The 288,358-nt window shown below is 37.9% G+C and overlaps 5 protein-coding genes across 11 annotated transcripts in view; all 5 read right to left on the bottom strand.

Annotated features, from left to right (window-relative positions):
• Positions 1-65,163: 65,163 nt before the first annotated feature.
• Positions 65,164-231,683, bottom strand: ABCA13 (ATP binding cassette subfamily A member 13). The gene is made up of 55 exons (XM_053950805.1): positions 231,615-231,683; positions 227,376-227,469; positions 226,132-226,255; positions 217,761-217,909; positions 216,868-216,896; positions 215,561-215,724; positions 213,250-213,365; positions 212,051-212,184; positions 210,100-210,264; positions 208,391-208,593; positions 202,055-206,440; positions 200,742-200,848; positions 198,768-198,886; positions 197,290-197,462; positions 196,032-196,108; positions 195,686-195,807; positions 192,909-193,103; positions 190,925-191,089; positions 185,202-185,379; positions 182,734-182,873; positions 178,430-178,543; positions 177,719-177,809; positions 172,364-172,540; positions 170,000-170,300; positions 169,060-169,174; positions 167,868-168,197; positions 166,867-166,936; positions 165,866-166,000; positions 164,376-164,513; positions 161,496-161,682; positions 160,390-160,608; positions 158,047-158,243; positions 157,142-157,299; positions 156,487-156,717; positions 150,869-150,959; positions 134,543-134,789; positions 133,506-133,595; positions 132,853-132,925; positions 131,160-131,278; positions 130,119-130,206; positions 123,926-124,034; positions 114,128-114,182; positions 113,325-113,502; positions 110,607-110,722; positions 106,727-106,883; positions 105,545-105,798; positions 105,060-105,252; positions 103,709-103,818; positions 93,701-93,851; positions 86,166-86,300; positions 83,707-83,810; positions 81,108-81,200; positions 67,726-67,831; positions 66,725-66,862; positions 65,164-65,253 (listed from the first exon to the last, which is right to left on the bottom strand). Exons 1-55 carry the CDS (start codon positions 231,681-231,683, stop codon positions 65,164-65,166), a joined length of 12,069 nt encoding a protein of 4,022 aa, XP_053806780.1.
• A 7,343-nt stretch (positions 231,684-239,026) lies between these two features.
• On the bottom strand, positions 239,027-250,642 carry UPP1 (uridine phosphorylase 1). Of its 3 annotated transcripts, none has more exons than XM_053945290.1 (8): positions 250,592-250,642; positions 248,022-248,087; positions 245,020-245,137; positions 244,381-244,539; positions 243,281-243,395; positions 242,619-242,828; positions 241,004-241,150; positions 239,027-239,702 (listed from the first exon to the last, which is right to left on the bottom strand). In XM_053945290.1, exons 2-8 carry the CDS (start codon positions 248,072-248,074, stop codon positions 239,563-239,565), a joined length of 942 nt encoding a protein of 313 aa, XP_053801265.1. In that variant the 5' UTR covers positions 248,075-248,087; positions 250,592-250,642; the 3' UTR covers positions 239,027-239,562. The 3 variants fall into 3 exon arrangements, with proteins under 3 accessions (XP_053801265.1, XP_053801284.1, XP_053801274.1); XM_053945309.1 differs by lacking the exon at positions 250,592-250,642 and adding an exon at positions 250,476-250,517; XM_053945299.1 differs by lacking the exon at positions 250,592-250,642 and adding an exon at positions 250,346-250,461.
• A 522-nt stretch (positions 250,643-251,164) lies between these two features.
• Positions 251,165-267,096, bottom strand: C1H7orf57 (chromosome 1 C7orf57 homolog). Its single transcript, XM_053940602.1, is given in 7 exon segments — positions 251,165-255,545; positions 257,676-257,812; positions 258,909-259,009; positions 265,019-265,181; positions 265,308-265,416; positions 265,653-265,832; positions 266,562-267,096. Coding segments are annotated over 7 exon segments (1,287 nt in total). The 3' UTR covers positions 251,165-255,483.
• A 1,940-nt stretch (positions 267,097-269,036) lies between these two features.
• Positions 269,037-282,601, bottom strand: LOC128790782 (myosin-6). Of its 4 annotated transcripts, none has more exons than XM_053947890.1 (38): positions 282,401-282,601; positions 281,756-281,899; positions 281,029-281,185; positions 280,836-280,863; positions 280,631-280,739; positions 280,457-280,549; positions 280,272-280,335; positions 279,661-279,759; positions 279,415-279,518; positions 278,617-278,755; positions 278,263-278,531; positions 277,895-278,065; positions 277,449-277,758; positions 277,271-277,344; positions 277,046-277,133; positions 276,844-276,961; positions 276,639-276,762; positions 276,312-276,448; positions 276,096-276,222; positions 275,859-275,987; positions 275,529-275,771; positions 275,119-275,295; positions 274,873-275,018; positions 274,705-274,795; positions 274,051-274,440; positions 273,835-273,961; positions 273,614-273,732; positions 273,014-273,210; positions 272,653-272,836; positions 272,412-272,577; positions 272,209-272,333; positions 271,819-272,127; positions 271,537-271,740; positions 271,207-271,332; positions 270,828-271,103; positions 270,283-270,378; positions 269,229-269,363; positions 269,037-269,147 (listed from the first exon to the last, which is right to left on the bottom strand). In XM_053947890.1, the coding sequence occupies exons 1-38, from the start codon at positions 282,599-282,601 to the stop codon at positions 269,127-269,129; spliced, it is 5,817 nt and encodes a 1,938-aa protein (XP_053803865.1). In that variant the 3' UTR covers positions 269,037-269,126. The 4 variants fall into 4 exon arrangements, with proteins under 4 accessions (XP_053803865.1, XP_053803941.1, XP_053804024.1 ...); XM_053947966.1 differs by having other exon boundaries at positions 269,037-269,144; XM_053948049.1 differs by having other exon boundaries at positions 277,271-277,332.
• A 3,286-nt stretch (positions 282,602-285,887) lies between these two features.
• Positions 285,888-288,358, bottom strand: part of LOC128790972 (myosin-7) — a 13,123-nt gene continuing 10,652 nt past the window's right edge. Inside the window, exons 34-39 of one of the 2 annotated variants that reach the window (XM_053948253.1) lie at positions 288,025-288,228; positions 287,696-287,821; positions 287,317-287,592; positions 286,750-286,845; positions 286,061-286,195; positions 285,888-285,973 (exon numbers count right to left, since the gene is read on the bottom strand). In XM_053948253.1, coding sequence (XP_053804228.1) covers positions 285,953-285,973; positions 286,061-286,195; positions 286,750-286,845; positions 287,317-287,592; positions 287,696-287,821; positions 288,025-288,228 — 858 coding nt within the window. In that variant the 3' untranslated portion in view covers positions 285,888-285,952. The remainder of the gene's footprint in view (positions 285,974-286,060; positions 286,196-286,749; positions 286,846-287,316; positions 287,593-287,695; positions 287,822-288,024; positions 288,229-288,358) is intronic. The other variant, XM_053948337.1, reaches the window with a different exon arrangement.

Genomic DNA, 288,358 nt, shown 5'->3' with positions numbered 1-288,358 from the left:
TCCATTACTTTTTAGGTGACCTACCTGTTGAATATAAAGTTTGTTGCCTTGTTTGCAGAAAACAGTGAGATAGGGTTTGGAAGAAATCAAAATCAAACACATTATGTTGCAAAATAGAAAGTAACGCAGGAAGAAATTAAAGAAATGAAGATAAAGCTAAATTGTATGAGCTACAGCAGAAAAACCATTGCAGACATGAGCTGCTGGAAGAAGACACCTTTCATAGTACATAAACAAAAGTCATTAATAAATAATCATTGAAAACCTAAATTGAGCAAAGTCCCAGCAGGCCTATTCTGAATCCAAGTGATCACTGTCTTACAGAAAAAGTACAGAACCCTTGACCTTTCAGGAAATTGTTACATACAAATGTGTTATCCCTGCAATAAATTAGAAATTTCACCATTGGTTTCCTACATTTTCTCCCCATGCTGTTTGACCACTGCTAATTACAATTTTCTCCAATTCCACAGATCATTGTCCTGAACATATTCTCTCTTTGAATTTAGCAGGATTTTGTGAAGAACTGTAATTTATACTTCTGTAAATGAAATAGATTTAATTTTCTTGGTAAATGTAGAAAGAAAAATCAAAAATAAATCCTCTGTTAAACTGTAAATTTTAACTAAATAATGACACCTAACTTAAAGGAAAATTAAAAGAGCTATAATGACATATTGTCTTGTATCTGCAGATATTAATGTGATGCCATTTTCACAGCATCTGAGCTCCACCTATTTTTCACATCAGTCATATATATTGGTATGTTCTCTCCTCTGGTAAAAAAGATTCTCCCATTAAACTACAAAAGAGTGCAGAAAATTATAATTGTGAAAAAATTATATCTCTTAAAAGTAGTTCCACTGTATAAAAAAAAGGGCATAACATGCTGTCCACATCTTACCACATGCTCTATAAATTGTCCAAAATAACTTATGAGCTTCTCTTACTGAGCTGGAGGGAATGTGGAAGCACAGGACACTTTATGCATATTTGGAAGCAACATCCTTAAAAGAAACCATGCTGGCTACTGATCAGGTTGGCTGATATTGGCTGTAAGATGTGGGGGCAAAAGGCAATGAAAAGGGAGCCTTTTCCTTCAGATAGTGTTCAGCATTTACAGTCTGCAGCCATCTGTCCCTTTGTGTGCCCAGGAGAACTGATGAGTCATCCTACATCTCTGCTGGCAGTGAGAAACAATCCTGGTCTATACTGAAGAACAAAACCACACACATGTATGGGCCATACTGAAGATAAAAAAAACAACCAGCCTTGAAAGGAAACAGGAGCAATTATGCTATTAAAAATAATAATGCATATTAATTATACTGCTGTGAATGGCGTGTGTCTTTCAAGTCCGGTGAAGGCTTTTGCAATCTCAGTGGAATCTACCTCCAGTAGAATTTTTTCCCCAATGTAAGTATAGCAGCCTAGAGATTTGTGTTTGAATTTGCACTGTGTAGAACTCACCTTTTTTTACTTGTCCAGTTTAAAGAGAACAGATTTATTTTTTTTCTCAATAGGGCAGAGAAGTGTAAGCAGTACTTCCCTGCACAGTTTCTAATTCAGTTGAACAAAAGGAAGGTTGGAAAGGGAAAGGACAGGGAAAGGGAAAGGGTTATGGCTCAAATTGTCACAGCGTTCACAGCCTTATTCTACAATTATTCCTACTGAAAACCCTTTCCTGAGGATGCTAAACCAGACATTAGATATCTGATTGAAGAATCCAAATCCTTGCATCACACGTATCAGTATCAACTTACACTGGGCTTTGTGGTTAAACAGCCAATGAAGAAGTTATTTGTTTTCAACTTCATGAGAGTCAACTTTATAAAGAACAAATATTCAAAATTGTTTTTATTCATTTACACATTAAGGTGGAAAAAAAAAAAAAACCACACACAAATAAAACCCACAACTTCAGCTGCCTTAGGACATGGCATTTCCCCCCTCACCACCCCCTCCACCCTTGATATTAGAACAGGTAAAGAAACAAACTTGTTTCAAACAGAACAGAATATAATTATTTTTTACTTCTGCATTGAATAGGTTCTCATAGAGGAGGTTGTAAGTGTTCCAGCACCAGCAGATCCTTATTCTGCTTTTCACAGAGATTTATAACATGATCAGGAGGGAAGCATTGTAGTATCTACACTGATCCTTATTAAGATCTTTGAAACACAGTTAGAATCAAACGCAGGAGAGGAAAACATCACTTGTGAAAATACTCACTGAAGTTATCTTAGCCCAGTTCAGATTCCTCTTTTTCCAGGTTAATTATTTGTTTCTGCCAAACAGTTTCTCCCTTTCCTCTGCAATTGCAGTTCTGCAGTTAGCTCTACAATATGACAGAAGTTCATCATATGGCATGCATATTTTGGGATATCACTGAAACTGGACTCTACCTCTCATTTGTAAATGGAGACAAGTCCACAAAGGCAGTTCAGCTATGAAGAGGATGAAAAACTCTTCCTCAGGAGCTACTTCCTCCCCATTGACTAGAGAGAACACCCACAGTGACTACACACCTAGCTATAGTACTTCAGCTGTGCAGGGCTGATGCAAACAGTCTATTTACTTACTTAAAATAAAAGGTCCATTTCTTTGCATTGAATATATCTATAGATATATTTGGCTTAAAATTTTTAAGGTATGATTATTTTTCAAGTTGGAATGATAACTTGAGGTGCATATTTTGGGTTGCTAAATTTGGGTAGGAAAATAAGCAGGGCTATGGAAGATCAGGATGTAAAGGAGAAAATGCCACCAGAGGAGGTCTCATTAACTTTTATTTTATCCAAATCTGCAGTGAAAAGTTTTCTTTTTTTGTACAAAATATCACTAGTCTTATCAACAGCTCAACAACTGAGCAACTAAAATTAAAATCAGCTAAGTTTCAGTTCTATTTGCCCTCATGGAACTGCTATTCAGTTCAATTTAATACAAACAAAATTAACACTACCTTTTTATGAGGGCACAACTGAGACTCTGTACCTTCAACTACCCCTTTACCTGTAACACAGATTCACAAAACATCAAAACTACAGCAAAATGCAATTTCCTCTGAACAGCAACCCATGAAAGAAGAAGAGAATTTGATTACGAGAGACAAAGAGATGAGGTGTCAGTTCCCATTTTGAAATGAGCTATCAAGAGGCACTACTTAAGGAGAAAGATTGAATAAGCATTTTTCAGTTCTAACAGCTTTACTCCCTGCGATGTCACTAAGCAATAATTATAATGTATTGTAAGTGATCCAGGGATGGACTGCATAAAGAGAAAAAAAACCCACAATTTAAAAGGCGCAGGTGCTAACGCCTCCATCAGTTACTGTAATTTGTGTTAGTAGAGGTCTTCCTAACTTGTGTGTTACATAGCTCAGACACCTGAAAATTAAACACTGCAAAACCAGGATTAGATCATGCCAAGTTTAATTTGCAAATGCCCTGTCTTTGCTTTGCATTATATTTACAATTAAAAACAAATCATATTATATATTGGTTCTCTTTTGCCACTTCACAGTACAGCTTTTATAGTGACAGATGTGCCATTCTGGCAATCTGCAAATGTGGCTCAGCACTTTCATCACTAAGACCCATTCCAAGGGGCTTATAACACAGCTTGGAAATAAAAGCTTTTCTGTATAAAGGACTCCATCTCAAACTGAAAGGAAAAAACCCAAACACAAAAGAAGAAATTTTTTTTCCTCTCTTTCAGAACTACATGAGATAGAACAGGAAGATAGATGGAAGCTTTCTCTGAAATATTTAAAAACATGTCTTTGTTTCCTCTACTGTCATGAAATCAAAGCCATCTGATCAGGAAAAAATAACGCACCAGTGATTTGTTCTTGAGCTCATGCACTGGACTTGTTATAGGCTAAACATTAATTTGTATAAAAATGTGACTTTGTTAGTAGCAATTAACTCAACAACTGGGTTAGAAGCCAGGTTTCTTCCTCCTTTCTCCTTCTTACTGAGAACAGTACCTCTTCCATCTATAATTTATGGGGGATCACAATAACCAATTTAACTCATAGTTGGAATTATTTTTTATTAAACATGCACAACTTTTGATAGTGACAAACAGATGAGAATTTCTTCAGTGTAATACTATAAGACAGGACATTTTTGTGCCTATTCATGCATCTACTTTTGATTTATATGTTTCATTTTGTGCTTTTGAACAGTCACATGCACTTCAAATTGCAATCACTTTGCTATGGTACCTTTCAGTTTTCCTGTTATGCACAGAAAAAGAAATACAAGTGATAGGATTACTCACACTTAGAAATACCTTACACAACTGAGCAATAAGTGAATATAGCAATGTAAGCTAACAGTCCTTCAGAAAATAGTCTTCTAGCTAAAACTCTTCTGAGCAACTGGAGTATTACAGTTAATGATACTGAATATTCAAATTTTAAAGCAAAAAATTAGATTAAGATTTCCTGAAAAATAAAATTACTGAAATCTATTCAAATATTTTTCTCAATGAGGGAAGAGAGAGTAAAACCTTGACCAATTTGTTCTGATTTCACAACTGCCCCTGCTTTGAACAAGTTGCATTAGAGTTTTTCTATAGTTCTGTGGAGAAAGGTGCCATCACATAAAATACCAACCAGAATTTCACTTAGATAATCCACAAGATATGGAATCAAAAATTACAAACTGAATATACAAGAGAGAGAAGTTGTTATTCCAGCACACCCACATATGATCTTCACTGAACTAAAAATCACACCATAAAAAAATCACAGCATAAGTTGTAACTTGTGCCAGTTAAAATCACCAGGGGAGAAACCTCTGTGGCCACACATTTGCTCTGTACTGAAGTCTTGGCACAACTTATGTCAGAAAGAGTTGCAAGAACAATAATAGTGAAGCTGATGGACAATTAAGAAGACACAGTGCACTGGATAAATTCCAATGTAATATAGCCTTTAGCAAGAGGAAAGGAGATACCAGAGAAAGATAGATATATTTGAAAACTAATGTTCATTTCTGTAGAAATGGTTTTGGCAATAATGTTCATTTTCAGATACTACAGGCAAGTTCTTATTTAAAAGCAAACACAAGACTTTCTTAGAGAAATGACAAGGTACCTTTTTGGTATTTTAAAAATATTTTGTATTCTTTTACATAAACTGGCAACAATAATGGATCTTTATCTGAGAAGCTCAAATAACCACTGTGCAACAATGTACAGTGTTAGAGCAATCTTTTTTGGCTTAACTGGAGAGCCATGTCCCTCCTCCCAAACAAACACTCAAAACAAGACAAAATTTCAGAGGAGACAGCACTTCTGTCCACTTTTCTGCACTGAGCTCCCGACAGTACTTTTCAGAGGACCACAAGTAAGCTGCTGGAAATTTAAGCATTCACAGCTTGATCTCAGTTGATTTTTATTAAAATTTATTTCCATTTTCTTGTTGAAGTTCTGAGATGTTTGGAATTTCTTATGCTGACCTGGTGGATTGTCTTCAGTAGATTTTTATCACATTAACTCATAGTGAATTTTTGCACAAAAATATGGCATAAACAATATTGTTTCAACATTACAAAAATAACCAGGTTTTATTTGGATACATTTGAATATTTGAAACATGACCATTGCTGTTTTCAAAGCATTTTCTAAAAATTACTTGTAACTGAATGATAAAATATCTAAGATCATCATGGCATCTAAGTCTTGATTTCTTTCTTTAGTCTCTAGTATAGAATAAAAGCTGAGTAACATTACAGTCTTTTATATAACACGTACAAATGATGCTCAGCATGAATATTTCCATTTTTCCCTTATGCTTCTTTTTGCTTTGAGACTCTCATCAGATGCACTGATTTGCTTTATTTTGAGAACTAGAACAGAAGTGATATAACTATAAAAATTTCATGTGTGTATTTCCACTTTATAGGATGGAACTTTCCATCTTAAGATATTTTAGCTTAGCATTAGTGAGATCATTTTTCACTCCCTTTTTTATTCAGTTGTTTGTTTGGAACCATTCCCCTTGATATGGAAAACAATCTGTTTAAGTACAGAGAACAGTTTCAGTCTGGTATTCAGGCAGTGACTTTCTTCCTCTGTTTAAAACACAGGACAGCCATGTCCTTCAGCATTGCCTTATTCCAGTCTTACATCAGTTATGGAAAAGTTATTGCCAAACCATCAGATGTGGAGTGGCAACTGAGAACAGGGGCACAGGGATGCTTCTGAAGAGGCACCTCCTTGCTCTTGAGGAGAAGAAAAAGTGAGGATCTGCTGCTGATTGCTACCAGTGAATTTGAGGTCTTTGCTTTTGGTCCTTGTCTCTGTGATGACACTCAACTACAGTCTGAGCTACCCAGATCTGCTGATGCTGCAGGACACTGCTGAAGAATGATGCTGTATTTCTACCAGGAAAGCAGTAGTAAATCCACACTTTTGCATGTGCTCAAACTCTTCTTTATGTGGACCAGTAGGCAAATAAAAGAAAAACCAGACTAATTTTCTGGCAATTATAAGAAATTTACATGTTTTCTCACCTATAATTCTGGGGCAATTAACCAACACCATAAGTATGTCATTATTTAATTTAATAAAAATTATCCATTTTGATAAATCTGAGAAAATTTTGAAGCAATTTGTGGGTATTTGGGAAAAAAAGCAAGAAATGTGTGATAAGTATCACAGTAATAAAGACTTCATGTCAAGCCAAACTATTTGCTTCTTTTGCAGACAGTGGAGAAACCATAAATCTCAACTAAAGGTTTTGAAACTGCCTCAAGGTGGCTTTCTGAAAAAATAGTTTGGTTGATAAGATTATGGAACTCAAACTTCCCAAAGCAGCTGAAGTGTAAAACAGGCCAAGCAAATGGGCTGAGGCAGTAGGAGAGAGGGAGAGGCATGCAAGGAGCCTTCTGCTTCATTCAGCATTGGAATGGCTTCAAGCATGGAGACTTTGTTTCAGGCCAGATACAAAGCTTTATGTTTGCACAACCGAAACAGAACTGAAAAATAAATCAGAAGAAGGGAAAGTATTGCCACCAGTATTTTTGAAAGACAAAATAAATAGACAAGTCATTACAGTCCTGAAGCATTCAAACTACAGGGAAAAAAAAAAGCAAGGAAACTTAAAAATTATCATACCTATCACAAATACAATAATCCATCATAAAGAAAATGCACAACACTTTTCCATAAAATAGTGCAGAAAAAGGGAAAATAAGATTAAACTAGTAGGAGAAATTCATTATGAATAAAAATAAGTACTTTGTAAAACAGGCAGTGACCTTTTGAAACTTTATGCCACAGGACACTGAGGAGGCACCTGTCAGGTGCACTTTGAAAGGAGGATGAGAGAAATATATGGATCCACAACCAGATAACAAAAGGACCAAACTCTTTAAGGGGCTGCAGAATTAGGCATGTAAACTCTAAGAGGCCTGGGTGCTAGTGAAGTGCAAGGGCACAGAAAGCATGGATGCTGATGTGCTCTCCCTCAGCAGCATTTCTCTACAAAGAAATCATTTTCTCTCCTGAAGTGAGGCATTTCTTACCTTCTCAGGGTATGTGGGACAAGAAAAACTTATTAAGCAGCCACTCCTTCCAGTTATATGTTCTTAAAGTAAGATCTCTAAAACATCAGAACACACACTTTTGATAATTAGGTAAGAAAATTATATTAATGAAATAAAAGAGGTACACCTAATTCTGCCTTAAAATTATATGATCTCTCAAGGTGTGTTTCAAATCTCGGGTGCAGAACCAGAAATACCAGGTTGTATTTCACCAAACTGGTGCCCAGGGTGACAATTTATGCTGCTTACCAGTCAATTTAGTAAATATTTTACCAGTTCAGGATCTGGCTATTCTTCATAAAGCTAAGATCCCTGGATCTCCCATTGTCTTGCTGTCTAGATTTTTGCTGCTGCAAAGTTATCATCGGCTTAAACCACAAGCTTGCAGGCCTTATAATAAGTATAGTCTTATTCTAAACTATATTTGACATTGAAGATAAAAGGAAATTACAGAGAAATCTACAAATATATAGCCTGAATGTGAACACCTTCTTCAGTTCACTGTCAAAAGTTCACTCAGTCAGGATAGTAGAAACATTTATGCAGATTATCTTGATATCTTGAAGAGAACTGGGGGCACCAGAGAAATACACTAGTTTAGAGTCTCTGGTGTGTTTCCAGCCAACCCATAACAGTTACCAGCAGCTATAACCACTGTAAAGGCAGAATTTGTTAGTGCTATAACCCCCAATAACCCCCTTGTACATAGCAAAGTGAGGGAGGATACATTCAGGATACTTAGTTCTAAGAAAATGTATAGAATAGTTTTATACATTGCAAGAGTAGTATCTTTTTGATGTGATTATATAATATTAATTAAAATCCAAAAGCTTAGCAAGGAGAATCTCAAGCAGTCTGATTCTTGAATGGCCTTGCAAGTAAAGGGAGGAAGCAGTTGATGAATTCATGCTGTCCTTTTTCAGTGCAGAAATTTAGAGAAATTGACCTAATGACTCAATGAAGAGCACATTTCCTACTTCATCTGGCAGTGAATATGTAACTCATTGATGTATCAGGCTCCCTAAAGTATTTTACATATATTTTATTAAAAGCCCCTTAAGAAAAAGTAAAGTGCCGACAACATTAGCTGCTCTACTACTGATCATGAGTCTCCACTGACTCTATGCTCCCTAGAAGATATTCTCACCATAGATTGGGTTAGGGTAGAGTATTACAGTTTTACATTCTGGATACTGTATCTGTTTGGATGAGCTCTCTGTCCCTTTGAAGCTAAGACTAGCCAGAGATTTAATTTTGCAGTTTTAGATACCTTAAGATTAAAACAGGGTATTGATCACCACCTAAGCACAGGGTATTTAAACAATTAACATGAGGGTGTATGTTTATCAGCAACTAACCTCTACTAAAATTTATACTACTTAGTGCAGTTAGAGTCATATATGCAATTCCGAATTCTTTTCCACTTCTGTTTTATAGAAAATTATGTCTGGGGTAATTTCAAAGAATTAGCTTCTTTTAAACAGTAAAAAAAAAAAAGTTTTTCAGCAAAAAAACATTAAAACTTCAAAATTGTAATTACCACATCAACACTGCAAGTTATTTGGGCTGTCTAAATAAAAACCAGAAGGACTATGTCATCTATATTAAGTACCTGGACTACTGTATGGCAAATGCAATTTTACTGCAAGTAAATGTGTACATATTTTAGAATAGATTCAGTGTTATAATAAATCTATCTGCAAAGGTTCAAGAGAGAAAATATAAATTACACTAAATGGAAGAATGATACAGCATAATGACTTAAAAAAGGCCTCCAGCATCTCAATCAGCTATGTTATCTCTTTCATTTTCCCTGCCTACAGTTCCCCATGTCTGATATTTCAAATGTCTGATATTTATCTTCACTTCTTTGCCTAAGCACTTTCACCAATATTTGGGAAACAGGTAATTCATACATTTCTAAGGACCTCATGAGTAAACAGATTCCACCTGGAAATATTTAATTATTCATTAAGTACAGTTTTCTCCAGATTAGGAAAGCACTCAAAATGTTAACACGGATGGGGAAAATGACAAGCATAAGGGATACATTTTCCTCACTAATGCATTCTGAGCAAGACCTGAGAAATCAGTATAATTTGGAGTCAGCAAAGCTTTGTAGGGCAGAGCACAGCAGAGACACAGATGCCTAGGAATTTCCCTCTATACATTAAGTGGCTACACTGCTTATCATAGAGCAAAAATTCATTTCAGCCCAGTGCAATGTCAAGCAGATTTGTCAGAAAACTCTTGAGCTAAAATGCTAAGTAATGGCTTCTGACACTGCCCTTACCTTAAACCTCAGTGAAAGGAACTATGGTTAGCCCACTTTACCTCATGAATGTGATGGTAATTCATAAAAAAACCAAGGCCTTCCTCCAGCTGTTCAGTCCAAAGAGTTAAGAGGCTAGGGTAAAACTGTCAATTTATCATATTTTGATAGATATCGAATGTGTCAGTTGCACCTACACTCAAATCTCTATGAGACTTTTCTTCTTATTTAATGAGAGATGAAAAATGCAAATACTTGCTGAATAGCATTCCCATCATTTATCATTGGTGCTTCCTCCAGCAATGTGATAGGACCTCCAATGCCCAGAGATGAGATGAAGAGCTATTTACTGAGATAAAGAGTGTGCTGGAAAATAGAATTATGGTGAAATTTAGCTTTAATGAACATTTATTAGGTATTTGAGAATAGATTACATTGCTAGAACAACATGTTAGAGGTTTAACATCAAAAATATTGTGAACCAGTCATAACAGAGTGCTTTTTCTGCCCATGCAGTCTCAGAAATGCAGAAAAAGGAAATACTTTTCAGGTATTTCAGGATGCAAAATAGCATCCCATATCTGGGTCTCTTGCCCATTGTCATTACTCACTGCTACCAGGGAAAAGACAAACGCTTTGAAGTAAGATTGTAAATCAATTGTTAGTCTGAGAGACATGATAACCATGGACATATAATAGTTACAAGGGAAAATGTGGGGAGAGCAGACCTGTATCCTGCGTAGGAAAGCTGAAAATGTTTATGTCTTCAACTCATTTGCATTCTAAGATATCATCAGTGGTAATAACGACAAAGACCTTAGTGACTTAAAGGAAGTAATAACATAAAATACAAGGCCCAGTCTAATTTTCTCTTTCCACATACATTCTCCCCACCCTAGAGTTTTCTGCTTAATAGGTTTGGTTATTGCTCTAAGAAACAGTTATGCATAAAACTAATTCAGCTTTGGCTTGCTTCTGCCATTTGTTCCTTACAAAACATAGTACCAGGGAGGAGGATCCTCAGCTTGGCAGAACTAAATAAGTAATTTTTTCTTCTGTAACCATTTGTACAGTTACCTTAACATTTTGCTCCCTTTCCCAGTAGACTGGGCTTCTTTTACTTCCTCACTTTCATTTCGTATCAGACCAAATTGGAGGTTTCAACTGTGGCACTGGCAGCTCATTATTAGAAACAGTGATTTTGTGATTCAATATCATCTTCATTATACCTATTGTCAATACTTACTGCTCTTTTTCACAAACTTTTCTCTGTATATTTCAATAAAATCTTCACACATCTCTACTGAAGAAACGTACCCATATCATATTTTAATGCCTTTCAAATAAGGAACTGTTGGCAATGCCCTTCTTCAGTTCAAAAGTAGATTATCAGGTGAGGAAACGGGGTTCTTTCTGTTTCAAGACAAGGGTCTGTGCCAGACTTCTCAAGTGACCATGGGGACATCACCTATAATGGGTAGGGCTCTAGTCACTAAGGCCATTCCACAGCTGTGCCAGTCCTTATCAGCCTTCTGCGATTTTTGTGAAAGGGATTTCCTTATGCTGACTCCACTTCTCTACTGTTAAACACAGGTATGGCTCACCTGCCTTTAAAAAATACAGACGAGCAATGCAGTGTGAATGCCCAAGCAAATTATTTTAATTCTCTGTTTCTTGCAATATTTTCTTTGCTAGCATTTTACTAGTGCTTTATCTACATGGTTGTCCATAATCCAGGGGTAGCCGACAAGCATTTTTCTCAAAAATTAGCAAAAAACCTCATGGATATCTGCTTCTTTCAGAGGTAAGATGTACATTTGGTAGAAATACAGTCGAGGAAAAATCACTTACATTGATGGAAAGACTGTTCTTGATGGAAGAAGTTTGTGCGAGTATTGTTTATTATACAAACTCAGTTGAAGCATCTGAAGAGAAGCATAACTTTCTGAATAGGAGCAGCTATTTAAAACACATTTGAAGGCTTTTGAATTTTAAAACTGTTCTATAAAATAGACAAACAGTGAAGCATATGAGATGCATGTTTGTTCTTAGGTTCTGATGAGAGGGTCTCCTTTTTTCACACTTGTGACCATCATATGACCGCAGGATACAGAGATATTAATTTTAGGCTGATCGATGTTACTATAGCAGCCCATCTGTGACAAAACACTTTAACTCTAAACAGATCTGTGATCTGGTAAATCTATTAGCCTATTAATTGTTTAACCCAGTCTACATTAATGGGCTTTTCCTCTTAATGGGACCTAAGCTGCCTTGCACTGTGTAGACTTCACAGGATTGGTGGGCAGTACCTCAAGCATTTCCAAGCCACAGAGGAAGGGTCTTTTAGCAGTTTTCTATTGATGGAAATCGTTTTGCCGGGGCAGCAGCAAGAATCCTGTCTAATAGCTCTCTTAGCAATTTAAAATTCTTGTGCGTTTCAGTTTCTGCTGTACATTTTTTTCCCTCCTGCCTTCCAGTCCCTTCAAGTCTCTTCAGAAGAAGTCTGATTCTTTCATCTAGAAAAAAGAGAAACATCTGTTCATGTTACATAAAGAAAAAGTCTCAATCAGTTGTAAATACAACAGGATCTTGATTATTGACTCTACTTCCAGAAATCAAATATTATGACACCTTGCTGTAAACTTAAAGGTCACTCCCACTCAGAAAATACTCTAGTTAGTCACCAATAGCCAAGTCTAACTCAAGAGATATGCTTTAAATTAGGCAATTTGCCATGGCATGTGAATATTTTTATTAAAGCCTAGCTCCAATTTTCAAGTTACTATGGTCGAAAGTCAAGATTTCTTTAATCTAAAAATAGGTTTTCCCACCAAAACTGCAGAATGAATAATAGCAACCACATATCTGCTGTTCTTCTTTTAAAAATAGCAATCTTTTATGATTCTTATAATGTCATCATTTATGCAAACACCATAAGTATTTTAGATCTCATGGGCCTGAATCAACAAACACAATTATTTTATATACAGCTCATTAAACAGAATACTTTAACAGGAAATATAGTTATTCTTTTTATGATTTCAGTAAGCAGTGGAATTCTGTGAAAGTGTTATCTACCTTTAATAACACCTTAATTTTCGTTGTGCAATTATATCAATTTTCAAATATTAGTGCTGAGAAACAATGGCAAGTAGATTTGATAATAAAAGAAGTATTATAGCTGAGCTCTATGATCTTCTATCATGTAATTACTGTATAGCAAAACCAAGAGGAAATCTGGAGGGAAATGAGTGAATAGTTTGGGGAAAGGGAAAATGTGTCTATTTTTCTAAGGACAGAAAGAAAAAATATTTCATCAAAGCCACAATAATTTTCAATTTTTATTCCAAACAGTCATTGTAAGGAGTATTACAATTATGCTCTTATGATCTCTCTTGTAAAAAGCAATATGATATATACAAACTACACAGATTTTTGAGGATTCATTCTACCAGTTTTCTATCTCTATAACAAAATGGAAAATGAAGCTTGATTCAAGAACACTTGATATCAAAGTATAATAAATTAGAATTAGAAACAAAATATGTCACATTTTGCATTCTCAGACAAAAGATCTACTATTTTGTAGTACTGAAGAGTAGGGCCATGCTGCAGATTTTCCAAATCTCAGATTTCACAATTCTGAAAAAAAAAAATCAATTTCCTTGCAAGTCTTGTCAAGAGCAAATCCAAACTGGATAGAAATTGTGTGCATTTTTATTATATATCAGTTTAGATCCTATATTTTTTCAGAATTTGTGTTTAGTGTATATTGTACCTCACATTTGGAGTCATGTTTTTATAGGTTTCTCTAAGGGTATCACCATGTGATGTAACGAATGCTTACATATGGTGTTAATTTTCATTAATATGCTTACATGGTTTTGTATTAATTATTAAAAAAAAAAAAAAAGCAGACAGCATGTATTTTTTACCTGGAAATAATCCTGTAGATTGTTCCTGAATAACCTCTACAGCATAATGAGGGAAAGAAAAGAGAATATAATTCCTAGAGAAATTAGAATGTAGTAAGAAAACAAGATATTAATAAATCCCATTTTATAGAAGTAAAGATTATTTGTTTTCATTCTAATTCTAGAATAAAATTAAAGATTACCTATTTTAATTACACTTCTCCTTTGAAAATCAAAAATAAATCCTTTTTATTGGTTTCCTTGTTTATTACCTCCCACCAATTGATTTTCCTACTGAGAAATCCTCATTCCACATACAAAATCTTATTTCCTAACTTCAAACACCCTCCATATCCAGTCATTTTTTTGGTCCAAATACTGCTCTTATTAGTGTAGATACAGATGAAAGGGCAAACAACATTTGAGAAAATCTCATAAAGTTCATCAGAAAAAAAAACTGTGAATGTATCATTATTGCCTTTGTACATCTTATATCAACATTCATTTAATTTCATTCTGTACACAAGAGCAGTAGCCTTGAGTGGGAAAATCATACAATGTTCAATTCCTAACCTAAGTCATGAGTAGATTGTATTTTTTTTCTCTGTCAACTATAGCCTCAAAAAAAAAATTAGTTTCCTGGTACTAATTTGATTAGACAATGAAAATAATCCAATTAACAATACTCTTAAAGGGAAAGAAGTGTTGAAACCTGGTCCAGTTTCAGCTATGTTGGTTTTTGGGGTTTTTTGTTTGTCTTTTTTTAAGACAAAACACTGACAATTCATTTCTGAGAATATAGCTTTGCAAATTCATTAAGCAAGGAAAAAACTGTTATTTAAATGGGTGAGCACGACATTTGGTGGACATTTTGTAAACTCTAGCACATTGTCAAATTGGGTGATCTTTCACAAGCATTGATGAAAGATGGGCTTCTCTCATAAAAAGAAGGTTATTCAGTATCTTTTTTAAAATTCTGTTTAAATATTGCCAGACTGAATACAATTAAAATATTTCTTATAGTCAGAACCTATATTTCTTCAAAAGGCAGAACTTTAATATATTATTTGGATGATTCATGAGAACAACACTATTATATATAAATACAGTAGTGAATCTTTTACAGCCTAATGTTCTTGATTATTTTTTGAGATAATTGAGGTTGCAGTTAGCTTCAGTCTTGATCTCACTTGAAAAATTGCCACAACTGTTCAGAACCAGCTAGATAAAAGGTATGTTAATTTTCTCATTTAAGTTTGCAATATTCTCCAGAATATCTAAGAACTAGTAACAACATTTTTAAAAGTAGCATAAAATTTCTTTTTTCTGCTATATTTTAAAACCATTTTTCCTACTTTTGATTTAAACATATTAAGAGATTAATACTAGAGATTCATTCCCCACCAATGATTCAGATGGAATGTTTCTGGAGTAAAAGAAGGCCAAAGAGGAAGGATGTATTTAATTTGAACTTTAAGTGAACTGGACCACTGGCCTTTAAAGACAAAAAGTTTGTAAGGGAAAGTTTAAACTGAAGACTGGGGAAAAGCTGAGATGTATAAAAGACTGTGTCTTTTACACAGAACACCATACAAATTGTAAGACTCAGCTTGGCAGAACTAAATAAGTAATTTTTTCTTCTGTAAGTATTGTAAAGGATAAGAAACAGTCCTATAAGGAATGACAGAATGCCATTTAAATAGAATGCTAAGGGGAACAAAACACATGATTTTACAACATTGCCAAAAATCTAGGAAATATGACAGCAGAAAAGGAAAGCTGAGAATGAATAAGTATGCTGGAAACTTGGTGGAATAAAAACACTGTCACTAAGAAATAATCAAAGTACAAGAAAATTGAGAGAGTGGTCTGTGCTAGTGATGGAACCCTATATCTTTAAAAGGCTGTTCCTTTTATGACATGAGGACAGAGTGTATCTTTGTGCTGCTTTATACATCTCCTCACATCTGAGGTTAAAATGAGAGAAGGGCTACAAGATACAGAGTGGCTGCTGGATGAGGAAGAAGTAAATTGGGACTCTTTAAATTGGACAAGTAACAGCAGAGTTTTGCACAATCTGAAGAGGTAGGAAGCATGCTACATGGTAGGCCGACTGTTTTTACCCTCTTCAAGGACAAGAACTGAGAGCAAGATAGCAGCCAGGTTCAAATCCAATAGAAAGATGAAATGCTTCGTGCAACAGGATGTTAGATAGAGAATATGCAGGGTCATGTTCACAGAAATAAATCATTAATAGCTACTGTATAGATACAGATTAAAATGAGGTAAGAAATCCAGATGACTATTAAATTAAACATGCCTGCCTTATCTTAGTTTTCCTCTATGAGATGCTCATGACCACTGCTGGAGAAAGAGTACAGAGGGACATGATCATTTGGTACAGTCCAGTAGAGCTATTTTTCCAATTGGATTTGAGGAATATTTTATTCACAATTAGGTACTTGCTATGTGTTCTTCATCATTCACCTCACAGAGAGTATTGCCTCTGCTTATCAGATATGGCCCAAACCTGAAGGGATAAAAAGTAAAACCCTATGAAGTCTGCTTTTAAACTCAAATTCAAGTGTGACTGCAAATATATGTGCATACATTACTGTAAACAAAAAGTTTGGAACAGAAGAAACAGATGTGCCCACAATGGGAAAAGAAATAAGCTTGTGCACCTCTAGTATGTGTAATTTATTTTTTTTTAAGTCTTATTCTGTTGAGATTTTGATCCATTTCTATTCCTCTGAAACCTACTCCATGACAGCAGAGGGTGAAAAATAAACCAGTCAGAAATAAATGTCACTTTTATAAGTACTAAAATTAATTTATTATCACTAGATACAAGAAAATTGGAATATAGAACCAAGTGACTGTACTTGTCTTCACTCTTCCTGAGCCTATTTAACCTACACCTGATTTAGCAAAATCAGTGTTTATTACACTATTGGGCATTCCACACAATAGCTCAGATCTTTGAAGGATATAAAGGAAATGCGATCCTCTGGAGAAATCTACTCATTTTTTTAAAGCACCATTGTAATATATTAGCTTTGTGCAAAATTATTTGTCTCTTATTTTAGGATTAAATACAGACAGCAATGATACAACATTTGTCCTGTCAGAGATTGATAGTTAAATTTAACTAACTATATAAGCAACTACCATTAAAGAGTCACTAAAAGAGACATCAAGCATGCTTTTTTTAATCTCTAGGTCCCATATATTTGGGCAAATAGTATTATCTACAAGAGTTGCAGAAGCACTAAATGTTGACACCAAATATTATTATGGTCACAAGCCAAAACACTGTTGTTGTTTAACCCCAGCCAGCAACCAAGGCCCACTCAGCTGCTCACTCGTTCCCCTGCCAGTGGGATTGGGAGAGAATCAGAAAGGGGAAAGTTTGAGAACCTTTGGGTTGAGATAACAGCAGTGAACTGACAGATAATGGCAGATAACTAACAGTTTAATAGGGAAAGCAAAATCCACACACAGAGGCAAAGCAAACCAAGGAATTCACTGTTTCCCATGAGCAGGCATGTGTTCAGTCATCTCCAGGAGAACAGCACATGCAATGCTTACTTAGGAAGACAAGATCACTCCAAATGTCCTCCTTTTCCCTCCTTCTTCCCCCGACTTTATATACTGAGTGTGATGTCACATGATCTGGAATATCCCTTTGGTCGGTTTAGGTCACCAGTCCTGGCTGTGTTATCTCCCAACCTCCCATGCATCTCCCCCAGCCCCCTCAACAGTGTGTGGCAGTACAAAAAGCAGAAAAGGCCTTGGCTCTGTCTAAGCCCTGCTCAGCAATAACAAAAACATCTCTTTATTATCAACCCTGTGTTCAGCAAAAATCCAAAACATAGCACCATCCCAACCACTGCAAAGACAATTAACTCTACGCAAGCCAAAACCAGCACAAAAGCAAGAATCTCAAGGATCAAAATGATCCAATTGGAAAACAAGCAGCTGAGATTAGCTAGATCTCATCCATTTCATCTCCTTTATATTACAAAATAGTCTTTGATGTAAGAGGTTGTGTAGTCACAAGCCACAAGGTGTCAGCTTCAACCTGGCAATAAAATATGTACATGAAAATAAAAGCATTAGGTGGTCAAAGGGTGAAAGAAAGTGATACATCGACTTTTTGGTCCTGAAGCTCCACTTGGAAAGTCCATATCTGCCACAATCCTGAAAGGTAGAGGAAGACTATGGAGTTTTGAAAGGGTCATCTGGAGACATCAAGAATTATGAGCAACATGCCTTTTCTCACTGCATGTATTTCTGATACTGTTCTGCTTCTTTGAGTTTGCAATACCAGCAAAGAATATTCATTAATGTCCCTGAGACACCTTGAGATGTACTAGTGTTTCCTGAATAACTGTCTTCAATATTGCAATTACTGGAGCATTTTAAATAAATAAATAAATTCTTAAAAAGGAAAATAATTAAACCAAAATCTTCAAAAACACACCTCCTACAGCCAGGCCACTGAGCTGTATGAGGCCATTCTTCCGCACCCTGACTGCAGATACTTTGTGTCAAGTGTCTCATTTACCTGAAACTCCAAACTATAATCCCCATCTTCTTTTTAGTTTGATTCCACCAATATTTCCTGACTTGCTCATTAGTTTTCCTAGATGAATTTAAACTTCTACAATCATAGGGAAGAAGGGATGCAATTATCACACTTATTATTTTCTCAGACTTTTCCTGAGTCCTTCCTTATAGGTGTCCTTAAATCTTCCTTTCATCTGCCATTCATAGTCACTTAAACTTTAATACAATCATGATGCCCTTCTGAATTTCAAAGAAAAATAGTAACTCCAGCAGAGTAACTGCCAAGCTTTCCATCACAGATCCAGCTACCCATATACTCCTGGCTTTGTATGTTTTGATCATCATAAACTACAGTTAGCGTTGGTTTAACATCTATTCCCCTAGAAATCTAGTTCTAAAGACACTCCTGAAAGCCAAGAGAAACTGGTAGAACACTATGAGTAGGAGGATTAGGAGGAGGCACTGAAATATAACCTGTACTAATAATGCTACAAATCAAAATAATGCAATGCTGGCTTCTGACACTGAGTTATTAAGAGAGGAGTAAATTTCCTCTAAGTCACTGTAATGAGGCGAATGCATCGACATAATCTTGCTCCTACTGTAAAGTCACCCACAGAAATAACTGCAGAGAATTTACTTCTCCAACTCTTCTAGCTCCTCAATATGAAAGCCCTGTGTTTTCACCCTTTTCAGACTCAGTTCTTGACTGCTGTTCTACAGATGACATTCTCTCTCTTTCTGTAACACAATCTTTTATTTATATGCAAGAGACTCTATTGCAACAACTTGGAACAAAGCCTGATTTTTTCAAGTAGTTGATTTAAAGGATTTGCATTTCTAAACATTCTGTATGCATTTTAATGCACTTAAATAAGAAAACCATCTGTGCATTTCTTTCTTTATTTGAAACTATGCTTGGCAAACAATCATTACAATTATAAGTAGCATACCATTAAGCATATGGTTAAATGACAACATATTTGCTTATTTCAAGATGAACTCTCTTGAAAGCACTGCTTTGCTTAATAATGAAATTCATAAATCAGAGTTTTATAATAATAAAAGACATACACCTATAAAATAATGCTGCTTTGCCTCAGGAGTAAATACATGACCATTGTGTCTAGAGGTTTAGAGCTGTACATAAAGTTAGGTTGTTGGCACAGTTGAACATCCCACTTGGCCTCCTGCTCAAGGAAACATTTGTTAAATTCTGACAATCTCAGACACAGGACCTGGAAAATATTTACCACTTTTACATGAACTTAAGGAGACCTCATCTGAGCTGCAATATGTATTACTTCAGTTCTTGCTAGCCCATAATGAAATGTCACAGTCCCCAAAAGACAGATACCGTATGAATATTTGCAACATCCCATTGCCTCACAGTCATCTTTGACTCCCAGGATACAAGACAAATAAAAGGCAGGAGATCAGGCCTTATTTAAAAAAAAGAACTCACATATAAAATTAAGCAATTTAGAAGCATAGATCCCCTTTAACATTTATTCCTTGTCATGTTTGCCATGGAAGATGGTAAAATTTGCTTGTGAATGCCCACATAAAAAACATAATTGTACATTATCTCTCAAGTTGTGAAAAAAAACCTGCTTTAATTTGAATTAAAAATGTGATTCCATGAAGCTGTTTGACCTGCAAATTCAGTCTGGGATGTGACATTTAGACTACATTTTTTCTTGCTCACTATCACTCCTGGTCTAATATGTTAAAAAAATGAATGAAAAACAGAGTTTCCAATACATTGTCTCAGCAATGCATTTACTCAACTGAATGAACATGAAAACATATGGAAGTAAGAGAGGAAAATGGATATATGACTGTCTGGTCTCAATTGCATATTTAGGATAGTGTTGAATTTTCTTAATTGCACTCTTCACATGTAAAAATTAAATTAACAAAATTATAAGCAGACATATTACCTTTGGTCAGTGCTGAAGAAATTCCTCTGTAAAACAGCTCATTCTGTTTTACCAGTGAAGGTTTGTAGACACAAACCACAAGGTGTCAGCTTCAACCAGGCAAAAAAAATATTTACCTGAAAATAAAAACATTAGGTGGTCAAAGAGTAAGAGAAAGTGATATATGAGAGCTTTTTGGTCTTCAAAAACTCCAGTTAGAACATACATACCTGCCACAATTCTGAAAGCTGGAGGAAGTCTATGGAGTTTTAAAAGGGCTGTCTGGAGACATCAAGTAACATGAGAAATGTGAGTATTTGTTAATTAGTTACTAGAAATAAAAATAATCAGGTTCTGTTCTCCTTTTGTATAATTTGCTACAGGATAATGAGCAGCTGATGTAAGCAGAGGTTAGTTTGTTAGTTAGTCGTTTTAAATCCTGCATATTTAGGATTGAAAATCTAGTATGGTGAAGGGCAGCTACAGTTTTCCATCAACTCGATGAACAGGAGCAACATAGGGCACAAAGAGATCTTCTCTCATGAGGAGGTGTTTTGTACACAGAAAGCAAAAGAAAACATTTTCCAAGATCAATGCATGAGAGGCTGGGTGAGTCAGCTCTGCTCCCTCTAGTAAATCATGCAGCTTTTTTCCTTTTATTTTCTCTCTCTCTGCTTTTCATCAGAACAGGTCTTTCGGTCCTCTCCATTCCTGCTCTGACCAATCTTTTAAACTTACTCCATAAGGAAAATGAATTTTTTATTTGTGACAGGATGAAGTCAGGGTATTGACTAAATCTATTTCTCCTCCTTTCTTGTCCTCTGAAAAGGTATTTATTTTTATCAGTGGAATACTCTCAGTAGGAGAGTCCAAAAAGGCACCCTCAAGCATTGCTATAACTACCAGATTAGAGCCTTACTCTCACATGTAAACCATGGGTTCATAGTCCTTATCAAATCCACTAGACATCCTCACTAAAACAAAACTGCAGTATGATGTTTGATTAGGGGTCTACCTTATTAACCTTATTAATGACAGCAAATTAATTCTACAATATTTGGCCTGTTTTCCCTGTAATTTTTTTTCTCTTAACCCACTGTAGCCTAACAATTGTTCTATGCTGCTTTTCACTGCCCTGTCTACTTTTTTTTCCATGGCCTCCTTTATAAAACCTTATAAGAAAAACAATCTTAGTTCTGGAGCCTTGATAGTTTTCATTTGTGCTAAATTACTAAATGCTTCTGCCTCACTGGTCACAAAATCATTCACAGGACTGCATACACAAGTAGTGTCATATGGCATATTTTTCCTGATCTCTCAAGTAAATACAGTGGGAGAAACATCCATGTAATGGTATGCTTCTTCATTCTTTCCATCTTCTTTTCTAATTCACTCTTGTGATGTTTTCATTTCTTTCTTCGGTGAATTCTGAGGGCTTTTTCACCTGAAAGATAGTCTTGTTTTTGTTTCTATAGGTCTAATTTTAGTTCTCTTCTAATGCATTCTTCTTTTTATAGCATTCAGTATTTACCTTAAATTCTTTTCATGATTTATGTCTTCTTCTGTTCTTGTTTACACTTTTCACATAGCTGTTGACTTTTATTCTTGTCTAAATTGGTTTAGTGATTTTATACTATATTTAGTCAGAATTTTTCTTATGCTGAATAGATATTTATATAAACTAGGATATTTATTACTGAGTCCTTCATATTTCACTCAAGTTTATTTCAGTCCAATAAGAACTTTCAGGTGCTTGTTATGTAAAGGAAGTAAAGGAAGAATACTAATGCCTTGAATCCAGCAAATTATCTAGAGGTTCCATCTCTCCCACCCCAGTTCTGTTTTCTTAGTATTCATCATTTCACTTTCTACTGTAAACTAATTTAAAATTTATTCAACATTTATTGTTTCATTATCTCCAAGAGTGATAAATAACAATATTGTGCCATTTGAATGAGCCAGGCAGGACAAGTAGCCTTCAGAACTGTCTCTGACACAAGCTCGACTCCCTAACGTAGGACACAGGAAGCAGGAGATTTGCAATAATTCAAATGTTTGTTCTGGATTTTGTGCCACGGGCATGATTATGGGGAACTTGGAGCCAACAAAGATGCTCCATGTCCAGAATTATTCTCTGCACAGCCAGAATAAAAGGTTTTCAAATGAACAATGGATCAGGCCTTGAGGGAAGATTTTATGTAAACTGTAAATTATAACAGTTTAGACCCCTTCAGGCTAATCTTTGATGTTGACCATTAGTCCTTTTCTGCTGTAATGTGAGCCATAATAGTTTCATTCACTTTGCTCTTTTAATTATACACATCAAATTAATATTATGAGGCTTTGTTTCCCTGTTGTATTCTGTCTTTTTGAAATATCACATGACCTGAACTTAGGACCTAAGTGATGGATCTTTAATGATCCGTAGGTAATGAGCCTCATAACTTCCTCTTGCCAAATAAGATTTCATTTCAGGCAATTTTATTACTCCTTAGCAATATAAACACAAGTGCACCTCTTCTGCTTATGAAAGCTTCCATTCTTGGTGTTTTATCCATCCCTCATCCATTTCATTTCTACAGCTACCACAGATTTTGCAGTCTAAATATCCAGCTAGGACTCCCTTTAGGATTCCCTATACAAAGAACTATTGAACTGGCCACTCACTGCTGACTCATGCAGGGTATTCAAAAGCAAAGGGTATGTGGATGATGATTTAAAGTGCTTAAAATCATCTTGCATTGAAATGAGCACGTCAGTATCTGGTCTTAGCCGGTGTAAGGGTTTCTCTACTCCCAAAGAAAAGCAAGGACCTTAATTTACCTCTGCACATTGTGCACTTCTAAAGGTCTTACCTCTGCATGTCTCAGGCTGGGAAAGGCTAGTACCCTACTAAGGTCTCCTTTTTGCAGTTAGTTTGTTCCCTTTCCCATCCAAAGCATACACTGGTAACACAGGTCTTGGGATGTTGGCTTCACCCTATCACCTTCCATTAACTGGGAAAAATTTGTGATTAGAACCGGAAGAGTATAAAAAACAAACAGAAGTCTCCTCCTGAACCTGAGGCTGAACCACATAGAGAGGAGGAAATATTAAGCATTTCTGTTGATTGACAATTTCAGCTAAGGCTGATAGGTGTGTTGAATATTCAGCAGAAAATCAGTGCTCCAGCCACACTGTGAGTCATAGGGATGAATGTCATTCTATATTTGCAACAGGACTCACTAAGGCTTTTAATGATGCCAGATATTGGATCCATGCATCAGAGTAGAGCATGTGGGCTCCCAGAATCATAGAATATAATAGAATAGTCAAGCTTGGAAGAGACCTTTAAAGTCTAACCACCAACCCAACACCAGTACTGTAACCCCTAAACCACTAAACCACATCATCCAGCACCAGATCCAAATGCCTCTTAAACACCAGAAATAGTGACTCCACCACCTACCTGGGAAACCTATTCCAATGACCATCCTAACAGTGATTTTTTTTTTTTTTTTTTTTTTTTTTTTTTTTTTTTTTTTTTTTTTTTGAGAGGATTATTTTGTCTGTTGTTTCAACATAAACTAATGACACATATGCAAATTCTGGTCCAAGCTGCAATATTCCATCTCGCCTGCTCGAGGATGTTAGCTTTTGTGGTTAACTTGTCCCATAGTCAGCTGTACTACTGACAAAATATAATGCCACACAAATAGAACTTACCTTAGAATTTTTCTTTGCAGCTATTCTGAGTGTTTCTGTGCTATCATGCAAAAGAATTACAGGGTGTACTCATAGCTTCCTAAAAGGGCAGAGAAGCTAATAACCAGATACCTCTCTATGTTCTATAAACAGATCTTTGAAAACAATAAAAGTCTCCTACAGTTCAATTGCAGAAACAGTCTTCACTGAATATATCTGTCCACAGAAACCTCGGAAAATTTGGAAGACTATTTGCAAGACTATTTTTTCAAGAATATTTGCAACAGCCCCTGCTCTCTTTTTAATGGAAGATTGCAGTACAGAAAAAAAGGGAGCAACAAATGTAGAAATACTGCTGACTTGCTATTGCCAGATGTCAGATTTGTTCTACTAGATAGGGAACAAAGAAAACAAGCAGAAAAATGTCTTTGATATATCTTGATTGCTTAACAGTTTGTTCCTGTCAGCAACCTCTTAGAAACTTCATTGCAGTGAAGAAGTTGTACCCCAGGGATAGATGGTAATATGTTTATTTGGTTGGGAATCACAAAGATTTTTGTGCTGTAGCTATGTGCTGTCATCCATTAGAAGAACTGTAGGACTGTCACAACCTACTGTTTGCTCTGATTACACCTGCAGCCCTGATTCCAAAATGCTCTGTAGTGTCTCCAACACAGCCTTCTTTGATCTATGCTGCTGTAGGAAGGCACAGTACCATGGCAAAAAATTTACACCAAAAAATGTACCAATACCCATGAATAGAACTGCTGCCTCCTTTTGGATGATGAATATCTGTTAGGTTAAAACTGTACCTGGATTTATACATGCTACATGAGAACTTTTTTACAAAAGAAAACGTTGACTGAAAATTGTAAAAAATCATGGTAAAATGAAATCAAAGTGAAGATAGGAAGACAACGCACGGCTTTGAGGTTTGTCTAGTAGCAAAATCAGCCATAAATTTTGGTCACAAATAAAACTGTGACTTTTCATACCGTCATCATTGATGAATCCATCCAGTTTTTCATATTTATCAGACAGTACTAAATCATGCATATGCATGCAAGGCCTTTTATTAAAGTGTTCTTTTTATTATATCAATATAATAGAAATCTACAGCTACATAGAGGAAGGCTAACTTTATATGCAGGGGAAGAAGATCTACTTATTGTAGTTTTTCTTCTTTTACAAAAAATAAATTCAGAAATACAGAAATACTATTAGACCCACACAGCAGGATACTGCAGCTTCCTGTGCAGCTGTGTACTGCTACCATCCACTGTTACCTTCCCTTACAAGTTCACTGAAGTTTAAACTACTATGCCACCTTTTCTGCACACCCCTCTTTACTATCTACTGCTTAATAAAGAAGTTTAGTAAACAAGAAACTCATTGTTAGACATGAGTTAGGTGAACAAGTTCCTGGAGATATCACCAATCCAGTCAGGCAACTACAAGAAACTTTGTGCATACTTTTAACTGATTGGATGAGATCATGCTTTCCCTTATCTCCAACATCAGCGTTATCACTCCATTCCACCTTACTTTAGAACACATACTGGAGGCTGAAGCGATAGATACATTTAATCATTTGAATTTAGAGTCACCTCTTCTAGCAGACTCCATCAATTCATATGGGTAGGAATCACTCAGCCAGCTCAAGCTCAACCCCTTCAAAAGCTTTGTAAATAAACCTGAGATATTTACTCTGGGACTGATCCTTTATGCAAAGTAAACATACAGCTGAATATCACCACTATTCTGAAAACATTATTGCTGTAGATTTCACATGATTTTTTATATATCATATCAGTCCCTGGAAGTGCTCAAGGACAAGCTGGATGGGGCTTTGAGCAGCCTGATCTAGTGGAAATTGTACCTGCCAAGAGCAGGGAGAGTGGAACTAAATGAACTTCTAGGTCGCTCCTCTTTCAGATATTTATAGACAAAGATTTCAGAAAGAGAATGTTCTCCATCATTCCTCATTTTGTACCTGATATTAAATATGTAGATGTCCAGACTTCTTTCATTCAGTACTCTCAAATCTGATTTAAAAGTATTTTATTTCAAAGCTGTGTGCCCTCTCCTACTACTTACAACAGGATTAGTACAGAAATATATGTCATCTTTTACCATTCATCCCTCTGCAATCCCTTTTCTTTACCGGCACTTTCTCATTCAAGGAGATTATTCTCAAACATCATTGTCAGATTTCAGTTAAAAAAAAAAAAAAAAAAAAAAAAAGCTTTGCAATTTTTGCTACCACAAAAAAGTATATTCTGACATATTTTTAGTGAGATAAAAATGCAATATCATTTTTATAGCTGACACAAGAAAAAAGAGCTTTCATTTAAAATTTTAAAAAAAATCCGTAACACATAACTTGAAAGACTGAACAACAGTGTCTTCAAGAACATAAATCTGGAATTAACAATGTTTTTATTTGAGCTTTCCAGTTCACTTTTATGACAAATTTTTGAACCAGCAACTAGTGAAGTGCAACAACTACTCTGATTACTTGCAGACATCATCTACTGGGAGATGTAGTGATTTCCATGAATGTTGTCTCATGTGGAAAAGAGCATTCTTTTGACTGAGCAGCCTCCTATGAAAATCTTATAAAAATTTTTTTAAAAGATAACCCACTAAATGATTAAGTCTCTTGTATGGCTAAAATGCACTTAAACTGTCTAGAAAAACATTTTTCAACTATTGTTTCTTGCACATGAAAATAAAGCCCAGGCCTGGATAATTTCACAGAATCAGAGAATGTTAATAGGTTGGAAGGGATCTTAAAGATGATTTACTCCCAGATTCCCTGCCATGGACAGGGACACACTCACTAAACCAGTTTGCCCAGGGCCTTACCCAGTCTGGTTTTGAACTCTGACAAGGCTGAGACATTTACAACCAGGGTAACTTGTTCCAGTGTCTCATCACACTCACAGTAAAAAGTTTCCTCCTTATCTAACCTAATTTTCTCCTCTTTTAATTTGTACCCATTACTCCTTGTCCCATCACTTCTGCTCCTGATGAAGTATCTCTCTCCAACTTCCCTGTAGGCTCTCTTCGAATACTGAAAGATTGCTATGAGGTCTCCATACAGCCTTCTCTTCTCCAGGCTGAATAGGCCCCACTTTCTCAACTGTTGTCATAGTGGAGGTGCTCCAGTGCTCTGGTCAAATTCATGGCCCTTCTCTGAACTTCCTCCTGCAGTTCCATGTCCTTCTTATGTGGGGACCATTTTTTTCAATTTTTTTTTGACTTTTACATAGAGAACCTTTCATTACCTTACATACTTTTTGATGCAGTAGTTTCATAACCTCTGTTATACAAACCCCAAGCCACAAGTGACCAATTTAACATTTCTACTTTAATCACATATGGGAGAACCATTCACACACAGCTGCTGCTAAAATTCAGAGTTCAGTATGAGTTTCTAGGCCAGTAGTACTTGACATTACACCTGCAATATGGCACTTCAAGACAACCTGGACACTGAAGGGATTAGGAGCCAAGCAGGACATTAGCTTAAGAAGCATTTCTGCTGTTTTCAAAAAAGTAAGCATTGAGAATCCAGTACTTCCCCATAACCTTTATATTTGCAGTATTGCGGCTTTTGTTCTTTGCTCCAGCCTCGGGCAGCTGGGAAGCCTGGCTAGGCTCTGCCTTTCTGTGAGACCGGAGCTGCCGCGTGCCCGGGTGCTCTAGGGCTGAGCGCACCGGCGAGGGTAATGCAGCTTTTGTAGCTGTATGCTGAGAGGAAACAAAGGGATGAGAGAAGGCACTCCTTGCCTGCATGGCTGGAGAATGTTTATTTCCCGCGTGGCCGCTGCGGTGGCTGGAGCGGCTGTCCCCAAGCGCATGCGGACAAAATGGCAATTGAACAATGGAGGCATTGGGTTAAATAGGGGGCGGGCAGACAGGGGGAGTGACATGGATTACAACAACCTATGGAAATGTGACAGAGGTGGGTACAGTGTTCTGGGACAAATAAGATTGCAAAGGTGGGGTGACTGACACAGAACTTTCAGGAATGAACAGGGGGTGGCTATAAGATGGACATGGGAAAGCTCCTATGGTAAGTAACTTGGAGCGAACCATTTGTGGGGGAAAATGGGTGTACATAGAACTGACTAACATTTTTTAAAACTCCTAACTGAACCAACCCCGCATACAACACAGTATGACAGCCCTCAGAATTTTTCTGCCTTAAATCAATCAGCAACTCATAAAGTTGTTGAAAAGAAAAGTTAGGCAGCCATTACAAAGTGCTCACTCCCTCTCATGAGAAACCAAAGAATTGCAAAAGAAGCTTCTCAAATTCTCTTTTCAAGCTGTAGAGAGCTACAACCCGACCTGCACATGGAGGACAGAGAATGCAACAAAACCCCCAACATATTCCATGTAAATTCAGAAATCTTCAGATTCTATTCCACCAGAGGATATAAAAGAAAACCCTAGTGATATGAATCTGTTCAGTTGAGCATGGAGTGGCACGTTCTCACTGAAAACAAAACAACGGTAGGAAAAAAGATTAATAGCTACTGAAAATTTTCAAAGCACTGAAGTCAGATCTAACTTCATGGACATATCAAACCATCCAATTGAAAGAGAAAGGGACAAGTTGAAAACATGAGCCATATTTAGCTGTCAGTTTTTTTTGTGATAAAAGTGTAATTTTCTTTATGTGCACTTGGGAAGCTGTGTATAGTTATTGAAGCACATGTTCTTTCCTGTGTAACTCACTTATCCAGAAAAGCAATATGTGAAAATGGTCAGATAAAATTCTACTGTTTCACTAACATTCTTTTAGATTTAAAAGTTTTGTTAATTCATCAAACTGAGGATGTCCAAAGTCCAAACTTCCCTTCAAAATTCTGAAAAACCAACAGTGGCATTTGTTCCTGCTCAGAATAAGCTCTCTGGAGCAACAATTCGTCTCACACCTGATAAAGTCTATGTTAATAATGATCATAATTGCCAATAAGAAAGCACAGGGGCTGCGCATTACTGACTTTCAAGCTTGCAACTCTTATTTTATGAAAGACTAAGGTGCTGTTCAAAGTGTTTCTTTGTGAATAAATTATTCCACCCTCACTTTTGATGTAGAGGTTTGATTCTCCTTTGCTTTCACAATTTCAAAACTCAAAATCGAGTTTAGAGACACTGCAGAAAACAATGGTGTGAATATTCAAGGCCATGAGCTCCACAGTCGACATAAACCAAGCAAAATAAAAACTAGAGAAACCTGCAGTGAGCTGATGCATGTATAATGGTTGCAGTTTGCTGATGCCCTTTAACTGCTTCATTGAAAGAAAGAAACTTCCTGTAAAAATGCAAATTGCACCTTTCTTTTTGCTTCTTAATGCACTGGAACAACTGTATCTAAGGTATCAGTCTACAAGCAAAGACTGAATTGAATAACAAAGTGTCAGATGAGGAACATAAACCTGAGATTATTTAGAAGGTTGTTTTGAACAGTCAGACCTGTGCCATATCCAAGTTCAAAGCTGGTTTAGCTGCAGTGTTTATTACTGTGAAATTGAAGCAGGTGGTATCTTCAGACAGGGATAAAAATATACAAAAATTGTTGATACCTACAAATTAGAAAAGATATTTGTCATATAACATCCCCTGTTACATGATTCCAAGAGACAAGCAAGCCTGAAACTGTTTCATAGGTGGTAATGGCATAAAACATCATCCTGAGAGATGATTAATCAGAACATTTGATTCATGTTCTAGGTATCACTTCTTATTTCTGATTTCATCATTCGTGGAGACATCCATGTTTCCTTTCTAACTGCACAGTCCTGGGGTTTTCAGTCTTTTTAACACAGTAGATTTTCTCTGGGTTTGGGGTGGTTGTTTTTTTTTTTTAATGTCTGTTTTTCAAATTCCTATATTCCTAACATTTTTTTTATTACGCTTTTTTTTTTTAAGAAGGACTGTTACAAAGGCAGCAGCTGCAGGAGGGCAATCCTGCCAATGATTTGCATAATGGCAGCCTACCAGTCTGATTTTGACTTTATGTTATGTTTAGGCACCAAACTTGTACAGGTTGAATCCAATTGCCCTGTCTACAAGAGTTTATCTGTCCTCCAGGCTGCCCAAGGTGGGACTGCAGCCTGGGCGTGTATAACACGTCTGAACATGTAGATGTGCAGCTTTGGGTGAGGAAGGTACAGTGGTACAGCAGAAGCTATGAAGCCCTCCTGAGAAGCCATGCACATGTATATTTAGGAAATCAGGCTAGGCCACACTGCTTCTAAGTGCACTTTGCTGGCTCATGTCCAGCCTCTCATCCACCAGCAGCCCCAAGTCCTTCTCAGCATGGGTGCTGGTGATCCCCTAGGGAACTGACTGATGCTTAGGAACTTACCCACCACACATATCAGGAGGATCCCAGACTGCCTACAGCTTGCTATGACACTTTTCCAGTGGATATCAGGGTGGTGGAAGCCCCCAGCAGGACAGGAGCCTGCGAGTGCGATGCCTCCTGTAGCTGGAGCAGGATGGCTTCATCAATAGGTGCCCTTTATCAGGCAGCCTGCAGCAGACAGCAGTCACGAGGTTCCCTTTGTTGTATCAGTCCCTGATTCTTACCCACAAGCTTTCAACCCATTCACAGCTAGTCCTCAGACACATCCTCCCAACTGCTCATCCCCAAAACTCAGAAAAAACTCATCAGTGTTTGTACTGGAATTTCATTAGTTGTCCCCTTTGTGTTTCTAAAGATAACACTAACAACACACTGATTGATACTGTGCATTTTTGCTTGCTTTGAATTAATTTGAGACAGATAGGACATGTCTGATTTTGTTTTGGTTTTGTACCTTTTGTATTCAAAGAGTAAGAGCTGTCATTTTCGAGAAGAAAATGCACAGTGGGGATAAAATTTCTATTTTAAAAAATGACAAAAAAAATTCTCTTCTTTTATATTATGGTTTTGAACTGCTAGTTTAGGAAGTCAGCCTTGATGATGCAATAATAAACAAAGACTTCAAGCTTAAAAGATGTCTTCATCTTGTGTTGAACAAAGCACAAACTGAATTTTAAAACAAAAGAGATGGGGCTATACAGTTGTATTGACAACAAATCTAATTTCCAAGCTGCCCTTTGGCACCAACACCAAAAGAATAGTTGAAAGGATTGTGCAGAGGATTATTGTTTGATCCCTGTTTCAAGCTCAGAATTTGCACTGTGCTCCATTCTCTGATGATGAACATCTCAGCTTTCATAGGCAAAGCCAGGCACTTTGCCTCACAATTCCGAATGTCTTCCTGGAGATTAGGTGAGCTTGCAGGGAGCAGGATGTAGCTCAGAGGATGTCAAGCTGTGGGCAGGAAACAAAGAACACTTTTTTGCTATGTGGTTTCTTTGTTTTTTGGGTTGGTTTTTTTTTGGTTTTTTTGTTTCTTTTTGGGGGGGTTGTTTTTTTAATTATTATTTCAGCCAGAAGTAATGGAATTGAATATGGAATTGAACATGGGGTGTGAGAACAATAGCAAGTAAGTTTACCTAACTCTCCTGCATTTGAAAATAGGGCAAATTTACATTTAGGGAAGAAGTGTCTGAGATACAAGGTTTATACCTAACTCCATGTGTTTAGAAGCTATTTGCTTTTGTAAATTTTTTACTATTCATAATGTATCTCCATTGCTTTCATGATACCTTTCACCTCCCTTTTGTATTCATCAGGAAATGAAATATTTCTTCTCCAAAACTGTTGTGAAGGGAAGGAGAAGAACTGGGGAGCTGGTTATCTTTGCAACATATAGCACTGGAGTATTTTGTAAAAGATTCTTTTAGCACTTCAAATGCTAGAGGAGACAGTGAAAAACATTACAATTTTCAGATCAATCCCATGACAGTCATTTTCAGAAGAACACCATTAGTTACAGAAAAAAGAGAACACTAATGAGAAGTTAGGCCTATATAATTCTTAGACATTACATAAGCAATTTTTCAAAAACCGCAGAAATTATTTTCCTTTTTCCTGCTTTTTTTTTAACAGTTGTTCATTATGTTTGGGGTTTTACATATTTTAATTTTACACATAATTTTGCTTTACACATGTTTGAGATCTAGATTAAAACAGGGCTACTTTGTTGCCTTAGGAATTAGTCTTAACAAGAGTAATCAATCAATTAATTACTTTTTGTTGATGATCAAAATAGTTTCTATAGTTTATTCTAGCACTTACATGTACTGCAATTTGAACTTAGACACCTATGAATATTAAATCAAGATTTCAGGATTTAACATTTAAGAATTATGAGCAAAAGAACCAGTGAATATTTTTCACCTTCTATGTTATGTTTAAAAAGGAAGTTAATTGGCCAGAGATGACCAAGCTTGTCCCTTGTTCAGAAAAAATAAGTCTGATTATTAGCTTTAGGTTATATTTCAACATTGTGCCATGCTGAGTCTAAAACCTAAAAGTTGTCTGTTCTCTCTAGCAGTGTACAAACATTTTTGATTTATGCATACAAGCATGCACATACATCCATGCACCATTTTGAGATCTATTGCTAACTGGAAGACAGAAGGGGAAGTAAAGACTTTAAAGCCTGTTCTCAATTTTCACTTTAAACAGAAAAATTCTCTCAGCAGCTTTTGCTACTCATTGAAAAACACTATTCATAGCAGTGGAAAGTGCTGTTCTTCACTGGACATTCAAGAGAAATTCTTTGTAGAAAACAGAATTGGCTTGTGACAAAAGGAGAAAGCTTACAGTGACCAGAAAAGGTGAAGGTACAAGCAGAGTCTCCAGTAGCTTTCAGAGGCTCTAATAATTAAAATTATTTAAAAAGAAGCATACTTTCTTCTCCCCTAGTGAGCTAGGTCCAATAATTCTATGCTTACTGAGAAGATAGGCTTCATATTTTGTCCAAGAACAAAAGAGGATTCCTATAGTAATCCAACTTCATGACATAGAGAGAAAAAAAACATTAGCCTGGACAGAAAAAAAATGCCTATATAAAAGGACTTTCAAAGCTAACATAACCCTGTCTACCATATATACAAACTTCACTGGCAGCTCGAGATGACAGTCACTGTAATTGAAGAGACACAGGTTAAAATCAATGGTTGAACTTTAAAGTGCTAATCAGAGCTATAGTGTTGATCGATTTTGAACAATTTTAACCCTACTTATCAAATTATCTGGACTGACAATTAAGTAAAATGTTAAAATAATGAGTTCGGGAAGAAATACAGGGTATTGATTGGAAACTGGAAGGGGAAACAGAGAAGAAAAGACAGAACACATGAATTTCAGAAATGCTTATTTCATAGTGATGGAAATACAAGTTCACTGTTGCCTAAATATGGACAATAAACAAAAGCTTATTCAAGAAAAAGCTGTATTAAGTTTAGAAGAGTGCTGTAACAGAAGAGAGGCAATAGGTATTATTCATCCAGAAAAATGTGTTCAGAATTAATAAATGTTTCTCTCTGAACATAAATTATCAAAAAAGAGTGCATGTATACAGACATTAGCTATATATTTTTAGACTCAGAAGCCTTTGGAGCTCTGCAGTGATATTTTCATGAGTTTTTTGATATCTTTGACCACCTGTAGTTGATCACTCCTACTGGGCAAACACCATGCTTCCAACATATTTTCCTGTGCAAAGGGAACTCTGGGAGTCCAAGATCTGTCCCAGAAAAATGTACTGCCATTTTGCATTATTGAAGTAGCTCTAAGCAACTGCAAGCATTAAGAGAGGGAATTGCCTTGATTTCCACTACCCAAAGAAAAATTATAAATATGTTAAGCAAACATCTATCAGAGACAGCACAAACAAGTAATGGCATCTGAATGCACATGGAGAGAAGCTTAAACTTGAACCACTGAAACTGTTCAAGTGGTGAATGTGCAGATTAGGACACTTTCTGTCAAACTGATGTATGTCCACTTAACACAATGCCCTGACTGATGTCCTTTGAAACAATAGGCTGTGAATGCAAATAATCCCTAAATAGCAGCAGGTCTGGATTCTGGCACCGATTCTTGCAAACTGGAGAATGAGGTTTAAAAATACAGCCTTAAGCCCAAATTAACACCCATGAGTCATCCCTGTCTGCTCTAGCTAAAAACAGAAGCCACCAGCAGCTTTGAGGAAAAGATTTTAAAAATCTGCAGCAGCACTACCACACCATATGAATTACATCATCCTAAGTAAACTCATTTTACAGATGACCAGACCAGCTATTTGTGGACAAACACCAACACAACTGCACTTTTGTCATCATATATACACGGGAAAGTGACTGATTGACAAGAGGGGAACAAATGGTCCAACAAGCCATGGTCCAACAAGTTATGGTCCAACAAGCTATGGTCCAACAAGCTACACTCTGAATTTTTCTTCTTGTTGCAGTTTCAGACTCTTGGCTGCAGCACATATTGCCCTTGTTTATCTCTCTGAAATACAAACAGGCTCTGAACCACTCAATGCTTCTTCCACTTTTTGCTGGCTTTGTAGGATAAAGCTCTTCATGGAAATGACAGAGCCTTTAGTACACGCATCAGTTGTTCTCTGGCTGCGCCAGTAGAATCATCCCTGACCTACTTTCCTTTATTTTTTTGCATCTGCACTTTTGATTATGTTCCTATTTACAGGACTGCCACTTGATGCCTTCCATTTCCTGTTTGAAAAAGTCTCATAGATGGGAACAATTATCCACTACTGACCTTTCCAGATTTGATTACTTTGAGACTTCCCTACCTGTTATGACAAATAATCATGCTTCTTAGGCTAGTGATTAGTAACAAACCCAGAACAGGACAGCCCTGTAACAGACTATCAAACAGAAACAGAAAATATACAGTTGCCAAGTCTGAAGATTTAGATATCAAGCCACAACAGAAATCATTCACTTTAATATCCTATTTCAAAAGGAAAGGAAGGGACTATAGCTTAACCAAATGGAATACTGTGGGCAAATTGTTCAGTACACCTCTGATACTGCAAAATGTTCTGAAGCAACTAAAAAGAGACATTAGCCTAAAGAACAGGAACTTGTGGTAGATGCTGAATGGTACTTTTCATAAATTGCTGATGGTAAATGGTAAATACATTTTCAGAGTAAATGCCTTATTTCCCTTTTTTCTTTCTCATATCCTTGAAATTTGAAACCACAGAGCTCCTTTTTCAGAGTTTAGAAATCTCAATATGTGCTCAAAAAAGAATCATTTTACAAAGTCAGTAAAGGCAGATAGTCATTACAGACAGAATTTGGTTAAGTCAGTTTTCCCTTTCCAGTCTAAATGAATCATTTAGGCTTCCTTTAGAGATGACAGAGACATTCTACAGCTTTCCAGAGGTTGATAAATCCTCCCTGTTTTATGATGGGAGGAGGCATCTAGAGATACAATTTACTACAGAGAAAAATAGTGTGACTAAAAGAATTTGCATATTCAGAAAATAAGGCAAATAAAAGAGAGAGATTCACAGATTATACTGGCTGAAACAACAAACACATGAAAAAGCCCCAATGCAACAACACCCATGGGAAAAATAAATAACTTTTTGGAATATGGCATAGCCAATAGCAACATCCCAATTTTTGTTTACATATTCATTTAACACATAATGCAAAATCATCAGCTGTTATAAACTATCATTTTCCCATTAAAGTCAATAAGACTTCATTAATTTACACTAGTAGGATGTTTGCTTAATAAAATTTACAATCAAAGAAGAAATTAGAGCAGATGGGAGACAGAAGCTAAGGGAATTTAACTAAAGTAGAGAACATGAAGAAGCAATGTCTTTATTTGAAAAATAAATAAATGGACTTCATTAGAAAATGCTGAAGGAGCGGGGACAAATGTTTCAACATCATTAGAAAACTGTCACATGAAAGAACTCAGGGTATAGACTGAAACCTCAGGAAGCCTTAGGATTTAAAATCAGGAAAACATTCTTTCCTTCAGGGAACCATACAGAATACAAGTATATACTTGAGCAAATACTGAGAAAAGGCTTTTCTTCAGCTGATTCCCATAACCCATAATCTCCCTGTCCTTTTTGAATCCTGACATGATGTCCAAGACTGAGCACCAAGATGTTTCCTATTACCATCCAAGTAGCAGTTGCATCTGGACAGTTTTCCTTATCTCCTGTTAATAGGCCCATCAATGTCTTGCCACATGACTCAGAGATAACACTCTCCAGGAGCCAGTTCTGTTTAACAGGTGATTAAGAACACACCTTGTGACTCAAAATAACATCAGCCCATTGTGAGATGCTCCGCCCAGGGGGAGAAGCTAGGCATTCCCACCTGGATAAATCCAGGGATTTCTAGACAGAAAGGCAGCCTTTCCACAGGTTTCCAAGAAGACACAGCAACCACATCTGCCACTCCAAGAGGACTGCAGCCACTCCAATTTGGACTGCTACCAGCACGCTGGCCAAAGCGGGTGTCAGGTTGTATTCTGACTTTGTCAGTGGTCTTCCCTTTGTATCATTGTGTGTATTTTTGTCTTTTGTTTTCCCTTTTCCCAATAAATTGTATTTCTGACTTGGAGTCTCTCAGTGGTTTTGCTTTCAAACCAGAACACATGACTACTGCTGTACTGTCATGGGACACTCTGGAATTTTATGTCGCTGTTTCAATACCAGGAATATTCACTGAAGAAAAGTTGTACACTTCAGTATGACACACCCTAAAACTGGAGGAAGGAAAGTGCTACGCTGCTAAATAATCTTTACAAGTAAATTACTGTGCAAATTTTTTGGCTCTCAACCTGTGCTTATAAAATTTTGTACAGTAGCAACTATTTTACTTGAAGAACACAAGAGAGTATGAACCTGTGTATCAGGAATATAAATAGTTCCAGGACCAGCTGTTGGCATTCTTGAAATGCTTATAATTGCATTTACAAGAATAACGCATTGTCACCTGTATTTACAACTAGCTATGATTTTGTGTACGCTAACAAAGCTCTGTGTGAAAACTTGCTTTGAAAGGCATATAAGAAAGTTAAAATATTAAGAGTGCTTTGCTCCCCCGGGGACATAGTCTGTTCTCTTCCATCTTAGCTGTAAATTACAGCAGCCAGCTTGTCAAGTATTCATCACATATACCAACAAAGTTTTTATACAGCTATGCATATCTGACAAACAAGAAGTATGTTTGTCACCAGCCTATTATACCAGGCCTTTCAAGGGATCATTGAAATACTGAGGAGTTTTAGTGGTATGCACACTTACATGGCTGGGGCAGAGATGTGGGCATAGTTACACAAGTATTTTTCTGGTCTAACTCTGAAAAACTCAATAGGCTTGATATTTTAAATGAATTTTAGGTTTGCTGTTTGTTATTATTCAGAAACATTGCTGATGATGCTACAATTAGATGGACTTAGGCTATGTTGTATTTATCAACCTTTGAATTTAAGCCATTGTGGACCTTCTTATTAAATCCCACAATACAGAAGGTAAAGATTTTTGCATATCTTTATGCTTTTTATTATATTACAGAATCTCAAAATAAGCTGAGTTGGAACCACAAAGATCATCAAGTCCAACTCCTGGCCCTGCACTGCACCATCCTCAAGAGTCACACCATGTGCCCAAGAGCATTGTCCAAATGCTTCTTGAACTTTGTCAGCTAGTGCTGTGACCACTTCCCTGGGGAGCTTGTTCAGTGCCCAACCACCCTCTGGGGGAAGAAACTTTTTCTAATATACAGTCTAAACTTCCCCTGACAAGACCTGCTATATCTTCCCTCTTTCTCAATATCATTACATACATAATATGTAAATATGTATGTGTACATATGTATATGAAACTTACATAAAGGCTTCATGCATACACTTCTCTCCTACAAAGAAAAGCCCCCAACCTACAGTACTGCTCACACTAAGCTCCCCATGCTGCATAGCGAGGCTTCCACCTAGAGAAAGAGAGGAGTGGTGACCTCTGCAGATCATGAAATGTATCATGAATGAGGAGCAAAGAGAAACAGACCCTTCCCTTTTTAGGTTCCTGAAAAGTCTGTGTATTCTGTCTTTAATTTTCTTTAGACTTTCCCAAAGTAAAGACAGCAACATAAGTCACTTAAAACTGGCTCTCAAACTGCTGTGCCTCGACAGACTTTCCTTGGGTCTCAGCTCCTACTATCATTTCTGACTTCCTAAGTCTTCACATCTCTGTTTGTCTGGCAAACAAGACAAAACGATACGATGTTTGTCTCTGTGTACTGGATAAAAGCCTTCCACTTCCCCTTCTGCCCAATGGTGATGTTGCTGCTCAAAACACACTTTCAAGATGAAAAACCGATAGAAAACCAGCACACACTACAGAATTTCTGTTCTGTTGCTGACTACAAAATATAAGGCATAAGAATCAGCAAACTGTATGCAGAAACTCTGCAGTTACAGAGACAGTTTCCCTTGCCATATCACCTATCACAATAGTATTTTTTATGGATCTGATTAAACTCAGCCAACTATTGTGTACTCTGAATGCGCCAAAAGCTCCGTAAAGTATTCTTTAAATGTTCAGAATTAATTGCCACTAGTTCTTGCATATGCAAAGAATTAAACTTTCAAAAACTTGTTATTAACCACCTTAAGTAGTATTCTACACTGACAAACAGAAAATCTGGAATAGAAAATGTCCATATGCCTAAGAATTACTCATAGATCATGCAAAAAAAAAAAAAAAAAAAAAAAAAAGAAACAAACAAAAAAAAACCCAAACCAAAACAAAAAAAACTTATGTAGTAAAACTTGCCAGCTGTAGGATAGGATTGTATGACATATGACAAAGTATTGAAAACATGGCTTAAAAGAAGATAAAGGCTCTCATTATTTGTAGATGGACTTTTCATTGGACTGAAAGAAAGATGTATAAGAGAAATAAAGGAGGATTCTTCTGTTACCTATAAGATTTCTTGAGAATATATAAAAGCACCTAAACTGACAAGAAAGCTAGCTAAGTGTTTATCAATTTATGCATTTGTCAGAACAGCTAGCAGGAGAAATAGGATATTCATCTATATTCTACCTTATAACTTTGTGATCCAACCTGATGTCACATGGTTTCTTCCCTCTCTTTCATGATTAACTCTCAAGTGCTGTTTCCAGAGCCAGATGCTTAGGCAAAAAGGAATCAGCAATTTCCATTATAGGCTCATCTCTCTGTGTGAGAGGTAGCAAAGATGCAGAAACATTTCTGTTTGCAGAAAAGTATGGAAGGTAAGTACAGAATGAATTTATAATTAAAGTCTTTGAGACATCTCTTTCCTTACCTTAGTATTCTCATAGTTTCTAAATACACTATTGGCAATACTGGGATAAGGCCTTAAAAGTGTTATATTTAAAAATAATAATTTATTTAACATCAGAATGAAGAAAAAAAAAAGTTGCTTTCTCACATTGAATCACTTCAAGAGGAAGAAATTATACCCTTTAATAGAGCAACTGAGAACTGAGGAACACAAAGGCAACCCTCAATGCCAGAGGCATAGTTGCTGCCAGCAGAGTTCTAATGAAAACATTTCCTGAGATTTTTCAGTCCTTAACATTAGAGTTTCTTTAACTTCATTTAAAGGAATAAATGAGGAAAATACGACTATGTCTTAGTGTCTCTTGCTTTCCTGAGTACAGCTATAAAGAGAAAATAAAGAGCAATGTTCAAAAATTAGCCCAGAGGGAGGATGATTAGCTGAGTGAAAAAAATTACCACCAGTAAAGCTAAGCTGAACTCATTCAGTTTAAACCAAGAGACTTTCTTTGTCATGTTGTGGGTATGTAGCCTGACACCACTGGTGCACTTTATGAGAAATATTATGTTTTCAAGTAGTGCTGTGGAATTTGTTAAAATTTAGAATTTTTTTAGGCTTATCTTGGAGTTCAGGTTTAAAAAACTAATAATGCCCAGTGGTAGCTACTTGTATATTACCATTGCAAATATTTTTATGAAAAGCTATCCTATGTTCACAAGGGGACAGCTGTTTGCAGCATCTCTTGTGTTCTTCCAGTAAAGGATAACACAGAAATTCTGTTAAGAAGATAGTACTACTGAAAGGACTACTCATCAAGTACACTTGCCCTCTTGCAAATCCTGATAATTCTTGGGGCTTATGCAAGGAGGATTAAGGATTTCTGTAGGGACTAGATTTTTTTTTTTTTTGTCCAAATAATTCAGAGCAAATAGAGAAACAGCATGTTAGATTCACTTGTGTTCTATGAAAGTATAGGGCAGTGTCAGATCTTGTTCTGTAAAAACTATTATTTTGTCTTTACATGACAACAAAAGTTACTCTATACATAAATATCACAACTTACATTATAGCTGCGGCTTAAACTAGCAAGAGGAGAAAGAGAGCTATTTGCTGCATTTCATTTAACAGCTCCACAAAAGCATACTGTATATGACATTTAACATGCTCTTGCTTTCTTTTTGAATTCCTTTTGAATTCAGAAGCGCAGCTTATCATGGCATTAGGAGGACTGGACAGGAAAAAGCAATGGAACCAAATTAGAGAAAAAAACAGCTTGCATTAGGTTGGGAAACATTCACCATTAGTAGTTGAGCAAAGAGATGCAGTATCTCAGAATGAAGGCACAGAGCTGACCTCATGAATTCTCTTCACGCTTTTCTGCAGATTCCATGTGGGATTTATCATAAACAGCCTAATACTGCTAGACTTTAATACATGTATCATCAATATCCTGAAAATAACAGCACTTCTGTACCTCACAAAGATATGAGAGCTGAATGCTGGGTGATAATGTGCTGAATCCTGGATATTCTTTTACATCTCCTGTTTCCTTTATTCCTACATTTGAACAGACCTGTTCTGGCTGTAATTACTTGGGAAACAACAAGTAACATCCAGAGACTGCAGTTAATATCAGCCTTGCCCTTCTACAATACACCAAGCATGAAAAGATGAGTGCACACATCGTAGATAATTTTGCCAGTTCATGAGAGGTTTGCACTCCACCTAGAGCCTTCTCAAGTAAAACTCTTCTGCATGTAAGTGCTGTCTTTTTCCCTTGCCTGGGGCAGGTTGTAAGACAACTTTCTTCTTGTGCAGGCCCCCTCTTGAAGCATTTCCCTCCAGTATCTTCAATAGTCTTTTGTAATAAATATCTTACCCATTCCTGACTATCATTGGTTCCTGCATTAACATGGCCATGCAACTAGAAATGATACACCTCTAAAAAGGGCCTGTGTCTGAATAAGTCTGGCTGTCTGCAGAACCAAACTATACCTCAAGGTCCATTGGTCCATCCTCAGTTGTTATCTTTTTTTCCAGCTCTGAAGACCAAAGCAAAGCAATGGGAAGTCAAGGAGATTTGCTGAATTTGGTGTACTGAAGTGGTACCATTGGGGCTCCTGATATCACCTTTTGGCTATTCATAGCTGTGCAATAGCTCTTGGTTTTGCACATTTTTGAAATTTTTGAGTATTGAATGACTTCCATCCAGAAATTCATTAAAATAATAGAAAATTTAAAGTTGCTCAATGAACCTTTTGCCTATCAAAATATAACTCCCACCACCACACTTCTTTCAAGAACATACTAAAAGGAGTGGAAAAAGATCCTAAATCTTTCAAGGGTCTGGAAGTGGGAGAAATAATTTGCAGCACTCTGTTTGCAACAATGTTTGCCCAATATTGGATGAAAACATGGACAGACACATTTACTTTAGTGAGACAGCAATGTAGGAGCCTAACTGTCACAAATTCCATATATTCGCAACAGACAGACAAACAAAGATGGGCTGAATCATTCCTGGGATATGCTTATCTCTTCATACTGATTGCAAAGCACTCTGAGGTGACCATGCCTCTAACTCAAGCTTTGCAGCTAAGTGTGTCGAATTAGATTAGGGGAATCTGTGGCAGAGTAAGGAAAGATGTCAGGTTTTCTAATATTACCAGATTAGTACACAATCAAAAGGCAGGTAGAAATCCATATCAAATGTTTCTGATGTGTGTAGTCATGTGGAGCATAGGCTCTACTCCTGGTAATAAGCATTTCTTTGGTCAAGTGATTTAAAGCTGTACTGGTTGTGGAATACATGTGTAGGGTGCATTTACCCTTTTCTTTGCACTAAAGATTACACAAAACTCCTTGGTTATGTAGTGAAGAGAGCACGTCTTTTTAGGAAGGTGTTAGCACACAGTTCAAATCTAATTTGAAATAGCATATAAGAATCGAATTTAAACAACAGGGGAAAAAGAAAATACATGACAAAAAGAAAGGATTACTTTTTCAGTCTACAAAACAAAGCAGGTATTTACCTTGCTGATGTGTCACACTGCTTTTTGCTCTTGCATTAGGCTATGCAGTCTCAAATTAATTATTCAAGGACCGAAGATTTCAGTAAAAAAAAAGGACAGAAAAGGTAAATGTATACAATTCTTTCAGGACTCCTGCTGAAGTCATCTTGAAGGTTAAGTCAGGTTTGACCCTCAAGCTGTCTCCCACCTACTGAGTTAAAATCCCCTAGTCTGAGTTTCAAGATACAGCTATCCTCCTAACTATTATGCACTAAAGGCAGTGCTCTTTATAGTTAGTTCGTAATGCATTCCACATCATGCGAACTTCAATTCAAGTGTATCTGGTGATAGCAGCTCCCAGGGCAAGACATCCTTCTTTATTATTGTTTGGCCTATGGGTTCTGCCTAAAACCCATAGGTTCTGCCAATGAAACAAAAAAATCCTGTCCTCAGTCTTAAACTATGATTAACTCAGAGAGAACTTTTATTAACAAACAAACCCATTTCTAGTTTATGGTTAGGAGCTGTTTCCACTGAAATAACTGCTAAAACTCCCACTGACTTGAAACATTCAGTATCTTGTCCTTTACAGGAACGAAAATACCATCCAGTTTCACTGACTTGGTGGAAGGCCAACCCAAGTTTCAAAAGGACCAGGTTCACTTTCGTCATTACAGGTATACATTCTCATGTCTGTGAATGAGAAGGTGACTTAAAACAAGCAGCATGGATTTACTAAGTGCAAATAGCACCTGACCAGCCTGTTAAAAATGTTATGTTAAAATCTATGTTAAAATCGCTGCAGCCACCATTTAATCAGACTGCTACCAACACCCTGACACCGACTGGGTGTCAAGTTGTATGCTGTCACTGTTTTTGTAATACTGCATTTTATTTTAATTTTCCTATTAAATTATAGTTCTAACTTAATATCTCCCCCTGGTTTGCTTTCAAACCAGAAGAGTGAACTAGTGGATCAATAAAAAACATCTAAGTGATCAGGCTTAGAGTGCCATGATTAATGGATGATATGGAGCCTGAAGGCCAGAAACAAGTCGTCATGGTTTAGGAATGGTATTTCCCAACTTAGTGCTGCCACTGAAACTGCTCCGGCACTCGCTCTTCATTTGCTCTACAGTTGGAAGCAAAAAAAGTTAAAGATCACAGGTGGAGATAAGAAGGATTTATTTTGAATAGCAATGAGAGAACAAATAGTAACAGGAACAATACTAATAGCAAAAGTGTACAAAGAGAGGGTGATTTACATGCAAAATGCTCATCAATCCCAGAATAATAAAAGATAATGGTGGACAGACTCTCTGCCCTCCATGCTTTCTCTTCAATGGGAAAGGGTCACCCTTTCTTTCTGAAAAATAAAGAATCCTTTTCTCTGGCCCTGGCAATGATGTAAGATGGTATAGAATAACATCAGGGTATTGGTCACGCTCACACAGCTCCAGGCTGTGGCTACGGGACGCGGTGCTAAAAGGAAAGCAGTGAAAATGTGAATTGGCTGTAGTACTGAACCAACAGCTCCTGTGCAGACACTGCCATGGGGAAAGGAGCAGCTGGGGGCGGCACCAACCTGGCCAAAACTGTGGATCCCAGTGGAGGAAGCTCAGCTGAACCCAGCTGAGCTGACCAAAAGGAGTGCAGCAGAATGGAAAGCAGCAACAGCAGGACTGACCTCCAGCACAGCAGAGCAATAGCAACAGCAGCTGAGGACCCTGTGCAGACCGGAGCCCAGTGGAGAGGTAACGGGATCCAATCGGATGAACAGCTTTTGCAGGGTTTGTTTGTCATTGATTTTTCATTGGTTTTGGCTAGCGGGGTGGGAAACACTATCCATGGAAGCCCCCTTGCCTCTTGCCTTTGTTCTCTACTGTCACAAGGGTGGCACATGGGAACAGTCATCATATTTTCTTTGTCTGGAGAAGCCGCTGGATATGACCTACAGGGACCATATGCCATCTCATTTTTGTTCCCAGAGGTGAATACTTTTTTGGGGATAAAACACCTCTCTTTTCATACTTTTGGTATTATTTTTGTTGTTATTGTGCATTTCTTATTCCATTGTTTTCTGTTTTCAGTAAATTTTACCTCAATCCATGGTCTCTGCTTTTGTCCCTCCTATATCAGAAGGAAGGAAATAGGAAGATGCTTACTTGGAGTTTAATTTCCTGCTGGCAGTAAACAACTACCTGGCTTTAGTGAGGAGGATATCCCACTATCTACGGGGAGGTCATCCAGGAAACGAATCCAGGCTCTTGATAACAGTGTGTGCTGCAAGGAAAAGACATGTCAGGCACAAATTTAAATAAGAGAAGCTCAAACTGCCTATAAGGAAAAGCTTTTTCACAGTGAGAATGCTCAGATGTTAAAGCAAGGTGTACAGAGAGGCTTTTCAAACTTCATCCCCAGAGGTTTTCAAGTCCTGACCAAAAGAGTCTTAAGTAACCTGGCCTGAGCTACCTGGATTTGCTTTGATCAGGAGATTGGGCTGGAGATGTCCTGAGGTCTTTTTCAACACAAATTAGGTCCTGAAATATGGATGCAGAAAAATAAGAATAGACAAAGCAGGATAGGAGGAATTGCATGTCAGAATAAAGCAAAGCTAAAGCAGTGAAAATATAACCAAGAAGGCATTTATTTAGACATTCTTTAGAAGTCAAGCATACAAGTCTCATCTTCATAGGCCATGTTTCAAAATTTTCTCTCTTGCACACATGAAAGGCTTCCTCCTCCCAAACCTTCCTTCTTCCACTAACAGGGATGTTCCCTTGACAATCAAAGGATTACAGGAAGCCTAACAGCTGTGATTCCTACTGACAAATTGAGTCTTTTTACTGATATGTACAAATCAGTAATTTTATCAAAAGTTAAGTTTCTCATTATAGTAGGAACTGTCTTTCCAAATATTTCATGACACAATCCCTTGATAACTATTCCACAAGATCCCTGCATAGGACAGGCAGCAAATCAATTACACATAAGGCTACTATAAGAAAAACAGCTTTAAGGCATTAGAACTGAACAATGCTTCCAAGCCTTACCTTTTTGAGGTTTGATCTCTGTTAACTCGATTCACACATGTGAGTGTGAAATTGCTCTCACAAAGGAACTGTCCTTTAATTCCTCAGTGCTCTGCTTCGTAATAATAAAACTGTTCTGAATGTGTGTCGTGGTTTGACATGGAAGTGAATTTTTTCCAGGAAGTTGGGTCAAACCAATCAGTGGTCAGGTTTGGATATTGGCACCTGGAGTGACCACTGAAAGTGTGGACATGCCTCTGAGAACACAGGGGGTTAAAAGCAAAACTCCCAGGAGAACTGTCTCTTTTTGTTCCGGTCTTCAGAGAGTGCAGACTCTCCCCTGCCCGGCCTCGGGCTGGGTGGGGGAGGGGAAGCCACGCGGCCTTGTCCGGGTGGTAGGCCAAGGGGCTGAAGGTCTGGAACCGAGCCAGCTCCTGCCGACGGAAGGGTGGAGAGAAGTGGAGATGTCTTTGTTCCACCCCCCCCCCTCGCCACAGAGGGAAAGTGACAGAGAGCCTGACAGCACCTGGAGATTTGCCGGCAGAAGAGAAGGAGAAGCGGGGGGTGATGCCCAGCGTGGGAGACGGAACGCTGGACCGAGATATCAGCCGTCCAGGGAGCCTGAACTTTTAACCCTTTCCAGGAAATGAGGGCTTTGTAAAATATTACTCCTCCTTGATTTGTAATGGAAGAGAGACAGTCCGGGACCTGAGATGTTAGAAGAAGAAATATTTAGGTGGGAGGAGATGATGAAGTAGCTTTTGGCTGGACTTTTCTTGTTAGCCATGGACTGAACCAAAATCTCCTGCAATAGAGACTGCATTTTAGGGGGATGCAGTGGTGACCCAAGGAGACCTGCTTCAGCTTCTAACAGCACAGGAATGGCAAGAACAGAAGAAAGCTGAAGAGGGAATGGTGATGCCTTCTGTCTTCGGGAAAGAAGATGATTCCTGTTCTTGGACCCTTGGCCCCAGGGGAAAATGGGGGGGGCGGTAGTCCCAAGATGAGAAGCTGAACTGTTGTATCTTTGGGTCCGCGGCAAAGCATCCTTAAAGGAGCCCTAAGAGCAGTCTGTCCATGCACGGTGGTGAGAGCACTGTGACATGGAAAGGAGAGGGTCACACTGGCAGATTTTCTCCGGGCGGTTGCCATGTGTGACAGGGAAACACAGGGTGTGGCAACTGTGTTTCCTGGGGGGTCTGTGGTGCAAGAGAGACTTCTCTCTCCCTTGATAGTTCGAGTATTGATTATCTGAAGGGTGGTAATTTGATCAGGAATCCCGGGTGATGTTTCATGGTGGGTGTTTTTGGAAATTGGGAGGAGGAGGGGTGTTTTAAAAGGTCTTCATCCTGGATTTAGTTTATGTGTTTTTTGTGTTAGTAGTAGTTTAATAAAGTTTTTTTTTCCCTTTGTTGTTAAGCTTGGGCCTGCTCTGCTCTGTTCCTGATAACATCTCACAGCATTTATTTAGGGAAGGTGCATTTTCATGGGGGCGCTGGCATTGCGCCAGTGTCAAACCATGACAATGTGGAAGATACACAAAGTCATAGAATTAATCAGGTTGGAAAGGACCACAGTGGGACCTGTAGTCCAACCTCCCTGCTCAAGCAGGGTCATCCAAGAGCACATGGCACAGAATTGCATCCAGACAGTTCTTGGATATCTCCAGTGAGGGAGACTCCACGACCTCTCTGGACAGTCTGCTCCAGTGCTTGGTCATCTGCACAGTAAAAAAGTTCTTCCTTATCTTCAGGTGAAACTTCCTGTGCATCAGTTTCTGCCTGTTGCCTCCTGTCCTATTGGCTTGGCACCACTGAGCAGAGCCTGGATCCACCCTCATGACCTATTTGCCCTTCAGATACTGACAGACACTGATGAGTTCCCCTTACAGTCATCTCTTCTTGAGACTGAACAGCCCAAGTTCTCTCAGGTTCTCATCAAAAAGGAAATGCTCCAGTCCCCTATTCATTTTTGTAGTGCTCTGCTGGACTGATTCCACGAACTCCATGTCTCTCTTGTACTGAGGAGCCCAAAACTGGACACAGCACTCCAGATGCGGCCTCGGGGGGGCTGGGAAGAGGGGCAAGCAGGATCATCACTCTGTACCTGTGAGCAATGCTCTTCCTAATGCACCCCACTGCATGCAGAGTTGGACTCTGCTGGAGCCAGTGAAGGTCCCAAGTGAAGGGATGCCACTTGGGATCATCCCTGCTCATGTCTGTCTCACACACTGGAGGACAGAAAGACAATGCTATCAGACTTAACCCTGCAAGGACTCATGTAGCATCAGTCAGGGTTCATAGAATTTTTGTGAGTGCCATCTCTCTTAAAATACTTTGCTTATAGAGAACAGCAATGATCCTCTTGAGATGGACATGAGAGAGTGCATCCATACCTGTCAGAATTGTTACTTTTCAGAGAAGATAGAAAATTACTCTTTTCTTAGTCATCTTGTCCCATTATGGAGGCAAGATACTTGAAAAACACTTTGACAGGGAAAGCAATTTCATATCTTGCAACTATCTTCATGTTATTGAATCTTTTTTGGTATTATCCTGTATTTTCTCTTTCATATGCTGGGATGGTTTAATTTCTAGTCTTTCAAAAGTTTATTTCTTTATTTATTTTCGAATCACTTCCATATACAAACTCCTATAAAAACTTCACAATATTCTGTTTACTATAGAATCAGATAACTTTTTAAATTGAAATTGTAATGGTTTATCCCAAAAAGTTCTTTCAAGCTCCCACTCCATCTTTCTTCAATTAATCTCTGAGTACTTTCAATTATTCTGTTTTGAAATTATGATCAATAAAAAGTTCAAATTACACTTCTAAGATTTCTTTTCTTTTACAATAACAAGAAGAAAAATACTCTTAAAAGTGAATAGTTCATTTAATCATCTCTGAGATCAGGGCATTTTCTATGTTGTGTGTTGCAATACTGTTCACTTAGTTGTTCCTTGACTATGTCAGTATCATATCCTTGACAAAGATTTTAGAGATGCAGCAAAAGTATCTTCATCAACTACACAGCATAAGTGTGAAACAGATGGCAAAATTTCACAAATTCCAGGTAGCTGTTGCAAAATAAAAAAATCATGGGGGATTTCCACACATTGTTGAGCATTGTTTGGCACATTTCAGATTCTAAGATCTGAAATCTAAGATTTGAAGAGAAAAGGTAAGTGCTTGAATGGAGTATGTAGGTAGTCAGAATGCAGGTGTTTTAGTTGGAGGCAATAAACCTATCTGAATATTTCCACAATGATGTAGAAATTAAAAAAAAAAACAAAACAAAACAAAACACTGCTAATCCCAAGAAGGTATTTTTGTTTCAAGACATATCTAGGCATGAAATAAAGGTAATAAAAGCAAAGAAACAGCTTATGTCCTTTATCCAACTAATTCACATATGGAAACACAAAAAAGAATTGTGTCCATAACTATTGCAGATTATTTAACAGAGGGATCAATGTATCTTTTAAAGGTATAAAGTCATTTTTTTAATCTCTAAAACCCTAAGCACAGGCAAGCAAAACTAAGTAAGTGGAAGTCCATATTCATGTCTCATATGTAGACCTGAATTCTCCATACCTCTTCATACCTGTTGATGCCTAAATGCACCAAAACCCTTAATTGTGCAAATCCTTAACAGGTAAAGTAGTGAGCCAGAGAAAGCTTACAGGAGGAGAGCCAGGAATCTGGTCTTCTAATCTGGGCACTCCCTGTAGCCTTTTTAAGGTTGACTGAAATCCATGGTTGTATTTAATACCTTCAGAATGTGATCCTTGACATCATCATCATCAGGGAGTGATTATCAAATTCATCACTCCAGCCCATCTGAAAAGCCTTTTCTGGGCACAGTTTGTAGACAGCAAGCTGATACATGAACATGTACTTGATCATCAAAATTCAAGATGCTCAGTTTAGCTTTAACTAAGTCCCACATTTCATTGTAGTAGCTGCAAATGCATTGCTACTGGTCAGTGAGGGCCACAAAGAGTTTCAGATTTGCTGTGATATGCTGGGTGAAAAATCTGGAAGGATTTACTCTTCTAATTACTCACATGCCTTCAGTGTAACTACTCCCACCCTTGCTAGAATAACTGGAGAGAGGAAAAAAGAGGTTATTGGGAACTCTGATTTGATTTACTAAACCACTGAAAAAAAAAAAGAAAATATGGTTTCATTTTCTATTGGAGGGCTGTCCACTACAAACTATGGTAAAAATAAGCACAAAATCACATTCCAAGAACACTGATGTGACTTTAAGCTATTTGCAAGCAGCAATACTATCACTTCTTTTCTACAAATTTATAAAAGACATCCTTTTTCAATCACAGCTAAGCTGCTAATCAATTATATGCAAAGCGAACTTTTGCCTTCAACTATAAACTTAAGATTCCAGGCATCTTCTTTTCTGAGAAGCCTGTTTTGTAAAATCATGCATGAAAATATTTAAAAAAAACCTGACACTCTGTTTTCATTTTCATTGCAATCATTAAAATAAAATCAATTTTTGAAGTTTTTCGCTGATGGTTAAATGTTATCTTAAGCTAACTAGATGGGGCTTTGGAAATTTGTGATGAACATTAATAGATCAAAGGTCTTAGCACCAATCATTAGCAGAAGTGGGAAAAAAAGCCCCACTAACAATCCTGCTAGAATTGAAACCTTTACTTTAGTAAAAACACTTCAGACTGTGCCTTATTTGATGTCAAAATCAGAGTTCAGGAAAAATTGCTGGTTGCTTTTTTGTCAAGGTAATTGGTACATATTGTTTACAAAATATTTATCAATGCTTCCATTGTGTAGTGTACCATCATGAGAGAGAGAAAATACAAAATATAATATAAATTACCAGCAATTTTGAGGAGTTGTGTTGGCACTAGATAAATAATAGGCTATTACACAACAGCAAAAGTAAGTATAATATATCAAAATCCCTGCCTACACCTACAAATCTTCATAGCTACTGGAAAAACACAGCACCCGGACCTGACTCACTCAGAGGTCCAGCTGGGGAGGTAAAGCTATTCTTTGTGCAGCTGCAACACTTCACTCCCACTTTGCAGCTTTTCACTGGGGTATGTCCATTTGCACTTGGGCCTTGAACATCTCATTCCACTTGGGCATGCTGGCAGAGCTTAGACGCTAAAAAAAAAAAAATATATAAAACACCTGATGTGTGATCCAAATTAACCCCAAAGCTCGACTGTTTCCTATGATAAATAGTGCAAATCTGCAGTAATGGCTGACACAGCATCTGAAAGCCAAGGTAGTTCCATGCTTTATAACGTGAGTATTGCATAGACAAAATGTGCTTTTGACACTTTGGGAACAGCTTAAACACTACAGCCCACATTATCCTGTGACTGGTACAGATGAGCCACTTATTTAATTTCCATGAGCTCAGCTGACCAGAGAGGTCTCTGCATTTCAAATGAGAATCAAAGCTCTCTCTCCAGGGCACTCTGTGCTGCACATCTCAGCCTCTCACTCATTTCCACTCACTCCCTTCATATATCAAAAAGAGGGACAGGAAGTAAAGTAAAATTTTTAAAAGACATACCCAGCTATTGCCTCAAACAAGAGAGCATCTAGAATACTTACCTTGAGGATCTTGCTTACGTAAAAAGGTATCAATTATCCAGCTTGTCATAAGCAGCTGCCAGAGAAAGACACTACTTCTGACAGCAAATATTCAAGCAGAACTAAGCTAATCCTATCTACAGCTATCTATATGCATACAAAAGAAACCAAGAGCTATACCTTTCTCTTTCAATAAGTCAAATGGGGCACTGGGCTGGATCTTTGAAGTTTGTTGCAAAACTTTATTCAATATCACATATAAGTAAAACGGTTGAGCATGTACTTTTTTTGACCACAGATGTATTGCCTGATTTTAATAAGTGCTAAACACCTGCAGCTATTATACCAATGAAGATTGTCTCTGACAATAGACATAATTATTAAAACAGCAGCATATCTGGAATATGAATATGATGAGCTAAAATACTGCCCAATTTTAAGAAGCTACATTCACTTAATCATTGCTCTGTTAGTACATAAAATGATTACAAAAATCCAGATGTCATTTACCCAGTAGATCTATTTCACTTATTGTTTCTATGGCTCCTTAGCCCAAGCAGGGGAGCAATAAATGGAGGGCACGTGAGCACGCCAACTTTCCCAGTTTCCATTACTTTCAATAAAAAGAAATTTCTTAATCTCACAACTTTTATTTTCAGACTTTTCCAGTCTTCAACTTTATATAAACATAGAATTACTCCAGAGTTAGCAGCTATGAGTTCATACCAGGATAACTGAAAACTCTTCTGTTTTTCGTTTATAATCAGAACATATGAAAGTAAAATGTAGTTCTTTTTTTTCCTATATATAAGAAATATATAATTTAAAAAGCCCTGCACTTATGAAAAAATATGCAATTAAAATTATAATGAAAACACATAAAGAAAATGTATTCTCTGGCTTTGAAAAAAGTATGAGTCTGTAAGTATATTTAAGTAGGGTGCCGTTCATTATTACCCTGGATAATACACAAATATTGAGACCTATTGCATCTAAGGCTTCTCATCCAATGATTTCAATGATTTCATTTGGAAAACTGCTGGGAAGTTAAGACATATTTTACAACAAAAACATAAGCAGTATACAAGTATTTATAGAGGCTGCCTCTCTAGGAGGCATAGTTGGAATAGTTGGAATAGTTGGAATTCCAAAAACCTTCACAAAATGGAAAAGAAGCCAAAAATATTGCAAATGAAAATTCTTATCATTTTATCTGCATCAAGATTGCTGCCTTCCTCTCCAGCTCACCACAAGAAGCAGAGTGGAGGCATGAAGTGAGAGGGATCGGGCAGAGTGAGCGAGCAGTGTGTGGTTTAACGTGGCTTCAGTGGGAACACTAAATTGGAGACTACAGTTCCTAAACCACAACGTAAGTTAATCTTTAAGGGCAGTGTTGTATTGCTAGATACACTGTGGAGGAATATGCTTCTGTACAAAACATTCGTTAAGTGTTAACAATAATGCACTTTGGATAAGTAGTAACAGTAGTTATTCTGCCCTTAACTGTGGATATTCTCAGCTCAGTCAGAGAGAAAGAGAAAGGTTTTCTAACCAGGCGAGAGCCTGGGAAGCAGTTGGGAAAGAATGTAAATAATTCTCTAATAGATCTTGTTGTTCACATTGTTTATAGATATGCTCTGCCACTGTGCGTCATTCACTGCACACCAATGGTGTGAGATGTTTTTACTCTAAGACCAATATATATATATATATATATATATATATATATATATATATATATAGAGTGGTGCATTTGAAATAAATCAGAGTTCATTCTCAAATCAGAGTTCATTCTCTTTGCCTTCTAACTTGGAGTCTTCGTTCCCTGCTCAACAGCGACACTTAACTTCTCAAACAACCCTAATTCAAGAATAGTTTAAGCCTCAAATTAAGCTTCAAAAGCCTTCTTGACACCTAACCTGCCACAGATAACACAGATTTGATTTTGGAATAAAGCTTTGTTTTCATAAATAAGGATACTAAGAAATAAATATTGAAGTATTAGTAGAGGAAAGTTATTAAGGATGTCCACCAAAATTTGGGCATCAGCAAAAGTCCTGTAGACTGAATTTCCAGTTCAAAGGAAGAACTCTGTTTGTAGAGATGATCCCATCAGTATGGCAGCTCTCACTCTGCGGCAGGAGTCACTGAGCACATGTCTGCACCCTATTCAGTATATCATTGCTTCACCCAATCATGGGGTGAGCTACAGTAAAATCAGAGCACTGATATAAATAGACCTATTTTTGTTTGTTGTAAAAACAACAGCAAAGAAAACTGGGGTGTAACAAACATACCTGCAAATATAATCAAGAAATAAACTGAGTTTTATACAGAGGGTTGTCACTTCTTTAATTGCCAAGGGAGAATATAATTGCAAGGCAGAAGATATTATAACAAAACTACAAAAGGTGCACAAATATTGAAGTAAAATGTGTTATCTACATGCAAGAGGGAACTATTAAAGAAAGCTCCACATCTCACTGCACACTGGTTTTTCATGCCACCATTATACCTGTGGTTGGGAGGTGCCACTGCTGCTTGACACCTTGTTGGTATATTTAGAAGAAATATTGCAAGGCAAGGGCCAAAACAATCAACATGGAAGTCTTGAAGTGGCAACACCTGTGTACATAAACCATATTAAAGAAAGCAGGCACTGAGTTTCTTCCCACTTCACCTTCAGAAGAGGCAGCTACATATTGGAATTTGTCCTGCCTCTTGCTGACAGTGTTATAAAGTGCAAACAAAGCATCTCTTGGCAAGCTGGGAGAGACAGAAGTACAGCTCTCTGTGTTGGGAACCTCCTGCTACACACACTCTGCCTCTAAGAGCATTCCTCTAGCAAGGGTTGCGGCCACCTGCCCGTCCACAGCTCCCCCTAAGCCTTAGGGGCAGGTGTCACCTCACACTGTCCTCAGACTGTGCATGAGTTGGCAGATGTCCTAGGCCAAGCATCTCCAAACTTATCCTGCTCTTCAGTTATCCAAAGCAGTGCTTAAAGTTTCCAAGAAACACAAAGGAGAACAGGAAAGAGCATTTAAATTATTTACCACCATGATGCTTGTAGTGCTTCATGAAAAACAGGCTTTTTCAGCACTGTAGAATTGTATTTAAAATTCATTGTACTGCCATTGTTGTTCACAAATCCCAGGAGGAGTCAGCCAGTAATATACAACACACGAAGATGAGAATATTCTCCCAGATGTCTTTGACTTTCCAAAGCTACTGGCAGATTATAATTGAGACAAACATGCAAGTGGGCTAATCCACTTGGGTAAAGCATCTATTTATTGGCTCGGGGTCAGTTCTGTGAATAATCAAAATGAAATGCTGTGCTCACCAGAATTAATTATTTTCTTCTAGAAATAGTTAATATGAGTGGGCAGGGGGGACACTAGGGAAAATATTCTCTCATCTGCAATAGTATTTTTTGCATATAGTTTCTTTTTTGGTTTTCTTTTTTCTTTTTTTTTTTTTTTTCCTTAGGACAGAAAGATTTAGGTCAGGAAATATTTTTTGTGGAAAACAACTAGTTCATTTGCAAATCCTCCTTGGAATGCACATGCTCTTGGCAGGTTAACATTTGCCTAAAGGGGTCTCTGATGAGGAGAAACAAGGACTTCTGTCAGAGCCAGCCCTTAGCAGGAGCCTAGATCAACACACACTCAGCATTCAGAGATATGAAAACAGAAGCATCCCCTCAAAATAATAAACAAAAAGGGAAGGGGGGTGGGGAGAAGGAGAAGAATACTGTTAGTGTGTGTATGTGGAGGTGAAAAACAAGAATAGGAAAAAACACTACAAACAAACAAAACTCCTAAAACCAATGTAATACCACTTCAGTTTTGATTATAGTCTGTGTTTTGTTGAGGGATTTTAATGGTGTATTAGTTTTATTTACCTGAATGGTAGGGTAGACTTCATCTCTAAGGATTCAACATCCAAGCAAGCAGTTGCATTTTCAAGAACTTTTACCTTCTTGCTCCCTCTAGTGCTCCAAGAAACCCTGCACAATTTTACATCATTCTAATGAGAATGTTTTCCTCATTATTTCCTTTCCCATCATGAGCAACCAAAGCAACTTGACAGGAAAGGACCGAGACTGAGTTTATTGTGGCAATAATTTGAAATATAAGCCTTCACTTGGCATTCTGCTATGTAATCCAAATTGTTGTGAGGTCCTTTCCATTGCTTAGATTACTATGGCTTATCTTTTGCAGACAAAGCAATATTCAGATTTGAGGCAAGACGTACAAATACGCACATCCCTACAATTGCTTTTGAACGCTTTTTGAAGTTGATGGCATAGACACAAGTTGTGCTCATCAATTAAACTTTACTATTACCAAAGGGGAAAAAATTGTCTCCACATTGTACTTAGTAACTTGTCTGTGTCACAGTGCAGAGCCATAAAGATATCCACTCTGCACGTCAAACAAACAAGTTTGTATGCTTAAAGGAAAAGCCAACCTCTACTAGATGTCACCATTAACATTTGCCACCCTACAGACTGCTAGAGATGGCAACAAACCTGAACTATTTGGTTATACATGAGAAGCAGCACTGCTGTATTTGCACAGGACAGCAGGTAGCAAATTCATCCTATTCCCCAAACACCACTTCTACATTTTAAGAAGTTCAGCTTTTTAATTTTTTTTATTTTAAAGAAAAGTTATAAAGTTTGGATCTGAAACATGAACACAGCCCAACACACTTACTGCCCAGAACTGCAACTGGCCTAAGACAATGCTGCTTCCAGGTACCTCAGTGGAGCAAGTCTGAAATGCCAAGTTAGCAAGACAAGACAGTGATAATTAGCTTCCTAAGGAGTAGAAGCACATACAGTATAGGCTTCTACACAATCTGCTGTGGAAAATATTATTCTGTGATCTAGACATGGGCAGAGCCTAGAAAACTAGTACTTCCAGTTTTTCCAGTCTGACTTTTGCTGGTGGCAAGCTAGAAATGTCCTCACAGCAATAAGGCATAATGAGACCAAATAATCCGCTGCACCAGCACACTCCTGCCATTGTGTAAATTACAGAAGGGGAACAGCAAAGTCCTTGAGTCTCTTAGTTTTCAAAGACATTTTTTAAAGCTATTTTTGCTACACACAGGAATATCATGGGTCAGAATGATATTAAAATAAAACATTTTCTTCTTTTTTTTTTTTTTTTTTTAATATCTACAGATTACTGTATCAAGCTTGCCATAGACAACAATGGTCAATATATAAATATTGTTTCAAGTTTCCATGTCAAATAAACTGTCATATTCTTTAATGATACATCAAGAGGCCAACATTTTTTGTTTGTATGAATTCAATTGAAATTCTGTCTCCTTCACTATGCAATGTGCCCAAGTCTTTGAAGGAAGACTTAAGCCAACTGCTTTGTAGAAGGAAAAACTATAATATAGCAATGAATACTGGAGAAAATTTACTTACATGTCTAATGCTGATACAATGGCAGATGCTTTTGAGCATCTGCCACAGGTGTACTTTTTGAGAAACCAGACCAAAACATTTTAAATGGTACATATAATTCAAAGTCATATTCCTTTCTTTAGAAAATCAATTCAGTGTGAACCAAGAAAATGAGTCATCCTTGTTTCCTCTAATTCTTTAATGTTTCTGGCTGCTCAGAGTTTGGTTTCAGATCAAAGCAAGATAAAAGTGAATTAAAGATTCTTCTAATCTGTTATTCATATCTGATTAAAATATATTTCCTTTTACCTATTGCATAATATGTCATATAATTTTTTTACTGTTTTGGCAAGAAAATGGAATACAATGTGTTTGAGGAAAATGAAGTTTTATTTAAATTTAGTAAATCCCTTATCTGCACTTATACCAAAACATGTTAAATCTCTACAGAGGTAAGTAAATAAGTTAGAACAATCATTAACATATCTGCCACCAAAATAAATGTTTATACTTAGTTGATCAAGATTTGTATGGTAAAAAATAATACAATATTCAAAAGAATCTAAGTGATTAAATGTCATTTAGGAGGCTGAGAAAAGAAAAGTTTAGGCTTAAGATAATTTTAAAAGATCTGCTATTTAATTTGAAAAATTTCAGAGCCATAAGTATCTTCTTCATCCACTTCTGCTTCTGGCCATTAACTTTCCATATGAAAAAAAGAAGATAAAAATTCTACACAAATCCTACACAAAATAAAACATTTTACTATCACCCAATTAAAAAAAAAAAAAAAACCAAACCAAACATAAAAAAAACACAAATTAAAACAAAACAAAATAAACAAACAAGAAAAGACACACACATTCCAATAAACCTCCCAAAACAGGAAGAGGCATAGCAAACAAAACCAAGAAGGATGACTTGTATTTCCCTGCCCTCTTATCAAAGACTATTTGCCATTTTTAGTAAAAGATAACTGTTGATGCTTTTGAGTAGATAAAAATCCACGATTACAGACATATTGCAATATGTCCCTATAAAAAGAACTCACTTCAATAGAAGGAAAGTCCACATAAGGATTTTTTTGTTTCCCCAAACCAAACAATAGGGGAAAAGCTCTGATATATCCTCAGTTACAGTACTGTCTTTGCAATGCTGCTAGTTGACGTAAATGCTTCTGCTGGAAGAAACTGGATGAAAGGACAGGTCCTTGGTTTCCCATGCTCTCTGGTACACTGCCATTGTTCTCAGGCATTCCTCTGTCTATGTTATGCCCACCAGAGTTGCTTTTCTGGGCAGGTATTGTCTTTGAGATGGCTCTTGCCATTGACTTTGCCTTCATAACATAATTGACTTGGACTGCTGCACCATTCTGGGCTTCATTAATGCCAAAGGGAAACATATAAACATACTATTGCTTTTATGTCACTTTATAGTATTGTGATCTAAATTAGTGTCATAACAGTTTTTTTTTGCTTCTTGGCAATAGAGGCAGGAACTTTAGCAACCGGGGTCACTTTGCAGCATTTTGTACATGTCTCCATGTCCCATTCTGTTCAGAAGGAAAGAATGGACCTGAGGGCACCAGTCAGAAGTCAGACTGGCAACTGCAGCCTCACTATACTAGTATCAGAAGATTCAAATATTGAACAGAAAAAAATAGTTGTATAGATTTCCCAACTCTGTTTGGACCCACTGAAAAAGCCTTAAAATCTGACCATTGCTTTTGAGACTCGATTATGTTAACAAGGATCTCTCTGTAAGACATCCACATTTTTCAGCACTTTCAAAATGACATGAAGAAAATTATACAGCTTTCTTCAGTGGACGTAGTAGTCAAGCTGATATTTTTCTCTAGCCCATGAAACCAACTAAAACTCTAATTTGTAGAGTCAATGAAAATTAGTTGCCAAAAGCCCTCCATAACTTTCTGCAATTATTGAAGAAGCATGTTCAAACCTCAGTACTGATTAGGCATATAGACAAAATCTCACTCCCACCCTTGAATATTGAATGTTGGCCCAAATAGAATGAAAAGTTGCTTTCTTGATTATTATCTAATATTTTAAGCAGTTGTTGTGAACACAGCCGCTAGGAAGCATTCTTTAATACACAGACCAGCACACACACCTTTTTGTAAGTGGCAAAGAGTGTCTGTTTTCTTTAAGGTCTTCCTGAAGCAGGTGTTTTTCACCTGACACCAACTGATGCACTCTCTGATGGAGGACATGGAACTGTTGGAGCAAGTCCAGAGGAGAGCCACAAAGTTGATTAGAGGACTACAGAATCTCCCCTACAAAGACAAGCTGAAAAGGCTGTGCCTGTTCAGCCTGGAGAAGAGAAAGTTGTGTGGAGACCTCATAGCAACCTTCCAGTATCTGAAGGGGCCTATAAGGAGCCTATTCTTCATCAGGAACTGTAATGATGGACTAAGAGAAAATGTTTTCAGACTGAAAGAATAAGTTTAGATTAGGTATTTGAAAGAAACTCTTTATGGTGAGGGTGGCGAGGCACTGGAATTGATTGCCCAAAGAAGCCATAGATGCCCCATCCCTGAAGGTGTTCAAGGCCAGGTTTGACCAAAGCCATCTGGTCTAGTGAAAGGTGTCCCTATCCCTGGCAGGGGGTCTGGAACTAGATGATATTTAAAGTCCCTTCCAAACTATTCTATGATTCTAAGATACCAGATAAGTGCAACTGTGTGTTCTGGTAGTGAGCAGAATAGAGGCAAGACATCATCGGTGTCTTTGAACTCTCTGAGAGTAGTAAATTTATTTACAGAAATTGCTCTGTGATTTCGCAGAAGTGAAGAAGTGAAACAAAAAAAAAAAGTCCCAGCACTTCAGTACTTGCTAAAGTGACAATTTTGGGGAAGCTTTTCACATCCAAGATCTGGCAACCAATATAGTGAGCAAAAGGCAAAAGATCTACCAAGGGAAATATTTTTCTCAGATGCTGAAGCTTTTTCAGCTGGGGTCTATTTAAAGACCTGTGTGACATACAGTATCAAAAAAACATGAAGTCAGCTGTCACTTGACAGCATGGGGTAAAAGCCAAGGCCTGAAAACACTGATTGATAACTAAGAACACGAAAGTCTACTAAAGGAAGAATAATCTTGAGCAAAGTCATAGCAAATGGAACGTGGTACAGACAAAAATCTCATCCTTCCTGAAAACTTGTTGCAGTTTCTCTGCTGCATATAGATGAGATGCATGTATGTGCAGTCATTTATAAGGGACCAAGCCTTGCAACAAGAAGTTTTTCAGTTCTTCCTGCAGTCAATACCTTGAAGTGGTTAAAAAGAGGGCTCTTCACATTTTGTAGAGACATGCACCCTTCAGGTGCAGAGTTACAGAGTCTGTTGCCAAGTCTCCATCACTGAGATCAGACACATAGTAGATCTTCACTGCTCCTGCTCTTCTTAGCTGAAGGTTGTGGGTTAAAGCTAAATCTATCCATTTCACAATTAGAAACATATAATTATGGACACCTTTATTTGCACTTAGATTTAAGGTAGAAATCCATATGCAAAGAGAAACTCAATATTCTCAAACACTTCCGCAAAGACTATTTTCAAAATTTACTTAACATGTTATATATAGAAATACTTAAATACTTCTATTTTACCCAGTTGCTGGACACCCAGAAAATCTATTTTTAATTGCACAGCTTGAAAAGACCTCAAAATATAATTTTATGCATTCAATTTAATTGTCAGTTTGTCTACAACATGCAGGTAGTAAAAAAAGACTACTCATTGATCAGCATGTAAACAGCCTCAGCTCTGGGCTCAAATAAACATTTTCAGTGTGTAGCTGGCCACTGACAAGTGCCACTTCTAATCACTTAGTTAACTTTGAAAGGGAAAATAAACCCCAACAATACAACACTTCGACATGCTGTGTATGACCTTGATTCTTACCTTTCACATACTGAGAATATTCTTTTAGCTAGATTCAATCTGTTTTGTATTCACACATTGCTAACAGAATTATTTATGATAGCAGACTCCTAAAAAAACAATTTCAGGTTCTTCATATTAGACAATTATCATTAGCTACAAAGTATCAGGTGACTACAACTCCTCAGCTAGAGCATTACATGCATATTCCATTTAGTTTAGCATAAATGTCACATGCTCCTTCACTCACACACTCAGCTATAATTATATAAGTCTTAAGGACCAGTTCTCAATAAAATCTAAGGTAAAAAAAAAAGCTCCACAAGCATTCACATTTTGTGGAAGTTGAATCACATTTCAAAATATTTAGGAACTACTGAAGGTTTTTGGGGGTCTGGTTATTGCATATAGTAAGGTAAGTAGAACAGGTAGAACAGAGTGATGCAGAAATGATCTATGGAATAAAGTTTGCATTTCCCTGTTTTAGCACATGCTGAGGACAAAAGTGTTTCTGATACCTTTCTTGAATTACATGCATTATACTTTACTATTAACCAGCATTTATTGCCTCAATAAGAGGGTGAAAAGGCTCCTGTTTGATCTTACCTTGTACCACTGCATGTTACAGGATCCTAGCTTTTTCTGCTGGGCATCTCATAGCCAGTTAATCCCAAGGCACTTATTTAAATTGCCCATGGCATGTACAGGCAGCAAAATTATGTACGTGTGGTGTTCTATAGCTGGAATAAATAAGTTGCACATGGAAATCTCACCTATTGCCTTTTGCTTATGTAGCTTGTAGTTCCTCTTCCTCCACTTGTATATCATAGAAAGCAGATAGGAACCTTGGTGCTTTGATCAGCCTAAGCTAAAGATGTGCATACACTGCAGACTCTGATCATGGCTTTTACAAGGCCATTGTGACAGGAGTCAGAATTTATCCCAGCACATAGCTCTATGTAGCAATAAGCATGAGAGCACTGCTGGAACAATATTAGTATGTGGTAGAAAAATTTAATAAAGAAAGATGCTTTGATTTGTTTCAGTGATCCATATCATTATTCAGCATGGAGAACTCATCTGCTAAAACATTCAGCAGTACCTGGCTCGTTGATAGCAGCAGATTGCTGCTTTCTGTGCAAGAATGAGACAGCTGTGAGTTCTGCTCTGTACCTGCTGCCCACCCACATTGCACCTGCAACAGCATCAGTTCTACATGCAACGTAAGGATCTAATACACAAATCAGGAAACATTTTCTCTTTAGCTGTTGTAGGTCTGAGCTAGTCATCTCTCAATCACTTTAAATAAGATCTTTTTGCTGCTAGCTTTGATCTCCCTATTCTTAAGAAAGAAAGATTGAAAGTGCTGACATAAAAAGATTAGATCATATTAAACTGAATCAAAGAAAGTGTCAGCTTTACTGCTTACTAGGAAAAGACCAGGAAAGCAATATCCTTACCTAAATTGGTTTTAGACAGATCTAGGAGTTGATCTCCTAGTTCCAGTAAGAGTTCAATTCTGCTTCCAAATTTATGTGATTTCAGACCCCAGTGATTCAAATTTCACAAGGACAAGCAAGCTCAAAAGGCACCCAATTCCTTTCCTGAAAATCATGTTATATGTCTTTCACTACCCTGGGCAAAATTTATCATCCATGGTCATGACTGAACTAAACCAGAGAAATAAGTTCTTTCTTTTCAGAAGAAGAAATCTGTTCAGAAATTTAATATGCAGCCATCTTCAAAGTGGTTATTTGTGAGTTTTGATATCTGTCCACTAATATTATCACTCTTCCACCCCCATTGAATTTGTGATACTTTGAGTTAAAGTTCAGACCTACTTTATTTTTGGTCACATCATTCTATTACTGTATGAAAATAAAAAGAGGGCCTGAAACAATCTGCTCAAAGGTTGGCCAAAGCCCTTCTTTTGACTTGGGCTGTGGAATAGTCCCTTAATAGTATAACTATCATCTTCTCAGTTTTAGCATTGAGTATTTCAGATATTCAGTTGATTTTATAACTTTGAGCTTAATTCTAGTTTATTGTTCAGGGTGAAGAGCATACTTTCACATTCAGAAAAATTTCCAGCTGAAATAAAATGAAACTTTCCTAACAAGAATCACACAAGAGAAGTATTGTTAAAATCCTCACTGTTTGATTCCAAATCCAGAGGTGTTAAGAGATATTTCTTCATGAATTATGAATTCAAGGATTCTTTCATCATAAATGTATAATTGACCTTTTCTGTCCAGACTCCTAGTTTAGTGATTTATTTTGATAAATAAATAAGTGAATGAAACAAAAATCTTCAAAATACTTTTGTTGAAACTTGCATACATTAGGAATGCCACAAGTTAAAGAAAGGGAAAATATCTTCTGAGATAGGACCTGGTACACTGGCACTCAATTAGATTTTGACCTTCTTTACCCATAAAGGATTGGTAGACAGACATTGTTTGCTGCTTGCCTGAATTAAATTGGGTCTCCTGAGATGCATATGAAGCAATTTTAAAAAACACTGTTAACTGAATTTACTCAACCATCAGTCTGAAACAAACATTATTTACTGTATTCATCTGTTAAACTAATATAATCTTTCATATTTTAATCAGAAAAAAGTGACATTTAATTAGTGTTACACAGCCAAGACTTGAAGAAGCTCCCCTGTCTGAGCATTCAGCTAGGCTATCATTTTTCAGTCTCACCACGGTGAGTCTTGTATGCTTTTATGCTTCCCTTGGTCAAAGCAAACTGCAGGATTGTTTTATTAATTCAACTGCCTGACACCCTTCCTCAGCAGAAATAAGTGCTCTTTTCACAATTTCATACAAATCACATATTTTGGCTCAACTGCCTTGCTCTGCAAGGATTGGAACCATCTACTTTCCCAAATCCTTAAATTTCCTTCAGTACATTTCATCATTTAAGGACTTGTGGTGGTTGAGACAGAGATTACTTTATAAAGACAAAACAAAAGAAACAAAGAAAATCAATCAGTCATTATATCAGCGATCTACAGGTCTAGACACACCAACAAAAATAAAAGAAAAAAGCCAAAAGCCCTGTGCACATGACTGCAATACCTTTCCATCTACTTTTTTCAGTTAAGAGCTACAGAAATGTTCTTCTGTTGAGTGGTTTCAGACTATGACTCAGAGATCCTTGTCTGTTCAGTTTGGCTGAATGCTCAGTTTCTTCCATCCTGAGGTGCTGAAATTAAGCAGGCTACTTCAATGATGGCATATTTTATTTTTCTGCTCAAATTTCCTGCATCTGCCTTCTTTTCCTTTCATGTCTACTACTTCTGTCACACTCTACTTTGTAAAATTGACTGGTTTTTGTTCTAACTGGGGACTTTAGAAACCCACCACTCTCAGCCTCATGAAGAAATTAAAGATAACTGTTTTCACATCAAATATGGACAGCTCATTGGGCTATGGCACTTCTACCAGGATGGTGGCCATTGAGGTTTAATGGTTCCTAGGTGCTTTGGGTCCTGAGTAGCTTGGCAGAGTTCTGATATGATACCAATCCATTCTAATGGTAAAGCACTTTCATAAGCTCACTCACTCTGACCCATATGCACATGCAGACAAAGCCTGTAAATCTTTAGGGTTTTATTTATTTTTCAAGGTCGTAATTTCATCTTTTTAAATAGGTAACCTGAATTCCTGATTTTAAAAAAGCATAATAGGCCAAAGCAACATGAACAAACTAAGCCTCAGTAAACGGTCTTCTGAGTCAGCTTGCAAAGCATAAAAAACAAATATATATATATTTTTAATATTTTATCATTGTACAGCAGGGAATTATAGCAGCAGTTCTGCAATATTGGACATTTAAAATCAAATTCTCCCATCTCAAAGTGAACTTCCCTCACAACTGCCCACCCAAAATCATATTGCAGCAAATAATTTCTAAGTCACTGATTCTACGATTTCAGCTATTTGACAATGTAGTCCAATAAAAGTGGCATGAGCTAATTTCATAGGAGCTTCAAAGATTTGTTTTGGATGAGGCAGCCACTTACTACAAAAAAAAAATTCACACATTTTTTCCTCCAAGCACAGTATACAAGGAGTTCTTATTCATTAAATGTTCATTTATTTTACACATGTATAGGCTGAAGACTGTGGCTTTGTCTGAAGTAGCTAGCATCATAGTATATTTATTGAGAAGTTTATTGATCACAGTCTGATTTTTTATCTTATTTTCATTTAGCATTCCCATTAACCAGCATTTTGACATTCTTTTTGAAGAAAAAGGAAACAAAAAGATGAGGAAAACAAACTAGGTCATTAAAAAGGTACTTGATAATGCTTCCAGCAGCAACCCGCAGGCTTAGGCTCATTGTCAAGTATGATTTATGAAAACCTGTTAAATTTACTTAAGATAACTGGGAGGCAGACTAGGCTAGTACACTAATAACCTCTTTAACATAAAGCCTTATGGAATACAGTACATCCTTTATACAATAAAAAGGTTAATTTAGCTTGTCACAACACAGAACTGAATTAACAGAGAAATCGAAAGGCTCTCAATTTGTGTGATTAAATAAAAATACAGGGCGATAACCAAGATATTGCTACCATTCAATTGTTTTTTTCTTGCCTTATAATGTAAAAATTAGATATTAAGTGTGCATGCAAGAAAGTAATATAGTCAAATGAATGCAGAGCTACCAAAAAAAAAAATCTACTATACACTGAGATTTCAGATCAGCCTTTTTTTCCTCTGCATAAATTAGGCAATTTGTATTTTAAAATGCCAGTTAAATTAAGAAAACATTATTTTTTGGCAAATTTTTGGTCCACATATAATCAGGTTCTTGCTTTACCAAGAAAAACTGGTACCATTCCTTCTGGCCTACAGATGAAAACTCACCTCTCACCTTCTACTATTTGTTTCTCATGCACAAATTGTTCACAGTTGAAAAGTTATTGCATCTAGCTTGTGTGTGCATATATGCAAAGACACACACACATATGTTATGTTGGAGCTGTATCCTGTTCTGAGCCTAGACTGGGAGACAATCATGGTGAACACCAGGAGATCCTTGTGAAGAATGTGAGGCTCCTTGTTGCTGTGTTGCAAAATTAATGAATACCTGTAAGACATGATAAAAAGCAGTCTTTTCAAAATAAAAGTACTTGACTTTGGGGATATAGGTGATGGTATTTCTTACCTGCTGTCCTTAGCTTTTTTGACAAAATAATTAATAACTCATGTTGAGGGAACACCTCTAAAAACATATTTTATAAACTCTAGAAATAATCCCTCTTCCCCTCTCCAGCTAAGGCAGGGGTTGATAAATGATAAAAATTATGGCAAAATGTTACCAAGGTATGAAAAATACATTTTATGTACAACTAAATATTAAACAATGGTTTTAATTTTCTTTGAATGACATACCTAAGGAATCTGAGTTTGTTGTTTCTGACGATAAATATTACAGATGAGGGTGCAAATATTTCGAGGTGAAAGCACACTTCTGATTCAACAACTCATGTGCCTTCCTGAATTGGTTTGTTTTTTTTTAAACACAGATCTTACTATGTAAAGGCTTGTTTCATTTTTAATGACACAGCTATTTCACAGTAAGCCATGTAGAGGGAAAAATGGCTCTTCTTTATTCAAATATGCAAGCAAACTTGGGGTGTATTATAAATGTTTTTGTTACTGTGAAGAACTATTTTCCTGTTTAAAACTGACACTCAGTCAGGGAGAGGAAGTGGTGGTAGGTGACTGAGGTGATGCATCACCGTGAAAGATGGAGAGGAAGTAAACCTGAGTGAACAATGCCTGAAGAAACAGGCTGAAATTATCTCATATGCAGTCACTCAGTGAATAGATAATTTATAAGTACTTAGTAGACCAGCACAGAGGAGAATACTTGAATGATTTGCACATGGGAAAAAGGAACAAATTCACACCATCAATCACACAAAATTAATATTTTGACTAGATGTGGGTCTCAGTTTGCAGAATGAATAACAAGCAGTTGCATATGAAGATGATGTAACACATCACAATCACCCAGAAATCCCATGCTTGCCATCAACGTGTTCTTCTTTCTCTCACAATAGGATTTCATGGTCTTTAGCAGTTGGGTCTCTTCTGTCTGTTTGTGCATTTAAAATTCTCACAGGAAAATGTTCTGAAGGTCTAAGGTTTACCACGATTTACAGAGACCAGTTCAGCCTTTTCAAGGACATTGGTAAGATCCCAGCTTTTGGACTGTGGAGGTGGCAGTTCACAGTCCCACCTTGACATCCCACACAGCTCCAGATTCATCTAAGTACAGATTATGTTCGTGCACACTACAAGTATGTGGCTTGCTGTGATGCTTTTACTATGCTCACCTCCAGCGTAAAAGCAGTGTGGGACATGGAACCACTCTGTGACCTGAGATGGCCTGGAACTGCTGGAGTATTGTGCACATTTGGGTAACCCAGCAAATGATAGAATATTTCACTACATCAATAACTACAATACACAGCACATTTAGACCAAAAAAAAAAAAAAAAAAAAAAAAAAAAAGCATGGGGGCAGGGAAAGAAAGAAAAATTATAAAATACCTGCTCTAATGTGGTTTGGCTAATGGAGTAGTGTTTGATTTCGAGAAAAGCTTTGTGATTCTCTAGGACTCTGAAGAGCTCTGCTAAGCATCCCTGACTTCTTGGTACATGGTACTCAAGCAGGTTAAGATGTTGTCCCTGAAAACAAGCAAAAATTATAAAGACAGATAGAAGTGAACATACTTTGTGATGAAGCTACACTTGCTTATAATTAGTCTACCTTCCAGAGACTCTTATTGCAGATTAATATGGGAAATATGAGCTTTTACAATAACATTTTTTGTCTACATTCATAGCAAAAAGAGCGGTTCATACTTAGAGTACAGATTTTGTTAGGTGATGGCTTGTTCATCTCATAAAAGATATAACACTTTAGGGCAATTTGAATCTAACAGACTAGTGTTGTTACAATGCAGTCTGGGAAAAGGCTGAACACATACAAGTGCACAGCTGTCTGAGCTCAATACAGACTAATACCCACTAAGAGGTTCATATCTAAGATAGACATTGTTTCCCATTATTCTTTTCCTAAACAAAGTTAAAGCTTTTAAGAGTTTTTATTGAAATGTAATTGCTATCGGTCTTTTATAAGACTTTGTATTAAATCAAAGAATCTCAGTAAAGGCTGAGACTTATCAACTCTCAGCTTTATCAGAAAGCAATCAAAGCAAATCATCTTAGTGACTACACTGTAGTTCTATTTCAGGTGAACACAGATTTGAGTCCAACTTCATCAATAATAAAAGCAAAAGGAAATTTTCAGTCAGAGAAAAGGCCTTTTTATTTACATTGCCTAAATTCCTGTTTGGAGTTGATTTAACCAATATCACAAGCCAAATTTTTATTAATTGCTTAATAGAAAAATAAAAGGGTTATTCATATGTACTTTTTCCAAGAAGATCAATATATCCAAACCTGTAAATATCCAAACATATACATACTATTCTTACCAGCCCCAAATTAATCCTGCCATATACTACAACATGGAGTTTTATCTGTACCTTAAACTGTGTTCCAGGAAAATGCATTTGTAGACAGTCCAAAATCATTCTTCCATAACTTATTTCTTTGCTAAGCCAAACCTTGACAGAATAACCCTCTCCAAACCTGGGAATGAGACACAGAAACTTAAATCCATAAGGACACCATGAAGACAAGGAGAACATTTGGTTCAATTGATTTTCCTATAATCATATCAAATATCATGCATGCCTACTGCATTATCACTGTGATGTTACTATAATGCTATTGAACAACAGAACTTCAATGAGAAAGTTTTAAAATTAATAATAACAGAGACAATAAACACGTTATGCCTAATTTTAGTTACTAATGTATTTCACTACTTGATATACCTGAACTTTTGTTAAGTAAACTATGTTTTAATTGTTATATTGCTTTGAGTGGTCAGTATAAAACTATGAAAATTGCCAATCACATATAGAGAAAAAGAGAAAAAAAATCCTTCAGCTTTTCTAATGACAAAAAATGGGCATGTAGCACTATTTTTCAAATCTGTTAACAAAGTTGCACCTTCAAAAGAAGGTTTCAGAAATGTGAGTGCAACAGTGTTTTAAAGATATATAAAGGCAAGTGTAGGGATATTTAGGGAGATGGCAAAATTAAATTTTCTTTGACTTCTATGACCATGCAATCTCACTCAGAATAATTTAGGAAATTAACTTCTCTTTCTCAACACAAATGTGATAAAATTTAAATACAGGCAATCTAACCAATTCTATGTTTTTTTATTAGCTTTACTCACAGCTGATTGTTATTTGGGAAAGTTGCAATAAACCAGTGAACACTGAAATGACAGCTATGTTCTTATGAATATTTCTTAAGCAATGGAGGTTGTGCTGCACCAGTCCCCTGACTGGGGTGCAGAGACAGAGCTCAGCAGAGACATGGGACAAAAAGGGGCTTTGCTGCACCCTTTCCCTCCTTTGCAGCTTCATGTCCTCCTTCCTTTGGGCTCTCCTTCTTGGTTAATTGCTAAGGAAAAACACCAGCAGGAGCCACATCAGAAGAGCTTTCCACTGCCACTTCTGTTCCCTGCTGCCAGTGAGCAAGGGAAAGGCAGAGCTGAAAGGGGGACAGGGAGCTTGGTCAGCACTGCCCATGTCTTCCCAGAAACCTGTCAATTCCTCTATCTTTCCACTGACCACCAGTCCCACATCCTTCATTCCAGCAAACTCCCTTTTCGTCATTCTCCAATGTGGCAATTGCTCATTGCCAAACCTTTTATTCCAGTGGTTTGGTTCCTAGTGATTACCACTGTAATATGCTCTTGTGCCAAAACCCTCCTCTCACATGTCTTTCCTGTGTGCAACTCATGATTCAGAGCAGCAGCTGGCTTAATTGGGTCTGACACTTTTTCATGTCATCAAAGCAGAGGATATCTCACAGCACACTCTATAATGCTGCCCTATTTCAATACATTTAAAAATGTCTACAGATTATCAATCAAAAGGTAAAAAAAGATAGAAAGAACTATTTTGAGATATATGTCCAGTTTAACCAGTGCATGAGTGATTCCCAGCAAAATATTCCATATGAAACACCACATATTCCTCACCTATAGTAAGTATATAGCAATGTAAGGGCTTAAACTTTTATTTTGCAATGAGTCAGAAACTCTGTTGTTATAAAGGAACAATTGGCATTTATTTAAGAACACTGCAAGTCTCCACAATGAAAAAAAAAATAGATTGCAGATTTTATTCTATTAAGAATTTCACATGAATTCAAAATACAATTTCCAAGTATCTCAAAAATCCCGATTTTTTATGTAGCACAAGACAGTGGCAGCTTCTGCATAAAAATGAAAAGCCTCATTACAGATAAATGAGAGTAGGGGTTTTTAGCCTTTGGTTACTTGTGGGTTGTTTTTTTGGTTGTTGCGTTTTTTCTGTGGTTGGGTTTATTTCTTTGGTTGATTTATTTTTTACTGTAGTCAAATGCAACCATTGAACTACTTCAAATGAGTAAGAAACACCCTGATGCAGTGTCCTGTGTGTTGGTTCATGAAAGATGGTTCATGAACTAAATTGTATTGAGTCCAGATAGGGTAATAAATATATACTGGAGAGTGTAGCCTGACAGACAAACAGTGCTGATTCATCAGAGATCCAGAATCAGGTGGAATCCAAAGCAGGGTCTGGCAGATTTGCTTTGCAATGATTTACTATGTTTTAAATAGATCTCTAATTAAATATTTTAAATGCATAGCATCATCCCTGAAAAAAATACAAAAGTTGTTGCAAAGATGGATATAGTTAACAAGGGTATTCAATTTAGTTGACAGCTAACCCGAGGCAACATTTTACAAGAGATTATTGATTCTGATCAATTTTTTGGCATTTCTATACAACGACCATTGAATTACAGTTTGAAAAATGCTGGTTTATAGAGACATTCAACAGTCTCATAAAATGAAATTGCCGTATGCAATGAAGTTTCCAAAAAAAATGAATCAAAATTCTGATTAGCAAAGACAGAGGAGTCTATGCAACTTTGGTTTAGTTCTAAATTGTGAATGGCATAAACGCCAGCAAAGCACCAATAAAAAACTTTGAAAGATTTTCTTCTTTTGGCTAGTCAAGATATGATGCTTCTATACCTTGATTTTATACTTCATTTTAGTACAAGAGCTCCCCATATAGAGTAAGCTGATCAGCAATAAACATTTCCCCCTGCTATAATCAGCAAGCTGCTTTCAGCAGTGCACTGAAGAAATGGAAATTGAGTTGACCATTTTGTTCACTCTGTTTTCATCTCTGATTCAGACAATTTAATTAATTCTGAAACCCAAAGTGGAATTACAGAGAAAACCACAATCGGGTTTGGTTAGCACTGTTAGGATCAAACCTTTAGTACCTGATAGTTCAGGACCTAAAGAGGAAGACATTATCGTTAGAATGGCCTAAGTTGAGCCAGCAGGCTCATTCCACAGCCATCTGCTGCAAAAGATTCCTCATTTCTTCAAAGCTATGCAACAGAGAACACATTGTGCACTGCCATGTTACTTTAACAACACCTGCATTTCTATTTTTGCATAAGCAAACACACAAAACTACATATTCTGACAAAATTTAATATTTTTCTTCTCTCTATCCTTCCTCCTCTTCCTCAGTCAAACTACTGGTTCATGCTCGATTTTCAGCTCATTAGTGGTTCTGGGAGTACAACTTATTGAGTATTTTTTCTGTTAAAATGCCAACATGAGACTGAAGTTAAAATATAAATTGTCAATTTGACTGTAAACTAATTAACTTGACTATTTAAAGACAGAATCAGCTGCAGAAGCAGGAGCTTAGCAAGAACTACAAGTCCACACTTCTAATTTACATAGGTCCTCAAGGTATCTGAGCACTCAGATAACAAGGGAACAAAAGAAACATAAAAAGGTAGCAAGGAATGAAAATATTTCCATACCAGGAATTACTAAATAGGCTAAAACTTTTCATCATGAAAGAAAGATGACAAGGTTGTCAAAAGGTATTTTTAGGGAGTTCAGAATCATGACTAAGCAAGGAAAATAAGAAATAATTCTTCACTCCTGTGTTTCTCATGCAAGAGAAGGGGACATAAAGTTACATTATAGGAAAAGAAATGCCAGGTCAGTAAGATGATGTAATTTTCCTTACACTATGTAGAGAAACTGCACAACTCATTGCCATGGGATGTGCTAGATGTCAGAACTTGAAATGACTTGAATAAGACACAAGAAAAACTCATGGTGGGGATTCACTAAAATCACTTCTGACTTAAGAAGCCTCTAAAAAGGAAACTGCTGAAGGCAGTTGAGCAATGTGGTAAAGTAACTTCCTGTGCTTATCTTGTTCCTGTACTTCTCCCTTTTGATCACTTCCAGAGAGAGAATACTGTGCTAGCAGGTGTATAATCTGATCTCAGGCTTCTTTTGGTATAAATATCCTCAAGAGGAGGTCATCCCGGGTAAATCACCCAAATGGTTCCTCAGTTCTCTGAAGAGTTTTGCAGCCCCACAGCCACACTGCCAGCAGTACAAAAATAGTTTATGTAAATCGACTCCAGATATGTGTCTACACAAGCTCCAGTCACACTCTGAAATAAAGTGTAACCAAATCTATACTGAGGAATATATGGATGCTTTCCTGGTCCTCTTTTAACCTTGCAATGTAATGGGAGTGAATTTGGTGGCCCAAAGGCTGAAAATTCTCATGAATGTCAAGGAGAAGAGCTGCCACTTGGGGCAGGGTAGCTTATCAATGTTCCCTTCTGCCCATTCCTTGGAGGTCCTGGTTCAGAGGTTTGAGTGGGGACAAGAGTTCCTGTTGAAATACGGCTGAGCCTGCATTTGGCCACAAGGAAGAATTAACCCAATGTGGAATGCTAGGAGGAATTCCTAGAGGAATTAACCCAATGTGTTTTCTTAAGCTTGACCCATGAAAACCTCTTTTATATGAAGGGTGAAAAAGAAAGTACACTATCAGCAGATTTCTATTTGCTTAAAAAAAAAATTAAATCTGTGTTTTCATTTAAAAGGCTTAAGAGTTTACTCAAATGAACAAAACCAAATGTTGAAACCACTGTTTTAAGTTACAGCAGGTCCAGCATAAACAGTTCATCAAATCACACTCTTCCCAAAGCCTATTTACCAACTCTTCTCTCCCCCAGTAAAATTTGCTGAATGTAACCTCAGGAAATGAAGAACATGGCCCCATTTCCTAAACTTTGAGGAATAAGAAAAGCATCTAATCACTCATATATTTTTCTTCCCCACTAATCAAAGAGTAGTACATTTCCTGGACAATGTTGTGCTACATTTATATATATATATTCACATCAAAAAATTGCAGCTCACAGAAAGTTTACTGATTGAAATGTAATGTGCATACTTTGTGTATGCACTAGTTCAATCAAAAGATTGCTTCAAAACAACGTTCTTGGATATAAAAAATAAAATTAGTAAAGAGAACATTGGCACTTAATGTCTGCAAGGAGCTGCATCTTTTAGAATATGTGCCATAAATCAAAGAGAGGGAATAATATTCTACTGTGCTGTTTATCCCTCTGCTTTGGTTTACATTCATTTGCAGGCAGATATGGTTCTACTTCCCTAAGTGAATAGAATCACGGAATCATTTAAGATAAAATAGGCCTCATCTAGGCAAGATAACTTAGTTACACCAGTATAATTGCTGAAGCATGGGATAAATATCCAGGTCATTCCTCTCACAGCTTTAGACACAAATACAATTTACAAACAGAACAAATCTTGAACAACATTGAAAAAAAAACACTTTGAAAAACATTGGGAAAAAAGAAAATAAAATTTAAATAAAATTATTAAAACACATTAATTACAGTTTAAGATAATTTTAAATCACATAATATATGTAATTGTTTCATCTATTTAAAAAAAGCAAAGTCAATACCAGGGAAAAAAGGTAATTAATTTTTAAATACTTGTATGTTTTTTAAAAATGCTAAAATCAAATGCAAATACCCTGTCACTTTTAAAATGGGATTTCCTTCTGCATTTATTCAGAACCTCAGCCTTGCTGAACAGATAAACTTGATTAGATGCAAAGAGACATAAATAAATTATGAAATCTCTCTTCCATGTACTATTCATAGAGTTTGTTTCATCATTCTTAAGTAATCATGACTTTTCCAGGGTAACAACAGAAACACAAAAACAGTTATTAAAATGATGACTAACACTTGTTCAGGTATATTGTACACGCACTATTTGTTCACACACACTCAGGCTTTCATATCAAACCATCTAAAGTTAATTTCTGTTTTCAATATTATAATTTTCATAACAGTGACAGTCTCAGATTATGAGTAGTGCAGGGTACAGCTTTGGCTTGCTCTCTGTGCATTTGTAAATTCTTAGGTGTGATTTCCAAATATGTGGTGAAGCCCTCAAAAAAATCTTGATAATTGTTTATATAGGTGCACACACAAAAATATCTCCATATTTGAACTTTTTTATCTGCACATACTGCCAAGGATCAGGGATTTTTTCATTCTTGCATTATTTATATATTTCACTCCCAGAGAAACAGGAGCAGCAGTGCTGTAATCCTGTGTAAATCTGATGGTACAGCCTATAAGGAACCCAAACTGTTTCCTCAAAGCACTTTCTGGGGCTCAACAGTGAAAAAGGCAGGAGTAAGTAACATTATCATTGTGTTGCTATGACTGGGTTTGCGTGTACTGTTTTTTAATAACATAATATTCATGGTATTACACACTAAAATATCTATTGAAAGACCTTATCAACAGTTCAAGGTCAAATCTCAAGGTAAAAAGTTTTTAAAAGAGAGAAGATATAAAATTAAAATTTAAGCCACAGTTATATTTGCTTTATATAATAAACATCAATAATATCATCACACAGCACCTTGTCATGAAATCCCTATTGTGCATGCCTTACAAGATACACTGGATGTACGTGCTCAGACAAGTGGCCTTATTTACTGCAACGCCTAGAAAATATTAGAAATAAGACAGCAGATTGATGAGAAAAGAGAAGGAAAAAAAAGGCAAGAAATTGCTTCAGGATTCTGGAACACTCTGGGGAACCAAATCTTACCCTTTCATCCTCATACACCTGTGTGATCTGTGGTAGCCCACTTAGACCACATCTTTCTTTACTGATTTCCTGTCTTCTTAATGGCCCATCTGGAGACCAAGAGCACCAGTTGGCAGGGGAAATTCACAGTGCCTTATGGAATACCCACAGCTACAGCTGAAGTTAACTGGAGTTTTGATTTGAAAGCAATGTTGAACAAATGTAAAATATTTAGTCATAAATTGCTCAGATGGACAACCCAAACCCTTTTAATACCAATCTTTGGTTACTCCTCTATAAAATGGAAATATTTCAAATCAAATTTCCCTGAAGTGGAAAACAAAGATATTGACGTTTGTGAAGCCCTGATCCAATAAATGCTGATAATACTGTATTTAAGGACAGGTTTGAAAAACTCCTAGTAAAATACATACTAGGGAAAGAGGAGAATATGAAATCTTAATTAGCTGCTGCTGATTTAATGATTTATTCAGAGATACAATGCAGCATCCTGTGGAAAATATAGTATAAAATGCCCAAAAAAAAAAAAAAAGCATTTTAATGCACATGCACAGTAGGGCTGAATAAATATTGTACAAAGTTTTAGGAGAGTCAAAAGATTTTATTAATTCCTGAACTCTCAGTCTTTGTGTTTCTTAAGTTTTAAGAACTCTTTTCTTCAAATTTTCCTCTTGAGAGATAAACTAATAGCTATATTTCATGATTACACATCCACTGCCATAATACATTTTTCATGTATAAGAGGAAGGCTTTTTTTGGTCAAGAAGAATGAAAATTATTTACATTTTTATATTTTATAGCATGCAAGAAGTTTATTGCTAGTATGTCAATTAATAACACTGTGCCCACGAAAGGACGAAATATTGATGAGAACTTTAATTTTAATCCTTTCTTTTCCATTTAAGAAATCTACATGTGTAGGTTTGAGGAAAGCAATAAAATATTTTCAATCAACCTTAAAAAAAATGTAAAGTATGAATGGTCTGCCAGCATATTTTCCATTCTTCCTCTTTGAGTGCACAGATAAAACTTGCAGACCCCTTTAATCCTCCCTTGGCTGAGAGAAAAGGACAGAGTGAGAACATGTAGAAGAACAACATGAAGACACCAAGGTCAGTGAAGAAAGAGTCAAGCCCTATATAGGAGGGATGAGGAGATGCCTTGATTTTAGGGCTGAAATCCTCTTGAAATCCTCTTTTAAAGCTATGGAGAAGAACGTAATTGATACATCAGACTCTTTTTCCCTGTAACTCATTGAAAGTATGAGGAGATGAAGTGTTTAAATTGTAGATATGAGCAAAGGTCTCCATGCTAAAGTAAGTAGATGTTGAAGTAGCTGTGATCCCATGAGAAGTTTGAACAGAGAGAAAGAGAAGAGTGATGAAGACCCTTTGCCCCCAAGGAAAGAAGAAGACTTCTGTTCTCAAAGATGAAGATGATCTCCAAAATAGAGAAAGAGAACCTTTTGCTCTTGAACAACTCTTAAAATAGTACCCCATAAGTTGACATGGCCCATAAATGCAGCTGTGGGAAAGCTGTGAAAGATGGGAGGGACGTCAAGATTGCAGATTTCCCGGTGGCTGCTATTCGTGGAAATTAAAAGCCATGAGAGAACTGTTTTCTTGTGGAGAAATCTCCATAAATTGACAAGAGGGACTCCTCTCCCTAAAGGAACTGAAGGAAAACTATTCTAGAGGTGATAAACTGACTGAATTATTTCTGTACGTTGTTAGTGAAAAAGAAAGAAGTAGGGGGGAGGAAGGGAGAAGTGTTCTGAAGATTTTATTATAATTTTTATTATTCTTTTTGTTTCTGTTAATAAAGTTTTCTTTATATCCTTTTAAAGTTTTGTGCCTGCTTTACCTTCCTCCTAATCCTATCTCACAGCAGGAAATTTGTAAGTATATTCTAGTGGGTGCACTGTTGTTTGGCCAGCACTGAACCCACCACATTAATTGGTGCATTGGCCAGGAAATCTCAAATTGGCAATTCAAAACCACTACACAGCCATAGCAAATGAATTAATTGTTGGGTAATTTAATCAGATGGCTTGATGATAAAATTTGAGAAAAGACTTGATGTCCAGCACCTGACAAATTGGTATGTTTTTTTCTGATATGAGAAGCCTGTCCAGATGGCCCTAGAATGAAGGAAAATATTCAAAATGTTGTTCCCAGAGAACTGGCCAGCTGTATCTCACATGAAAATGCTTCTGTGTATTTAAAAAAAAAAACATTAAGTATAATGGAGAATACTGAAGAGAGCATTTAAATGTAATCCATTCACAATTTAGAGTAATTGACTCTGTTGGCAGGAGTTGTCTGAAATTAGGCTTTAATGGGCACAACTGTTAACACATCAATCTCAGACAAACTACATCTAGAACTAAGATGACAACATTTTGAAAATTGCCCTTCATTTTCTTCTTCTACCTAATAAATTTATTGATATTGTTTATAAATTTGCCACCTACAATAACAAAACCTTTATAAAGAAGTTTTACCCTTATTATTCTGCTGATAAACATCTGCAGATACTTTAAATCTGTTTAAACATATATAATTATAGTCAAGGTTCAGCAGCTGGGAGCAGAAACCCAAACACTGACATTTGTAATGAGAAGACATTTTTGGAAAAGCATTTTCTAATAGGCTTACAGAAGGGCCGGAAAAATGGAACAAGTCTCACACATTAGAAGCAGCATCACTTTTTATATCCCTGTGAAGCATTTATGTTTCACATTAGCATCTTCCTGGAGTTCACCCATACCCTTCATAGCAGAATTTTGTCCTGCCATCTGATAAAGCCATACTCAGTCCAACATTATGATCTTTCACATCTGCCAAGGGCTGAAAGTGTAGCCAAAGACAAAGAGTTGAATCCTTGAACTCCTCACCCAGCAAAGAAGCAAATTTAACAGGGCTCCAAGGAAGAATCATTAAACCTTCATCACAAATCCATCAAAAAGGTGATCATAATCTGGACTCTACAGGCTGGAGCGGTACTAAAGAATAAACAAATGAAACAATTTTGAGGACTTCCATCGAGACAGAATTCAACAAGAAGGGAAGAAAGAACATAATTTTAGTGTATGTGTCTACACTTAGAAGAGGAAGAAAATTCCTGAGAGATATTAATAGAATCACATGCAATATCAAAATATGCTTCTATTTCTTACAGTATTGGATTTAGTTTTTTATAAATAAAAGCTGTATGAAAGTTTTCTTTGGTTTAAGTATTCATATAGTGGTTAGATTTCTCTCCTTGCAATCTTCAAAATCAGATCAGGACACTTGTTGGTTTTAAAATATTTGTTCAATTTGATTTGTAGAAACAAATTGAAAAGACTTAAGGATGTCAAGAGCTGCTTATAAATATGAACAATTTTTTAAAGATAAGTGGTAAAATCTAACAAAGAAACCATGATAATCTACAACTATCACCCCATTAATTTATTTTAGTACCATTCTTCCCTGTTAAGATGAATGTGTATATTACTACCTGATTCATTCACACACATAGCAAAAAAACAAAACACAATCCAAAAATACAAAATTTTAGGGTATTGGTAATTTAATTAAATCAGATGCAACAAAACCAGTTTTGTTTATGCTTTCTTTATATTGCTTCATGGAACATTTTTTTTAAAAACAAAATGTAAGAGGTCATGGGTTTTTTACTGTGAGATGGTGCATGTTCAAATATAATAGACAGTGCTAATTGCAGGAAAACAGTGAAACACTAGGAAAAGACTAGTGATTATATCAGTAGAGGTGGCTGTTAAGGAAAACATCCTTCCTTCCAGGTAGATAGTTCCTAACAGTAGCCTAAATTTACTAATCCTTGTGGTCTACCACTTTAGAAGAAATGGTATTTTGCTCTGTATTGCAGTGAGAATAATAGGGCTATTGAATCATAGGGAGGGAAGGAAAACAGGAAGGAAGGAATCACTCAGTACTCTTCCAAGTCCTGGAATCTTTTCAGGATGTTCACAGATGGACCAGAAAATGAGAAAAAATGAAGATTTTAAAATTATTTAAAGCTTAATTATTTCAATGGATTTCTTTGGAATTATGCTTCTCTGTCCCTTCCCCATCTCATGTAGATGCAGGAATCCTCCATATGGTACATGGTAGCATACCAGGAAATTGTCTTCAAGTAATTTTGGGACTTAAATTGCACAGAATCTACAATTTAATCTCCTAACAATTACTTTAAGTGTTAGGTGTGAGGTAGCCTGGGTTTTATGATAAAGGATTATATTGGCATGTGTTGGAATGATGTTTGGAAGCTAGACTAAGCAACAAAATAACAGGAGTACAGGAACAGTCTTTGACTTCTCCCCAGCACCCGTTAAAAGATTTCCAAAGAAAAAAGAGAAATGTCTTTTCTGAAAGCTTTAACAGCTGTGTGTGTGTGATGCTTTAAGGCTGCTTTCTACAGCAGTTTTGTTTTTCCAGCCAAGAAAATCTATCAGGCAGTCAGAGAAAATTCAGAAAATGGTATGATTTTAATTAAATCCTTTGATAAAGCTCATGGTTATATTTTCTTAATAAAGGGTTCTAAAGTTTTTTAAAAACTCAATAGGTTCCTGAACAGTTAGCATGGAAAATCTGGAGATCAAATAAATCAATAAGCTGGGAATTAAAGGGATTTTAGTCCTGCCTTAAATGAAAAACCTTCATGCAACTGAAGCTACACAGTCTGCGTAGAAAGTCTCAGCAATATCGATCTCAAGTGCACATATTTTCCCATGTGAATGTCACTGATGGACATGCATTAAAGAACTACCACGGAACAAAAACCTGCTGACAATATGAAATATTCTTAATACAGCAAAGGTGCTCTTTTTAAAAAGTCACAATGATGTTAAAAAATAATTGCTATGAACATGACTGCTAAATATTCTTATTATGACCTTGCTTTAGAGAATTTGAAAGAGGCACTCATAAAGCTTTGATTGTGGAATGGATGATCTGTGACTATCTCTATAGTAATAACAGTACTAGCATCATCTCAATAAGAAGTAATATGATGACACTTCCAGCAGGATACTTCTGCATTGATTTGCTAACTGTGATCTGAAAGAAGTTTATCTACAGAGGCAGTGCAGCAAATTGAGAAATAACTGCCTTATTTATATGAATACGGTGCATACTTATGAGTATGCTTTTGATGTCTTGTTTCCATAAGAGGGAAGATAAAAAGATATTTCTAAAGGAAACATCAGAAGCATCAAAAAAATTACAAAGTCACTGATAAGATAAAGGCAAAGGTAGCCTTCGTGGACTGTCTGATTTTGCCCTCTCAAGGTTAAGCTGACAAGACAGAGACATGTACTTACTCCAGAGGATCTGAAACATAAAAAGAGAAGACTCAAATTCATCCAGCTAACTTTATACACTCAAATGAAGCTCCAAAGTAATATTATTTTTTCCTGTGTGGGGGACACACATCTTCAAAAAGCATTTTCACCTAAGATCTGCACTGCCCTCTACGTCTGATCTGTTTCTCATACAAAAGAAATAAAGGATGCCTTCACACTCACTTATCTACTCCAGCCAGTGAGATAACAGGCCATTCTATGCTACGAAATTTGGGAAGAGACAAGATGGCAAAGGCAAAGACCTAGATATGAAAGAGGCAGAAACTGCTGCCGATCAATTGGCTTCTCATGCCTCCAGAAATTGAAGCAAATAGGCACTGAAAGGTGTGCAAACATGAAAAGAAGGCTACAATCACACAGAATCATCAGGCATCATGATGCAGACATCAATGTTTTTTCCACTATCTGGATTGTAATGTCTCTAACTGAAAGTTTGTTTTCATGAAAGAACTTTTAAGGAGGGAGCTAGTGTGAGTCAGGCACATCTTGCTAATGCAGCTGTGAAGCAAGGATCTATGGTTCTACACAAAGGGAAAGCCAGAAAGCCAAAAGGGTTGTCACGCCACAAGAAGTTGTCCAAAGCACATAACTTCTGCCTTATAAACATGGCAGACAACAATTTCAAAGCATTTCTGTAGAGCTTTTTCCCCAATATCAAGTGCATCTGCACTTAAGAGAACTAAGTGCTGAGCTAGTACAAAGCAGTGTAGCTTCACTGCTTGTAAATGAGTGGTATCAATTTACACAGCTGACTGTCTGTGTGCCCTAACAATTACATTTACAACTGAATGTAAATGTTCTAGCTATAAGTTGCAGCAACTTTCCCCTCAGCTTCCAATCCTGTTTCCTTTATGGTGGTTTGAGCACATCCTCTGAATTAAACATCCTCATTAATAGGGAGTAAATTAACTTATGAGCAGAGTTCAAACAGAAAAGAGGCTTATGCACACCAGGAAAAGGATGCAGAAAACAGCATAAATATCTGCAACTGTCAGTGAAATTGGTAGGGAGCAGAGAGAGTTCAAAATAGATGTTCTTACTGGCTGCTGACCTGTTAAAAATGCTTCTTTCTGTTATGAAAAACCCTCAGAAGGAACCAAATTGTATTTCATTGCCATGTCGGATTCTCACAATGTATTCCTTAGGTTATGTGCAGAAGTGCTTCATTTTAGATGCAGATCTGTCTCTTTCAATTACCAATGCAGACTACAAAGCATTTTAGCAATGTCGCATGCCAATTTAGCTTGCTAAGTTATCCTAATTGGCTCTTTTTTAACTTCAGTGACAGCAGGAAAAAGAAGATGTTCTTAGCAGTCATAAGTGCTTATGCCTTAGCACTGCTAAAGCATCTAGCCATCTCTTAGATTGAATAAAGATGCAGAAGATTTGATGTTGATGCATAATACCTGTTTTTAATGTGCTGAGGAGAACCAAGACACTTGAAAGCTCCATTGACCATAATAGCAAGCCTTGTGCAGAGAGCTTCACATTCTTCCATACTACAAAATAAATCGAGGAGAAAAAAACCAAATAATTAGCAGTGAAAACAGAGAACGTTTTTTATACCTAACTTTAGTTAAAGTGGAACAGATGCAAAACAGGTACACAAAACTTTTGACTTCAAAGGGTAATAGTCAAAATTGTAACCCTAATCAGTGTACACCAGCAGTTATTACCACATGAGAGCTAGAAGAGAGCCTTAAACCATTACTTATACCATAACTATTTGGACAATTCTGGTCAGAATACAAAGGTATCATTACCACAGGCAAATGCCTCATAAGCAATCTCAGGAATGCCACTAAGGAAGTCAGGAACTCTGTTACTCCCTTTAATATGTGTTTATGATTATTCTGAGTTAAAGAATAAAGGGTGGGGAACGAAAATCTTGCCCAGCCTTTCTTTTGCATAGTACATGGCCTTGAAAAACAGCTACCCTTAGCCTGATTGCAAGATAGAAGTCAATCCAAAACACTACAATCCAAAGAGAATTTAGGAAATGGAAATGCATCTGAATAGAAAAGCAGAGTCCTCCTAGATGTGACTGCTTCAGAGGATAAATAGTAGCTTTGACTTGTAAAACTTATGTCAGAAGGGCTGCTACCCTACATATTACACAGAATTTTGTGAGCAGCTCTTTCAAAGAAGCACTTTAGACATAAGGAACCAGTTAGGACAAACCCATCATCTCAAAGAGGACTCAAGGATGTTTGGTGTTCCTACAATTCACTGTGTGCCCTCTCCAGCTAAACACAAGATGTCTTGTGTGCCTCAGCCATGGGCCAGTCTAAACCAAAGTGCTTTGACTGAATGAACATTGGCAATTAAGTACTGCCTTAGGAACCATTTCTTTATAAATGACAAGGCTGTGGCGAGAATTGCCAAACTGCTGTGTCTGAGAGAGACAGGGAGAGAGCTGACACATCTTCCCACAAATCAGGAAATTCACTGAAAAACTCCTAGTGCTCCCCTTGGCATAACACTCCCCAGCTGTGGCAAAATTACACAAATTTAGGGCTCTAGGGACAGTTGATAAAGCCTCACTCCTCCCCAGTTAAAACAGAAGTTTTGTCTCAGATATGTAAGCAAAAATTTGTCTCAGAAAATTAGGTAAACAGTCCTCAAAACCTGATTTTTGCGCAGCAAACCCTCTCTATACCTTACACATATACTTGCTGACATGTATGATAGTTCACTTAATATGTAAAATTCCTGTACTTATACAAATAAATACTCTCAAAGCCCCAGTGGCCTTCAGAAAATAGTATAAATAGTATAAAATAATTTCTCCTTTCTTCACCCTGGCACAACAATGTGAACAGTATCACTGTACTTATTGTAACTGCTTCAAGTTGTTCATTTGTAGAGCTAAATGTGTAATTAATACAATTTGATGAATTTTGTTTGGTTTCATCATATTAGTAATGAGATCACAGGTCTCTTCTATTTAGTTGGTGTTTGACAGTTAAAGGTTCTTAATCTCAGCTGAAAATTCAAAGCATATTTTTTCCTGAAAATCACTGAGATGAATTCACAATGCATAATCCGTGGTCCCTAAATGAGTGTGCTGGTAAGTACTTGGCCATCAAAGGTACATGATTTTCAAAATTCAGCTTCCATAAATAAAACACTAGAAACTTTTTGAAGAATTTTTCCATCAATAATGGATTGGGACAACAAATACATTTTAAGAATATCTTAAAAAATCTGAAAATAAAAAACATTGGAGGAAGTTTGGCCACATTCCTTTATTAATTCATCTATACTTCAAATCTCATTCAGCCAAATGTTTCATTGTTGTTTTGATTCTTGAATTTTGCCTTCTCTGGACACGTTTTCATGCTATCTCCCTCATTTAAAGAAATTTTACATATAATTATACATACCATATAGATATAACCTAAGGGGACATTTCATTTATTTCATTTCACTATAGATGTTACGAAACAGTGTTGATGTTTCCTCCATTAAACCACTATACCAGTGATCATGGCAGAGAACTGACAAGGCATTTAATGTAGATGGACCCTTGTAAGAGGATGGGGTCTCTCCTACCATTTCCAGTAACGCATAAGAGAATAGATGATGCATCCATCTTCAGGATGCCATGGCTTACTCTCTTCAGACACTGATGCAAAGCAAAACATAATAAAATCAGAAGGTTTTTCACTCATTCCTCCCTTTCTAAGGATTTTTAAGGTATCCAGATACAAAAAAGTATCTCCAAGTAAGAGGAGATACTACAACACTGAGTAAAATGAGCATGGGAAAAGAAGAATCAATTACATCATCTCTGCTGTGCCTCCAGCTCCTTGAGCAACACTCTATTCTTCAAAAATTAAATATGAAAAATAGTTGGGCTTTTAATGCCTTCCTTCATGAATAGGAAGGAATTACCATAAAATTTCAAGACTTAATCTGTGTTTCACAACAGAGTGAGCATGTCTTCAGAATACAGTCCTCTACAGCACAGGAATATGCCGGCTGCTGGGATAAGGGTCTTACCTGTGGGATGTCAGCACAGCTGCACAGCCATCCTGCACTTCCTTCAGGATAGCTTTCCAAAGGTAGCGTTTAGAGCAGGGATCCATCCCAGAGCTGGGCTCATCCTACAGGAAAAATGAAAATGACACAGCAGCATGGAAAAAGCATACCACAGGTTCTGCCCAGCATGAAAAATTAATATAATTCACAATAAAATCATACATTTTTATCTTTAAATGTCACATTTTCAGAGGGCCACTTAACTGACACCCTGATCAATGTTTTGCTTTAACACATACAGTTTAATGTCTAAATTTATGGAAGGCACATTTTAGTAAAGAAGTATATATACATTTTAGTAAAGAAATATAATATTTAAATATAATCTATGTGTATTTATAAATGCTTATCATGTATAAAATTTTAATATACCATATATGTATAGTTATAAGTATGTATTATATTATATCTGTTTCATTATATACATATACTCGTTTTTATAAGAGAGACTTGCAAGCAATTTTTCTCACTTTCTGGAAGGGTTTGGTGACTGTTTCTGATCTGCATACACATCTGCCAGGAGCACAAACAACTGGAGAAGTCCTACAGTTCCCAGATGCCTACACTGCCCATCCCATATCCAGGTGTTTGATAAGATGGTTTTGATTTGGCATCCTACACCAGTTACTCCCATAGCCCTTTTAAGAGGAATTTTCACCCACAAAGGAAAGAATTCACAGGATTAAATAACATTAACTCAGTGCAAACCAACCGGCAAATCCATTTCCCACTTGGATGGCTCTCATGGAGAAAGACGCGCTGCTACAAAACCTACATTTCCCCTTCTTATCTATTCCTCCTTTCCTCCCTAAATCAAATTCTTTACTTCATCCACTCCTGGAAACAAAGGAATGATATTTGATTGACAAATCCAGTCTCTGTCACTACAAAATTAGTGTAGTGTTGCTTTTTATCCAGTGGAATTCCATGGGGAGTGTCAGCACCTGTTAGACAAGTGTGGCTTTGGCCAGAGTATTTTCAGCAAGGAATCCCAGCTGAAACCTGGAAGCAGTTTTCAAGAAACAAAGCAAACAAAACATCCAGTTTGCAGCCAATTTTAGTGCTTCACTACCAAAGTCAGAGGTTAAAAAATTTAGTTCAATCTCCCATTATCAGTAGATTGCTAACAAAGAAAACATAAAAAGCAATAAACATAAAGTAACCCACAATGTTGCTCAAATTAATAGCTATGATCCTGCATGCAATTTGAAAGCAGATTCAGTAGTTTATATTGCTGTCTTTGCTTTAAGACAAAATAATAATAAAAAAAACTCCTTATAAAATACTGAAAAACTCCTTTAACTTTCTAAAGCCAGCAAATGTTTTAAAGAATTTGACATGTTTAGATATCTTTCTTGCCTCTTTTCATTCTAATGCAACAGTCTGTGCCCTGCAGCAAGAAGTAGGCTGAAATGGATACTTGCAGTATTGCAGTAGTACACTGTCATAAAGGCATTCAAAACCAGTTGGAGCATTTCCTAAGATCAGGACAAAACAGATTTAAGATAATCTCCTCCTTTTACTAACTGAACCAGGGTCAGTTAAAGCATAAAATGCAAATAAAATATCTTCTCTTAGAAGTGAGGCAATGGTAGGCAGCTAGAAGCAGCAAAATGTGTCTAATCTTCTGAAACACAAACCCTAGAGAATATCTATTTATCTGGTTCTGGTTTACCTGTGATCTTTTCCTGGAAGCCCAGGTATCCCCCTCAACTCTGAGGAGCAGCTTTCCTACCCTTGACCATTTTGAAAGGTTTATTGCACTGGTTTAGTTTTCCCAGCCAAGTTTTAAGAAAGCGAGGTTCAATATTCTGTAGTGAAACAATGGGCAATGGTATGAAAGAAAATGTAGTGTTGTAATGATGCAGTTCTCAAAGCTTTGTCTCCCTGATCTTCATTGTTTACACTGGAGTGGCCAGTGTCAGGCCTAAATGGGCAGTAGTATGCAAGAACCAAAACAACCTGAGATAAGAAATTCAAATTAATATAATTCATAAGTATTGCTTGATTGGATGACTTGTGAATGCAGCAAAATATGAGAACTACCCAGATTAATGAAGTAAATATAACCTAGTAAGAATTAGGAGTATCCTGAAAGAACATGGGTCAATTAAATACATATTTGGACCATGGAATACCACAATTGTATTTGTGTTGAAGGTTGTTTTTTTTTCTGCTCACCCAACTGCTCCAAGGAAGAAAAAAATAGGAAAAGAAAAACAATTTAACTTTCTATTTTTGTGAGCACTGGAGAATAAAATTAAAGCCATTCATATAGAACAAAGAAGACAGTTGTACATCTGTGCATCAATTACTCCCTGACTGATCAGGAAACTACCTGATTTTCTTTAGAGCGACATACACAAGAACAAAATTAAATGTAGCCCATTTTTCATAAGCACAATATTACTTTTACTCACCAGTAAAAGTATTTGGGGTTTACCAACTAAAGCCACAGCAGTAGAGAGCTTCCTCTTTGTGCCAGCACTGTATGTTCTCACCAGTTTGTCAGCATGGGCGTTGAGGTGTAAGCGGTTAACAAGGTCCTCTGCAACCTGTGGTTTGCAAATTTGAAGGCAAACAAAGACGAGCCAGGTTAGATAGCATTTGTGCATAGATTGAAAGAACATTCTGTTCATGTATGTTAAGAAAATGTACATGTTGTTTCCTTATTTACTCACACTTGCTGCAAATTATTATTTTGAATCTTAAACACAGAGAAAAATCTGCTCTGGGGTCCCTTCATTCTTCAAAAATAAGGATTTTCTCATGTAGAAGTCTGGCTTTGTCACTGCTCAGCACAGCCATTTGTATTTGGTTTGTATTTTAGATCATGGGTCAATGATCTAAAATGTCTCTCATTTCAACTTATTCTCCACTATTTATTTGATCAAATACCTGAGTAACTGAAAATTCAAGTGAAAAATTCTTCATCAGCTACAAAAAAAGAGAAAATGTCAGAAAACCAAGTCACAGTTGTGGATTTAGAGCTTCTTTTAGACAAAATGTAACAGGATTAAATTAATATAATTTTTTAATAACTGAGAGGGGTAAGCTGATCCTAGCTGGATTGTTTTAATTGCTCTAACAAGAATTTATGATCCGAGCAAGCTGGGAAGGCATGTGAGCACAGCTGGAGACAACACTCAGGCTGTCCCCTATGGCCTTTTTCTTTACCTTGTCAGAGACAATCTGACATATAGGGCTCCCTAAAATACTGATGCTAGAGAATATGAAATGTAGCAATAATCTTCATCCATCTATATCAGCTACTACTGCTAGACTGTCCAAGGAGATATAGCTCAAAACCATGAGGGACACAGCAGCAACTTTTCTGCTTGCTGCTGCCAAATGCACCCTGCAAAGCAGCAGGTGTTTGGCATAGACTGCTGGGGGGTTGTGTCATCAAGGAGTGATCAGCTTTATAACACAGCAAGTGTGCTTTCTACCTGTATGTAGGACAGCTGGAAGATTCTTGGAAAACAAAGAATTGCATGGTGCTCTTATTGCCCAACATTAACTGCCAGAGCATTCCCAGCAGTATGGTTCATTCTCTTTGCTTCTTCTACATTACCTTCAGAAAAACCAAGGAGGGACTTGAAAGCTTAATCATATCAGATGGACAGTCTCCACTTAACTCAAAATTCCAGTTGAAAAAAAATTCAATAAACAATAGTGAACTAATATTCACTATCCATCATAAACCAACTGCCACAAGCATAATACTTTCTATAGAAGATTTTTATGCAAACACCATTGGAAATGGTGAACATATTCATGACCCTTTTAGCAAGATTTTTCAAGTGATACTTATAAGAGACATCTCTGAGAGCAAGTTTTCTGTAAGAAGGAACAATGCTGCAGCGGTGAGAATTTACAATATTCTTGTGATGATCTTTGGACTGGTATCCATAGTCACTGTGTTTGGGGTACCTGGATGTATAATCTGACAGCAGTGCATGGTCTCACACAAAAGCTACATTTCAAAAGTATTGCTCTGTCTACATTAGATGCAGAGAGGTTTGCTTCTTAAAAAAAAGTCATAACAACTGTAAAACCAGCCACAGGTAATATTATATTGAAAAGTTCAAGGCTTCTGCTGTATCAAAGGTAATTCACAGTAATTTACTTCCAATTAGAGGTTATAGCTGTGGCTTTAAAAATGGTTAATCACCTAAGCTATATTCTAAGATAAGATAGCTGAGCTTTGTTTTGTTATGTGTTTTTTTTTTTTTTTCACTTCCAAGTATAGGTTTCATTATACACCAAAGCAGAACACAACACTTTGTTTTGTCCTCTAAAGCATGTGGTGGACACCTTATCCTGACTTGACTGCTACCACTGGGAATGCATGAATGTTAGTGCCTAAAGGATGATCCACCTACATTTCACCAACAGTCACACAATTACACAGAAAATCTCCTAAGAATTTAAGACCAGAAAGTGAAAAAATATGCAATCCCATGTTTACACCAAATATATGTTTTAAACTACAATGAGCTTCAAGTGCTATTAAAAAATAATCAAGAGAGGACCCACATTTCAGAGAGCTAAAATATAGTCAGAACTATCCTTTAGCTATGACTATAACCATGCCTTCTAAGACTGCTTTGAAGTGTCATCTAAAGTCAGCAAAATGTCTTTTTTTAAAAAGAGACAATGAATATTGCATGGGGAAGAATTTAGAAGGTCAAGGAATAGTGCCAGAGAGAGAAGAAAGTAACTATTCAAGTTGGAAGGGTCTTCTTGTAGTCTGTAGCCCCCAAGGAGACTCAGTCATGACAGGTATGAACATAAAGCTCTTTGTAGGGAGCAACATTAAAAAGAACTGACTTTGCAAGATTTGTAATTCCTCACATTGAATTCTCCTCTCTGGTGTGTGCTCAAGAATTCACCATGACTCCACAATCTCCTGTTTCTTACAAAGAGATAAAGCCTGGCAAGCATCCTGCTATAGAAATTCTTCAAGACAAGGTTGAAAAGCTAAATAGGTAAAAGGAGAGGGGTGGGAATCATTTTATAGTGCCCACTTTGCTGTTGCTTTAAATGTGGAGATCTTCCAAGATAAACCTTGCACAGCACAATCTGACCTGATACCTAGATATGCTTCTTTGGTGCAAAACATATCAAATTATAATGGATCTAGAACTGAATCATATCAGCAACAAAAAGGCAGAAGGAAGGGCCAACTTTCTTATTCCTAAATATTTCCCAGTTTCACCTAAAAAAAAGTCTTCTATTCCTGCTACCCCCCTCAGATCTTATATTTCAAAAGAGCACTGCAGACTATGTTTCAAATATAACTAAATATAAGAAGATAGAGCTCAATCTTCTTTCAAGAGATGACCTCAAGACTTTTTTCTTTAATGCATATTATAAGATTTCCAGAAATTTTTCAGCTTCATCAATAATACCTAAGCAAAAACAAAACAGTAGTTTGAAAGACATTAGAAATTACATATTAGCTATACTGTAGAGGAGCCATTATAAGTTTATTTTTCTGCATAGCCAGTGGTTTTCATCATAGTACATTGTAAAATAAATACAAAAATCCCTCTTAAACTACTTTAAATGAAAGTCAGAATTGAGCATGTGATCAATCTTCAGATACAGATACACACAATTATGCCAGAGAATTACAGTTCTAATTATTTCCTTCCTGTAGTGAATGTGAGATATTCACAAGCACCTTCTCTCCCTCCTTGCCATATTCACCATGATGCTCTATTTGAATAATGTTTCATTGACCTTCAGCAGCAAAGAGTGAGGAAATACTTCAATTTATTTAGCAAGTTGATAACACTGAAGCCAAATCAAAATATGCAGTTATATGCAAATATATACATTGTGAGCACATTTGAACCATGAAAATATTTAATGTCTATTCATAGCTGTAATAATGTATTTAAACTTTTCCTTTCCTTCCTCCTCACACCAGCAGTGAAATTTATAACAGACTTCACATCTATCAGCTAGTTATTTCCCTATTTTCAAATATTTCTTAAAACTATTTACTTTTTTTCTCATCAATTCTAATATATTTAGCAAAAGATGTTCCCCAGAATTAATTTGGGCTAGTCCACCTAGCTTTAGGACAGGCACTGGAATGAGCCCTTCAATCTGTAGCATCTAAACAAAATCCCCCAATACTTTGTGAAGTTTCTAAAGACAATATTCATTCCAGAAGAGGCAATAAGATAACTTTTTGCACACATGCCAATATCTGTGGAAGTAAAGCTCAAAACAGGCATGGTCTCCTCCATCCACTAGGGAACTAAGAGGTACATGCATTCCACTGAAAAGCAGTAATTGTGTAACCAGTGATGCCTATGGGTTTCCACTCCCTTTAAAAATTACCTCTAATAGTCAAGTAAAAAAATTCAGTGTGGTGCTAAGGACTTTCAATCTGTGTGTCTTCCAGAAAAACTTGGAGTTACCAATCTATTGAAAGACTAGAATCAATCTATTGAAAAACTAGAAACATCATGGTGTGTCTATCCTGACTTGAAAGGCTGTATCCATCAGTGTATTAGTTTTCATCATTTCTTACACAATAAATAAAAAACATAACTTCTTGCTATTTATTTAAACAAATCCTCGTAAAGCAAATCTGACCCAATACTGAAAATGTGTATCATACCCAGTATAAATGATAATAAACATGGCTTGAATTCTAGAGTCATCTGGAAAATAACTTTATATGTCCAAAGCAGTAATTCAAAGTGTCAGGTTCTGAATAAGTGGATACAGTGTAGTTTGAACACCCTAAATAGCAATAATTCAATAATTCCACACAAAACAGTATTTATTTGGTTTTCAAGTAAACTGAGAATTGTTAGATTTTTACATTTGGAAAGTGCCATGGTCAAGTTTCTGGGGAACAATTTTTTAACCTAAAATCTCATAAAACTATACACAGTAATTTTATTTGGTGTCCAAAAAAATGTAAGCCTACAAAGAATACAGGAATTTACAGATTCCCATTTCCAGCACCTATAGAATATATATATATATATATATATTCTATATAGAATATAGAATATAACATGTAAGGAAATTGAGATTCTAGAACCAGAGCAATATCTTCCTGGAGAGTTAATGAAAAAGAAAGCATACCAAAAAGTTACCTCAGAAGACCTGATAAAACTTCTTTTGAGATTTGCAACAGAAGTTTTAATGCTAATGAGAGATTTGATATTGTGTTAGTAATTTTAATTTTTTAACAAGCTGATTGCTGTATTTTGGAACAAATTGAGATCTAAGAAGTTGATATATTAAAGAAATAAAAATTAAAAGTACTGTGCTTAATCAATATCCTTCTAAATAGCCTAAAATATTTTTTAGGCTATTTTTTTCCAATTTTTAACAAAAAGAAAATTTCAGTGCAGATTTGTGAAATATTAAAAAACTTCACATTACATGTGAAGCTTAACACTGACAGTAAATGACCCATTTTTCTTCTCCTTTCCCATCCATTTAATTACTGTTTTGGAACATTAAGTGCACTCAACTTTATGTCAGGCACTTAACTCCTGCTGCTGATAAATTTGTCTAGCAAAGGATTTGGTCCTTGAAGTTAGTGCTTCAATAGAAAACTTCAGCAGCAATACAACCTGTGAGTCACCTGTACGCTTGCCTATTTCTTAAGAACCAAAGTGAATGTATATTTCTTTCCTTATCAAACCAATGTATTCTCTAGAACATATGTGTCTGTGCATATTAGTGTTATTAGTCACTGGTAAATATTCAGAGGCAGGCTTGGAGTGCTGTATCATAGGCAGGAGGGAATGATGAGAAAATAACAGCTTACGTTTCCATACAGCTGCCTCTAAAGCATTCCAAAGCCTTATTTTCTTTATAGGCAGCTAAAATGCTCACTTTCTCCAGGCACCAGCCATTTCTGAGTTGAAGCACAGCAGCTGTTGAGCGCTTGACAGCCATGCCACACAGTCAGGAGGGCCCATTGACAAAAACATTTGTTTTCCTCTGAGATAACTGCATTTTGGTTTTTGGTGGAGGAAAACCAGAGCAGCTAAGTATTATTTGCAGGGGCGCTTTGATGCCTTGATCGCAAGCATATGGCAACAAAGTCTGCTCTGCAATCCATGCAGACAAAAAATTAAGACAACTGAAAAGAGGAATGATCTTTCTTTCACAGATGTGATACTAAGGCGCAGAAGGCTGACTATAAAGAATAGTCTAAGCCTATACCTAGATCATCTGAGGTCCAGGAAGGTTAATATTTGTCTTCTCTCAGTGCACACAGTAACATAACTCATATATCTAAATGAATGATTTTCATCCATTTGAAGAGGGACGTGCATGTGATGTAACATACCACTTGAGGAACTCTTCCCTAACTGCTATGGAGGAACTGACACTTCATGGAGAAAACAGGTAATTAATTATAGTTGAGGGCTTTAGTGCAATAACAGCCATCCCTTAATATATTTCTTTTAGATCGATGGAAATATATGCAAGCTTTCAATACTCTGCTAGTAGTCTGAAGCAAAAATTAACACAAATAGATTATGAAGGGTAAACAATCAAACAAAAGACTGTATGATAATTTCTGAGCAGTCTGCAAGTAACATATTGTTAAAACATGTAAAAGTCCAGGCTTTGTCCTGGACAATGGATACTGCCCAAGACAAGGGGCAAACACATGCAAGAATAATTTATTTTCCCCAAGCTTTCATCCAGAAATACCCAAATTATCAGCTTGAAACAGTAAAAATTCAAAATATTGCCTGTCCTGATGAATACTCAATGTCCCCTACAGGAATCATATTTTTTTCTGAAATAGCACCTTTCTGCTGAGGAAAAAGAAAACAGGCTGCAGAGAACCAGAAAGCAGCCCTCTCACATACAGTCAAAGAACTGGTTGCAAACCACTTAATAGACCCTGAGGCAACCTAAATACTTAAACTTAATAGACCCTGAGCCAGAAAAGTGCTGGGTAGTAGAGAAAAGAAAAAAAAAAAAAAGCTATTTCAGTTCATGCAGTTTTGCTTCTGGAAAAATGAAAGGAAAACAACAGGCAGTATTCTTGATGTTACAAGGGCAGTGCTAGAGCAATAGCTACTATTTGGGACGAATCCATACAGCAGGAATTGACAGATACCAATTTCATATCACAGTATAATTTTCTCATCTTAATAGAGATGCAATTAAGCAGAAAGGACTGAGCAGCTCAAGTCTGGTCATATTGTAAACTTCCATCAGCTGATACAGAAAAAAACCCCATATCTGTATCCATTTTGTACTTAATTTCTGGTATCTGCTTACTGGTTACCTCATTACAGAAAAAAGTTCAGTCAGCTGATCAGCACAGCTACACCTGTATCTGTAAATCCAAGAGCTCCCAGTGATATTCCCAGACATTGTCAACTTTTGTGCTGATTGTCAGCTTCTATGCTGCTCTCCCTGGACAACCCAAGCTTTGTGTGGCAGCTGGAGCATTTGTGAAGTTTAAGAGAGCAGAGTTCTGACAGCTCCTATCACAGCTCCTAGCACAGCACAGGTATTTCATTTATTTATACAGAATCATACAATTTTTAGTTCCTTCAAAGTTAAAATGTATCTCAGAAGAAAAGAGTTTTTCAGAGGTACAAGATTCAAAGCGTGGTGCTCTCTCACAGTTCTTGATGTGTGATAGTGAAGGCATTGAACCATTCATAAATTTAATTTCTTTTAGGGGTTTTGTGCCCGAGATTTCATTTGCAATAATGTTATTTTACTATCTGCAGTGATGTTATTGTGTTTTGAACTGGCATAACAGACAGAAAAAATCCACATTATTTAAATAAAATTGTGGTAATGAAAAACCTTATTACTAAAGTTGTTAAGATGAAATATTAGATAGTTTCTCATGTTAAAAGGGTACAATTGTTCTATAAACCCCACAGTCTAGCCAGGCAATAGCTCCCCCTGCAAATCTGTTCTGGATAGTTACCTTATGGATATTCTGCTTTGGAATTCCACGCAGTGTGCAGTAATAATAAAGATGCTCCCAACCTGATAAAAGTTCGTCCAGGGCATCTTGTTGTGGACAATATCCAACAAGAATACCTTCAGAGCTAGCAGAGAGTATATCCATTTCTGACCTGTTTAAAGAAAAAGAAAAAATATTTGAATGTTGTTTAACAAATCCCATGGCCCTGGGTTCCACACTTGGGATACAAGACAAACACACATAACCTCAAGTCTGCAGATAAAGGAGTTTGAGTGTCTTTGCCGTGGTTACTCAGTGCAACACCACCCACAGTGCACACCACACTTTTTGTTCCTTTTGAGTTAGCACAGCCACCAGCATGTCACTGTTGTGACAGGGTGTGTGTCAAGGTCAACAGACCAACACATGAAGAAGAGACGTCCATGAGAATTAATGCTCACCAGTTTTACTTCTCTTATCTTTTTGGTAGTACCTGCTCTAAGGAGACACATTTCAAACCATACAGTGCTCATATTGGATATTATACTATTACAATATTATATTCATAACAGTCACATTGAATATTGAAGAGGAAGGACTTGAGAGAGAGGGAAATTTTGCTGTGTTTTCTTTGTGTGGCTATGACCATGCATACGCATGCATGCATTCTCTAAACAACAAGAGTAAAAAAAAACATTAAAGCCTAGTAACTTAAAAGACAATACAGGAAAAAGTATAAAATTATCCTGATTTAAGAGACTTTGGCCTTCACTTTGTAGCTCTACAGCATTACTTGAAATTACACTCATTGCTAAGAAGAAAGCTTGATTGCAAGGGTGTCTCATTACCCATAATGACTCTAAATCTATCCTATTTATTCCAACATCTAATTCAACACTCAACGATGCTGATTTACATGTACAGAAAGACCTATCAAAATGAAGACACTTAATAATAAAAAAATCTGAAGTTTGAAAGAAAAGAGTTTTCAAAAGATTCTGAGTAACAGAATGTTTTTCCTCTTAGTGGTTTTCTACATTTCTGATTAAAAGAACTAAATATATGATTAATCATTTAGACACAAAGTAAATGCATTAACTGCAGTTTCTACAGATACTAGCACTAGTGAAAATATAAATATGCATCGCCTGTTAGCAAGATTCAGGAGTCTGGGGAGAAAAAAATTCTGCATTTTACATAATGAACCACAGCATGAAAATATATTTTAATGCTATCAGAAGATAAATTAACATGATTATGACAAACCTTGCCATGTATTAATTAGAATGTTTCTTTGCTGTTAATGGCAAAGATATAAAATCATGGTATTTTGGCTGGTTTGGATGGTGCTATGTAAGTTATCTGCCTGTAGACACCTCTCTAAATAGTTAGCAAAATATAGAAGGGTGATAGGGGAAGAGGATAACAGAAGTGTTCATCATTAATTTATACCCACTTAGAGGACACTTTCAATGAAGAAAATACAGAATTTTTACTGTCTTAGTTCCCAACCATACATATGGCAAATTAAATCCTTTTTCTATAGTCATCTTTACCATAAGATATGGATTGAATAATGCTGATCTTTTTGTATAACCAGACATAAGCAGTAGATTCCTTATTGAATTAATTCTAACATAGCAAAATACTATTCACAGTGAAATGTTATCTAGATGCTGTTGAACATAGATGTGTCTGAGGTTTGTTTTGCTAGGAAGATTCATGCACAGGGTATTCTTTTGGTGCAGCTGCTGTCTTTTGAGAAAAAAGAGACTGAGCTTTTGATAATATGCCAAGCTCAATCAGAAGAGAACAAATTGCACTCTGGGGTAATTTCAGGGACATTTACTCAGCATGAACCCTGTAACTGGATAGAAACATCTTGTCTGCAATGGGCCCCTACCATGAAGAACAAAAAGTTAAATATGAACAGCTGCAAATAAACAACAGAATCTAATGTTCCTTAGCTAGAACTATATTAGAGCATTCTTACACAGTTTGCATCAGGAAATAAAAAGTGTCCTCAGCGCTGATTGTACATACAGAACTCTGGTGCTCTGCCTATGTAAACCACCCAGTCCTAGGTGAACATTACCCCATCTACTGACTTTTAGCTTTCATAAAGTGAGGACAAATTGAGAATGCATCATTTAGTATTCTTACTCAGTTTGGTCCCTTACCTTGCAACTTTATCCATTAACTCAGAAATTCTACTGTATTCACTAAAGAACTCATAGACCTTTCCACCTCACTTCTCTCCCTCATCTCTGTATCTGTCAAAACAAAAACAATCCAACCAGAAGACCAAAAAAAAAAAAAAAAAAAAAGCCATATTTCCTAATGTGCAGTTTAATGCCTCATCTTCCCTCATCAACATCACAGAGTAGATTTCTAAATCAAAATTCTGCGCATTTCCATTCAGTTTTGTTTAATCAGGTCCTAAATTTTTTCTGATGGTATAAACAATATAAATAAAAAATAGATGAAAAAAAAACACATTATCCTTTCTAATTATAGTAGGTATTGTATAACAGGAAACAAGCTCCCATCTTAGTAAATTGATTTCCCTTGAAATTCAGTTAATCTATCAGATTTCATTTTTATGGGTCTAAATTAAATGAACATTTCAAGTAGCAATGGCTTGATACCAGAAAAACTTCTCAGCAAATAATAGAATGTAAATATTTTTCCCTTTTTTTAAAAATTTTGATTCAATTCATTAAACTAATTATAATCCTCTTCTTCCTTAACAAATATCATATTATCAGAATCAAATTTGAAATATATATTTTTATATTTTTAATATTTTCTGAAATATAGATTAGCATTCAGCAAAATGCTGATTCTTTTTATTCTCAAGCTAGAGAAAAACAGTAATTTGTTTTCTGCCTTATTATTATCAGGATGCCATCATTTTTCACTAGACTATTCACATTAAAAACAAGACATACAGAAGGAAAAATCAGCTCATTTTATAAACAAAGAACATGTAAGTATGGATTCCAACCCCTCTCAGATTATTGTCCATAGTACAGTAGACACAATGAAATCTAGTGTAACATCTAAAACCTATGGGGAGAAAAACACTTTTGCACTAAGCTTTTACACTAATACACAACTGTCTGTATCTTTATAATAACACACAGTACTTGTTATCTTTAAATTCTGTTAGCAATTTTGATTACATCATCTGATCAAGTTAAGATATAGAACATATTTTCTCCTTCATTTTTAGACTACATCCTTATGCTCAGTCAATACTTCCCCTCATTAGTTAAGTTTTCCTTTAGAGTGAACAGCTGCAAGCAATGACACCACCAGAATAATTCCAGAAATCTTTATATTTTAAATATAGTCTTAAAGTTGCAGAATTGCATTTCTAGAACTCCTTTAGAAATGGTCAACAGAACATTTGGCATCCTTAAGAGAAATAGTGGAGTCTAGTACTTGAAGCATGGAAGATTTTCTGTTCCATCCCTGTCTAAGTACTTTGGTGAGAATCATGATATTTTGGTGCAAGATATCCAGAGAAAATATCCAGGACTCAATAAGACTTTCCTCACTGTGCAGTGTTCATCTCATAGGTTTGTCCTATTGAGGAAAGAAACTTGCCAGACTTTCAAGATACTGGAATCATAAACTAAAATCAGAGTATAGAAAACTTTTGATTCAGAGTTGTTCTTCCACTTACCATTGCAAGGCTTTTTACATTGATCTATTTATTCTGAGTGCTTAAAGAAAGCCCTGCAAGCTGATTACAGGTTATATGGGGGTGGCATGGAGCACTCCAGTCAGAAAGCCTTTGCTGACACTGAAAAGAGACATAATCACTGGGATGAGTGAATATGATCTTGGACAAAACCTGTTTCCTTCTCCTGTATAAACAGGACCTGCAGTTTCCAGAAGGCCAGATCCAAATCTAGTTTGCAGAGCTAGAACAAGATTTGGATCTTGTTTTTTACAATGGTTACTACCAACATTGCTTATAGGTGGTTGTGGGCTGTAATTCAAAGGTAAGCCTCAGTGTCAGGTTTCCAGAGACAACTTAGTACCCCTGATATCAGTCTTATGGCTGGTTTTGTTAAAATTGTTTCACTTTTGGCTCCACTATGCACTTTTTTTCACTTGTATATGCTTTTTCTGCAGTTTCTCAATGCAATTAAAAGCCGATATATATATGGTACTTACAATACCACACACACACACACATATATATATATATACATATATCTGCTTCTACAGAGAGATAAATTCCATTAATTGCAAAAGTACTTAGACATTTCATTGTACTCATAACTGCACATTCAATTCAGTGCATACTAATGCTCAATTAACATTACAAAAAATCAAGGTTAAAATATAATTAATGTAACTATAGATTCATTATAATTAGACTAATTATATTGATATACAGTGTAAAAACAGCCCTTTCAGCCATTATATTTATGTAAATTTACTCTTCCTTTCAAGTTAAGCTATTTGAACTACATTTTAATTATTTATCAAGCTGAATATCATACCTATCAAAAGAGTTGAAGTTCTAGCTATAAAGAAATATTTTACTTTTCCCTCTTTGAAGAGTAGCTCTGTGGTCCTATGACTTTGTAATCCAACAGCTGAGATGACTGACACAATTCAAATAGGATGGGGAATTGCTGTCATGGAGGATCTCTGAGCAGAAGGAAGATGGAAATTCATGGGACATAAATTAATTACATGAGGAAGAGTGCCAAATGCTTCAGTCCTTGATGGGGCCACTTATGAACAAGATGTTACCTGGTTTATCTATTTTTTTGCATATGCATCCCAATACACTCTAAGTATGAATTTAAAGTCATCCCTGTTCAGCAAAGCACAGCAGAAAAGATTGCAAAATAGAGGGCATCAAAAATACAAACAAACCACCAGTCACATTATTCATTATTTTACACTGACTTTACCATGACACTTAAAAGGATTTTGGCACTTTCTCTTCAAAGCTGTGTTTAGCTCTCTTCACTTTAGAGAGGTTTTTGACAGAGTCACTAAAGAGGGGTTAAACACAAGTATAGAAAAGGAAAGAAAACAAAGCTTGGCCAAAGTACACACAAACACAAAAAAGTGGAACAGATGTACAGAATTTGCTGATACATTAGCCCAGCAGACATTCAAAGACTATGAAGACTCACTTTGTTCTACTTTGTTATACCACTTTGTTAAGTGTCAGCTTTTCTTTGTACATATTTAATGCAGACCTTACTTCTTTAAGCTGTTTGACAGGAAAACTAACTACAAAAATGTTTACAGTTTCATACACTACCTTTCATTTAAACAGCTCCCACATTGGTGGCAATTAGTTATGGCAGTAGAGCCAAGCATGAGATAATTTTAGTCAATTTTTACTCTTGTAGAGCAACAGCTGTGCTACAGAGAACACAAAAAACTCTTCTAATTGTCAAGCAGATTATGCAGTTAATTATTAAACATATTTAAGCTTCACAACTTTAAAACCCTGTCAGTCTCTTAATGTCTTATAAAACCATACTTTCTAAAGACAAGTAAACAAACCTTATTCAAATAATCTACTTTCTAATAATTATTGGTTTGCTTTTGATATTTCTGCCCTTTATGAAAGGTACTCTTGGAACTTTGCTATCACTATTTTGTTTCCAAAGCTTCTGAAATAACTGTTTCAGTGCTGCTTGTTTCTTTGTCACTCTTCAATATTGAGGCAGCAAATATCCCTAATTTGGAGACACACTCTCTAGAAGATAATTACTTCTCTGTTTCTTTTGCACAGATATGTCTCTGATAGCAGCAATATTAATGAGGTACACAAAACAATAAAAAAGTAAAATCTCCTGTGAAAGGCATTATCTTCACGTGATTGGCTTTTCTTGGTGATAAATTCCTATTACTCGTATGACTGGACTGTTTTAATCACATAACAGTAACAACTAGAATGGGCTTGCAAAGGTTATATGAGTTGCCTAAAACATTTTATGCAGAGGGAAATTAAAATTTAAAAAAAAAACAGGTTTTTTGTAGACTGCTCAGCTTGTATACTATAAATGTGCGTCAGTCACACAAATTGTAATCAGGCACATAATGCATTTTAAATATCTACTTAATCTGTAGTGTAACAAAAAGAGAAAACCACAATTAAAACTGATCAGAAGCCTTCCCTCCCTCAGAATCATTTCTCTACCAAAGAAGTCCTGGAAAAACCAATTTGCAGAAAAGATGACGCTGGCTTTAGTATTTCACAAATATTCCCACTTAATGACACCCTGAGTTATGAATTCCAGTGATACTGAAAACTAACTTACATAATACTTATTTTCTATGGATTTTATTAGCTTTGTTATGAGAACAAACACAGATCTCTCTCAGACTCTTAAGAATATGCTCTTTTTTTTTTTTTTTTTTTGTGGTATTAAGCATTCAGCACACAACCAACCTAGAGGACAACAAATCTTTAAAAATACTTGAAGATGTTGTGAATCTGCTCTTATGTCCTGTTAAAAAGGAACTTACTTCTCAGAAGCATATTTTTAAAATTTCTTTGAGACTATAGCAGAAGTTCCTTGAATATAAGTTGGTTTTTGGTATGTGAGGCTCTTTGTCTATAAATCCTTGCACTATGTTTTAAGTCTACCTTTCAAAAATTCTACTTTACCTTCAATTCATACCTTTGAAAAATTCCATCTTCCATTTCTAGAATTCATGTTGTTCCAAGGTGCAACAGCTGTCCAATAATATTCAATGTCACTATCAGTGCACCTGCCTCAAAAAGACACTCCCAACTCCATTTGAAATTCAGTATCAATTAGGAAACTGTATGCATGGATTTTTGGGGGGTGTTTGTTTGGTTTCTTTATTTTTTAACTTGTTTTTAAACCAAAAACTTTGAAGCATAGTTACTATTCAAGGAAATTGAATCTGTTATAAATTAAGGATTTTCTGCATGGAATAAAATTAGTTACGTTCTGCAATGTTCATAACAGTAATTTTACATACTTATTTAATTATTTGATCATGAAGAATACATCATCAAGATAGGGTTAGATTAGATGTTGGGTAGAAATTATTTACTGTGAGGGTGGTGAGTCATGGGAATAAGTTTCCTTGAGAAGCTGTGGATGCCACATCCCTGGAAGTGTTCAAGGTTATATGTAGCTTTGATTAAACTGGCCCATGGCGGGGTGGTTGGAACTACAGGATCTTAAAGGTCCCTTCCAACCCAAACCATTTTATGATTCTGTGAAGGATTCATCAGACTACAGTATCTCGTCCGTTCACAGTGACAGAGGACAAAAGACGTGTTCTTTCCAGTCAAAACCAAAAGAGGTGGGATCTACATCTAAGCTGCATTATTCATCAGGAATAGGTATCAGAGATAATGTTTTCATGGAATCTCCTTCATTATGTAAATTTTAAGCAAAAAAGTCTAGTTCTATTCACCAAGAAATGTTCTGCAGCTGTGATCAGCAGCTGCTTTCTTCTGCTGACTGTAGTCTCTCTGCCAGGAACACCAGGATTCTGAATACACTACCAGAGTAAGAAAAGGAGAAGCCTGCTTACTATACCTTCCCCTTCATTTATCTGAGTCATAAATGAAAATGAATCCACCTAAAATTCCCTGCAATTAGTAATTTTAGTCATTCTTAGCTGCTGAGGAATGGCTCTCCAGATCTATTGTGGATACGAGCCCACCTCTGGAAGAGCCAACAAACTTGTCTCAATGATTTTCAGGAGTACAGCAACACAATGCATGATGAGCTGCTTCAACAGCAGTTTTCAAAATATGAAGCAAGGAACAAAGTCAGGATGGACATACATTTCTTCTCACAGCCTCAAATTGTTTGTTTCTCTAAGTTAAGCTACTGTATAATAGCAGCCTCTTACTTAAGGTTGCCTTCTTGAATTAGCGTTACATTTTGAAATCTTGGGAATATGGGATCTACACTCACTTCAGCCCCTGCAAACACAAAAAAATCCATGAACTCGATTGACACCACCATAGTACAAGGTGATAATTAATGTTGTCAATGGTATTTTGTACACTGAAATTCAATTGTCTAAGGCTTTCTCTCAAGCCTTCTAAATGTGTCAAATTTCATTACCTATGTTTTAGTATATGGTAAATAACATTGCAACTTAATATATGCTTTCATGTTGGATTTATAAAACACAGTATGGGAAATGAAAGTGACACACACAATGTCCAGGGACAGCATTTAGCCTATTGTCAAAAGCCAGTAGCTGACTAGCAGACCTCAGAAGCATTTTTATCAATTTAACCACAGGTACATAGCAACACAACTGATAAAAAGAATCCAGGCATTGGTGAATTATTTTGTAATTTTTTTTTTTAAATTATCTTAGGAGGTGCTAAAAAGCTGTAGTAGTCAGCAAACATACTGTAAGTGTCAATATATATAGTAATAAATTGTATTCTTATAACTTTATATTTGCTTTCAAGTAGATGTTAAAATTTTGGAATTTTCACACCAGATCAAATAATTTGCCCAAATACAGACCTGCAACGACATTGCATGGAGATAGTCATGTGTGATCCATGAATGCACAGGTGGGACACAAGACAAGTCCCATTAAAATCTACAGCAAAATACTGCTCAGAATCAAAACAAAACATGGGAGTTTAAATATCCTGATACCCTAATGGCAATATTTTATTTAAAAAAAAATATATTGCAGATAATTTTATTTCTCCAAATCTCAAATCCTCTTCAGACTCATGCTATAAACTTCTGACCTCCTTCATATCTTGTAGCAGGAGGTATAAAGCCACCCATCAGTTCCAAAGAATTACAAATGTTGATTTTTATCTAATTTTAAATCACTTCTGTCATTTTTAATTTTGATCAATGTCTGAAAAATTGTCTTCTGTTTAAGACAAAAAATTATTTTAAAAAAATCTGGAAAATTATAAATGAAAACAACCATCTAAAAGTCTCTCTAACCATTTTAAAGTCTCACTCACACCACTTCTTCTCTTAAGAATAATTCTTCCAAAATCTGGTTTTTTAATGTTTTTTTAATAATTTCTGCTTTACGATCAACATTTTTTATGATTTGATATGAAAGATAATGAAAAAACACACTGAAGTAAAATTGTGTTTGATATTGTTGATTTTGTCCATTTCAAAAGTGCAAATTTTCCAGAAAACTGAATTTTGCAATGACTGAAGCTACTTATCTTTGAAGATAAATCTGATGATCATTATCTTCATGAAGAAGGAAACACTGACCTATGAAAGCATTTGATTTCTAAGCTAAAGAAATTTAACTTGCCATTTTGAAAATTCAAAAATGCTCCCTTTAAGAATTTCTTAATGAAACTCTTGACCTGTCGTTGTCCAAAAAGGATTTTGAAATGTACATCATTTAGGAAAAGAAAAGAGTCCAAAAGCCATTTATGTATGTGTATATACATATTTACTACTGACTGAAAAAAATAACTTTCTTTCCCTTCCAATTTTTCTGGGAAAAATGAAATGTATTGGTTGCATCTAACCCAAAGTCCATTATTCATCACTGCATCAGAATGATAAATCTCACCAACACTACATCTTATCCTTATACATAGCATATTGATAATTTAATTAATTAATGACTCTGAAGTACTAGTGTAAGAAAATATTTTGAAATTACCCACTTGAAGCACTGCTCATTTACCTAAGCCTAGAAAATTCTCAGTGCAGAACTTGTAAGGGGATATACGTCCATGCATTTTAACATATGTTAAGATCTTTTAAAAAGTTTTAAAAGGATGTATATTAAGTCTTCTTAGAGTTTCTCTTTTGCTACCAGACAAGTTTATTCTCAATTAACAGAGCTGTCAAACAGAATTAAATAATGCTAAAAAGCTTTTCCACAGAGATTTAACAGAAACAAAGCAATATACATTTAAAAGTGAGCAAAATAGGTCCCTAGAGTACAGTATAAAGGACTGAAGACGTGCTGAGTCTTTGATCATGTGCATTATTAATTAGCACTATTCTGATCAAACCCTGTGTAATTTACCCAGTAGGAGTCCTGATAACAGCACGTCCTGCAGATGGGATGATATCTCCAGTCAGCATCTTAAATGTTGTGCTTTTCCCAGCTCCATTTGTTCCCAGGAGTCCAAAACACTATCAGAGATATTGGAAAAAAAAATCAATATGCTATACTAAAAAAATAAGAAATATTACCCCTTTCCACATTTCCTATTATATGTCTGTAAGAAATTATATGTGGATATAATGGGTGTGCAAATTCCCTTTCCCACAGAAAATCAGTTTAAAAAAAACTCGTACATATCATATTTTGATTACCCCCTAATTACCAGAAGTGACTTATTTAGGATTCTAGCCCTCCTCTTAAAATCCTGCCAAACAATCAAACCCATTATTTATCCATATTATTAGTAAATGCTACATTTGAGTAGGAGGATTTTAGATCCTGCTTCCAAACCCTGGATATCAGTCCAAGAGTGAATATTTCCAAGCTTCTCATGAGTTGCTTCACTCTGTACAAGTGAATACCAAACATCCAAGAGACACAGTCACTTTGAACATTTATTTCAGGCCCCTAGCTGCAATAACTTCATGCTTAAGCTAGGATAGGATTCATATTAAGTCTACACTTAGCACTTTATGATTTCTAAATACTTTTTTCATGAACTTTCTTATTGATTTAATCAACAATAACATCCTCCTGGTTACTTACCTCAGTTACCCAACATCTGATCAGTAAGTAGCAGGAATATCACTGCACCTGTGCTGCTGTGTGCAAGTTTCTCAGATCTTCTAATTTTATATTACCAATGAAGAAAAGTCTTTTCTTTCTCAGTAGTTTAGAAATTAATATCAGTAATTCCCCAAACCATCCAAATAATGAATAAAGCCCCCAAACACAAACATGTTCAGCACTAAATTTTGATTTATTGAAATAGTTTATTTGTATATGCTATATTCAAATGTACTGTGATGATTTCAGCATGGGAACCAAAAATGTGCTGTGGTAACAAATTCAGGATGCAGTCCATAGTTTGCTATTGAGTTGGGTATTCTGTTTTCTCTGTGAACACTAAACTGCTATGCTACCTTGCTTGCTTTTTATGTTAGCCTAAAGTACAGTAATTTGGTAAAGATAAGCAAGAAGTAAAAAAATTAAGACTCTGATGAATGTTTAACCAAAAAAATAAATGAACAGCTGCTTCTTCAGCACCACCAGAGTTTCTACCTTTATCCAATTATTTATTTTCAGAAATTACTACAACTGAATTTTTTCTGCTGCTATCTACGGGCCTTTCACTGTAGACACACTGAGTATGTCTCAACAATTGCTCAGAATAAAGTGTTACTTTATAAAAGGGGAAAGACTCCTTTACCTCTCCCTTTGGTATGCCCAAGCTTATGTTTTCCACAACTGCATTCTTCTTACTGAAACCTCCATAACACTTCCTGAGGTTGTACAGAAGTAGGACATCATTACCAGTTCTTCCACCAAAGAGTCTCTGTCGCTCCATTTCTACATCAACATCTTCTGAAGGGCTGTCTGTGCCATTAACTGAGCAATGACCCCTACAACAGAGGATGATAATAAGTGATACATGGAAAATTGGTCATTGCTGCACCCCGCATAACTCTTATTTTCCTGGTTGTAATCCCTTAGCACTTGGTGATCAATTCTCATCAGAATTCAAGGGAAAAACAACTACTTGTATTTTTTTCTGTAGTTTTCATTAATTCAGGTACATCACGTTATCAGAAGAATTTATCTTCTCTTGTTCAAAGGAACACACTAGAACACACATTTTCTTTCTCCAAAAATTAGTTCAGTGCCCACTCTGGCAGAATACAAATGATAACCCACCTTGGTTTCCAGAGGAGATCCCAATGAAGGAAAAGACGTAAAAGAAGTAGTAGTGTTCCCTGAAGAGACATTGCTACAAAAATCCAGCCCAGGAAATCCATCTCAAAGGGGCTCACGTAAGAATCTATTCCAAAGTTCCTGGTCAGGTCAAACTTGATTTGATTGTACGAAAGCTCTATTAAGCCCTGGCCTAGGCAGAATTGTGGGAATATGATGAATGCCCATTTGAGGATATTGTAGATGTTCTGAAAACTCTGTATTAAGACACAGCAAGGATGGAGGAGGATAAAGATAAAAATGGAAAAAAATTTAGTTGTCTCCAACAGCCTAATGAGCAGTCTTGCAAAACTGGATACTGCATTCAAATCTCACTCATGGTAAACTGAATTCTAAAGTGCATATTTTGAACTGTTTTAGGGACAGGGTTCATACCATATTGCATTTTAGACTTTCTACAGCTGCAGCGTTCTAATCTTAGTTGAAGTTCAGAGACAGTATCAAAACACATGTAGCCATGATTCTTCTGTTTCCTTAATATTTTAATATTTGAATAATATCAAATTTAAATCACCAACTTAAACCCAAGTGAATACCAAATTTGCTTACACAATTGTATGTCAAATAATCCAGATTTGACTTTAAACATCAAGTTTTTGACCTGCACATGAATAAAGAGTCATACTCATTCTGGAACTCCTTTCCATCAAGTTGTTTAAATACTGTTATAACTAATTAAAAATACATACACAGAGTGAGAATGCACTGCATAAATCGCTATTCATACAGTGCATTAGTGATCCTAGGAATATGCAGCTTATTTCTTATGTCAATATTATTCAAACACATTTTACAATGCATATAATCTATTTAATCGACCAGAACAGCTCCCATAATGTGCCAATTACAACTTAATGGTCTAGAAAATGTCAAAGTTTCAATTAACACTGTTTTTCCATTATTACAGCATGCTTTTTTGGGTTATAGACAAGTTAAAATTCAAGATGGTAACAGTCAATATAGAAAATTCATGAACATTTAAAACCCATATGTTTTTCTTCCAGAAAAATCTTATCTGTATAAATATGTAAACACACATATGAACATTCTCAAATATATATATGCATGTATGTGTGTGTATACATCTCAGTTATGAAAAAGGTAAACCAAAGATTTTGTACTAACCTGCACTTTGGAAATTATAGCTAACAAGCGAGGTAAGAGAGTCACCAGCATGGTACATAGGCCAAACACAAAATTTAAGGAGATGTAGGAAATAAAAGCTACATCTGAACTTGAGAAGAATCTGGATGCAAGATACATCCAAGGTAAAGTTGAATATCTGAAAGTTTAAAGAAACAAAACTGTCAAAAATGTTATGCTTTTGACCCCAAAAAAGTCAGTTATCACACTAGAAAAAACCCACAATTATTGTTTCTTATTTCTAAGACAGTCAAACAACTCTTCAGAACAAGTGATTTTAAAAAGGGACAAATTTGAGATACATATTCTTTAAAAATTTTGCTTACCCTTCCATAGATGTACAGATATCTACTGCCATGTTATGTGCAGATAAGATCCATGTTTGCATATATCAGCTGCAGATATCTATTTTGACTGTTCCAGATAGCTTGCAATCCTGATTTCTGAATGATTGCAAATCCATGCACTTTAGCAAGACTCTTACACAGATAAAGAATTAAAATGAAATATTTAAAGCTTAAATCATGGATGCTGAGCAGTTATCTTTTCTGAGAGGCTCTCATAGAAAAAAAAAATAAAAAAGGAAGAAGAAGGAGGTAGTGAGCAAAGAAAGAGAAGAAAAATGAGTAAAAAACCAATAATTTTTGAACTGAAACTAGTATTTGTGCTGGTGATATGTGAGAATTGAAAAATCCTACAGACCATGTTATTACCTTAACCAGGCTGTCATTAGAGTAATAGCTGTCAAAAACGGGTGCATAGCACTATGAGGATAAGACAGCATGTCCATGGCTACATCGTCGTCAATGAGAATGTTTAAAGGAAGGAGGAAGGCACTTCCATTATGACAAATCAAAGGATGTCTATCCAGAGTGGAGCATGTACATGTTTTTTATTTATAAAGAGATGTTTGTAAAGATTAAAACAAGGCCCAGGCAATCAGAGCACGTAAAGAAAACTTATCTTCCATTCAACACAGTGCAAGATATATCTATCAAACAAGCAGTATATAGACTGCAGGAGCATATCTATCAGCATACACTATTGCACAACAATAAGCATATACACAGTGTATATATAAACACTTCCTATATAATTTTAATATGTATAACTGGTTTAATAGTGAGCTCAATGCAAGAGCAACCAACCAAAAACCTGTGAATTCACTTCTTCATTGCCTTAAAGTGTAGTTTAGATTACTAAACTAAGTCATAAAAGTCATCTTACTAAATGACTTTAGAATACTAAACTAAGTCATTCCCTTTTGAATTCAGTATTCTGTACTTTATAGATGGATCTTTTTCATTGAAGAATGCCAAAATCCTTTACCTTAAAAAACAAACTTGCAAACCCTGCTGGGAAGTAATAATAATGTTATCTTCAGTTTACAGGAAGATAAAGGTTGAATGACTCAATGTTTGGATCTCAAATGAAATTATAAGTATTCAAGATCCCCCTATACTTTTCAGCATCCTTTTGCCAGTCTTAATAACACAATCTTTTCTTCCCTTGATGCACATACCAAAATCACTGTTCTCAGAATAACAATATCATAAATACAAGTCCATCCTTGGAAACAGCTCAGGAAAGAGACATGATTTACAGTGCTGTTGCTCTGCTGTAAATGAAAGCAAAATTTGATTTTTTTTGCTTATAGCTGCTAAGAAATGAGTAAGACTTTCAGAATCCTAAAGTTATATGGTGTTCAAATACAGCCTTTAAAGTTGTGGCCAGTTGCACCTCCATTTCTATCATATTAATATATGTTAATACACATTGAATACACAGATTTCCTTGTTAAAAATCACTGCAACATCTGTTATGTCAGCCAAAGCTGAATAGGACAGGAGGGATTATATTGAGCTGATTAAGCTGCATTTGCAGTCAACAAAATAAGACCCATTTTTGTTCAATTACTTTTTTTTCTGACTCAAAGTTTAATTCAATATTTTGGTTAAAACAATGCCAGCATAACTGGCGCTTGATAATACACTGTGGGCAGGGTCAAAGCCCGTAGCACACTAGAAAAACCCTGTCATGACTTCAGTAGACATGGTTTGTACTGTGTGCTTCAATTGCTGCTTGGCTAAGGTTTCTGTAGAAGCTTATGCCTCGCTAATATGACAGCAACTGGATCACAAGAAGGATTCAGTGGTTGCAAAGCTAATCAAAAAGGTGTGAGATTTCATAGTGTGAAATCTTTGCTCTAATACTGGTTAGAATTTGTGCCTTTAGCTTGAAGGAATAACTTGATGGAAGTGCAGAAGAAAGGAAGTGAGGGTGGTACCCAAGAAAGATACAGAGAGGAGGAAATTATGAAATTATGAACTTTGGATGTTTCATACAAGTTATTTACAAAATCCTAGCATCATGACCTCCACAATATTTCATACTAATTTGGCTATTCACATCCAGGAAAGAGGAGCTCAAACTGGAATTATAAGGAAAAATGATAAATAGAATTATGCAAAGAATTTGGAAGGTTTTACAAGAGAGGACTTGGCTTGTTGTGGCTTTCAAAATGCATTTGATGAAGGACAGTTCTGAAGTATGGTTCTGAATAAACTGAGGCTAGAATTTCCAAGAAAAGATCCAGCTTTGAGGATACCTAAACAGCTTCCAAAAAATAAGTTGCTGGAGACACAAAACCTTGAAAACAGTTTTCAAGGCGCAATATAGTAAATTGGGTTTTTTTTGGGGGGGTTTTTATGAAGCAGCTATATTTCATTATCTAAACATCTCTCATGTGAGATCTCCCCTACAAGGGGAGCAACAATTAGTTGCTTGAAATAAGAAATAAACTTCTCAGAAGCCTTTTCCTTTAACAATTCATCTTCAGCATTTCTAACATCACCTTAGACTGCACATGGGAAGAGTTATGAGTCCCAGTATAAGTTGAGTCCCAGTATGTTTCAACAGACCTGGGCCGTCTGTCTTTATATAAATAGATAACTTTAAAATCAAACTCTATCAAAAATCTTATCCTGAAATCATGGTGTATTACAGAAACTGTACATGTACAGCAAAACAACTTTAATTCTGCCCCACAAGTGACACAACACAACACACTATTAATATGATTGATCCCAGAGCTGAACAGTCTTACTTTTATAGAGATATCAATCCTTTGTTGAACCAGTTATTTTAACTTTCTATTACAGGATTGTTGTGTTGGTTTTTGTTGTTGTTGTTGTTTGTTTGTTTTCTTCATTGGTTGCTTGTGGTTTTTTGGGGTCTTTTTATTTTTTGTTGGTTTTGGCTTTTGTGGTTTTTTGGTGGGATTTTTGGTTGTTTTTTTTTTCGTTGCTGTTGTTTTTCATGTGAAACTAAGCAAGAGAGTAGCATGGTATAACTTTCCTCTCTCACAGTATTATTGGTAGACAGATCTTCATCCACCCCAGTACTTCTTATTGGACAGACTTCTCATTGGAAATGTAAACTGCTGGAGCTATGTTGAATTACAGAAAACAGTTAGAGCTGTAATAAAAGTTGTTTCTTACCTTCTTGATGATATTCTGCACAGATAAGCACTGAAATTCTGACCTATGTTAATACTCCCTCATTTTCTGGAAGATAACATACAATCAATTCCTAACAGTAAACTACTGTTATACAGGCTGAGTATCTTCTGAGATGTTTGCGCTCCTTTTTTTAAAAAAATGTGTGAGCAAATCTCCCTCCACTTTTTGTGTTTAATTTTCAAACGCACGTTTCAGCCTGTTTTCTCACTATGCTTTGCTGAATCATAATTGCTTACAAAGAGAGAAAACCACGCATTCAGCAGCAGGTGCAAACTACACCTAAAGATTTATATTTGTTTCTTGGAAGCTATAATTCCATAGTAGCATTTCCAATCACATACCCAAAAAGTATCAGCAGGAGAGCAGTGGCTGCCAAGTTCTTTCGGAAAGTGAAGGCTGATAGCTGGAAGGCACTAATAACACCAACACACAGGGTGACTGGAACCATGTAAAACAGCTAGAAACAGAAGGAAAAAAAAAACCAAAAACATTGAGCAGGTGAGCATCTCTTACTGGTCTTACCTGAATTGCATAGAAGGGTTTTACAAATTAACTTCTCCATACTTTCAATACAATTATACTATAAGTTAGGAGGAAATAGGCAGAAGAGCTTGGAGATTTGATAGCCTGCACTTGCTGTGAAACTGCCCCCTACATATGAAACAACCTGACAAGATAAAATCTGATTACAGAGTAGCCCCCTTAATCCTATTTTTATTGACCTTTCCAATACATCCATTTAACAAGCTAACTCTTCCAGATAATGAGTCAGTGTGGGGCTATTGCTCCAAAACACCAAATTACACTGTGAATACAGAGGCTTGATTTCAGAAACAGCAGTTTCTTTGGTTGGTGCTGCATTCATGGGGGAGAATAATAATGATGCAATTTTAAAAGAGATTTTAATGAAGGACTATGTGTGCGGATGACGCAAATCACATCTTTTATTGGGAATGGTAAAAATTTGTAAAAGCATGACAGCCATTAGGCAACAGGGAAAGCAGTTTCTCTCTTTAGTCTCTTGACATAATGGCAAGCAATACTTAGAGGTGGCAAGATGGGATTGGTACAGGAGATTCATATCCAAGTATTCAAGAGAGAGGGGTTCTGCTTGCAATAGCAATGTCAGAATGTGAAGACGTGTGCTCAGCTCCATTTTCAGTGTCTGCCTGCTCTGTGCATTGAACCTGAGCTCACTAGGGCACTGACTGCCTCCATTTCTGCTTATGTAATATTTAGCTTTATAGCTTTAACCTAATAGAACTGAGATTCCGAGATACAACTGCAATAGAGGCAATAAATCAAGGTCTAGCTAAATATTCAATGTAGAAGAACAACATTCTGTTAAAATTAGACTTTCATGCTGAAGTACAGGGAAAACCTGTTCCAAATTTAACCAGAGGCTATCACGTCTTTGCTACTGGGAAACATTTTTTTTTTTTTTTTAAGAGAAGGGCAATGGAGTAAAATGTAGATGGATGCAATGTTCTCATTCACAGTGTACCTTTTCTTTACCATATACAAGTATCATAATATACCACCTACAGATATATGTTTCAGTTATCCTGAAACTGTTTAAAAATATTTTAGAGAAGTCACAACACATTTGAGTCCCAGTATTTTTCAACATACCTGGGGCTTCTGTCTAGAAATAAATCAATAACTTTAAAATCAATTTCTGTTGGAAATCTTACCCTGAAATCATGGTATATTACAGAAGCTGTGCATGTACAACAAAGCAGCTTTAATTTTGCCCCTCTAGTGACACATGTGTAATCTGAACAAAATTTCTTTATTTATCTTTAAATTTTCCTAGCACTTACAATTTTTCCATTTGTTGAACATAGTAATGAATATCATTCATGCCTATAAATACAGTAAGAACAGCCTGATTCTCATGAGAGCAATTTCATAAATCAAATACTTCTGCAGGCCTAGTAAAGATTCTGCTACCAGTAATACAGGACACAGCCTGTAATATTTATAATACATAAAGGCATTTAAAATTTGACAGTTCATATATTCATGCGTTCAGTGTCCCTAAATGATCTGTAGCACAATTAGCATTTAAAACAGTGTCTATTCTTTCCCATGTCATGATTGATCATGCAGTACTGTGTTGAATTTGTGAGAACATTTTGAGAGATTGGCAGAAAATAATGAAGAGTTGACTTTGCTCACAAGGAGAAACCGAATGATGAAGGACTGTTTTTAACCAAGCCTTCTTATCTGAAGCAGCAGCAAAAAGAAATACCAAGACTGACTGGCCAAGTAAATAACATTTGGAAAAATGTGCTCTTACCTCAAGATTGCTCAAGTGTAAAAATTCTGATTTCAAGCATGGATGGGTGAAGATCTAATGTTTCAGAATTAGAAACATTTCATTTTCTAAAGGAAAACAGAGTGTTCCAAACATTTCTGTTCCTGACCAGGGTGTCATACAATCCAACTTAAATGTTGGAAAGGACCTTTAGAACATCAGCTCCAACCATTAATCCACCACTAAACCATGTCCCTCAGTGCCATATCTATATGGTTTTTAAATACCTCTAGGGATGGTGACTCCACCACTTCCTTGAGCTGCCTCTTCCAGTGTTTGACACAAATAAAAGGTACCAACCATAAGTATCTCTCATATTATCCACAACAACTCATAACATAATTATCCCTCAAAGTAGCTGACTACTATTTTCAGTTTTCTCCACTAATTTGTAAGGCTTTGCCAGTGCACGGCAAAATTCAAAACACAGAAATTCCTGCTATGAGCTGCTGTGTGGAAGAATCTTTCTGTCTAGGCTGATTGGCCAACTTTCTTTTCGTTGTAAAACAGCTAAAGCTAGCAAATAATTTACAGTTCAACTTTGGGAAGAAAGGAACACAATCCCCATCCTGCATTAAAGTAGGAATGGTGACAATGTTTGTTCACATGTCAGCCAAGAGCTATCACTGCGCAATTCAAATCTTATTCTTTATCTTGTGACCGTATCTCCTTTTGCTCATTTAGAAGAAACTAGCCTAAAATGTGCACCTGAGCACATGCTGCCTTGCATAAAACATACCATATCATAGCAGAAGTTGCCAAGCCAGTAAGTTTTGTAACCCAGGCCTGTGATGTGTTGCAAGCGTTTTGTCCCAGATACTCTGTCCTTCACTATGGCAGTTCCAATGGATGCAGTAAGGATAGAGAAACCCAGCATGATACACAGTGCTACCCCACACTGACGAACATTCTCCATTCTAGGGTAAAAAGCAAAATAGTGCAATGAAAATACAATGAGGAAAACCCCCTCAAATGTTAGCATTTTTCAGGCCAACTTCTCACCAAAACACTAGACATTAGGACCTTAATCCTAATTGCAAACACCATAGAATGGTTTGGATTGGAAGGGATCTTAAGATTGTCTCGTTCCAACAGCCTGAAATTATCAGGGATACAATGTCTCTTCACTGTAAACATCTAATTAAAGAACAGGAACAAAGTGTGTTAAGTTACAAAACTATAGGTGAGTTACAGAGCACCGCATGTGTCTGAGTTGTAAAGTGAAGCTTATGCAAATATTTCCCCTTTACAGAAAATTAAAATTTAAACCCTCAAAATAGTTTGAAACAGTTGCCCCATTTAAAACTGTTATGACACAATCAGCATAAATTCAGTCTTTCTCTTTACAAAATACCGCAACTATTTTTTATATAAACAGTGGATTTTACAGACAAACCACTCTAAAATAATGCTTCACTCGGTAGAACTGAATTGTGTCTATCAATTCACAGCATCTATTCCAGGAAGCATATATTCTTATTTAATTGATAGTTTCAATTGTCTGCTGATTGCTGCTGTGAAACATTTTAAGAGTTTGCTCACATTTTGTCCTCATCCAACAAGGCTCCACCATATGGTTGGCTGTAGAGTGTTATCCCTGTGAAAAGAAAAAATAAATCATGAAATATTAAATCTTATTAAGGACTTCAAATTCTGGAGTACACTGTTAACACTTGTTACACATATGAATAAAAAGGCTAAATACTTAGTAATAAACAGAACGAGGTCAAATACCAGTCTGCAAAACCAAATACCATCTCCCATTGAGTGATTTCCACATTCTGGAACCACTAAAAACTAATGAATGAACATAAGTAGTAGTTGCTTTTCTGTGTTCTGAAATTCAGAAATTGGTTCATCAATGTTGTATATTGCTACAGAATCTCCATCACAGAAGAGACCAAATACAAAATATTAAAGTAGAATTTGTTCATATACCTAATCTTCTGGGGTAAGGTAGATTGTTAATGCAATTTATGTGCTTGGTTTAGATTTTAGATTAGATCTTTTAGCAATTTTTAGAATGCTGATGTTTTGCTGAGAAAAACTGTTCAGCTAAATTCACAAAAGAAAAAAAAATTCACACCTTTGATTGAAACTGTAGAGTTCTACATTAAAAACATGCCTAGTTTGGGAGACCTAGAAAAATCCTGAGCAGGAAATGAATTCTTAGGCTTATTTTGGTTCTTGGTGCAACCAACACGTAGCAATCTAGCAAAATTAACTTTGGAATTGGAAGGTACTTTATGAACAAAAGCTGTGTCTTTTTGCTTCTTTTAAAACAAAAGAAAAATTGTGAAGGGGGATGAAGGTGCAAAATATTGTCACTGCAAAAGTTGCTGTTCCACTGGACTTGATGCTGTTTGTGACTGATCTCTGCAGGCGTGCCTGACAGATGTGCCAGCTGTGCTGGTTTTGTGCTGGATGAAATTAATTTTCTTCACACTAGCTGGTATGGGGGTATGCTTTGGATTTGTGCTGGAAAAACATGTAGATAACACAGGGGTGTTTGTGCTGCTATTGCTGAGCAGCACTTGGAGTTGAAATGTTTTGTGCTCCTCTCCCACTCCACCAGTGAGGAGAATGGGGGGTGCACAGGGAGTTGGGAGGGGTCACAGCAGGACAGCTGACCCTGACTGATCAAAAGGATATTCCATACTCTATGGCATCATGCTCAGCATGTAATATGGGGGAAGAATGAGGAATGGGAGGGATATTTGGAGTGATGATGTTTGCCTTCCTAAGTCAATGTTAGGCATGATGGGGCCCAGCTCTCCTGGGAGTGGCTGAACAACTTCCTGCCCACAGGAAAAAGTGAATGAAGTCCTTGCTTTGCTTTGCTTGTGTGTGTGGCTTTTTTTCTACATATTAAACTGCCCTTATCTCAACCTATGAATTTTATCACTTCTAATATTCTCTCTCACACACCACTGGGAGAGACTGAGGAAGTGGCTGTGTGAGTGGGCCTTAAGTTAAACCACGACATCAGCATTATTTGATTAGTGTCTAAATAAATCTATGCTGTACCGAATTAAAATAAAGAAACAAACTTTATCCTAATAGCAATTATAATTTTTTCCAGTATCTTTGGTAAAGATTGTTGGTAGCCTTATATTGACTCTGTGGGGCACTGCTTAATTAAATTTGTTAAAGTCCAGCTGTATAAAGACAAAAAAAATCTTCATTCTAGTAACAGGTGCAATTTGACTAAGCAGGCATTTATTTTGCCTCTTTAATTTTTTATTCCTCATCTTCAAGCCAAAGTAATCTAAACATCACTAAGGCACTGCATGGTAAAAATCTGAAAAACAGGATGATGATTAACTCACACACAAAACTTGTACAAGGTAAAGATTTTTCAAATAACAGCTAAATGCAGTACACTGAAGCCCAATGGTAGAAAACAAAAGAAGACTCAAGCTAATAACTTTTTGATGTATCACTAATAGATACCTTGATATTTGTAGAAGTCTTTCATGTCACATGCCTTCAGGGACTGTTTAAAATTTTCCTTTGTTTTTCTTTTAAAGCATTATTTTTTAAAACAATTGCTGCTATTTATTCTGAAGCAAAACAGGCATATCAAAGAAAATTATTTTTTCCCACTGGAACCACGGAATTTCCATTTATGTAAAGGAGAAGCAGCATGACAGAAAAAAAAGTTCAGTTTAGTTCCCATAAATTTTCTCTAGGCTTTTCTAATGCTTGACTAAAAGTGGGCATATTAGAAGAAATAATCATAGAAGAGGCAGAATTGGAAGGGACCCACCAGGATCATCAGATCCAACTCCTGACCCTACATAGGACATTCGAAGAGTCACACCATGCGCCTGAAAGCAGTGTCCAAACACTTCTTTAACTCTGTCAGGCTGGTGTTGTGACCCCCTTCCCTGGGGAGCCTGTTCCAGTGCTCAACCACCCTCTTTTGCTTTAGGATATCCAACCTAAACCTCCCCTGGGTCAACTTCAGGCAATTCCTCAAGTCCTGTCACTGGTCACAAGAGTGAAGGGATCAGTATCTGCCTCTCCACTTCCCCTTGTGAGCATGCTGAGGACTCCACTGAGGTCTCCCTTCAATTTCCTCTTCTCCAGGCTGAGCCAACCAAGTGACCTCATCTGGTTCTCATAACACGTCACCTCCAAGCCCATTATTATCATTGTGGCTCTCCTTTGGGTGCTCTCTAATAGCTTAATGTCTTTTTTATATTGTGGCACCCAAAACTGTATACAGCGTTGAAGGTGAGGCCACTCCAGTGCAGAGCAGAGCAGGACAATTCCCTTCCTTGCCCGGCCCCAAGATCTCAGGGGGGAACTAACAAAACTTTCAGATTACTGCATTGGAATTAAACAAAAGTCTACAGTAGTTGACTTCGGTTCCATAAATGGAAGTGCACTGCTTTAACTTTATTTTCTATTAACATACAGAATAAAAGGGAACTGTGAAAAAGAGATAATTGCAAGGTGAAATAAAAACCATGACATTAAATAGTATAATGCTCCTTGCAGGATTGTATCATACAATACCAATCAAAAGTCAAAGTCACACTGAATTAACTTCCTTCTATGGAATAGTCACAAAAACTAATCACACTTCTTAAGAGTAGCATATATTTTTGACAGTCAATTTCCATTCAAATCATGTAGATGAAACAAAGGATTACATTTTCTTTTAATTTACACTCACAACTGAAATTAAATTTCACAAGGTTGCGGATTACAAGAAAAGTATGACTGTGTTAAACTAAGTTCAATTGTGTTTAGAATTCAAAATTCTATCACTGCATTAAATGTAATACTTGCCTTTATTCAGTATTTTAAGTTTCTTCAATTAGTCTGGGGCATGACAATCTCTGAATTTATCTTTTTAGTATAATGATTTCTTCACTCCATTGTCAAAAAATAGATGATTTTTAGATAGAGCCAACAAACTGACCAGTAATTCACAGAGGAAAAAAAGTTCCCTTGAACTCAAGAAATAAGTTATAAATTACCTTCAAATACCAGGAAAAAAAAAAAAACAGAATTAATATATGGTATTTGCTAGTATATATATATTTTTTATTTAAATAAACTTTTCCATGTACTTCTATAACCTATCCCTTCCTACATTTCTTCTAACCACCTAGACCATCTTTTTTTACACATATCTCTGTCCCAATATGGCTGTTAAAATGCTGTAAAATGTACTTATTGATACTTTCTTGACTTTATATGCCTTTTTACTAAGCAAAGCTGCTATAATGAGGCTCATTAAGTTGAAAACTATCTGCCATGTTTGAGGACTTAAAAGCTATAAATGACAGATAAACTAAGTTCTAAATTATAAAGCTCCTATTAAAGCTCCTTCTGATGCTTATGCAAGGATTTTTTTAAGGACTGTGCTTACAAGCCTTGTGTGAACAGCCCTCAGGGCAAATTTTACCATATCAGTATTCACAAGGGAAAAGCAAGCCAGGCAATAACACCAAATATGATATGATTCAGCACTAACTCTGTCTGCTCCTTTTCATAAATTTCTCAGTATAAAAATTATTTCTTCCACATCTGCAGATCGCCATTATATTCTCCTGACTTAATCCCATCAAAAATTTTCTTTATTATCCTAAAATATCCTTTGTCTATGTCCTTAGCATCCTGTAATCCTTCATCATATTATTTTTACAGTGATCACTTAGTCTTTTTCATGGGCAGAGGTGAAAAATTTTAGCAGACACCCATTCCAGCCTTTCCAAAACCAAGCAAAATCAATTCAGGAATGGGAATATATTTTCTCAGCTTTTTTTTCAGCTATGAAGCTTCTCTTTCTTTCTTAGTTGTTTTGCCTATAGTTAACTACATTTTTTGTGTATCTTTTTTTTTCCCTAATTATGTCTTTCCTTAATTTAAAAGCTCAGTTGTCATCTCTTGTATCGCTTAATGAAATACTTTGTTTTATACAATTGAGAACAAAGGCATTTTTTATCAGTCCTGCAAGCCACATTACTATGGAAAAAAGAGGAAGGAAGTAGTCAGAGCTTTACATTTTAATTATAATTTTCAGGAGTAGCACAGCTGGGGCCTAGGCAGGAGAGTGTTTTACTTTGAAAATGGCACTAGAAGCCCCATGCTACACGCTTAATGTAGAGGCAATAAACTATTCACTGTACCCTCTTCAGCTTCTCTATGATTTACCTTTTGTATTCTCCCTTCCAGGTGGGACAATCCTACTCCTTTCCTTACATTGTTCTTGATTAAACAAATTTTAGATTCTAATTTGTTAAAAAGACATTCCTAACCTGGTGAAATAAATTCTTTATAAAATATTAGAAGGATTATAACATTTCCTACAATAAAATACTATACTTTTCCATTCTGGATAGGAAAGCTCACAGGAAAAAGGAAAATGCATCCACATTAGACAAGCTTGCTGTGAACATTCTGCATCCTGCCCTGCTGCCATTCAGGAGTTGTACAACTGTGGACACTTTTCCCTGTACCAACATCTTATTAATAGTCTTCAATCTATGCCTTCAAGAGAAAGTGCTCTAGATCATTTATCTTCCATCTATACTAGTTGACCCACTGTCAGAAAATAAAGGCATGCACAATTTGGCATAACTTTAGAGAGCTGGATGTTTCCATCCTGTACATGATAAAGAACAGAAGGCATTGGTAGTCCAGTCAATTCCACCTGTGTGCAACTTTCCACATAAACAGACTTCAAAATCGGTGGTTTTTCAGTAAAAATGAGGAAAGTGATATGAACCCAGCAATACTTTTTCAGTATCAGTTGGAGAAATCTAGATGAAAAAGCCCTAAAGGTCTTCAAGCTTGTATGCCATCAGTGTAGATTAGTCAGAGCTATCCTTTGGTATATTTTCTGGTTCTGCACTGTATTTTGGGTGTGTCTCTTGGCACTTCTTTGTACACTGTCTGTTATGTCAAACTGAATCTTGCGTACATAGCTCAGTTTAGATCTGTGCTACTGATTCTAAATACCATTATTGTGGTAGACTTGAATATAAGACCAATCTAGCTTTCTTTCTTCCTGACATTTTATTTCAGATTAAATAAAATATTATGTATAAGAAAAATTGAGGTATTGCATATACATATTTATGTATATATATATACATGTGTGACAATATTTCTATTTATATAAAATGAGACATTACTATTAACTGAAAATTGCAATTTTATATTGTAAAAATTTATAATATATATATATTATATATATTATTTATATTTATATTATAAAAATTTATATTTTATGGAGGATTTCGCAGGCAGCACCATCATTAATGGTTTCTATTTTAGTTTCCTCCACTAACTAGACATGGTTAAGAAGGTTCCACCCAGAGGCCATTTCAGTTTCCTTGGTAATAAGGTTTAAAGTTATAATTTGCAAAGCATTCAGGAAACTATACAGCCACTTTCCACCAAAATCCAGCTGAAAATTACTCCCTTGATCCCTTCTGTTCTTTTGAAGAATTGAATCTGAAATAAATGAGGATGCTACATGAAAGCTACAATGAATCCTAGTATGAAAGCTTTTTTAAAAAAATCAGTGACTTCAATATATGAATCCTAAGATGGGGCAGCTGCATCACAAAAGGCCCTTCTATATTGAGACATTTTTGTTCTTTGAACAGTGATGTAAGAACTTTTTTTGACCGCTCTACTTTACAGACAAAATTATAGATGGCAACCACTCCTTTTTTCTTTATATAGCTTTACCCTTAGAGCAAGATTATAGTCCTTCTCCTATACTCCAGCATAATAAACACATTCTGACTCAATATTATACAATTAGATGTGGAAAAACAATATTTTTACTTGTTCAAAATTTCTATCTTAATCTTAAGCAAAAAATACTGCATTTTTTGTTTTTTATTCTTCTTACTTCATTATTGCATTTTTATTTGCTCACAATTACATTACTTAGTTGTAAGAATGCAGCATTTCAGAAAAAGATTAGAAAACATTCATATAAGCTTGAATACCAGTCAGAGGTGAAAGGTTTGGACAAAAATCCAGCATATCTTACTTTCTTTGTTGAAGTGTCTTACTAATTTTTTAAAAATTCATTTATTAACATGTTCATTTTCATCATCTACCACTCAATTTATAACCCATTAGAAAGCAGAATGCATCTGATTTCTTCCACAGTTGAGACAAATTATTTTTTCCCGCAATGGGATCACAGACTTACAGGATGTTGAAGGTAGGGGTGAATTTCCACATGATAGAGAAAGTGACATATTTTTATACAAGAAATATTACTGAACTGCTGTTCCAAAAGAGACATCTGTTTCATTTACTACAATAAACTGACATAAACTGATTAGGCCAATTTCTGTTGCTCGATCTAGTTACATGCACCTCCAGATGGGCACACACATTTTCTTCAACTGACACATCACTATTTACATAAAAACTACAACAAACATTGTAACTTTCCAAGCATCCCCACAGAGAAATTTACCAATAATCCCAAATTGTTAACAGACGGGGTGAGGAGAAATCTCTCTACTTGTGGAGAAAGTAGTTGAAGATCAGATTACACAACAGCAAAAAGGACAGATGTTTTAATCACTAAATAGATATAATTTCCTGTTGCTGCATGCTGAAGACTCAGTAACTTGGACTGACAGAACAAAAAGTAATAATCAATTTTTTTTCAAAGCTTTTTGAACAGATACAAATCCCTAGGGATATAAACCAGTGCAAGGCAGCATATGTCCTCTATACTCTTGTGTAAAATTTTTTCCTTCAAATTTTCATACCAAATCATAAGTTTATATTCTCTGTATCCTCATGACTGCAGAAAATACTTTAGACAAAAGCAATTAGTCTTCTGCTCAACTTCTTTTTATCAAAACCTCTCACAAACTTGGACTAGTGCTACTGATCTTCACTGAAAGTTACTGGATCTGTCCTTGTGGGCAAAGAAGGTAGAACTCAGCATGTGGTCTGTAAAGACTCTTCCCTCCTCCAAAGATCTTGGGAGAACTCCTACTGGGTTCATGTTCAAGAAATACACATAGGATATAACTGCTAAGTGAAAGGTTTCTTAGCTTTTGTATGAGCACTTAAACAAGTGGTTGATCTTGTTGACCTTGCCCAAGGTTGTTTCAATAGCGTAGTTGCTGCTATTGTGTTTACATCCATGGCAATGCTCTACTCTATTGTAGTAAGCTTCTTCCTGTAAAGCAATATTGTTTTTGTGAAGGAAGAAAATATTTTGTCCTTACAATCCCTTTTAAAGCACCAAATTATTTTTATGTCACTTAAAAGTAATATAGAAGTGCTGGTTCTGTTGGAAAAAAGTTGTTCTGTGAAATAACGTCACTAATGCAAGGCAGAACTACAAAGCCATGTTTCTGCAACATCTTAACAAGCTTCCTCACAGCAATTTCCAACAGTATTCCAGAACTGACCTTGCCTATAAACAGAGTTTGGAAGAAGAAAAAAAAAACCAAAAATAATAGATTTCAGTCTTGGAACACAGTGTGTGGTCTTCTGACTGCTGACTTACAGGGCTGCATATAACAATTTAAATAACAAAAGCATATGAATAGTTCTTCTCTGTTAGAACAGTATCCCTAAATAAGAGAAAGTTAAACATCAAAGTGAACTGAGTTCCAGTGGCCCATACGGCGCTGGAAAACTGTTGAGGTTTTTAGAAATAAAATATACATATATATCGGTCTCCACAAACAATACACACACATACATGTGTGTACACACACACAAATATGAGTACACAAACAAATACATACAGACATCTAGGTAGGTAACTAGACCTATCTTCTCAAGATGTCTGTGACAGTTCCCCCTGCATTATGCTTCAAGAGCATGATCAGTCCATCTTCATTGCACTTCTCCAATAGATGAACAAATAAATAAAGTACTTTCTAGTTGTTAAGCTCTACTTCTGCAGGCAGCTAACATATTCTGCCACAAGATTATACAATGAACCCATATTTGTACAGATGTCAGTACTAGACTTGAAGTATTTCTTAAGCACTGTTGTTCTTGCTGTGTTTCTGTGTCACGCAATATCAAAAAACAAATCATTCTCACAATCTGTGGGATAGCTATCATTTTCTCTGAGTGTAAGCAGGACAGCAAACCCTGATTCTCTGTGATAGATATAAGAGTAAGGGTAAGCAAACATTTAAGTTCCAGAATAGGATATCTAATGGTATAGTAAAAAAGCTAACATCAGTAAGACTCATGAAGTGCAGGGAATGTTGATTAAAATTTTATTTCTATTAAAAAATCTCATTAAAATATCTGATTTCATTTTATTCAAAGTTTCTGTGTAAACATTACCTTTGACCTATTCTCATAAGTCATTTAGAAAAATGAAACCCCAGCCATCTAGAAAGCAAGTCATTACTCTTTTTCCTTGGATATGCCAGAAAGTTTTCTTAATGAATTTCTGGTTTTAGATTCTCAGGATTCCTTCACCATTTTCACTGATTTAGCCTTCTTTCTTAATTATAAAAACACTTAAAATAATTTTACCATTACAGAAAACCATCCTAAGTTTGAAAGAACTCTTTGGTCAAAAGCTCTTTTTAAATTTCCCTAAACCAAATTCCTATTTAACAGAATTTTTAAGAATCAAAGGAACTGGAATTAATAGAAGTTATCATGAACTTGTGAAGTTAATCAAGGTCAGATTTCAAACTAGATTTCCACATCCTAAAAGTTCATCTGGGTTTCTGTGTTAACATCTGAGTCTTTGGCAGCAGTCATTTTTTTAGATGTCAGTTTATAAAATTTTTACTTTTACAAATTTTTATAAAGTTCAGGATATCTGAATCAGAGAATTCACAAGCCAGGTATATTAATTACTCTTTTGTTTTGCACAATAATAAGATATAGTAGCCTTTCCTGCTCGTTGAGTAACAGGATGCTATGAAACATCACATTGCTCTGTGAATTTACAGGCTAATCTGGGTTTACCCTGGATATTTATATAAGAAGATATAGCAAAGTGGCAAAGAAGTTATAAATCCATAGTCTGTTGTGCCTTAGTCATGCCATTTAAGTAAGCCCTAGCAGCAGTTTCAGAGGGACTAATATCCCAAGCCAATTTACACTTACTTATTCCACAGGAATGCCTTTGTAAGGAACTCATATGACATGCTGAGCTTTAAATTCAAATTTTACCTTACTGTGTACTATATTCTCCACAAAAACTTTCTTTGTAATTAAAATTTTCACTTTCCAGTCCTCCAGAGAAATGGAACTCTGAAATCCTACTGTAAACTGAAAAATTTTCATACTTATAATTATTATAGTTTATTTAAAAACTACTTTCCAAAACATATGAATAAATACAATTACCATACTGTCTCCAATCCACACTAGAAGGTAGATTCAGCCACAGAATGAAGTTATTGAGTTCATTTAAGTAGGATGGCAGCGAATGGAAACCTTTTTGGTTATACCACACCTGGAAGAAAGAACGGAAATTGTCAATCAAAAATTAGTTCAATCTGCATGCTGATCTGAAAGTTCACATGCCTTTAAGAATTGCATGAAGGATATCTAATTCTTTTTTTGTGACATTTATTTATAGAAGAAAGTCAACCAGGCAGAACAGAATTGGTTGATTTGCATAAGTCTTTCAACAACATGTAGCAGTTTTCTGTTGTTGGAGCTGTAGACATATGTTCATTACTAAATTGAAATTCTCTGATTTAATGGAACACTGTGTCCCCCTTCCCTTACAGACATGTGGTTGAACAAATAGAGGGATAACAATGTGAAAATAACAACTACCTGTTTGATCAAAAATATAAAAAGATGAGTAAAACTAATGCTAAAATTGGAAGAATCATTGAAACTCCGAAGAGACTGCTTGAAATAATACCTACATATGACACACAGCATAAAGTATCTAGGACCAGAATATTCTAGAAAGAGGGGGAAAGAAAGGCTCAAGGAAGCACTGTTTACAAGGTATGAAGCTGTTCCATAGACAAAGCTCTTCACTTTGCATTATGATTCAGAATCCAGCATCAGTCGCTTGTTGAACATGGAGGAAATTGATGCAAACAAACTTTAAGGCAGACAAGACAAGCCAGTCTCTCTGAGGAACACAAGGAAACAAATCTGTTTTAACATATACTTTATCTATGCAGATTCACCCTGACTTGATAAAGTACTCTTAATCCACACTTCCACTTGCTAGAACCATTGCTGAGAGCTTCACATGTCCCCAAACCAAATATACTGAGGTTTGAGTTTCCTCTGCAGTTAGAAAGTGATTTTTATCACCCAGTATATTTAATCATAGTGCCTTTGGATCTATATTATCCATACTGAAAATGAAGTCAAATTACTATGGATGTTTATTTTCAGTCTCAGTGACACTTAAAACCATCTGATTACTATCGATTTCTCACACCATAGCACCCTTTCTTCTCCTTTTTTTTTTTTTTTTTTTTTTAACAGTTGAAAAACTCCTTACCTTTCTGTCTTTGATATTAGCTGTTTGTATTCTGCATTTTGTACATTCTAGGTAGGGCAATCCTCATTGTCTTTCTGGATTCTGAATCATAATGCAAGGTGAACAGGATTCAATATACATTTTTATTGCCTTAACACTCCTTTCCTAAAATCCCATCATTTCTAGAATTACCATCTATACAGTTACATCTTAGAATCTTCCCTAAAGATTCTCTTATCTCTCTTTTGATACTGTTCTCATTTACTTGCAGATAATTCTGCCTTTTTTTTTTTTCTGATACTATCCAAATAAACCTTACTTGGACCCTAATTCCAGACTCTGACTGTTTTTTCTGACACATTCTCCTCTATATTTCCCAGTGTAGGCTGCCTAATCTTCTGTCCTGTTTCCCTTTCTTAATCATTTTCTTCTGATTAATGCTCCTCACTACCTACTTGTTTGAATCTCCACATTTTTGTGAGGTGAGGTTTACAATACTCTGACTCCATTTTATTTTCTCACATCTATCCTAGATCATGATTCCAAGAACCACTCTGAGGTCCACCGTCATTTCTTCTCTGCCTCTCACCCTTCAATCGTCTTCACCACAAGCTCTGTTAGCCATCTTGAAAAAAATTAGCAGCTTTGACCTGCCATTATGCTTGCCTGCACTACCTTTCACATTTTCTACTCTTCTTTATGTGGTATTCACAACTGCTTGAAATCTCAATAGAATCATCGAATCATCAAGGTTGGAAGAGACCTTTAACATCATCAAATCCAACCACTAAGCCAGCACTACCACTGTAACTCCTAGAACACTAAACCACATCACCCAACATCAGATCCAAACACTTCTTAAACACCTCCAGGGATGACTGCACCAACTCTCTGGCAAAGCTATTCTAATTCCTGACTGCCCTCACAGTGATTTTTTTTTTCTGATAGCTAATCTGAATCTCACCAGTTTCAGCTCAAGACAATTTCCTCTCGTTCTCTCTGCAGACTCAGCAGAAGAGACCAGCCACCACCTCACTGCAGCCTTTTTTCAGGGAGTTGTAGAGAGGAATGAGGTCCCCCCTGAGCTTCTTGTTCTCAAGACTAAACAAACCCAGCTCCCTCAGCCATTTCTCATAAGACGTGTTCTCTAGACCCTTCACAAGCCTTGCTGCTCTTCTCTGGATATATTTCAGCATCTCACAGTGTTATTTTCAAGTGAGGTGCCCAGAACTTAACACAGTACTTGAAGTACAGTCTCACAAATGCTGAATACAAGGTGAAAATCACTGCCCTGGGCCTGCTGGCTATGCTGTTCTTGATACAGGCCAAGATGTCATTACCTGGGCGCACACTGGCTCATATTCAGCTGGTGGTCAACCAGCACCCTCAGGTTCCTTTTCTGCCGAAAAGCTCTCAAGCCACTTATCCACCAGCTTGTGTCACTGCATGGGGCTGCTGGGACACAAGTGCCACACAGCATTTCACCTTATAGAACCTCGTGCAGTTGTCCTCAGCCCAATGACTGAGTCTGTCCAACTCTCTCTGAAAAGCCTTCCTACCTTCAAGCAGATCAACACACCCATACAGCTTAGTGTCATCTGCATATTTATTGAGGGTACACTCAATCCCCACATCCAGATCATCAACCAGGATGTTACCAAAACTGAGCCCTGGGGAACACAGCTAGTGACCAGCGACCAAGAGGATGTAGCACCACAACTCTCTTGCCCAGTCATACAATCAGCTTTTTAGCCATCAAAAAGTCAGCCATCCAAGCCACAAGAAGCCAGTTTTACAAGGAGCATGCTGTAGGAGACAGTGTCAAATGCTTTACTGAAGTCTGGACAGACAACATCCACAGCCTTTCCCTCATCTGGTAAGTAGGTCACTTTGTCATAGAAGGTCAGGTTGGTCATGCAGGACCAGCCTTTCATAAATCCACATAAGCTGTGCCTGATCACCTGGATGTCTTCCATGTGCCATGTAATGGTTCTCAAATGTCTCAAACTCTATGTCCCCACATTTAAAGAAAAGAAAAAAAGAACAAACCCTAATGTCTTCCCCTCTTTGCAAAGTCATGAAATTCCTTTGTTCTTCTCCAGTTCAGTTTCCACAAATTATTTCACAAACTAGATCTCCCATTCATTAATCAACAAGAGCAGTCTTTAACGAAAGGTAGTGAAAGAAAACCTAAGACCGACGAGGAAAACTGAAAATCTTTGCACTGCAGGACCTCCTATGCAAATAGCAATCAGGGCAAAAAAACAGAAATAAGTGATCAAGGGTAACCTGTCTTTTTTGCAGCCCCATACACCCATCTCTAATTCTCTCAGTTTTTAAAAGTTTTTCACAGAATAGAAAGTTTTACATACATACATACATAATGAAACTCCACTGAAATTGTGTCTGTTGTATTGGGGAAAAGAAGGCAATTAAAAAAACAACAAAGCAAAATTTTGACAACACATCCTCATTTAATTTAGGCAGGGGAAAGGTCGCAAATATTCAGAAAGCACCTTTGAAATAAAGTAATGCAACCAATATTCAAATGAATAGCACAATAGAGCATTGTGTGTAATGATATATTTCAATATCCAACATGTTAATTGGAATTATCCTCCAATCTGCATTATGTAACTGAATCAAACTGTGAAGAAATAACCAAATGGATATTTAATTTATTATAAACAGGAAAAAGAGACATTTAAGGTTGTTCACTTCACCAGAAGGTATATTTAAGGTCTTTTTTCTAAAGACTTGTTTCTTATTCAAAATTATATAAAAAAAGGAAATGTACTAGCTCTAGCTGAAACATCTTTCATATTACTTTTGTGCCACACAGGTAATTATTTACAGAGGGCAGAAAAGAGCTGAGGAACAGAAAACTATATGCATCAATAGAACTAATTTTTACTTTATATTCTATCCATAGTTAGGAAAATTCATTCCCAAGGAAAAACACAACCCCTTATGACATCAGATTGAAGTTCTGTGAAGACGTGTTTTACATTATTACATAATCTTTTACTTGCCATTAATATTCCAGAATAAAGCTAGACTGACATTTCAGCTAACATATGGCCTATCAAGAAAAAAGGATGAGAAGGAGCAGAGAAATCCCTCAGAATTGCTGGACCAGATTCATGATTGATATTAAGCTAGAAAGATGTAAATGATTCCTCTGGACACTTATACAATTACTGTACTATAAAGCCTCAAGCCCCACCCTTTGGGATTGGAAAAATGTACTCTTCCAAATGAGATGTGAACAGTACAATTTGCCTTTTGGCAGTATTTAAAATTACCACATGTTCTTCCTATATTTCATTATGCTATAAAAAACAGCAACACTGAAGCTATTATGGAACAATTTTTTGGCCATGTTACCAAAGGAAGCCAAAGAATATACAGTCAAGAAAATACAAAAAAAAAAAAAAAAAAAAAAGAGAAGTTGTGCTTTTGCTACATAGCACTGATCATCAATGAATGGCAATAATCAATGCTTTTAATCAGCCATATTTGTCATGTCATAGATATTTGTATGCACATATACACATTCTTCATGTGCATGCATATACCATGTATGTAGTATATACAGCACAGTATGATTAGGTACAGTAAAATAGATACTAAATAAATATTTTTAATTTGAACAAGAAAAATTGTTGGCTTTTCAAGTACTGGAGAAGAATGCATAAAGATTCAGAAATTTTCTAAAATGAAGTGAATCACACAGTAATTCTCTTCAAATGCAAATTTCTTATTTTCTTTTATACCAGGCTATTTAAATGGTACATTCACTGTCTCATGAACAGACCTGAAAGGTCAAAGTAGAAGTCTGGTCATTAGTTACTGAAAGGTTAATGCAATAACTTGACATTGCATCCCTTGAAAGACATTTCCAGGAGATGCTTTAGCTAACACAGTGCCCTTTATAAATTTACTCCACTATTTACTTTGGGTCTGAAATATGAAGCTTACTTACTAAGACTACAACTATAATTTATCCCTGTCCTGATGGCAGGTGGTGTTCTATACCAAACACACTAAAAAAAAAGGACCACAGTGCAAACATGTCAAAACAAGAATCTAAAATGATTGAAGATACACAGGAAAAAATGGAAGTCAGAAAAAAAATATTGCTGAAAACTTTCAGGTTTCTCATGAAGGAATGATGGAACTGGAGTTCGAACCTATAAAATACATGGGACTAGAAGAGAGATTACAAATTATTTCCTTTCCATCCTAATCTAGAATCTGGAAAAGGCACAGCTTCCTCTTAACAAATCTTATTTGCCTCAAATACAAAAGTAGAGACCTCTCACTGATATGTATCAATACTTCTCCAAGACTGCTGTTCCTCTACTTGTAATGCATCTGCATTTGAATGGATCCCAAAAATCAAAGAAGGATTATTCTAAGCACAGCTGCAATAAAGGGCTTTTCCTTAAGGCCTTTTGGTATGCAGTGGAGAGGTACAGTATCTCCATATTGTGAAAACTTGGGATGAGACCTGGAGGCTAACAAGCACTTACCAATGAAGGCGATTTTATTTCCCTTGTAATGTTTTAGAAAGGATCTTTTGAGAAAAGAATAGTATGTTTGTTATGCAGAAGGAGTTGCTCCTGCAGGATGTCTTTACTCTTAGGGGGAGGAAGGTGAGAGAAATGAAGCAAAGTAAAGTATCCCTTGTAGGCATGAAAAAGCATCAACAGCAACCCATTACTGTGATGTTCGATGCACTTTGGCCAATTCTGACATCAGCTTTTTGCAGAATACAAACAAAAATATTATTTGGCTGACTATCTAAAAACAAGTTTTAAACTTAGATTCTAAAATGAGTTCACTGGGAGAAAAAAAAAGGTATATCATTTTACTCATTTAAAACAGTTTATCAAATACAGGAGGTTACTTCAAGAATTATGAAGAGAGTTAGACAATAAGAGATAGGGGATTTTTTCCCAGTGATTCAAGTGCAAGGATTTCATGTAGTGATTTATTATTTACTAAGTGTTGTGATGTCTGAAGCCTGAAAAAGTAATCAATACATACATACAGATGTGCACACATAAATGCAACTCTTACCTTAGCCAGAGGCTGAGATTTGGTGTTATTCAATTTTTTATCTTGAAGTTCAAATGTTTTCCTCCCTCCAAAAGACCAACCACCATATCTGATAATAGAAATGAAACAAAAAGTTATCTGCCTTAAGCTCTGCAGTTTTCTTGCAAGGGTAAAGTTGAGATAGCTTCACTAACGCTTTATTTTTCAACTGAAAGTAAAACTTCACTCCTCACAAACTCCTTCCCTGTTAAAAAGAAGGGGGACAATGTATTTTTTAATCAGGTGAATATTATTGGCTTTTTTCCAGAAAAGGTATTCCCTTAGATAAGAATTATTGCTTTCTGAAAGCTGAAATCTTTGAGCAGTAGGAAGAGTTGTGAGCAAGTGAGGTATTACTGACTTCAGAAGCATCTTGAACAGCTTTTTTTCTTCCTAAACAATTCATATGTTAGCTCAAATCTTTCATCCAAAGATGCTTACCTCTATCAAATCAGATGCCCCTTCTTTTAATATATAAGTGGCTAACACTTTCTTCTCCTCGATAAAATCATACATGGTCTAATATTTCTACTTACATTATCAGCAGTGGTTGAGTTGTAAAGTCACATAAACAAACTTCAAAATACAGCAGATAACCTTTGTTGCTGACATCACAGAATATGAAGTATTGCCAGGGGCATACCAGCCCTTTTTACTTCAAAGAAAATATTAATTGGAGCATATCCACCTCTATTTGATTGAGTCTCTGAGGAATGAAAATTATATTGTTCACCTGGTTTAGATATGCATCTCTGAGATGCTGAAATAACTCACTATGTGGAAGAAACTCCAGAATATGCTTAGAGGAGATCATGCAGCTGTTGGAGGAAGTTCTGAGATGTGACCATTGAGGGCCTTTCACATTACCTTGAATCACAGCCTAACTCTACACCTTGATAACAATCACCAAATAAAGACAACAACCCTTCATATTCTCAGTGACAAATGTCTATGCTTTGGATCAGGAAGGACTATGGGGTTTATACACAAAGGATAAGCAAAGCTTAGACATTTTAAGGTTACCTTGTTTTGTTGGAAGACCTCACTAAATACTCTTCCACAGGGAACCCTGAAAGATTATACAAAATATGTCCTTTCTTATTCTTCACATAGGGAGCAGAGGTATTGAAAGTTGGGCACATCTGAAAAAAGTATATATAAAATAAGTAAAACACTTTTAAAAGCAGTGGCACTACATTTAGCCTTATTTTTGGATTTTGATCTAGATTTTATAGCACTTCTTTTTACTTCTATTTGCCTTTCCCAGCTTTAACAGATTTTTAATAAATTATGAATATTTTTATGTTTATAAGGCAACTCAAATGATTGTGCCACCTACACATTAGAAATCCCTTTGATTTCTCTTGCAACCCTGTCAGTCAGTTTGTTTTGAAAACATCAAAACTTGTATATAAGCTTAAGAATGTTTACAGCAATGAAAAAGGCAAGACTGCTTTTTATTTGTTTTTCCTGAGAAGAAACACAAAATAAGCACCAGATAAATATGAGATAAAAGCAAAATTCTAATTAATGTTATAAGCTTCTAAAAATTTCATTGATGAGCTGAAGAGAAGAATAAAGGAAAATGTCATCTAGTGATTCTTTGGGACATTCTCACAACCACAGAAAAGCTGACAGATATTAGACTCAATTATCTCAGAAGCTTTACAAAGCACTTTATGCCAATCAAATGAAAAATTTTAATGTTTATTTGATGTCACAAACCTACAGAAAATAAAAATTCACTCTCAAAGATTGCTCTTCTATAGCTCACAGATAGTTCTGTCTCCTCTTTCAAGTGACTTCTTTCAGTTTTCATGGTTAATAGACCTCTCCCTGTGAAAGTTCCCATTTGTATTTTATTCAACCTTCTTGTACTTAAGTCTCTTTAGTATTTTAGTAGAGGCAAACTTATTCCTCATCCAGAAAAGTAAAAAATAAGTTTCCTCCTTTCATTTTTCCCAAAACTGTAATGCTATATTTCATATAGCAACTCTTATTCTAAATAATTATATCTTTATTTAAAAAAAAACCTTTTTTTTTTTTTTTAGGATATTCCCTTTTGGGGAAATACATTTGTCACCTCAAACACAGTTTCATATTTTTGTTTTTAACTCAACTCAGAGCAAGTCAGCAAGAAAAATAATTTGTTAAGAAGGTCAGAAATTACTTATGTTTTTCAAAATCAATCATTTCTTGAAGCCTGTTGTATTTTGAAATCCAAAATTCAAACCAAAAGCAAACTCCAACAATTGAATCTCATTTATGTGTAAATTCCCTGATAGGTTCTACCAGCTAGATTCACCCACCCTTCCCTTTGAAAGTAGGTAGTCGTCCAGACATTGTGGAAGTGTTGTTTTAACCTTGTTGTACATGGAGGATTTTCTTAATCAAGAGTCCTATAACATATTTAAAGTAAGTTGCATCTGCTGAAAATAGTTCAGCTGTTTCTGATCCTATTATTTCAGATCAATCTATAGTCATTTCTAGTGCACATATGTATATAAACATATATTTATCTACATACAAACAAGAAAATTGTGTATAATTTCATTGGGTGAAACAGAAGCAAGTCTCCAATCATAACGAAGTTGGACCTTTGAGGATTTATTTCCTCATCACTTTCACCAGCCTTTCAAAAACAGCAGCCAAGGAATTAGAAGTAATATACACACATACATTTTTTACATACATAAGTAAATAAAAAATTACATACCTCCTGTTCAGACACACATCTGCATGAATCCTGAGGTGACATAGATTCTGTCTGCCAGCATGAATTATTTTTTCTAATGGGAATAAACATAATAAAAATTATAACTAGGAATGAAAGAAATATGCCACTTAACAGAAGAAATCCAGAGAATAATGAGTAGATCTGGCATGCTAATGCCTTAGCATTTGATCACAGCAGCAGCTGTGTCTAGAGTGATACAAATTTTACCCACTTTTATCAAAGTTGATTTACTAAAAATATTTATATAGGCATCAAATGAGCTTCATGTCTCATACTTGCAGCAATTATTAAAGCATTGTCACCACTTCATTCCTGAATTTGGAAATCTAGAAGGCTTCCTAATAAATATTTTCTTTATTGTCTATTCATCCTTTATATGGACATCAGGCTTGATCAAAATCATCCTGAAATTAATCAGAAAGCTGCCACTGACTTTTAAGATGTATGGATCAGACCTTTAACAGTAAAGCCTACTTTGTTCTTCACCTGGATGCCAGCTCCTTTATCAGAAATGATTTGTCACTAACTCCATGCTGCCAAAAAAAGGCTAAGATAATCCATTACACAGAAAGAAAAAAAAATGAAATGTTCAATATTTGAATTAAGGAAATAGTTACATTAGTTACAATTACCCATGTTGTGAATGCATGCATCTGTGGTCCCAATCAGAGAAATATCCCAGTAGAACCTGAGAAAGTTTTCCTAGGTTACCATCTTCAGTGCTGTTCAAAGAGGGCCACAGGGGTATAAGGAGTGAAGGGAAAAGAAAAATAAAAAAAGAAAAGAAATAAAGACATGTTAATATGTCTAGCTCTATTAACCTTCAGTCTCAATGTCCTATGTATTTTCCAAGAAATTAAAGGCTGATAAAATCCATGCATAGGAAACATACCAAAATAATCTCATTTCAAAAAACTTTATGTGAACATGTAAAGAAAATTCATTACAGTTATGGCTAAACAAATCTCAACATCTACCCATAGGCATCCTTCTCCTTATAATCATGCTTTTCTAGTGGTTGGCATTGCTAAAGTGTTTTTATGCTTATAAAACAAATTTATATTATATTTATAAATTCAAAGAGCATCTTGCTATGTTCATCTGTATATTTGCACAGTAGAGAAAATTACTTATATATGTGATTAGCACTGTATATAGATTAACTTTATAGATACTGCACATTAAAAATAAATAAATAAATAATCTAGTTGGCTTCAAAGCTGAACATACAGAAATTAGGTTGAATAAGAAGAGCAGCAGGCTTTGTAAATACTGTGCAGCATTTTCAAACCCAAGAATTGTTTTGAGAAAATAACTTCCGGCCTAAGCAATTTTTTTAAATGAAGCAAAGGCTCATTCAAATATGCTTGTTCAATACACTTGTTCATTTACATATAAATGGTCATGGCTGGTATTGATTTGAGTTCAATCTTCTCCGAAGTCTTTGCCCTTTCCTCCAGAAAATCCTTCACACAAAGCTTTTCTAATTTTATCTTTCCCTTATAATAATCTATAAAAGTGTACTAAACATCTAAAAAAAATCCACATAACTATTCTAAAAAGCAACCTATCATTCTTTCTAGAATACAAGAAAGTCTTTACGATAGGAGAACTCCAAGGTAGAGGTCCCAGAACCCTGGATATTGATGATGATAGATGAGCCCTTTACCTAAAGAAGGATTCTGCATTGTCATAAAGTCTTGGCGTCAGCTTGAGAGAAGGATAATCGATAGCCAGTGGCTTCACACTAAACAAGGCCATTGCCAGTGCAACAAAGAGGATGGGCAGCAGCACATTTGACAGGCTTCCTCTCCAGTCTCGCCTTGTATGGTGAAACCTCTTCATCAGAAGAGCAACAATCTGTGTGAGAACAAGGCGGGCTCCACGCACACTTGAGGCTCCCGCAAGCGAAATATCTAAGTGAGACAAAGGGAACAACATTTTGACAAACACGAAAAACCAAACTGAACTTTCCATGTGCTATACTGTCAAATATAGAACATAAAAGTCTTTTAGCTCTAATAAATCAAACTACATAAGCCTAGCATGCTCTCCTGAGTGGAACAGTATAGCCCCATGCCACATCGCTTCCAAGTATAACCAATTAAGAAATTACCTCTTCCTGTGAGGGAAAACAGATATTTAGCTAACACATCTCTTTAGGCTCCCATGCACAGCTAATGGCTTACTGAATACTATTTTCCCTAGGTATTCCCTATGGTCCTGCACTTGGTTTGTCCTATGGTTTGTCCATTCCTTGTGCATTGCCACCTTTGTTCCTGGACAAATTACTCTGATAAACATGGCCTGTATTCACACTAATGTCTTGATCTACCTTGACCAGAATCAGCAGCAACTTTTCCACAGAAATTTCTATGGATCCTCTTCAGAGCATCACAGTTGCTAGGCACATTGATTCTCATAAAAGCATTCCATTCATTTCCCTGCTCATATGGGACTGACAAAATTTTCATATTTGTTAGTCAATTCAGTTTTCAGAGCTCATGGGCTGTCCTTCAGAGTCACATGGGAGTGTGTCCACAGCTTATTAACACCTCACAAATCAATTGGTTTCCCAATAGACTCTCCCTTAATTTTACTTTCTCACCAATCACACCAATCACTCTGCCTCCATCTGCCTCTGCCCAGTTGAATGTCCTTCAACCTCTTTCCTTCCTCACATCGTAGCAGTGTCCGACAGATTTACTACCACAGGCATTTGTACTGTAGCAAGACTGAATAGCCTGTTTATTAGAGTGCTCAAAGTCATGCTATATTTTATGAACACTTGTGATTTGCCTCTTACTACCTTTCCTTCTGCATATTGAGAACACTCTAACATTTCCATGTTCCATGTTTAAACAGTTACGTTTATGGAAGTTCTCAAGTAACCTCAAATTAATTGTCCTTAGAACAGTTTTTTTCTGAGTTAACAGAATTTTAATCCCAAACCCTTTGCATTATTCTAACAGAGTATTTATAGCCAAGAAGTGAGGCAAACAGAGAGAAAAATTAATCAGATAATAAGCCAAACTTCTGACCATGGTCGCTGAACAAACACCTCAAATTCTGCACTCATTACTCCAGGTAAATACAGGTTAATCACCCTCTGTCCCTGGGAAGGTGACACATCTAATTCTCCAGAAAATGACTCTCAGGATATGAAAAACAAGAAATGACCAGGAATAAACATGATACATTTGAACTGTGTCACCTGAGAGCTCAGCATGAATACAGGACTGGTTTGGTGAATGAAGGATGAGCAGTGTGTGCTGTTTATTTTGATTTAACAAAGCCTGTGACATGGTTTCCCACAGTCAAATGGGGTGTGGAGGACAACAAGGACCACTGGCTGGACTGACAGTCACTACCCTGTAGGCTGGGAACAGGGATCCTGGATCCAACTGAGGAGCAGCTGGTTAGTTGGGGTGTCCCTTGGGGGCAAAGATGAGCAAAGCACTGGCTAACAGTACCTTTTAACACAGACGTGTGCATACCCGCACCTGGAGGGGATCCACCCTGTCTGGAGTCACCTTTCTGTCAGGCACTGGGGACAAGTGGCAGCAGGAGCAGCTCTCTGGCAGCACTTAAGAACCCTAGTGGCATCAGGTAGCAAAATCTCTGCTCAGGGAAAGGACAAGTTACAGCAGGTGCCAGCTGGTACCTGGGAAATTCTGATATCATAAATCAGGAAGATAAATTTCACTGTGAAGAAAACAAACAAAACTCAAGACTGGCCTGGACATGGCACTAAGTAACCTGGTCTTGACCTGCTTGACTGGCATTTTCAACATTAATATTCTCTGATTTTCACAAGTTATAATTATTTATTTCAGGGGTTATTTTGGGGGGAAATTCCAGTATTTATTCCTTTAACTCTGCAACTGAATTTTATTTCGTTTGAGCAGAAATTCTCTCTGTAAGGTATTCTAATCACAACCATAGCTTGCTAATTTGACAGCTAACACAAATGGGATTTAAGGTTTTGAATCTGTGGAGAGTAAAAGTAGCTTCAGAATTCAGATTCTGATCCAGCTTTCAAGTGCCCTGATCAAGAAGGGTTACATTTTAGGCTTGGAATTTTTTGTTCTGTAAATTGGAGTAGGAGACACTCTTGTTAAGAATTTTTTTTTTTTTTTAATAAAAAAACTTCTTAGGAATGTATTAATTTCTCCATATTATCATGGTAAGACTCTCACAATACAGAAATTGAGACACTCAGAGGCAGAAAAATTTTCAAGGTATGGGTGTTTTTAGACTAAAACACACCCAGTAAGTGTGTCTTCCAGCTTAACATCCCTGAAATTGTAAAGCATAACATCTCTCATTTATCTAAGCAGCAAAATGCCAAAAAAGAAGCACAGAATTAGATATTTTCTGTAGTCCCAGACCTGTTTATAGATCATTAACAGGAGATGTGAATGAAAGAGTCTTCAAAATATTTGACCCTTTGAATCTCTGAAAGGCAACTATCACATCTACTTTCTGGGGACAGAAAGGGAAATCAGAGCTGCCATCCATTCTTTTTTCTTGACAAACAGAGCAGAGATAAATTATAACAACTTAATTCAGATTGCCAAAGGAAGGGAAATTGTCACCATGAATATAAATAATTGTTCATTTTGTCAAATATCCTAACTCTTACTCAATATTCATAAAGTCAGTGAGCCAAGACACACCCTAAGAAGATGTAATAAACCATTATAGTGGAAGTATATGTTTGACTGTTTGACTCGGGCACTTTAAAGTGATTTATCTTTTCTAAAACCTCATATGTTTACTGTTTAAAATTCTAATTGAAAATGGTGCCAAATATCTTTCTGAATTATCTTAAATTTCCATCTTTGTGACCTTGAATTCTGTCATTTCTTTGTGTTTCAGGTACAAAATAAAATTCTTGCTTATTTGTTTTGAATTTATTCTATTTGATGATACTGGATGGGCTCTTAAATCTTGCTTTAGGAGACAGGTTATAGAAGTTTTCAATCCATCTTCTGCATAAATAATCTCAACCTTTCACTCTCCTCTTATAAAAATCTTTATACTCCTAATCAACCTTGCTGCTTGTCTCAAATCTTCTTATATTGACACGATATCAGTCTCAAGATATAATGTGTTCATCTGTCTATCAGATGTGGAAACACTACTGATTTATATGATAGTATTATACATGCTTCTACTGATCAATTTGTTTTCTTTATGCATCATACCACTTCATCTGACTGCAGCCACACTGTGAAAAGTAGCGGGCATTGGGCTTTACATAATAGACTCAATACAGCTTTCAAGATTCCCAAGCTGTTAAATCACTCTTTCAACTAGAACCTAAAGAATTAATTTTTGCTCCATAAAGCTTGTAAGTAATTCACCACCTACGTCTGGTATGTATGTCAGGGTGCATAAAACCAGCATACATTTATGGGAAAACAGCTTCTGATTATCACTGAGAATCATAAAGGCTAGAAGACAAGACCAGCTGACCTCTCTGTTATGAAGTCAATTTTTATGCAAAAAGCTTATGAAAATATCCTCATTAATAATTTAGATCACAGAATTAAAAATCTGACCCAAGTGTTAGAAGCTGTCTTGCTTGACTTACAATTGCAATTATCCACCAGAAGTGCAATTATGTTCACAATTAATTTGTGTTTTCCAATTCATCCAGACTCTCCTTTGTACTACAGACAAGACTTTTGCTAGTTTCCAATACATATAGGTTAATATTAGGTACAGGGAAACAGAACAAGGCCTAAAATCCAGAAACAAAAATTATCAAAATCCTTGCCTATAGACTACTCTAGAATTGGGAGTAAAAACAATTATTGTAAAAGTCTCTAACTTGGGCTTAGATGATCCTTTTCTCCTGTATTTTTCACTTCTAGAAAACAAAGCAATTCTAACGTTTTTCATAGTGCAGAAGGAAAGATGGGCTATGCAATAGATAAACTAACAGTCAGGAGCATACATTTTCAATTCTACTTCTGTCACTTTGGCATTTAGGTAAGTCATTTAGAGGAGGCCCAGATTTTGGGAAGCTAATACCTGGAGATGCAATAGCCTGGCAAAACAGTTGAGCTAGCTCATATGAAACTGGTTGCATTCAAAGGCAGCACATATTTATTGGTTTATCAGAAGTTTTGTGCCAACAAGTAGTTCTAAGCTGAGGAAGTGAACTGATATCATTCTGCATGTCAGCACACACCATACTGGCCCAGAGGCAGTGCTAGCCCACCAATCTGTGCACAGCATTTCATTAGAAGATATAAAAATGTTCTTCCTCCTATTGCACATTTTTCTACTCATTATAAAAATTATTATTATATTGATTTTTTTTTTCTAGAAGGATGTTGAAGACAGATTTTCATGTGGGGAATGTGAATAAAAGGCACTTTGATGGTGTAAAGTATAAAGGGAATGCATCTGGTCTGTGTTTCATACAGTGACTGATTCTGGCTTATATCTCATGGAGTAATGAGTTCTCTCTATCCAAAGCTGATCAGAAAAATATTTATTTTGAGGGGAATTTCACGAGAGAAGTTCCCTTGGGGCATTTTTAGATATAAATCCTCCTATTCATCCCCTCAGGCTATTTTTAATTTTAGGCATTGTGAATATTTCTTCTAAAACGTTGATTCAAATTGTTTCCATTTTAAGAATTTCCTGTCTAAGAGTTTCTCCCTACTCCATACATATTGATTAATCCAATTAAGTAATATTTTTGAAAGGAAAACATGTAGGGTTTTAATTAAAAATTTAGCCTTACATTCTGAGTGCCAGATCCCAAAATAGGATTCTGCATAGGCCTGAAGACCTTTGAGACAGAGTAATAGAGATCTAGGCAACTGTAGAATTAACATGTTTTAAAGCCAAGGAATTGTTGTCTGCCACTCCCCAACCTTGTAAAGAACCCCCTTCAAAACTCAGATCTCCTAAGCTCTTTTCCTCAAGCCAGACAGTTGACTGGTTAGACAATTTCCTTCCTTTATCTGATATTATTCTTATTCAAGATCTGACACTCTTAATATTTTATCACACTGAGGACCACTGAAATGATAGTGTGAACAATACATCTGATTCCTATTGAAAACTCAAGAACCAATATAACCAGAAAAATGTGCTGTATACTCTCACTGAAGAAACTCCAACACCCAAATCTCACAATCTAAAAACCTGTCCCTAGAAAAACTACTAGCAAACTCATAAAGGAGCCTCTTTAAGCTCTTTATTGTTTTTTATTTCCTAGTGGTATGAACAAAAAGTTCATTTGTACACAAAAAGTTTAGGAAAAGAATGGGGCAAACTCCTTTCAAATTTATCACTGTATTTAAAAGAAATACATCCTAAAATCAGGACTAAATAGAGTAGGAATTATCTACTCCCAGCAATGTGTAAGGGGGTGAAGAACTGGTGAGATACAATTGGACTTAAATCTTAGAGTGAGAAATGCTTTGCAGTACCCTCACACTTGACATGTTGGAGAGGAGATATATCTGACTTTTACTAGGTAAATGAAAGACAGAAGTGTAAAGTGGTTTTGTGCAAAAGAAAACTTAAAACATCCAGGTGCTAGAGAGCAAAAAGCCTTCATCCATAAAATAATTTTCTTTACTCTTACTTGCTACACTGTTATTCAAGCAGTGACAGAGGTGTATCTAAGCAAGAGCATTTGATCCTGGACATCACTCTTTGCAGCTAAGATTTTCATTCAGGTTTCTCACAGGGCGGAGATGCATTGTACAAACAGGCACATAATTAAGTGGCAATGGAAAATACAGATCCAAAGAAGGACAATGAATCTGATGAAGGGCCTGGAGCACAAGTCTTATGCAAAGTGGCTGAGGGATCTGGGGTTGCTTAGCCTGCAGAAAGGAGGCTCAGCAGGGACCTTATCATTCTCTACAACTACCTGAAAGGAGGCTGTAGCCAGGTTGGTGTCAGTCTCTTCTCCCAAGAAACCAGTGACAGGACAAGAGGAGTCTTAAGCTGCACTAGGGGTGGTTTAGGTTGGACATTAGGAAGAATTTCTTCACAGAAAATGTGATGCAACATTGGAATGGGCTGCCCAATGAGGTTGTGGAGTGACTGTCCCAGAGGTGTTTAAGAAAAGACAATGCGGCACTCAGAGCCATGGTCTAGTTGATATGGTGGTGTTAAGTCATAGATTTGATCATCATGGATTTGATGATCTCAGAGGACTTTTCCTTTCTAAATGATTCTGTGATTCTGATTCTGTAAATTTATTAACCAAAACATGAGCTCCACTCTTTTTTTATTATTTTGTTGGGAGAGGAGGAACTATTAAAACAAGGAATTTTCAGCGTAAAGTTTCACATGAAATACGACTCATACAAACACTTCAAGCACCAATCTAAAATACTCTACTCCTCTTGGACCTTAACCCTACCATGGGATAGTTTTGGGATAGGTAACCAGCAGACTGGGAAATAATTAAAATTAAGACTAATTTTTGAATACTGAATAACCCAATTGCAGAGAATACATTAGGATATACAACAAGATAGCTCTCAAAATAACCTGAATAGAGTACATGACCTAGATTCTCAAGAGGTCATTACACGCAGCAAATGATTGTTCCTGTCCCCCAAACTCTCCAACTTTTGTAGAGTTTACAATGTGAACTTGGTCAGAGTCCCTACCTGAATCTACTTTTTCAACATCCAACCACCATCACATTATGCTGCTGCAAAGATCTACAAAATAGTCAGAACAGATTTTAAGTGTAAAAAAGAATACAACTTAAGGTCTTTATTTTTTTCTCCATGCATAACATAGCCTCATTCACATTATGAATATCATCCTTTAATTTCAAAATCTTGCATTTTCTCAAAGCTAGCGCATACTAGAAGTATGAACAATAGATGAAGAGATGAGGACCACTGAATGCAAAGAAAATATTTCTTCAAAATTAAACAAAGTAGATTAAAACTAAAAATCAGATTCTAGCTTTCCCTTCCTTTATATGTTCACAATCACAACTATTTATATCTAGCATTATAATTCTATTATATTAAATATGAATTTAGGTATCTGAAACGCCCATTCAAGTCAGAAAGAAGGAAAGCCAGCCTCTTTAATTAACATATAACTAATATTTACATGCCTACAGAATTGCCTGACTGTTTTAACCCTCTATTTGATGCAAGAATACTCAATCTCATATCAATGTAAAAAAAAAAAAAAAATAAGCTTTGTCATCACTCATATTAACAGAAAATCTTCTAAAAGTAAAAGTGCCACACCATTTACCATGTGTGTGGTAGTAGGCAAAAACTTTAAAACAGATGTGCATCACAACCACACTCTAAATGTAAATTTGAGGAAGCAAGAAAGTCCAAATGGCATTTAGCAAGTAAATAAAATAGTCAGAAAGACAATGATCTGAGATCTCTGCTTTTAATTTGTGCTTGCTTTATACTCTTGCCTTCCCAAACCTATTTTTCTGTTTTATCTACTCATTGCATTCAGTCTTAAAACTAGACTGCAAGCTGTCAGAGGTAGTAAGGACCTGGGTTTTTATTCTTACTATTAGTCTGTAGGGTGCCTGGAACAACAGGGCATGACTTCAATTGGGTTTCCAAGGCACCGTGGCTCATACAATAAACTATAATAGCTACCACAGCAGCTAGGAAAAAACAACACCCTTGCTGCTGCTCAAGTGTGAGCTGGTGTCAAAACACCCCGTGTTGTTTTTACTAGTGTGGAAATGGGCAGGAATGTAGCCATAGCAGAAACTTGAATGAGTGTATATTTATTTGGGAATGTAACACTTCCAGGTTATAAAAGCACCGTCATTACTTTCAATGAAGGGAATTAATTTTCTAGTGCAAAATACTCTGTTTCTTTGCCTTCTCCAGTCATAAGAACACAAACAGTACATGAGCATAAAGAAATGGGAAACAATGGTGCTCTCTTCCTATCCATCACCCTACAGACACCGTGGAGAGCCAAATACAGTGGGTACACTGACAGGCAAGTAATCAGGCGAATGGCCACCTAAGCTAGTCTGGGCCTGGTGGAAGAGGAGGACACACTGCTGAATGCACCCTTCCAATAATTCATAAATAGAAGGTTTCAACTGTTTCTACATTTGTGATGCCTAAAACAATCTCTTTTTTACATTTCCAGGGTTTTTTCCTGCTTTGCCATAATTTATATCTCTTCATCCTATTTGGGATGTTTGCCAGCTTAAACCATTCTGAAAAAGAAGTTGGAATTAAACACCAAGTATTTTTTTAGACTTGTGCAGTGAACTCTACTGTGGCCAGGGCAACTTCATCATTATGGGATGGGAATATTCTTTGGAAACAAACAAACCAACAAACAAACAAAAAGACAAATGTTCAGTCAGGTAGACAGGCTATCATGTCTTGGAAAAGAAAATTACTGCAGGTTTGAAAACTCCATGATTTTTCAGATTTTGAGTTTCTGCATGGCTAACTTGCAACATTAACAACTAGGCTAATTTCAATTTCCAGGAGATATACTATCTCCCCTGCAATGATGCACCTGCAATGAATTGCCATGTGGAAGAGGAGGCAAGTAAAGGAAGAGCTGAAAAACAAGCAGAGACTGTCTACAAAATGGAAGCCTAGTTTCACCTTCTGTTTGTACTCTTTGAAGGTACAACAGTAGAAGAGAAGCACAGACTGTCAGAATTGCAAAAAAATATCCCAATTCATTTCATAGGTATCTATATATCTATGGATATATAGATATCCACATGGCCAAGAGAAAGAATACATTTATGTATGCACAGGCAAACAACCATCAGATACATCTTGTGCACTAGAATATACCCTCTTAGTACAACAAGCAGCACGCTTACTGAGGTAGGTTCCTCTTCTTTCTAGAACTGTAAATCAATACTCAGAAAGTTGTTAGAATTTAACCCACTGATTTCAACCTGTAGACTTAAGTTACAACATTTCAAGATTGAATTTAATCCAATGCAGACAATAGGGCTACAACCCACAGTAGTTTTGCTGTGTTTGATGAAAAACTGGTGAAAGGGCAGGGCAACAATAAAATCTGAACTTTGCTGTACCACTTCCCATAACATTGTGTGTGAGACTTAATGCTAAGTATCTCAGCATTTCCAACTAGACAGATTAAATAGAGCAACAGAAGAAAGAACTATATATTCAAACCAGGTGTTCTCAAACACTTCCCAGTGGTTATTCCCAGAAAGGGACCTTTTAAATAACAACTGTCCATTGTTGTACTGCAGATGACTTCTGTCATGCAGCCACTCAGTTTGTCATGAGTGGCCTTTGAAAACACTGTGTACAGCTCTCTGGAAGAAGTCTCTTGGAATTGCTCAGAGAAAACTCAGACATTAAACAGAGGAAACAACTTCCAGCAGGGCCCAGATTTCACCATGATGGACAAGGACATTCTGACCCACTTTAACTTTCAGAATTTTTGCCAGTATTACCTTAATACAAACAAAGCACTTGGCCTAAAATAGTGCAGCTCCCATAATCAGGAATATTTTTAGAACATATCTCTACTGGAGTTATTCTATTAATAAAAAAATCATATCAAAGTTTGTGCAGGGAAACAATTCAAAACTGAAAGTTCTGCAGGAGGCATGTTTTATTCAGACCTGAATCAGGTATCTCATAAATAGTAGTATTAAACAGTTTCAAGGATCTGGATTAGCAAAAACAGCTCCATTTTTTCTAATGTCTCCAATGAATATGGTAACCTAAATAAACTGTAAAATAGACCTAGAGACACACAGAAAGAGAAAAAACTTACACGGCTAAAAATTTCTACCTATACAGAAGTCCAACACCAGATCTACTATCATGAAGGCCCCACTTATATTTCAAATTAAGAACTGGCTAGCAACGGTGTAATATACATCTTGTATCATCTTGTAACAAGTTTACCGTATGAAAAGTTGGCAAAAAAGGGCAGTCCTAAGTGCTCCACATACTTCCCTTCATACTGAAGCTACCTTACATTTGTCCCTGTAACTCCTAAACCAGTTTTTTTTTTTAGTTTTGAGGAAAACAAACAAACAAACAAAAAAAAATCCCAAACAAAAACCATGTAGTACTGCAGAATGTTGCTAGTATTGAGAAAAAAATATGTATTAATATTGCTAAAGTCTTTGTGGGCTTTTGGTGCACAAAAGGAATGTTTTAGCAACAGAGCAGAGACAACAATTTCACCAAAGGAGATACTTCTGAGACGGAAGTGGACAGGTGAAAATCTAGTTTCATGTAGAAGCATCAGCCTCAAAGTGAGTCTTACTAACACAACTAAGATGTGTAGCACAGCTTCTACATATCTCGGGTATTTCCTGAATAAATGAGGCAAGACATTAGGAGGATTTCACGAAGCCCCTTCCCTAAGCAATGTTCCCTTTCAGAATGAAAAGCAAGCACCTTACTCTTGATAAGCATTTCTTTAAAAAACTGTCATTCACATTCCTTACATAATTGAAGTTAAAGCACCTGTGTTGCTAGTTCAACATCATTAATAAAGCAAAATTGTTTTAAAATACTTGTATGCATGTGTATACATACACAAATGCTTTCTTCATCTGTAAACACAACACACAAAAAGATCTATAAAACACAAAAAGATCTATAAAACACACACTCCACTTGTAAGCTCCAGCAAGGCAAGAAACCATCAGAATTTACTTTCCATATAAAACCTAAAGACTAGCTATTAGCAACAAATACTTCCTGACACCATATGTATGACTTTGTGTTGATTATCTAAGTGAAACTTTTGTCCAGCACATAAGACTCATATTATGAGGGAGAAAAATAATAGTTTATGTAGAATATGAGGTGTGAGGAAGGCAGGTAGGGTTATACCTACCTTCATGTCTCTGAAATAGTTACTTCTAAACAGAGAAACTGATGCTTTGTGTCTACAATATTCTTCTCATAAATCAAGTTACATTTTGCAAGGTGGAGTATTGCAATAATTCCTAGGTTATTTCATGCAAATTTTACAGGGAATTGAAAGAACTGAGCTCCATTTAAAAATGGATGTTAAAATACAACTTCAAGGATATTGTAAAAATCACTGACAAACCTTTTTATTTGTAATTACAGTGAACTCAATTTGTCATTGTGGATTAAAAGATACTGTTTAAGAATAGAAGAAATCACTTGATCACCTACCAAAAGACATCAAATTCCACTCTGCTGCTCAAGTGCAGAAATCAATAACACCCTTTACTATAGCATATTTTCTGCAAAGACCCAAGTCTTGTGTCAAATGTACCAAGAGAAGAAACACGCTTCCCTTGGAAGAATAACCCCAACTGCTAATTAACTCTTGCCTGTCTTCAGATTACAGCTATTTGCTTACTTTTTGCTTCCTTTATTTCATTCCTCTTCTGCTGAAATAAAAGGTAGAATTGTACTTTAACAATATTTTCCATGCATTAAAAAAAAAATACGATTTTTAAGCAAACCACTTCTCTATCTTATTTTTGATAAACTATGTTAAAGGAGTCCTGATGGTGCCTTTATAAGGACTTCACTGCCAACCTCCAAATATTAATTCTTCTCTGCTCACTTTCTGAATTCTCAATTTCTCCCTAAAGTCATTCAAAGTTAAAAATGTGGACAAAAGGGTTGTACTAGTATTGTAGCATCAGTCTCATCAATTTTGAATGGATAGTCAAAATGACCTCTTCACATCATTTTGTACATTCAGTTCAAATATAAATCACCTTAGCTGTCTTAAAATGCTTCTCAACCAGGATCAGCAGATAACTCTGAGTCAGTGCTTTCTAGAATATTACTTCCCATTACACAGACATGCCTAGCATTTGGCTTAATTAAAATGCCCTTTATTTAAAATGGATTCAGCTTTTCAAGTGATCTAACTCAGTCCTTAGGACTGGTCTTACTTATCACCTTTCAGCAGTTGTCTTTCTTTTTCATCAGCAAGGTTATGTTTACTTCAGTGTCAGTTATGAAGATAATTAAAAGGGAAAGTTGAAACAGCTGAAATTCACAAAAGCTCTTCATTTTGATGTTTCACTATTAACAACTGCTTTTTGTCAGCTGCAATTTCTTGTAAAATTGTAAATTAGTAAATTAGCTTTTAGTTGAACTTTATAAGTATTGTCTATTGTTGAGCTCACCAATCCTAAAAGGAGCAACGTCACATTCAGCCCAATATTGTTCAAAATGGCTAACACCAGCTGCTTCAGAGAAAGGGTTAAGCAACATTAAAAAGTAGTTATGCATCAACCTGCTTCCACACCCACACTTTCAGAGGCTAACATATCCAAGAAGTCCAGAGGCATGTAAGCTTTAATAGCATTATTGTTACTGTAGCCGATCATATTATACATCCACTAATAGTCATTCTTTGGCTTTTTAAAATGTATGGCAATACTCTAAGTCTCTGTAAGTCTCTGCAATTCTATGGCAAGAAAATTCAAATGTTACTGTGTGCAAAAATATAATAATAAATTTTGAATTTTCTACTGTTTCATTTCATTTTACCTCAAGGGTTCCAACTGCAGTTTACTGCCAGAAGGGACTAGATCCAAAGTTGGCATCTCCCAGAAATTTCCAAGACAATAAATGCTAGAAAATTAAATAATTTGGCTCTTCAGCAAAACATCTATCTTAATTCAACAATATTGGTCCCTGAATGAGCCAATGAGACTGCTCACTAGCCTATTACCTGCTTTTGCATATGTTCAGATTATTTTGTCATTTATCCATGGTTAGCGACTCATCTCTTGGACTTGCTCTTAGTTCTCCTGATTATTTCTGTATATATACTGCCGGCTGTGGATTATGATAATTTTATTGGCCTCCATAGAGTTGGTTTCTCCATTTTCTCTAGGCTATTTGGCTTCAGTGGTCTTGTCAAACAGTCATTGCAAGCTCAGTCTAGCCATTTTTCTGCATGCTCTGTATACATCTACAAAACAATAACTACCATGTGTTCCAACTGTGTATAAATGAATAATGCATGACTATAATATATCTATGTACTATGTCTGCACACACAGTAATCCCTGACTTAAAAACAAAATTTTAACTGTTTTCACAAAAAGGTGAGTTTTAGTCTAAGGTTTTTTTCATTAGAATAAAACTAAAAAAATTGAGTAAACCATTCACAATGGAAACAAACTGCTATATATTACAGTGTGCATTGCATCTTTAAAATTACCAATATTAAAACTGTTACAGCTAATTTAATTAACGGACTGCTACTTACCGATAACATTTGCATTTAGAAATGCTCAAATAATTCTGAGTTTATTTTACATTATTTGAGCATTGCTGGCCTTTAAGCAGTAGCCAAGCACCAAGCAGCTGCTCGCCCATACTCCCCCTCCTCCAGCAGGATGGGGAAGAGAATTGGAAAACAGGAAGTGAGAAAAATTGTGGGTCAGGATCCAGGCAGTTTCAGAAGTAAAGGAAAAAAAAAAAAAAAAAAAAAAAAATAAACCCAAAACAAACCCACTAAAAACCAAAAAAATCCAACCCAGATAATGCAAAGGCAATCACTCACCGCCTCCCACAAGTAGACATGCTCAGCCATTGGTAGCAACAGCTACCTCCTCAAAAAAGCTGTTGTTGCCAAGCATGGCCATGTGACATTAAATAAGTCTCTGGTCAGTTTAGTTCATCTGTCCAGGTCATGTCCCCTTACATCCTCTTTCCCATCCTCAGCTTACTCATAGCAGGGATGTGGGAAAAGAGAGTGCCTTGGCACCGCAAATACTACTCAGTGATAGAAAAACACTGGCGTGTTATCAACACTGTTTCAGTCACAAATACAAAACACAGCACCATATAGGCTACTATGAAGATATTTAGCTCAATTCCAATCATACACAATACACTAAGACACTATAAAACATAACTAGAAATTGTCTCAGCTCTGACTTTAGTGAGATCCTGTCATATTTTGCTGAAATAATGTCTCTTGTGTGGTTTTGGCATTGGTGGTCAGCCTAAATCATGTACTGATTTTCTGCAGTTTCGTTTAAGGAGACATACACATCTCTGCTACGCCTCCTAGTCCAGGAGACATTAGGCATTTTGGTTTCTGCACAATCCTGACACCCCAAGGGCTCAACAGCATTAAAGGATAGCCAACACCTCTGTTTGAGCTCAGATCTGTGCTTTGTGAAAGCATCTCTCTAGTCTAAATTCTTTTACAAATCAAATAGCAGCATCCTGTGATCTCCTCAATAATCCCAGCTGCTTGCTCTAAGGGGTTTTGAAAATTCATTTGACTACTTTGACAACAGAAAGTTTGACTGCCTTTGAACCTGCTTTCAAAGACAAAGTTACACAAGTCAAGCTATTGCCCATGGAATATTCTAGTTGACTTTGACAATGATGGATACTTTTCATGACCATTTCCGAGATCTCTTATGCCTACACTTCACAACTGTCCTTAATGATGAATGACAGTCATGTGCAATGAATGACAATTTTCCAGTACTCTCATCCTCAAAGAAATGGCATTATCATCACATATTCTTGCTATAATTTATCAGGGTGAAAAAATACAGAGTCTCTGATTACTCAATTCTTTATTAATGTAATAATTTTAACAAATACTACTTTATACATTTTGAGATGCAGATGGGAAAGTATATCAAGTTCTTCGGTAGAATATACTGTCTTCATTACTTTAGGAACTGTAAATCTTACTCTTTAATGAAAATGCAATGTGGAGAAGACAGATTGTTATGATATGAAACTAGTTCAGATGTCCTAGCTGGGTCTTGAAGAAATAAATTGACTGCTATAAAATAAGGGATATTCAAAACTGTGTTTTGAATAGAAGTCTCATTCTCACCACCGACAAAAGTGGCAATTTTATTTGCTTAGTGAAGTTGTTTTAGTTTTATACACTTACATCTTCACTGATTCAAATGGAATAGCCCAGCACACACACCCTCTGGAAAAAGTCATCTATTCAAGCTTGCTTTGTGAGAAAAGGTCTCACCTTAGACCAACATTATTGGCAATGGTTATTTATTATTGGCAGATTCAATTGAATTTATCTTAACAAATAAAGAAAACTTGGCTGAAAATTGTTATTTCTGTTACAGTAACATTGAAGGTCCACAGATCAGGACTTCCCTGAGCCTGTACTTTATAGAAACATAATGAAAAGTACTTCACATAGAACAAAGTGCTTGACATCTAACCAAAGAAAACTGTAATCTAAATGTCAATCTTCAAATAGAAGGAAACATGATAAATATAGAAGCATGAAAATCCCAGAACCAATGTGATAACATTCATTAACTCGATGGACACTGTCATTAGAAAACTTGAGTCTTGGATTTTGTAATGGCATCACCTTATGATCATTAGTGATGATTAGTGATTTTTCTTATGAAGAGACTTTTTAAGAGAGAAAAATCTTCCTGTGTTTTCAGAAGCATTCACAAGAACCTCCTCCCAGGTTTGCAGGGCAGAAAAATAGAAAGTATGGAGGGTTTTTCTTTAAAACAAGATGTAAAGGAACCTAAAATAACACGCCACTTAAGAAGATGAATGATCTCCTACTACAAGGGAACCAGCTTTTTTTTCTTCTTCTTTTGAATTCTATGTGGATGAACATGAATGTACTTTTCTTAGAGTGTAGAGATTTTATATCTGTGGTATATGTCTGTAATATTTATCCATTTTCAGTATGAGACAAAGAGGATAATTAGTTTCCAGGGACTGGTACAAAGCAGTAAGTCAGTGCAGCTGCAGTGAGAGAATGTTCGTGTACACAGAAGGGTGAGAAGATGACTGTGAAGGGCTAGAGGTGAATCACAGCAGACATATAAAAACTACTTCCCAAGGCAGACACACAAAAAAGAAATTACCAGATGGTAGCAAGAAGTAATCCCCATTTGCTTGTGCATTCCTCACCTCTGGGAATTTTGTGCATGCTTACATTTGTGTTTTTGATCTTTATAAATCTAGTTGCTTCAGAAGGCACATCATTTTTTACTTACAGGCTGATTCAGCACCATTTGTATGGTCCAGGTGTGCTGCCCGTGGAACACAGGGCATCTTCTCTGAGTCCTGCAGCAGCTTCAGAAAAACCTTTCATGAAAGTAGAAAAAAGTAATTTATAATCAATTTTCTAAAACTATACATATATATATATATATATATATATATATATATATACACTAAACCATCCAGACTGCCAGAAATTACTACTGCCTGCTGTAAACACCTTGCTGGAATATGACTATAAAATTAGTCAAGCTCTCCAGTTAAAATCTTGGGGATAAGGGAAATGAAATAAATGTCAATAGATGCAAAAACACCTGTGCAAAACATTGCTGACCTATGAATACTACTATCTACAAAGATTTTTTAATAGACTGTCTGCCCTTGGTTGGCTTTTTATGCTCCTAAGCCTTGGTATGTTGGAACTCAGTTACTGCAGTTTTTACCAAGGAAACAGCTTAATTCTCTTCTGATGCCCCAGTTAGAAATCTTTGGGAACAACTAGAACTGTTACCAAAGAGTTCTAGAGTTCTAGTTGTACTAGAACATCTAAATCTAATGTACAAAATCCTACAGAGCTGAGAACTCACAGAAACCAGGGAATTCACAGTGTCTAGGGACACTCAGGAAATGTGCCTAGATATGTGCAAGCACATGGACATTAACATTACTGAAAGACATTGAAAGGACAGGCAACCATCAGAGACAGCCAAGGTGAACAAAGTCTTATAAAACTAATACTACAGAGAGGACCAGGCAACAATGTGTGTTTTGTAGCAAAACATTAGTGTGCAAATTGGGTAGAGATGATAGGATCCCATTACCTAATATCACCACGAGAAAAACTGAAATTATTTTTTATAAAAGCAGCAATCTAAAAATATGCACCGGATTGAAAATGAAAGGATTGAATTTTCTAAAGTAGGGGAACACATGTCAGAAGGGACTTAAAATTATAAAAACCCAGCAGAATTCACCAGCTTCACAATCATGAGGTCTATTTAAATAGACACTTTATTTAAATTGAACACTTTGCCAAACAGATTTGTGTTCAACCTACTATTTCTTCCTTAAACCTGTTTCACAGTTATGTCCTCATAAAGCCCTTTGAATTTCACAGACATGCATTTCATTTATCCATACCTCAGCCTTGCAGAAGCTTTCATAGTGAGCCTTATTCACACACTCCCCAACTTCTTTTAAGCTCAAGCTAAAAACACAATAACATTTTCTTATCTTAACCTGAACTGCAATTTAAATAGTGATCTAAGAACCCCAGGTAAAAAGAAAGAAAAGTTTAAGGGAAATACGAGTACCATGAGCATCTCAAATTAAACAGAAAAATCACAACCAAATTTTTCTTTGTCTTGATGAAAGTTTTCTTTTGCTCTTTCCTCTCTGTTTGGATTGAGCTGCAAGACTGATTATACCCACAGTGCACTTTCAGAAATCATTACAAAACCATTTATTTCTTCCCACAAAAGAACCTGATATCAGCTATAACAAAAATTCCTTGTTCCCAAGGAGCTCATACAATAGACAATAAAAACCTGTCAATGTGAAGTGCTTTATAGCTCTTGAAAGATATTTCTTGACTTTCTAAGGTCTGACTGTTACAAAACCATATTTTGCTTAGTCAATATAATTGCCATTTAACAGTGGTTATTGATTACATTTGTTACCTGCCAGCTTTCAGGGAAAACTTTGGCCATTAACTGCGAGGCCAGAAATTTCTGGCCTGATATGTCCGTATTAGACCCTGGAGGCAGATCCTGACAGTCTAAAACCACATTCTAATTTGTTTTCTTGGATCTGCTTGATAATGGCTCTGAACACCAATTCTGTCAAGCAAACCAAAATAATCTGCAACAATTGAATCATAGAATCACTGAATGCTCTGTGTTTGAAGAGACCTTTAAGATCATCTAGTTGCAACCCCTCTGCCACGGACACCACCTTCCTCTGGACTGGATTCCTCAGAACTCCATGCAGCCTAGTCTTGAACACTTCCAAGGATGGGACACCCACATCTCCTCTGAACAATCTGACCCACTGCCTCACCATCCTCATAAAATAGAATTTCTTCCTAATGTCTAAATTAAACCTACTCCCCTTTGTCCTGTCACTGCATGCTCTTGTGAAAAGTCCCTCTCTGTCTCATAGGCTCCCTTTAGGTACTAGAAGGTCACAATTATGTCACCTCAAAGCCTTCTCCTCTTCCAGCTGAACAAACCTAACTCTCTCAGCCTTTCCTCATGGGAGAGGTTCACCTTGGCACCCTCCTCTGGACTCGCTCCAACAGGTCCCTGGTCCCTCATGTGCTGGGGCCCCCAGAGCTTGATGCTGCACTGCAGGTGGGGTCTCACCAGAGCAGAGGGACAGAATCCCCTCCCTGGCTCTGCTGGCCACGCTCCTCTGGATGCAGCCCAGGACACATTTGGCTTTCTGGGCCGTGAGTGTCCATGGCTGGGTCATGTCCAGTCTCTCATCCACCAGCACTCCGAAATCCTTCTGAGCAGGGCTGCTCTCGATCTGTTCATCCCCAGTCTGTGTTGGTACTGAGTGTTGCCCTGATCCAGGTGCAGCACTTTGAACTTGGTCTTGTTCAACCTCATGAGATTCCCATGGGCTCAATTTTTGATCATGTCTAGGTCTCTCCAGATGGCATCCTGTCTTTCAGGTGTGTAAACCACTTAGTGAAACCACAAAGTAACTACACATCTATGGCTAGGACAATGCCTACACCTCAAAACGTTGCCTGCTTATGTTTACTTCAGTGCCAAAATAGCAGCAGACACATTTTCTTATTTAATCTCATTAAGTCACTGTAGAGAGAATGTAGTTATACCTTAAAAAAAAAAATAAACAAACCCATCAAATGGTTTTCTAATACATCCTATGTCTGTTGTCAGCTTCATTGACACATACTCTGATACAGCTGTAAAGGCAGAAGGCCACCTGCATTGCCCAGTCCTCCCCAGTTTTCAAACATCTTTTTAAGAATGGGAATCATTAGGGACTGCATTGTAGAGAAGATATGATAATTTACCTGATGTTGCACCAGATATTGTGGACAGAAGTGGTATTAGCCTAACAATGTTATTAACAGAGTGAGCACCCTCCGAAATATACAGGTATGGAAAAGTCAGGATTAGGCACCATGACAAAGAGACAGTATGTTCTTGCTACATCTAAATGAAGGTGTATACTCGACCTCAGCAGAGCATCCCTTCCCCACATGCCTTAGCAATTCCTGCTTGCTCAGTTAGTCAGAGCATGGTGTTAATGACAGCAAGGTTGTGCATTCAATCCCCATGTGGGCCATTCACTTAAGACCTGGACTTGATGACCCTTTTGGGTCCTTTCCAACTCAGAATGTTCTGTGAAATTCTGTAATTCTATGAAATTCTGTTTAATTTCTGTTTTGAATAGCAAGTCTATATCTGATGAAGGACTTGTCCTTGCCAAGGACAAAAAGTGCTTTTTGTCCTTGAGGAAACAAGTCTGGCCAAATGAGAATATTACACTGAAATAGATTAATGTGATTATGCCATCACCAGAATGTGGTGGAGCACCCTGCATCTCACTAGTAGGTGCCCATCATTTCAAGGAGGTATATGGCTTTCCCTGGAAAGTTTTGATGCAAACTCTCAGGTAATTTCAAAGAAAATAATTTTAAAACAGTACTTAATTAACAAAATTTGACACATCCTATTTTGAAAAGATGTTACAATCATTTTGTTCTCCCCTCAAAGAAAAGCAAGAAAGCAATAAGCTTTGAAATCTCCAGAGCCGCCAGAAAGTGAAACAGCATTCTCCAGAGATCTCTTAGTATATGCTGAATTTAATTAACTACCCTTCTATTCTTCTTTTGTTTCTATCAACACTTTGGACTACAAGTATTATAAAATACACAAATACAAATGGTTGGAAATTATATCTAAAGCCTAAATTTGAACAAATATAGCATTAGTGAGATTTAAAGGTGTCAGAAACTGATTTGTTAGAACTTCAAGATTCCTTTGAAATATGAATGGAAGTCTATTTTAGATTTTTAGAGAGTGTTAGTGTCCCTCAGAATGAAAAAGAATAATGATGAGTGTATAAGACAAAAAGAAAGGATAAAAAAAATTATAATACATTTCTTCCTTTAAGGCCAGGGTTCTTAGTTTTCAGATTGAATTGCTTGAATAGATTAAATAGTGCCATTATGTGCTATCCTTTTAGGGCCCAATGCAAAGAGGCTTCTGATAAGATAATAGAGAATTGAGGTTGTAACAACAATTAATGATGAGATGAAGAGATGACAGAAATCAACACAAATTAATGCATTAAATCTTCAAGCTGAAGAATTATACATTAATATCTCATACCACATTTAAAGATGTTTTAAACTTCTTCACAAAACAGCTAAAAGCACGCTCTCAACTGAGTCACAGATTCAGCTCACTGAGGAATCTTCCTCATATCCATGACAACTTCACACTTACTTTATACATGTCAGTTCTGGAAAGTCCTGTGTTATCCCATGGAGATGTAACCCAAAAGTATTCTTAATATATACATCACCTCCAAATCCCTGTTTGTCAGCGAACAATATTCCTTATACCATGTTAATCATCCATCTTCTATAAGAAAATAAAAACTTTTCAATATTTTTTTTACTTGCCTCATAGAATTGTATCACAGGAATCTAATTTACTTCATAACATGAAATAAAATGTTTATTAAACTTGTAAACTATGTATGATAGGAGACATTAGTCTCCTATCATACATAGTTTACAAGTTTAATAAACATTAACCTCCTATCATCACTTGAAGTGAAAAAAAGAATTATTTCTAAAGGATCTATAGTACAGTACTTGGTTTAGGGAATCTTGCTATTTAGAAATTATAGATGGGGTAAAAAGAGTCCAAGGGAAATAACCACTTGCTGACATGGCTATTTACACAGAGCTAAATTCAGAATGATGAAAATGCATAACAGATTCTCTTCCTCTGATGCATTTAGTATATACACATATATACATGTACATATATATGTATGTATATATGTTGATGCATACATATATCAAAGACTTTCTCTCCTGCTACACACAGAAAATAATCTTTAGGTATTTCATCACACTGTTTGGCTAAGTCCTAAGCTTCAGAACTAGTAAGTTAGAATGTATTCTTAGCTTTTTTTTTTTTTTTTTTTACAGTCCAAAGAGCTACCTGAGATGAATCACCAGACTTGAAAGCCCAAAGCTTCTTCCAATGCGATGGGCCTAGGACAACACTGCTTCTCATAAAGTCAATGACACATTACATTTCCCTTAAGTTAATGCAGAAAAAAACATTTAAGGGTTGCACAGTTCACCAGTCTTCACATTAGATTCTTAAAATAAAAAAATATGTCATAGTAGAGTGGGTGCTGAAATTAACAGCAAAGCAAAACTATACAGTATAGATTTTACCTGATTTGGGAGGTTTTGTTTGTTTGCTTGCTGTTTTTTTTTTTTTTTTTTTAACATACTTCTTACAGGAAATTGTGCAATATAAAAGATACAATCATACAACCAAGATTCTCTAACCAAGAAAATGTCATTACACAGAAAAACTACAAGTACCTCTTCCAAAGTTGTGTCAGAAATGCCATAGCCAGTCACATGTAGATGCTGAAGGCTTTGGTCTAAAGCTTGGAAAAGACCTTTAAAAGAGGTCTTATCTGCCTTTTCTGGGATCACATAGGTCAGCTCAGTCCCACTGTTATCTTTCAAGAAGGCTTCTGGAATGTGGGTCTGTACCAGAGAAGTGACCTGAACAATGTGCTTAGGGTCCTGGATTTCAAACACAGAGGGCTATGAAGAAAGAAAGATAATCATGCAGAAAAAAAATTAAATATTACCAGAAATATTGGTCTTAATATTAGAATTCATGCAGGAAAAATTCCACTGATTAAACTGCATCACAGCTGGGATACAAGACTACCTCCCAGGAATAAAGGACAGTGAGACAAGCCCATTTTTAGCTAAATACTGATATTCACCGTTTTCAAAGATGCCATTGTGTTCATCTAAATAGCAATAATAATACCACCCAGCCAAACAACCAAGGAAGCCAATAAAAACATGTTTTGCTGGTTCTCTAAGAAGCATATTACTAAACATATTACTTCCTGGCAGGAAAGTAATACGTTTAGCTGAAAATGAGCTTGTCTCACATCTTCCTTAAAATATACTTGGCAAGTACTCTCCAGTTCAGTACAGTACATTCTTAACTTACCTTTTTTATGAGTGTTAGACTGTGTCCCTGGCCATATGTCTCCCTCAGATAAGAGGGAGAGCCACAGCACCTCAGCTGGCCACGCTGCAGGATGGCAATGCGATCACTGAGCACCTCGGCTTCATCAAGATGGTGGGTGGTAAAGATCAGTGTGCAACCTGCATGACAAAGATTGGTACATATCTACAAAACCTGGTTTCTAGAGAAACCCCTGAGATGGGTCCTTTAGCCCTAGGGAAACATATTTTCAGGACTCTTTAGAATGTCAACTACAGGACTCAAACAAAATACGCTGTCAGAACTAGAAATTGAGTTAGATTCAGTTCTAAAGTTACTTTGCCCTGTTTTGTACATAGCAAACAGTATTAAGGCTTTAGAACCTCCAGCTGTTTTAAAAGCTTAAGAAATTCCTTAAAATGACATAACAGCAGTGTCTTTTTCAATGGATAATTCAATGTGAGTTATTACAGCTAATTGAGTGCTCACTAGCTGAAGGGTTTGCTTCCCACAATCAATTTTAGAATTAGTGTAGCAGACTGACTGATGAAGATATTTTCATTAGAAGTATGTAAGCATATACATACAGGTATATGCAAAATGGGAAATGGAAACCAGATAGTAATTTTGAGAAGCTGAAGAGAGGGGAGAAACTTTGGGACAGGACTTCAAACTAAGCTCAACCTTTTTTAGATTGGGTGTCTTTCTGTACAGTAGCAGATAATTCTTGTAATGCCATTTGACTTGCCTTAAAGTTACCAAGATCAACTTAATGTTTCCTCAGAAATTAATGTATTTAGCTTCTGATAATATTTTGACTACACTTTGACTATCCATATTAAATTTATTGAAAAAAAAGAAATCCAGAAAAGAAAATAAGAAGCAAATTATGCACATAAACTTTGTACCGGCTTTGTACTTCAGAAGAACATCCCAGATACTACGGCGAGAACATGGATCTACGCCACTCGTGGGCTCATCCAGAACTACTGTCTTTGAGTTTCCAATAAAGGAGATGGCAATTGACAGCCTCCTTTTCATTCCCCCAGAAAGGGCTCCAACAAGTTTGTACTGATGTTGGGATAAATCCACATCTTCCAGAGCTCTGAAATAAGAATACAGAAACAGAAACAATTTTGAAAATGTGACTAGAAAATAGTCACATTCTGTCCACTCAGAGAACTAGTACTGAAAATCATTGTAACTGGAAAGCGATAAAATCAGTACCTCTGTCTGATTATACACTTTAGTATCAAAAACAAATAGGAAAAAAAATCTCTACCTACAAAGCACAAATGCTTATCATCCTCAGATGCACAGATTTTAAATAATATTGTAAAGGAAAATTTTAAATTAAAGATAATAAAATTAATACTAGTTTGTCCAACAACTTCTGCAAACTACAGATTACAGCCCCTTTAAATAATGATAAAGACTGCTAGTTTAATGAAATAAACTGATTAGAGATCCCTGGGTAGAATAATACTATCTAATCAAATCTAATCTAATTCCTATGTTAAGGACTGGGAGATATCTTACAGATGTTTCCAATTCAGCCCTTGCCCTTGCAAGATGCTGGTTTTTTATCTGAACATGGTATGGAATCATTATTAATAAAGGCAACACTATAAGACCTTTAGCTTATTCTTCATCACACTGAGCATACAGTCACTGACCTAAGAGCTTTCAGCTGCTATCAGCTTGTCAAGCAAGACATAGAAGGCTCAACAGTCCTAAGTTAAACTCCTGAATCATTTTGGTGACTATGCAGTCTGAATGAATAAGCGATTTATCCTGAGAGAATTTCTCATTTTTAAGAAAACACATTTCAATAGCTGTTCTATAGACATATAGTGAGAAAATTTATTCTTAATCTCTTTAGAAACCTGTTTTTTTAGTCAATAAAAACTTTTTGCTTCATTCTTTTGTTGCTTTTCTAATTTCTCTGAAGTCTTTTAAAGCATTTGTTGTCTTTAAAAATAATTTTCCTCTGTAGCAAGGCCTGCAGAGTTCTGAGTGTTCTCATGTGCCATTAGTATGACAGACTGCTGCTAGAATTACAATTCAGCATTCTAGGTACATTAAGATACAGAATATTATTTCACATCACTTTTAAACCATTTACTAAGTTTGTTTTGTGTCTGAAGTTCTAGAGAATTCCTTCTGTTGTTTCTGGAGAGAACAGAGTGTCCACACCTGAGTTCATTCAGATCAAAATTTAAAAGTAACAGGCTTTTATGATAGCTGCCAAGGAAAGCCACTTTGCCACAAATGCCTCTGCCTGATTGTACACTTAAGGAGAAGTTCCATCAACTTGACATTTGTTTCCACTGAAGCATGGAAATGCCCAGCCCTTCACAGAGTCTAGCATGAATCAGAAGGTAAACACAAACTATTTACACTGCCACACTGTTTGAAAAGCATACCTTTTATTTCTGAAGTAGAATAAATGCAGTTTACTATTAATGAACCAGATCTCAGCTTGTACAGTTTACTAGTTAGTTTAATATACACTAGGAAAATATAAGATCTAGTCCTACATCGAGGAAGTCTCAGCACAAAAACATTAGCAAATGTTTTTAACCTGACAAGTGGCAAATCCTGTGAGTTCATGTCAGAGCTCTGACTTATTTTTGCTATTGTATTTTTTTTTGTAAACTTCTTCATTTATTAAAAACATTTCAAGGCTGGATTTGGCAAAGGAAAATGAGGTGGCTTATTTAAAAATATTGTAGCAATCACTGCCTTTACTTGGATTTTCTGGTTTTCTAACCTTCCTTCTGCTGCAAGCAAAGGAATACAGGATAACAAATATATAAAGTCATTTTGTTGATTTATTTAAAAACTCGGGGCAAGCACAGCAGTTTTCTTTCTATCTGCTTCTCCAGCAAGGATAGAGGTAAAGCAGACAGCATGAGGCAGAACACCTGCAATTTCTATAAGGCTAACCACCTCCACTCCAGTGAAAAACATCATTATTTGATGGTTCTGTATACCAGGTTTTTAAACAGTGACAGTTCCCACTACAAATATATTCGAGTAATAGTTAGATGCTATGAAATCTATCTTCAAGTCATGATTTCAGAACATGAAATGTGCCAAAAACTCACAAAACCCTGCAGGCTCCATTGTTGTTTTCTTGCAAGTTTTGTGTTTTCTCTTTTTTTTTTTTTTTTTTTTTTTTTTAGGTGGCTTGCAACAATCATTACCAATTTACTTGACAGATTTCAGGAAAAGAAAGGAAAACGTACCCACTGACTTGCTCATTCAACTGTTCTTTTGTCCACCTTGGTGCCTTCACTGACCCGTAAAGCAGGAGATGCTCCCGCACTGTCAGCGTGCTGAACAGGACATCGTACTGGGGACAAACACCCAGCTCTGTCCTGATGGCAGCCAGCTCAGTCCGTATGTCCTTCCCATCAACAATAATGGTGCCAGAGCTCGGTGGGTACAGACCAGTCAACAGGGATCTGATATAACACAAGAAAAAAAGAATTCAGCAAGATAACATGCAATTAGCTCATCACTTAGATATCCTTAGAGGCATGTTTTAACATCCTTAGAGTAACACCAATTCAGTCGAGTATAGTTATAGAGATATCACCAATGGTTTGGGTTTGGGTTTAGCTGCTTTTTGCTTTTGGTGGCTTTTTCGGTTTTTTTTTTTTTTTTTTTTTTGGTTGATTGGTTTGTTGGTGGGTTTTTTGTTTTGGTTTTTGAACATGGTTTCAAGAGTTCACAATTTCCCTTCTTCCAGAGCAAAATCAATATTTTTTTTCCCAACCAAATCTAACAGGTGATTGTTTCCTTATTCACATGTGTATTCTGAGAGGAGTATTTCCCAGTTAGGTACCATCCTGCATCACTGGCTTGATGAAAGCTGATTATAGCTAACAGAAAGGCAGAAATATAAACTTCTTAGTTGAGACATTTTTAAAGGTCATTTTTCATTTTATTACTTTCATTTCTGGTCAACTGCCAAGAAAGAAGTCCCCTGCAACTTCTAGGGACAAAAACACCATAAAACTCCAAACTCTCCATGTGATAGGTTGCCAAAAAAAAAAACACTCCTTCAAGATGTGTTCAACTCCACAACCAGACATGCCCAAGTCCTACTTAAGCTGTTCCTGAGATATCACATCATGGTTTAAGTGGCACAGAGGACTCAGTTCTCTACTCATTACATTCCTTTTGTCACAGATATACAACCTTCACTTTCCATGTGCTTTGAGGAGTTTATCAAGTATTTATTTGGAGGCGGGGGGGGGAAAGCACAGCAAATAGTTCACATAATTTTAACTGAAAAAGCATAGCAGAGATCAGAGGGGACAGTAACAGCAGTAAAAGTCAGGCTTACATAACTGTTGTCTTTCCAGCTCCATTAGGTCCCAAGAGTGCTGTTATCTGGCCCTTATGGAAAGTGAGGTTGAGATCTTTAACAGCAGCCTTCCGACCATCCACGTGCTCTTTGGTGAGGGACAGCAGCACGACACCAATGGTGGCTCCTTCAGTGCAAGGGACTTTCCAACCCTGAGGTGCTGGGTCTGCGTGGGGGAGAGTAGCAGAACAAGCAAGTTGCTGAATCTAAACATGTGTTTGTGCATAAAAAGAATAACAAAATAACTTCTCCTACCATTTACCAAACCCTAGAACAGACGTTCAAATTGACTGAACTGACACAAACTACACTGAAATGAAAGATACCATGCCAATTAACATTGGCTAAGAATTTGGCCCATTTGTTACACCAAGTTATGTGCATGTCTACATATGTCTTGATAATGTCATAAAATAGTTGCTATGTTTCTAGTAAAAAAATACTTATAACAACATTATTTTTATACCCATTTTTATACCCATTAGAAAATTCTAACTGTGTAAGCTACTTCATATATGTCATCCAGTTTCAGGCACATAATATTGACATATATTTACAGGCAGTTAATATTCTCAATTCTCTTCAGTCAACTAAACAAAGCAGATCTCTGAAACAATTCAGAGCAGCAGCCTAGTCTAAGCATAATTCCAGGTAAGCAAGGCAAGCAGATATCCAACAATCTTCTAGCTGTGAGGTAACATCCTCAGGAAACTGAGATGCCAGATGACATCAATGAAGTTGCCTTCCTTTCCGTGTCAGGTTTGCACTACTTTCCAAACATGAGCACAGTCTACCAGCAGCCCCATTACATTATTAATGTTTAATATTTTATTGACTCATTACGACTTAGAGATATGGCAGCAAGTTGGTTTATTTTTAAGCAAAGGCAAACCAGATTGGAATGTCAGTCCAAAGAAACAAACTTTTATGCCTGAGAATTATGATAAGAGATAAGTATTCTTATGATATGCTTATACATAAGATATTTATGGTTTATAGTTATTCTTTGCAATACTTTTATGTAAATAAAATGCAAACATTACAAGAACAGAGAACTATCCTATACATAAAAGCTTGAATTGTATAAATCAAATTAAAAATTAAAAAAATACATAATTATTTCAAAGATTGGTTTGTTTACACTGTGAATGAAGAAAATGTTTTGCTGCTTTCACACTCAATTTTAAGCTTCTGGCAAAAATTCTTTCTAAAGTTGAGGTCACTTGCTAGCAAGGCACTACCAGCAGCTGGGACAGTACTGAGATCTCCTAGCCATGCACCTCTCTTCCAGGTACCTTTCTGCTGTTTCCTAAATTTGCATCCCTTAAATTAACAAAAAATCATTCAAGTGCAGAGGGGCCTCAGACAATGTGGCTCAGGAAAGACTCAGGGGGAGAGCTCCAAGTTACTTGCAAGCACTAAACTGATCACCCTGGGACTTCTCCAAAGCAGAGCTCCAAGTGGGTATGCAGCGCCCTGGTCACTGCCAGCCCTGCTGTATTTCTAGTTCCAGCTGGTAGGACCTACACTCCCAGCTCCTCCCTCATACACCTCTGATTTCCTAAAGGTTCTCTGCGCCTCTGGGACCAGCCCTTACCTGGGCTGTATGGAACAAGTGAAGAAATTGCCTGGAAGTAAGTCACTTTGCTGTTCCTAGAAAATCCTTCATGGCTGCATTTATCCCATTGGCAGTACAATTGTACACATTTCTTTTAAAGGACAGCAAGCTCCTTTGCTGCAGAAGTTTTACCATTCACACACAGGCAATTTGCTATCAACCACATGATGTGAGGAAATCACTTAAATAACTTGAGCCAGAAACCACACTAAAACTGGTCAGGCAGAGAAGTTTGTGTCTTTGTTTTCTGCAGATTATGTGGTGAACCCAGAGGGAAACACTGGAAGTCTTCATTTTATGTAAGGACCAAATGCAATTGTGTTAACAAAATGGAGTTGTTTCAAATTGCAGAAATTCAGATAAGATTCATACAAATCGTTTTCCCATGAGTGTTAAAAATGAACCTCAAGATATTTTGAAATCTGTTCCAATCTAGGAGATACCTGTATGTAAAACTGCTGAGTTGTTCAGTTTCTTCACCTATGCTACAGACAACTGGAATCATTTCTAAGATATTATAACTCCCAAAAGCACAACAACCCATCATGTTGTTCTAAGGCCCAAGATGGAACACAAGTGACAGTGACTTACTCCTTCATTTCCAAAACCTAAACTAAATGTGGGAATGTCCCTAAAGGAACTGGAGAGGGGGAAAACGGTAAAAAAAATCTGAATTAATTGTAAGCAAGTGAACATACATAGAAGAGCAGTGAAATTATCTGGAGACTGATAAAAAATTAATTGCAATAACAGCTTTCTAGACAAAAGGCTAAGAAGCAGAGACAGAAAGAAAAGTGATTATAGAAGAGGGAATTTAGAAACAGAAGGGAAAGAAATTAACAAAGATAATTTTTCCACCGAAACAAGAAGCAAATTTTTAAAAAATTAAGAAAGCCCAACATGTTTCAGATTCAGCAAGGGTTCAGTGAATTCCAGAAGATCCAAACAAGGAAAGGGGAAATACACTGGGACAGGATGAACCCAGGAGATACTTATTTTACAACTTTCAAAGAGTTTTCTTAAATGTTTCTGTACAATAGTTTTCACAGAACGAATCAATCATTACAGGGGGTAGCGTAACAGTTACTATATAATATTCATAGTATATAATCCATATTGAAAGAGAGAAAGGGATAAGATCTAAACATATAATACAGGACCAAGCAATGATAAAAGCAGATTGACCATGACTAGCACACCACTCAGAAAAAAAAAAATAATTAAATTCTATTACTACAAACCTTTTTCTTGGAAGTTTTCGTTGAAGAAAAATATATTAGAATTCAGATAATGTCTCTTGCTTCTCTCTCTACCACACAGGTTCTTCCAGTAGGAAACAGTAAAGGGAAAGTACCACCGGTTCTTCAATCCAAATTTTCCTATGTTAGAATTATTATATAAACTGTTGAAAAATTTATAGTCATTTTGCATCTGTTTGTAGACTAAAAATGTCCTATTATTGCTTACAATAAGCTGGTTAGGCCATTTAATTAGACCAAATACTTTACTTAAAAATTTTAATAAAGTGTAAAAAAAGTCATTTGGTCATAAAACCAGGTCCTTCCATAAAATAATCAAGCCTCAATGATGCTTTACCCTGTCTCCAAATCAGCTTTTAAGTGTAACAGAATCACAGACCTAACATAATCTTGTAACCCATAAGGAAGCAAATGCACCGAACAGCCTGCCAAGAGAAAGAGCTTATTTTTTTTATTATAAAAATAGTTCATTGCATCAATTCTTCCATTAATATCTGCAAAATGCAAACAAATCAGCCACCAAAAGAAACAGTTATTGTGGCACATAAACAAATAGGGAAAAAACACATTCCTATATACAAACTAATCTTTGGCAGTGCCTGATATTTTCAGGCATGACTTACCCATCACACAATACACACCCTCTCTGTTTGGAGTGTCATTACGTTGACACTGAAGGGCAAGTGTCAATTGAAGATAAAGTTATTAAAATTCAGTTGCATATTCCACCCACCCCATCTTTCAAGGCAAAATTAATTTTATTTTAATAAAAAAAGAAATACAAAGTAGCCAGAAGAAAAAGTAACATATGCAAATCAGAGGAAAGGTAAAACATTCAGTGAGGCATGAGGCTATGATTACAAATACATCAACCAATTCAATAAGACTTATAAAACTTGGTTCATTAAAAAATCTAAATAAACACGCCACTACTTTCTGAAAATATACTTGAAAATCAATTTCTTTTCTCTGTAGACTGACTGGGAACAAGATATAGCTACTGTGCTGTCTGAAGTTTTTTTTTATCTGAAAACATGCTGTTGTTCATGGGTTTCAGCCCAGGTACTGACAGGAGATTCACCATTTTCCCAGAAAGTTTTGCTATGCTCTTACTGTGAAGATCCAATAAATTCCTATTTCTATGAAATATTTGGCCTACCCATCAGCAAACAAAAGATATTTCATGCCTGGCTACAAATTCTAGTCCAATGTGTTAGCACTAGTCAGTATTTATGTATTTAGGAAGATGCTGTTTCCCAGTCCCTAAAGAAAGTCAGGCAGTTTTGCACAAAAGAACCATAACTCAGAAAAATACATATTTTTTGTTTTATTTGCATAAAAACAAGAAAGACAATGACACAGTAAGTGTTTCCTATGGTGGCTGAATGTTTACATTGTGAAGATATTAATGGATTAATAATATTAAATAACTTCTTCAAAAACATGAAATAAGAACAAGCCCATGATCTTACCAGGAATAATATTGCTGAAATACCAGCCACCTACAAAATATAAAATGGAGTCAAAGAACATCATCCAGCACATCCATCCAAAGGTCATGTATCCTCCTTGTGCTGTTGACTGGTGCACATTATCCCACTGAATTCCTGGTAGTAATAATAATGATTTTTTTTTAAAGGTCAGAGCTAAATCAGCACAGCATTAAAGATCACAAACACATCAACACCACACACTTCTGGGTATTAAAGCACTGGCACAAGACAAATCACAGTTAATAACAGTAACCCTAATGAAGAGAAAAAATTTCTATGCCTCTACAGACCTGTGTTTAGAACAACAGGTGACACTGCTGCTGGGAAAATGTAGAGAAGCTGTTGTAGAAAGGGTTGTTTATAAAATCTGTGAATTCTAACTAAGAAGCATTATGTACATTGACTGCATTCAGAGGTAAACATGAATGAACTCACTGAATAATTGCTTCATAAAATTATTACATTGTAGAAGACATGAAAGGAAAAAAGAAGGCGCAAACACTAGTGCTACAGAAAACTACCATACTGCTAAATGGAAAACAAAAGTAACAAAGTTGTAAATTTATTAAAAATATCACATTTTTTAACTAAAAATGCCACTTTGCTTGCAGTACAGTGGATTATTATATTGCTTCTACAATTCTTTTTACATAATTGTCAAGAAAAGTAGTTTTTTCCAAAACACATTTTGCCCTTCCTTCAGTAAAGATGAAGTGTCCAGTGGGAAATTTATGTTATATATTCTGCAATTGGCTCTTCCACTCTTACAAACTGTTGTACCATTATGATACTTTTTCAATCCACAGCCATCAATACTGGTCTTGCTATAATAGTAAAAAAAAAGGATTACATCCCCTAATATACCTGAACTTGATCCAGCTTATTAATTTATTAGAGATATTTTCAGAACAGACTGAAAAACATTTCCAATGTTTTTGAAATAATAATTACAAAGCTTTTCTCCTAACCAAAGAGCTTACCTATTTCTTGGCCCTCAAAATATGTAATGAAAAATATTCCTTGCCCAAAGGCAGTTGTAGAAAGAAGACACTACAACATCAGAGGAGAAAGTATGTGAACATCAAATAAAAACATTCTGTTAACAAGTTCCATGAAATAAAATATACTGTGATACTAAAATCAAGCACAAACTAAATAGACCTTATTTTTTCCCTCCACACAGGCTAATGGTTGATATTTCAGTTCATGTTTTAACCATACTCCCTCACAAACCTTAGTAGTATTTGCTCCAGCTAACAAGAGCTCCACTGACCTAGTTACTAATATTGGAAAGTGCTATTTTATTTGACCAACTGACACTGAAAAAATGAGCATTTTTTAACAGTATATGAATTATTCCACCAGCTTAATTTAGAGAGTTATTTTGAAATAGTGAAGCCAAAATGTGTGAAATATGGTTTTCTTTATATGATGGTGATACTTGATGTCACATTCAGGGATATAGTATTTTAGGACAAATATATAAAACAGCTTATGGAATACATAGAACAGGAAAGGACCTGAAAAAACCTACACCAAAGAAACACATACCTCAGATTATATGGTTGAACAAACTTCGGATCTATTCCCCAGTTATATTAACAGAAAACCAATCACTAGTTTTTTCCAAACAAATAATGACTTTGAGAAGTGGCATGTCATCAGCTGATCTTGAAAATACACTAATGTTACAAATATTTTGAGGTCAAGACATTAAGAGAACTCATGAGTATGAGGAATGCAACTTCCTGATATTTTCCGTAGGTTTACAAAATTGCCATGACAATTTATTTTTCTTTCCTTTCCACCTTCTAAATATTTTCTCAGTTGGAGATTTATTAGTGTGATTTATTTCCAATGATCACAAAAGCAAACAGCAACATGGGAAAAAATAAATACATTATGGTCTGAAGTTTTGAAACTATAGAAATTCACAGCATAGTTGGAGGAGAAAAATTAGAAAAGAAGAAGAAATATTTACCATTATAATCTGGTTGGTGAAACTCAGCTGGTTCTGCAAGACCAACAAAACTATGTAGGGTAAAAAGCTGATCATATAGACAAGGCTGGCACACAGAGCTGCTGTATCGGCACTGCTGAAAAATGCTCCTAAAAAATAGCTTAACATAATGACTGTAACTCCAAATTCCAGGAGAAAAAGGAAGACAAGGAAGCCATTGCTATAAGCAAAGATACCACTTGCTTTTAAAATGGTGGCCAGAGCACAGCTGCTTACTGTGAGCACAATGACATTCTCCAAAAACCAAGCAAAGAAATGAATGGCTGGATACACACCCATTGTCCTCATATACTGCAAGGCAACAGAGCAAAGAGAGTTAAAGTTAGGAAACAAACTTTCTTTTTGTTTTTCTTTTTTAAACAAAACATTTTGTCACCAAGACACTGCCAGTTTCCCAAAGGATGTCATCTTCCCCTTAAATTTCTTGTTTCTTTGCCCTTGTGCTGTGCTCTCTCCTAGATCAAACACATTATTGAGCAGGGCAGTCTCTGAGATCATCACACATGATCACAAGGAATCACCATGCTCAGCAAAACTCTCTTTTGCATAGGGTTTCAAAAACAGATGATTCCTTAATAATTCCCCAAATTAAAAATCTTACTCAAGCAGTAATTCTGCTGATACAATGAAATCAGTGTAATTCTTTAAAAAGTGTATTTATCCCTATAGAAAATGAATCACAAGGACCCTTCCAAATGCTTAGCACCTGTGAAGACTAGCTGTTGATAGAAGCAAATAATTGTCTCCTTTTTTTTTTTTTTTTTTTTGGTATACAATTTCCCTTTTATTTCTGATAATTACACAGTTCATAACAAATTCTTAACTTATTTTAGTAGTTTTATCACTACAGACTACACAGAGCAAAATATGAAAAAGAATCCAAACCAAAAACCATTCTAATCACAAGGCCTTCCCAAATAACACTTTCCAGCTTCAACTTTTGCTTATTGCTTTTTGTCTCATGGACAATTTGCATACTGATACTCAATGTTTTGAAACTGAGTTGGCAGCTAGAACTGAGCCTACTGCCCAGAGGAAACTAGTGAAAACAAAGCCATCTGGATTATGAGTACTTAAAAGTACCTCACAACTTTTGTATTTCAGTGCACCTAAATTAATACATTTTCTTTTCAGAGGTTAATCTGCCTCTTACCTCTTCAAGATTAATTTCTCTTTCATAAACCAGCTTGCGAACCATACCAGCAACTGAAACCATCCATGTTAACATCATCATAAGTGGGAAAAAAAACCCTATGTTGTTCAAGAATCTATGAAAGAACAAATATGAAAAGCCCACAAAGGTAAACTATTTTTGAGAAGAATGTTAATAGGATAATACTGGAACTGTTCTCAAAATATGCACAAAATAAGATCTGACATGAACAATAAGATTTATACCTGTTCTGGTTAGAATTACTTCTTTTTTTATGCAACAAGCTAAATGTATGTATTGGTACAATATTATTATTTTATTATTACATATTATAGTATTTTAAACCATAAAACTGATATTATTACTCCTGAGGGTTCCATTCAAAGTCAAACAAATATCAGATTTGTGTCAATGGCAAAGAAATATATTTGGACAACAAGGAATACCATGACCAATTTTCACTCCACATCAACAAATTTATTACCACTGACTAATTTTAAAATCTAATAGTTGGGATGTTTTGATGGTTTTACAGAGAACAACCCTACACTTTTGCTCCATCAGCTTCATCCTTCAAGGCACCAATTTACAGTTTGTGTACAGGACAACTAAGGATTTAAAAAGGATCTCTTACAATAATTTAAGCTAAATGTACACTATGTTGACACAGCCTCTGTCCAGAGGACTACTCCATATTATGGCTACAAACATTTGTAAGGGGTCATTTGCCAGACAAACGTTGTACAACATGTTATGTTAAACACAGCTGTTGGGCAATATTTGCTATGCTGTAATACTCTGGTATTGGATGTACTTGTTTAAACCTGTGCAGAGATGTACATTCACCCACTGAAAAGTGGGAACTAGTAGGATCCCAAGTTCTCTAGAACTAATCTAACAAGGATAATACATCAAATTAAAAAGCTGAAATTTTACTTACAGATCACTCATATGGCAAGGGTAAGGCATGGCTTGCACCTGAATTGCTGTCTCTGAGGTGTCTGTCCCAGTCTGTGCTGAAATAATTGCCCTTTCAATCATGTCTTGAAGAGGAATAAAGACATGGTTGTATTTAAACCCATCAGCTGGCAACTTGTGGGGATGAGATTTCCATGTTGGATTTTTAATCAAATCTGTTCTCATGCTGTAGAGAACACTGGTTCTAATTGTGTATGAAATGTGTCTTGGAAGGAGATTGCTAGAATCTTGCTTCTTGTCCTCTGGTGTGCTGAAGATGATACCTGACATGAGAAGAAAGGAAGCTTCATAACTAAGCTTATATAATTTATGCTATTTCCATAGCTAACTCATGGCTAATTACCATGTGATATAGGATGCATTAATCTGTCAGGGCAGGCCTCCAAACTTTCTTGAATCCAAGCCCAAAAATGGAAGGTTTCAGGGACACATTTTTCACGTTCGTGAATATGAAACGTAAAAGATGATTCACATGATAAATGGGTTTGTAAAAATCATTTTTATCTGAGGTGATTTGTCTTTTTTTGAGCTACAGTTTTCTCTTTGCATCCACATTTAGCCCTTTTTGGGGGACTGGTATCAGTTTCACAGTAAAAGCAGCAGCCATAAAATTTGTGCATCAAAGCATAACAGCTTTCATAAGTAGATGACAAAGTAAACAGTACCAAACCACTAAAATTTATTCTGATATTAATCTTCAAGTCAATTGCAGAACTTGTAGTTTAGCACAGTAGAATTTGCATGTTTGTTCTCTCTAGCTCTGTATAAAGGAAAAGAAACCCCAACCATAAAGATGAAAGCTTAACATGTAGCTGTAAAGATTAAGCCAAATACATGAAACTTCTTGTGTCTCTTTTTGTGTGATCCAGACATTTTAGGACTTCCAGATAAATGCTAAATGTTGCCCTTTTCTTCATTGGGAAAAGGGAGATATATCTTACCTACCATATGGTTCTCTGAAAGATAATAAAATACAGAATACTTTACTACAAACCTGATTTCTTTCAACCAGCAAATGTCATTTTTCCATCTACACAAATAGTTGATTTTCTAAGACATTCCATGAAGCTATGGGGGCTCTGAAGACCACAAAAAAAAAGAAAGGAAAAGTCTATTCCAGTTTAACATCTTTCTATGGAAAGGAATGTATGCTACATTAGAGCATGTAACATTGACGTGTTGGACACATTACGTTCCTTAGAATGCCATCTTCTTGCTGTCTAATAATGTGAAGAGATAATAAGGCCAGAGTACTGAAAAATACTCACACAAAATGTCTTGACTTATATTAGCATATGACCCTTCCCTGGGTAAGTGGAAGAAAAATGAAACTGTAATTTGATAATTCAGTTTCCTGAGGGCCAAGACTTATCTGTCCATTTCTTTCCTTAAAGAGACAAACACTTTGCCTTTTCCAAAGTACTCCTGAGCAATTTTCCTTGTCTCAAGGTATAGCCTGTTTGTTTCATATTGACAGAGGGTGGCAATTGCCAGGGTACTGCGCAGATCACAAAACAAGCATGAGATTCCAGACTGAACAGTTTCCTTCTTTGTAAATGCTTTCTCATGTCTTATGTTGTACACTTACAGGCATAAGGGGAACAAAAAAAAATCCCAAAAAGATAGTGGGAAAAACGTTGTGGAACACTTTTTATAGACTTAAGGGGGCCTCTCTTTTGGAAACACTACACGCAATCTACAGCATTTTCTGCAAATCAAGCGTGTATGTTAAGGAAAATATGCTTGCCTTTTAAAGACTTTTGTAAAATTAATTGGTTCTCAGCAATAAGCATATAATGCAGGAAAAAGAGAAAAAGTATAATCCCAGGGAAGAAAAGAAATTTCTTAAGAACTTATTTACTCTGAATAAAAAAGCTAATTACTCTGTGGTGTTGGTTTAAGAGTAAATCTTAACAAATGCCTTTATTTCCTCCTTTTTGAAAAGTCAAGAATATAAAAAATAAATTTTGAAAGGATGTAAACTAGATCATCTTGTCCTCTTGTTAAGTTTCCTCAGTATTCCACATTTTTTTATCTTTTTCTTCTTTAAATATTTATGACCATTCTTTTAAACATTTTGATAGAAATAAGAGACTCCAAGGATTCATTTGGCCATTCCACAGGTAAAATAATATAATTAGTCTTTCCAGCTTACATTAGAGCATTGAAATGTGCTTTATGTTGACTGTATTATATGTGATTTAATGCGCGCTTTAAAACTGTAACCTTTAAAAAGGTAACCTTTACCTACCTTATCAATAAATACAGATAACAGATACAAAGTCTGAAATTTTCTGTAAAAATACATTTTACATAAGGTACTTACTAGCCAAAAGATTATTTTCCTGCATGAGTTCATGAGCCTTCTCCTCTAATTTCTCTATAGAGTCAAAAGGCTGGAAACGGTCCAGTAACACACAGGAAGAGACATTTACAACAAGCTGTGTCAACAGGTCAATCTGTTTACTTGCTGAGCTGTTAAGCATCTTGTTCGTCATAGTTTCTAAGATGAGGAAACAAATTGGACTTGCTTAGTTTTAATGATCTGTACAGAAAGGTGTGTTGTTACTTGCACAGCCTATAAGAGAAATCCTCTTTGTATTAAAAGAAAAAAAAGTTTAAAAACCACAGAAATTTTAGTGTGAACTTGTGGAAGTGCAGTTCATGCCTCAGTGGCTTTTACAAGCCCTCAGCTACTCTTTCCTTCAATTTCAGAGGAATAAAAATGTAAATAATTCTAGCAAAGTTGTAGAAAGAGCCCACATCCTTGAACCTTTTCTTATGTTTCCATAACTACTCCCACAAATACAAGGGAATTACTGTACTTCAGACATCATAATAGATATTAATCTTTCATTTAGCAACATACTATCCAGTTCTTTTCTCCTTGATACTGTGAATATTTCAAGAACCGTGTTAAATAGAGCATAAGCATTTTGACAGGAGTCCTACATTTAAAAGAATCTGAAAAAAAGCCTAATAATCTCTTCATTTTTTACTTTATCTATGGATCCAGGAGGAACATATACCTCAATCAAAGCCTGGTTTCTAAAAAACTCAACCTTTGGAGGAATTCAGGTCTTCATCCATTGGTAGAGAATGTAGGGATAATGCTATATCCTTATGTTTGAGAGAATAATCAGAAGGATAGCATGAGCTAGAAACATGCTACCTAGATTTAATAAAAACATCTGAATTTCTCAGGTAACAATGATATAAAATATTCAACACAATTTTCCATCTAAAATTTTTCAACACTCACTTGAAGATATAATCTTTAAAAAAGGATAGGTGATGACCTCCTTTGATAAGAGTGGTGACAGACAAATCCTGGATCAGAGACATTACTCAGCATCAGCACAGGAAATATTACAATAGGAAGGCAGATAAGTGGAAAATGTATGAAGCAGTCTGAAGAAGAAGCATGATTAACAGTGAGAAGGGTAAAGTGCACAAGGAGAAAAAGCAGAGGAACTGACAGTCTAGAATTCAAAAGGTAGGCAAACAATGACAGGGTGAATTCATAGGTTGAGAGAAACCATAACAGAATAGATGTCTTATTTATGGATACCCTTGAGGAGGACAATAAAGGAAACACCCGTGCTGCACCTTTTTTTTGTTTTTTTTGGTTTTTTTGACAGCATTAGAGAGAAGAAAATATTCCTAACATTAAGCCTGAATGGCAGGGTTTTCATATACATTTTAATACATGTGTATAAAATTATATATAACCCTATATGCATTATTCTGTATGAAGACAGGCTGAAAGGGTTGGGGTTGTTAAACTTAGAGAAGAAAAAGCTTCAGACAGACCTTATAGCACCTTCCAGATCTTATTGTGGCCTGAAGGGCGCCTAAAAAAAGCTGGGGACAGACTTTCTACAAGGGCATATACCAGTAGGACAAGAGGAATGGCTTTAAATTGTAAGAGAGTAGGTTTAGATTAGAACAGGTTGCCCAGAGAAGCTGTGAATGCTCCAAGCCTGGAAGTGTTCAAGGCCAGGCTGGATGGGGCAGGCTCTGAGCAACCTGATCTAGCAGAAGGTGGCCCAACAGCAGAGAGGTCTGAACTATGTCATCCTTAAGGTCCCCTCCTACAGAAAGCATTTTATCATCGAGTGATATATACATACACAAGACCTTAATTTGAAATCAATAATTAGCTAAGAAAAGCTTTTCTCATAAGTTAAATTGCTGAATATTTTAGCATAAGAAATAACATATATATTGCTGTTGGCTTGGAGTGTGGTATAACTAAATATTCTGGAAAAAAATATTGTCTTAATGTGCATGAACTTCTGTACTCCATCATAGAAATAACACATATACGAAAAATGCAATCTACGTGAATGTTTTAAAATCAAGATGTATAGAGTTGATTATGTTGTTTTTTCCCATTCATAAACGTAGCAATTATGAATGAAAAACTTGGTAAATCTGTGTTCACTATTATCTTCATATTTCATTAAAAATCAAGTCAGCCCTCATCTTCCACTCGACTTGTTTAACCTATCATTAAGTAACTGGGAGGAAATACAAATGGTTTATGTAAAACCATTGGATAGAAGTGCTATTTAAGTAAAAATAAAAAGTTGCTGGAATAATAAATCAGGATAAATCAGGAATAAATAAATTTAGGTTTATTAGAAATTAGAAATTAGAAGAAAGTTTCTAGGTATCAGAAGATTTGGGTGGTGGGACAGTTTTCAGTGATGGCATTACAGCCACTTGTTTCCTGCCTTCTAAATACACACAAAACTATATCACTACAATGAGGGCACCAGAGGGGTAGCACAAAGGAAATCTGCTTGTTTTGGTCTTGTTTTTTATCACCCTGGCTGTTATATACAGTGTCACATATAGCCCTCTGTAAGGAGGGCCCTTGATAGTGAAAAAAGATAATTCATGTCTGGGAGAAATCACAGAAGAAGTACAAGAGAGACATTCAGCAAGCAATAATTTAAAAGAGGAGCTTGCAGCATAAATGTCTCCCAGTGCCTCCTGAAAGTTTGTAAGGACTGTGCCCAGCAAGGAGCTCACAAGTTCTAGTGGGCCAGGGTTTATATAAGATCAGTAGGAAATTATTCCAAGATGCTGGGCTGCAAAGCAAGCATAGAGGAAAACAATTTTTTTGCCCACACACAGCTAGCTTAGAAAGTAAAGGGATTAAAAAGAAAACCACAAACTTTTTAGCCCTCAGCCTAAATATTTACCTTGCTCAACCTGAGTAAATATGACATAGTAATCCTGCTAAACAGTTTTAGAAATTGATAACCTTGCGAGGTCTTGCAGTATGATTTTATAGAGACATTGGAAGAGTTCTACATCTATCCACTCTGTCCATGACACTTTACAGCAGGAGTAGCACAGAAAAGAACATCACTAAGTCTGTTAACATTTTTTATATCATTGTATAGAAATAAAAAAAGATACAAAGACAAGCACCTTGTATTTGAGGATAATTAAAAATCATCTGTATGAGAGTGTAGATGTGATAAAAGAAGATATTTGCTTTAGTTAGAAGACATAATCACAGAGATCAGGAGATTTTAGAAAGCTGGAGCTTTGGATGAAAATTGAAAGTATTGTGAGTGGTAAAACCATTAACATGGATATATTCAAGGCTTTAACTGGATGCAAGCAAGGTAATTACAGGACTGAACAGCTGATGCAATATAAGATTAATGAAATTTTTAAAAAAACAAATATAAGAACACACATTTACGGTTAAGTTACACATGATTATGGTCTAATAAAATGAACAAAAAGTACACAAGCTAAGACAAAAATAAGAGTGCATATAATTTTTCAAGAAGTAAAACAACAAAATGAATCTATACAAAGAGTCATAATAAATGTATAGGAGTGCTCTGGTGCTTTGGAGACATCAGTTTCACAAAGGCATAAATGCTCTTGTGATATATAGCCCCTATTGATTTTCAGTTTTTATATGATGCTAATTTTACCAACTCTATTCCCTTAAAATAAGGAAATCCTAGTTTCACAAGCCACACTCAATTAAACCATCCAAACTATTAACCACTGATTACATATTATCAAATATCCCCAAGTTCTGTGAAAAAGCTATAGCTTGAGAAACACAGGTACAGATTTCTTTGACATTGTCTGCATCAGTGAAGATGGATCTGATAATTCCAGAGATCATGGTATCTATTTAATGAAATATTGTTTGTCCATAACCTATCACGTAGTTCTCAGTGTTAGGTCCACACAAACAAAATCCAGCTATTACTCAACTAATAGATTGAGATAGCTGTTTCCAGCAGGCCCTGAAATTTGAGTCTTGCTCTTTCCTCCATCCTGTCTTTCCAACATTCTGTGATTCTCTGGGCTTGGTTTTTAGCTGTGTGATGATCCATCTTCACCTCGAGAGGTGAGCTGTGTACAACTCAGACTAGTCAGCAATTCACTGGTCAAGAAAATCATCTGAAGAGAAAGCAGATTCATTTGAGTCCCTTGCCTAAGGAGAACACAGAGCCCAGATTCTTTCCAGTTTGAATTCTAGATGCCATTTGTCACTTGTCTTACTGAAAGCATGCACAAGAAGTCCTAGCCTTCAAAGAAAGCATTCAAACCAAGGCCAATTTCAACTAAATCTCACAACCTGTCTGCTAAAGAAAAGCCACACCAGCTCACATCAGCCATGACTACACCAGCTCAGGGCAGTAGTACAAGTTAAGACTGAGAGCACACTTCATTTTCAAGCTCTCTGTGGATCTTGGCAGATACTGAAAACCAATAAAAGCTGTATTTCAGGTACATTTATTTATTTTAGCTGTAGTCTTAATTCTTTGTCTGTAAAGCAGACTTAATGACGTACATTTCTGTAAAGTCAATTTTTTCAAAGCAATGAGGGTCACAAAGTCCCTCTGTGAGGGTACCTGAGAGCTCATCACTGCCCTATTCCAGTAAGTGACTGGAACAGATTTTTGTTTGGCTCATAATTAGCCTAACAGGCACTGACCTGAAACCACACAAATCTGTCCTTTCTACCACAATCCTCCTCTGGGAAGTACTCTGCTCTCTTTGTCCATGATGGCACACTGTCTGTTATTGCATTTTATCTCACTTTTCTCTCTTTCTGATTCTCAAAAGCATGAGCTTTTCTTAAATGACATTGGAATCTGCTTCAGTACAGAGTTTTCCTTCTAGCACATGCTGGCCATCATTTTAATGATCATGACAGCTTACTGACAGCTGGACATACTGAATTTTTTTTCAATTACCACACACAACTGATTCTGAATAAATGGAGAAAAAAAATACAGAGAGTTTTTTATCAAACACACTGTATCCAACCTCATTGTCTATTTATTTCCATCAAAATTTACTACAAGAATATACTTCTACCTAATGGAACTGTGGCTACAAGGTTTACATCTCCCTTCACTCCTTTTAAGTATGGATGATAAGTTTGAGACTCTCCCATGACACTTTTCCACTTCTGACTTGTTACCAATATTGTTTCAATATTTGAAATTCAAATTATCCAGCCACTCAAAAGAAAACAATTACATTTGAGACTAACTCAAGAGGGTAAAGTCTCTTATTACTTTACTTAAGTATCACTGATGTAAGTAAAATATTCAATTTCAACTAAATGTAGTTCTAAGTTAAAGCCTAACAAGGCTAACCAGTACATGGACTTTCATATACGTACCATATGCTTGCATTTTTTTGAGGAGTTTTTCCATGTTGATATCCAAATTACTTTCTATGAAATGCTTTACAAAATTGTTTTGCAGTGCTTCCTGAAATGAAAAGCGATAGATGTTACCTCAGGTTTATCTTCTCTAAGAAAATACAAAATATACATATCTATTAATGTTCAATTCCACTACCGAGATTTCCTGCATGACACTGCAGAAGTCATTCAGCTTCTCCATGTCTTTGGTTTTCCCTCTTAACAGGTTAACATCAAACATTTCAAATAAATGGTGGGGGGCAGGGAAGAGATTTAGGAGAGGTGACAGAGGAAGGCACAAATATGTACAATGGAAAAACCCCAGTAAGAAGAATGCCTTTCTTGTATAGTCAATATTTCCCTCATCATTTTTTTTATCCGTTTCACATCTTCCTCACACACATAAGCAATGAACAAACAAGTACCAATATCATTTTATTTCCCCTATCCTTCAGTGATACTGGAGCAATCCTGGAGATAGTGAGGCAACATTTCTTTTAAGTATTTTCGTGTCAGAAGTTTCTCAGCATCAGTCTCTAGGATCATAACCTAAAGTTAATCTGCCTCTTTTCCAGCTCTTTTAAAATCTGAAGTCAGATGTATGGGTGGTTTTGCATGTATAGAAATACTGTCTAGATCAAACAGCAAAAAGTTGGAAAATAGAAAGATCTCCCACAGTTCACCAACCTGAAGTCGTGAGACTGTGAGAACATTTCCACTGGTCTTGAAAACCTCAGACATCCTAAGCCATGTCTCAGAATAACTCTTCAAGTTTTCCACAAAACCAAAAGTGAAATTAGCCTGGGGAAAAAAATACATGGACACAACCGAAGTGAAATGTGTTCACAGTAAATTTTAAGAAACAGAAAAAACTGACATGCTTTAGATCTTCTGTAACTCCTTTTCATTCCATTTTGATAATCAGCAGGAAGAATATCCATGTTTTATTTTTTTTACCTAAGAAATTAAATGTATTTTTTTTCTTTGCTTGGTTTGTATACCAAGCAAATCAAAGTTTTCCTGTCCTCTCTGTATGTTTCCCACCTGAAGTATCAATAAAGACTTCTTTATTTTATGTTGCCTTCATAGAGGGTATCATGGGGGTGCTTGAGAAAGACAGAAAAAAGAAATACAGTTTCAAAAGAAAGCCTCTCAGTTTTGGGTCTTTTATTCAAACTAGTTTGACTGAGTACATAACAAAACTGAAATTTGGAAGCACAGTTTGGACAAGAAATATAACTGATCAATCAATCTGTTTCAAAATACTCTCAAGGGAAAGACTTGACTTGAGTAAAGCAAAATATTTTCTGTCCCAGTCAAACACAATTACAATTTCTCTCTTAGTAAACAACTAGCAATTTTTTCCAGACTGTTTTAAACAGATCACAAGTATACTCAAGACTAGAAAATATTGCAGTATCTTTTTGTTTAAATTGGTGTTATCAGTCAAAGAAGTGCATTTAAGAACAATCCAGCATAGTTGTTATGATAAAAATGGTGACATTTCCCAGAAAAGTGTGTCTGCAGTGAATTGTAAATTCCAGTTTGGGATTATGCTTTTTGCAGTAATTCCTGATGAAAGTATACAATTTCTACCATAGTATCTTAAGTGCCTTTTTCAATATCTCATTCTTAGAACAACATGAGAAAACAATTTCTGGTGGCTCTTTCTTCCGCTTCTTAACACAGAACACCCTAAAGAGACCTTGCACATAATTTTGTTCCCCTGAAAAACATTATGCATTTAACTTCTATGAGAATCCTTATTCCACTTGAAAGCATGATCATTCATTAGGATTAAACAGAAAGTGATCCCAAATGTTAAACTAAATCTGATGTCACGTGGATTAAACAAGTTCTTCTATCAGAAGTAACACAGAAACCTCATGGATTGAAACCCCCAGACCAGGCATTCTGGAGTCAAGATGAAGGGAGACCAGGAAGGCTGCAAGGGTGGCAAATAGGCAGTCTGGGAGATTGCTTTCTCCCCAGTACAGAGCAACTACAGGTCACACCAGAACACAAGGAAATCAAACTTTCAGACACCACTAGAAACTATTATACCAAGCAGCTTGTGAGATCTGGGCTCAGTATAGCTTAGTGTTTCTTGACTTGATTCTGCACAGCACAAATGAATAATAATAATTTTAAAAAAGGAGTTTGTTTAAAAGTAGTTTTGCTTTTTCACTCATTCATTCATGACCATAGGCATTCGGGAAATTCTTGTGTCAGAAGCCTTCCGCACGCAGAGCACTTGGGAGAATCTGTCTCTTATCAAAGCAGCAGTAAAAAATAAAGTCCTACAACTTAACAAAGTGAACAATAAGTAGTTTCCAGGAAAAATAATGTCCAGACAAGAATTTCAAAAGTACTCGAAGATTAAATAGCTGAACTAGTCACTGTATCGTAACCTCCTGATTAAAATTTCTTTGTTATGAGGGAAGTGGAAAATAACAAATGCAAAGTTATTTATATAGATGCTACTCATGCAGACTAATAATTCTGAAATCTAAGTTAGTTTTAATTTTTTATACTAATAATAAATTACAATAAGGAGAAGTAGTAAATAGAAAATAGAAATAACTGCAGCTAGGAGATAAAGAGTATTAAAATAGAAGGTGCCACAGTCTGAAGTGGAAGAACAAGGAACTGAGGAAGAAGTGGTTGATGCAGAACTAACCACATGCACAATAAATACTAGGAATTCATATAACCCAAAAAGCAAGTAGACAAATTATAGCAGCAAAGTCCTGGCAAGCCTGACCCCAACGTTGTTTGGAAAGAGCAGAAAATTATTCAAAATTGATTGTTGAATGTAAGATCAACTCTGAAAATCTTCTGAAATAAGAAATACTTCTATAAGATCAGTTCATCAGTGGCAAAAAAACTTACTTGTGAAAGCAAAGATCAAAGACATCATACGAGGCCTTTGAATTCCTGGATGCCAGCTGGCACTGAACTGTTTTACCCCCAGTCATCACCACAGCCTGTTCCTGTGGCTGTCACCACCATCACTCCACACAGTAGAATTGCTACTTTCTCTGAAACTCAAGCCCAGCAACCTCACAATTTATCAAATTATGGTAAATTACATGTTCTCAAATTTAATAGTGCATGTGGAAAACTTAGAGAATATATCAGAGTATACAAACATTATCGAAGCTGTAATCTGCTACTTTTTTCTTCTAGTAAATAGATGATGTGGCCACAGTCTACAGGAAACTAGAACTGTTCCAATTTCAGTAGGAGATCAGGCTTGAAAAGAGCTACAGGGTTGGGGTTTAGTAGCAATATTTGAGACACTGGGGACAGTATTTTGCATTTAAACTTTGTGTTCAAGCAATAGCTGAGAGATTTCTGTAATAAAAACAATAACATTTCGTACTACTTTCAGATGTACACATAAACAGATATACCCATTCATAACTGCTTGTTAGATTTACAGGGCTGAAAAGAGGGGGAAGAGTGTATTTACAGAGATTTCTGAATAAGCTGATGGAACTTTTGTGAGTCTGAGAATATATAAATAGAATCAGAGTTTATACCAGAATCTTTTTATCATTCCAGACCACTAAACCCCACCACCAAAAAATCAACCAATCAACCAACAAACCCAAAAAAATCAACCCACAAGTCACATTCTTTCTGAACTGTATTAGTCCAGATTTCACTAAAAGGTCTGTGGAGGAATATATTGTATGTGAAGATATTAATCTTTCCTACAGATGTTTTAAAAATGGAGGTTTAGCATACTCATTGGTAAAATAATGTGGAAATATTTTAATTGTTCTAGTCTAAATATCATTGTAACATAGAATATAAGTTCAAAAGTATATGTAACATTTATCATTTTTTACAACTCATTCTTTATATAATTTCCATCTAGAAACATCAAGAATAGCTTTATTTTTAACTGACTAGAAATTTTAAATTAATTATACTGTACTCCAGAGCAATAACTGATGTTCCCCAAATTAATTTATTTAACTGCAAAGCATGAAATCATTCAATCTTTTTTTCCAATTCAGAACAGAAACTATAAAGTTACATAGTATCTGCTATCTACAGTGGGGTTTTTGGCTTAGTTTTTTGCTATATTTTTAGAACACAAATCATAATAAAACAAAGTTTTCAATTTACAGAGAATATAGTCACCATCACATTCAGAGTTATTATGGTCTTTTTGTGTACCACTTACAAGCAGCATTTTTTTTTCCAAATTTCCATTCTTGCAAGAAATAATACTGCAGGTTAAAAGTCATATATTCAGAAGATCAATGCAAAATTTGCAAAGAAATCTAAAACAAGTCATAAACCCTTCTCTTACAGAAGTGCCTCTAAGCTAGGCATGAAGAAATGTCATTGTCAATAATCACACTCAGGAAAGAACACCGACCATAGCAGAAGTGCAGAGATAGTAAAACTCTTGAATACCATCATCAACATACACCTCAGTTATGACTGGTCACTCACCTACTGGTGTTAGCAACAATCAGTGAGGATGAACTACTGATTAAGATGTTTTCTTTTTACTTCAGCTCAGTGACTCTCTAAGAACAGGCTTTTTTTTTCCCTGGGGACATCCCTTCCCACAGGTCTCAATGCCGCTCCATTACAGTTCCCATGATAAGAAAATGTTGAAGGCAAGAGCTTCCCTAGAATATGTGCACCCTAAACCTCAATTCAGCATGACTCACACGACACTTTGGCTAACATGTTCTTTTTAATCTTTCTATACATGCTTTAAAGGACTTTGAGCAAAATTCTGCTTTTCACACTGAGTTTGAACCACTGTAACAAGCAGAATATAAGTTAAGAGAAGCATTAAGTTTAAAGTGGAGACAGGTGAGGCCTCAGTGGGCAGGTTGGATCTATTTTTCTGAAAGGCAATTATCCAATTGCTTCTGCCTACCCTGAAAAAGGTGGACCTTTAAAACGAATTACAAAGGCAAAATCAATACACAGAAATGGTGACATTTCTTGATACTCACCTTCTCCATCACCAGGTCAATCATGCTGATGTTTGAATTGTACAGTATCTTCCCATGTAATAAAGGTTTCAGGAAAGTCCATAGCAAAGCCCCATTAGGAGCTTGCAAAATCTCTTGATAAAGCTTCAAGCAAAAAGGAGCTGCAAAAACAAAGACAGATTCACATTTAAGATTGACAAGACAGGTGAGATTGAATTTTTTTTAATTCAAATAAAAGCTTGAGTCTTATTTTAGAGTCTATCACAGCACCATGCCAAAAACTGTTACCAGGATTTTGGTAACACCACCATGCAACCTCCACTAAGCAATCAGTACAGGCCCCTGTAGAAATTGTTTAAACACAGTCTATGATAGTGTTGAGGATGCAAAACTCTAAATACTGAATAGGGAAAAAAAAAAAAAAAACCAGAATATATAGAGTTCATCACATTTCTGAAAAGCAGCCTGTGAATCCCACCTATCCTAAGTGTTACATTAGTTCATTTTAGAGCAGAAGGACATATGCAAAACCTCTGCCCACACAAGGGAATTCAGAGGGAAAAGTTACCCTAAAATAGAAAAAAAAATTCCTTCCACATCCTCCATTGTTCTTTAGCTTTGGATTCCTATATAAGAAAGAAGTAGGAAAACACAAAATCCTTCAAAAATACAGACTTTTCTTTTTGTATAATCTTACAAGAACCTGCCCAAAAAAACAGGCAAAAATTGTCACAACACTAAACTTCTTGATTTGAAAAATCTAATCAATTGTCTTTTCCATTCCTTAATAAAAAATATATTCCTATATCAGATGGGGCTACTAATGCATTAGGGTGTATGTACTTCAGAACTAGGATCTAAGGAATAGTTTCTAAGGTATCCCACTGCATTTGTACTCATGTAAAGGCAATGAGTGCCAATAAGAAACATTTAGATTTTTATGCCCAACTCATGTTTTTGGGGGTTTTATTATTTATTACAAGTGTTTTCAAAATATCCTGTTTCTAGTACTCTTTTAAATATTAAATAATTAAATATTAAATAATTAAATATTAAATATTAATATAAATAAATATTAAATAAAGTATTAAATAATATCAATAGCTCCTCAAGGAAGACAAATCTTTTTACATAATGGAAAACTAGGCCAAAACCATTTAAACTCCTGGCAAAAATTAAAGAAAGGAGTGTCAGAAATGTTTCATCAAGAACGTTTCTTTTCATCAAGAAACGGTTCTTTGCCCAAATTTTTACTTACTTGAACGAAACAATCACTAGTAAGCATGATCCTTGTTAAACAATAGCAAAGAATTAAGAGGCTAGAAGTTGGCCAGACATAAATGTCAATAGACTAAGGACGCAAAGAAGATTTGCTAATCATGGGTTTGCAGTGATCTTCAGAAAGTCATTAGGAAGTGTTTGGTATACACGAAATACATACAAGTTAATCACTGTGAAGTAGTATGAATCAAGTTTATATGGCTTCAAATTTTTTTTTTAAATTTTCATTTTCCATTGCCCCATTTACAAATTGGTAAAATATGGGCAACAGTATTAATTCACTCATGAGAATGTTGGAAATAACTGATGCCTTAAATATTGCAGAGTCCCATGGCAAAAAAGTCTCACAGCACAGCAGAGTTGTGACAACTTGGAAAAAAAAAAATCAAGAAAAAGTGCTTCTGGCCTAAACAGCTTTTAAAGAGACTAAGTTCCAAACAATCTGTCTAATCAGCCATCCAGCTGACTTCATTCTTCCAACAGGAAAGAAAAGCTGCCTGCTTACCACTACATCCCACATATGTAAGTGAAAAGGCCAAAACAGAAGCTCTGGCTCCCTCCCAAGGGTCCCAGCCAAGCCAGGAGCAATTTCTGCCTGTAGAAACCAACAGATGACAGAGGCTTCCCTAGTGACACTCAATCACTGTATTCTTCTTTGCACAGGTCCACCTGAGGCACTAACAAGGTTATTAACAATATTAAAATTAATCAGGGTAAGTCAAATGTGTATTGAGGAAAGGGAGCAAAGGTGAAACTATATGAGAGCTAAGGGATTTTTCTGAGCACTTGACAAACAGAATAGGAATATCAACCATTTAAAAACTCATTCTATCCAGAAGGTGTGTATATTTTACTGCTCAATAATATCACAGCTTTGTGTTCACCAAAGAAAGGTAAGCAGCAATAAATTCTCTATCTTGTATGTCAAAGATATGTTTTTAATACCAAGTGCTTTAAAAATGTTAATAAAAATGTCTCAAACACAGGAATGTTCTTATTTATTATGTACCAAGATAGAAAAAACAGGATCTCTTCTGTCTCAACCACAATTATCTCATAGCCACTTAACTTTTATTGATCAACACTTTGTGCTCAAGATGACAGTGTCAACTGAGATGTCAGTGAGTATATAAACATTTGCATTTAAGTGGAAAAAGCTTCTCTTAACTCTGAAATCATACTGCAACTTGTCAGATATTTTTTCTTACTTGAGTCTTCAGGAATGCCATATTTTGCCATATTTTCCTCCAAAAGTCCCATGATTCTGGGCATGTCTATGAACAGGTTTGCATTGCTGAAAAATGAAGATTCTTCTTTACATACTGCCTTGATTACAGACTCCAGGGATCCAACAGCTGAACTTCTGAACTGCCCACCTTGCAAAAACTAGAACAAATGAACAAAAATACAGATGAATCAAAGTTGCTTACAGTAGCTTCAAGGAGTAGCCCTGGTGTTCTGTCAATATTGACACCTAAGGATATTAACACAGTGGGCCTTCATCCTAATAGGCTGTTTCAACAGCATAATTTTGTCAATTTCTATTCTTCTGATCACCATTATTATGGGGAAAGGTATTGTAGTTTTAATTGTCAGGATACTCAATGAAAGACAGCAGCATAATGCACCACACTGAAACTAGAAAAATACTGTGTAGCAGCTAGGCAGAAAAGGACTGAAAATATCAAGACAACTGAATGACAGATACCCTGATTCCAATGCCAGTTTTCACAAAAAGTGCTCTTCTGGTAGATTATTCCTGTGTCACAAAGGCAGCAGAAACAACTAAAGACATTTTGCTATGAACATTTGCAGTGAAGACAGCTGTTAATAAGAAAAAAAAAAATTCAGATGCCCTAAAAGACTACTTTTCAAGTACATCTTTTAACTTGTTAGATGTGCTTACAGTTTTTGCACATCTTGAGTCATACCATCATTTATTATTGCCATTTGTTCATGACTAGCATACTTCTAATGAGGAGAGCAATCTGACTGCTTTTATGGCTTAAGCACCATCATTCACCACATTCAAAAAGGAAGAAGAACAACAATAGTCTCATCCTCTGTGCAGCTCCACTTTTCAAATAATGGGCTTCGATTGTAAGTGATATCTTATGGAAAGCTATACAGGTGCACAGCTCTAAGAGGACACAACTTCAAGGCATCTTGCTGCTGTGGTACAAATGAAGAATGCACTGGCTCGCCTGATACTCATTACTGTAGCAGATGCTTGTCAAGAAAGGCATAACTAGACTATCAGACATCATTTGAAGACTCCACAACTGGCAAGTAGAAAAAACACTGTGATACGTCAAACACACACATTCGACACAGGAAAAAAATTAGCCTTTTATCACTGGAATTTTTAAAACAGAAGAGTCAATTTTCAAAGTAATACAGCACTTTACATAAAGACATAATCACAGACAGTTTGGAAATTGCGCTGTTAGAAACAGTTTATCCTGATCAATGCATTTGTTGAAGTGCCAGGTGCTTCTTTAGTAATCCTGGAGGAATATTAGTAAGTGTTGTTTAAAACTCAGTGTTAGTTTCTCCCAAAAATCTTACTTCTAGCATACAGTTTCAGCACAGAGAAAAGTAAATAAGTAATACCCATATTTCATAATAAAATCATCCACAGCCCTTGAATGAATATGCTGGCATGGACTTCACTGGAGAAATAACCTTTATTTATGCACAATGCTGTATAAAATTGGTTATGAATCTTTATTAGTGACTATTTGCACTAGAGGGATAAATGAGGCTTATTTCAGTCAAAGAGCACAAACGTGCTAATTAATTCCAGTTCCAATCAAAATAATTTGAAATTGAAATAATGAATATTTATGTGGTAAGCTGCCACTAACAGGCTGAATCTACTTACTGTCTTTCAACTAAATATTCACTGACTCAAAAAGATATGTTTCTTAAAATTTGGCTTTGATAAAGTATGAGGAATATATAGTATGGCTTTCACCAAAAAAAAGAGTTATCTTTGATCTAGTTTAAACTGCATAAAGTAGGGTTGTAATCAAGACTGATGAATCCAAACAACCAGCCTCCTACAAACTAATCAGTCAAGCAAGTCACCGTAACAAATTCATGGAAGAGGAAAGCTGGTATGGAAGATTAAAAGGTTATCTGGAACTGGATTTTCAAATGGAGGCAAAAACGTCATAGCATAGGTGTTTCTGACCTAACAGAACAGCTGTATGCCAAAAAAAAAAAATATTATGAATAAAACCAAATTCACATGGAATAGAAATACCAGATACTCAGAAAAAGTGACTTAAAAGTCCTACTGGGCTACAGCTTGCACATAAGTCTAAAATACATTCTGAATTATTACATTAGAGAGAAAGAGAAAAAATAATGCAATTTTCCTGGAAAACTACAAGGAGCATAAAGATAATTCAAAATTTGATGAAACCAAACAGCTAAAAGAAATAAATTCAGAGAAATAGACAATCCTAATTCTTGGGAAAAAAGCATAAACAGAACAAAGTCTTTTTCGTCCTGAAATTGACAAAATCAGGGGAATAATGGCAAAATTGCTGATTTGATTAAACAGTTTTCAGAAGCCTATCAAATTAAGATGGCACTATTTGAAGAGTAGAATATACACTCCAGAATGAGAAGTATAATGATCCAGGAAATAATGGATATCTGGTTCTGATGTTTATTAGAGCAAGATATACAGTAAAATTTAAAGGGGAGAACATTAAAGACAAAAGATATTTGAGAAGTAAAATTTAATGCATTCTCAAGTTATCATGCCTGACCAACACAACATATTTACGTGGGAAGGCAATTCCTTTCTCCACAAAATGTTACAAGCTAACTCAAGTTTAGGTGAACTCTAACAACCAATTAATGTTTATGCTCTAGAAAATATTAATCATCAATTAATTCAACTGCTGATTAACAGTGGTGAAAAAAATGGCATTAAGACAATATTGCAGGGAGCCTGCAGGAAAGAAAGCACAGGATTACAACAAAATTATTAGTGTTTTTCCTGTGAGCCCTGAAAGAAGCAAATTGCCTAAATTTGCCTATCATTTAATATCAGAAGGTATTGCAGGAGAAAAGAGGATGAGAATGCAATATGACAAAAAAACAAATACCTAATTCAAAGCAAATTGAATAGAAACATAACCAGTGCAAAATCTTTTTATCAACTGAAATCATGAGATGTTGCTATAAAATGGCGGTCACCTCAGTATATCACTCATCCTTAATCATCTAAGAGACGAACCTGTGTGCAGTTTATGAAAAAGTTGAATGCAAGTTTAGAAAAGTCATTTTAGTAGGTATAGACAAGAATGAGCAGGCTACAAGAGTCATCAGTTGCAATTCCCCTCAAGCACTGCACATATTTCTTCTTCCAGACATTCAGGATTAGCCTTAAACCAGCACGCAAAAATTATGCTAGGCTGTCTTAAGCAACTGAGAGCCTGATAGAAAAAGCTAAAGCAAAAAACAAATGCTAAAATGTGTCACTTCAACCTATCAAAACAGAGGACCGTGACTGGCCTTCCACACACATATGGGCAAGCCAGAGAAGTTAGAAATGCTACAGAAGACTTTTAATACAAGAATAAACATAGTAGCCACAAATAAACCTAAGTCAGAATTTTATTCATTTAAAACCCTGGTTGTTCTACAACAACAGGTTCAACAGAGAATTTGTTCAAGTTAGTGGATGGATTACAGAGTGAGGCCATGTCTCACAATTAACAGTATTTAGCAACTCGGGAAGACCCTGCAGCTTATTTATTGATAAGTGACAAGCATCCAAAAAATTAGGTATAAAAATATAAGTGTATAATTTCAAACAGCAAAACACAAGCAAAAATCATGATTGAAATCAGCAGTGTTTTTCTTCAGGGAGTTATCCATTCACTCAGTGTTTCTAACAGTAAAATCTGGCACCATATTCCAGTTAATGCTGGTGGGTAGATAATGTGGTTTGACATCATCTTTTATTACAATACGATTACCTTTTCAATTCAACTTCACATTTCACAGATATATTAAAGTTATTTATTCCTTTCAATTTTTCCTTTCAGACAGAAATCCATATTGATTAGTATGAATAGTTGACAATTACATTATTACCTCTTTCATTATATAAGTAATTTTTTAAAATTAATTTTAATGTCTTTCTGACAAAGGTCCACATATTTTACCCTAAAAACATTTACATTCTTTATCTGATAATCTTTTAATATTACTGAACTACTTTGCTCTTGGTAATTATGAAAACAAAAAACCATAAGGATGGGCTCGTTTGGAAATAGAAGAAAACCTTTAAGGAGGGAAGTGTATAAGCAATATATGCACTTCAGTGAAGCACTTATTCAATAGTACAAGTTTGGCCATTGTAGAAAAGATGCAAAAAAAATCAATAATTAAAACTTATTGGAAAGTATAAAAAATCAATTTAAACAACCAAAAAAGGACACTTACACTTTTACTAGTCTTCAAAATTTAAAAAAATAAAAAGTTACAGAGACAGAAGAGCCCTTGAAATAAAAAATGCAATTTATTAATAAAAGAAATAGGCACTGATTATTTTAATCCTCCACAAATTATTAGGTGACCGATAAGCCCCAGCAATCTCACAAGAAAAAGGGATTTAGCAAAACATTAGAAAATAAAGACTATGTGGGGAAAAAAGTGATCAAAAAAGGTTAGAACTATAAAAGAACAAAAATTCCAAGGTTAAATCTATGGTATATTACAGGTTAATAAGGGTGGCCATTGAGCAAAGCTTAAAACTTTGAGCAGATGGCCCTCTGCTGTTCCATTTGTTCCTTTGCAAACTTTTTTTAAACAGCACCTTTTGAGAAGTTCTTCTATCAAATAAGGAACTTTGGGATTTTAGTCCAAAAAGAATATTTCATTTCCTGGAAGGAAATTCTGGCACAAACAGAGGTAGTTTAAGGAAAGTAGAAAAAATACAAGTGTCTGATGAAAGTCACCATTAATTGTGGCAGCCAAAGAGCTACCCCAAAAAGAGAGGCTCAGAACCAAAACTGATAGATGCACCAGAGCAGCATTTTTCAACATATCTCTATCACACAAATTAGAAGAGCTTGAAAAATGTATCACTAAGGAAAATACACTTAAGGCAGTGTTTACTCTGTACTCTAGCAATAAACCAGATTGCACCTTCTATCACTGTGGGATCTTTCAGAGGTTTGCAATTTTAAACCAGATTCAATCCTCAGGTTTCCACAAAGGACAACAAACCCAAAAGGCAATGTTATGGGGGTTAGCAGGTCTTCCTATGGAATTGGAACCTGCTTCGAGACAGAAATCTTTCTGATGATTCGTTTAACACTAGATCCACCACTGTGCTACCTGGGTAGATGTGCATACAGCAACTGCCCTTAAAGGCAGGGACAAAAGAAATACCCTCACTCACACCTCATGCAGCTTTTTTTATGTCAGAACTATCCCATAAACCCCTTAGGTGACACGAACAGAAACACATGGCAGGTAGAAGAACTGCATAGACTGTCTTGAACTCATATTCTTTAAAAAAGCAAAGCTATTTCTTGTAAAAAAATGATGGTCTGCTCTTAAAAACAAACAAGAAAACCATTATTAGCAGAAAACAGCTGGCTAGCTATCTCCAAATCACAGATGATAATGTTAGTCAGTTGACAAACACTGAGGTAATTTAGACTAGAACCTCATAAGTTAACAAAAAAAGAGATGACAGAAACAACGCATCACTAGTCTCACAATTACCAGACTGCTTGAATGAGACCAAATGAATCTTCATAGGGTTTATGGACTCTTCTCAGCATTCCCTACTGTCTAGGAAATAATTTCTAGTAGTGTGCCTCCTTACTAAGCACATATCCCTACCTAATCACCTCACAAGGGGAATTAATTTTGCATATTGAAATCCTACGCATACCTGCTGCAATGCAGAGACGTCAAGCACACCAATATTTTGAATTTCTTGGAGGAATACTGGAAGCTTTTCCATGACATGGTGGACTTTATTGAGAAGTGAACTGATACTAGAAACTACATCCAGTAGCATATTTAATACATTGCCTATCTCAGGTGGTATCTGGACCTTGGAATAGAAGGAAAAAAAAACACAACAGGAAATTCCAGTTAGAAACAAATGTTAACCTTTCAATGAAACACTCAAAATTATTCAATCTTTTTCTAAAACTGATTATACAATGTTCCTACAAACCATGTTTAACCAAACTCCTTTGGATACAACTCTCCAGTTACTGTCAGATTAAGCTGAAGATAAATTCTCTGTAATGTAATGTTAAATCTGGCTTATGACAAAATAGAAATTAATATTCAAAGAATATGTTTACACCTGCCAAGTTGAAGAGAGCTTTCCAACCCAAGATGCTAATGGCATCTGCAATATTCTATCCTATTAGAATTCAGTGTAAATAGAAACTTTTCCTTCACCACTTTAAAAATGTTCAATGCAATAATTTCATATTTTAAAAATAGTTTGTAAATTAAATTAAATCTAGAAACCGTTTTCATTGCTTAATATGACCCCTAAAGTAACTAACTTTCCTGCCACACTCTTCCTGGCTTTGAATGTTTCATGCCCAAAGTAATTGTGTGCATTTTATTACTTACTTGACCTAAGTTCAATTGGCTGTTTGCTATTTCCACCATGCAAATTTCTCATTATGGATTTTCTCTCTGTTCCCTTTGCTTTTGGGGATTAGTTAGATGATACAATACTACAAACTGATTCATTGTTACCCGTCTATAAAAAATAATAAAACCACTATAATCTCATTAATTAATTTCAGTTCTTCCTCTGATTATCTATTTCATCCACCTTTGTCTTCCTATTATAATGTTTGTGCTTGATTTTCTTCTCAGCCTTACATAGTTTAAAAAAAAGAAAAAAAAAATGAAAGAGACCCATTTAAAAATCTTATTTGGCTAAAAAAGTAGCAGAACTTCCATTTTAATTTAGGATGACCTGAAAATAATTTTTACTTTTTGCTAGGATTTGATTAGATTTCCATAGAGATCAGTAGAAACACTAATCAGAACAAGCACTGGTTTATTTTCTTCTATTTTTTTTTCATTTCTAGGTTCACAGATAATTCAGGAAGTAAAATCTTTCCTTTCCCCTCTGGTATCTTTACCTACTGTGGGAAATAGTCTTGTTTTTTAAAATTCTATTTCTAATCTGCTTAACTGAGTGTGCAGCATCCAGAATACAACCTGATACATCTAGAATACAACCAGACCCCTATGGTTTCAGAACAAGCCATTCTTCCTCACAATGTTATAAGGATATTTCAGCTATTCATGCTCACATTTTATGTTCTGTCAATCAATTACCCCCAAAAGAACTGAACTAAATGTCTTCTAACTATCCCATTCAATAATTCTGCTCTTACAGATAAAACCATTATTTCAATGAATACCCATACTAGATTCTAGATTATCTACAGCTGTACAGGTAATAAAGTTGTGCTATAGACATTTGCATCCACTGTGCTATGAATTTTTCCTAGAAAATAGTTTTGTCATTGTTGTGATGTGAGCTCCTATGCTGGTTTTTGTTCAAATGCTGTCAGATCAGTCTTCCACCCTTACAAATAATGAAGTGACTGCATGAACTGCAAGCTCTGCTAAAGATTAATAAAAATACATCTTTGACCTCCTGTGTTTTTTGCAAAGCTTTCATAATTAACTCCTCAGTGATAATCTACCTGAGGAAGTATCTATCAGCCCCATTCTTCAACTGTTACATTTTAGGGAATCAAACAAAGACAAAAAATGCCATATGTCCACTCACTCTTTGCTTTCATGGAGAAAGAACATCTGAAGAAATAACAGAATTACTTATCTATCTACCTGTATGTTTCATACCACCTTCCAATAAAGCATCTTACCTTGTAAATGATGTGACGTACATTCAAATTTTGTATAATCAATACAAACATGGTATACAAGTCCAGTGCTGGTAAAGAGCATAATTCTTCCACTACCAGGGAAGTTCTGTTGTTTTCAGGGAGCTTTAGCAGCAGGCTAAGTACTTCTTCATCACATCTTCCAGTTAAAGCTACCACAAGGGCACTGTAAAGAAACTATCACAACATATGTGTATTAAAAATGTTTCTCCCTGAAATGCATCACCTTTTCTTATAGTCAATAAGGTGAAAATTTGTGTCACAGTAGCATGACAATTTGCAGGCTCCAACAGACCTCAAATAATAAACCATACAACTTTATATCAGATTGCTATGTTCTTACTTTATACTCCTTGTACATATAAAAGATGAAGTATATTTCTTATAAGGATTTGCTTTCATTTTTCACAGGTCAATCATTCATTCTTGAACATTCATACCATAAGCAGGCATATTTACAATGTTGAGCATACTCCTAGCAGATATACACCTCTGCTGCAGAAACACCTGAAGATCAAAATCTAGGCGTGTGAATCACTAACATCAAACAATACAGTCTTTCCTTCTTTCAAAGGACACACAAATTTAACACTTGGGGATGCCTATATGGCATAATATCTACTCTGAGCCAGCTCACATTTCTCAGTTAAACACTGCTTTAAAGTATTATTCAGTAGCAGAAGAAAGGATAAATGCCTAAGCAGATCCTGGGTGAGACTATAATAAAACCATCTTGGATAATGGCAAGTGCTTGAAGTCCACATATCTCAGGAGTTCTTAACTACCCATTCTCAACGAGTCCAGAAAAATTACAAGTTTTTTAGAAGCCAGTAGGCGCCAAAAAACAGGGCTCCATTGTACTGCTTAGAACAAAATCTGCCTCTACTGCCTCCACTGAATGCATCTCTTGCTGCTAACAGTACCCAGTCAGGATATGCAATTTAACTCTTTAATTCCTATGAACATTTTATTTTCCAACTTAATAATTTGATTTTTTTTTTGTATTTATTCTGGAACAGAATTTTGCCTTTGTGATTCTACAAGGTTTTCTATCTATTTAAAGATTCACTTTTTTGTGTGTGAATTCAAGGAACAGAATACAAACATAATTCTCTGAGCAGCACAAAATGATACTGATTTGGACTTCTTGCTGGGGAGGAAATTTGACTATAAGGCAATTTGAAATTTATTTCAAATGTGCCTCACATGAATATCACCATTTCAGTGCAGTTTTAACACATTCTATGGTTTATCCCCTAGGTTAAGTTCCTCTGAACTTTCCTTGCAGCTTTCTGAGTACCAGAGCTAATCCAAACTCTTGCATTCAGTAAATGAATGCTTATAGTCTTCAGGTTACAAACTTTAAGTGATTTCAAATCACTTCATCACATGGCAACGAGCATGGCCAGCACATAACATCGTGGCAGAAATTATGGGTAAATACAATAGGCACAAAAAATTCCCAGGCTTACTCTAACTGTTCCAGAGGCAAGCAGAGTAGTGGTATATAATCACAGAAATATAGAGCTACAATGGGCTTATAGCTATCATTAGGTTATCAGACAGTGGCTTTATAGACAATAAACATAATGGGCATGCCTAAAACATAGCTCATAGAAAGTACTTGTGAGCTAAAATATAGCTCATAGAAAGTACGCCCATAGCTCTAGAAAGTACTTGTGCAGCTTTCATGATCAGTAAGAGGCACACACCTTTAATGCTCCAGTTGGACTGGGGGAGGATTTAAGCACTAAGCAAACAAAAAAATTCTGCATAATTATCCAAATGTGAGATATGTGTATATATCTAAGCTCTACATAAGACTGGCAAAAAGTAATGATGGAAAGTAATTTGACAATTCAGCCAGTTAGCATTATTATTCCAAAAGATCAAAGGTGCACTGAATCCCATTTAACTGAATTGCTTTCAGATGATTTCCCTCATTACCATTTAGTGGTATCACAATAACAAGCTAACAATAAAGGCAGTCACACTGCCAAAGAAGGAAAAGAACAAATCATCTCTAAGTAGTTATGATGGTCTGAACTGCCTTTTTAATGCTGCACTTTTCACGAACAGAGCTTGCGACGGTTCCTGCAAGCGGAGCATCACTGACACCCAGTGGCCGCATGACTGAGCAGATCAATCTACACCAAATGTAGCCCCAGCTCTTCAACAGACACTCGCAGCAGAGAGAAACTGTTAGCCAGCTGGCATTTCTCATGATTTAGACTGATTACTGGGATCACAGGAAAAAGCAATGATAACGCACAAGCTTTTCCACAGGAAACTTACAACACACAAAAGTCAACACCTCAAAGTGAAAGTAAAGCAAGACAAGGATAAGATAATGTAAGAAGAGTGAGGAACACACAAAGCAATCTAAAAAATATATACATAAGACAACTCCATATCACAAGAAGCAGAGGTGGTATACAAAATGATATCTCCAGAAACCCTCATCTTTTCTACAATACCCAGATAGCAAAGCTACAATTCTGTGTCAGCACAAGAGGGTAAAACACTGCTGAAATTAATGAAGCAGTGCCATCTAGACCAGAGGAATAGTGCTACTATAAATTGATCTTTTAATGCACCACATCATTACTTTAAAGTCCTAAAACCCCCAGAGTATTTCACATGGAAGTGATAAGTGAAAATACAAAATTCCACACAAACAACGTTGCTTGTTTTGCTTCAGCTGGCACACCATGCTATAGGTTGACCCACTAATTTGACACCTCTTTTTGATCTTTTACCTCTGAATGAGAGACACTGGCTTCCAAGAGGGTATTGACAGTTTCTTCAGAAATATTGACAGAAGAACCAATGTCCAGCCTCAATTGAGTAATATTCTGCACAAAATCTTTGACTTTCATATCTGGAAGAGAAAGAAAATAGTATCAACAGCACCAAATTTATTAATTAGATATCCTACAGATTGTATCCTTTCCATTCAATTCACTGTGAGTGACAATGTTGCCTTATGTCAATAGTCTCCATAAACAATGCCCCTTTGAAGTTGAAAGAACAAAGAAACAGTTATTATTCTACAAAATTACACTAAAGTGACTTATAGAAAAAGTGAAGAAAACTGGAACCCACCATTCACAAGATTAAAATTGCTGAGGAAAGGTGCCGCTGGATTTTCCGACAGTTGTCGCTCCAAATTTTCAGTCACCCTGGAACGATAGCCTTAGTTTCATAAGTTATCAGAACCAAGTCATTGGTATTTCGATGTAAAAAGACAAATATGAACAGTGAAACAGGACTAAAAGAAGCAATAGGATCCCACTATGCTCTGTGTGCACACACTGTGCGTGCAGTCAGCACCTCTACAGACCTGCTCATGCGGTATTTATATGGAGCAGTGGTCATCATATTTCATGCCTAAATGAGGCTGCATATGTAGAGATACACATGTATATCTCTACATATATACAAATGTAGAGATAGATTCCCATAATGACTAAGGCCCTAGCCAACAGTAGTTGATAGAGAAGGACAGGTCTAGCAATATCTCACTTCCATGTTTCTTATTGAACACACATTTTTAAAACCTAGAGATACAAATCACTGCAGTTCAGGATGAAAAAATATCTAATTATAATTTAAGTAATAAAGAGTATGCACATATTAGATATGATTTTCTCTTCAAAATTGGACATGAGCCTATGGTACTTAGGAGCAGCATCTAGGCTCAAGTTTATTATTACTGTAATTCACAGACACCATTCAAGCCTATTATGAAAACAATCCAACAGTCAAACCAGTACAGTAACAATTATAACAATGTCTACTTCTAGCTGATTGCAAATTTGAAATACTCTGTAGTAGCAGCTTTACTTAAAATCTAATGGTTTTTCCCATGCAAATAACTATCAGAAGTTGTTTGGACTTCAATCCCATCAGTTTACAGTCACTGTACTGTGTTTCTTATTCTTTGGACTGCTGAACTGATCTGAATGCTTAATATTTCACAAAAAGATATTCAGCTATTGAGAGGAAAAGCCATATCAAAAGAGCTATATATAAAAAATTTGGATATCAAAATTTTGACCTAACCGAAGTGACAGGAAATTGAAAGTTTTCTTTAGTTGTGATCCAAAGCATTCATCTGGTGGAGCAGCAAGATCTGCTGCAAGTGTTCAGCAAAAAAATATAAGGGTTTTTAAAAGTATTCAGTTATTCTAAATTACTTAAATAATTTGTATATTTTATCCACTCAGTTTTAAGTTAAATGAACAAATCTTAAAAAGACAGTAGCTCTCCTGTAATTACTTAGTTTAGAACACAGACATATGTACAGAACATCACTAATGATGAAGAACCATTTGGGGTACCAAAATGTGAAAGGCTTTACATTTTCAGTCGTCTCTGGGTGCTCCCCAACATTAGCTGGCATTCACAGCTGTCACTGCTGGTATTCTGCAAAGCTCCCACGAAGCTCTCCAAAGCATTGGAAAGTTTTTGGTTTATATATGCCATACTCTCACAATCCCCCTTGTTGAAAGCTGGCAAATATCCTCCAATATCCTGCAGAATACGGTGATCACATGGTTAGTAAATCCATGAAATTGTGTTATCGTTTGAAGTAGCAGCCCTTGGCAAGTAGATGATTTGTAGTTTCAAATGAGAACATGGGTAAGGTAATATTCTCTTAGTCATTGTATGATTAACTGAAACTGGAATAAACGTTTTCAAGAAGCAAGGAATTTTCAAATATTTGAGTTTTGGAAACAATCAGATTGGGAATTTGAACTATCCTGTCAAGGAGAGTCATCCACTAATAGAAATGCCAATCTTTTAAAATGTGTTTCAAAATAAAATGAGCTGTTCTTTTTCCTTTTTTTTTTTTTTTATTTCAGTCAGACCATTTTTATCTCTTTCCAAAAAAACTTGTTTTGAACATCAGTTTTGATTCAACAAACCAAAATATCTGGATCCTGATATCCAAAGTTTTTCATGCATTACGCTTTATATAGTATGCACTTTTTTATTTTCTCCTGAATATTTACAATTTTTATTTTGCTAAGCTTTTTTAATATTTACAGAAGTAGGTCATAGAAGGGTGGTGACTACACAAATGCATTTGGCCTGCAAAAGTCTGCTGTGATATATGAGTGATGCCACTTGTCATCTCTTTAACACTGCTGTTCGTGTCAGAAAAATGTCCAGGTAGACAAAGCAGCAGAGCTATTTAATCAAGAGAAGACAGATTCTATACTAAAAAGCATGACTTTAGTATTTTGTCTGTGTATAGCAGACTAATCTGTGTACACACACATGTGCTATCCAAAGGCCTGCTTCCAACTCTGGGTGAGTCTCTATTTGCCAAATATTACTCTCACCTGCTGGCAATTTCACTTTAAAGAAAAACAGACTGAACTCAAGTGGTAATCATAACTCCTATTTTAGTTGGACTTATTCTGGCTAAGAAGTTTTTTTGTTTCTAGTTAAATTTCACAAATGTTCCTGTGATGATTTAAAAGTATAAATGTACTATAACTCATTAAATTAGCAGAATGACGTAATTTAAAGAAATTAAAAATTGGCTGCTGTTTCACATTGATTGACAATCCAATTATCCTAGTTATAGGACTTCTCATAATTCAAAGTCATACTTAGAGCTTGTAAAGCTCACCACTGTTTATTTAAGTAATTTCTTCTGGGTATTTCTATCAAAATTATCAGAGTTATACCTATTTAAACCTCAGGTTTGGATAGCCACTGTGGAGACCTGTCATTCAGACAGTGGGGAAAAAAAAGGGAACTTTCATTAGTTTCCAACGTTTAATGCATGCTGTAAAGTACACTTCTGGGTGAGGGAATCAGTCAGACCTGATAATGATCTTGAGCCACAGCAATCCCTTCAAAGACAGCGAGGAGCAAGTGACTCATTAATCCATCTTTACACTTTGTAATGGCACAGAAAATGTTGCTAAAGACAATGGGTTCTTCTGTAAGAGAAAATGTCCAGATTTAATCAGATTTAAAAAAAAAACAACTTGAAATCAAATTTAAAGCTAGCCAACAAGTAAAGGAGAGAAAATTTTTTAAAAGGAAGGAACGTCTGATGTGTTAAGGCACAAAGAAATATTTCTAACTAAATTTATGTAGCATTTCAGAGGAGAAGAAAGGCTGATTTGATTCAATTTCAGTTACTCTTCTCCATAACATTTTCCTGATCAATAATAAGAGCATCCCTACCTGCTACAGAACCAGAGAAGAAAATTTCCTATTTGCTCTTCATGAGCAAGAAGCATAACTGAGAAGCTGAGTATATTAACCAGATCTACCTTTCCCTCAGGCAGGCTCCCCTGATGCTATTTCCTTCTAGGAACACCTGGATGTTACTAACCCTCCAGTGAACAGTAACTTTCCAACCCAAACTACAAGGGGAGTGAAACAGCATTAAGGAAGCATTTTCCATATCTTGGGATAATGAACCCATATAGTAGTATTAGTATTAGTATTAGGTAATAGTATTATCCCCCATGCAGACTGTTTCTACCCAAGCTTGCAGCCACCATATCCTTGGAAAAAACCTCCTTTCTGCTGTCTGCAGTGGGTTTGTACATGGGATAATGGTAAAGGAATTTGACTTGACTGCTGAATTCTCATTCAGTATCAAGGTAATATTTTCACCTATAGAGTTTTTTTTCCTTAAGTTTGCTTCTTAAGTCAAGTAGGAAGAATAACAAACATTAAACACTGCTTCTAAAACAAGCAAACCTTGATCTTGCTCATAGAAGTAATACAATACTATTCCTCAAATCAAGCCAAATCAAGCAGTTTTCCCCTTTTCTCATTCGGTTTCATAATATTTTCTGTAACAAATTAAACATTATGAAACATTCTCACAAACAGGGGATTGAAATGAGAATGACAGGAATTTAGTTCCCTAATCTCAGTTCTCTCAATAAACAGACTGTTCTACAGAGGTCAAGGACAGAGCACAGGTACCTGGCTACACAATTTCAGTATCACTTATCCTAGCTCAACGTCACTACTGTTTTACTCTTTGGAACTACATCCATCATAGGAGAGTAGAGAAGACAGTCAAAACTGAGTTGTAATCACATCTTACACTCTTTTGGAAATTAATTTGGCATAAGACATTACAGATTTTATCCCTTGCCTTAGAAGGGCAGGTTAATGTCTCCTAACTGCTCTTTGCAAACAATTCTGGGCATAGTTGGCTAAAATATGAGCTTTGAAAAGCATTGGCTTTTGTTGCCCAAAGAAAACATAATATGAAATTATACTCAAGTCAATATCTATATTGAGAGGTTCTAGCCTTTCTTAAAGTGCACAACTTGGGAGCAGATACAGAAGAAATAAAACAAGGTAACACATTAAAATTTGAACAATTTTTTGAAGGTGAAGTTTTTCAGCTACAGGTAGCCAATTCACTGGCATGACAAGGCCAGAAGTGGACCATGCTACTTCCTTTAAATACCTGTCCCATTTTTCCTTACTGTCAGCTACACGCTGCCCTGTGGCAAGTCTGGCTCATTAAAAAAAAACCCTGTGACTTGACTCAGCTCACTAGCTGAGGAGAAGCAGCAAGATCTCCTGCTTTCACTTGGATTTTAAATCTATGTGAACACCCTAGAAAGAAATCATCCCTTTGTATGATCCGTATTAGATTTCTTCCTGTGCCTCTGTTGGTTTAATTTCCAGGCATCAGTATGCTTGCTGTGCTTGGCATCACCCAAATTACCTTATTTGTACAAAAGCTTGCTTAGAGTAAAGCCTTAACTTAACAGCATTAACACATGGGGACTCAGAGTCACTACTGTGGTAACCAACCTGAAAAGGTTTTGAGAATATTCAAAATGATAAATTGCAATTTCTGCAATAGTACGACACTATCAGGGTATAAACGTTCCTGAAGAATGTTGCAGATTTTAGATGCTCTGTAGAAACATCAATAAGAAAACATTACTTTCATTCCAAGCGTACCACAGAAAAATTTCAAGAAGTGACAATGCACAAATGCAGTCTTCAATGAACCACACAAAGATTTCAATATTAATAGTTATTACATTTGTTTGAACTATTTGAAAATCAGAATATAATACTTCCATGTTAAAAAAAATAAACCCTAAGAATGCTAGAAAATACTTTCACAAAATAAGCAATATTGTAATAGCTTCAGAAACACTGAAAGCCCACAGAATATACTGATTTGATGGTAAAGAGCATATAATCAGCATGTAGGGAAAATAAACCATTTTTCTAGTACTTGCTTTTGATATTTTTCAACAGATTAAGTTAATACCTGACCCTGAAGGACAATGGTTTTATGCATTTACATAAAATTAATCATAAAGGTCAAAATACCACATCACAGCATCAACTTTACAATGCCATTTCTCAGCTGGTTTATGTCAGTAGGACCAGTAGCTCCACCAGCAAGATAACCTAGAGCTGTTTGGAGCAACCAACTTGTGGTTCATTCAATGTTGTTTAAATGTAGCAACTCCAGCCTAGCAGCCTTTTTATTAAGTAAACCATCAGTAAATCTGAAACAGTTTCCTCTGCTTCTGGATTACATGTGATCTGAGTAATCAGGCAAATATGATTGTGGGCTCAAGATTCCTTCAGACACTGCATTTGTTAAATCGAACAACTTAACACAATTGCCATAAGACATCAACAAATTTAAGTTAAAGAAACTTTATATAGCTGTATTTGGATATAGTAAAAAAGTTCCACACACACCACAAAGAATTAGGCTCAAGCATTCCTTAACATTTAGCTCCAAAGACAAAAAAGACTGTTGCCTGCCGATTAGTGGGGGTTCAGTATTCAGACATGCAAGGATTTTAAAACACAAGTATCTCCAAATAATTGTTTCTATAATAGTTCCAAAGAAACTAATTCAAGTATCAATACATGTGACTAAGCACATATCGTAAACACAAACTAAACACAATAATCTGGTCCACACAATGTGTTCTGATACCAAATACAGCTGGTCTGAACAACATAAATTGGAACAAATCTGAAATGAAACACTAATTAACTTAATAAAAGTTTTGATTGAGCTGTTCATAAACAGAGAGCCCTTCTGTCATTGTCAACACACTTCCCAAAATGAGTACATGGAAAACACTCACCTCAGTTCTGCCATTAGATCCTTATGCAAATTCATTAGTAAGAGTTTTGTTTTATTCATGTCATGTTCTGCAGTGGACTGAAATATTATTTGCAAAATCTCTTGCATGCTCTCCAGAGTTCTGCTTTGGGACTGTGTAGAAATGTCTCTATACAGTGCATTATAAAAAAATGAATCAATAAAGTCAACTTTATGAAGCTCAGTATTGTTTGTATGCAAATCTTCTTCTACAACATCAAGATCAGCAATTATATGAAGGAGGCTGTTTAACAAAACTGAAAAAGCAGGGTGAGTATTAGTCAATTTCTCTCTGCTAAAATGACTGTCACCAAACAATATACCAGTATGGACCTTCTTAGACTTATTTTGGAATAGTTCCAGAAAGGCAATAATATCTTTGACAGCCAGCAGTAGGTCATTTGATGAACTTTCATTAGTCATAAGGAGAATTAGGGCATGCATTATTTTAGAATAATTTTTATTGTTACACTTGCATAGAATAATCTTCACAATGTCTTGTATATCTTCAAAATTTCTTGATAAAGCATCTTCAGATGACGTCTTAAAGTGCTCTAGTAAAACATCAGGCGCCATTGAAGAGGACTGTCCAGTGGCCAACTTTAGTAATTGAAACTCTTGATCTATCACTAAAAGTAAGTGTCTAACACTAAAATTCACCAATAAATTTTCTATGCTTGTAACTACAGGAAACAAGAAGTTCTCAAAGTTGTCAGATATATTGATGTTCCCACTTAAAGCTGATATTGTCATAAGCATTGCGTGTGTCTGGTTTCCAACAGATGACAGCGTCATTAGAGGCTGAATTACAGAAAGAAAAGAAAGGACAGCTTCAGTATTCAGGAGTCTGGAAATTTCACTGGTCATATTCTTAACATTAGTAAGAACACTCTTAAGTGATGTTCTTGACTCTCTGTTCCAACTTAGGCCACCATAAAAATTATTCAGCTGTTCAAGAAGACTTTTGGCCATCTCCATTTCTGACACTGAAATGCTGCCCAGAGTTTCTATGATTTGTAAAGCCATTTGGCTCTTTGATGTGGAGGAACAATTGATTGCATGTGTATTATTCACCTGCAGTGGCACAGCATAAAGGGATAGCTCATTCCAAAAATCTAGCAGTTCTTCGAGAACTGATCTATTTATATGATGGAGCTCAGAAAACTTCAAAACTATAGAGTTCCATTCTTTAATCTGATGAAAAAAGCAAGTCAGATTGCGAGTGATATCCATCTGAATGTCCTCCATAGAACAAGCAAAACTGTCATCCAGAGTGATGAGTTTAAGCTTCTTAATGACTTCAATGACTGCACTGTAATGAAGAGTAGAATTGGTGTGCACCAAGTCACAAGGTTTAACAGTGGGATCACTCTGAGGTGTTGCTGTTGTGAGAGTCCAGCAGAACGCTGCAGAAAAACAGACAGAGGCCTCGCCAGGTTCATCAGAGATGTCTGCCAATGTCTCCAGCAACATTAGAAGATCTTCAACTTGATTAGAGAACTCCTCATCAGTAAACATTGGCATTTTTTCTTCCTGAGTCAATATGAAAGCATATATTTCAGATAGTGCTTCTGTAATGTTTTCATGAGCCAATCTTTCTGTAAGGCTGATGACATCAAAGAGGAGGTTGAACACATCTTCTGTATTGTAGAGCTCATTTTGTTCAAAAAGCTGTGTTATTTGGCGTACACCAGTCAGGTTCCAGTAACATGATATGTTCTCAAATGCATCCCACCAGTCTGTTAAGGTACCTAACCCAGAGTTCCCAAGGTTAAAAGGTGTGATATTTTTAAAGAAATTTTCTAGGTTCTCCTGGATCTGTTTGAATATACTTATCAAAAATTCAACATCCATATTTCTCATGTTTTGCACCAAGGCAACTATATGCTTTAGAAACTCCATTTCATCTCTTAATGGAAAGACAATAAAAGTAGGAGACTTGAAATTTTCAAGTGCCTTCCTTACCAGTTCAATATTCAAACCTGCTGTTTCTATCAGTTTCTGAGGAAATGTTTTGTGTTCATTCTGCAAGTTTGAGTCAAGTTTTCTGATCATATTTTGAAAGAACTCCATCAGCAAACTGATATTTTTCCCATGCAAGAAAGGTTCGATCTCATTGTCCAAATGAGAGGAGCTGTTTTCTTGGAATTCAAAAGTTTTATTTTTCAGAAGACTTTGAATTTCTGACAAAAGTTCCACTGATATAAGATGAATGTGGTGAAAAGGATTAAGGAGCATTCTTGAAGTCCTGTTAAAACCATGGTTTGACTGACTAAAATGGGTCTTCTTTGACATATACAATGAGCTCCCAAGTAAATCACTGATAATAGTCTGAATTTTCTCTCCAGAATTATTTAAAAGTTTAAAAATAAATTCAAGCACATTAATATCATGTTTTACATAAAGTTCGGGGAGAATAAGTTTCAAAGTTTTTGCTATGATATTGAAATAAACACTTGCACAAATCACATTAGATGCACCCAGGGAACATTCAGGGAGTGTCAAATTAAAAACCAAATCAACAAAGTCCATCACATTCATTATCTTAGCATCTATCTCAGCTTTTCCCAGAGATCTGAGAAGAAAAAAAATATGTCTTGCACTTTCAAGGTGGGAAGGTGACTTGTATTTTTCAGTGAGATTACTTAATCCATATATCCATGTGTTGCAACCCTCTGCTTCATCCATTGCACTATGAAAATTTAGAAAGGAGTTAAGATGAGATGAAAAATTTGTTTGCAAGTAGCTTCTATCTTTCAGACTATTACCCAAAATTAGTTTGGTAATATTCTGGAAAATGCTGATACAAACCATATATTTGTCTCGAGGTACACTTTTTAAAAAAGCAGATGTGTCATTTATCTCAGTGAGAATAATTTCAAGTTCCTCTTGGGAGAGCTTAAGAATAGTAGAAAGGGAATTTTCAATTGAAAATACACCAGCACCCTTATCTTCTCCCTCAGATCCTCCTGAGATTAAAGCATCAAACCAAGAATTCAAAAACTCTTCATTAACAATCTTCAGTATAGATTTCTGCATTTTAGTTATCACAGCTCCCATTGTCTCTAAAACACTTTCTAAACTGCTATCTTTAAGCAAGTTTGTGACTTCAAATGAATTGTTAATTACCCTTTGAAGATTAACAAGGAAAGCCTCAAAATCTTTCAAGTCATTTAAATTGCCATTTTCCTGAAATACAGCTTTTAAAAGCTTCAGTGCTGCTCCTGTAGCTTCAACAATAGCCATAGCTGTATTATTGCACAGTTCATCTTGAGTTACATTTAAAAAGTTCTCAGAGAGATATGCCAAATCATCTCTTAGGCAGACAAAATAGGTTGAATTCAAATTTAAGATTTCCGATGCCTCTTCAAAAATCTCTGTCCACGCCTGAAGCCATGTAAAAGTGCAGTGCAAAGCAGAAGGCACAGTTACCTTATCTCCCCAGTTTGTTACATCAGACAGGACACTGTCCAATGGAAGCAGAAGTAAGTCATAAACCTCTGCTGAATGTTCTACAGAACTCATGTTTGCTAGATAGAAATCAGTGCATCCATTTTTTACCAGGCATTCTGGAGGCAGGTCAAGAAACTCTTCCAAATAACATAAGAGAGCTCTTTGGAGCTCTTCATCTATAAATAAAGTTTTAAGGCTGCTCAGAGTGTCATAAATGACTTGTATATCTTTTTCTCCATTCTGTGCAAGAAACTGTGCCTGAAACTCTGTATAGTTGTAAATTAATAGTAATTTTTCACAGAGAGACTTACTGGTGAGGTTCCAGAGAAGATCAAAAGTTTCAAACAGAAAATCAAAAACTAGTTCCTTATTTTGCAAATCATGCCACACTTGAGAAGATGACATACTTTTTGAAACCTCATAAAGAAGTTTTAACAGAGTGTTATTGCTCTTAATATTTAAAACCAGATCATCATTCTGATACAGAGAGAGAATTTTCGGAACAAGTGAGGCCACAATAGTACTGTTTAATTTTTGGATATTTCTGATGAAGTCATGCACAATTTCTCCTAATTCTTGTACCTTATACATAAAAGATGCATTATTACTCACTCCAGGAATTGTGCTAAGTGAGACATTGACATGATCACCAGACAATGATTCAACTTCATAGATATTTCTTTGGAAGTGTCCACTGAATTGTTTTAAATGGTCCAAAGCAACAAAATTTTTTATCCATATAATTGCATTATTCAAGGCATTTTCAATTAGAGACTTATTTGAAGAAACTGAGGAATCAAACATTATAAATTTTTCTATGAATTCTACAAGATGAAAAAGAGGATCCATTTTCTTTTCACCAGAAATCCTTAAGTTTTCTTCTGTCTTCAAAAACTCTTTGAAAGACGTCAAAATCCTGAAAAAATAATCATAAGGTTTTTTTCTTATTAGTTACCTAGCCAGCAGACAAGAATTTTTTTAACTATATATTATTTAAATTTTAGAATCTAGGTTTATTTACTTTATTCAAGGACATTCCAAATATAATTTAAATAGCAGTCACAAATTAATCATCACAAAATCTGAATTAGCAAAACTCAACAATTGCTTTGGGTTTCAAAAAATGTGCAAAAAACCTTACTGGAAAGTCACAACTTCATTCAAATCAAAACCTGACTGTAGACAGCAATTAAAGAATTGTGCATTTATCAGTACTTATAATCAAGCTTGTAAGCCACAAAGTGTCCAACACCTTTGATTACATCACATTTTCAGCTGCTGAAAAGAACAAAGATTTTATGTTCCACAGACTAATTATTTTAGAGACAGGAATGTATCAATGAAATCAATCAAAACCTCTAATTTTCTGTGAACTCTAAAATTTTTTTTTTGTTTTCTCATAATTATTGAAAGCTAAAACATTCCAACTGACTGCCTGATAGCTGATCACTGCTATTTTAATATCTACAAAAACCACGAAATCACAGTGAAAATTGGAATGCACCCACTGATGTTTCTATTGTGTCAGTATTATTTATCAAGATAGAAAAACAATTACTATCCCCATAAGAGTGGTCAAGAGGAGGTGCATGGAAGAAAGAGCCTTTGAATGTAATGGCCTCAAGTTGAAAATATCTTCTCCTTAAAGATATTTTCTTTCTCTCCAGACTCTGCAATCAACAGAGGTAGAGCACAAAAACATTGTGTACTGCAAACAAAAGGGTAAAACAGCTGAAAAAATACTTCATTGTTATAACTGCAGCAGCACAGCAGTTTCCTTTTATAAATTAGACCCAAATTTCAAAACACTTACTAAATTTTTGAACAATTTGACTGCAATCTCTCTCTTACTAGTTGATAATGGATTGTTTCTTTCAGATGTATCTTCAGATGTTGACTTGTATAACATGAATCATATCTCCTCCAATTATAGTGTTTGATATGAACAAGTAATTACAAGCAATGAGAAACTGAGGCCAATATTATAACTCCCAGAAATGAGGCAAGTCATCCAGTGTGTCGTTAGAAAGAGGGAAGTATCAGTTCCTGTGCTCTGCCATGGACTTTTCTCGAGCCTCTGCCAATTCTGACAAACTTTTACTCCCTTTATGTACAGCTTAACTCTTCTGTAGAACCTTCCAGATCAGGAATATTTGAACAGCTTGACAAAACATATAATTCTTAATAAGGACGGGGCTTACAGCCACATCTTCATATAAAGTGTTTTCATTTTTATTCTGTCATGTACCAAACAGAGAACTTGAAACTGTAAGGAAAGTGCAAAAACATCAAAAGAAATCATAGACTCAGAGTGCCCTAGATGAGATTGCAAACTACATTATGTACAACTAATTCTATGTGTTTAAAATTCCATTTTCCATAGGCTGTAGCTGTTGCTGAAGGCTTCTGTTACAAGATCTCCTGCACAACTGCGTTGACTTCTACAGTAAAAATTCTAAGTATTTCACATGCACTAGACTGGCTATACATGAGAAGCATTACTGAGTCACACCAATTACTTGTGGGAATTCAACTTTGTTCGCAGAATAAGATAACTAATTCATGTCCTAGTTCAAAATGCCCATTATCCACAGCTCCTGATTCCTGTGAGTCCTGATCATGTAGTAGTCATATCCTCTGCTGAACCTGTAGGAAGCTATATTCTAAAGCAGAAACTTAATTTCTTTTCCAGAATATGTAAGCATTAGCACAGTTATTTGACTGTATACAAGGTTTTGAACTACAGAAAAAAAATAAAATCACAAAACAGACAAAAACCAGAAATCAATTAAATGCAAAGTGAAAATTAATATTCAGGTTGATCTAATTTTATAAGACAAATTGCAGAAAGATAAGTATAATTTACCAATCATGAGATGAAACATATCCTTTTGAAAAATAGGCATCTGATTTCTCATTCCATTGTTGGATCAGGGTATTTATCTCTGAAAAAAGTTTTCTGTCTTCCCTGTCATCTAGAAATTGAGACATTAAATCAGCCATGATTCTTCTAAGATCCAGAAGGAGATTCTGAGAGAGACTGCTGCTGTCGAGCCATTGCTCAAGTACCTAGTGGATTGAATGCAAAATAGATCACATTAATCAAAGCTTTCTTAGGCAGTACACAGAATTTGCATGTCTTTAAACAAATTCACACAATCAACAGTGATAGCAAAATTTCTCCCTAACCTCTCTAGACTCTGAAATGACTGACGTGACAAAGGTTGATTTTCAATACAGTTTTGACTGACACTCAAGTTGACAATGTAATGGGCTACAGCACATAGACAATTGACATCCTATGTGGTACTGACCTTGCCTAAAGGCCCAAGAATGGAAAAAAGATGGACTGAGGCTGAAATCAGCTAAAAGCTGACTTCCACAGCCGATTGTTGGCTCAGGCTTCTTTTACCAAACTTCCACCTACATTGCCAATATGATGCAAGATAGCAGCCTTAATGTTTTTGGAGTCCCATAACACAGAGATGACAAAGAAGTCTGCATGCTCCCCTTGTGTAGCCCAGAAATAAGCATATCAAAGCTTGGCCAAAATTATTGACTGCTCTCCTTTCCTTCACTATTACCTTTCTTTTTAATGCCAGATGAATATAACAGATCTAAGAGATATTCTGTTCACCAAGATAATTCACAGTGGCCAGCAGTTTACAGTATTTCTGGTTCCCATAATAAGATTGTTAACCCATGCTAAGAGTTTTAAAATCATGGCTGAAATTATTGCTGGATTTTATTACAGGGAAATTAGTGCATTAGTTTTGGCAATCATACTGAATTATTACCTCCTACTTCATACTTCATCATACAGCAGGGAAACCTTCTCAAAGATTACATGTATGAGGAAATACATAGGAATCTCTACATGTTTTCTTTAAATAATATTGCAAACATCTCCAGAGCAGCTTGGTACATAATTCTTCTCTTTTTTTAATGGAGAAAAACACGATGTTTCAGTATAAAAACAAATACCAGTGTTAAGGTAGCTGGGTGGTTTTCTTAGGAAATATGTGAATGTTTAATTCTTTCGTCCATGCAACTACACATATGTCATTACAGAGAATGCATGGCAAGCTATTCTGCCAGAGCAGAATTTTAAGAGTCTCTGCTGGAGGTTTATTTTTATCTTACTTCAGCCACCATTTCCAGAGACAGTGAGGGGAAAAATAAATAAATTAATTATATATTAATTTATATATAAATTAAGAGGTGTCTGATCAATTTTCAGTTTTGTCCAATATACAGTCTCAGGTGGAACAGTAAATGTTTACTGGAACAGTAAGCAGTTTCCTCTGACAGGTCTCTGCATTGCAGTATATTTCATTACATTCCCTATTACATTTCAAATCTGAATCTCTGTTAATGAGAAAATCTGATTAAGTGGACACATGATGATAGATTATACTTCCACTGTGATAATTCTTTATAAGGATTATTTCATTTTATTAGCAAGAAAGTTTATGAAAACGATTTTATAGATAACTTAGATCTTTTAACTGAGTTACTGCTGACAACCTACATGCAAAAAACTGGGAATTCAAACTATTAACTTGTTAAAGTTACCCATGCATAGAGTTTGAACTTGCTGACAGCATGAACAAGATACAGTTTGGCCTCATGCTGTGCAGAATTACAGCCCTCTCCATTATTCTCTTTGTTTGCTTCATCTTCTGGGACAACAGCCAGAGCAGAGCATACAAACTGCTCCAGTGTCTCTCCTGTGGGAATCTGGCAAGGACACAAGGAATTGATGAGTATTTCAAGAGCATTGCTGAGTGTTATCTCTCCTATCAACTTATTTATCTAGTGAAAATAAGAATAACACATTGCCTCTTCAGCAAGAATAAACCCCATTTAACCCAGCCTCACATTCCCAGGCACATACTTCAAAGTACTCTACATGCAGGCTGCTGTATAAAATACCAGTGGCCCCATTAAGGTGCTCATAGAGCGGGCAAAATGATGAAAGTTGTATATGGTAGGAATTTTCACCTTGTAGCTACACTAGTGTTGCTACTTCTACAGTAATTTGCAGGCTGGCACTGAACTAACTTGACTATGATACAGGATACAGTACCCCTACAGTAGAATAACTATATTGAATCAGCTTCACAAGTAAAAGAAATAGTGATATAAAAAGCACTTAGTACAATGATGCATCTCAACCAGTGATTACATGCAGCAGACTAGTTTTAAATTGAGGTTGGTGGGTTTCAAGAGAGTGGCCAAGAGAACTTCATTTTTTCCTCATAGACTAATTTTTAAATTCTGTGATGAATAATTAAAGACTCCCAAGCCTATAAATATTATTAAAGCTTACAAAAACAATGTCACACATTTCAATTATGTTGTTGCCTTTCTGAGATGCTTCACATCTTTGCTCCTTTCAACTTTGACCAGAGAATTCATAAAGTTTTGCATGTGTTTTGACACCAAACAAAATGGGGCATTACATACAGAATTGAAGGGCTCCAAACAAACATTATCCAGATTTCCCTATCTACTTTCATAGTTTTTTGTGGTCTTCAATGTTCTAATGCAAGCACAAAATATTGAGATACTAGTTTAAAGAGTTACCAAGTGAGTAGCCTGGGATTTCACAGTCAACCACAGCTACCAAGCTGCAGTTGAATGCAGTTAATTTGATCAAAAAGGCCATCACTGATATTCCATTAAAAGGCCATGATATTTCCATTAAAAGGCCATTCAAAAGTCAAGGGTGGTTTTTTTTTTTGTTTTGTTTTTTTTTTAATTTATCCATTTGTTTAAATCAGCTATTTTTACAATGAGCTCTTCTGGAGTATAGAAAACTGTACTGCTCTGCAAAGTACAAATAGATTTCACATAAATACCAACATGTTCTATTAAAGAAACTGTGGACTTAAGTACAAATTCAAAAGATGTTACCAGTTTTCTGCAGTCAAACCAGACCACCACAACAGACCACTTTGGTCTAGAGAATAGGTTAGAATGCCTTATCTGAAGAAAGAGATTTTCTTCTAAATGTGATGCATCACCAGGATATTTGATTAAGCACCACTGAGACAACTCAGTCTAGTACATTCATATCAAGACTGCACAACTGAGAAGAAAGGACTCTTGGTCTCCCTTAATTTACACACAGAAGAGACAGGCATTCTTTGTCCAGCAAACAGGATGAAAAATGCTACCAGACAAGCTAATCCTGTCAGACTCAAATCAAGGATTTGGTTTAAAATCTTAGTGGAGCAATCCTCAGAATTCTCTACAGGTTTGGATAATAAACACTGGACTCTGCCATACACAGTTGTGACTTCAGAGAAGCATTAATTCATCAGTGTATATAACCAGACCTATCAGTATCTTCATGTGCAGAGATTTCAGCTAAAGCTAAACATTTATTTGATGGGAATGAAGGCAGAACCTTGTAGCTGCTTCACAAAGCTAAGCTTCTGTAATGCAAGAAAATACATTCAGGGTACAAATTAAAAAAAAAAATCAAAGACATAGATACCAAAATTTTTAAGTGATTTACCTCTGTTAATTGTGCTGTATAACTTAACAGCTTCTCAACATGAGGGCCATCAAAACCAAACCTGGATTCAAGTTCTGCTTTCACAGCAGGCGGATTCCACAAAACATCCCCAAAGGAAAGATTGTATTGAAAACCTGAAAGAAAGGAAAGCTTTTGTTTATGCAATTAATTCTTTCTATTCATGCCGTTCCTTGGTGGTTCTCACTTGTTGAGATCCAAGTACCATGTTCCCAGCTTTTTTGGGGACAGAAGGATGTGTGCACCTGAACACAAATTTACTTAGGCTAAAACGCATGATTGCACTAGTGGTAAAGCGAGTTAATATGATGGCATTTCAGCACTTGATATGATGATGGTGGGATTCCTCTGCATAGCAATTGCCAGCAAATTCAGTAGGGTACCATTCTGAATTGCACAGAGGCATGCAAAGGCGTGTGTATGGACTGGGTGTGAATCACTACTGAGAAAGAGAGCAATGGAGAATACCAGAAGTTCCAGAGAAGTCAAGTTCATCCTCTGTGCAAGGGCTCCAGCACATCACCTTTGTCTCACATCAGCCTTCACTTTTGCGGGTGAAGTGGGATTTAGACTGCATTACTCTTTATTTATTAGTCTTAGCCTAACCTTCCACATCAAGCAGACAGCTGCACCTATACATTGTGTGCTTCAGTTAGCCCATGAAACTTGCCCCTGACCTCTTCTTGTTTTCCTGGGGCCAGGCTACCTTCTCCAATTAAACTCATCTTCCATAGTGAAGCAGCAGATGGAGAAACGTAACCCTTCAGCTGACAGCAGAATTTATGAGAAAAGAAGAATGAAGCTAAAAGTAAACAAGTCATAATGCTTAACATGCATGTCCAAAACAAAATGTTCTCCTTCTATCAAATGGAAGAAACTGTCCCTTGCATTGATTTAGTCTCTCTCCAAAATTCATTGCTAAACCATGACCATTCTAAACACTATGTATTAGACCAATTTATCTGATGCTTTGTTTATCTGATAGTTGCCAGAGTCTGATAAAATTTAGTTGTCAGTATTGGTATTTAAAAGGCAGATCAGTAAAGAAGTGGGTTAGCACTACAGCAATATAGTTTAGGCTCTGCACATCAGGAACTTACCAGAAGGTCCAAAGTTACTATCATATATTTCCCAGCATGCTTATTAGGTAGTTCAAAGAAAATCTGAAGTAAATTTCTTACCTTCTAAGCTCCTATCCTGTAGTGATGCAGCAGTCAAATTCAGTGCCATTTTCACCACTTCATAGAAACTTTGGCCCAGAGGCATCATAGCTAGATCCTTCAGTGATGCTAAGGTACTGAAAGTGGAAAATAAAACAAAAATCAAGCTCTCTATACACCCAAAAAACTGAAAGGACTTGCTGGAAAGAGACAACCTTCAAGCAACTGAATAATAAAACACTTTTTTTACTGTTGAAAAACCAATGTTTTATGAAATTAGAGTTTAATTGAGCAATTAAACAATTGAGATTTTACAGTTAGAGTATCTCAAATGCAAATTGAGATTTTACAGTTAGAGTTTCAATCAATTTCCACTAAGGAAATGGCTCCTGAGAGGACCAATGTCCTCTTAAAAAAAAAAAAAAAAAAAAAAAAAAAAAAAAAAAAAAAAAAAAAAAAACAAGAAGAGAGGAAAAATAAGAGCAAAATTACCACCAACATTCTCTCTGTTATCCCCACAAGAAGGCAGAATCAACACAAAATACTTACATTTTACTTCTCATTAATCTGTGGGAAAAATATTTTTTAAAGCAACATAATATTTATTCTCACAAGAGGTTAAACAAAGTGCATTACAGAATGCATTGATAAAAATATATCTATTGAATTTCTAACAAGTCTCTGTCACCTTAGCCGTGAAAAAAAAAATTATGTTAATATAACTGTAACTTACTACTTAAAATTTATGTCAAATTTACCAGTCATTTCCTACAGAGTAATCCTTTCTTATTAAGCAATTAAGAATCCAGTTTTCCAGAGTGGAACATCAAATCCCAACATTCATGAAAAGAAGGGAAAAAACCAAACAAACAAAAAACCAAAAAAAACCCACCCCTACCACAAAACCCCAAAGTCAGTCACATGGATGTGAAAAGTTTTAAGTACCTCTGAAAGACACAGCAAAACATGGTACAGACCTGAAAGTGGGAAATGTAAATTCAGAACTTTTCTACTGGTTTAATTCTGACTTAGAAAGGACCACTAGAATGTTATATAGTAATATGAAACTAGTCAAGAAACAAGCATTGGGTTTTGTGGTTTGCTTTCCAAATTGCATTAATGAGGGTAAATTTGGTTACTGAAGGGCACAGAAATCTTAAAAAACCCTAAGCAAATGAAAACATCAAAACCCACATGTAAACATCTGAGTCCCCTATGTAGACTCATGTTAATAGGTCAGAGAACAAGCTGAAATAAGGTTACAAATTACTCAGGCATAAGGGAAAAAGAAATAAATTTTAAAAATCAAGCACCAACATAGGTGCAGTCCACATATTGTAAGAGAAACTTATTTCCCAGTTTGGAAATAAGGTATGTCATCATATCCTTCTTATCTGGGTGAAGAGCTGTTTCTGTTGGTTTTCTTTGGTTTGGGTTTTTTTAGTCTAAAAAATAAGACATGGGATGATAAAAGATGGCAGAACAGCACAATAATTTCTCATCCATGATCTTTGGGCCCCTGCTTCCCCATGGCCTAAGGCTGGTGAGGTACATGGCCAGTCTAGCACAGGCACACAGGTTCAAAGGGCTTTTCTTGCTTTATGATTATGTTATGTGACTCCAGTGACAATTGCCTATAAACCTACTACAACAAACTGCCTAGCCTGGCAAATACATATCTGACTTTCACCTAACAATTACCTTATTTTACTGAAAATTCCTGTAGATATATATCTTGGTCTATGCTTTAATTCTATGTCTTTCTCTGAATCCCACCATCCTTTACCTGATGCAGAATACAGTCCCTGAGGTGTTTTTTCTTACTGTTTCATTTCTTGCAAGAGAACACCTAAAGCTATTTTGATAGCAAGAGGCTTAAGAAACAAAATTGAGTAATTTTCCTTACTGACCAAGTGAGGATTGATACATTCGTGAGGTGATATATTCAGATCTGATTAGGATCAAAATCATTATTTTCTTATATTCATATGTATATGTTCTGTCTTTCAAAGACCCCCAAAGTACATTACAAAGTTCAAAGCCATATTATGTGATGGGCTAATTTCAGATATTGCTAACATGGAGCTGCTTATCAAAGACTCCTAGGGCATCTCTGTTGAGTTTGGCAGAGATGCAAAACTGTTATAGAGGAATCGGTGTGAATGAAAATTCCTAACACAGTTTTATAAAAGCAAAATCTGGTAAAGAGAAGAAAATTTTAGCCTCTTTGCACTATAAAGGATGCTTATTTCATTAAGTAGACAGTGAGAAGAACAAAAATTGCAAATAAAATTTTAAAACAGAGCACTTTCAAGAATGTGAAAGCACTTACTTTTGAATAACTTCTAGGAACTGTGATATGGTAGCTAACTCATCTTCTGTATAAAAGCTGTTCAATTGAAGATGAGGGAGTGAATGCAGAAGGTTCCAGAAATATGGTTGCTTGTACAGATTTTCTGCTCTGGAAATAATTTTCTCTGCTTCATTCAAATCCATCTTTAGGTGGAAAAAAATAAAAATTACATGCTACACTTCCAATAACTGAAGAAAAAATAAAAAGGAAAAAACAAAAAGCAGGTGCCTGTTATTTCCCTGACCCTTTTGAATTTTAAACCATTTTTTCTGAATGTGAAAACATACCTCTAGATTTGGCAATATACCACATTATTTTGGTGGTCTTTTGACCTCATGGAAGCTTTGTTTCTGATATGTCTCCCTGCTCCAATGGAGAAATGGAGCTGGAAGTAAAGCTAAGACATCTCTTTCTGCTCAGAGGTATAATCAAGGGAATGATTTCTTTGAGTCCTCAAGCCCCACAATGAATTTCTAAGTCTAAGGTATAAAGATCAGGGGACTGCCTGATGGCCTTGCCATCCTTGCCTCACAACTCTTTGCAGGTCTTGTGGGGGTCTCAAATAATAACTGATAAGAATGGCTCTTTAAAGATTATCTGCCTGGGATAAAACAACTTCTTTCATAGGACTACACAGTATAACGCCCATGCAAAACAGGATTTATCACACTTTTTTATTATGCACTCCTTGCTGCTCTAAGTTAATGTGTCACTAGGGCTTTTTTGCATAATGACAACATGAGCATGCCTTATACAAAAAGAAGCTTGTGTATATACAAGCTCTGTTTCTAATAACGATCATCTACTGTCAACTTAATATTTTCTTGATGCTGAGAAATACATTCTTTCTCTTCTATATTCCATTCAAGAAATGAAATTTCATATTAATATGGATCCTTTCAATCAATGAGATCTTATGAGCAAATAAAAATTACCAGCTAATTTCAAGTTATAAACTGGAAATCTAAGTTTCATTAAGTAGCAGTATCAATCAATCAAATATGGAAAAAAATACATCTGACAGATACACTTTTAAATTGCTCCTAATAAACAAATATCCTTCAAATAGTTGTGGATTTTAGCTACTAACAACCTAGACTGGTTTAAATAAGTAATCTAGAAACCACTGAACATCTATCAAATTTACAAGATGTCATGTTTTCCTTCAAACACTTTTTCTTTTTAAGATAGTCTACTTGAACTTGACAGGATACAAATTTCTAACCATTATAATAAAGATCTTCAAATCCCAGAACTGTAATCTAGAAATTGTAAAAAATACTTACAGCAAGAAAAGTGGTGATGTTATGGAGCCCTGTAAAATTAAATATTTTCCTTTAAAGAGAAGTATTATTAGCTTTAGAAGAATTGCTATTATAAGCGAGAGCAAGCAGTGCACAAAGGATGTTTCTAGAAAAATAAAGGCACATGAAGCAACTAATATCCCAAAGATAGTGGTCCATTTGATTTTCTATGCTTCCCAATGCTTATACTGTAATCACAAAAACAATTTAAAGGACATTGCTTACTCTTCAATTTTTTAGTGAGGCAAAATCTTCACACCAACACTACATGAATGTCTTAGCTACCAGACAGACAAGCATGCAAACTGTGATTTCACTTAAATCTTTTTGCTTGAAAACTCAGCCAGAGACACAGGGGAGTGGGAGGTCTTCAATGCTACAGCAACAAGGCTGTGCAGTGTGGGGGGAAATGGAACAGGAAACTCAGACCCTGCTATGTCCAGTCTCACTCTTTCAGTGCAAGACTGAAGGTCACCTAAGATCACCAGGTGTGAGATTCTGATGTTTTCCATTCCTATAGTCTTTAGTACAACAGAAAAATACAGAGACAGAGAGCTAAATCCTCATAAACTACTTTTGCATGCATGTTAGACTGAGTAACCTGTTGTACTGTTTATAATCCTTATCTTTTAAGCTTTCCTCTCAGTGTTTTTGTAACTCTCAAGTATTCAAGGGCACAGTTTTATTAGAAAGCTAATTTTTTTCTCTGATAACTTTGATGCCATAGTGTTGGTAATCATAAAAGCTGTTTTTTTTAAAATCAGTTAAAATTTTAGTTTCCTAATTTCATTTTTAAGATCCAGCTATTCTTTTGTTTGATGGCTATCACTAACTGATAGACAAAGAAATTAATTTTTAGAAAAATTACAGCTTACCCGAGAGCCTTGAGTTTTCTTCCCATAGCTTTTCTAAGGCCATGGCTTTCTCTGTAGTATCAATAAATTCCTTTGCAAGTTTTTCTATGTCTTTCATGAAGTCTAGATCAGGTCCAGTGGCTCCCTCTGCACCACTTTGGGGGCTTGCACTATTTTTTCACAGAAAAAAAGAGAAACAGGTGAAGTAACACACTGAAATCAAGTAGCTGAAAAATGTGTACATACTCACAGCAGTATTCTGATCTGTTTTTAACAATTATGTATTTATACACTTTCTATTTAGGTAAATTCGTCAGCATTCAAGTTGCAGCACATGGTCTCAAAACCTCAGCAAAGTGGGCAATGAAAAATTGCTGAGGTCACCTATGCCAATTCTTGCAGAAGCCAAGAAGAGACACATCCAAAAAGTTTTTAATATTTTGAACACACTCACCTTTTCTCCCCTGGATTATCATATGTCCTCGTGGCTGTTCTTTGATGAGAAAGTTCAAGCTTTCCTATTGCATCTAAGGTAACTGTTTTTTTCAAATACATGCAGCAACATATAAAAACGGTATTTTATTCTTACTACTGACCTTTTCTTGATTTTAGCTTGCAGACATACCACTGGTAAATGTTATGTCTGTTATCTCTATCACATTGCTATCTTTATCACTACTCAATTGCACAATTTTCTAACAATATTTTTAAATTAAACCAGAAGTCAGAGTCATTTAAATGCCTCTTAACAGGACAAAATTACTTAGACCCTCCTAAAACACCATAAACAAGGGAATAATTATATTTAGCATGTTACTAGGCAGTTGAATTCTGTTTTATCTAATAGGAGATTCAAATTATCGTATGAGCTACATCCTGCCTAGCAAAAACATTGCTATTTTGCATCAAAAATGCAATTAAGTGTCATAGAATGGGTCAGGTTGAAGGGACCACAGTGGTCATCTGGTCCAACCTCCCTGCTTAAGCAGGATCATCCTAGAGCATGTGGCACAGCATTGTGTCCAGATGGTTCTTGACTATCTCCAGTGAGGCGGACTCTATAACCTCTGGACAACCTGTTCCAGTGCTCAGTCCCCTGTGCAGTAAAGAAGTTCTTCCTCATATTCAGGTGCAAAATCGTGTGTATTAGTTCAGCCCATTGCCTCTTGTCCTATCCCATTCACAAAAATATAATAAAGGGTTACAGTCCTTTCCCATAGAGCTTATATGCCAATACTTGCTTTCAGCACAATTTTTACTTATTGAAAGAAAAGCCTAATGAGATCAATTCACAAACCAAAGAAAGCTATCAGTCACCACTTTCTCATTCTTTTAATTCTCGTTCCCTCCCTCCCTGATCCTCAATTGTTTAGACACTCACAGAGCTGTTTGCAACTTCAGATTAAGGGAAACAAATAAAATTTCATCTTAAAACAATCAAGTTCTTAATTGTTTCAGTACAGCTTATTTTGATCCTGACTTGGCCACCAGAAAAGACATCATTTTGGAAAACTCCTTCACCATCCTCAAACTTCAGTGGGCTAAAGGCAGAACAATTCCTCAACACATATTTTTCCCTTTTAAATGGAGTTTTAAAAAGCAGCTTTCTGTTGTTCAGAACGTGGCTTTTAGAGTGACTAGAAGTTGCACTTTAGCTGTTGTCTTTGAAAACTATCTCATAAATTCCAATATTACTGAAACTCCCACTGCGTAAAATTTCAGACAGCTGAGAATGTTTGGCAAAGAACCGAAACACTACCTACATACTGAAATCTTCCCAGCACTCTGCTTTTTGAGCATGAAGAAGAAGCCAGCACTTGACCAGAATAACAGCAGCCACAGTCAGAACATTAAAAAAACCAAAACTCTAGCTCAGTTTCCATGGGATTTTCCACAGGTTTTGGTTGCCTTGGGTTTTTGTTTTGGTTTTTTTTTTTGTTGTTGTTGTTGTTGTGGTTTTTTTTTTTGTTGGTTTGTTGTTGTTGTTGTTGTTTTGGTGGGGTTTGGAGGGAGTGGTGATGTTGGGTCTTGTTGGAGTTTTTCCTAATACTTGCTGAACTTAAAATTGAAAACTAAATTCTCCTGAAAAGGTCACTTAAAATAAAAATTATTCAGAGGAGTGCAGTATTTCAACCCACATTGTTTGCCCTCCAAACTAGACCCAAGCCTTACATCCCCATCTACAAACCTCCTAGTTTTAGAAACATTGCAAACAACAATACACTGGGAAAAAAGGCCTTAATCACATAGGAGCACATAGCAGGACTCAACCCTGTCTCCAGGGGCTGCCAGTGCTGTCCGGCCTCCTGCCAGCAGCAGGGGGCACAGGTAGCAGTGACAGAAAGAATCAGTAATTCTTTCCACTCTATCCCCATCACCAACTCTGCTGCACCTTGGATCTGCAAAGATTGGGTTGATAAACAGCAGGGAAACAACAAAAAGTCATCCTCGTGGCATCTAATTTTATGTGCTTTAGTCACTTGTTTGATGCACAGCAGAAGCACATTAGACAGCAGAGGCTGAATTGACAGCACACTCAGCTGGGCTGTCCTTTCACTGCTCCCAGTGAAAGGCTGGAGGACTAAAGATACAAGCTACTGCCCTGTGAGGTCCCACAGAGCACATGGGGCTGGGGAAAGGAGACTGGGAAGATACAAGAAACATTAAAGAAAACAGCAGACAGCACTTGGAGCATGGTGGCTCTGAAGAACTACAGGGCAAAGTGCAGGGAAACACTGATGGTAAAAGTGGAGAGGGAGCTGAGAAACTTTAGGGGGATGTAGATATTTAGGGCATGGCAACACAAGCAAATCCAATGCATAAAGCCCAGCTGTTACAGAAGAGAAGGTACATGTGCAATCTGAAAGACCCATAAAAATGCCACTTTCCTAAGCACAACCCTCTCAGCAGTCCAAGAGCAGCTGCTTAGACATGCTGGCTGTGAGAGCTATTAGCTTTGTGGGGATTTCCAGGTCAGCAGCCATGTCAGCTAGCTGCCATTTGTGACCCTCTTTTGCCATCATTGCCACAGACCCGCCTCTCGCTATTCTTGGATCTGAGCACAGACTCCTTTTAAAGGGGAAATGGCAGGAGGCATAACATTGGTTATCAGGCTCAGTTTTATGAAACACATTATATTATTACAGAGGTCTTATTTGCTGAATATTCATGCTAATATACATTTTATATATTTTCAACATGGTAATAGAGGACTACATTTAGCTCCTAATAAGAGTGCTACAAGTTACTACTGATCTCTTAATTCAGCACAAGTAACACAAAAATACAGGAAGATGTCACCGTCTTGCCAGAAAGATAAGAAACTACACTTCAAAGCCAGCTGCAGAGACAGTCAAAGCAAACAAATTTCAGCCAGTGTGCCAATAAAAGTACTTAATTGTTGTACTGCTATTCTCCCAAAGAGCCTTCAAAGTGTTCTTTCTGGAGCAGAAGGCGGCATTTACTCATTTGTATGTGAATGTGTAAAGGAAGTCCAGCAGCTGATCCAAGGAAATTCCTAGCAGCAGTTGCTAGGAACAGTAAAGAGGGGAAGCAAGGCATAATAAAAAGGACAAAAGGAGGAAGCCAGTAATTTGTAGGAGAGGACATATATAATTAGAATTGGGGTGTTAGAAGAAGGGGTTGGGGAATATATATATAAAATTTCATTATCATCCATGGTAGCTCTTCCCTCAAGTGTAGATTTCCACAAAGATCATGAGAGCAGAAATCAAACTCAAAACATACATTGGTACAAGCTTTGATTGTGACAAAATACTGCAAAAGAGCAAAAAGATTGCATCTCTTTGAACATGTAAAAGCGATTGTCATTTCCTAAAGCCATGACTCAGAAACATTAATTCTGTCCAAAGTACTCAGTTACTCAGGATAACAATAAGAACATTTCAGAGTTCATCTGAGAACTCAGCTATGATGCGAAATGCCTTTTAGACTCGTGATTTTCATAAGCATCTCAGGAAACTCGTCTCAACCTCACCCCTGTCACCACATTAATAATTTCTCTCTAAAATTGCAAAGCCCCAGCTGGCTTCCACTCTGCACTATATCAGGATTATAAACCTGGAGACATCAATACCAATACACATGCTAGACAACAACATACTGTGTGTCTCTCACAGAAAGATCTTTCTCTTCCATGTTGATACAATTATAACCTTCCTAAAATGTAATGGACTAAAAATTTATAACAAACTAAAAAAATATATTCTTCTTAATTTGCTCTAAAATTAAGAAAACCTGTGTTTAAATTTCCTTTTCTCCCCAACTCTGGCAATCTATAAGCAAGGTCACAAAAACTGCTTCTATTTTTCAGCTACACAGCCTGCAACTACAAAAGTTGGCCCAGACCACAGAGTTAATACTACAGAAAGTTGCTCACCCATAATCTATCTGGAAGAAATATCTCTCATTTGAAGATATATGTCATTAAAGAAAAATCTGACCCTTTAAGCAATTCTTACACAAAGACTTTTGCTGATGCTTTGACCTTCCTTGATTTTATTCTTCCACACCTGCTGTTGTACATGATGCTCCTCCACTGGAGGACCCAGGCCAGGTATTGATAAAGGAAAAGGTTTAGAACAGTAAGAAGAAAGGGGCTGGCATGAGCAGGACTGCTCCAGGAGGGGGCCAAGCTAGGAACTGGGGCAACCCTGGAAGAGTCCATGGCCTCACCAATGAGACACTGTCCCTCAGGACCCCAGCCTTCAAGTAGACACAGGGGTGTGTTACAGGCTCCAGAGACAGCCCCAACAAGGCAGGGAGCCCAGGAGCCCAGCCAGGTGCAAAAGGAGACAGAGCTACCATGTGGGTCTGAGTGGCACATCCAGCAAAAGTGCCAGAGACAGACTTGGGCTTCTACCACATCTGCTGGGTGAGGCTGCTCAGGCTGCTACCACTTGTAGCAAAATAAAGAGAAATAACTGAATGTGCTTAGAAATAAAATTTTAGAGTCTTGCTTTAATGATATTTGCAGTTCTAAGTCTCAGACTAGTTTAAATTTCTTTTAGGTGTTGAGAAGTGTAACTAATATAGATCGAGGAGTCTAGGCTGCAAGGGCAAATCCCACCGTGTTCTCCAAGATTTGCCAGGGAATCCAGAGTACTGAGAAATCATGATGTTTCCATACACATGCATGGGTGTAAGGCCACGGGACCCCTAGGCTGTGTGGTTTTTATCTTATTTTCATGCTCTCAATTTTAGGTTCCACTAAGATGAGGTGGTGAGTGGAACATTCTGGAAAGAGCAGGGAAAAAAGTCCTTTGCCATGGGAGTTCCTGAATATTTCCTTGTCCCTCCACTCTGAGATGCCAGTGAGTGTATCAGACTAGGGAATCATATCAGTGAGCTGCCAGCCAGCAGTTTTTGCAGTGGTTGAAAAGAAAAGCAAAGAGCAAAGCCACAGAGCTCTTGCAATTGGATGCTTTCCAAGGCATCAGAAGAGGGGGCAGATCCTGCTGCAAATCAAAGTTAATGTGGTTGTAGGCTTCACTTGGCTCATCTTCTCACCATATCACAGGCTGTTGCCTGAAGGGACAGGGACACATCTGTGAGGGCATGGCCGGCCCCAGGATAACTTCACCCTGGGCTCAACCCCCATCATGAGGGGTGCTGCTCACTGACAAATAGTTATTGGTGGTTTTTGGATTCCATGAATATTCTAACAGTAGTCATAGAACTACTTCCTCCCAAGGACAACTACTACATTTCAAAGTGATAGCACTAAAGTATTACATACTGTGAAAAAAAAAATGGTCATGTCCATGCAAACTATGCAGTCTCTGACTGACTCTTAATAAACACAACATTATTGATAAAAAAAATGTTCCTTTATTAGGCTTATGGCTTGATATAAATACTTGAGGGGAAGAGAACTGGTATTACTGTTCCTATGACACTCCATCTCTCCAGTCAGCAGGGACTGGATTCAGTTATGTTTGACTGCTCAAACTGACAGTCTATATTCCTAAGGCTGTTGGCAGCCAGCATAAGTCAGAGCAGCCCTGAGGTTGATTTAATTTATACTGATGGACCTGGTGGAACAGGCTGACCTCAGAATGAACTTCATCTTACCTTTTTAGTCTTTTTCCTTACCTAGGCTATATGCTACTCACTGCAGCCTATTGAGTGCATAAGTATGGATACATGCATGCATTTTATTTTTCAGTTGAATAATTGAAAGCCGCTGAATAATTTCACTGATTCTTAAGTAGGTCTAAGACTGCCTCCAGGAAATTTTTTCTTGATTTTCTATTGAGCTGGAACATAATCTGGGCAGTTCAGTCAAAACAGTGTAAATAATCATGCAGAGTAGTCAATATAGTTCATAGTTTCTGGAGATTTAACACATTTAGATGGCATCTGAACTAGTGATGTAAATAAAAGCTGTACCTTTAGGGAACAATTTTTTAAAAGGCTAGAGTTTGGGTAATTAACCCAGTAATATAGAATTGCTACTGCAAGTAAGAGGCTACAGGCTTTGTACTGAGTTTGAAAGACCACAGCACAGGGGCTTGCCACCATTGGCTTGCCTGAACTTGTCTTGTTTTCATTTTGACTCGGGTTCGCTTTACCTTTTTTTAATTTTCCTGGCCAGACAACTCTGGCTATTTACTGTGTTTTCACTTGTCATTGCATAACACCATCATAGTTTTATACAGATAGAAGTAGCAAGTGACCATTAAGTGCAAGATGAGATATTTATGGCTAACAAAGCCGTGCAGAAGAACACAGGCCCAGTATAATAGGTGAGGCTGTGAGAGGTGGGGAAGAGATGAACTATACTGGAGTATCTGGGATGATAAGAGGTGGGGCACAGGCTGGCACTGAGGGCTATAAACAAGTGACCAGTGTTTAGTTAAAATTCAGAACTGTAGCTGGACAAAGTCAATTTCTAAGTATCAAGGAAAAAATAACAGGTAGCTAACATCTGTAAAAGACACCATATACATTCAGGTGTACCACAAAAATTTGAATGTATCCCAGAGCTGCAGGCCAATGGAAACAAGCAAAGTATAAAAGCATACTAGCAAATACAAGTCATCCCAAGTGCATTCTCAAGTGGAAAAAGAAGCCATCAACACCACATTCCTCCAGGTAAAGTACTGTATACCAACAACCCCATCTCCATCCATCTGCAGCTGTTTACATGACCCAGAGCAGCAGTGGAAAGGTGAGCATAAACCCAGAGAAAGTACTGGAAACTCAGTGGTCATGTAACAATTTTAACTGTATTAGTGGGAGGGGGAGGAGGCAGAGAAGAATTTTAATAGGGGTATTTTTGTCTGTAAGTGTCTTGTGTTATAATGCATCTTGACTAATAGTGGCTTAAATTGTTAAGAATTCAATTCTAGTAACAAATTCTACTTTATGTAGAATGTGTTTGCCCATAAACAAGGTTTATTTTGTATGGTCTTATGTTCAATCAATGGTTCTCTATATGTGCAAATAACTGAAGCAGACCATCTAGATCAATAGATAAGTATTATGGCCTATTACTGTGCTACTGAAGCTTTCCAACTTACTGTATGCTGAATTTATTGCTATGTATAAACCTCTACAATAATAAACCATAAATATTTGATGCTCTGACACACCAGGCTCAGCCCTCGAAGATCTTTTGGTAGATATTATCATTTTTCTAAGAATAAATATACAGATATAAATGTATATATTCTGATTAGCTGACCCTGACGTGACTTTACTACTATATATTTTGAAAGGCTGTTTATGACTATACCCTTCAGCCAGTTTGCATAAGTGTCTTTGCATCTCAAGCATTTTTGGAGTAGATGAAATTACTTAATTTCTTAAAGAAAAAATCCAACTTCAAATCATTCAAGCATTCTAGGATCCTGTGACAAGAACTTCTTATGGGTAACTTCTTCCAAGTTCTTTCTTGTTAGAGAATTTTTGCTGTTCCTTGTAGGCTCTTTGTGGGTCTTATATGAAAGCTATTCTTGTTTTGCTTTTCTGGGTTCACTTCTCCTACTGTGTATGCTCCCAGACAATACAAAGTTTAAATATAACATATAACCTTGGTGCTCAGCTTCTCTCTAGTAAGGGATAAAAGCATGCTCTCACATGGTAGCAGCAAAAGGGAAAGAATAGGACAAGGTACCTTTACAATTTTACCCCCAAAGAGTGTTCAGTATCCAAAACCAGCATGAAATGTCCAAGAAATGTAAATAAATATTAGCAAGAGGTATGAATGAGGCCTTACATCCTTTGCAACCTATAAGAATGCTGAAGGAAACTTTTAGCAGAGAATACCATTGCTCCTGTTTTTCCTGTCTACAAGGCAGTAAGAACCTTTTCTGCAAAAAAAGATGCACTGTGATGGTGAGAGCTCTGTCAAACTCACATAACTCACCTAAAGCGGCTGTGTCTCTGCGCTGTGTAACTGGTATTCCTGCATCTTGAACCAATGTTACAGAAAAGGGTCCGCATGAAAGGATAAAGGCCCCCACTTGGTAAATCACGAGCTTCTAAGTAACCTAAAACCAAGCAGCAGCAGAAATAAGACCAGTAGTGTTGCATTTACAAACTGTACCATCACATTGTGTTCCTTTGCCCTAAAAAGTGTCATCTGCGAGCAATGAAGTTGTATCAATCTCAGGTGCCTCGTTTAAGAAAAACTCAGTCATCACAGAAAATGAGTAGCCTCTGTGTCAGATTGTGACAACACAAGCTACATGTGACATTTGAGAGCAATCTTTGAAAAGCTGATTTTCCTGGTAGTAACATTATTGCAGTATTATGTGGTTGCTAGCCCCTCTGCCCAAAATCATGCGTCCTGGATTGGAATATAGACTTTTGCACAAAGTGGTATTTCCTCTTTTCTCACAGGCATTCAAAAAATGGAAGAACTGGTGTTCAGCAATGCCTGAACACACATCAATCAAGACTGTCTAAACAGCCACTTTTCCCTATCTCTGGAATTATCCACAGCTCTCCATAAAGTAAGTAGATATAATGCAGGCTACATTCTCTCCAGATAGTTCACTCTACAAATCCAGAATTGTTTTACCAAACTGATTTTTAATGTAGCTAAAGCTGGTTTACCCCTGTTTTACTGGCACTCGTGAATAACAGAATAATAAACTGAATAGATTATAATATCATAAATAATTCTTTTCTAAATGAAGTTATATTTTGACAAGATAAAAGCAAAAATAGCTTTATAAGGTGGAGGGAGTCATAACAAGTTTTGAAGGAAATGGAAGAATTTAACAAAATATTAATTCTCAATCCCAGGAAGTGAGTAGGGGTAAGGTTCATCTTGTCTAATTGAAAATATCCACGTCTGAGGCAGTCATCTAAACTCCAATACTCAATAGAAAGCAACAAATACAACTAAAACCCAAATAATCTCCCTTACTCCAAAGCTGACATTTAAAAATTGTCTTACCAATCAGATCTTAAACTTTGTATCTCTTTCCCACATAAATACAGCTTCCTCAGATCTGTAGCTGGACAAGATTGAATCCCACTGTAGGACTCTTTCCATTGATTCCACTACATTTAAGTCCCCCCTTCTAGGATGTCTTTAGTGTTTGCTAAATACTTCTACAAGTAGAGACAACCAAAATAGAGCACAAGTGAAACAAAACATACAGTTTTCCTTGTATTTTGGGGGCTCCTGGAAGCGGATGGCAGCTAGAATCAAGAAAAGTACACATGGCCACAGTATTTCAGTGAGAGAGAGGACCTGAAAAAGGAAATCAGAACATCAGTCTATAGAACACAGGGTTTGGGAACAAATCATTAAAATTCATATGTCTTTTACTTTAAAATAAAAACATTAAACATCCTCTCTACAACTATTTAAGGAAAAACAAGACCATTAAAGCAAGTTAACTGACATTTCTATTTTAAATCCTTATAACTTTGTGAAATGTACTTCTTTCAGAACAGAAAAGTAGATTTCATTTCAATTTATAGTGTTTGTAAATGCGTTCCTGAGGTCAAGACAGAAGCTCTGGCAAGGTGATGACAGTGACCTTCAACTTTCCTATACCTGAGCCTTCTAAGCCAGCAGCATTCTGCACCTTGATCCAATTCTTCATGCTCCCCTGAGCCCTTCCTGGTGGCATACCTTCTTGTCCTTCCCTGACTCCCTGGCTGCTGCCATTACACCCTTTCTGTCACCTGCGCTCAAATGCTCTCCAAAAGCCACCCTCATCATCTTGAGGAGGGAAGACCAAGTGAGACCAAGCCAACAGGCCTGAGGCTGCCCACAGCCACACTTCTCATATCCCAGTGTTCCCATTTCCAGGGCCACAATGACAAGGCACACAAGCCAATGTGCTGCAGGACTCAGATTTTGAGTGTCTTCTCTGAGCAGATTGCACATACACAGTGCACGTTCATGCCTCTGCAGAGAGGCAAACTTCCAAATGGATTGGAAGGAAGAAAAAAAAAAAAAACACCAAGAAAAGCAATTGTGTCAGTTTGCAGCAGCAGAAAGGAAGAAACAGTCATTCAGCCACGTTTCAAAATACTTCTAGATTCACTGATAACCGCATTAGGAAAGTGTGAATAGGGACAGAAACACAGTAGAAGTGACAGCCACGCTGAAGATCTCCCATTAGAGGCTGTTAACTTCTCTGGAGCATACAGGGGATTTTATTTCTAAACTGTCAGAGTTTAACAAAATCCCATCATGGAAGTAAACTTGGGCATGTCAGAAAAATGCCTAAGAACCTTAACAGAATGCTTAAGAACAAAATCCAGTGGCAGAGTCCTCCCTGTGAAGAAGGACATCTGTGCTGGACATGAGACAAGTAAAGGTTTCCTGAAATTTAGGGAAATCACCATTTATCTAAACTGATCACACTCAAAACAATACAGGAGCCAACCTAATAAAAGTGAGGATGGTGATTTTAATCTTTTAGGGATCAGCAAGGGCCATCTGCTGTGCAGGGTGCAGGGATCTGCGTGTAACAGTGCCACCCAGCAGGGCAGGGGACCCATCCAGGGACCCCAGAAGGGGGAGCAGGGCAAGGCCTGCTATCACAGCCAGCCTCAAGCAGGAGTCCAGATCCTCAGTCAATGTCACAGCAGGTCAAGCCAAACAGTGGCAAAGCACAAGGGCTGAGCCAGAGTGCAGTGTCACTTGGACTTCTGCCAGGCAGCAGGGCACAGAAGTCCAATTTTGGCTTCGGCTGCTCGGATCCCAAAACTTAGCAGAGGCCCAGAACCCTGACAGCATCCTCCCCTCTTTGGCATATTCATCCCCATTCCTCCTGTCTGGGGTCAGATGGAGGGCCTTGCTGTGGAGCAGAAGCATTGCTGCAGAGTACCCATGGGCTCTCTGTAGGGAATGGAGCCAGCTGCAGCAGCTGAGGGAAGGGGCACTGCAGAAGAGTCTTGGGAGAGGATGTCACCAGGCTGCCCAGCAGGGGCTGGGAAGGGTCCAGTTGTCCCTGGGGGCACGCACACCACCATAAGAGCCCACAGTCAGTGGCTGGGGGAAGGTGTCACAAGCAGTTCAGGTGCAAGGTGGGAGACCGGAGCTCAAGGTGTTTATAGGGGAAGGCCGTGGACAGCCACAGGCTGGGCTCCCTGGTGCCACCTCAGGGCTCAGGGCAAGCCAGGGCACAGCACGAGCCAGCTGCTCCCTGAAGGGCAGGGAGCCAGGCGGGAGCCAGGGCCTTGTCAGGAAGGGCCTGCCCGGCAGTGCCCCGGCAAGGCAACAGGCTCTGCTGGGAGCCGGGACCTCCAGGTGAGCCAGGGCTAAGGCTGAGCCAGGAAGCCAGGCTGCAACGAGGGTCAAACACAGCCCTGCCATCTCTGGCATAGTCCATGGGAGGAGGGTTCAGCTTGGATAGGGACTGCTGCTCCTGCTGACAGGAATTTTGGGTAAGAACTGATAGCTGCAGAGCAAACAACAGGCTGAGGACACAGTGAACCACCAGCGTGCTGTAGGCATTAAGCATGCAAAACTGATCTTAACAAGTAAGTTATTTGTTGTAAATATGGGAAAGTAATGCTGCTGTATAAGGCTTACTTGTGTTCAAATAAGAAAAGTGCCCACAGAAGGTCCAAGGAAAGAGTATTTGTGACATTGCAGGATTGCAGTCCTTGCACAGCTGTTTTGCCCAGGCACTGAGGGGAACTGGAGCATGAGAGCTCATTAAATTCTGGGGAGACGGATCTGGGAGGAATGGTGAGTTTTGAGAGAAATTTAGGACCCAGCTGGTTTTAATTCCAATTGTCCTCTAAATTAGGGCATCAGAATTTGGGAATCACATTTCCTCCTTTACCTAGCTACAAATTTGGATGGTAATAAACATTATTTAAACAATAGTTAAGAAATGCAGTGATGGAAAAATAAAGTAGCCTGGTAGTGTGTATGTCCTGAGTTTCTAGCTTCTAGATTCACTTTGCTGTTCAACAGCTCTCACTTGTCTTCCAGCCTTAACTGCTGATAAATAGCCATGAGGAGAAACTTGTCTTACAGGCAGATCTACATGATATGGAACAGAGCTGAAGCACATCAGATCTTTCAGGAGGTGCTTCTCCAGATTCACAAGGGTCTGACCACCTCTGCATAGGTGGACGATCCACCTGGATTTCTCCTCCTGTACTGTAGATGGAGCACCTTCACAGCTCAGTGTTTGCACAACAGTACACAAGGAGGTTTTGCAAGTTCCCCAGGGCAGCTTCTGCCTCTCAACAGGCAGAACAAAGTTTGCTTTGGATCACCCTTGTAATTCCCGGCTTGGAGAAGTGAGTTCTCTATTCAGGAAATCTACCAATTAGACAAAGTTACAACTTACACTAATTAAAATGTTTCTTTTCCTTCAGAAATATATGAGGGAACATGATGCAGAACAAGAGGAGAAATAGATGCACATGCAGGAAAACAGGAGATACAGAGAAGCCGCTTGATGCACACCAATTGAACATACAAAATTGTTCATGCATGGAGAAGAATATGACCAACAGCATCCTTCCCCCCAAAAGTATATTTTATATTAGAAAACATCAGTTTCATTTATTTGGGGAAGAAATTCCTCTCTAAATCACTATTTTATTGAGGCTAAATATTTCTGAAACTGAAAGCTGTGTTTATTTAATTGAAATAATCCTATCCAAAGCAGCCAACATGCTTCACTGCAAATCCCCAGATCATTATAGACAAGTGAAATCTGTGTGAAACTATTAATTGAAGTGACCCTTTTCCCCACAAAAATGTTCTCTCACTTAAGAAAATTCACTTCCTTCTATCCTAATTTTTTTTTTCCATCACAGTAAAGGTAAAAGACATCTCTATCTAATTTTCATTATTTAAATTTTGACTTCTGTTGAAGTAGCTGCCACATTATTTTACATATTGGAATTTGAAAGGTTAAATTAGGCTTTGGAGAGCAGATAAGAAAGGAAATTAAGAAGTTTATAGAATTTTAATACACAGTACATTCCCTGTATCTAGACTTTGATCACAGTCATGCAAGATTTCTTACATTACCTATAAGCACCTGTAATGTGAAGAAAAATGATTTTCTCCCTTGACACTACTTACCAGTACTGCTAGTATCTAATGTTAATTAAAAGATAAGCAATGGCTCTTCAAAACTTTTATGACACTTGTCTCATTTTCAAATTGGGAAGCATTGCTGTATTCAGCCATTTTAGAATTAAAACAACACATTATCTACTTGTGTTTTCAACAATTAGGTGACAAAAGGCAAAACAAGAACCACTTGCAGCCAGCCTGTCCTTAACAATCTGCAGTGAAAAGGGAAAATCGATAGGCACACTCTTTCCAATACTAAATACTAATACTAATATTTCCAGATACTAAAAAAATTTTAAATATTCCTTTTTTAATCATTTCCAAACACTCACCGGTTGCCTCACACGGCAGAGCCAATTTTTCCAAAACAGAGCCTTGAATTGGTGCATAGCGTGCCCCATATCTCCTTTTCCTTCCTTCATTCACTTGCAGAGTGTCTTTTTAGGGACTTTCTAATTCAGAATCATCTCACCAAGCAGTCCAAACGTATTATTCAGAAGCTGATTAATTCCAGCAATAGTGGACAGTGCAGGAGATTTGCCTGCTTCCTGAGAAAAGATGAGATTATATTTCTGCCTCTTGTTTTGCTTTCGTTGAGGAATCTCATCTTTCTGTTTTTCTTCTCAGTGCAATGAACAGTAAGGGGATGGGTTTATAGAAATGCCTTCAGGCTGCTTTACTCCACAGCATACATTCTGCACTTGTTTCTACTTTTCTGGAATAAAAATGGATGCAAAAAATGAAGGGGGGGGGATAGAATATGTAACACACATTTGTCTTTTTTCAAAGTTTTGTGACGTTTTGTTACTTTAGTGTTTATGTCTGTTTGCAGATGCTTATATTTTTGAAAAAAAATAATAGAAGGAAAATAAATAGGAACACAACTCTGTTTCACCACATAGCCCTAAAAAAATGTCAGTATGCTTCTAGAACATCCTTGTGAGTACAAATCTAGCACTGTAGTGGTCCCAATGCATCATCAGATGACTGTTGGATTTTCTCTTGTGGAAGGTGTATGTTTGACATTTCATTCTCCTTTACCTACATAGAGGGGGAATATCCCAACAATAGAAAACTCTGTTAATTAATCACCACATGCCACCTGGGATGAAAATCAGTCTTACAGCAGCAGTTCCTTCAGCAAAGAGGTGGGAGAGCAATTCCTTCTGCAGAAAGGGAGCATGTGCAGACCTGTGGTAGCAGAGCCAGTGGGAGACCCAGCAGAAATCTGGTGGTGCAGAGGACGACCACCCTACCTATCTGGAATGACACTGTGAGCAGAGGAGTAAACTTTCTGGGATTTTTGTTCTACACAAATGAATTGCCTAAGAATCTGATCTCCAAAATCTCTCTCTATGGTCAATAGAGACACATAATACAGCCATTATATAAGGTAATTCAAACCACCTAGAATCTGAGTCATGATTCACACACACACACATAGGACAGCATGATGCTTGAACAAATGTCCTTTATTTCTTACTATTGCTGAGTAAATTGCATCATTGCACTTTCTACAAATGTATTCTTATTGAATGAAAGACACACCCTAACATTCACAGCTATTTTGCCCCATTAAGAGTAAAATTCCCCAAAATATAAAATCTTTTTGGATACAGAAGTCATCAAATAAGAATCCAACTTCCATTAGATTTAAACCAAGGCTTTGGATTTGGGTGACCCAGCAGAAGTTTCGGCCTTTCAGAGCACATTCTAAACTTAGTTACTCCACTTCCTGGGAAACTGACTCATTAGTCTATTAAAATGTCTCTATTTGAAATGGTGCAAATTTCTGTTTTAATTTTTACCTTTTCCATGGTTCAAGAAATAGAGAAAAAACAGACTAAGTAGGTGTCATGAATTCATCAGTTTTACATAGTGGTTGAAATCACCTCCCAAAAAGCAGAAATCACAGATGAAGTCATGGCAGAATACAACTAGCTAAACACCTTAATTTCTTAAATATGGTGGGATTTCCTTTTACATTCTCTGCTCTGAGATTGTAAAATTACTGAAGTAATCACTTAGTTCAAGTAGAAATGTGAAAGTCCTCAGGACATACTAAAAAACTAAATAGTTTAATGTTTACCTGAATGAGGTTAAGCACATATGTACTTTTGAGTCAGGATTAATACCTTACCAAAGAGCTCCACTTCACACTTGGATGGCATTTCTGCTTTCTGCCAAGCAGTGCTAAAATGCCTGCCATTTCAGAGTATGGACAGTTATTTTTCTTGCCAGGATCAAAGGTGACATTCTGGGATACCAGTGATGCAGATTCTGTGCACAGCAGAAGTATGCGTTTTTAAACAAATGTTTTTTTCAGGAACTGAAATTGAAATGTTGTTAATTGTTAATATGTGTGGGATCACACAGCCATTCTGGAAAGCCAGGGAGCAGAATCTCTAGAATGTGATTTGTAGGAAGTTATAAGTTACTCAGCATAATGAATTACGGGCAGTTTTTTACTTATCAAAGCAACTGCTATGGAAGACTGTCCGTCTGTAAGCGTGTGAGCTAAAGCAGCTCACGTGAACCATCTGCCAAATTATTTTGAACAAGCCTTTCTGCAAAATCTCTGCTCATCCGACTGTGATGTGTTAATTTATTATGCTCTGTATAATTACATTCTCATAAATGTGGCATTCTATTTTCATGGTAACAGGAACCAACTATTTTGTATGCAATTAGTGACCAGTACTAATGAAATACTGACTGCCCATTCTACTATATAAGACACTCAATAGACAAACACCTTTCACCATCAAGTTATGTTGACTTCATTTGTCTCTTACTTCATTAGAGAAGTCTCTCACTTCCTATAGAAATTCAATCTTGCCTCGTTTGGTGTCCTCCAGTGGCAGACCCGTTTTTCTAGAATGAAATTTAGGAAAGTAAAAGATATCCCATGAACATTCCATCAAGAACAATTGCTGCAGTGACATTCTGGGAAATTACCTCTAAAAGTAATTTTAGAAGACACAGATTCTATGAGCTTGATTGTATTATTTTGAATGTCATAGAAATATGAGAATTATTAAATCAAACCATTACTCCCAAACAAAACCCTTGGCACAAAAGATGAAAATGAAAAATGAAACACAGAGAGAGGAAAATCAAAGGAGTAATTAGTATTTTTGGAAAGATGTATCAGCTATATTGCTGCCATCCTGGAAGCTCTTTTGAATCCCTAGGTTTCATCAGGACAGCATCAAGCAGTATCCTTTGCAAGTACCAGCCTTAAATATCTATATTAACTATATAATTATTTCACTGTAAACAACTGGCAATATCTATATTAACTGAATGATTTCAGGGTTCCTTTGACAAAGTGGCTGTAGTCAACAGCAACATCTTGAGTATTGCAGGGCAAATTAGAAAGGCATGGATTTCATCATGTGCAAAACTCACTCCTTCTGGAATGAAAAAAAAAAAGAGGCTCAGAATTGGGTCTTTGTGTAAGGACAAGACAGAGTGACCTGACCTTTTTTGCTTCTGCTTAGCTTTAGCAGGCTTTGCCTCAGTTTTAACTTAAAATTTTACTTTTTATAATATACAAGTTATCCAAAATCACTGGGGCTGAAAAGGCAGTAAAGCTCCTGCTAGCATCCAGCTCTGGTTTTAAAACTGGACTGCTTTATAATATCATACCATCAACATGCCACGTCTAGCCTATAGTTTTAATACAATGTAATTAGAGTAGGCTGGCAAGCACTTTCAAAGAAACATAATTTTATATGTTAAATAGGTTAAAACCCAGGAGCCAACAATACTGTTTGGTATGGACAGGAATGCAGTCAAATCATGTGATAATATGGCTGGGAATCTGGCAAACTAACCTATTTTCCTATCACCACCCACCACTTCTTTCACAAGGTTTATTAAGTGATCACAAGGCTTTCCTTTTAACATTAATAGGAGTACTACTTGTAAATATTTACATGGGGCAGACCTGTGTTCAGACAAAGTGCCTGCAGGATGACATCAATTAGTAGCATCTTTCCTGGCAGACGCTTTGTGTGTGCAAAGTTAGGGCCTGATGAAAAATGTTAGTTGTGGGCAAGGTCAAATAATGGGGCTGATTAAAATGGAGCTATGTGTTAAACAAACAAAACAGACCCAATCTCCCAAGGAGGCTGGTAGTCTGTTTGAGCTTCTGGGGAGCTCTGGGAAGTTTACTCTTGTAAAATGACAGAGTGATAGGAAATTGAAAATTTTCTCACAGCTACAAGCTCAGTGCCAACAAGAAGCGCCTGGAATCAGGCTCATGTGTCATGTAAAATCAGCTCTTTTCTGTCTTTTGCTGCTGCTTCACTTTGTTTGTAGCCCAAGCAAAAGCACTGTACCTGTCAGCATTACTCTCTTTTCTGTTATTGTACCACAGAGTTTCAGATTTAATATTGCTCTGTTCAGCGACCTCCTTTCTCTTCAGCAGAAGACTTTCTGGACTTGTAATTTAATCCATACTCTGGAGTACAATATTAAATAGTAATTATTTTAGAAAGATAAAACATGACTTTTAGTTACTCAAAGACTGAGAAACTTTCAGGAAAAGCAAACCTCAACATTTTGTACCAAACCATAATAGTAACATCAAATCACACTACTGTGCCTTCTTGTATTCAGTTGTTGCACACAGATCCAATCCCCAAAGTCCAATTTGCTGTTTTAGTTTTCTTTCATCTCTCTTGTCAATGGAAATTAAAAACACCCCTGATTCAACCATATAAACATTTTATTTAGCAGTATATATTGAGATCCCAACTTGAAAAAAATCCAGTTCTGTTACACAATGCATTGAAAATCCTTTACAAAGAAGAATGTTAAAAAAACATGTTGCTTATTACATGCATATATTTTCAAGAAATACTGAAATTATCAAATTATTTCACTTGGTTTTTAAAGGACAGATAAATAAATTTGTTGTCTAACCACTTCTGGACATAGGTCATTCCATAATGTTCCTTTTCAGGATTTCTCACACCTTCCTTTAAAGAAAATCCTTCTCTGAAATATATCAAGATGCCAAAAATAAAAATCCACTCCTTCAAGTCACTATCTGAGTTACTGCTCTTTTTCAGTCTCTTGCAAATGTAAAACCATTGCATTATAGCCTGTCTTCATTATGATCTCAACCATTTCTTTAACAAAATGGTAGGAATAGGCCAGAACACCATGAATCACAGAACAAACCAGTGGTAGGAACCACTGTTTTCTCCCTTCCTGCTTCCACTCTATTCATAGCTTCTGTCTTCCTTCTTTGCTTTTATCCCTTCTGACCCCTGGATTAAACGGATTGTATAGTATTTTGCTAGGTAGAGGATGGCACAGAGAACCACAGCAGGCCCTTGATTTGAAATGGGTTTCTGGAGTTTGCAGGATTTGTAAATCTACTAGGAGACACTGCATTATGTAATATTGAACATATATGTAATACCATATATATATTTTTTTTTAAATATCACTACTCCAAATCCTGATTCATGTTCTACAGAAAGAATGATAATGGGTATACAATATATATGGGTATATTGAACAACTGAACAATTGACTTGCATATAAAACCTGTAAATATTGTATAACTCTCTGTAAAACCTACAGGAAGGTAACTTCTCGGCCGGATGCACACAAGTGACTCACTTCTTTATCTCCCTGTCCAGTTGCAGTCATAAGGGAAAATACAATTGTTCTTATCAGGGTAACATTCTGGCAAGTTTCCTCTGAAGTCAGGAAAGGTATTTTGTTGCATGTCAGATGTGTCTGTAGAGTGACCTCTTGCATTAGGAATACAGCATCAGAGGAGGGGGAACAGCAGAAACAAGAGGATACTTGGTATCCTTTGACTTCTAATTTTAAGCTTTCATACATCCCTTTACTCTATCTGGTGGGAAGCACAGAAGTAAATCTTTTAGCAGAAAGAAATGTACAGTGTCCTAAGGAACAGTGGGAAGGACAAAGGACATACAGGCAAAAGGTTAATGGCTCATCTTTTAGAGGCTTCTGCCAGGGTCTTGGCTATTGATTTAATGCAATAGTTGCTTCATCCCATGAATGCATGACCCTTAACTCCAGCTCGGCCAGGCCACAAGACCATCTATATTTTAGCATCTAGTACATAAGAGTTTTTATATTAGTTCTCAGAATAGAAGTGCCTACATTATTTGATTATAAATACAAAAACTTTTTGGTTTCATTTGACAGCACACACTGTTAAAATAAGTCAAGAAATTCTTTTTAACAAGTTTCCAGATTCATTCTGTCCTTCCTTTAAAAAGACAAAGCACATCATTTTAGATACATACCTCCAGGACAACTGTAGTAATATCTTCCCCAGAGCTTCACAGAGTCACATTACGTGTTTGTATTCTAGGTAAAGCATTTTTTTCTTCTCTTTAAGTACTTCTTATTAAGTATTTCTTACACAACAGCAAACTGTCTCCTCCAAACCCATACGAGCCAATTTGGTGCAAGACTTCCTTCACCATAGAGTGCAGCATGCACTGAAGTGATCTCATTTTTATCTCCTTGTTACTGTTTCGAGAACAGGACCTTGAAGAGAAAAGATGTGCTTTGTTGCATGTTTCCCAAAGGGCCTCACAGACTTCATGCAATGCCTAGGCAAGCATCAGTCATAGTTAAACACAGATTTTTTTTTTTTTAATTTTTTAATAAAGAAGAAACAGTTCAAACAAAATGTGGAGCCATTCCCACTTCTCTTCTTGCCTTAAGCTTAGGGAAAAAAAGATTTTCTCTGAAAATTTACCTTCACTGTATATCCTAATCATAAATAAGAAAATGTGGCTTTAAAATTAAAAGAAGACTGGATTGTAAGTTTCTAAAAGTTACTAATATGTTTTCCAGCTGAAAAACTCATCAAATTTAATGAGACTGATCCTCACTGGCAATTTTCTGTTCATGAGTCACCCTTCTTTTTCTAATGTTTTCATCACATTGTTTCCAGTCTCTGTCACTTGGTGACTGTGCCTACTACTCACATTCCTCTCTTATAGTTCTAACTCTTGTGCTTGTTAACAGCATTGCAGACTGCAATCCTCACAAAGGAAATCTCATTTTGCTGGGTCAGCCACAGCTGTTCTGAGAGCTTATTCAGACTTTTTGACCTGTGACCCCTGCTAGGATTGAACCCTCCCCCACTGCAGTAGAAAGAAGGAAAATACAAAATAAAAAAAAAGAGATAAACACATTTTCTTTAACTGACCATGTATTTACTTTCAAACCACAGCACCAAAGCAGCAAGGAGTATGATTAAAAAAAAAAAAAAAAAAAAAAAAAAAAACACTTAGGCCAATGTTAGTGGAAAAAACAGCAATTGCAGAAGGGATTTTGATGGTATGTACCACTAAGAGGTATATTCCAGTTTTTCAGAAGAACTGGGAACCATTGCAACAGTGAGTGTTACATCCTGAGAATGGAGATGAATACCAATTTTTTTAAAAAAAGAAACAAAGTAAAAGCAAAAAAAAAAAAAATCAGGGCTACCATAATATAGGCCTGTGAATGTGCTCTGCATCTCCCGAATGCCTCCAGTTCCTCTTCATAAGCAGGAGTCTTGCTTCAGCAAAAGACTGTTAGTACTTCAATGCAAAATCACTTAATTCATAAATATTTCCTGGGTATTAATTCAATTCTTTTCCTAAAATATTGCTGGATCAGTATCTAGGCAGTACAGCTATTCAACAGCTCAGTGTCAATTCCTTAATGCTTAGAAAATTCAGTCCCACACTTTACAATTTCATGAAATTTTAATATATGAAAATAGTATTGTTTATTTGTCAAAGTCTGCAAAAGAAACTAAACTTCATTCACTTCAAGTCTTCTTTACAAGTGAAGCAACAAAGACAATTATAACTTATATATTTTTTTATAACAACAAGAAAATTATTTGAATTTTTAGGTTAGTTTGCTGGTATGCACGCACTTGGCCATAAAGTTTTTTTTTTTTTCTAGTTTTTCTTTGACAGCAGACATAAATAAAGATTTTTCATGTATTATCACAGGCTTGTCCTTCACAACAGATCCACTTTCCAATTCACAGAAAAGTGAGTTTTCTATTCAGCAATGCATAACTAAGCAAAACTTAAGTGAAGTCCTTCAGCTCATTCAGTTACCAAAGAACAATGACATAAATTATTAACTTCCACTGACACACGGAATGCTGTAAGTTTTTGTGAGGCAAAAGACCTGTAATGCACAGAAGTCGTGACTGTGACTGGATCTGTACAAAGGCCTTCTCCTTCTCTAAAACACGAGATGGATATTTCATACTTTCCCAAGACTTTTCTTAATGAAATATCCCACTAACTTCTGCGGCCTCTGCTGGTACTCCACAAGGACATCATGTGGGCTGCTGATTTGATCCCCTTCAAGTCGATTCAGAAGAGTGACACACACTACAGCAGCTAGAAATTAAAAGACATCATTAGTTAGGAATTACACTCTTGCATTTTACAGTCCAAAAGCATAAACATTTGAACAAACCACTAAAAGAACAGAAATACAAGAGAAAACAAACCCCAAAAGAGAGTGTGCAGTACCATGAGATGCTAGGGGATTAGCATGCTGTAGAAATAGTTTAAGGGAACTGCTTGCTACACTAATAAAGCCAGAGCTCTCAGGCAGCTGCAGACACTCTGCAGCTCTCAGGAAGCAGCAGATAAGCTGCCTCCACATTCATGGACAGGCAACACTGCAAGCACATGAGAACCCCAAGGATCATCTCAGGTTCATATGCTGTCTTTCAGTAATCAGAGCCCCAAAGGCAAAACCCTTCCTTTCACTCAAGCTCAGGTCTGTCACTCAACCCTATAACTCTGCTCTGTCTGGGGTTTCTGCCAGTGGCAATTTGCTGAGCACAAGCAGTAAATACATATTACAGACCTACAAAGCACAGATAGCAAAAGGCCTTCTGAATTGCTAAGGGATAGTACTGGTTGGGTTTTTAATCCCTTTCAGGCCAGTAAGAACTGAATGTGTTTGATATAACCATTGGCCTTTGTGCTTATATTTCATCATTTTGACCTCCTTGAGCTTAAAGGAGCTTGAGAAACATCACTGTTTTAAACTGGCATATTCCTTGCTAAGGAAAGTGAGAAAAGACAGTTAATACGATAAGAAGAAATACACTGTATTACATTATTTTAATTTCCCTTTCTTATTTAGCATGCATTAAAAAAAAACTTTAACTCATTTTATGATTTTGAATGGTTTATTAATGATGCTACTAAAAATCCTCAACTGTTTAAGAATCATAGTCTTAAGTCTACAGAAAATAATTATATGTTCCATTTGATATGAAAGTATAGAAACTGAATATAGTTACATACTATATGATGTGATCTGAGAATCACCTGATTGCTTAAACTAAGCAGTTGCTTTCTATGAACTTCAAAAGCTAACTGGAGAAAACAAATGAATGCCATAGGATAATTAGGTACTTTAATGATTTACATGGTTGCCATGGGCTGGAATAGCAAATGACAGAAGTAAACTGTGTAAAAACTGCATGAGGAATTATGATAAATTGTGACACAACTGACACAAATTAAAAAATCATAGCAACAAAATTATAAGCAGAAATGTCTTTTATATATATATGTATATGTGCAGAAGGTATGCTAACATTGCTTTGCAGTTTTTAGCCACAAACCCCCTGCAATAGAACATTTCCTATAGCCTGGATAAAGTGACTAAGTTAGTTTACCTTTGACACCACTGAGATTACACATTGCAGCAAATACAGAAGACTCCATCTCGATGTTTCTGACACCAGACTCATAAGCATTCTTCAAATACTGTAGTTTTTCTTCTTCATCATATAAGCAGATTGCACCATCCAACCTCCCCTGTCCTAGAAAGTAATTTTATAGAACATTTCAGAGTGATGAAGTCACAGATCAAATTCAATTTTGAAAACACAGTTATTACAGTCTTCTCCATACAGTGCTCAGCTTTTACTACTATTCTTTATTTTTGTGCACAAGACAAATAGGACAAAGTGATTCTTAGCTATTGCTAGAGTGTATACATGTTATTTGTATTCTTTATAATCATGGTAACTTAATGGTAATTGGTAAATCATGGTAACTTAGTCTTCTTCAGCTTCAATTCTCAAATTCATAAACAGGAAAATGTATGTCATACATTCCCACACATTCAACAAGTACCAAAATTCCACAAGAAACTTTAAGTTGCATGAAAGAGCTGCATTTTTGACAGTTTAATCACTGTCCAAAAAAAAACACCAGGCTGTCCTGTTTCTACCTTAAAGGATGAACATTTTATTACTTAGAGACTTTCCAAGGTAAGAGATGCAGAGTCTCTTAAGCTAACTAGCTAACATTATTGTAAATTTTGAGAAAATTTTTACTCAAATTATTCAAGAATATCACCTACAGACAAGACACCAGCAGGTTAAGTACAGTAGAGTTGAAATACACTGTATTTTACTCAGTCTCTTCTTGGGTTTGGGAGATGTACTCCTAAATTAATGTTCTTGATCCTGTTCTCAGCTTTTGCTGTATGAGTTGAAAACATCCCTGACACTTTTTTTAGTGTTGCTTGCACCTGTGTTTGGTGCCTGAGATACAGGAACTGATAGTTTGTGCTTCTGCCCAAGATGGAGCACTACGATGAAGATCATTTGTCATCTACTCAGCAAAAGACAGAGAAAGTGGGATGAGGTGCCACTTACATTCTGTTCTCACTATGTTTGAAAGGTGTTTCTGAATGAACATCTAGATATGGGAGATCAGAAACGCACCTGAATGCCTGTATGTTTATCCAAAATAGGCCTTGTAGGTTTGTGTCTCCTACACAGCAGCACTGACACAACTCAGCAAATTATTATCTTTGGTTGTCTGATCACTGCTTTGCTGAAACTGAAACAAGTTCCAACCCTTTTTTCATAAAATATTTACTTTTGATACTTAACCAGTGCATAGAAAAACAACCCTAAAAAATTCACAAATAATTCCCACTCCTCTAATCCCCTATGATGCTTCAATAAATCACATAAATTTTGTGACAAATATACCTGACAGGTACCTGAAAAGTGTGTAGTAGACTATACGTACTTCAAAGGATCTATTACAGTTGGAGAGAAATCTCCACAAAATTAAAAGTTTCATACAGCCAACTGCTAAGTACAATGCTTGATTTTAAGTAGATGAAAAATAGTTTAATTGAGATTTGTGAGACAAGCCAGAGTAGGGGAACGCATTCTGTTAGTGAACTGGAAGCCAAATGTTAAAATATTATTCAATATTTATCTCTTGCTGCTTACCAACACTCTCCTGTTAGTCTATCACCAGTCTTACCTTCATAGAAATCCAAAGTGCACATGGTGTTTCCAATGACTGTATTGAACTGACCGATTTCTTTACTGCACTGCATCAGCTCCTTAGCCAGCTGTTCATCCAGGTTAGTGCTGCGAATTACTGTCTTTCCCAGAACAACCTGTTCCAGCTGAGGCTTGAAGGTGGCATCTACAGACTGCCTAGTTATAACCACTGAGCCTGGCTCCAGACCTGCAGCAAAAGGAAATAACTATATCTTCACAATGCAGTTAACTAGTGGTTTCCAGACACATAAAACATACATCTTGACCCAACCCTACTTCTCTTAAAGGTGGGAATTTTGCCTCTGAATCCAAGAGAATTTTTTGTCCATGCCTAGCTGCTTCAGTTTATTATTACAAATAATTTCTGAAAGAATGAAATTTTTCCTTTTTCACTTCTTTCTTATATTTTCCATACAGGACAGGAACATCCTTCTTCTAACATTGTCAGGTCTTTAAGTGCATTTTCTCTATGCAAAAGCAGATGTTGCCTTTACTTTCAAAATTACAGAAGAAAAATGATGCATCTCCTGTGGAAAACTGTTCTGACCATTAATTTCTTACACGTAGAGAGATGCTTTACTCTCCTGCAAATATACCTTGGTTTGCAGAAAGGAAGAAAGAAATCAAGAGGGAAAATACCTATTCCACCAGAGGTGCCAATGCGAATGATGGTTATGTCAGAACACTTGGCATGATACAACAGTTTGATCAGCTCGTGCAACATGATTGAAATAGAAGGAATGCCCATACCATGCTGAAAAGGAAACACAAATTAATATTCCACATTCACATAGAAAACACAAAATATATACGGAAGAAGCAGCAGGACATTATCTCCTGCCTGATCCTGTTTTCCCAAATGACACCTAACTCACTCCCACAAAACCCCCAAGATCTGGACCTACAGAAAGATACTGAAAGGGCCTACAAATAGACTCCCACAAGCTTTGGCAGACTATGGATGAATTACAGTATTTCTAAAAATCATGAATTACAGAACATTTACATTCTCAAAACTATAAAATGTCCTTTCCAATAGCTGACTAACACACTTTATCATGGAGCATTTCCTAAATACAAGAAAAACCCCACTCTGATTTTTCACTAACCTGAAGTGCTAGTGAATAGTTAAGCTATTTTTTTTTCAAAACACAGACACCATGGTTTAGTCTTGACATTCGGCAAATATAAATCCACATTAGCTTGCACAATATTGTGATAATTACAGCTCACAAGAAAAGGTGCAAAAGGTACTACAGTTTTGCAATTGCAATTGAAGCATGTAATTCTATCTACAAATTGAAGCTACAAATTTCTTTAAAATGCATACATGGGTTGGCAGCACAAGTCCCATGAAATGCTACTCTTAAGCACATTTGATGTATGATACAGATATATTTTCCAATACCCTACATTCACCAAGTGACCTTTTTTGCCCATTTTTCAGGGTACAGAACAGGGATAAGGCAACAGTAACTGCTCAAAAAATCTATAAGGCCATTCCTGCAACACCTCAGTGGTACACTGAGGAAAAAGGGATGCAAGAAAGAGCAAAGGTATTGGAGATTTTCCCTCTTACAAAAAGAGGTTAAAAAGGAATCCTTAATTAGCTGACTGCACTATTTTGAGTAACCTGAGTGGGACTGTGAAGTACTTAAAAGAAACATGCATTCAAATATTCTGCTTTGAACAGCATCAAAACTGAACCGTGTCCCGTGTCAGATGAGGGAAGTACTTACACTGACTGACAACACAGGCCCCACTTTGTACATGGCGTAGCGGTCGGTGCCCGCGCAGATGTTGGGGTAGTCACACCCGGGGCTCCCGAGCCCCAGCTCCTCTGCTATGTAGGTGATAAAAGCTTTCATCCGGGAAGGACTTCCCCCAACGCACACAAACTGGCGTGGACAGAGTTCAACAAAACAAAATCAATTGCATGATTCCATACGTCAAAGAACAACATGAGTATGCAAACACCTTCAGTTAGCACAGATATGGTGCTTCTCATAATCATTCTAAAATGCCAAGAAGAAGAATTATGGGAAAAAACTCAGCTGTCTACAGCACTCAAATGCCTTCACCCCTGTTTAAACTAATGAAAGACAAATATTGACATGAAGACCCAACAAATAGAAGTATGTATCTGAATAGACTCTATAGCATTTGCCTTTTTACTGGATGAAAAGAGACAGTCAAAAAAAAATTACTCTCAGCTTTGTTGGATACCAAAAGTGACAAGAACCCACAAAATTTTCCCCCTTTTGCATGTACTCCTCAATCACTGGTAGGCTGACACATTTAGTCTTATTCTGAAGACAGCTACACTTTCACCTTCTGCAGAAAAGCTCAGGCTTGCTGAACAAAGCAAAGCATCTTACCTTTACATCCCCAAACAATGTTGGAAAATCATGGGTACCGGTCCCAAGAGCAAAATGGTACAGGATGTCTTCTTTCATTTTCTCCAGGTGAGGGTTGCAGAGATGAATAAAATTCTCTCTAACCAGACAGCAGCATTGTGAAACATAGAATATATACAAATATATATAGAATATATACAAACATTGAACAGATGACAATTCTTCAAAGTCAAGCAGTCAAAAGCTGGGAAATGCCACACATGCAAATGCCTATACTACCTTATTTTAGTTCCTTCTGCATTGTGTAAAAGAAACCCTAAATTTCATAACTGTTTTACCTCTTATAAAATATCACATGTGACATTTCACATTAAATTCATCACACAGGACGAAATTGCTGAAGAAAAGCCCAGATGTCCAGATGCATTTGCAACAGTGCAATCTTTATCTTAAAAAATATTAAAGCTGGGAACCATAGTGGGTCTTTATGGTGAGCAGAAAATTGGGAGCAGGACCAGGGAAAATTCAATAGCCCACTGTATTACAGAGGCAATCTATAGCAAAGCTGAAAAGCAAAACTTGACCTCTGTTTTGACTAAAACTCCACCAGCCACCTGAGAAGGATGGGATGATTTGGCCTTCATGGACAAGCACAAACTAGATTCTCGCCATTCATCTTACTCTGTCATACAGACAGGAGGAAAAAAAAAAAAACTATGGCATGAAACTAATAACAATGGTACAGAGGATCTGAAACAGGACAGAGAAAAGTGGAGATCTGAAGCAAGGAGATAACCACAGAAGTGAAAAAAAAAATCAAGAAAAGGGAAAAGAAAGGAAGAGGTAAAAATAATTCACTTCTTCCTAAGTGCTTCTTGTAAAGAAATGATACATCTTGAAAGAAAAATAAAAATTAATCTGTCTGAAGAGACAGGAAATGACAGGGCAAGGAGGGAAACCTGAATTACTTGGCCTGTGGGATCATGTTCATGGAAAATTCAATAGTGGACTAACTAAACATGCTGAATGGTTTATAAAACGTCTGCCTTCTGTGCTTGATGTTTTAAGTTCAATTGAAACAGGTAGGAAAGACTAGTCAATAAGCACAAGCTTAAGCAGAACACTGGCAAGTACTTCAAAGTAATTTCTGAGAGAAGGAATCAAGCAGTAAATAGCTTCCAGACACAAGAAGATGACTTAATAGCTTAATGAAGGCTAATGAAGCTTAGTGGAGGCACAACACGGCTCAGCAAATTCAAACTGCTTTGTCAGAGGAGAAAAACTAAAGAGTTCACCTGGACTTCATTCAAAAAATCATTAGGACAACTCAAGAACAACTCTGAAGCCTAAACAGAGATGTTTAGCACTATTTTGGATGATCTAGGTCACTAGGTTATCTTGTCTGCCTTTTAATGCCTCTCCAGAAAGGAGATAAGGCAGAAAAGAACTATGCTTTCCCATAGTTCCTATGCCTTATCTGCCTGTGCAGGATGAAGGAAGTCTACAGTGGCCATAATGCCCATGCTGAGGTTACTGAACTGTTCCTCAGAAAGCAAATAGTTACAACCCAGATATTCTGAGTATAGCAATTTCTTCTGTTCCTGATGGTCTCTCTCCAGCATCATTAATTATCCAGGAACAGCTGCACAACCAACGAAAGAGGTGTAATCCCAGCCCACCCTATCTGTCCCTGCCCACCACAGACAATCACCTTCAGCAACTGAAAGAGCTGCCCACCCAGGCAGCCAGTCCCCTTCAGTAGGAATTCCCTTCCACCTTCCATGGTCTCCATTTGCCTCCCTTCATACAAATCCTGCCTGAGGTGGAACCAAAGGCTTTGGGTGCCTTTATTCTTCCTTCCAAGAGACCTGTTTGACTCTGGGAGAACTAAAGAGCAGGTTTATGGCCTGTCATGAAGACACAGACAACCTAGGAATTCACCAGCTCATATTAGCAGAATTTCTAGGCTGCCTCCCCTGAATTATTCCTGTTCTCTACATTTATTTACTGGGTCACTCACTAATGCAGATTCAATATCTGGCTGTGCTGATATCCATTGGAATGGTTGTCACATACAAATAGGATAGGATATGATTTGAAATAATTTTATAATCTAATCTCAGGTGAGCAAAAAATTTATTTCCTTCTTCATGAGAACCCTGGCAATAAAAGTCTCTCTTCAGGAAATAAATCGGGGAAAGGCGAGGCCTCTATTAAAAGTGCAAGGAAATTCATGTGGTATGTGCCAACACCACTGTCCTCATGCCTGGTCAAAACACAGCCTGCTTCCTCATCAGTAGCTATATTCCACCTTTTCATCTCACAGCCCACCATCAGCACTCATCTGCCTCAACACAGTGAGAGGCTGTTATCAACTTGTTCAGCTTATCCACACATCTGATTGCAGTCTTGGACTCTGGGGTAAAATGAGCAATAAAAACTAGCATATTGTTATATGTACATAGGATCAATGCCATAGATTTACAGAAGAGGCAAAGTTTGCTTGATAAAAATCCTTGGCATGCAAAGCACAGGAGCAGAAAATTTATTTCCCTAAAGCTGTTGTAAAGCACCTACAACTTCTAAGGGTGTAAATAAAATACGAATCCAAAGATAAAAGAAGCATGTAGCAGGTTTTAGTAAAATAAGCTTAAAGTAAGGATTAGAGAAACACACTGAAATATTTGTTTGAACTCTCGAAGCAGCAACCAAAGTCAACATTTCAGCAGCTCATTGGATTCAAATAAAAATAAATAAAAACATCACCCTGCTTTGAAATATTCACTGTTGAGAGAAGTTCAAAGGGCTGGACAGCAAAGTCCTCTCTATAGGGGTGGTAAAGCAATAATGCATCCAATTGTCAAAAGAGCTGCTACTGGATACTTGGCATTATTATCATAAATTTTATCTTAAACTAAATGAATGTGTAATTAGTTTAGGGAGGAAGTTTAAGTTGGACAAAACTTGGACAAAATAATAATAAACTTTAAACTTGGACAAAATAATTGATTTTTCAATCTTACTTTGAAGCCTGTCCATCATCAGTATTCTTCTCATTTGAGGAACCAGGAGCCATGGATATTTTATACCTAGAATTATATTTAAAAAAAAATATATATAAGTGCATCAGAATAGTCCCATCTACAAAGCTGGAAGCATTAACAGAGAGAGAAACCTTCTATATTGATGATAACTACCATGAATATTAAATTTCCCAAATAATCCAGCCACACTACAATTTTTATAACTGGAGCAAAAGGAGCAAAAGGAGCATCTACATTTTTTACAGCTGAGCATCACCACTTTCAAAACCTCAAGCCTAAATTAATCCCTTGCTATTGCAAACCCCACCTCACCACTACTTCTGTTCTGTGGGGTGAACAGCTGCAGGTTCACCAGCCACAGAGAGGCAAGTCTCATTGCTAACTAACTCACCCTCTTTCTTCCATACCTCCCACACCAACAGTCAGTGCCATACCAGCTTCACTCCCCTTCCACCTTTGGCTCCAGGAGGTCTCCAAAGCTCAGCTCTAGCTGGGACGCCTAAAACCCAAGTCCAGGAAGCATCTTACTCATAATATCCTCCTCATTAAACTCCTCCTACTGACCTTAAAAGCACTTCTTTCTCCAGCATAAAGCAAGGCACATGAAACTAAAACATGACTTCAAAAAGCCACAGCTCTCCAGTTTATCATCTATCCTGAATACCCTTATTTCTGATCCATTACCTTAACCTATATGCAAAACCTTCTCACTGCTGCATTCTTATTTACATTTAAATAGACAAATGTATCACTGAGGCTTTCATGCTGGTCCAAGGACAGAATTGTAATTATACGATGATTAATTTGTTATTATTTTCAGAAGTGACTAAGGCTATGTGCCGAAGTTGGTACTTTCTGGGAATGCCCTTATGGGAAGTATTGACTCATAACATTTTGCTCTGCCCTCCATTAAGAAGGGCCTGACAGCACAGAGATTATAACAGAGACAGGACTGTAATCCTTAAAAACCCCAGGATTACACCACAAGGAAACAGGAAGAAATCATTCTCGCAACAGAATTACATCATATGTGATTTTCTAACAAAGTGCACAACCTAACAAAATAAACAAAAGACCTGCTTCTTAAAACCCATTGAATAATGGAAATGTATTAAAATTTATAAGGACAATTAGTTTTCTTCATTTAAAATATCAACCTTTATTAAGTAGACCCAAATTCACAGGTACTAGGTATACTAAATGTATACAACCATCTATGGTCAAGGAGGGGAAGTATAAAAGTTGCATTTATAATCAACTACACTTCCTTATGGTGGCATGAAGTATAGTCAGCTACTACTGGGCATCACCATTATACCACACACATTACAGGAAAAATACATCATTTCTTCCTACAGTGCCACAAGTCCTCATAAAGAGGTGTTAAAGAAGCTAGGAAGAAGAAACCAAAAAGTGATTTTTATGTAGCAAGAAGAAAAATGGCTGCAAATAAACAAAGGATATTAATTCAGTTCTTGTTCACAGTATTAAGCATCCACAAGATTTTTAAGTGTTCTGGGTTCTGATCACCTAAGTAATCACAGATGATACACTTCAAAAAGCTGAGGACAAAGTTCTGACAGTCCAAAGGTCCAGCTTACCCCCTCAAGAGCACCCAGCCGGAGGTGCCTTGGCAGGAATTAAAGGAAGGAGCAAGCATAAAGCAGTTTTCCCATGGCAGACCCTGACATCAATCAGGTAGTAGCTGACAAGCAACCAGTTAATGTAAAACCACAAAACTCTCATGCTGTCTAACCAAATGGAAATTTTTACAGACGTGTCAAATGTTTCTGCAGTCTTCTTCAGCCAAGGTTAAAACTGGCATTCAACTGGCATTCAACTGCTGTGCTCCCAGCAGGACTCAGATAAAGAAAGGGTGCAGTTTTACGGTGCATGCACATCCTAGAATGGTTTGGGTTGGAAGGAACCCTAAAGATCACCTGGTTCCAACCCTTCTGCCATGGGCAGGAGCACCTTTCACTAGACTAGATTGCTTAGAGCTCCATCTAGCCTGCTGTCCTTTAACACTGCCAGGGATGGGGCATCCACAACTTCCCTGAGCAACCTGTTTCAGTGTCTCACCATCCTCACAGTGAAGAATTTCTCCCTAATATCTCATCTAAGCATCTAAATCCTCAGACTGGTGCTTTAAACCCATGCAGAATCCACTATAAATTGCCACCTCTCATTTCCCCCCGCCATCCGTCATTTTTGAAGGAAGCCCCCAGTCAATGGTTTCTGCAGGGAAAAGCTCTTGTTCGGTGTTCGTCCATCATCAGGAAAAGCTGCAAAATTGATTTTACCCTACTGGTCCCCTCGCTGCTGGCGGAGCGCTCCCTCGGCTCCGCGGCCTCGTCCGCCGGACGCCGCGGCACGGCCGAAACGAGCGCTCGACAGAACCGACGCCTGTGCCCGCCGCCCCTCGTTCCCTACCCACTCTCCACCGCCGCGGTCCGGCGACCGGGGGTGAGAGACACGGCGGGCACCCCACCATCCACCCGGGAGCGGACCGCGGGCTGCCGGGGCGCACGGCGGGACGCGGTTCTCACCGGGGCAGCGGGATCCGCCGCTGGGAAACGAGGAGGGCGGCTCGCTGTTCCCGGGCGGGCTGCGGGCGCCCGGCCGAGCCACCTCCCGCCAGCAGCGGCCCGCCCGGTTAACTCCATCCGCGCCGAGGAGACTGCGGGAAGCGCCGCGTTCCGGGGCGGGCACGGGGCGCGGCTGTGGCAATGATGCCGGGACAGGTGGGGATGCAGCCGGCGTGCGAAGAGCGCGGGGCTCTGGGCATCGGCAGGAGAGCTGCTGCCAAGGGCACGGGCGTGCGGGAGGACCTTATCAGAAAGATAGATAGAGATAGAGAGATAGGAGATAGAGATACAGATACAGACGCAGGTGTCGGCCGAGGATGGCGGAGTCGGGTCGGTGCCTGTCTGCCCTTGCGTGCTCACACACCGTGTCCCCTCACTCATGGGCATGTGGGCACAGCAAACACGGCGCGAGAAAAGAGCAGAGACGGTTTTGGCTACTGGAAGCACAAATTTAACATTGTTCATACAGTAACTGAAAACACCAAACCCACAATCCTGCAATGCAATTTTAAAAGTAAGTTTTCGTACCAGAAGCACACTGTGGTTTGTCATAGTAGGGAATACTTGGGAAACAGAGCAACTAACATCTTCATGGTAGAGAACTTTCCGTGTCTCAGGACAGTAAACACATTAGGCACAAGGCACTGCTGAGATGTATTTATTACAAAATCATGTATTGGGCATTTAAAGTAAAATTTATTCATATCCTGTCTCACACCAAAGGACTTTGTATGTGAATATAAGAGAGAGAGATCCCTTGCATAGATGCATTTCTAGGCATAAACGACATGCAAGAAGAATTGTTTAACAAACTCAGAAAAACGTCACCTGTTCAGCTTCTTGAGATTTCCAGTGGGTGAAACAGAAGGACAGGTTCCTAATCCAACTTCCATTTTCCTGTTCTTTAAATATTTGTCAAGACTTCCAAGCTATAGTAGTGGCCAAACACCTTAGAGAGTGGTTAATTCTGTGGAAGAAAGTTTTCCTTTAAACAGGAATATTACATATCCCTTCATCTCAGGGTCCAGTGAAAAGTCTGCTTTAGCTTTCAGGTTGTTTTTTATTCAGCTATAAATTAAGAGAATCAATTGAAATTGTTTTTGTAAATAATAAGGTTGCTATAGTTACCTTGTCTGAAATGTTCAATAAATTATGCATTTCTATGAGTCTCATAATTGGTAGCAATATTTTCTCTCAGATATCACTAAAAATTTTAAATCTCCTTTTAGCTTCCTGGTTTTGTAGTGTAGTGTTTGGGTTTTCATTCAATTCTGTATTTTAGTGGGAAAGATACTAATGTTGTTCAGAAGGGTGAAAAATACACAGCTACACACTGAGGTAATAGCAACAATACGTAACCGGTATCCATTTTCAGGTTTTTATGTTGCATGGACGAAAATGTGAGCTATGGAAATAAGGCTGTCTGTCATAATCAAACATATTCTCCCTTGTGCTCACCATAAACCATTTTCACAGTCAATTAGACAAATATTTCAGTGCAGCTGTTTTACCCACTTCATTTTGATTCTTCAGTTATTCTGAATGTTTTGTAATATGACAACTATTAATAGAAGGACAAAATGTGCTAAGACTGAACTTCTTTATTTCTATTTCTAGCTTTTTCTCCCACATTATAGCATAATATGTAACTACATTCTCAAAAAATATCTGCAGAGAAGAGCAAGAATATGAAGTTATTTATTTACAGAAAGAAATTTGGCTTCATCCGATATCTTTTACAACTCAGCCTGCATATTCAGCAGGCTGAATGATAGTATTTAAGAAATACATAATCCCAAATCAAGGGAATTTTAGATGCTTCAGAAGAACACAGGGCAATTGAATTTTTGTTTGTATTGCTACACAAAGAAAGTTAATGCATATGTACCCTTGATCTTTGGAAGTATGTTTATATTTTAGTCTAGTTCAAAAAGACAGAAGTGGTTAGAGTTATGTATTAGATATATATTAGGCTTCACTACAGTGAAATGGCTATATATAAAAGGAAAATTACTCTCTGGTCGCTCAACTGCCAAGTTGTTAAATCTTTGTCTGGAATTCTCTTTTAGAAACACTCACATGTCCAGTATCTTGGATGCAATTCATAAAATGTAACTGAACTTTTGTTTCATCTTTGGGCTTGTAAAGCAATCAGTATTCAAAAAAAAAAAAAAAATCTCACTACTTAAAGGCATTCAGAGCAGAAATAGAACACAAGACAATGAAACAAATGTTTCAGCATTTAAAACAATAAGGCAAGATTTTGTAATAGGCACCCAGCTTTTGACTTTGACATTTCTCTGAAAAACAAAAATGGAAAACCAGAAGCTTCCAGTGCTTTTACATGGAACTGCTGATGACTTTGAAAACTGCCAGCTTCATGACTGCATTGACTCAGAAGTAAATAGAACAATGTGATTACTGTGATAAGGTGAATTCAAGCAGCACACTTCCATCCTTGGGTTCAGCTGGAGCTTTTTGATTTGTTTTACCACTTTGACTTCACGTCCCTTGAAGAACAGGCAAGTTACATGTCTGCTGCAGCTCTCTGTTATTTTGAATGCACAAGACTCCCTGCTCTTGTGAAGAGAAATCTCAGGCTGCTAATATTTTAACTTACAGTATTCAAACTGTGATCCATTCAGACTCAGTTGACGAACAATACAAACCTCTCCTTGGCTTGACTAAGGAAAGCTGAATTTACATTAATGGCCATCATTTAAGTAGGAAAAGACCACCATGATCATCGAGTCCAACCTTCAACTGAACACCACCTTGTCAACAAAGCCATAGCACTGTCATGTATGGTTGGTTGCTTCTTGAACACTTCCAAGGATGGCGACTCCACCACTTCCCTGGACAGCCCATTCCAATGCTTAACCCTCCTTTCAGTGAAGAAATTCTTCCTGATGTCCAGCCTGAAACTCCCTTGGCTGTTTCCTCTCATTCTGTCACTGGCTGGCTGGGAGAAACCACCTGGCTACAAACTCCTTACAGGTCATTTTAGAGACTGATAAGGTCACCCCAAGCCTCCTTTTCTCCAGGCTAAACAACCCCAGCTCCCTCAGCTGCTCCTCATAGGACTTACTTTCTAGAAACTTCACCAGCTCTGTTGCCCTTTACTGGAGTCACTCCTACAAGTTGTGTTCCGCCTTATTTTCTCTCCCCTGTCCTGCTGGGAAGGGGAGTGATAGAGAGGCTTGGCAGGCTCCTGGTGTCCAGCCAAGGTCAACCCACCACAGCTGGTCAGGTTTTAATGCTATGAGCTCCAACTCTGGCATCCCCTGATAAGGGTGGCCTAGAAAACTGGATTTCCCCAGAAGCTCAGCCTTCGCAGCAAAATTAATGGTTTCAATGTATCTGGACATAATTTGCAACACAAATTGTAACTGAAAACAGATACAAGCTAAGTAATCTCACACACCACTAAAGTAACAGCTTGATGTAAGCTTTTTTTATATTTAGAGAAATTTGCTGAGCAGCCAGTAACTGTACATTTAAGCATTTGCATATGTCTTTGCCTTTTATTTTTTTAAATACAATTTAGTTGAATTGTTCAAAATATTGGATAGCAAAGATGGACTCGGGTGCTAGGTCTAACAACACCAACAGCAAAATTTCTGCAGTTTGCTGAAAATTTTGCAGGTTCAGATTAGCAATGGTTTACCTATTTCAAATCAATTTTTACATTGAGGTTCTAAAGGAACAGTGTTAAACCAAATACTCTAAACATTCTGTTCAAAGAAATCTACATTTATTAATACATTTTAGAACCTTCAGGACTTGGATTCAAAGGTGTAAAATGTACTGAATGTAATCTGAAGAGGAAATTCTAAAAATTAAGAGTTTACTTTTCATGGTATTAGCAAAAAAACTTGGTAATGAAATTGCACCCACTTTCTAGTGGAATTTATAATCAATATTTAATTATTAATAAGATTTCAGGGATATATCCTAATCCAAGTAGATAAAATGCAAGAATTGAAATATCAGTGTATTTTAAGTTTTTCAAAATATTAAAGTGCAACATCTATACATTGCTATTTCAAAGTACAAACTTCTGCTGATATGAATAAACACAGTGATCTAGCATATAATATTTTTGTTGCAGTCAAGACTTCAGGATAGATAATTTTTTTAATCTAACAGCTGAAAGTGCAGACATCACAGATAGCTGAGTCCATAGAACTGTTAACCAACAATTCAACTTCTACACAACAAGACTATACCAGGAAATGCCACCAGGTCTTTAACTATGTGGTTGAACACTATGACTGATCAACTAGTTCTTGTGCAGCAGGCACAGCAATAGAGCTGTCCTAGAAAGCTGAGTGTCTGTTCAAAGTAAATGAGCTTTCAAAATGAAGAAACAGTCTTTTCAGTGAAGGTTTAACTTTTTTACTGCAAGTATCCATACCAGTTCAATTCTTTCTGTCTTCATTTCATCCCATACCACACAGTTCCCCTTCACCTTTCTTTGTGGCATAACTCATGAGTACAGCTGTAATTAACTGAAGACACTTGCTGATTTGGACACATCAATAGCATACCTGTGTCTAGTCAAGTCAGCAATACGGTAACCCTCTCTGAGAATAGCAAAGCAGCAGGAGTCTTGCGTGGGAGAAAACCTCAGCTTTGCTTTATTTTGGTCTAGGACTAAGCATTGATAGCTGTTGTCTATTCTTTAAAATTTGCTGTAATCAAGCCCAATGAAGTTCATCCATTTTGCAAACATCTCAATCAGGTATGAGTTAAATTAGAAAAATAATCTGCCCAACATGTAAATAGTACATAATAGTAAATAGGGCTATATAAGCAATACAAAGCTTTAGTTTCCCCAAGAATGTTTCAAGTTACTTATTACATCCCTGGAACTGTGACTTTAACTCATTGCTTCCAGGTGGTGATTCAGAATCTGCAATAGGAAAAAAAAAGATTAAAGTTTACAAAATAACTTCAACCATAATAATAAAAGGTCTGCTAAAATTTTTGGTTTCTTCCTCATGTCAAAGTACACATAAATTCCACTACTTTTAATGTTGAATTAACAAGATAAACAAGCTATTTGCAGTATGATGCAAATCTGTATCCCAAAACAAATGGGATATTTGGGAACAAATGGGAAATCCATTACATATGGAATGGGTTGTATCTCCTTCCTGATGTGTCTAGGGCTTATTCTGTGCAAGTGAGAACAGAGAAAGCTCCATCTCAAAAGGGAGCTGCAAGGTGCTCATGCTGGCAATTGCTTTGAATGAACAGAAAAAAAGTACACAAGTGGGGAAAAAAAGTAAAAGCACTACAGTCAGCAATCACCTAAAAGAATGAAAAGGACAAGGTCAAAACTGAAGGAAGATAAACATCTGGATGAAACCATATTGTTAAGAGCATTAAAAGCAACCTCCTTTTACACTGTGACACAGGACCAATCTCAATTGAAATAGCTTTGATTGCAAACAAAGGCAATAGAAGCAAAGCAGGTATCACATTATCAAAAAAATTGAAAAATAAAAGCAACTCAAAAATTAGATGTATCTATATGTCAGCCTATGCAGCACACTGACTTTTCAGCAGCCTTTACAGCATACCTGTATTTTTCTTCTCTATTGCCTAACTGGTATAACCAAACCAATTTCATGCTTAGTCTGAAAAATCTTCAAATTTTTTTATATCTCAGCTGTCTCCTTAGAGGCACACACATTAAAGAAGCCAACTATCACCAAATTAAGGAAATTGAGATTTTGAAATCCTCTTTAATTTTACTCAGACTAATGGGGGGAAAAAACTTTGAATTCTATTCAATTCGAAGTTGAATAGAATCTGAAAACAAAGAAGAATATTCAAGGTTTTCTTTCATGCTGAGGAACAGCACTTTTAGACTTCATGGTTGAATTGTTAGGTCACTGAGCCTCTCAAAGCAGCATCCTCTGCATATTCAGAGTTTGGATACTTAAGTTAACTTGAAGAGTGGCTTCTAAGGTTACACATTCTCCTTCAGATCCAGACCAAGATCTGGCTTCATCCCTCAGTTTTATGACATTTTTTCCTCTGAACAAAACCACACAACTTCTAGTTCTCTGTTTTCTCCTGATACTCACCTGGAGAAAGAGGTTTTGCACACACACACAAAAAAATACTATAGATACATTAATGGAAGACAGAAAAATTAATTCAGACAGAGCTGAATTGCCAGAGAAATTAAAATACCTAGCCTCTAAGACTTCATACATTAATATATCAAGGTCAAGGGAATAATGACAATGCCAGTGTATACAAACGGATTCCCAGACATAAATTTAAAAAAAAATTCTGGTGCATGCAATGGGAGGTCAAATAGCATTTCCAAACATTGCTAGAGAAAACTGATAGAGCCAGCACGGTTACCAAAGCAAAAGGTCTTTGACAGAAGTAAGAGAAATTTTCCCACCCTTTAACCTCTATATTTGTTTCCAAGTGAAGTCTTTCATAGCTATCACTATTGTGCATGATAAAGTATGGTTTGAAAACATGACATTGGATAACTTTTTTCTCTTAAACTGTTGAAATTCCACTGCCTTCAATGATGTGCATATATTTATTTTGAAAAATTTCTACAAGCAGTGATCTATTTCTTAAACATGAGTATTAATGACACTTGTGACAGAAGTTTTCAGAAAAAAAATATTAGGAGCAAAAAAATATTCATAACAATGAGGCAACAAATATTTTACAGTCTGCTTCAATTTAGGCAGGATGGCTGTGTCTCTGCAGCATTTTATGGAAACACATCACAGAGAAGCCCCTGGATCAGAGCACAGAAGCCCCTGGATCAGAACAGAGCATACTGCAATTGTAGAGATGAAAAAAGTCCATGAAAGCGCCTGCCTTCGTTGACTACAAACAGGAGCACTCCTTTCTTTAGCTGGCTGTAGGGTATTGTAAACTAAGCACAATAATTCCATGTGTCTCACCATATTCAGAGAGCCACACAAATATTGAGGCTGCCCTCTGCTGTTACCTTGAGGGTCCAGCTCATTTTAAAAGAAACAGCTTTCAATAACGTTACCTTCAGAGTGCTCACTATTTTCTGATGTTTCTTGAGTCTTATTTTCCCATCCAGTACACTGCTGAAACCAGTCAGTCCCATAACCATTGCTTATTAATTTGCTAAAATTTACTGCTTCACTTTTTCTCTGAGCAGGCCTGTAAATACAAATATATTAAAGGAAAACAAAAGCAAAAGTAAACAAAAATGGGGGCTAGGTGGAAAAATAATATTTTACACAGGAAAGGCCTTATAATATAATTTATTTATAAGTATAACATTAACTAAAATATAACCATGTACAGCCTTATAATTTATTTATAAATAACAAAACACATATTCTACATGTAATCATCTAAGAAGAAAAACCAAAAATAAACAAACAAAAGCACAGAACTATGCCTGATTTAGTACTGTGTAAATTTACATGAGAAGAGCCATCTGTTTCATTGGAATTTTACATGTATAATACTTAAACAGTTCTGGTCTTAAAGACAAAAAGCACAAAAGGCAAATCCCACAAAGAATGTGTAAGTGAAAAAGGTTGACAGTACTCATTCGGTGGTGCACAAAAGTGAAATTATGTCCAAAATTTTCTCTTAATTCATTTGACAGTTTAATCACTTATTTGGCAGCATTAACATAGTTCTAAAACATACTAGGACTACTGATGACTGAGCAATAAATTTTTAAGACAAAGTATGCAGAAGCAATTCAGCTGTTCACACAGCTGATGATGTGATAACATCACATCACAAATGACATAAAAATTAGCTTAAAATTCCTCTTTCAGGTGTTCATCAGAGTATTTTTGCTCTGTATGACCTTATAAAGGCTACAGTTTATGTCTTTCCTTGAAGTGTCAGTCTTACTTGTTTCTCTGTAACCTACACTGACAGAAATAACAATGTAATTATCATTTTCACCTGTTCACTGGTATTAAGAAAAAAACCCAATTTAGAATACCAAAAAATTCTGCTACATGAAGATATGCCACTCTATGCTTAGTTTCCCTAACACAGTTATATTGAATAATTTTCTAATATGAGTTAAAGTACTGTTATTTTAGTTGCTTTAGACACTTTTAAAACTATTTTAGCATCACATACGATAGCAAATTTAACAGCAATAAAGATCCACAGGGTCCATACACATATCTGCTAATTCCTGCATTTCACAAGGAGCAATTTTACTTGTACACATGAATAGTTGCAGGCTTAGGTGTTCAATGATTTTCATAAATGTACTACTTACATGGGTGGGAAGGCAAGCTTATTTTCTCCACTAAATTCCTTGTTTGTAGAAACAGTTGGAATTCTGCTTGGATATTTAGGGCTTATAGGTGGAAGCTTTACCTGTGTTAGAGAAATCTTAGTTCAAAAAAAGGAGTTATGAAAAAAATAATCAAGAAAATTATATGATATCATAGCCTTCAAAAGTGAGGGTGATATAAAAGGCCTAAATATGTTCAAATTTCCATGTCTTATATACGTTATTTCCCTAAGTACTAGTAATGAATCACTGAGGAATAACTAAAGATAAAGCAGCCTCTTAGTTATTCTACATGAGATTAGCTGTTTGCTCTCTCAACAAGCCTTTCCCTCACAGTACACTTCAAATTAAGCTTCAAATTCAAACTTATCCATGGCAACCTCTCATCTTGGACCATTTCTGTGTATGCAGAATATGAAAATAGACCAGTCCTACTAAAGTCAGGAGGACTATAACTTATGGTTTAACTGCTACTTCTTTTTTAGTTTGTTTTTGTTTTTTAATAAAAAGCATAAAACATCCTATATAATAAGAAAACAATTGTGGTATTATATTAATACCACATTAATATAATAATTATGTGGATATATATTAATTAGAGGTTTAATATTCAAACAAATACATATATATTGGGGGAAGCCTGCAACAGAAAAATGTATTTTACTTTTATCATCTTTCCAATGACAGGTGAAGAAACTCAGTGTTGACTAAAAGACTGAAAGATGACACCTAGAAAGCCAGGGAAAGCCAACACGCACTCCAGAGCTGAAAGTGGGAAAACCAATAAGTAGTGGAGAAACATGAGCAACACATACCAAAGCTCTTTATTTTAACTTTGATCAAAATCAACAGCTACTAAAGGGTCAACTTAGCTCCCTCTCAAAATCATGAAATTAAATATTCTTAACAACTCCCAGATATTTTTCACTAATAGTTGCTAAGAAATTTCATCATTGCACAAAGAAAATTCCTGAAGATAGCAAAAAATTTTCAAAGCTTATTAACAAAGTTTTTTGTGTTACACTAATATATTCTTTTAATTAGAGCCTACATATTATTTGACCATTTTCTTTTTTAAACATGCAACACAGGAGAGTGGCCCATGGAGTAAGACATATTACTGGCAGGTTATTTAGGAAAAAATCAGGACAGGGTAACTAAAAGTGAAATGTACTGCTCTGTAAACTTACAAGTACATTAAGGATAACAATACTTTCCACCTACGTGGACATAGCTACTGCAATACAGTTAACAGAGCAAAAAATTATGAAGTGCAAAAATTAGATGCATGAGCAGTAGTCACACTTGGATTGCAGATACTATAAAACACCTATGAAAACTTCTATAAGGAGAAGATTCCAAAATGTAAACACACCAAGGACTTCTCAAGGAGCTTGTGCACAGTGAGTATGGAAAAAGCAAACAGAAGTATAATGGCCTTTGAATACATCTGATCAATGAACTAATTAGGAAGCCACAAAGAAAAAGCAGGTCTGAATGTTCAGAGAATGTAAGTTTTCTTATTATCTCGAAGAAAGTGAAGCCTGGACAGGCAGTTGTACTGATTCTGAGCCAGGATGTCAATGCAAACACGTGTAAAGTCAGTGCTGAAACCCCTTCAGACTTCAATGGAGTCACACTGGGCCATTTGTCAAAGAAGAAGAGATGAGATTAGCAAGAGCAGGGAGCGATATCAGAGGCAGCTATGTGAGAGGAAAAGGAGGGTCCTTGTTCAACCTGGAGGTTAAAAACCACATTAGCTGCTTAGAACTGCTTTTCAAGTTTGTTCACACTGTTTGCTGAGGCAGCCTATTTGTGCTTTACATTTCAGAAATACCATCCCATTGTGCAGAAATGCTAGCACTGCCTTCCCTCTATCACTAGACTGGACCACTTCAGATTTGACATGCAAGTTTCAGATCCGGGACACAATTACCTACAGTTTCAACTGACAAAAACAACCTCAGGTGACATTTGTCACGTGCTGAAGGCAGGATGGCACACAGGGCAACACAGAAACACAACTCAATTTGATAGTCAGGATACACAAACAGCAGATGAAGAGAGATGAGATTTTCCTCTTGGCATCAAACAGAAGCACAAGAAAAGGAGGTGTAGTAATTAAAGAATTAATTAAAGGATAAAGGCAGAGCAGAAGCTAGAGAGATTTTGACTAGAGACAGAAAAAGGTTCAGACTGTCAAATATAATGTCAAGAGAAAGAAAGGAGAGAGGAAAGGCAAAGAGAAAAGTCTTGAAGGTTGTGAGCAAGAGCATTGTTTTAAATGTTACCTCTCTTGGCATTAAATGAAAAGCTAGGATATACTGCAGGGATCAAAACACTCCCTCCTGTTCAAGTAAACTAATTAATGACAAAAGTAGCAAGGGAACAGATCAGAAATTGCTTTAGAGGCCACCTGCAATCTGTTCAGGTGCTATTTGTTACTTTGCTGAGCAAATTCAGCATTAAAAGCACTCTTGCGCCACTACACTCCAATGATTACAGCTGAGGGGGCTTTTTGCCTTTGACAAGTATCTATTTAGTAGCAGCCATGAATTGTCACAGATAAAACAAACTACACAGGGAATATTTTACAAACTACACAGGGCATGTTCTTGGTTTAAAGTGTTTTCTCCCTCTCTGGAGAGATGGCAACAATATACTCTAAAAATCACTATGTTTATTATAAATACACATTTATTAATCTTGTATTCAAGAAACATGACGTAGAATATGTACAGTGCCTGGCTAGTATATGAAGAACAATTAATATCTGCAGCCAGTGTGGTAAGATAAAAGCCTTTAGATTAAATCCTGGCTCCTGTATGATCAAGGACTAAATTCTAGACTGTATTTCAAATCTCTCTCTGAGGTAAAATCCTGGCCTCAGACAAGCAACCATTTTGCTACAGCACATACATACCTAAGTACATATGCATATACACACAGACATTTCAGGCAAGTGCCTGAAAGAGAGGACTTCAGAGATGAAGGAGTAATCTTACTGGTGCCACAGGGATATTGCCAAATGCTGATGCAAACTCTGATGACACCTCCAACAGACCTCTCACCCATACAGGCCACTCTCCTTCTTAAGGCCACAGCTTTTTCATAAGGGCCATAAGATGCACAGGCAAAAGGATCACTGAACCACAGAATGGTTTGGCTTAAAGATCATCTAATTCCACCTTCCCTGCCACAGGGACACCTTTCACTGGACCAGGTAGCTCAGAGCTCCATCCAGCCTGACTTCGAATACTTCCAGGGATGGGGCATCCACAACTTCAGTGGGCAACTTGTGTCAGTGCCTCACCATTCTCACAGTAAAGATTTTTTTCCTAACATGTAGTCTAATCTTACTCTCTTTGAGTTTGAATCTATTCCCTCTTGTCCTTTCACTACATACCCTTGTAAGAAGTCCCTCTCTATCTTTCTTGCAGGGTCCCTTCAGGTACTGGAATGGCACAATTAGGTCACCCCAAAGCCTTCTCTTCTCCTGGATGAACAACCCCAATTCTCTCAGCCTTTCTTCACAGGAGAGCTGCTCCATTCCTCTGACCATCTTTGTGCCTTCCTCTGGACTCCTCCCACAGTTCCCTGTTCTCCCTGTGCTGGGGTGCCCAGAGCTGGGTGCAGCAGAGCAGAGGGGCAGAATCCCCACCCTGGCTCTGCTGGGCATGCTGCTCTGGATGCAGCCTGGGACATGTTTGGCTTTCTGGACCGCGAGTACCCATGGCTGGGTGATGTCCACCCTCTCACCCACCAGCACCCCCAGGTCCTTCTGGGCAGGGCTGCTCTCGATCTGTTCATCCCCCAGCCTGTGCTGATAACAGGGGTTATCCCAGCACAGGTGCAGGATCTTGCACTTGGTCTGATTAAGCCTTGTGAGATTTCCATGGGCTGCTTCTCCCTGGGCCAAAGTCCACTACTTTGACATGAGCACAAAGGCTAAATCCTTCATGCACTAATACTCTTCGCTGATTTGCCATATTCCCATGTAATGGTCCCTCGGATCTCCAGTCCTCCTCTACACAGCAATAACCACAAGGAACAGCAGAGATTTTAATACTTCAGAACAAAGCAGCATAAAGGCTTAAACCTTCAGAGCAAAGGCCCACTTGGGAACAATGTTTTCCAAACTGAGCAGAAGAGGTACCCTTGGAGGTTAAATGGTTTTACACTTGTTCCTAAATGCACCCTTTGGGATTTAACTCCACAATTGCATCATGTATGCCTCTTCTGAATAATTGCTTAGTCATACTGGACTGAAAAATATTTTCAATACATTCAGTCTCATACTACCAGAAATACTTGAGGTAGCTCGCTGCTGCAGTGTCATCATGTAGTCAAATAAATAAATTGAATATTCCTTAGAAATGTGCCTGTAGTGTTTTGGAATACATTATTCTTACCTTCCAACATACCAGATGTATTGTGAAAAACTAAAATTGAGACTCTTTGATAGGGCTAATTCCATTCCCTCACTTGGAAGACTCTTTGGGAAGGTACTCTAAGAGCATGGGATAGAAACTTCCCAAAAGAGGATATTCAAGAAGTAGCTGTGAAAGAAGCACCATGTGACATTTCAAGATACATGATACACTTTTCGATGTACAACAAAGATACTGTGAAGTACAGCCAAATGAGAAATGGTGTTATGGACGTTGGAGGTAGAGCTAAATGTAGCAACACAGGCACTGTCTTCACAGGCACCTAATCTTACAGAAAAAGACTTGGTAGATTTAGAATCTTAGGCAAAACTTAACTTCAGCTTCCAGGAGAATAGTGTAAATTATTATATGAGGGCCTCGGCACATTCGCAATCTGAGCTGAATATATAACACATATTCACTTTGCATTTGGTCCTAAATAAAGCACATGACTGAATGAAGCTGGAAACAAATGAAACTCTCAGACACATGATTGAATGGAACTGGGTCTCAACCAAACTCCCTCAAAACTGAAATGAACCTTGGTTTCACTTTACAAGTCAGCACATGGGCTTGAATTACTGTTATCAAAGTTAAGTTTGACTCTTAGAGCACTAAACATAGTTGGTTCTTAAGTAAGGGAATGAGGAAGAGCACTTCCTCTCTGTCCTAATTCAATTCCTTTAAGAGGCACAGCAGTAAGTCAAGTTTTTATTTTCAGTGCCTTAAATCTATAATAGAAAAAAAAAAAAAAAAGAAGCTTCACCTACAAGCATCAGGCAAATTACAGTTTAAACATATGTTGCTTGTTTGCCTGTTGCTACAGACTCAGTAAACATTCCCGAGCCTATTCAGTAATGAGGTGTTCCCATTTACACAAGACATCATTCTGAATTTGCACTAGTTCATCTCAGCAAAAGCTGAGGACTTTTTCTCCTAAAATGTCCAACATCTGCCCTTCTGTTGAAGAAGGGATGTACTAGTGTTCAAGTACATCAAATGCCTTTCCAGGTATACCCCAAAGGCCTATGGCAGATGCAGCAACTGAGATTACAGAGGATATTTTAAAAACATAAGACTTCAGCATCTAAATTGGGCAGGGGCAGGGAGGATGAAAGAGGGAGGATAGCAGAGAGGTCTCCAAGACAAAACACCAGTGTCAGTACAGAAAGGTTTGTTTGGGGCACAGCTTGTGCTATACTTACTTTGTCTTGGATACATCTTTCATTCAAGGACAGCTAGCAGAGTGTCTTTGGGAACACCCTTGCATTTCAAACTAAATTAAACTCCTTTTTCAGAATAGTCTTCTCTTCTTATCTTCTTTCTTCCTCACCCAAGTTTGCTAAACAAGATGTCTCTTCACCAAGAAGGAATTGCAGGGGAAATGAGGCATAAGAAGATAGAAACTAACTACTGCTTTTTATTTATACTGAAGTATATGTACTAATATAGTACATAATGTAATCAGAAACTGCATTTCTGGTTCTTACACTACATCTACAGCACTTAAGAAAACATGGCTTTCTTCTTGTTCTCTAACTGCAATATCAAAACTGATTCTGGAATGCAGAAACTCACATGGATTACAGCTTCCCTCCTATAAAAAGCAACAAAGATGTGTTCACGAACAAAGCATCATCACAGTGTGCCTCTCCATCCTACCTTCTTTTTCTCTGCATTTTCTTTGTCCTCAACTTCCCGCAGCCAAATACCTTTTGTATCAAATTCAAAAGGCCCTCTGCTTGTCTCATAACTGTTACCGTGATGGTCATCAGCCATAAACTCTCTGTGAACCATGTAATCTGGTAGAGACGAAACACAGGTCCTGCAGGCAAAGATTTAATGCTTATTTGTACAAGGTAAACAAATCCTGCACTTTAGTACAGAAGCATTCAGAAATGTTAATAGGTGAAGAAAGAAGCCAAGATGTGTTGGGCCTCAGCAATCTTACCGTGGTTTCTCAATCCCTGCAGGATTGGCACAGTTTGAATACCAAAAAGGTGCAGTATATGCTGCTGAAGGGGACTTCATCACCACAGGAGTGTAGTGCTTCAGTAGGTCTGGAGAGAAAAAGACAAAAGCCAGTACTTTTCTGACTTCTTATCTAGTTTCAAAAGCACTATCTTTGTTTTTAGATTGCTGTTTTGTCAGGAAGAAATTAATTCCCTCATTTTTTCCATGGGTTTATTTCAAAAGTCCTGAAGATCCTCCTGCAGCATCTACGAGCACTTTACACCACACTCAAGCAAAGCCAAACAAAACAAAGGAAAACCAAAGAAGCAAGACAGATGCTCACCAGGTTGGCCTCTTTGCTTTGCTAGCCTCACGTAGGCTGAATCAGTCTCTTTGATCTACTTCCTGTGGCACCCAGACAGTGGCATTTCATGGGGAGCTCTTGAAAGGTCACTGAGACACAGAATCTGGGAGAGAAATGGGCTCTTCTCTGGTTGTTTCAGTGGCATGGGGTATTGCTGACCTGCAATAATGGAAAAGAAAACATTTGTGGTAAAAGTTAACTGTTAGCATCCCTTTTTCAGGCAACTTAACAAATTGAGCTCTCCTGGAATATGAATGAGGTGCTACATTTCATCGTGAAAACAAAAGACCAGGCTTGCTCATTTTGGGGGATATAGCACAAGCAATTTCTAGAGAATCAGATGCAAAACACTTTTGTTTCAGTTCTTAGACAGCATTTAAGTTTTCCTCTAAAATGTTCTTATACAGAGGATCGTGCCTCTTCATTCAGAAAACTATTTCCAAGGACACATCAAAAGCAGTGAGAGGCACACGAGACAGCAGAAGACACTTCAGCCTTTGGTTTCCCTTCCTTCACACGCACTAACTAAAAGCAAAGACAGTAGCTGACCTTTGGCAGGTCTTTATTTGTAGAACAACCAAACTAAATCCCCAAATTAAAAAATTAATAAAAATCAACAGCAAACGTCCTACTTCTCCATACATTACTTTCTCAATTTCTAATGAGCAAAAGAAAATAGAAACAAATCCTTCAAAATGGGAAAATGGACAGCAGATAAATAAGAAAAAGCCAGTACGATGTACTGTGCCGTAGACGGTGCAGAGGCACTTACCGGAGCGACTCCAGCTGCAGCTGATGCCGTTCCGTCGGTGTAAGGACACCACTTCCAGGCAGCAGCTCGCCGAGGAGCTCCTGGCACACACTCGCGCTGGCTGTGCCCAAACTCACCTCCAAGAAACAAGCCAAAGCGCTGCCGCTCCCCGGGGTCAGGGCCGCAGAGGCACCAGCCGGCGCCCGCTGCCGCCTCCCGGGCGGGTCCGTCCCCCGGTGACGATGCTCGGGTTCCCCGCTGCCGCCGAAGGGGCAGGTCAGAGACCAAAGGCCGATTCCCCGAGGGCTGACCCGCAACCCCCGGGAGACAGGCGGGACGGAGCCCGAAGGGGAGACGCGGGCAAAGCCGGACCCCGTCGAGGGCGGGGCGGGACAGCCCGGCCCACGGTACCGCCCTCCCTGCCTGCTTTCTTGAAGGTCGGCGTGTTGCTCGCCACCGCCCGCAGCAGCAGGGGCGCAGAGCGGAGTGGGGGCGGCTCCAGGCGTGCTCCCGGCTTGGGAAGCCTCGGAAGCCGTGCCGGGCGCCTTCCTCCCAAAGAGGGGAGGACGCTCTCCCACTGCGACCGCTCGCCCGGACCTTGTCCCTACCGGGAAACTCCATCCGAGCTGAAAGGAGGCCAAAATCCATCCTTTTTTCCATGGCATTTTCCATTTTGTAGTATTTAATTTTTGCTTTCTGGCCGGTCCATATACTGAAAGTCTACTGGTATTCTTTTGGGGCCTTGAAATACCCTCATCTGAGATCTTCTTTGTGTTCCTGGAGCTGGCAAGCCACTTTATCCACCAATTCTGCTTCTTCATCTTTCCATGTCTGGGACCTGGACAACATGGAAGGATGATTGGATATAGTGGGAGAACGTGGAGGGATGGAGGGATGTGAAGAAAATGGTGGGGTGATGGAACATGGAGGATGTAGAGAGACATAGAGGAGATGGAGGGCCAGAGAGGTGGTGGACTGGGAGGATGATGAGTCATGAAGGTGTTGGAATGTGGAGAGGATGGACAGATAGTGGGATGTAGAGATTGTGGGATGTGTAGGGACATAGAGGAAATGGAGTAGTAGAGAACATATAGGGATGGTGGGATACAGTGGGACAATGGCCCATGGAGGAGATGGAGGGACAGTGAGAAGTGGAGGGTAGCAAGTTGGAGGAGACAGTTGAGGCAAGGGATGGTGGAACAATCAATGGAGAGGCCAGACAGATGAAAGCATTTGGGACAGAAGGACAGTGGGTCATGTAGGGAAATGGAACATGGTGGGTAGTGGGACAGAGCAGTTTGTGGCTAGGGGAACACTGCGGCCAGAAGCAGCACAAGCTGCAAGTTCAGGAACCAGGTCCCTGAAGGACTCACCCAGGCTCTGTGCTACATGTGGAGGTACCAGATGCTGCCCCCCACCTCCTGGGGACCCTCCCTTCTTAGTCCTGTGTGTGCCCCCAGGCAAATCTCTTCCCACACACAGATATGAATTGGTGTGAGGCAGGTTGAGATACCCTGTAAGGCAGTTTGAGGTCGAGGTACACCCCATGGGTGAAATCATATTGCACTGTGGGGTGGGCTGCAACATCCTGTGGGATGCACCAGGTCCACATGGGTTGGCAATCCACAAAAATTTTAGGGTTGGAAGGAACTTCAGAAGATCATCCAGTCTAACCCCCCTGCCAAGGCAGGGTCACCTAGAAAATTTACACAGGAACATGTCCAATTGGGTTTTGAATGTCTGCAGACAGGGAGACTCCACAGTCTTCCTGGGCAGCCTGTTCCTGTGCTCTGCCACCCTCAATGTAAAGAAGTTCTTCCTCATGTTGAGGTGGAACTTCCTGTGTTTTAGTTTATAGCCATTGCTTCTTGTCCTGTCTCTGGGCACCACTGAGAAGTCTGGCACTATCCTCTGGACACCTGCCTTTGAGATGCATTGATGAGATCCCCTCTGAGTTTTCTCCAGACTTAGGCCCAGCTCTCTCAGTCTCTTTCCCTGGAGAGATGCTCCAGATCATTTTCATGGACTCCTGGACGCTCTCCAGTAACTCCTTCTCTTTCTTGTGCTGAGTAGCCCAGAACTGGAACCACAGCAGGTATGGCCTCACTATGACTGAATAGAGGGGCAGGATCATCTCCTTCAACCTGCTGGTCACATACTTCCCAATGCACTCAGGACACTATTGGCCCTCCTGGCCCCAAGGACACTGCCAGCTCACAGTCAACTTGTTATCCACCAAGACTCCTAGGTCCTTCTCCACAGAGGTGCTCTCTCATCTGATTCAGCAGTGGCCTCATATTTTCCCTAATCTTCCTTTTGCTGCTGATACACCTGTAGAAGCCCTTCTTGTTGTCCTTGTTATCCCTTGCCAATTCCAAGGTGACATTGGCCTTCCTTGCTGCATCCCTGAGTATTCTGACAATGCTCCTATAATACTCCCACATGGCCTGTCCCTTTTTCCACATCCCATAAATATCTTCTTCATAAATTTCAGATTTACTAGAAACTTTTACAGGCTCCATCCATATTACAGGTGCATACAATGGGATAACCCCACCCTCCCAACACAAATCCACACAAATGGCTGCTGCTCAATGGTTTTTATTGCCTTTCCAAGCTTGGGGGGCTAGGGGGAGTTGGGCACTTGGAAGTCTAAATGGGACAGCTGCGAGTTCAGGTAGAATACTTGGGGATCCGGATCGTCACTCTTCATTGAGTCCCTTCTGATAGAGGAGAAAAAGGGGCTGTTGTGGGGCAGCCATGGGGTGGCCCATGAGGCACCTGTGGGCAGGGGAAAGTCCCACCTTGGCTCCAATGTCGCGGCTCTTGGCCCGCAGCTTGTTGACCTGGGACTCAGCAATGTCAGCACGTTCCTCTGCCTCATCCAGCTCGTGCTGCGCCTTGCGGAACTTGGCCAGGTTGGTGTTGGCCTGTTCCTCCTGAGGGGGCAGGGACACCAGTGAGGCTCCCACACAGCTCTGTCTGGCTTCCTGCCACCCCATCTGCTCTCCATACATCTGACTATTTTATTGCTCCATCTGGCCTACAATAGAAACACCTGTTTCTTCACACATCCCATTTTCAAACCACCTAACCATCTACTCAATGATCCATCCATCCATCCATCCATCCATCCATCCATCCATCCATCCATCCATCCAATCTTCCACCCACATAAACTCTAAGTCTTCCTTCCTTCCTTCCTTCCTTCCTTCCTTCCTTCCTTCCTTCCTTCCTTCCTTCCTTCCTTCCTTCCTTCCTTCCTTCCTTCCTTCCTTCCTTCCTTCCTTCCTTCCTTCCTTCCTTCCTTCCTTCCTTCCTTCCTTCCTTCCTTCCTTCCTTCCTTCCTTCCTTCCTTCCTTCCTTCCTTCCTTCCTTCCTTCCTTCCTTCCTTCCTTCCTTCCTTCCTTCCTTCCTTCCTTCCTTCCTTCCTTCCTTCCTTCCTTCCTTCCTTCCTTCCTTCCTTCCTTCCTTCCTTCCTTCCTTCCTTCCTTCCTTCCTTCCTTCCTTCCTTCCTTCCTTCCTTCCTTCCTTCCTTCCTTCCTTCCTTCCTCCTTCCTTCCTTCCTTCCTTCCTTCCTTCCTTCCTTCCTTCCTTCCTTCCTTCCTTCCTTCCTTCCTTCCTTCCTTCCTTCCTTCCTTCCTTCCTTCCTTCCTTCCTTCCTTCCCTTCCTTCCTTCCTTCCTTCCATCATCATCTCTCAATCCCACCACCAACCCACCCTCCTCACCCCTGACACCCCACCCCTTGACCACCTCATCTCAAGGTCACCTGTTACTCCCCACGTCCTCTCCCACATCCTAAACCCATGCCGTCCCCTCCTGGGGGGTGGTCCCATGGCTGCCCGCCTAATGCTCACCGCCTCCTCTGCCTGTCGCTTGTAGGCTTTGACCTTCAGCTGGAGCTTATCCACGAGGTCTTGGAGCCGGACCATATTTTTACGGTCCTCCTCCGTCTGTAGGGTGAGACACACGTGGATCAGGACCTGACCCTACCTGCGCTTGGAATCACCAGCCAAGCTGCAAGGGTCAGGAGACAGTTAATGATGTTCTTGGGGAGTGGAACCTCTCTAGATCTGTGGGTGGCCTCAGCTGTGGAAACAGGAGGTAGGATGTCTGCTTACCCCGATGAGGTCCCATCTGAGGTTCTGGATCATGCAAAGACCCCATGGATGCTGGGACACTGAGAAGTGGCCTGGGTGACTCATGACCCAGACAATATTCTGGATCCCACTACAGTAGCAGACATACATGCAGTGGGTGGTCTAGTATCAAATCTAGATAGCCTGTGTCTCTCTGGACAGCAGATCAGCCATGTTCTAGGTCATGTACAACATGAGGCATAAGGCCCTATGGCCAAGGGGCATTGACATGGAATTGACCCGGGCCAGCAAAGTAGCCCGACCTGGTAGCTGAGCTCCTTGACGCGACGCTCGGACTTGCGGAGACCCTTAATGCTCTCAGCATTGCGTTTCTGCTCAGCTTCCAGCTCATTCTCCAGCTCCCGCACACGAGCCTCCAGCTTCTGCAGCTGCTTCTTGCCCCCTTTGAGGGCCAACTGCTCAGCCTCATCCAACCTCATCTGCAGGTCCTTGATGGTCTGCTCCATGTTCTTCTTCATCCGCTCCAGATGGGCGCTTGTATCCTGCTCCTTCTTCAGCTCCTCTGCCATCATGGCCGCCTGTCCAAGGAGAGAAGCAAAGCAGAGAAGGAGGACCAAAGCATGCTCGCCATCATCCTCCAGTGGAAGGTGTCCTAGATGTAGGTCCCACCATGGCACTCACATCAGTGATGGCTTTCTTGGCTTTCTCCTCAGCATTCCTGCACTCCTGGATGGCCTCTTCCACCTCTGTCTGCAGCTGGGAGATGTCAGCCTCCATCTTCTTCTTCTGGTTGATGAGGCTGGTGTTCTGGAGTTAGAGGAGAGGATCTCAGGAGGTGTCTCTTGAATTGCTGACCAATCCTTCTTCAACCCCCCCAGTACTTAATGCCCCTCTACTCCCTGCCAACTCTGCTGACATAAAGGATCTGGAGATCGTGATAACTCAACCCATTAGAAGCCCACACCCATGGATGGAGGTGACCTCTGTCCTTGAAGATATGTGATGTCTCACCTGTGAGTGGAGAAGCTGGACCCTCTCGCTGGCCTCAATCAGCTCCTGCTCCGCCAACTTGCGAGCCCTCTCAGTCTGTTCCACCACTGCCTGCATCTCCTCCAGCTCTGACTGGAGGAGGTTGTTTCTCCTCTCCACAATGGCAATATTCTCCTTCAGGTCTTCATTGGCTCTTACCACATCATCCAGCTGCAGTTGGGTATCCTGTTGGGATAATTAGAATGGACATCAGACAGCAGCTCAGGGGGTTAGGAAGACCTCCTTATAGGTGGGTAATCCCACCTTGAGGTGAGCCTGGGCTCCTTTCAGGTGGGACTGAGCTTCAGCAGCCACGCGGTTGGCATGGCTGAGCTGAATCTCCATCTCATTGAGGTCACCCTCCATCTTCTTCTTCAGCCTCAGGGCCTCATTGCGGCTCCGGGTCTCAGCATCCAGAGAGGTCTGCAGTGAGTCCACCACCCGCAAGTGGTTGCGCTTGGCCTGCTCCATCTCCTCATCCTTCTCGGCCAGCTTGCGCTCATAGTCTGCCTTGACCTGGTTGAACTCCAGTTGGGCCCTCAGGATCTTTCCCTCCTCATGCTCCAGAGAGGCCTGGTGAAGACAGAGAGCAATTAGAGAGTCACAGAGAAGACTAGGACAACATGGGACTCATGAAGATGTGATTTGGCTCACCTCAGCCTCTTCCAGTGCAGCTTGGAGCTCCAGTTTCTCGGCATCCAGCTGCTTTCGGACCTTCTCCAATTCATGGATGGTCTTGTGGCTACCACCCAGCTGCTCCGTCAGGTCCGAGATCTCTTCTGCTTGGATGAGATCTCATCAGACTTGGCGGAAAGTAGTGGAGAACAAGATGGGCAGGGGAAATACCCCGGTCTCACCTTGGAGGTTCTTGTTCTCCCTTTTGAAGGTCTCCAGGTGTTCAAGTGACTCCTCATAGGCATTCTTCAGCTTGAAGAGCTCGGTGCTGAGGGACCTGGCCTCTTTCTGCGATGCCTCCAGCTCCATCTGTGACTCTTCAAACTTCTGTTTCCACTCAGACAAGATCTGGAGCAAAGCAAAGGGTTACCCTCTGTCCCCGTGTCTCCCATCTGCTCCTGTCTCATCACTGTGTCCTCCTACCTTATCAAAGTTTCTCTGCTTCTTGTCCAACGCAGCAGCTGCTGCATTTGATCGCTCCACATCTGCCATCAGGTCCTCAATCTCATTTTGCAGCCGGTGCTTGGTCTTCTCCAGGGAGGAACACTTGGCATTGACTGCCTCCACTGCCTCCTCGGCCTCCTGCAGCCGCTGGGCCAGCTTCTTCCTGCCATGGGAGAAAACCTGGCTGTGGTGGCCCATGGACTACTCAAAACTTATTCTACCTGTTTATTATCTGAGGCTCTGGATTTCTACCATCTCCAGATCTCTATACCTTCTCCAGATTCTTCTACAGTGGAAGGGTAGCCTCATAGAGGCTTCCTTTCATGGGGAGATGACTCACTTGGCTTCTTCCAGTTCCTCAGTGCGCTGGATGGCATCTGTCTCATACTTGGTCCTCCACTGTGCCACCTCAGAGTTGGCCTTGGAGAGTGAGCGCTGGAGCTCAGCCTTGGCCTCTGTCTCCTCCTCATACTGCTCCCTCAGAAGGTCGCAGTCATGCCGGGCTGACTGGAGGGCATGGGCCAGTGCATTCTTAGCCTGGGAGGGAGAGGCAAGAAGTAGGTGAACTTGACCTATGTGTAGGTCCTCAGACTCAGTAAGCACTAGTATTTCGCAACCAAACCTTCTCTAGGTCATCCCAACCAAATTCAGCACATCTAGACCCAGAGCAATCTATCTCTAGTCTGGCCCATAAACCCTCTAGTCTCGTCCAGTGCCACCCAACTGCCCATAGACCAATCCAGCTTCTTCAGAACTGACCTGCTCAGCCCTACCTCTCAGCTCTTAGACCAATGCAACCCAACTCAACCACTCTTAGATGCAACCACCCCACTGAACTGGAATGAACTTGACTCCCATTTGGTGCTACCAACATGTGGGTAAAGGACACCTTGTCTTGTGGCCCCCCTGGAGACCCTATCAGTCATCCCACAAACCTCACCTTCATCTCCTCCTCCAGCTGCCTCTTCAAGTCCTCCATCTGCTGGGTGTATGACTGCTTGCCCCTAGTTAATTGAGAGACAAGGGCCTCCTTTTCCTCCAGCTGGCGGGACAGCTCTCCTGCAGAGGTAGGGCAGGTTTTCAAGTGTGTGGCAGGGATTGAAGATGTGGGGCAGGGGCTGAGGATGTGGGGTGAGGGGTATGGTGGGTTAGGGTTCGCACCATTCTCAGTCTGGAGCTTGGCCCGTTGGGTGCTGGTGTCGTTGAGGACTCGTTGTGTCTCCTCCAGCTTGGCCCGGTGTTCAGCTGCCTGGTCCTCCATGGTGCGAGAGATCTTCTCCATGCCCACCTTGGAGGAAGAAAGAATGGAGGGAAGGAATGAAGAAGGAGAATGATGCCCATGGTGGAGATAAGATGTCCCCCTTGGCCTCCTTCTACCTTGGCCTTTATCAGTTGCTCCATGTTGGAGCTGAGGTCATCCAGCTCCAGCTTGAGCTCACTCTTCTCCTTCTCCAGTTTCTGCTTGACACGCTGTAAGTTGTCAATCTGCTCGCTGAGCTCGGCCACGCTGTCGGCGTGCTTCTTGCGCAGCGCAGCAGCCGTGGCCTCATGCTGCAGCGTGGCCTCTTCCAGGTCCCGCCGCATCTTCTGGAACTCTGCCTCCCTCTTCTTGTTGAGCTCGATCTGCACTGAAGTGACACCACCTGCCTCCTCCAACCGCTCACTGATCTCCTCCAGCTCTCGTGACAGGTCTGAGCGCAGCTTCTCCACCTTGGCTCTGCCTGTCCGCTCTGCTTCCAACTCCTCTTCCAGCTCCTCAATTCGCGCCTGTGCTCCAGGGATGGACCTGCTGTCAGCAGACTTGGCTCCACCCAACTCCTCCACTCAACTCAACTAATCGAGGTGGTGACTTTTCAACCCAACTCACCCCAATAAGCTGAAAACTCTTCTGCTCATGCCAGACATCTGAACATTTGTAAACCAACTGGAAACTCCTACACTCAGCCTAACCAGATAAAGACTCTTCACCTCAACCCAAACATCCAAAGGCTCTCCAATCCAGCCCAAATAAGCAGAGAATAGATCCCTCACCTGCAGCTCTTTCAGCTTCTTCTGGAGCTGCAGAGCCAGAGCCTGCTCATCCTCAACCTTGCTGTTCTGCTGGTTGATCTCAAACTCTTTCCTGCAAATGAAAGCAGTTAGCAGTGAGGTCCCTGCCTTTGCCCCCAGTTTATACTGGGGGAAGAGGACCATCTTTACTTCTTGAGCTTCTCCTCCAGCTGCTGCTTGTCATTCTCCAGGTCCATGATGTTCTCCTGGGTCAGCTTCAAGTCACCTTCCAGCTTCCTTTTGGCCCTTTCCAGGTCCATCCGGACCTTCTTCTCCTGTTCCAGGGAGCCTTCAAGCTGTGTGGAAACATGGAAATGGTGGGAAACCTCAGTTTTCCATCATATCTGCCCCAGAAAGCTCCTTAGCACTATCACAGTAGGACCAGACCACACTCACGTCATCCACTTGCTGTTCCATCTTGAGTTTGGCCTTTGTCAGGGTGTTGACTTTATCTTCCTCTGCCTGCAGGTCATCCAGCGTCTGCTGGTGAGATTCTTGCAGGGCCTTCTTTTCCTTTGTTAGCTTTGCAATGGTTTCATCCAGCCCAGCCATCTCCTCTGTGAGGTTCTTGACCTGAAGGAGGAGAAACACTAGGCCTCCAGCTTGGTACCAGACGTAGGGCAAAGCTGGGTGACGCTGCTGTTGTCCTTGGCCAATGAGGCAATTGCAGTGGTAGAGAACCCAAAGGATGTTGAGTCTTCCTGGAGCCCAGATCAACTAGCTTTGGATCTCCTCAACCCCACACAACCAGGTTGTGTTGACCCAACTCCCCACAACTTAAGGTCAAGGCCTCTCTCCACCCTCACCTTGTTCTCAGTGGCATGTTTCTCCTTCTCCACCTTGGCCAGAGTCAGCTCTAGATCATCAATATCCTTTTTCAGCTCCGAACACTCATCCTCCAGCTTCCTCTTCCTAGCTGTCAGCTCTGCGTTCATCTCTTCCTCATCCTCCAGTCGCTCTGTCAGCTCCTTCACCTTGGCCTCCAGCTGGATCTTGTTCTTGATCAGCTGGTCACAGCGCTCCTCAGCATCATTGAGATTGTCCTGCTCCTGTATTGGAGTGGTAGATGAAGTAGGTTGGCCCTGGAGGGCTGCTGGTCACCCCCCTGACATGGTTTTTTGGGCAGTCCCACTCACGGCTTGCACTTGGAGCTGAAGGTCATTCTTCTCCTGCAGCATGGAGACCATCTTCTCCTCCAGCTCCTTGCGCCGGGTCTCCGACTTCTCCAGGGCCTCCTTCAGTCGCCCAAATTCTTCCTTCATGTTCTAAAGCAAAGCCCAGGAGACCAGTAGCCACATCAAATCCCCTCCATCCATCAACCCCACCCAAACCATTCTGAATCCCAAGCTGCTCGTCTCATCACCTCCTCCCACCTGCATCTCCTTCTCTGTCTCAGCACTCTTCAACAAGGGCTTGATCTTAAAGTAGAGCTTCATCCAAGGCCAATTCTTCACCCCCATGAAGGCCCTGATGTTCCACTGGATCACCAGCAGCGAGTCCCTAGAATAGTGACACAGATGCCACTACACCACAAATCTGGTGACCCACCAGACGTCCCTTCTCAAGGTGAAAGACCCTTCCCCTCTCACCGGCGCTCCAGGATCTTCTTGAACTCAATGCGCATGAGCTGCCCTCGAGCCTGAGCCTGAATGCGGGTAATGATGCGGGAGAGGCGCTCATCCCGCATCTCCTCCAGAAGTCCCAGCAGCCCAGCCTTGAAGAAGACCTGATGGAGAAAGGAGGCAAATGAGAGGGTGAATTGGTTGGGAAGAGTTTGTGGACAGATGGATGGGTTGTTGGGGGAATGAAGCGATGGATGATGGGGTGGATAGGCAGGTGAACACATCAGTGGTGAGAACATGGGGTCCACATGACCCCATGGGTGGTAGGACCATGGAGACACCATGTGCCCTTACCTTGGTGTGTCCAAATTTGTACTGGTTGTGGTCAATGTCAATGGATCCCAGAAGCTTTTCAGCACCTTTGCGACTGTCAATGAACTGCCCCTCAGGGATGGCAGCAGGGTTCAGGATGCGGTATCTGGTGACCAGAGAGGACATGAAAACCCTGAGGTCAGCCCCAGTCGCATTGTCCACCACCTCCCCATATCTCTGTGCCTACCGCTGTCGGAAGTCCCCATAGAGGATGCGATTGGGGAAGCCCTTGCGGCAGATGCGGATGCCCTCTAGCACCCCGTTGCAGCGCAGCTGATGCATTACCAGGGGATTGTCCATCACACCTGGCAGTGGGTTAGAGGGGTGGTGTCAGCCACAGGCCACATCTACCACCCTTTCCTCTGCCCTCAGCCCTGCCCTTTGCTCACCTGGCTCCTTCCGCTCATTGGGGATGATGCAGCGGACAAAATGAGGATGAGTGGTCTTGAGGTTGGCCATTAGCTTGTTGAGGTTCTCCTGTAGAGGGAGGGAGGAGAGAAGAATCTGACTAATGAGAGAGCAAGAGAGGGTCTGTGGGACTGAAGGGCTGATCCACCACTCAGGAGGTTGTCCTCCCACTGCCCCAAACTGGGTTCACTATGTAGGTCCCTCACCCGATGCAGTGCTGAGACGGTCTGAAAGGAGGAACCTTTCTTTTTGGCTCCTTTCCCCTTCCCTCCATCACCACCTGCAGAGAAGAGGGGGAGGGTAACACAGGAAAGAGGGTGACTAGTGGACAGTAGTCTTCTCCATCAACTCATCCCTCCATCACCCCATCATCCATTCACCCACCAGCATCTGCCCCAGCATAGTTGGAGAAGAGGTTGGCCAAGAGCTTCAGGGCTGATTTCTGGTAGAGCCCCACCACTGTCTCATTGAGAGGGTCCTTGTTCTTCTCCAGCCACCCGATGATGTTGTAGTCCACTGTGCCAGCATAGTGGACAAGAGAGAAATGTGCCTCTGGCTTCCCCTTGACATTGCGTGGCTTCCCAAAGTTGGCTGACTTGCCCAAGTGATTATCAAAGAGCTTGGCCTTGAAGGTCATGTCCGAAGCTTTGGGAAACATGCACTCCTCCTCCAGGATGGACATGATCCCCATGGGCTAGGAAGAAAAGTCGTGATGGGGGACACCAAGCACAACCCAGCTAACCAACTTTGGGGCCCCTGGCAGGCTCCAGCTGAAAGGGCCCTTCCCCCAAAGTCCTTTCAGCCCCACGAGACCCTGGGGGAGGTGGTACCTTCTCAATAAGGTCAATGCAGGCCTGGAGGTCCATGCCAAAGTCAATGAACTCCCACTCAATGCCCTCCTTCTTGTATTCCTCCTGCTCCAGCACAAACATGTGGTGGTTGAAAAACTGCTGCAGCTTCTCATTGGTGAAGTTGATGCAGAGCTGCTCAAAGCTGTTGAACTGGGATAGGAGAGAGGAGATGAAGTTAACTGGATCAACTCAACACCTAACAAGGTCAACAGAATGCCCGATGAGATCCATAGGTGAGCCTAAACCCCAAATGGGTCAACAGAATGCTCAGTAGTATCAATGAAGTATCAAGAGGATCAACCCAACCTCCAAGAGGACAAATACCCTGCCACCCCCTCAGTCCTCACATCAAAGATCTCAAATCCAGCAATGTCCAGCACACCGATGAAGTACTGCCTTGGCTGCTTGGTGTCCAGGGAGTTGTTGATCCTCACCACCATCCAGTTGAACATCTTCTCATATACAGCCTTGGCCAAGGCCCCAATTGAGTAGTACACCTGCTGGACATTCTGCCCCTTGGTGACATATTCATTGCCCACCTTCACCCGGGGGTGACACAACCCCTTGAGAAGATCAGCTGAGTTCAGCCCCATCAAGTAGGCTGACTTGTCAGCATCTGCAGAGCATCAAGAAAAAGACATGCTGTCAGGTTCCACCTTATCTGGTGGCCCCAAGACCTATGTCATCCTGTACCCACTCACCTTCAGTACCATCTGGTTCTGCCTGCTCTTCCCGTTGCTTCTGCTTGAACTTCATGTTGCCAAAGTGCATGATGGCGCCCGTCAGCTTGTAGACACCAGCCTTCTCCTCAGCCGTGAAGCCCAGGACATCAAAAGCGCTCTGGGTGATAGGTGGAGGTGGGTGGGAGAGGGCGTTGCCACCAGCTGTGGTCATGGCTCTCTGCTGGCCACCATTTATGTCTCTCTGCCCTTCCAGCTCATCAACTCCTCCATCCATCTGCAGACTCATTACCCATGGATTCACCCATTATTGATTCACCCATCCATCCATCCATCTGAGGACTCATATATCCATGTAACTGTCTGTCCATCCATCCATGGATCCATCCATCCATCTGAGGAGTATATCCATCCATTTACCTATCCATGGACTCTTCTAACCATGAATCCATCCATCCATCCATCCATCCATGGACTCATGCATTCACCGTTAACTCCATCCACACATCTGTAGACTCATCCATCTGTCTGAAGACTTGTTCACCCATGGACACATCTGTCCACCTAAGTACTCCCCAACTTGTTTTTATCTCTACCCACAACCTCCTCCACCCCCTGCCTCCTGTCCTACCTTCTGTCCCTCACTCCACCTCATCCCACTACACCAACCCACCATCTTCCACCCTTCCTATGCTCCACCTCTTATCCTTATGTTCCTCCTCTCCTCCACCCATCCATCTTCTACTAGCTCAACCATCCACCTGGCACTTCACCTTCAATTCATCATGGGGATGTCCACCTGCCCACCCCACCACTTACGTCGGTTGCCAACAGCTCTTCAGAGTCATCAATGGATGCCACAGTCACCTCTCCTTGGGAGACATAACTGTAGTCATAGGGGTTGTTCGTGATTAGAAGCATCTCTGTTCCGTGGGCCCAGGATAGAGAGAAAAACTGAGCATTTGCACTAGCTAAACAGCCCCAAATCATCCTCAATAGCCCCAGGAAGGAGCAGAGAATTGGAGGAGAGGAAATGGAAGATTCAAGGTCAAGCACCCTACTCACCCAGCAGCTCTGGCTTCTTGTTGGAGAGGATCTGGTAAAAGATGTGGTAGTTCCTCTCAGCCTTCAGTTGGAAAATTACACGAGATTTCTCCAGGAGGTCTGAGGTGGGTATGGAGAGAGGAGGAGGGAGGTTGGGGTGAGGAGATGGATTGAGATATGGAGAGATGGATGGTAGGATGAGGAGATGGAAAAGGAGGGGTATCTGGATAGTAGGATGAGGAGATGGAGGGAGGAAGAGAGGAAAATGGAAGGTCAGATGGGTAGTGGGATGTGATGATGGATCCATCACCCATGAAGACAGATGAAGGGATGGACATGAGTGAAGGGGAGGCAGGCAAGGAGATGGAGGGACAAAGAATTGGAGATGGAGGGTCAGGTCAATGGTGGGATAAGGAGATGGAGATGAAGAGGTGACTGGATGGCGGGAGGAAGGGAGGTATGTATGGATGAATGGAGTTCCTAGGTGGATGGATGATGTTCATGCGTGGATGGAGGAGTCCATACATGGGTGAATCCTAGGATGGATGAATAAATCCATGGATAGATAAGTCCATGGATGGATGGATAATGAACTACAAGACATCCTCTCACTGGGCTCTCAACATACTCACAAGTCTCAATGTCAGCTGATGCCAACTTCCCGGTGGCCCCAAAATGGATCCGGATGAACTTCCCCTGGGAAAGCAGTGGGAGGAGGTGGAGGTGGCTGCCTTCATGCAGCTAATCTCACACCCTAGACCCTGTCCCCAAACTTTCCCACAGACCCTTCCTCAAACAACCCACCCCCATCACTCACAAATCGGGAGGAGTTGTCATTGCGGAGGGTCTTGGCATTGCCGAAGGCCTCCAAGGCAGGGTTGGCCTGGATGATCTGGTCCTCCAGGGTGCCCTGGGTGGGGTGGGACAGTGCAGTGTGTGGATACCACTGGGGTACACTCTCTGCCAAGGGTACATGGACTGAGGAACTCACCTTGCTGCTATTGGTCACCTCCTTCTTGCGGTCGCCAATGGCAGCAATGCTGGCAAAGTATTGGATGACCCTCTTGGTGTTGACTGTCTTCCCCGCCCCGGATTCTCCACTGGGGGAGCAACAGTGAGATATTGGATAACTGCCTGGTGGGTCCTTCATCCCACTCCACTGCTATGGGGCAGGGCTGGACAAAGCAGGGCCTTACGTGATGAGGATGGACTGGTTCTCTCGGTCTGCCAAGAAAAGAGAGTCAGGTGGGATGAAGTTGGGAAACGTACTTGGGGTCTTGGGGTTGAGGCTGAAGTTCTCCATCCTCCCAGGGGAGAACAAGTTCTAAGTCAGGAGCCATTTTTTGGAGTGGAGTCTGCTAGTTTGAGGTCCTCACAGAACATCCTTACCTGTCAGCATGTTCTGGTAGGCATTGTCAGAGATGGAGAAGATGTGGGGTGGAGCTTCACTCCGCTTCTTTCCCCGGTAGGCAGCCACCACCTCGGCGTTGTAGACAGGCAACCACTTATAGGGGTTGACAGTCACACAGAAGAGCCCTGAGTAGGTCTGGTGAAAAAGTCATGTGGGTAAGAACTAGGAGGTGCCACCGCACCAGTTGGGAACATCCTAGGTCTACGTGACCCAAGGGATGTGGTGACAGGATGTCCTGATCTTGGTTGTCTGAAAAGGGGCTCGAGAAGGGTCTGGATTATCTTGGGTCTGGATGGCCCACAACATGCAGAGATCTTGTGTCAGTGGCCCAAGGGGTCTGGGGATGGGACATATTATGTCCTATCAAGAGGGCTATTGAAGTGACATCTTGGATCTGGGGGGCCAAAGGGGGCAGGGGATGCAACATCTCTGATGTTGATGGCTGAGGCATTCTAGAAATGGGATATCTTGGGTCTGGGTGGCCCAAGGGAGCTGGAGAAGGGCCACCAGATTCTAGGTGTCCCAAAGTCTGTGAAAAAGCCACACCAGGTTTTAGGTGGCCCATAAATTCTCTGGAAGCCCCATCTGGTACTAGGTATCCCAAAGAACTTTAGGGAAGGGTCACTAGTTTCCATCCACCCCACAGGCTGTGAGGAAGGCCTCGCCTACTTCCCAGATGCTCCAGGGGCTTGTGGGAAGGCTCACATAGATCAACCAAGAGGCATAGCGCTCCTTGAGGTTGTAGAGGACAGCAGGCTCATGGAGGAAGGTCAGCATCGCCATGTCCTCAATCTTGTCAAATTTGGGGGGGTTCTGCTGGTGAATGTCAGCTTCCTTCACTGTCACCGTCTGGGGGGAATGGGGAGACATGGCGATGGGTGTTGGGAGATGTCCATGGCTTAGGGGGTGCCTCGTGGGGTAGGGGGTGCTCCAGTGGTAGGATTTCTTCCATGGTTGAGAGGGGTCTCCTATGGTTTGAGGAGTACCCCCCATTGGTTATGAGACTACAATGGGTCAGGGCCCCCACCATTATCAGCCTGGTTTCCCCCTCCTCCGTTTGCTCTCCCAAACCTTCAACCCCCCTCCCCCCTTTAACCTCTCCCCCATTAATTTCATCCCATTAATCCCTCCCTCCTTAACTCTTCACCCCCCTACTTCCCACCAACCTCTCATCCCCCATGATACCCAACCCCCTCTTTTTTCCCCCACCAGTCACCCCCTATGCCCCCACTTGCCATCAACCCTTCCCATCCTTAACCCCTCGCTCCATTACCCTCTCACCCCCATTAATCCTTTGCCCCATATGGCCCCTTGCCCCCCTCCTCTCACCCCAATCCCCCAGTTGCCCACCTCTCCCAGCTCGGTCTGGACGGTGGCCTCCCCTCCTTGCCGCCCCACCACCCGTCCCCGAACAAACTCCTCCCGGGGGTGGGGGACGAAGCACTCGCTACGGGGGTCGAAGGGTCTGGTCTGCGCTGCCAGCCGCTCCCGCTCCCCTGGCCTCAGGAAGGGGGCTGCCGCCCCCAGCGCTGCCAGCACTGCGTCCGCCATCCTGCCCCACACAGACAGGGACCCTGCATCACCTGGGGGGCTGTGAGGCTGTGGCCACAGGGTTCCCCATAGAACCCTTGTTCCGTTGGCCCCACATAACCCCATTGGCCAGAGCCCATTGCCATGCATGGGGCCCTGTAGCCATGCCCAGACCCCTGTGGCTGTGGCAGACACTAGAGCCAGACACAGAGCTTTGCAGCTGTGCACAGCCCCATGCATGGGTCCCTATGGATGTGCAGGGAGCCCTATAGCCCTCTGCACACTCACATAGTCATGCACTGCCCCATGCACAGACTCCTGTAGTGATTCAGGGACTCCCTGTGGGGACCCCTATAGCCATTAAAGGACCCCTAATAGTGATGCACAGGACCTCCTAGCTGTGTATGGCCCCTTGCACAGAATCCTATAGCTGTTCATGACCCCATGTATTGAGCCCTATACAGTGCACAGATCCCCTATAGCTGTAGGCAGACCCCTATAATCATGCAGGGACCCCAATACCCATGCACAGCTGCATGTACAGACTCCTGTACTGATGCAGGCACCTCCACAACCTGGGACCACCAACCCCTGGAATGGTGCATGGACCCCTGCAACACAAAGACCCCTATAGCCATGCACAGACCCCCAAAGTGTTTCAGGCATCCCTACAGTGATGCACGGAGACCCATAGCAGTGCAGGGACCCCTATAAAACAATGCAGGGAACCTTAGAGTCCTGCACAGCCCCACATGCAGACCCCCACAGCAAAGTATGGATCCCCTGTAGTGATGTGCAGACCCTATAGCAAAACATGCACCCTATAGCACACCCCCCACACCCCAAAGCACCCATCCCCATGCTGCCCCACAGCATTACCCTCACCTGGAGTCTGTGGATCTAGCAGGTAAGATGAAGTGAGCTGGAAGAACATGCAGAAGGTGAGTAGGGCTATACCCCATGCCCCCCCTATAGACCCTCTTTGCCCTATAGACCCTTTATGCGTCACAGATCACTTTGCCACATAGACCCCATGTGCCCCATAGCCCTGCTTGTGCCACATAGGCCCCCTGGGTGCCCCACAGACCATCAGTGTCCCCTAGATTGTTGTGCCCCCATAGATCTCTTTCCCCCACAGTTCCCCTCAGTGCTTCTTAGGTCCTCTGTGCTTCATAACCCCATGTGTACCCCACAGATCCCCACACCCCAGAGAACCCCTATGTGTACCATAGACCCCCTGTGCCCCTTATCCCCCAGAGATTCCTGTGCCCCATAGATCCCCATATGCCCCATAACCCTCCTGTGCACCCCATAGCTCCCCATATCCTCCCTCAGCCCTTCATATCCACATCCCACATTCCCACTATGTCCCCCACCCTCTCCCTCTCTGCCCCACGCTGACACCTATGCCAGCTCCTCAGCCCCAAGGCCTTTATAGACCATCATGGGATGGGGAGGAGCATTCCTGGGGAGGGGGTGGCTGATAAAGGAGGAGGGGGGCACCTCCCCCCCGCTTCCCCAGCCACAGGGTGGCATCTCTCCAGTGACTCTGGCATCCAGGACCCACATATTCAACCCACAGGATGATCTATGGGGCAGAGCTATAGGGGTGAGCAAGGGCTGTCCAGACCCCTTGTAGGGGTGGGATCTGGGGTGGGCTAGGGGGCCGGGATGCCTGGGTCCCTTGTGTAGGAGGTGTCTATGGAGCCCAGACGTCTGGATCCCTCGTGTGGGGGGCAGGGGGGCGGGGGGGGGGGGGGAACTAGGGAGCCCAGGCGCCAGGGTCCCTTGTGTGTGTGAGCGATCTATGGGGGACCAGGGTGCTTTGGTGGGGATTGTGACAATTCTATGGGTCTCAGATGCCTGGGTTTCTTGTGTGCATGGGATCTATGGAGCCCGGATGCCTGGGTTCTTTGTGCATGGGGGGGATCTATGGGGCTAGGACTCCAGGGACCTGTGTGGAGGGGGTGCCTATGGGGCCTAGATGCCTGGGTCCCTGGCCAATGTCCTGTCACCCGTGGGGTGGTGACAGCTCTACCCTGCCAGGTCTATATTGGGACGCAGCTGGAGAGTGGGGGGAGATTGTTATCTTGTCCCCCCCAGTGAGGCGCCGTGGGGCTGCCAGGGGTCTGAGGGACAGGGGGGTCTGGCAGCAGTCCCCGAACACCGTGTCCACTTTGTCATCAAGGAGGTGACAAGTGTTCCCGCGAGGTGACACATTCCCGTGGGAGGGGAGTTCCCCCCCTCCCCATTGTGCCCACACATCCCCCTCTCCTGCCCCACAGACCATCTCCTCTGCCCCACAGAGCCTTTACAGAGCCCCGTAATTGCTCCATGGAGCCACAGAGAGCCTCCACGGATCCTCATGGAGTTTTTTTAGAACCCCATAGACTCCACATAGGACCCCATAGAGACATTACCCCACCCGTCCTCGGCCCGAGTTTGGCGGGGGAGGGGAGCCGCCCGGACGCCGGAGTCCCCTGGGGTCCATCATGCGGCGCCGCCAGGACCGGGAGGGATGGGGCAGCGACAGATGGACGGCGAAAGGGAGGGTGAGGGGGGAAGGGGGGAGGGACAGAGGATTTGGTGGGGAGGGACAGGCATGAGACAGAGGGACAGTGGGATATAGAGAACTTGCAGGAACCAGGGGGACATGGAGGAGGCAGAAGGACTATGGGAGATGGAGTACACAGGGCTGGGGGGTGAAGAGTTAGTGGGGTTGATGGATGGCAAGTCCAGAGCAATGGAGGGACAGGTCAGTAGGGAATGGGAGGTTGTGGGACATGGTGTGCAGTGGGATGGAGCAGCTGGCGGCTAGGGGAACACTGAAGCCAGGACAGAGGGGACCTCAGCACCTGCAGCAGGAGAAGGTGCAACCTCAGGAACCAAAACATGCCCGAGGAGTCGCCTCAGGCTCTGTCCCACATGTGGGGATACCAGATGCTGTCCCCCACCTCCTGGGGTCCCCCCCTACACCCCTCCACTTCTGCCCCCAGACATGTGTCTCCCCACATGGATCTAGGCTGGTGTGGAGCAGGTTGAGGTTACAGAACACCATGGAGCAGATGGAGAATCTGCCCCGCAGCAGATACACTGTGAGGCAGCTCAAGGTTGAGCTCATGGTTCACATCACATTGTACTGAGGGTCTGGTTGCATCATGCTGTGGGGCATGCTGTGCTGCACGCTGGTTGGTGTGGGCTACAGACATCTTGTGGGTGCCATGCCATGGGGAAACCCCACCCTCCCCACACAAACACAGCCCATAAAAACTGATGCTGCTCAATGCTTTTTATTGGCTGACCAATGTTAGGGGGCTGGGAGTCAGGGTGGGCCACTTGGAGGTCCTGGGATATTGCTGGGCGTCCAGAGCTTCACTCTTCATTGAGTCCCTTCTGATAGAGAACGAGAAAAAGGGACTGTGAGCATGAGGAAGTTGTGGGGCAGCCATGGGGCAACTGTGGGGCAGGGGAAAGTACCACCTTGGCTCCAATGTCGCGGCTCTTGGCCCGCAGCTTGTTGACCTGGGACTCAGCAATGTCGGCACGCTCCTCTGCCTCATCCAGCTCGTGCTGCGCCTTGCGGAACTTGGCCAAGTTGGAATTGGCCTGTTCCTCCTGAGGGGGCAGGGACAGCAGTGAGGGTCCCACACAGCTCTGTCTGGCTTCCTGCCACTTGCCAGCTGTCCATCCATCCTATCTTCTTATTGCTCCATCTGGACCACCATGGACCCACCTGTCCTTCCAGACATCCCATCTTCCAGCCACCCAACCATCTCCTCAACAAACCATCCATCTAACATTTCCTTCCTTCCTTCCTTCCTTCCTTCCTTCCTTCCTTCCTTCCTTCCTTCCTTCCTTCCGCAACTTCCGCAACTTCCGCAACTTCCGCAACTTCCGCAACTTCCGCAACTTCCTTCCGCAACTTCCTTCCGCAACTTCCTTCCGCAACTTCCTTCCTTCCGCAACTTCCTTCCTTCCGCAACTTCCCTCCCTCCCTCCATCTCCACATCCCGCCATCCACCCACTTTCTCCACTTTCTCTCGACCTACTCTCCTCACCCCCTGACACCCCACCCCTTGACCACCCGAAGGTCCCCTACTACTCCCCACATTCTCTCCCACACTGTCCCCTCCTGGAGGTGGTCCCACAGATGTCCCTCCAGTACTCACCGCCTCCTCTGCCTGTCGCTTGTAGGCCTTGACCTTCATTTGGAGCTTGTCCACAAGGTCTTGGAGCCGGACCAGGTTCTTGCGGTCCTCTTCCGTCTGTGGGGTGAGACATGTGGGTCAGGACATGACCCAACCTGCACTTTGAATCACCATGAGCTTTCGTGGGTCAGTGAGGGTCAAGAGACAGTTAATGATGTTCTTGTGGAGTGAAGCTTCTCTAGATCTGTGGGTGGCCTCAACTGTGGGGCAGAAAGTGAGTTGTCTCCCTGTCTGACAGCATCTTCTTTCCCCTGGTGAGGTCCCAGCTGAGGTTCTGGATCATGCAAAGACTCCATGGGTGCTGGGACACTGAGAAGTGGCCTGGGTGGCTCATGACCCAGACAATATTCTGGATCCCACTACAGTAGCAGACATACATGCAGTGGGTGGTCTAGTATCAAATCTAGATAGCCTGTGTCTCTCTGGACAGCAGATCAGCCATGTTCTAGGTCATGTACAACATGAGGCATAAGGCCCTGTGGCCAAGGGGAGAGTGAATGAACTCCAGTGCCACCTCAGGCAACCCACCTGGTAGCTGAGTTCCTTGACGCGACGCTCGGACTTGCGGAGACCCTTGACACTCTCGGCATGGCGCTTCTGCTCAGCCTCCAGCTCATTCTCCAGCTCCCGCACACGAGCCTCCAGCTTCTGCAGCTGCTTCTTGCCCCCTTTGAGGGCCAACTGCTCAGCCTCATCCAACCTCATCTGCAGGTCCTTGATGGTCTGCTCCATGTTCTTCTTCATCCGCTCCAGATGGGCGCTTGTATCCTGCTCCTTCTTCAGCTCCTCTGCCATCATGGCCGCCTGTCCAAGGAGAGAAGCAAAGCAGAGAAGGAGGACCAAAGCATGCTCACCATCATCCTCCAGTGGAAGGTGTCCTAGATGTAGGTCCCACCATGGCACTCACATCAGTGATGGCTTTCTTGGCTTTCTCCTCAGCATTCCTGCACTCCTGGATGGCCTCTTCCACCTCTGTCTGCAGCTGGGAGATGTCAGCCTCCATCTTCTTCTTCTGGTTGATGAGGCTGGTGTTCTGGAGTTAGAGGAGAGGATCTCAGGAGGTGTCTCTTGAACTGCTGACCCATCCTTCTTCAACCCCCCAGTACTTAATGCCCCTCTACTCCCTGCCAACTCTGCAGACATAAAGGATCTGGAGATTGTGTTAACTCAACCCATTAGAAGCCCACATCCATGGATGGAGGTGACCTCTGTCCTTGAAGATATGTGATGTCTCACCTGTGAGTGGAGAAGCTGGACCCTCTCGCTGGCCTCAATCAGCTCCTGCTCCGCCAACTTGCGAGCCCTCTCAGTCTGTTCCACCACTGCCCGCAACTCCTCCAGCTCTGACTGGAGGAGGTTGTTTCTCCTCTCCACAATGGCAATATTCTCCTTCAGGTCCTCATTGACCCGTACCATGTCATCCAGCTGCAGCTGGGTGTCCTACAAGGCAGCATGGGGGAAGAGGGTGAGTGGGGATGATGGAGAAGTGGCTTAAGGTCTACTTTTCTTCCACTTTGGGGTGGTGGGACCTACTACATGTCAACATGCCTATGGGATAGAAGTCTGATGG

This window comes from Vidua chalybeata, chromosome 1 (assembly GCF_026979565.1).
Source record: "Vidua chalybeata isolate OUT-0048 chromosome 1, bVidCha1 merged haplotype, whole genome shotgun sequence".
NCBI lineage: Eukaryota > Metazoa > Chordata > Aves > Passeriformes > Viduidae > Vidua > Vidua chalybeata.
Note: the sequence above shows the minus strand (reverse complement) of the source record. Positions and strands in the feature narration are given on the sequence as shown.

What these genes read in the sequence shown, in the direction of transcription:
- ABCA13 (XM_053950805.1), bottom strand. Translation starts at nt 231,683, where the DNA reads ATGGGGCACGCTATGCACCAATTCAAGGCTCTGTTTTGGAAAAATTGG. An exon ending in TCACCAACCAGATTATAATG is followed by an intron (nt 166,937 to 167,867) that starts GTAAATATTTCT and finishes CTGATGTTGTAG; the next exon opens with TGTCTTCTTTCTACAACTGC. An exon ending in GCAACTTCTGCTATGATATG is followed by an intron (nt 110,723 to 113,324) that starts GTATGTTTTATG and finishes TTCTGTTTCTAG; the next exon opens with CTGTTTTACATGGTTCCAGT.
- UPP1 (XM_053945290.1), bottom strand. Translation starts at nt 248,074, where the DNA reads ATGGCTCCTGGTTCCTCAAATGAGAAGAATACTGATGATGGACAGGCT. An exon ending in TGGCACCTCTGGTGGAATAG is followed by an intron (nt 242,829 to 243,280) that starts GTATTTTCCCTC and finishes CTTTTGCTGCAG; the next exon opens with GTCTGGAGCCAGGCTCAGTG. An exon ending in CACTTTGGATTTCTATGAAG is followed by an intron (nt 241,151 to 242,618) that starts GTAAGACTGGTG and finishes ATTACTTTCTAG; the next exon opens with GACAGGGGAGGTTGGATGGT.
- LOC128790782 (XM_053947890.1), bottom strand. Translation starts at nt 282,601, where the DNA reads ATGGCGGACGCAGTGCTGGCAGCGCTGGGGGCGGCAGCCCCCTTCCTG. An exon ending in AGGTGACCAATAGCAGCAAG is followed by an intron (nt 280,550 to 280,630) that starts GTGAGTTCCTCA and finishes CACCCCACCCAG; the next exon opens with GGCACCCTGGAGGACCAGAT. An exon ending in GAGGAACTGGAAGAAGCCAA is followed by an intron (nt 272,837 to 273,013) that starts GTGAGTCATCTC and finishes CTCCCATGGCAG; the next exon opens with GAAGAAGCTGGCCCAGCGGC.